Source organism: Bos grunniens, chromosome 25 (genome assembly GCF_055505025.1).
Source record: "Bos grunniens cultivar Pamir isolate PY7600 chromosome 25, Bosgru_T2T1.0, whole genome shotgun sequence".
NCBI classification, from domain to species: Eukaryota; Metazoa; Chordata; class Mammalia; order Artiodactyla; family Bovidae; genus Bos; species Bos grunniens.
Genome location: NC_141189.1, coordinates 5,425,670 through 5,691,129, shown reverse-complemented (window position 1 = coordinate 5,691,129; position 265,460 = coordinate 5,425,670). Strand labels below are relative to the sequence as shown.

General features: G+C 47.9%; 3 protein-coding genes, 4 long non-coding RNA genes and 1 other non-coding gene across 30 annotated transcripts; 4 read left to right on the top strand and 4 right to left on the bottom strand.

The window, feature by feature from the left end:
• Positions 1–27,196: 27,196 nt before the first annotated feature.
• KPNA7 (karyopherin subunit alpha 7) lies at positions 27,197–54,751 on the top strand. The gene is made up of 11 exons (XM_086373971.1): positions 27,197–27,718; positions 31,861–31,949; positions 33,891–34,016; positions 37,467–37,549; positions 37,971–38,239; positions 39,613–39,695; positions 41,221–41,484; positions 43,269–43,502; positions 45,284–45,466; positions 49,481–49,627; positions 54,540–54,751. The coding sequence occupies exons 2-11, from the start codon at positions 31,884–31,886 to the stop codon at positions 54,651–54,653; spliced, it is 1,569 nt and encodes a 522-aa protein (XP_086230097.1). The 5' UTR covers positions 27,197–27,718; positions 31,861–31,883; the 3' UTR covers positions 54,654–54,751.
• A 15,574-nt stretch (positions 54,752–70,325) lies between these two features.
• LOC147344800 (uncharacterized) lies at positions 70,326–73,217 on the top strand. The gene is made up of 2 exons (XR_015154314.1): positions 70,326–72,369; positions 72,763–73,217. It is a non-coding gene; the product is annotated as an uncharacterized LOC147344800 (long non-coding RNA).
• Positions 73,218–75,121: 1,904 nt separating this feature from the next.
• On the top strand, positions 75,122–166,846 carry SMURF1 (SMAD specific E3 ubiquitin protein ligase 1). 9 transcript variants are annotated; one of them, XM_086373962.1, is made up of 18 exons: positions 75,122–75,486; positions 141,262–141,300; positions 142,423–142,531; positions 144,019–144,152; positions 144,301–144,366; positions 145,806–145,881; positions 147,317–147,558; positions 148,284–148,368; positions 150,004–150,150; positions 151,230–151,428; positions 152,820–152,923; positions 156,844–156,958; positions 158,114–158,292; positions 159,272–159,409; positions 160,093–160,213; positions 161,120–161,321; positions 162,606–162,681; positions 163,913–166,846. In XM_086373962.1, the coding sequence occupies exons 1-18, from the start codon at positions 75,432–75,434 to the stop codon at positions 164,010–164,012; spliced, it is 2,187 nt and encodes a 728-aa protein (XP_086230088.1). In that variant the 5' UTR covers positions 75,122–75,431; the 3' UTR covers positions 164,013–166,846. The 9 variants fall into 9 exon arrangements, with proteins under 9 accessions (XP_086230088.1, XP_086230091.1, XP_086230090.1 ...); XM_086373965.1 differs by having other exon boundaries at positions 75,202–75,486; positions 162,597–162,681; XM_086373964.1 differs by lacking the exon at positions 75,122–75,486 and adding an exon at positions 76,415–76,920.
• LOC147344799 (uncharacterized) lies at positions 89,198–92,671 on the top strand. Of its 3 annotated transcripts, none has more exons than XR_015154311.1 (3): positions 89,198–89,327; positions 90,180–90,246; positions 92,326–92,449. It is a non-coding gene; the product is annotated as an uncharacterized LOC147344799 (long non-coding RNA). The 3 variants fall into 3 exon arrangements; XR_015154313.1 differs by lacking the exon at positions 92,326–92,449 and adding an exon at positions 91,954–92,082; XR_015154312.1 differs by lacking the exons at positions 89,198–89,327; positions 90,180–90,246 and adding an exon at positions 91,952–92,085 and having other exon boundaries at positions 92,326–92,671.
• On the bottom strand, positions 161,755–164,025 carry LOC147344798 (uncharacterized). Of its 2 annotated transcripts, XR_015154309.1 has the most exons (3): positions 163,897–164,014; positions 163,035–163,193; positions 161,755–161,991 (listed from the first exon to the last, which is right to left on the bottom strand). It is a non-coding gene; the product is annotated as an uncharacterized LOC147344798 (long non-coding RNA). The 2 variants fall into 2 exon arrangements; XR_015154310.1 differs by lacking the exon at positions 163,035–163,193 and having other exon boundaries at positions 161,856–161,991; positions 163,897–164,025.
• Positions 166,847–166,928: 82 nt separating the features above from the next.
• LOC147344796 (uncharacterized) lies at positions 166,929–169,692 on the bottom strand. The gene is made up of 3 exons (XR_015154315.1): positions 169,574–169,692; positions 169,274–169,383; positions 166,929–167,074 (listed from the first exon to the last, which is right to left on the bottom strand). It is a non-coding gene; the product is annotated as an uncharacterized LOC147344796 (long non-coding RNA).
• Positions 169,693–170,296: 604 nt separating this feature from the next.
• On the bottom strand, positions 170,297–261,178 carry TRRAP (transformation/transcription domain associated protein). 12 transcript variants are annotated; one of them, XM_086373947.1, is made up of 72 exons: positions 260,709–261,178; positions 258,416–258,576; positions 257,939–257,988; positions 253,137–253,247; positions 252,009–252,113; positions 250,985–251,068; positions 250,171–250,227; positions 248,500–248,625; positions 246,935–247,012; positions 246,649–246,737; positions 245,734–245,830; positions 244,823–244,961; positions 243,494–243,572; positions 242,653–242,887; positions 241,686–242,052; positions 241,502–241,599; positions 240,881–241,075; positions 239,842–240,033; positions 237,764–237,929; positions 235,498–235,754; positions 232,729–232,929; positions 230,062–230,213; positions 229,422–229,621; positions 227,947–228,164; positions 227,652–227,849; positions 226,614–226,874; positions 225,978–226,139; positions 224,356–224,452; positions 222,956–223,077; positions 222,499–222,669; positions 221,033–221,101; positions 218,608–218,661; positions 216,717–216,836; positions 216,363–216,482; positions 215,840–216,004; positions 215,564–215,745; positions 215,204–215,402; positions 214,642–214,770; positions 211,600–211,866; positions 210,241–210,447; positions 208,873–209,031; positions 208,641–208,775; positions 208,269–208,379; positions 207,284–207,430; positions 205,736–205,949; positions 205,065–205,190; positions 204,265–204,411; positions 203,469–203,668; positions 202,830–202,951; positions 202,447–202,660; positions 201,140–201,319; positions 199,032–199,178; positions 197,688–197,807; positions 197,180–197,467; positions 196,907–197,044; positions 196,181–196,293; positions 195,649–195,784; positions 192,679–192,870; positions 189,840–190,068; positions 188,967–189,232; positions 188,326–188,426; positions 185,134–185,335; positions 183,836–184,000; positions 182,386–182,476; positions 180,693–180,892; positions 179,695–179,956; positions 177,523–177,748; positions 176,610–176,827; positions 175,286–175,470; positions 172,768–172,971; positions 172,491–172,685; positions 170,297–171,270 (listed from the first exon to the last, which is right to left on the bottom strand). In XM_086373947.1, the coding sequence occupies exons 2-72, from the start codon at positions 258,513–258,515 to the stop codon at positions 170,986–170,988; spliced, it is 11,637 nt and encodes a 3,878-aa protein (XP_086230073.1). In that variant the 5' UTR covers positions 258,516–258,576; positions 260,709–261,178; the 3' UTR covers positions 170,297–170,985. The 12 variants fall into 12 exon arrangements, with proteins under 12 accessions (XP_086230073.1, XP_086230079.1, XP_086230077.1 ...); XM_086373953.1 differs by having other exon boundaries at positions 180,693–180,838; XM_086373951.1 differs by having other exon boundaries at positions 189,873–190,068.
• LOC147344795 (small nucleolar RNA ZL1) lies at positions 258,072–258,287 on the bottom strand. Its single transcript, XR_015155101.1, has one exon. It is a non-coding gene; the product is annotated as a small nucleolar RNA ZL1 (small nucleolar RNA).
• Positions 261,179–265,460: the final 4,282 nt, after the last annotated feature.

The following is a 265,460-nucleotide window of genomic DNA, read 5'->3' as shown; positions in this document are numbered from 1 at the left end:
TCTGAGTCTTTATCCAGTAGGCAAAACCAGTCTTCTCTTTAATATGTATCTGTTTCATTTTCTTTTGGTTTAATTATTGGGTTGGCCAAAATTTCATTAGGGTTTTTTTTGGTAACATCTTACGGAAAAACCAGAACGATCTTTTTGGCCAACCCCAGGATCTGACTTGATAACATAATCATTTCTATGGACAAATACGCAGCAAAAAGTCCCCCAGCTGCTCAGCGCCTGCCCCCTCCTCCCAGAAGGAAGCACCATGTTGGTTTCTAATATCCCTTTCTCATAGTATACAAACAAACCCAGAGATACGTTCTTGTCCCCTCACCTTGTTCTTAAAGCAAACAATTGTTTTCTATGATACAGATTATTTTTTATTTTTTTAACGGAAAAGTTTTTGAAGTATGGTTGATTTAAAACATTCTGTTCATTTCTTTGTACGGCACTTTGTATGGCACTTTGTACGGCAAAGTGATTCAGTTATACGTATATATTCTTTTCCATCATCTTTTCCATTATGGGTATCACAGAATATTGAATATAGTTATCTATACTGTCCGGTAGGAACGTGTTGTTTACCCGTCCTATGGATAATAGCTTGCATGTGCTAATCCCCAAGTCCTGCTCCTTCCCTGTCCCACCCCACACCCATCCCCTTTGGCAACTACAAGTCTGTTCTCTACATCTGAGTCGGCTTCTGTTTTGTAGACATGTTCATTTCTGTCGTATTTTAGATTTCACATAGAAATGATACATGATACTCTTTTATATCTTGATTTTTGGATTTTCTTCATGGGAGAGGTTTTCCATGACAGTTCATGGAGTTCTTTATGGACACGATCTGCCAACTGGTGGGCAACAGGGATTGGTCTACTCTTAAGAAGATACTCTTTTACCCTATGGCAATTTTTTTCAGGAAATCATTCCATTTTTTTTTTTTTAATCAGAAAAACCAGTGAAGTAGTGAAAGAAATTATTTGAGGGCAGAATAGGTGAGGGCAGAAAATGGCCAAATTCATGGGTCCCAAGCTTCTCCTGGCAGACATTCACACTGACCTCTTGTGTCTCCACTCTCTGCCTCTTTTCATGTCAACTCGAAAAGTTTCCATTTTGTATTCCAAGTGGGGATACACACCCTCAGCTTCTCCTTAGCAGAGCTGCATTATATTGCATTTTAAAAAGGAACCTTATTAAATAGAAAGCGACCCAAAGAAAGAGGAGCAAAGAGAAGAGGCAGAGAACCCACGCAAAGACGTAAGAGGATGACGCACTGTGTCTCATCCGGGATCCAGCCACCGAGTCGCTCTTACCCTCCAGCCCTGTCCTGGGGGTTGGGGTGGGGCAGAGAGAGCAGAACAGAAGCGAGTTCTGTCCCTTTTTGGGCCAGAATGAAGAGGAGAGGCCCCCACCACCCTCGCAGGAGGGACACGAGAGGGCGGCTACCCTGCCTACCCCAGGTTTTCAGTCAGTGGTTCAACTGAGGTGTTGGATTTAAGAGGAGACTCCTGCCCTGGTACCTCAGGCCACTGTCCACAGAGCCTGCAGTCCCTTAGCCCAGAGTCATGGTGTGGCCACCCTTGGGAGCGAGGGCTCAGCTGCAGAGGGGCTCTGAGCAAGCCCAGGCCCTGAGCTTGGCCTTGAGCCCACACGGACATTCTCTGCCCAAGCTCAAGGCGCAGCCAGGCTGCGGATGTGGCTTTTCCCAGAGTGAAATCCAGTGATGCCTCACCAGCCTGTGGCCCTAGCAAATGACCCCAAGAGCTTTCCAGAGATCCTCCAGCACCGCCTGTAGCTCTGGTGCTGCCGAAGGTCTGAATCTGGAACTGAAGCAGTATTGAAGTAGGGCAAGGGGAAGAAGTAAGCGGCAGCTCTCTTGACTGTCACCAAAACCCAGGGAAGGGAAGTCCCCTGACCTTGAAGTGGGGCCCCAGCTCACCCAGTCCTACCAGATTGCCTCTTTCTTTTCTAGTAAAGACTTCTAGAGAGGCAGACACGTGGGTTGTTGGGGAGGAGAGAGGCCGAAGAACCGCAGCCACCCCCTCCTCCCCCTCCAGCCCTGACACTTACACAGATCCTCGTGTTGACGTAGCATTGACGCAGATTGTCCAGGATGCTGGCCTCGTTCAGGAAGGTCATGTCCGCCAGGTTGCTGGTTTGGTAGAATTTGGGAGGGTTCATCTGCTGGATGTCATCTTCCTTCACGATGAGCGTCTGAGGGTCAAAACACAGCACGCGCATCAGGACATAGAACTGTCTCAACACCATGGCAGCATCGGGCAGAGTACCACCCGCTCTCTGGCTTCAAGAAAAAAACTGGATCAGTGGGTCCAACTCCCGGTGCAGCCATGTCCCGTCGACGTGGGACGGGGAGGAACATCCACGGCCCTCTGAGCTCTAGGTGCCTCCCCTCTGAAGTAGGGACGGCAATGGCTTCCTTGGCTGGTTGCTGGGAGGATTATATGGGCTGAAGCGGCATCAAGTAAAAAGACCTTGATGTTCCCTCCCTATATTCAGACCATCTCTGACCAGTGCTTCTCTTTCAGCCAAGTCCATTCTGGTAGCTGAACTTGCTCATTGATCCCAGGGACCCTGTGCAGAGATGTGACCCTTGCCCTCTGCCTTGAGAATTAGTGGTGGTTTCTAAATAGCAATGAACGTTTCCATTAAAAAAAGACATTCCCCTGCTCCCAGTAAACCACCTTGAAGGATAAAATTGAAAGCAAGCTAGCAAACAAGACCAAAAAAAAACAAAAACAAAAACAAAACAACCCAACAACGATAAGCCATATATATTTTAGGGTAAAAATAACACAACAAATTCCCATCCCCACTCTGCACCCCAGCTTTTCCCCTGTAAATGTGAACTAGCGCCAGCTCTTGTGTGGCAGCGACTGGGGCCAAAGCTTGAGACATGTGATCGGGAAAACAAATATCTTTCCACTGCCTGAAGCCTGAGATGTGAGGCTCAAACACCAACTGGGATTTCTGGGACTTTTAATAATTTATGAGTTCAACAGGCAGATAATTTGAAATCTTGACGGTTCTGGAAAATACACCCAGTAATGGTCACCACGCCCACAGTAAATCCAGCTAGATTTCTTTCAGGGTCCATTTCTGGTAGTTTCCTGATCTCTGGGCCTCGCCCACAGGCAAACACTTGTCTTTCAGCCCCAGCAGAGAAATGGAGTTCTGTGGCTTTATCATTAAGAGCCAGATGAGTCGATCTTTTCTGTCCCAAACCCTGCTGTATGCCTGTCTACCGCAGATGCTCCCAGAAGTTGTGTTGTCCTTAAACTGTACCCAAACTGGGGCCTCTGGCGCTTCGCTCTCATCATCCATCATTCCTGGCAGCACTGCAGTGTCCTGCCCTTCTGAGAAGGATGCTTCTCCTGCACGTTAATCTTGACTTTCGTATTCAAACCCACTGGACCCTAGCTGTAGCCTCGTTTTCCTATGGCCACTCCTATCAAAGAGGGGCGAGGCACAGAATAAAGCTTAGATATCGCAAGTTCTGATCATGGAAGGTCTCTGTCCCCTTATCCCTGAAATTAACCAAGCACTGATCCCACACACCCCCCACCCCCCACAGTCCACGTGGAAAATGAGGTGATGCTGTAGAAGGGGCATGGACGTTGGAGCCAGATACAGTAAGCTCTGGGGTATTTTTTTCCCCTAGATTTATCAGTTTTATTTTTTTTTAACTTTTAATTTTATATTGGAGTATAGCCAATTAACAATACTGTGATAGTTTCAAGGGACAGCAAAAGGACTCAGCCACACATATACATGTATCCATTCTTCCCTAAACTCCACTCCCATCCAGGCTGCCACGTAACATTGAGCAGAGTTCCCTGTGCTGTATAGGAGGACCTACCTTTTTGTCATCTGTTTTAAACACAGCAGAGTGGACATGTCGATCCCAAACTCCCTGTCTCTTCCCCCGACTCCTGTACCTGGCAACCCTAAGTTTGTTCTCTGTGAGTCCAGATGCAGCAAGCTTTGAATCTGAATTCATCATTCACTGTCTTTGTAGCTGTAGGCAAGTTACCTAAAATCTCTTTAATCTTCTGCAAAACAGGGTTCATACATCCTACTACCATAAGGTTATTAAAAGCATTAAGCAAAATATCCAGTGCCTCCCCCAGGAGTTTGCTCCAGGTGAGGGGTCTCCTAAACCAAATTTTCTAGCCACTCTCTGAAGTCAATCCTTGTAGCTGGACAGAGTGTGGACCAACACAGAGAGCTGTGGTAGTAAACCAGCTATACGGTGGGGGGGGGGGGGGGAAATCCATGATTTGCACCCTTTGTCATTTCCACCGTGGCTGACACCAGGATGCCAAAGGTTTAACGACCACCTGCAAAGCCCCTGAATGTTTAGAGTTGGATCCTTACAAGCCAGGACAAGGCAGCCCCAGCTCAGCACCACCACGCAGCAATGGGCTCAGTGCCACCATCTGTAGCTCATGACACTGGAGAGCTCACCTGGGTTGCCCAGGGTATTCCAGGTCCTGTCTCACAGCCCTCACACCATCATGGGCACATAGCACAATTTCCTGATGGATGTGATGCTCCTTCTCACTCTTGATGGGATGCTCCTCCTCACTCTTAGAAAATTGATTCCACGTGAGAGCTGTCTGGGGCTTTAAAGATAAGTAACTCTCATGATGGGCTTCCCAGGTGGCTTAAGTGGTAAAAAGTCTGCCTGCAAATGCAGGAGTTGTAGGAGATGCAAGTTTGATCTCTGGGCCAGGAAGATCCCCTGGAGGAAGACATGGCAACCCACTCAGTATTCTTGCTTGGAGAATCCCATGGGCAGAGGAGCCTGGTGGGCTACAGTCCATGGGGTCACAAAGAGTCAGTTGGACACGACTGAAACCACTGAGCGCACGCACACACACACACAACTCTCGTTACGATCTCTTGCACACGTTCACTGTTTTACAGAGCATACAAAATACTCTCATGTCATATCACATTGGAATCTCTACTGTGAGAAAACCAAAGGTCAGAGAGGGAAAGCGTTTTGCTTAGGGCCCCACAGGTTGAGTGTCATTGAGTCTGCACTTGAACCCAGCACAGGGGACTCAGAGGCATCAGCTTTTCTGGCCACGGTGCCTCTTGAGTCCTGGGGGTCCAGGACTCAAGCTCAGTTTCATCCTGAGGATCATTTCCCACCCAGCTTGTTGGTGATCGTCTTCATGGTGACTTGGTCACCATGTTCAGACTGGTTCTCCCCAGCGATGAAGCCCTCCTTCTCATCCTTGACCCAGCAGGACCTCTTGATGTCATAGGGCTTGTTCATGCCTTCGATCCTCCCCTTATCGGGAGGTGCCAGGAAGGGCATCTGGTCCACATTAGCCCACATTCACCTTTGTGTGCACTGGGCATCGTGGCTCAGCTGAGGGAGGAGCAGGAAGGAGCCACTGGTGGGAGCCAGGGCTTCCCTGGGTGCCGGAGCAAAAACAGGATGGTTTGCCAAGACTGTAGTACAGGCTGGGGCTGCTTCTCTCATGCCACTTTCATTGTCTTGGTGCTATTAGGTCTTAATAACTAAGAATAATGGCTTCCAAGGTGGTGCTAGTGGTAAAGAATCCACCTGCCAATGCAGGAGATGCAAGAGGCGAGGGTCAGGAAGAACCCCTGGAGTAGGAAGTGGCCACCCACTCCAGTATTCTTGCTGGGAAAACCCCATGAACAGAGGACCTGGTGGGCTACAGTCCACTGGGTTGCAAAGAGTCCAGCACGATTGAGTGACTAAGCACACACATACCACTGAGAATAACAAATAAACTGATAGCTCCTCAGAGTTGTGTACCCCCAGCCACCACACAATGCTTCTGCGTCTGTGGTTCCATATGCCCCCACACTAAGGCTGTGAGGTAGGGTTCAGGGATTTGATGTTATGGAGGAGAAGATAAAGACCAAGAGAGGTTAAAGCATGGACTTTTAACCATGAAATGGGACGAGAAAACAATTACCATTTGGTTTTCATTTTCCCGTAAGGTCTGAGCAGAGGCCACAAGCCACCACAGTCCTGCTCTACTGTGGCCTGTCCCCAACAGAAATCCCACTATTCTCCTTTCACGGTAGCATGGCTGCAGGCATCTCTAAATACGACTTACACTCATCTCAGCTTCAAAATGATGGTCTCATGAGACCCTCACTTAGAAGTTATTATTTAAATCTACTAACAGTAAAGTCTACTTTGAAATGCTATATCAAAAACTGATTTTTGAAAATATTTTGATAACTGAATTTTAATACCCCTGGTTTCCTTTGTGACCCTGCATAGTTTATTTTGTGCATTTAAAAACACTAACCTGAGCAGAGGGCCACAGGCTTTGTCAGATGCTAAGTGAGTCCCTGGTGCTGAATAATCACCCTGGCTCAGTGATTCTCTCTCTTAAGATGAGGCCAAAAAAAAAAAAAAAAGATGAGGCCAGCCGGGAGTCAAGGCTGGGCCTCTTGGTTTCCAAATGCAGACAGTCTCTCAGGAAGGCAGAGGACCGGGGACTTTTAGTAGCAGAGAGAAGTCAGGGGCATCCCAGTCTGTCTTGAGGGTGAAGGACCTTCTGGAAGGTTGGGGGAGCAGGTGGTTCTGAGCCCCTTTGCCAGAAGTGCTGTTCTCAAGCCAAGGGGACAGCCTTCACCTTTAAGCTGGAGACGGAGGCTCTCACAGTGGTGCTCCTGGGCCTCCTACTGCACTGAAGTATCCTTGGGGGAGCTCCAGCATTCCCTGCCAGTTTTCCAAAAGAGGCCGAGTCGGAACAGGAAAGTGATGGAGGCAAAGCCAGACGCGTTCTCCTCTTCTCACCTCAGTGTGGTGTCCAGGTTAGAGAGTTCTGACTGAAGCCTGGGTTCTCCAACCCTTAAGCTGGTCCATTTCACAGAAAATGAGAATGAGAGAAGGGGTATCGGGGTCCTGTGCCTTTGTGGCCCGCTGACTTCTTTGTCCATCTGGCGATGTCTGTGCTCTCATTGGACAAAACTTTAAATTCAGGTAATAAAATGAATAAGATCACCAAGGAAACAAATGACATCGACATGTAATGAACACAGTATTAAACATGCCTGATACGGCAATACACGCACTTCTTTATGAAGGTATCTGGTAACACGATCTAACAGTGAAGGAGGAAACAGAACAGGCTCCATCTCGAAAGCAGGACTCTATCTTGGACCGGACTGTGGGCTTTGAGCTATATGCCCAATATCTATGGAAAGGACATACCAACTGGAACATCTGGCCCCCAGAAGGAAGAGCCCCGGGGATCTCCGTTGCCTAAAGAATACCCTAATTATCTGTGTAACCGAATAGAATCATACATTGTGTTATGCTTATTGGGGTATGACCACAGGCCTATTGATAATCACTCCTCCACTGTTAACTACCTAGGCTTAAGGCATATGATCATGGGTTAACTTTGATTGTATCTTTCTTTTTCCTTTGTTCAGACTAGTTTCAGGGAACCCTATACACTTAGGGTATATAAGACTTTCACAAAAACTGGTTGGGGTCCTTGGCTAAGAGGAGACTCTGCCTTGGGCCCGCCGGTGTAATAAACTGCACTCCACTATCTGCATTGTCCGTCTGAGTGAGTTTGTTTCCCGGAATGTGTGGCTACAACAACAGCAGGTCTAGTAACTTTCATTTTAAAGCAGCCGTGAGAATTAATCTTTTGAGCTCTCTGCAATAACTGTGATATATGAAAATACTGGTGATTTCCTTTGCTGACAAAGTCACAGGAACTGCTAATACGACTGTGGTTTGTCATCTGTGTTAAAAAGGGGGAGGAGATGGTACATTTCGGGTAAAGGTGGTGAACATCATGATGCAATTGTTCTCCTGCTGAAGACCCCCAAGTCCAGGGTAGGAACCCTACCCGATCCCCCCGGAATCCCATCTCTGGTGGAGAGCGTGGGGCTGGGAGGTCCCCGGTAGCTTTGGACTGTCTTCCTCCAGCATCTAGGAGACCAGGCTCTCAGCTCTGCCACAGTCACCCTGGGCAGCTCAGTGGCCTCGCTGGGCGTCCCCCACCCCCTTTCTGGAAGAGACACTGTCTCTTCATAAACTTTCTCTTGCCATTTGCTGTCCCTGGCAGGATGATCGCACTGCCTTTCTGCGGTCTCATTTTAGTGGTTCTGATTGACATAGATGGAAGTCACCAGGGAGATGAGACCAAAATCCACATGAAAAGAAAACGTGAGTATCCACAAGGTCAGATTTTTAAAATGCATTAGATTTGTCTTGAAAACAGAACAACTTCTCCTGTCTCTGTGCTGGGTTCCTTTTCAATCGTCCTAATTAGGGAGGAGGGGCCAGAAATTCTCCTTTGTTTATTCCAATTAAGTTGCTTGTATTTTTTTTTTTTAATGGTGGTTTTGCCACAAACCACAGGTGGCCCTTGTCCTGGCCTGGTGGCCTGGGGCACAGATCCCTGGGACCAGGAACCCTGAGGGCCATGCAGGCCTCTGACACCAGGAACCACCCCTCTCAGGAGCCACCAGCCTCCTGCTCAGTTGTGACCACATCTTCCAGGGCTCCCTGCATGTAAACAACTCCTGCTCCCTGCCTCCCAGACAACTGCTTTTCCCAGTCATCTTTGATAACAAGATCCAGTTTTCAAAACCACAAACCACAAAACAGAGAAAAAAATCAGTGCATGGGATGCAAACGCTTAAAGTGTCTTAAGAGGAGGAGAGATGCATTGCAGAGTGTGGAAAGTGGGTGGCGGGGATTGAACCCAGCTCAAGTCCAACATCCCCGCCATCCCCTGGTGGGAGCCAGATGGTGCAGTGGAGTGGGGCTGATCTGGGTTCAAGCCCCTCTGTTCCTGTCTCGCTGTGGAACGAGGCAGCTCTCTCCTGTCCCCTAGGTCCAGAGCCCCGGGAGCATTGAGTGACGTGCCCACTCTGCAGCCCCTCAAGAAATGCCTCCTCTCTGCTCCCCCTTGTGAATCTCTCATTGTTACATCTCCTTTCCTTGGGTGGCTTCTCCATGGCACCCCCTCCCCATTCCCCACCTCCCCCAGCCCCCTCTGCGGTACTCACCTGAGGTCACACTGGAAGAGATTGGGTTCCCCCAGAGGCTGGCCTTTCCCTTTTATACCTGCCCTGCAGGTCTGAGCCAGCAAAACTTAAAAAAGAAGAAAAGAACCCCTCCAGGGCTCCAGTGGGCTCAGTAGGCCTCCCCTTCCAGGGCTTGACTGGATGCTCCCAGGTCCCTCTGCAGGGATCAGTGAATGCCCTGCTGCTAGGACATTTGCCTTCCTCCCAATGCCCTTGTGGGAAAACTGATGACCTCAGCCCAGGGGTGTAGGCTGTGGGCAGAAATCAAAGAGCTGGCTAATGAGTTTTCCTCTTAAAACTGTAATTGCACCATGCAGGGGGCTTACGCTCAAGGAAGAAGACATGGGTGGGCTCATTCAAGGCCCTAGGCATGGATAAGCCTGGATAACAGCTGGTTGATGACTCTGTCCCTTTCATATGCTCAGGCCAGAAGTGTGAGCTTGGACTTCCCTCATCTGATCATGGCTGTGGGCCCCCTCCAGCCCACCATGGCCAGCAGAGCCCATGGGGCACCATGGTACAATGACAGCTTTGAGTTCTGAATCTTGACCTCTAATTCTTCTGTGGTTTTCCTTGTTCTCCAGGCCTTGAGCAAGTCCCTGTCTTCTCAGGGCTTGTCTTTTCCATCCATAAAAGAGGATGGAAGGACCTTAAGAGTCCTTCTCTGATGGCTCAGATCGCAAAGAATCCGCCTGCAATGCAGGAAACCTGGGTTTGATCCCTGGGTTGAGAAGATCCCCTAGAGGAGGGCACGGCAACCCACTCCAGTATTCTTGCCTGGAGAATCCCCATGGACAAAGGAGCCTGGGGTCGCAAAGAGTCAGAGCCACTAAACACAGCAGGAGTCCTTTGTGACTTTCTCAAGCCCAGAGACAGCCTCTGGGTCTGGAGGGAGAAACTTGCCCAGGGAACTTCCTTCTGCAATCACCCCATCTCCACCCTCTGATCCCTAATTCACTATTCTTTTAATTGATAAAGAATTTAATGTAACATAAAATTAACCATATTAAGTAACTAACTCAGTGGCATTTAGTATATTCTCAGTGTTCTGTAGCTGCTTACCACCTCTATCTATTAACAGTTTGAAAACATTTTCATTAACTCAAAAGGAAATCTACAAACCATCAAACAGTTTCTCACCCAGCCCTAGGCAGTCACCAGTCTGCTCTCTGTCTTTATGGTTTTACCTTTTCTCAGAATTTTAGAAGTAAAACCATACGACGGCATACAATGACTTTTGTGCCTGGCTTCTTTCATTTAGCATAACGGTTTCAAAGCTCATCTACACTGTTGAATGTATCAGCACTGCACTCCTTTTTAGGGCTGAATAACCCTCTTTCTCTTTGTTGGACCACAGTTTCTCTATCTGTTCATCCACTGATGGATATCTGGGTTGTTCCCACCTTTATTTTATTTTATTTATTTTTTTGTTTGTGTCAGTTCTGTGTCGGGGCACATGGGATCCTCGTTGCATCACGCGGGATCTTTCACTGTGGCTCGCAGGCTCTCTGGTTGTGGTGTGTGGGGCTCTCAACTGCGCCGCAGCTTGGGAGATCTTAGTTCCCTGACCAGGAGTTGAACTCATGTCTCCTGCATTGCAAGGCAGATTCGTAACCCCTGGTCTACCAGGGAGTCCCTTGTTTCCACCTTTTGACTGCTGTGCATTGTGCTGCTCTGAACAAACGTGCGCCTGTGTTTGTTTTCCATTCCTTTAGATATTTCCTTAGGAATGGAATTGTTGGGCCATTTGGTAATTCTATGTTTAGTTTTTTGAGGAATCCCCAAACTATTTCCACAGGAGGCTAAATCATTTCACCTTCTCACCAGCAGTTCACAAGGGTTCCAATTTCTCCACATCCTCCCTAACATTTGGGCTTCCCTGGTGGCTCAGGTGGTAAAGAATCTGCCTGCAATGCAGGAGACCAGGGTTCAATCCCTGGGTCAGGAAGATCCCCTAGAGAAGGAAATGGCAACCCATTCCAGTATTCTTGCCTGGAGAATTTCAAGGACAGAGGAGCCTGGTGGGCTACAGTCCATGGGGTCACAAAGAGTCGGACACGACTGAGCAGCTAATACACATCCATCACTAACATTTGTTATTTTCCTTAAAAACAAAAATAAAAACTATGGACATCCTAGTGGGTGGGAAGTGGTATCTCATTCTGGTTTTTATTTAGACTCCCCAAGGAGATCCAATCAGTCCATTCTAAAGATCAGTCCTGGGTGTTCTTTGGAAAGAATGATGCTAAAGCTGAAACTCCAGTACTTTGGCCACCTCATGCGAAGAGTTGACTCATTGGAAAAGACTCTGATGCTGGGAGGGATTGGGGGCAGGAGGAGAAGGGGACGACAGAGGATGAGATGGCTGGATGGCATCACCGACTCGATGGACGTGAGTTTGAGTGAACTCTGGGAGATGGTGATGGACAGGGAGGCCAGGCGTGCTGTGATTCATGGGGTTGCAAAGAGTCGGACACGACTGAGTGAATGAACTGAACTGATGCCTGATGATGTTGAGCATCTTTTCATGTGCTCGTTGGTCACTTGCATATCTTTGGAAAAATGTCAAGTCCTTTGCCCATTTTTAAATTGGTTTGTCTTTCTGTTGTTGAGCTGGAAGTGTTTTTTATATATTTTAGATACTAGACCCTTATCAGATATATGATTTACAAATATTTTCTCCCATTCTGTGGGCTTTTTCAGTTTTTGATAATGTCCTTTGATGCACAAAAGTTAATTTTATTTATTTTTTCTTCTTTATCTATCTTAAATTTTTTTGCAGTGTAGTTGATTTACGACATTGCGTTCATTTCTGCTGTCCAGCAAAATGACTCAGTTATACATGTATATTCCTTTTCGTGTTCTTTTTCATATGGCTTATCACAGTATATTGAGTATAGCTCACTGTGCTATACAGTGAGGGAAGTAAAAGTCTCTCGGTTGTGTCTGACTCTGTGTGACCCCATGGACCATACAGTCCGTGGAATTCTCCAGGCCACAATACTGGAGTGGGTAGCCTTTCCCTTCTCCAGGGGATCTTCCCAACCCAGGGATTGAACCCAGGTCTCCCGCATTGCGGGCGGATTCTTTACCATATGAGCCACAAGGGAAGCCCAAGAATACTGGAGTGGGTAGCCTGTCCCTTTTTCAGCAGATCGTCCCGACCCAGGAATTGAACCGGGGTCTCTTGCATTGCAGGCGGATTCTTTACTAACTGAGCTATCCGGGAAGCCCTATCCAATAGGATCTTGTAGTTTATCAATCCTATTAATATATTTACTAGTTTGTATATGTTAATCCCAAACTCCCAATCTTTCCTTCCCCCACCCCCCAAAAAGTTAATTTTAATGCAGTCCAACTTATCTGTTTTGTTTTGTTTTTAAATTTTGCCACCCTGTGCTTTTGGTTTCATATTTAAGAACCCACTGCCAAACTCAAGGTCATGAAGATTTGTCCAGCATTTTCTTCTAAGAGTGGTACAGTTTGAACTTTTACATTTAGGGTTGATGCCTCGATTCACTCTTATTTATTTATTTTTTGGCCACACCATGTGTACCATGTGTGATCTTAGCCCCCCGACCAGGGATCGAACCCGGGCCCCCTACACTGGAAGCGTACAGCCTTCATCTCTGGACCACCAGGGAAATCCCTGAATCCACTCCTAAAGGAAAAAGGAACCCACTTAAGACAGAGCTAATTTCCCTATTTTCTCTCTAGATTGGGGCCTGGGAACCAACTACTTAAGACCCAAAGAACCTTTTATTTAGCACATAGTAATGTCTTGCATATGTTTTCTATTACCATCTGATCCCTAGAGCATGTCCCTGTATTCTGAAAACTGGAATCCCGCAATGAAGACTCATATTGGCAAGTGGTCTTTTACCAGCACTCGCTCAGCCTGAATACTGCACACCTGAGGATGAACCTCACTTCTCCTGAGCAGGGCCTCAGTTTCCCCAAAGGTAAAAATCAGATCTTGGCTGAGACTCCTCCCTGCAGGGCTGTCTGTGATGCTGCCGCCGAGGTGCCCTTCCCTCCCACCTACTGCTCTTCAGAGTCTGTTCACGGGAGGGGACAGGGTTGTTTTTCATCTCTCTAGCAGTAGGGCTTCTCTAAAGGGCAGACCTTTGTGCAGAAGTCTGGCTTGTGAACGATGAAAGTGGAGCTTCTCTGGGTAGAGCCTTTGAGGACAGCGCCCAGACATCCAGGAGAGGAAGGGGAGTGGGGGGGGCCCCCCACCCCTCCCCCGCCAGCCGAGGCCTGGAGTCCATCCTCGGAGTGCAGTGCCCCACCCAGAGCCTGGGGCGCTTCCAGCTTCTTCCCTCGTGATTCTCATCTTCTGGCTAATGAGTTGGGGGCCAGTGAGAAGAGCCTGGCCCCTGCCCTGCCGTGATTCTGGGAAGGGATATTCCCCAACAGGAGGTTCTTCAGGGCAGGGTGGTGACCAGCAAGAAAGAGCACACTGCTGTAGGGTTGCTGCCTAGAGTTTGATGAAAAGACAACAAGCTAACTGGGGCAGTGTCATGGGAAACCCACGGAGGATGGTGAGGGGCCGCCCCCATCCCTAGAGAGGTGACTGAAGAGCCACCCCACCTGGATACAGCTGTAGGGAAAGCCTGGCCCTCAGGGCTGACACAGCCACTGCCCAGCCAGACCCAGTGGGAGAGCAGGGACCTGGAAGGCCAGGGGAGACCAGCCTCCTGGGACACCGGACAGGGTGGTGATGGGTGGCAAACTGCTGTTGTCGTTGTTCAGTCGCTCAGCTGTGTCCGACTCTTTGCGACTCCATGCACTGCAGCACACCAGGCCTCCCTGACCATCACCGACTCCCGGCGTTTACTCAGATTCGTGTCCATCGAGTCAGACACGATGGCCATGCCATTCAACAGACAGAGGATGCCATTCATCCTCTGTCGCCCCCTTCTCCTCCTGCCCTCAATCTTTCCCAGCATTAGGGTCTTTTCCAATGAGTCAGCTCTTACCATCAGGTGGCCGACGGGACAGACCTGAAGCAAACGTAGGGCATCCAGCATCTGCCCCCATAGTCTCTTGTGGTTTGTCTTTCTCACAGGGAAGGGTTGTTTTTTAAATTTTTTAATTGCAAAGGCCATCTTTTTTTTTTTTTTCATTTAATTTATTTATTTATTTGGCCCCATCATGCAGCATGTGGGACCCTAGTCACCCAACCAGGGATCGAACCCGTTCCCCCTGCATTGGGATCGTGGAGCCTTAACCACTGGACCACCAGGGACGTCTCCATGGGGAAGTTTTTAGTGGTCAGCATGCCAGAAAGTTCCATTTCAGTAAGTGTGCTTGGTCTGGGGAAGGCCCACAAGGTAACCAAGAATAGGTGAATGCATTGTTCTCTGCCTACAAAAATACACTAAGAATCGCACTGGGCTTGGAGTCATCTGGCTCCTAAAGGTACCTGCGGGAAGTCTAGTGCTGTCTTTCTGTAGGAGGTAAGCTGACCTGAATCCCCTGGGGGAGAATTTCGTGGAGTCAGGGGTTGGTGTTGATTCAACCATGAAAACAAAGGGCTCCTTTGTCCATGAGCTCATTTTGATCCTTCCAACAACCTGGGCAGGTGGGTAGGGTGAATGAGTGAATGACCTGCTTTTAGCAGATGAGAAAACCAAGGCTCAGAAAGACGAAGCAATTTTCAAGAAAGCACACAGCGAGTCAGCATCTGAGACATGGCTTTGTTTTTCTTCCTGGCACTTGTCACTATCCAACCATGCATTATAGATCTGCTAGGTGACTTGGGGGTCTTGTCCTCGTAGAACATAAGCGTGGTGATGACAGGGGCTTGATCTCTCTACTGGGAGGTACTGCAGTGTGGTGGTCAAGAACTTGGACTCATGGGACTTCCCTGGTGGCCCAGTGGTTGGGACTCCCTGCTTCCACTACAGGAGGCATGGGTTCCACCCTTGGTCAAGGAACTAAGATCTTGCATACCCCAAGGGATGGGCAAAATAAATTAATAAAAGACAGCTGTTATTATTTTTTTTAATAAAAGAACTAGAATCAGAAACCAGATTCCATGAGGTTTGCCCCTTACTGCTCTCCCTGCCTCAGTTTTCTTGCCCATAAAATGAGGATAACAGTGATTACCAATTAGGCTTCTTGTTCAGTCTCTAGGTCGTGTCTGACTCTTTGTGACCCCAGGGACTGCAGCACGCCTGAGGACTGCAGGCCCCTCTGTCCTCCACTATCTCATGGAGTTTACTCAAATTCATGTCCATTAAGTCAGTGATATTATCTAACCATCTCATCCTCTTCTCCTCCCACCCTCAATCTTTCCCAGCATCAGGGTCTTTTTCTGTGTATCGTCTCTTTGCATCAGGTGGCCAAAGTATTGGAGCTTCAGCTTCAGCATCGGTCCTTCCAATGAATATTCAGGACTGATCTCCTTTAGGGTGGACTGGTTGGATCTCCTTGCAGTCCAAGGGACTCTCAAGAGTCTTCTCCAACACCACAGTTCAGAAGCATCAATTCTTTGGTGCTCAGCCTTCTTTATGGTCCAGCTGTCCCATCTGTACCTGACTACTGGAAAAACCATAGCTTTGACTATATAGACAGACCTTTGTTGGCAAAGTGATGTCTCTGCTTTTTAATGCACTGTCTAGGATTGTCATAGATTTCCTTCCAAGGAGCAAACATCTTTTAATTTCATAGCTGCAGCCATGAAATTAAATAGGTTGTTGGGAGAATTGAGTTCATACTTGTAAAGTGCCTGGCATCTAGTAGATGATCAACAAAATATTTGTTGAATGAATGAAAGCTGGAGCCCTTTGATGGGACCAATGACTCCAAGCACAGCACTCTATTCAGGGAAGTGGAAGTTGTTCTTGGTGTCTGCATCTGGAAACCCCTTGGCTCAGCATACACAGAGGGCTGGGCTCTGCTCCCAACAGAACAGGCCTGCTCCTCCTTATGCAACAGTCTCGCCTGCCTGCCTGCCTTTCCGCAGTCCCTGGAGCTCTGCGGCACGTTCGTTCTTCACTAGACCCCAGCAAGGACAGACAGTTAACTGGACTCTTTCTCTGCCTCCAAGGAGGCTGCACTGTTGTCTACGGGCCTCTGGTCGGGGAGAACTGTGCTGAGTGCTGGAGCGGGAGGCAGACTGAGGCGGGCAGGGGAGCTGAGGAGATGAAGGTGGGGGAGCAGCACTTTGATCCATCCTCTGCCTTCTGCTCCTTCTCCACCCTGAGGACCACACCCCCAACCCCCGCAGTGCCCCCTGCAGGGTCCCCGAGTGCCAGGACCAGGGCCCATCCATAACTTTGGATGGAGCGAAGTTCTCGGTCAAGGTGAGTCGACGAAAATCAAACCCCTAATGACTTCCCTGGTGATCTGGCGGTTGAGAATCCACCTTATAGTGCAGGGTTCAATCCCTGGTCAAGGAACTAAGATCCCACATGCCCTACAGCAACCAAGCCTTCGTGTGGCAACTAGAGAGTCCATGCGCCGCAATGAAATATCTCGCATGGCACAGCTAAGACCCGATGCAGCCAAATTATTAAATAAATAAGTTTTCTTTTTTTTAATTGGACTCCTGTCCATATCCACAGCCAGGAAGCCAAACCTACAGGTTTGCTACCATGTGCCAGACCCTGGATCGGAGCCAGCTGCTCCTGGGATAGGCCCCCTTCCTATGAAGCCAAACGCCAGCTCTGGAAGGTCCACGGGGCAGGCCTTTCCAGCCTATGAGCGCCCCTGCTGTTGGGCATTCAGTGGTCACTCTGTCCTACACTCCCCTAGGGGCCAGCCCTGTACCAGGGCCTCCTGCTATGAAGCTGGTCTGTCCATCCATGATGGCAGGGTATGCGGCTGGGTGCAGTCTTCTCTCCTCACTTAAAAGGAGAAATGTGACCTTGTCCAGTTGGATACAAAGTGTCGGCTTCTAGAACATTCTTAAACCACAGAGACCTCTTAAGTGGAAGGAGTTCCGTGACTCTGAGTCTCATTTTTGACCTTGGGTAAGTCATTTCACCTCCAGGAGCCTCCAGTTCTTCACTATTAAATGGGACTAATAATAATGACAATAACTACCACTAACTTCACAGAACTGATGAAATGATCAGTTGTGGACTCAAAAATGCTTTTTAAAAATTTGTAACTAATCATCATCAACGAATGATGCTGAGCATCTTTTCACATGCTTATCTGTCACCCAGATAGCAGATGCAGTGAGGCGTCTGTTCAGGTCTTTTGCCCATTTTTCATCATCAGATAGTTTTCTTTCTCTCTTTCCTCCTTCCTCCTTTCTTCTTTGGGCCATGCCATGAAGGATCTTGGGCTTCTCTGGTGGCTCAGACTGTAAAGAATTTGCATGCAATGTGGGGGACCTGGGTTTGATCCCTGGATTGGGAAGATCCCTTGGAGGAGGGCATAGCAACCCACTCCAGTATTCTTGCCTGGAGAATCGCCATGGACAGAGGAGCCTGGAAGACTACAATCCATGGGGTTGCAAAGAGTCAGACACGACTGAGCGACTAAGCACATGTGGGACCTTAGCTCTCCAAGCAGGGATGGAAGCCGTGGCCCCTGCAATGGAGCATGGAGTCTTAAACACTGGAAGTCCTAAGACGTCCCTATTTTCTTATTAATTTATTTTGAGAGCTCTTTGTATATTCTAGACCCAAGGCTGTTGTTGGATATATGCTATGAAGATACTTTCCCCTAGGCCGTGGCTTGTCTTTAAATTGTTGTTGAATGGTAATAGGCTGCCTACATATTAAGGATGTTCTCACATGACTCAGAATGGAGACCCCAAGAAACTCCCTCCATGTACCTCTGCTTATCTCTCCTGGGCAGCATGCCCCGGGCACGTTGGGCTCCTCTGAGCAAGGTCAAGTGTTGGAGCTGTGAGTTCTGAGGACTTGGCTCAGGGCTGGGGCTGGGAGGGGGTAGGGCCAGAGTAGGAATATATTTATCCTGCCTGGTGACCCTCGGCCGGTTTCCACAGGTGTCAGCAGAGTCATGTCCTCAGCAACCCGATCCCCACCCCTGTGGAAGCAGCTCATTACAGCCTCTCTGATCACCCCAGCTCTGTGTTCCACACGGTTTGGACGTACAGGTTATTGTTAAGCTGCTGGGGCCGGGGCACGCTGGACCCACGCCTCTAGGGATCCAGGTTCTGGAACCTTCCGATCAGGCGAAGGGCAGCTGAGTCAAGCCTCAGGCTTCTGGCCCCACCCTCCCACCTTGGGCCTGGAGCAACCCCTCCCCAGGCACTTCCCACCCAGGCTGCCACCTCAGCTCCTCCAGGGAACCTCTTTAGAAGCCCAAACACCATTGTTCTCTTCTCTCCTCCTCTTTTAAGGTGGCGCTGGCGGTAAAGAACCTGCCCGCCAATGCAGGAGATGCGAGAGACACGGGGTCAATCCCTGGGTCAGGAAGATCCCCTGGCAACCCACTCCAGTATTCTTGCCTGAAGAATCTCATGGATGGAGGAGCCTGGCAGACTACAGTCCATGGGATTGCAAAGAATGGGACATGACTGAACTGACTTAGCACAGCACACATTTATTTCCTTATTCATTCATTCATTTTGGCTGCGCCGGGTCTTAGATGTGGCACGTGGGATCTTTTAGTTGTGGCAAGTGAGATCTGGTTCCCTGACCCAAGCCCCCTGTGTTGAGAGCCAGAGAGACCCCTAAGCCCCTGGACCACAGGGAAGTCCTTCCTCCTCTCTTTTTTTCCAGCTCTCTCTCCCTCTCTCCTTCTTGCAGGCGTCTCTGAGCTAGCTTTCCATGAAGGGAGCAGAAGGGAAAATTCTGCAGGAGACTGCTAGTGGGATGTTCTTGTGAGGATGAAAAGCAGGAGACAACCTATATGTCCATAGGGGATTCGTTCATAATCTAATTATGAACTATAAATCAAGTGGGATAAAGGCACAATGCATGGGTTTCAAACTGACGATGTAAATTCATATTCATTGGCATAGAACGAGGCTGACAGCAGGCTGTTGGTTTTTGTTTTTTTAAGAAAGGCTATAGAACAGCTCGAGCCCATTTTTGCAAAATGGCACCTCTGTAAGCAGAGGCCCTAAGAGCTTATCTGAAAGGATCGTCAGCCAGGTGGTCGGACCCATTAGCTCTGGGCGGTGGGATTTCAGGTGATTTTTTTCCCTTAAATCCTCTTTAAACTTATCAGTATTGCCTAAAGCTTTCTTTTTTTCAATGAGAAGGACTGTTTTTAGGATTGGAAATTATTCTTTAGTGTAAAAAATGTAACGAATGTTCATCAGAGGTGTCTCACGAGTTTCCCTTTGGCTTTTCGCCCCTGGGTGGTGGTTGGAGGGTCCTTCCTGGCAGCTCCAGAAGCTGCGTTCCCAGCTTCTGTTTGGTTCCTTGGGGGAAGTGGGGGAGGGGAGCAGTGCCCTCCCAGGAGGGTTGCCGGGTGAGGCCTCCGCAGGTGCAGTACAGTCACAGTGTGCGCCTTGGAGGCCAAACACCCGTACGGAGTCTCGGCCCAGAAGTAGCTCCTCGCTCCAGAGACCCCTGGAATCCTGCAGTGTCGTCTCAGGAGGGGAGAGCTGAGCAGGCTACTGCTGGAACCGTCCTTGCAGGCTCTGAAATGGAAGATGAGGCCCATCTAACACAGCGTTCTGCATCAGGGCCGATGCAAGCTGGACCTACGCAAGGAGTTCTCCAAAACCAGCCGGGCTTGAAAACTCTCTGATTCCAAGCCAACTGGAGAATTCCTAATTAGTTGTGAAGTCTATGGAATCCCAGAAATACCGAGGTCACGGCTGCTGCGCAGAGGTTTCTCCAGCTGCGTTTCTTTCTTTTTCATACTGCAGTTAGACCTGTACCTCAGTTTGGTTTCATTTGGCACCATTGTGCCGTTTTCATTTTATTATCTCAAAATATCTCAAAGTCGTTTTCGCTTTTTATCTGTCTGGCATCATTCCTCTTTGTCAAGAAGTATTTATTCTTAGTTTTCCAAAGAAGAGAATCTCTGCTTTCTGTGACTCTCCCCAGGTCCAGCAAAGCCCAGTGTCTGAAAAGCCGGTGGGTTCAAAGATGAGTTTAGCTGAATAACCTCTCATCTATCCATCCAACCATCTATCTGTCTATTTGTCCATCTATCATCACCATCCATCCTCCATCCATTCACTCATTCACCCATGCACCTATCCATCATCCATCATCCATTCACCCACTCATCCATCCATCCATCATCACCATCCATCCATCTATCCGTCCATTATCACCGTTCATCCATCCATCATCACCATCCATTCATCCATTCACTCACTCATCCATCCATTCACTCACTCATCCATCCATCCATTATCACCATCCGTTCATCCATTCACTCACTCATCCATCCATCCATTCAACACGTATTTATGTCACTCCCTCTGGGGCCACAGACTGGGCTGGTGTGAACCTTGTCTGTATCCTCCTGTACTCTCTGGGGACAGCATTTATGCCTCGGAGCTATCAGGGGAGTATAATCTCCTCGGTTCTGTCTCATCACAACAAAATCTTGAAGCAACGGGCGTTAAAGCCCTCGGCCTGTCACAGCTGTCAGGCCGTGTTATAGCTCTCGGCTCTCGGACAGACCATGTTATAGCTCTCGGACAGATCAGTGTTATAGCTCCGTGTTACAGCTCAGTTTTATTTAGAGAATAAAAGGAAAATACATCCTCAAGGTGTGAGGGCATGCTGACCCAGAAGACAAGAAGAGAAGAGAGAGAGTCCCAGCCTTTTGGCTCCTCTTTCCATATGTTTTTCCTCCCCCTGGGCCTGCCCTATATAAATTGGGCTAGCGAGGAATGCCATTTGTTCTACCTGAGGTCCTCACTCGGTCCTTGGACCTTCCTTTGCTCTATTTTCGCGGGCTTTTCCCTTCCTTGTCTTTTAGCCACCGCCATTCTGGACTCCCTTCCCTATTCTAACTACCTAGCAGAGCCATCACAGGGAGCTGGAGCACCGTGCTGGACACACAGGCTGTCTTTGAATTCCTACCTCTCTCCCTTCTCTGAGTTGGTGCTCATGTCATCTCACCAGGGGTAGGAATGGGGGACCAAAGGTCCTATGTGATTGTTACAACCTGGGTGCTTGAGCAATGGCAGCTGGGAGTTCTCAGCTCCCCGGCAGCAGGGACCCTGCTGGGTTCACACCCGCAGCTCACGGAGGCCAGCACAGAGCAGGCTCCCAAAGGAGGAGGAGCTTTGGCTCCCGGGAGCTGCTCCCCAAGGAGGCTTGTCCACGGCCCAGCTCCTGAGGTCACACGGTGTCAGGAGAAAGCCACCAGGACCCTGGACTCTGGGCACAGTTTGTGCTTCTGCTATTCATAGCCCTCAGTGAAGAGAAAACTCACCCCAGGAAAGCCAATTCTTAGGACAATCAGGTGGATGAGAAACTTGGGAGGGACGGTGCTGAATAGCCCAGAAAACAGAACATGCTTTTAGGAAACAAGTACTGTGTAGAGGTGATTTTACTGGCGAGCCTCAGACCTGAGAAATAATCAGATTGGTTTCCTTTTTCTGTCTTCCTGACCACCAGTTTTGTTTCCTTAATACCCGCACTCCTTCTCATCTCCTGGTTCTGGGTCAGATAGCATCTCCCAGGAATCTGAAATGAGCCATTCTGGGTCAGCATCCTTAGGCTGCTGAAGTCCCTCTAGGACCTGAGGACTTCCTGATACGTGTGTGTACACACACAGACACAGCCGCAAAGATATATACACACACAGACACGGACACGGAGACACAGACACATGCACACACAGACACACAGACACGGACACAGACACACACACACACAGACACCGACACAGAGACACACACTCACACACAGACACGGAGACACAGACACATGCACACACAGACACACACAGATACACAGACACGGACACAGAGACACACACTCACATGCACACACACAGACACACAGACACGGACACAGAGAGAGAGACACACACACACAGACACACAGACACACAGACACACAGACATGGACACGGAGACACAGGCACATGCACACACAGACATACAGACACGGACACAGAGACACTCACACACACACACACACACAGACACGGACACAGAGACACAGACACGGAGACAGAGACACATGCACACACAGACACACACAGACACGGACACAGAGACACACACTCACACTTACACACACACACACACACAGACACATGCACACAAAGATACACAGGCACCCAGAGAGACAGACACACAGAGACACATACACAGACACAGAGACACACACGCAGAGACACAGACACGGACACAGAGACAGAGACACACACAAGACATATACACGCACTCTCAGAAGCCAAGAGGGTGACAGCTGCATTCATCAGGAGCCGTGGATTCCCAAAGACCGGCCTCAAGGACAAAACCTTCCTTGTATCCCCTGAGGAATGGTGACATCAGTTCTCCAATCTGGGTTTTCTTAAAACCCTTTCAACAGTAGTAATAAACCTGAACAGGCATTTATAAATAACCAGTGATGTACAGAGTTGGGGGGATGGTGGAGCAGGTGGCTGAGGATGTGGGTAACAAGTGGGAAGGACCCTGACCTTACAGGATTTAAAGACAAAAATGAAAACCAAGTAGAAATCCGTCTGCATTTACTACTGCCCTGCACTGGCCGTTATAAACACAGTCAATGGTAAATGCTCCCCCGTCTCCCCCACTGGGAAGCTACTATAAATAACAGTGTCAGTGATGCTACAAAACCATGAAAAATGTGTTCTTGTTTTAAAGAAATAAATCAGAAGGAAGGAAATTCTGACCTCTGCTACAGTATGGACAGGCCTCAAGGACATCACGCTGAGTGAAATAAGCCAGTCCCAGAAAGACAAGCACTGTATGATTCCACTTATATGAGGTCCCCAGAAGGGTTACACGCACAGACAGAAGGTAGAAGGGTGGGGCCAGGGATGGGGGCGGGGAGGATTGGGGGGCAGGTGTTCAGTGGGGACAGAGTTTCTCTTTGGGAAGATGCAGAGAGTTCTGGTGATGATGGTGGGGATGGTTGCATAAGAATGTGAATATACTTAATGCCACTCTGTAAGCTCAAAAATGGTTAAATGGTCAATTTTATGTTATGGTATTTTACAACCATAAGAAAATGGGGGAAGGGAAGGAGGAAGGAAGGGAGGGAGGGAGGGAGGGATGAAAGGAAACGAAAGGAAAGGAAATAAAAGAAGGGGGAGTCAGGTGTGACCCCAGCACAAGGGCAAAGATGGGGCCACATAGACCCTGTCTTCCCATCATGTGACCTCAGGCCATTCACGTCGACATCGGCAGCCTCAGTCTCCTCTCTGTGAAATGGGATTGGTAATCCCTACATTAGAGGCATCAAGGCAGGTTAAACCAACAGGTCAACAAACCCATCCAGGTAGGAGTTTGTGGGAAGGTGTTGTAGGAACCTGCTTCCAGGCCAGTGGGCGACGGGCCCCAGGGGTCAGCCCCGAGCAGAGGGTCTAAGAGCGGGCCTCAGGGGAGGGTGGGGCTGTGGAGGAAGGGGATGGAAGGGGAGGCTGAGGTCAGGCCCCAAGCCTGGGTGGATGGGGTGGCCCTTCCGCACGATTGGAGCAATAGGAGTCGGAGAAGATGGAGCGGCCTCCACTGAAGGACTCACTTCCATCCAAAGTGATCTTCCTCATGTTTTTCCAGCCCTCTGGGTGGCAACTGTGGGCTCCGTGAGGTAAGGCAATGAGATTTATTCAAAGGACGTTGGCTCAGCGCTTGGCTGGGGAAGGATACTGAGCGTGCCCCATGGTACACCCAGGGTACATCCTGGGTGATGGAGGGGGGCACTCGGAGCACCATGGGCAGGGGGAGAGCCTGGCTCTGAAGCCAGCATGCCCGCTTTGGCATTCAGCAGATACAACCAGCAATGACGCTTCCGGGCCGTGGGGACGAAGCAAACAAACAACACTCCTGCCCTCATAGAGCTTTTGTTCCATTTCAGGGGTGGGGATGGAAAATAAACAAGTAAGGGAACATATAGTATTTCAGATGTTAGCAAGTGCTGCCCAGGAGACCCACAGGATGAAGTAAGTCAGGTATGGATGCAGGGATAGGGAGGCTCGTTCAGAAAACTAAGATCATGGCATCCGGTCCCATCACTTCATGCCAAACAGATGGGGAAACAGGGGAAAAATGACAGACCTTATTTTGGGGGGCTCCAAAATCACTGCAGATGGTGATTGCAGCCATAAAATTAAAAGACACTTGCTCCTTGGAAGAAAACTATGACCAACCTAGACAGCATATTAAAAAGCAGAGACGTTACTTTGCCAACAAAGGTCTGTCTAGTCAAAGCTATGGTTTTTCCAGTAGTCATGTATGGATGTGAGAGTTGGACTATAAATAAAGCTGAGCACTGAAGAATTGATGCTTTTGAACTATGGTGCTGGAAAAGACTCCTGAGAGTCCCTTGGGCAGCAAGGAGATCCAACCAGTCCATCCTAAAGGAGATCAGTCCTGAATAATCACTGGAAGGACGGATGCTGAAGCTGAAACTGCAATACTTTGCCACCTGATGTGAAGAATTGAGTCATTTGAAAATACCCTGATGCTGGGAAAGATTGAGGGCAGGAGAAGGGGATGACAGAGGATGAGATGGTTCGATGGCATCACCGACACAATGAACACGAGTTTGGGTAACTCTGGGAGATGGTGATGGACAGGGAGGCCTGGCGTGCTGCAGTCCATGGGTTTGCAGAGAGTTGGACACGACTGAGTGACCAAACTGAACTGAACTGAACTTGATTTTAGATAGGGTGACCAGGAGTGGTCTCTAAAAGCTGCGACCTGAAGGAAGTGAGGGCGGCACAGGGAACAGCGGGTGCAAAGGCCCTGAGGCCAGTGTGGTCCTGATGCGTCTGCAGGGCCGTGAGGAGGCCAGGGTGGCTGGGGCGGAGTGCAGAGGCGGTGAAGCCAGAAGGATGGGATGGGGGTGAGACAGAGCCTGAAGGGCCCCACAGGCAATTGGAGGGATGCTGGGGAGCACTGGAGTGTTTGAGCAGCAAGGTGATGTAACTTGACTTAAATGTGTAAAGGATCTGTCAGGGGTGTGTGTGTGTGTGTGTGTGTATGTGTGTGTAAAAGCCTCAAGGGGCGCAGGCCAAGGCGGGGATGGCTGTGATGAAGTGACCAGGTCACCATCAGGCCTGGGTGCAGGTGGACAGAGGTAGGTTATCTCAAATGCCTTGGGCAGAACAGGGAGGCCTTGGATCCTTAGATCCTGAGGGGGTCAGGCCTCCTGTAAGTCATCCCAAACCTCTCTTTTCTGTCACCATCCCTCACCAGCCACCTCGGTTTGAACCCATAGGTGTTTTTTTTTCAAACTTAACTTTTTATTTTGTATTGGGGCATAGCTGATTAAGAATATTGTGATAGTTTCAGATGAACAGTGAAGGGATTCAGCATGCTTATACATGCAGCCATTCTCCCCCAAATTCCCCTCCCATCCAGGCTGGCACATAACACCTGAGTAGAGTTCCATGTGCTCGACAGTAGGTCCTTGTTGGTTATGCATTTTGAATATAATAGTGGAAACCACAATTTTAACTTACATCTCTGTCACTGTCAGTCACCACTGCCTCCGATGGCTCACCAAGTCCTGTCCCAGCTCTGAGACGACTGGCTTTTTCTGCATCCCTACCTCAAGGTTCTCCAGGTATCTGGATGTGGGGGTCCAAGCCTGAATTCCCCCCTTTACCCACTCAGAACCTTGGCTTTCCTCCCATGCCGAAACCCCGGTATCCTGAAGTCAAACACGTCCACTTTCCAGCCCCACCTGGGTAAGCATCCTCCTCTTACCCCTCGGCCCCGAGGCTAGCCTAACTGTTCTAAACCGACCCTTGAAGAATGATGGCTGCTTTTGGTAGGTGTGATCGTGATATTTTGGTTTTAGCTTTTAAGTCTATCTGTCAGAGATTCAGAGATTCATTCTGAATGTTTACAGGTGAAATGATATGATGTCTGATGATTTTCTTTAAAACACACCAACCAAAAATCAATAAATAGGTTGGGGGAGAGGAAAGAAGATGGCATTGGTGATTATAGGGCCTGGGTGTCCCTGAGGATCCATTTGTACCCTTTTCTCCACATTTACAAATTTGGAACCTTTCATAATTAAAAAAATAAAAATAAAAATCAGGCAAAAAAGAACGCAGCCTCCTGCTGCGGCCTTCAGAGGCTGCCTGCTGCTCTCAGGATGAAATCCAAACACCTTCAGAGAGTGAGTAACAAGGTAGGCACAGCCCACGGACACTGTTCGGAATTCCTGGCTCAAAAAGCAAACAGACGCAATTGATTTTATCATTGATTTAAAATCCCGTACAGACAGTACAAGGGCTTCCCTGGTGGCCCAGTGGTGAATAACCTGCCTGCCAATGCAGGAGACATGGATTTGATCTCTGGGTTGGGAAGATCTCCTGGAGGAGGGCATGGCAACCCACTTCAGTATTCTTGCCTGGACAATTCCATGGACAGAGGAGCCTGGGGGGCTACAGTCCATGGGGTTGCAAAAGAATCAGACACAACTTAAAAGAGACTAAACAACAACAGACAGTGCAACCCCTGCTTGCCTGGACCAGAGAGGACAGCTCCCTCTGCCCCTCCCCCATACACCAGGCCATCTTTGCCCTGGCACCTGACCCCAGTGTCCCTTTAGCCATCCCAAATGACCTCTGTTCCCAAGGGAACCATGACTAGTTTTCTTGCCTCAGTGCCTTGTTCGACCTGGAGGACTTTTTTTTTCTAGTTTTTTACCCACTAACTTCTTTTCCTGAAGACTTGGATCAAGCATCACCTCTTCCAGGAAGTCCTCCCTGACTGCCCCTACCCCAATTGCTGCCCTGTTCCCACTCTACTGGGAGCGCCCATCTCTGTTCTGCTGGAAGGTCAGGGACCAGGTCATCTTGTTCACAGTTGCAAGCTAGGCCTTGCACACGGTTGCTTAGTCTCTCAGTCGTTTCCGACTCTTTGTGACCCCACGGACTGTAGCCCGCCAGGCTCCTCTGTCCATGGTATTTTCCAGGCAAGACTACTGGAGTGGGTTGCCATTTTCTTCAAAGTGGGTACTCAATATTTGTTGAAGAAATATATGAAATTTTGTTCCTATTTCCATTTCAGTATGAAGCAGACCCATTCTCACCACCTCCCAATCTTCTTGCCGGCCTTGGGAAGAAACATTTGTTAACTGTTCAATAGCAGCTTTAAGTTTAAGCTTTTAGCCAATTGTAGGATGAGGCCACTCAATCTAGCCAGATCCTGGAAGCCTCAAACACCCAGAATGCAAACCCTTTCCTGGAAGGAGATGTCCCTGCTCCTCGCCTCTTGATCGGCCGTCTGAGGGTCTCCGAGGCTGTAGCGCCTGAAGGTGCAGGGCGCCGCTGAGGCTCCCTCTCACCTGTACCTCGTTGGGACGTGAGAATCACCTGGAGATCCGAACCACCCTCCTTGACCAGCTCAATCAGCGTCTGGGGCGGGGCTTGGTGAGTGGGTGGTGCAAAGTGCCCCACGTGATTCCAAGAGCCATCGGCATTGGTCAGGAACCAGCTGTAGGGCGGGACCAAACGCCCCCCCTAAACACGTGCCACCTGCTGAGGGCATTTAAGGCCGACCAGCAGACTGGAGACCGTGGCTCACTACCAGGTGAGTGATGGGTGGCTGGAGGCTTGTCTCTGTGCGTGAGGGCACCGGGACACTAGAGGCAGTTTGGGGGCCCTTGGAGAGGTTGCTGCGGTTTTGTCCTCTGCCAAGCCGGTGGTTTGCCCCGAGGGGTGGCTCCCAGGAGGCCCAGGCGGGGCCTTTCCCTGTCGAACTTCAGCCTTGGTTGGCAGATGCTGTGGCGAGTGGCTCTTGGCTTGTTTTCCGAAGGGGTGGGAGGGGGTGGTGACTGTTGTGGGCTGCTCACCCTGCAGAGCTCAGGTGGTGGGGAGTGGCAGGGTGCCTGGGGCTGCATCAACCACACAGTAGCCTGCAGACCTGTATTCTGGTGTCCCCGTCCCGGAAATACCCCTCAGAAGTTTTCACCTGCGGAACAAAGCCTTCTGCAGCCTTGGAGGTGGGTCACGGGAGAGGCCTGGCCGCTTGCCTCCTCCTTGCTGTGACACGTGCCTTCCATCTTGGTCAGGGTGGGCCCTGGAGGGAAGCCTGGCTATGTGGCTCCCTGCCTCCAGCCTGGAGTGAATGCGGAGGGGGGTGGTCCCTGGAACTGGAGACCCTCCCCCCAACCCTGGGGCCCCACTCCAGCCCCAGCGGACCTTGGGGTCAAGGTTGGCTCAGTCTTTCCTGGAGAATAAACCTCCCTCTCTCCAACCCAATGCATGGTTTTCACTTAAATCCCACTTTGTTTGAAGAAGCAGCTGTTAGTGATGTAGATCTGAACACATCAAAAGACATCCCTGGTACAGACGAAGTGGAGAAATGAACGAGTCGCTAACCGTGTCTGTAATTGGCTCCCCTCCTGTAGTCAGCACCTTGGGGCTCGAGCAGAGCAGCTAGGGTGCTTAGAGGATGGTGGTGTGGGTTTTTAAAGGTTAACTTGGGGGAGGAGTGGGGTTATTGGGAGTTAATGCTCTTTATGCTTCTGAAGTATTTCATTTTCTGAAGCTGTGAACATGCGTTAATTTAGAATCAGAAAAATTGTACTTGCAGAAGCCAAGCCTGGGGTGATGAGACATATCTTAATTTAAAATGGTTCTGGGTTCACAAAAGATGCTCAATGGCAAAGCTTGACTAGATCTATCTAGGAAAGGATAGAAAAAACCAAATGGCCTACAACGCCCCAACCAGAGAAAGTAACTCAGTGCCATTAATTAAACATGGCCCGGGAGGGTCCCTTAGGTGGGTTTCTGCCACCTGACATCCAGGGAAGGGGTCTCATACTGTGTGGCCTAAGGTTGAGGGGAGGGGTATCAGCCCCCTCCCAAATGGGTGATGTTTGCCTAAGTAACCAGTTAGGCTTTCTCTGGATCTCAAACTTGGAGACTGAGTGAAGAAAGGTACTGACTTTGACTTCGGCCCCTAATTCAAAGCCTCCAGCTTGGTGTTCTCCTCCTCCTGGTGAAGGATGATGGGGTAGCCAGCGCTCCTGGTGCTACAAATAGCCATGGGAGGGGAAGGAAGCACGTTTGAGCTGTGAGGAGGGAAGCTTGTGAAAGCCAGAAGGATTGGCTCTGCAGCTGGCTTTGCAGAACGTCCCCAGATGAAGTGGCCACATCTGTGACTTTCAAACTGCTTTGGGGAGAGGGGAGGACTCTGATCTGAAGTCGAGCTTTATCTCCTTATGCCATCTGATATTGGCCTTCCACTCGATTTTTGTTTTCTTTCTTTTTTGGCTGCACCTCACATCTTTCAGGATCCTAGTTCCTCCACCAGGGATCAAACCCACAGCAGTGAAATAGCGGAGTCCTAACCACTGGGCTGCTGGGGAATCCCCATTGACAGTTGATTTGAAGGAAAGCGGTGACCATCTTAAACCTGCTACTTCCCAGGTACCTTACGGCCATACCTTCTGGGATGTGGCAGAAGGATGCATGGTTACCATGGCAACAGTCCTAGAATGAGGCCCTGCCTTGGGTCTCCCCAGAAGCAAAAGCATTTCATCCCCGTGTACCAAACCAGCCTCCTGTGCGCATTCAGACAGCCTCACGAACTGAGCTGGCGGGGCTCAGTTAACAGCGACATGCAGCAATGAGGTGGTAACACAGCGTTTCAGAAGCGGCCTCTGCTATTTCCATTGCCTAAAATGTGCGCGTTCCTATTTTCCAACATCTCCCCCACGTGTCAGGGGCCAGCCACGGTGGAGACCTGGTGTTTCCCAATCTGATTTTGTTACAGATTATCGGCTGCAAAGCTCAGTGAACCAAACCATGGCCTGGCAGTCAGACCTAGGCTGATTCCTGGCTCCGGGGCCTACCTGCTGCGGGCACTTTGGTAAATGGTGCCTGAGATGATTTCCCCACTTGCAGAAGAGGGCTCTCTCTCCCTTACTGCTAATGTTACTTCATTAATTTTTTTGTTGTTGTCATACAGTTCGTTCACAATGTTGTATTAGTTGCGGGTATACAGCAAAGTTATTCACTTACACATGTCTGTGTGCGTTCAGTCGCTAGGTTGGGTCTGATTCCTCGCAGCCCCATGGACTGCAGCACAACAGGCTTCCTTGTTCTTCACTATCTCCTGGAGTTGCTCAAATTCATGTTCATTGAGTCAGTGATGCTGTCTAACCATCTCATCCTCTGTCGTCCCCGTCTCCCTTCAGTCTTTCCCAGCATTCAGGTATTTTCTAATGGGTTGGCTCTTTCCATCAGGTGGCCAAAGTATTTCAGCTTCAGCTTCAGCATCAGTCCTTCCAGTGAATATTCAGGGTTGATTTCCTTTAGGATTGACTGGTTTGATCTCCTTGCAGTCCAAGAGACTCTTGAGTCTTCTCTGACACCACAGTTCAGTTGTTCTTTACTGCCATGCAGAACAGCCTCGTGCTCTTGGACTGTAATACCAGTGTCACCAAGACTCAATTCTTGCTCAGTTCTCACTCAGAATTCCTCTTCTCTCTCCTTGGCTCTCTCCTTACTTACAGAATTCTCCAAGTTGTCTACACCATCCCATCCAAGTTGATAAGACTAAATTAGTCATTCTCAGCAAAATTATCCCCAGCTGTTGTCTTCTCAAGAAGTCTGTTGGTTGCCTTCGTCCGGTTTTCTCTCTGTATAATGTAGTCCAGCCCATCCTACATACTTAGATGGATATCCACTGCACACTTGTAAGAAAGGTCATTCCATACTGCCCTGTAGAAAGTCCAATGTTGGCCCAATTTGAATAACCTCCTCTAATGAAGGGCCAACTCCTTTTGTGAGCTTATTGCTCATTGCTGTCATCCAACAGATATTACTGCATGCCAGGCATTGTGCAGGGGCTGAGGAATTGTACCCAAGACACTCACGGTCCTGTTGTCCTTGGGAGTTTGGAGGGGAAGATGCACAAACGAGAAAATACTGGGCGATGGTAAAAGCTGTGGAGAAAATGAAACAGACCGATTGAGAGGATACTTGGCTTCTTACATAGGAAAGAGTTGCTGGGGCGAGGAGGCTGAGGCCAGCTTGTGTAGGGTGGCCATCTTGGTGAATCTGAGTTTTCTTCCAAGATCAGTGGGCATCCAGTAGAGGGTAGGGGGAAAAAAGTGGGGGAAATTACACGGTCGGTTTCTCTTTCAAAGATTGTGTGGCTTTGTGTCGAGAACAGAGTGGAACACAGCAGTAGTAGAAGCAGGGAGAAGAGAGCGGAGGCAGTTGCCAGGGTGTGGGTGAGAGACGACCATGGGCGGGACCTGGTGGAGGAAGCCTTCCTGAGAATTAGGAGTGGGTCGTGCTAAATAAAGTCCTAAATGTGCCCGTGTGGAAGGAGAAGACCATCTCCATGTCATAGCCTGCTCGGGCTCCTCCGCATCCTGTACATATATTCTGTACAGAAAGAAGTCCTTGGACCCAGCCACGTGGAAGGGTTCTGTGCTTTGTTCCCAGCCTACCCTAGCCGTCAGAATAAACTTCAAGCCAAACTGTCCCCAGAAGTAGTACGTTTCCCTTACCCCTGCAACCCTGGGCTGGTCCCCTCTGAACTCCCATGATGCTCATTACTTACTCAGCTGGTGTGTGGTGCCTATGGATGCTTGACCTCCTGAGTCTGCTCCCTGTTGTGCTGCGGGGCCTTTAAGGGCTTAGAGTCTAAATGGCTTTAACATAGTAACCACATACTGGGCCCTGAAAATCTCTTTGAAACTGTCCTCCCTACAGGTACTTTACTTCTTCCAGTCAATATGCCAACTTTGGATGCTCCGGAAGAGAGGCTGAGAAAATTTAAGTATCGGGGCAAAGATGCATCTGTGAGTATGAAGGAATGCCTTATATGTCAGAGTGAGTGTGGTGGTCCGGTGGTTAAGAGCCCACCCTCCCACTATAGGGATCGCAAGTTCGATCCCTGGTTGGGGAACTAAGATCCCACATACTGCACACAAAGAAAGAAAAGGCATATGATTGAAATGCATTAAAAATAGAGTGAAGGGTGGGAGAAGATAGGGTAACCAAACAAGTATTGCTGAGTGTTCTTTGTGGGTAAGTGCATGGATGTTCATTGAATAATCCTTTTAACTTTTCTGTATGTTTGAAAATTTCATAATAAAATATTGAAGGTGGGGAGGATCAAGCCTCGTGGACTTTGTTGGACAACTGTAGACTCAAATTAGGGTTTCCATGTGGTCTTGAAACTATTAAACTTTAGACCATCAGTTTCTTCATGTATAAAACAGGGCTGATAACCTACCTCCAAGGGTCTGGGTAGCAGTATCAAGTGCCTGGCATATAGATGCTTACCTGCAGCTCTGCATGTCAAGGGGGCTCACCAAGGAGCTGAGATGTTGGAAATACAAGTATCGACAAGCATGCCTCGTAAAGAAATAGGACTCAGGAGTGAAAGGTCCAGGCTGCTTTCTCTACTGGGCTGAGCGTGAGGCCTGGGCCAGGGAGTCTGTGCTGTGTGTGAATCTAGCCCTCACTCAGCTCTTCTCTGCTCTCCAAGTTTCCTGTCTAGCTCTATGTCCTATGTCTATGTATCTTGACTGACGTATCAAGTTGGCTGTGACTTGGGAATCTGAAAGGCAGCTGGGGACAAGGAAAGCACAGGGTCACAGCTCCCCAGTTAGGACACTATCCCAAGCCAGTTTCTTTTTACTTATGCCCTTCCAACAAATGTGGCTTGTCTGTCTTCCAAGACCACCGCAGATTAAAGGAAACCAGTTAGGACATAGGAATGGAACTCTCTGTGGACAGCAGGGGGAAGGGTCAGGAGATGAGAAGATAGAAACCGAGGGTACAGCGCCCTCCTTGGGAGAGGGCCACTGATGGGCCAGCACGGCAACTGGCTCCCCAGGCCCCCAGTGTGTCCCCGCCCTTCCAGAGAACACCACAGTGACCCTGGTTTCTTTTCTTTTTTTTTGGCCGCACCATGTGGCTTGTGGGAACCTAGTTCCCAGACCAGGGACTGAACCAGGGGCCCAGAAGTAAAATTGCTGAGTCCTAACCCCTGGATCACCAGGGAATTCCCCCTGACCCTATTTTCAAGAAAGGATTAAATAGCTTCTTTAAAGAACCTCAAGTATCTAATACACACTGACTTCCTTATAATCAATATTTTAAAGTCTTCAACCCCAAACTCATCTATCCATAAAGATTAGATCATTTCCCCAGGACTCTGAATACTGTGAAGTCCGAGTTTTGCCCAATAAAAGAAGAAAAGAATTTGTTTTTTGGTTTGTTTTTTAGAATTTCCATCTCCTTCTTCCTCTGGTGTCCAAGTAAAACTCTTGGGATTACATCAAGGCTTGAATGACCTATAGGCTGATACCCAGCAGCGGAAATGGTCAAGGCCATCTGGGGTCTAGGTGCTCCCTTCAGGCCCCTGCCCCACGTGGGTGCCCACAGCGGGCAGGCCCAAACCTGCTTTTCTGGAGCTAATTATCACCAGTGAAGATGCACTCAGATTTAGGGCAATGGGATGTCCAGCTCAGATGTCTCTGTACCTGTCAATGGGCGGACATAAACTTCCTTCACTTTGGGAGGAAGACTGACTCTCTAGAGGTTGTGTAGGAGGAGGAAGCCAAGGAGGTGAACCGAGTTGACTGTTGACCAGCTGTGCGATCTGAACTCTTCAGCCTGTTGCTGAAATGTGAAATCAGATACTTTGAAGTGTGTTCTGAAGACTAGTTGTGGTGGCAACCTGCCCCCCACCCCCAGCTCTAAGGGCTCCCATTCTTTCTTTTCCTCATTAGGCGAGGCGGCAGCAGAGGATTGCAGTCAGCCTGGAGCTCCGGAAAGCCAAGAAGGATGAGCAGGCCTTGAAGAGGAGGAACATCACTGATGTCTCACTTGACCCTTCTGATCAGCAGACCAAAGGGGTACGTTGGGAACATGGCATTTAGAGCAGTTGGGTGTAAAAATATGTCCTTAGTAAGTGTCTCTGCCCTTAAAATGTTTGATTGAGAACTTGCAAGTTCTAACTGAGGCCCTTTAAGGAAAGGAGTAGAGAGATGGTCATTAGAGCTAAACCGATGTTGTCAGAAAGCCAAATGTCATTATCTTTGTGGCCATGAGTCTGGGATCTATGTTCTAACAGGAGATAGAGAAGGTGCTGCTTCTCAATGAAAATTCACTTGCTTCCATTCAGCCAGAAACAGGGAGTGAGGGGTCACGAAGGTTCTCTCTCAGTAGAGGCATCTAGTTACTCGACTTGTCAAGTCTTACCTCGGACTTGAGTGCTGTCATCTCTCTTCCATTCTCCAACCATCTCAGCCTCCCTCAAAGCAAATCCTGGGATGACTTCCAGGCCCATATGGTTATTTCTTCTTTAAATGTTTGTGAAAGTTCTCCAGTGAAACTTTCTGTGTCTGGGCTTCTCTATGTGGAATTTTAAAAAATTAGTAACTCAATTTCTTGTTATAGGTCTCTTCAGATTTTCTCAGTCACCTTTGGTGATTTGGATTTCTTGGAATTTGTCCCTTTCATCTAGATCATTTAATTTGTTGGTGTACTCTGTTTATCGAGTCTATAATTTTAATTCTGTAAATTCGGTAGTTATGTTCCCAATTTTATTCCTGGTTTTAGTCACTTGAGTCCTACCTATTTTTCTCTTGGTCTATCTAGCTAAATATTTGTCATCTTTATTGCTCTTTTGAACCGACTTTTTTTTTAAATTTTTTCCCAGTCTCTCATTCTGTTTAATTTTTTTCCACTCTATTTTTCAAAAATTTTCATTTTCTCTGATTATTTTTTTTTATCTTTTATGTCTCATATTTTAAAGCATGAAGATAGGTCATAGGTTTGACGGTTTTCTACTTCTTCAATGTAATACGTGCATTTATGGCCACATATTTCCCTTCAAGCTCTGCTTTACTTGCATCTCATCAGTTTGGGTTTATTGTATGTCTGTTTCACTCGTCTCAAACTATCTTCTAATTTCCTTGTGGTTTTCCATCAGTTATTTAGGAGTGTGTTGTTTAATTTTAACAAATCTGTTTTTCCCAAATTTTCTTCTTCTCTTTTTCTTAAAGACTTAATGCCTTTTTAAAATTTTATTTATTTATTTTTGGCCACACTGGGTCTTTGTTGCTGGGCTCACTCTCTAGTTGCGGCAAGTCGGGGCTCCCCTTCGTCGTGGCGCGCTGATTTCTCTGAGGTGGCTTCTCTTGCTGCAGAGCTGAGGCTCTAGGCATGCAGGCTTCAGCAGTTCTGGTGCACAGGCTTAGCTGCTCCATGGCACGTGGGATATTCCCAGACCAGGGTTGGAACCCATGTCCCCTGCCTTGGCAGGTGGATTGTTAACCACTACACCCTGGAAGTCCCCACATTTTCTATAATTTGTTTTTAATTTCATTGCACTGTGGCTAGAGAATATACTTTGCATGATTTCAGTCTTTTACCGAGACATGTTTTATGGCCTAATATATGGTTTATCATGGAGAATGTTCCATGTGCCCTTGGAAAAAAATGCACATTCTGTTTGCTGGTGTAGACGTCTGCCAGGTCTGATTGCCTTGCAGTGATGTTTAAGTCTTCCGTTAGCTTGTTGATAGGGCATCTGGTTGTTCATCCACTGAGTGCGGGGTTCCAAGTCTCCAGCTGTTGTTGTTGAATTCTTTCTTTCTCCCTTCACTTTTGTCAGTTTTTGCTGTGCATAGTCTGGGGCTCTGTTGCTAGGTGAATATGTCTTTATAACTGTTATATCTTTTAATGGGTGAATTGACCGTTGTTATTATAAGATGTCCTTCTTTGTCCTTAATAACTTTTGTCTTAAAGGTTGTTTTGTCTCATATTAGTGTACCCACTCCAGCTCCATTTGGTTGCTGTTTGCATGGTATATTGTTTTTGGTTCCTTTCCTTTCAGCTCTTTTTTGCCTTTGAATCTTATGTATGTCTCTTGGAATTTCCTGGTTGTCCAGTGGTTAGGACTCCGTACTTCCACTGCAGAGGGTACCAGTTTGATTGCTGGTCAGGAAACTAAGATCCCACATGTCATGCAGCACAGCACCCCACCCCCCCGCAAAAAAATGTGTAGTTAGTCTGTTATTTGCCCCCAACTATTATCTAACCCCCTCTCACCCCAAGCAACTGCAAATTTGTACCACTTCCTTGAATTGTTTTTAACAAATAACCTCCAGGAAAAAGACTTTTTTCTTTATGTGAGGTCTGAGCCCAATAAAATACAATCTTACAAATGGGATCTCCCAGGAAACCACCAGAAGGATCAAATAGTAACTCTCTGGGAATGAGGTTTTAAGGGAGAACCAGCCTGTTCTGCCTCCTCCAGTGCCTGCTGGGCTATTGGTTTTTAAAGCGCCCACGGAGCTGGGGGAGGAGGGGTGGGGATAAGGCACGGCAAAATGCTGCAGTCCTGGCTGTTCTTCCTGGGAGTTAGACAGTTTTCTTGAGTAAACCCATTTGAGCTTGAATAAAACAAATTGCTGCAAACTTTTGGTCAGTTTCCAGAGTTGTAGAAAAGTTGATTCCATTTTTCAGGTTTCTTGTTGCTTTTGTGGAAGAGAATTTTGAGGTCCTGACTCTGCCATTTTTGCTGACGTCCCTAGCACGTCCTCCTTTTGGCTGCAGCGGGTCTTCAGTGCGCTGCATGGGCTTCCTCTAGTTGTGGCGAGAGGGGGCTGCTCTCCGGCGGTGCTTGGGCTTCTCCCTGTGGAGCACGTGCTCCAGGGCACGCGCAGGCTCAGCAGTTGCGTGCGCAGGCTTAGTGGCCCGGGGCATGTGGGATCTTCCTGAAAGTGGAAAAGAGAAAAGTGCCAAGTGTTTGCTCAGTCGTCCCCAACTCTTTGTGACTTCATGGACTGTAGCCTGCCAGGCCCCTCTGTCCATGGAATTCTCCTAGCAAGAAAACTGGAGTGGGTTGCCATTCCCTTCTCCAGGGGCTCTTCCCACCCAGGAATCGAACCCAGGTCTCCTGCATTGTAGGCAGGTTCTTTACAGTCAGCCACCAGGGAAGCCCGGATCTTCCCTTACCAGGGGTCAAATCCATGTCTGCTGTCCTGGCAAGTGGCTTCTTAACCACTGGACCACCAGGGAAGTCCCACTAGCTTCCCACTAGCTCATGTGGGAGTAAAAGGCTCTGGGGACCCAAGTGATATTAGGAATTACCTCTCCCCCAGAGCATGGGAAGTGTCCCACGAATCCGTGAGACCTGTGAGACCACCAAGAGTTCTTCCCTCTCCTAATACAGACCAGCATGCAGCTTGAGATGTACTGCTCAAGCCAGCTTCTTCTAATCAGATAGATGGCGAGACTAGATGACCATGGTTCCTTTTGGCAGAGACTCTGACTTGAATCTGTGTCTCCTTATACAGGTCAGCCTCACCCTGCAAGAAATAATCAGTGGTGTCAATGCCTCAGATCCAGAACTATGTTTCCAGGCCACCCAAGCAGCCAGGTATCACCAAACAGACTTGTATCATTGACGGGTTCCTAGCCGGATTCCACTGGCCTCTTTGGTCTCTTGACAGTGGTGAAACACCCACACGATGTAGGAAAAAGCGGGCCCTTCCAAAAGTGAGATGGAATTGCTCCTCTACACTGTCCTTGAGAACAGCTTAAGATATGCAAGTGTTGTCAGAGACGAATGGCTTCATTTAAATTGGCCTCTGCAGAAATGGCAGCTCATAGATGATAACTAAAAATGCTGCTTCCTCCCTGCAAAGCGCCACAGGCTGAGCATGAGGATCCGAAGGGGCTCTGGCCCAGCTGTTTGTCTTATTGGATAGTTAGGAATGCCAAGAACATCCATAAAGGGGCTTCTCCCTTCCAGACTCACAGGATATGTTCTTGTCTTTCTTTGCTCTCACACTGCAAAGGAAAATGCTGTCCCGGGAGAAGAACCCTCCTCTGAAGCTGATCGTGGATGCGGGACTCATCCCCAGGCTGGTGGAGCTCCTGAAGTCGTCCCTTCACCCCCGCTTGCAGTTCGAGGCAGCCTGGGCTCTGACCAACATTGCTTCAGGGGCCTCAGAGCTGACTCGCGCCGTCGTGGTCGGGGGTGCCATCCAGCCCCTGGTTGAGCTCCTGTCTTCCCCTCACATGACTGTGTGTGAACAGGCCGTGTGGGCCCTCGGGAACATAGCAGGTGAGGCTCTCCCCACTGGGGAGCTAAGAAAACAGTGGGCCGGGCATGTGGCACGCCAGGGGAGCTCTTTGGGGAATGCTGTAGATCAGACATTCTTGAGTATACAACTACCTAGCAACGCTGGCAGGAGTAGAACGGGCTTTACCGAAACTCAGAGTCAAGTTCAGAGGCCAAAACCTGAAGCTGAGACTAGGTGACGTGCTGTGTTCTGGAGCTCCAGGCTGCTTCGGGACCTCTGCCAAGACTGGAGTCTTACAGCCTCAGGGCCTAGTGGCTTCAGGAACAAAAGACAAATCTCTGTTGACACTGCTCATGCAGGCTGGGGATATTCTGACAGACCCTTACATCACCCAGGACCGTAAAAGAATTCTACCTTCAGTGAAAGTTGCCCAGGGAACACACACACAAATGTTTGCTCAGTGTAGGGGAAAATTCTCCCCATGAAAACACGATCCTAAGATCGGCCTCACGGATTTAGTACTGGATGCTGTACTCCCTGCATGGCCCGAGAAAGCACAAGCTGGGGATGAGGGTTGCTGGGGTGGAAAATCCAGGATCCCAGGCTGAATATAAATATGATGTCTCTGGGGGGAAAAACTCAACTGGGCCCCTCAGGGTTTTGACAAATTAAAATCAACCAAATATTAGCAATTTCAAGTTCAGAGAGTCAACAGTTCTCCATGACCACATCAGCAGAAACAAACAGTGTGATTAGACCTCCAAGGACTTCGCGTGATGGGATTAGCAAACAGAATATAAAATAAGTCTGCCTTTTAAACGCTCACAGAAGTAAAGCATCTATTACAGAGATTTCATCTCTCGTTTTGCTCGGTGCAGTCAGGAACGGGCAAAATCGGGTGATGTAGTGTCGTGTAGCTTATGCCTTGCCTGATGGTTGAAGAGCTGAGGTGTCTAGGGTCTAAAGTTGATCTTCTAGCCCGAGTAGCAGATAGCTGTTGGCTGGCATCTATCTGTCTCCCAGACTTTGTTTTGAGTTGCATTCGGGAGTTGCCAAAGCCTTCTGGGAAGACAGTTTGGTCTCTAGTGGCCTTTGTCTCCTGAGAACCATGCTGTGAAATGCCGCCAACATTTAGAGCGCACTTCCCCGGGTCTGGTTGGCTGGCTCCTGATGGGCCCAGAGACCATGCTTCTAGCAATCCCTGCTGTGTGGTAGCTGTTTTCCACATCAGACCATCTACTCAACCAACATGTTGGAGACCCAGGGGTCTAGTTCATGGTTATACTATCTGCTTGCCTAACCCAGAAATGAGTTTTGGCTTCTCACCACTTGCAGAGCCTTTTGAAGAATTTGTCACCCACCCCAGGACTCTCTCTGTTCCCTCTTAGAGTGTTGTGTTCTTATCTATTTGTAGGTGATGGACCAGAATTCAGAGACAATGTTATCGCGAGTGATGCCATTCCACATCTGCTGACCCTGGTTTCGTCAAGCATACCAGTTGAGTGTCTTTTTGATGAAGTTCACTAGCTCGGTACACAAGTTCCCAAAGTTGGGAAATGGGAAATGTGCTTCCAAACCAATGCTAGGCCATGTGGTCTGCCCGGCCCCTTGCAGCGGTGATGAGGAACAAGGCCTCAGACTGGGTGTCACTGTGGGGAGAGGCTGATTCACATTTGTCCTCAAGGCAGTGCTGATCTTTCTTTGGAGTGGGGGTGGAGGTTGGAAGAGATCCATTGGAAGTTTTTCTAAACTTACAATCCTGCAAAAGATGATGACTGAGCTCTCTATTCAAGGGGCACAGAAAGAATTAGTGGCTCCCCGGTACCGTTCCTGGGTAGTAAAATAGGGTCTAGGTTCGAAGCTTAGAGTCCACGTGGATTGCTTTGGCAACAGTAGAGGACTCTCTGGGTTAGGAATGAAATTTGGGTTCTAGATTTGCCTTAAACAAAAATGAGAAGGCTGCTTCTGAATGTCAAGGGAGGGACTTCCGTGGTGGCCCAGTGGTTGAGACTCATCGTTCCCAATGCAGGGTACCTGGGTTTGATCCGTGTTTGGGGAACTGGAGCCCACATGCTGCAATAAAGATCTCACCTGCAGCAAATGACCTGGCATGGCCAAATAGAGAGAGAGAAATAAGTCTATTTAAAAAAATACGGGGCTACATACCCTGCCCTCAAGGTGAGAGAACCTGATATGCTGAGCTGGAAAAAGGCTGGCATGACGAAGGGAGCTTGCAAGCAGAGAACAGTGCAAGACGGATGGCAGGAGGGGCGAGGGACTTAGACCTGTCAGTCTGGGGGCAAAAGGAAGCCTTGGGAGGATGTCATGGCAGGAAGGGAAGCGACCTGGTCTTCCAGAAAGACCCCCTGGCTGCAGTCAGAGGATTAGAGCCGAGGGAGGTGGAGGGGCACGTGGACCTGGCTTGCTGCTGTGATGGGCACAGAAGCGGGAGGCAGAAGGAAGCGACGATTGCCCCCAGGTTTCAGGTTAGGTTGTTTAGAGGACCCTCCTTTTAGAGATATGGGGAGGGTAAAGGGGAGAAGGAATCGGAGCCTTAGTTGTACAGGTTAAGTTGAAGCCAGTGAGAGGCACCGTTGCAGCAACCCTGGGAAGGTAGCTGTGCCTGTCTAGATGACGTGTACATATGTATCCTCCAGCCCGGCGAGGTCGGCCAGAGCACAGTTCAGCCAAGTCTAAACTGGCCAGCTGCTTGCTTTTTTATGAATGAATGAATTTTTTATTCTTGGCTGTGCTGGGTGTTGGTTGCTTTGCGAGGGCTTTCTCTACTTACAGCAAGTGGGGGCTGCTCTCTAGTTTAAAAAAACAAACCACAACATAAAAACAAAGCTCCTCCTCTGCACCCCTCCAGGGCTTATCGCCTAGAACAAATTCCTGTTTGAAGCTCAAACGCTTTGGTTCCTACGGGTCAATACTATTGATCGAGGGTGGCTGGGACACGTTGCCGTGGGCATGTTTCCTTCTTCCTTCTTACCCAGTGCTAGCGGCAGTCTCCTCGTTACAGGTCCCATTCCTGCGCAACATCGCCTGGACCCTGTCCAACCTGTGCCGGAACAAGAACCCGTACCCCTCCGACCACGCGGTGAAGCAGATGCTGCCTGCCCTCTTCTACCTCCTGGGGCACCCAGACAGAGAGGTCCTCTCAGACACCTGCTGGGCCTTGTCCTACCTCACCGATGGCTGCGATGCGCGCATCGGCCAGGTGGTGGACACTGGGGTCCTGCCCAGGCTGGTTGAGCTTATGAGCAGCTCGGAACTCAACATCTTGGTAAGTGTCCCGGGTCCCATTGGTCTCTGTAGGGGCCTTCAGGTTAGAGTTCGCGGGTCGTCATCACTTGAGCAGGTTCTCTTCTTCCTCACCCCCCAGTCTTTCCCTGTTGATATTCATCCTTTACCTGGAACAAAGCTGGTCCTCTGCATTTCCCTGGTCTCTGCTACTCTGTAACTAAAGATCTGAATCAACTTTGATCCAAAATCGTGGGGATATTCAATGACTTACTTTCTCTTAATCTGATAACTAGAAAAGATAGAAAAGCACCAATTAAAATTGCCTATAATCCCTCCACCTAATGAAGTATTCTGTTTTGAGAATTTTTTTTGATGTGGACCATTGTTAAAGTCTTTATTGAGTTGGTTACAATATTCTGTTTTATGTTTTGGATCTTTGGCCGCAAGGGATCGAACCCACACCCCCTGGACTGCTAGGAAAGTCCCTAGTGAACTAGTCTTTTATGGCCTTTCCTTCTACTGGTCTCTGCATGTAGATGTTAACAAGTTGGGGTATGTCTGTGCACATTTTAATGCAAAGCTTGTAACATTTGATTTTCTTACTCAAGTATAAAAGTTCCCCCTTATCCTGTCCCCAGTTGGTTCCCTTAGACTACGTTAGGTATGGGTGGAAAGTAAGTAAAGCCAACATCAAACACATGACTCTGTGACATACGTCACTTGCATAATGTACTTCACTGGACGTGTACTTTGAAGTACGGGTACCCCTTTTGATTTCTATGCCTAATATTGTGTATTATGTGATCTTTGTGATCATCCATTCAGAGATGAGTGTATCGTTGCTCAGAAGTCAAGGCTAGTTTGGGGATAGTGTTGAGGGCATGAAGGTGTGAAGACATCTTCTAGAATGTTTATCATGGGGGCTTGGGGCCCAAATGCAGCAGACTGGCAAGGCTGTGTTTGGCCTGTGGCACTACTTACCACCTCTCACTGGAGTAGCAGATACCTAGTGTGATAGGTTAGGAAGATTCTAGAACTGTTGATGGGCTGTCACCATGGTACAGAGAAACCAAAATAAACCCACAGTCGACCCTCCTGGGCTTCCAAGGTTGCTCAGTGGTAAAGAATCCACCTGCCAGTGCAGGAGCCACAGGAGACCTGGGTTTGATCCCTGGGTTGGGAAGATACCCTGGAGGAGGAAGTGGCACCCCACTCCAGTATTCTTACCTGGAGAATCCCATGCACAGAGAAGCCTGGTGGGCTACAGTCCATAGCGTCACAAAGAGTTGAACACGACTGAGCTACTGAGTACGAACACATGCACCCATGGCCCTCCTAGGACGGTTGTCTCGAGTCCAAACATAGACGCATCCTAGGGACCTTCAGAGATACTGAGAGACCTTTATGAATACATCCCCAAAATGCCACTGGGACTTCATTGGCTCTAATTAAAGGAAGTTTGGTATTTATGCCAGATACAAATTCAGTAGAGATTATTACATTATAAAGATGACCATCAGTTTAGCAACTTTCCCAATATAAGGATGTGAAAAGGACAGCACGGTTTGGGAAATGTATCACTTGACCTCTGACCCACTTGGGCTGAAACTACTGCGAGGCTGACAAGTACCTTTAAACTATGTGAACAGCCAAGGATGCACTGAGTGGATGAGGATCACGGATAGAATCATTATTCACAGGCTTCCGGAAAACCATCCGAACAGTGCGACAAACGTTTGGGAGGGCGTGGAGTTTGCTGCGATGGTTATCTTCCGCGATGACAAATTTGCAGCGTTGGTTACACGTCTCACCTTGGTCCCCCAGACCCCCTCTCTCCGCACCGTGGGCAACATTGTCACAGGAACGGACCACCAGACCCAGCTGGCCCTGGACGCGGGCATCTTGGGTGTGCTGCCCCAGCTGCTGACGCATCCCCGCCCCTCCATCCAGAAGGAGGCAGCCTGGGCCCTGAGCAACGTGGCTGCTGGGCCCCGCCAACACATCCAGCGGCTAATCGCCTGTGGCGCCCTGCCTCCCTTGGTGACCGTGCTAAAAAACGTAAGTGGCCCACGCGGCATCCCTGACACAAGGCTACTTTGCATTGGGCTATGTGTTCAACTCCTTTAGGTGTTCAGATGTAGACTGAGAAGCAAAATTAATTGAGAGCATGACAAATCTACAAAACATTAGTTTCCTAACTCTCCCTGAAAAAAAAAAGGGGGGCATGCCACTTTGGATAGCCCATTAAAAATTTGGAAGACTTAATAAGTCAATGAAAAGGTGATCCCACAGCTCAAATATCCAGAAAAATATTGAGCTGGTAAATACTGGCTCATCTCTAGTGTTCAAGTGTGCCACCTACTTTCCTTGGCAAAAATGGGAGGAGATTTGGTTTCGTTTTGTTTTCGGAGAAAAAACGTATCGGGTTGTGATATGGTGATGTTATACACTGAAGAAAGGGCGTGCCTTTTCAGTATAAAAATCCCATTGATGAAAGCGTAAATCCAGATATACTAGGAGAAATACACTAAAGCTTCCTTCTTCCTCCTGATTCCCACTTCCTTTCCCCAAGACAACTGCTACCATCAGCATTTCTTTTTGTCACCTTTTAGTGGATGAGCTGTGTTTAAACCATCAACTTGGGAAACAGGTCAGGAGTGGTGACCTCGGGTTGGGGAGGGAGGTTAATGTCAGGCTGACTGGTGGGTCCCCAGGTGTGCGTTAGGTATGGAAAGCTAAGCCAGGAGTGCTACCCAAGCCATGGCATCTTCCAGTCTGTCAGATGCTTCCTTCCTGCGTCCTACCCAGTTCTTCTAGTCAGAAGCATCTAGTTGGAAATCAAGGAGTGATCTTTTTTTAAACCATGCCTTTTGAACTATAACTTGCTTGCAGCTGTGTTATTTTAGTGGGTTTTTTGTTTTTTTTTTTGCTTTGGTCTAAACTGAGGTTGCAGTTTCCCCCAGCCATAACATGGGACTAACTCCTCCTGTAAATGGATAGAAGGATCCCTGATAAATGAATCCCATCTCTCTGAGCCAACTGCTTCTTTTTGTTTTTTGCTCTGCTGAGTCCGTTTGGCTGCATGGGCTCGTCTCTAGTTGTGTCGCGCGGGGGCCACTCTTCAGCTGCAGCGCGAGGACTTCTCGTTGTGGTGTTCTCATTTTGTTGCTGCTGCAGAGCACAGGCTCTGGACTGCGTGGAATTCGGTAGTTGCGGCTCACGGGCTCAGTAGTTGTGGTGCTCAGGTTTAGTGCTCCTTGACACATAGAATCCTCCCAGACCAGGGCTCAAACCTGTGTCCCCTGCCTTGGCAGGCAGATTCTTTGCTACTGAGCCACCAGGGAAGCCCCAAGTGCTTTTTTAAACGGAAGGGATGCACTGAGTGAGATTTCAGTGGCTTTCCTGTGTCCTCACCGGGTGGTGTGCTCAGCTCTGGAGCTTCTTGTGCAAAGTTTTACTGGGGCAGAAAGACTAGAAATGTAGACATGAGTCACTATAATCTTAAAACCCCAGGTGTCGTTCCTGATCGGTACTGTTTACCTGTATTGGTTGATGTTGATTCTGTTTTTCCTATAACCTGACGCGAGGAAATGAGCCTGTCTGAATGTAGAACCTCCCTCGAAGACCCTACATGAGTCTGCCTTCCTTCCTTCTTGGCTTCTCAAAGATGATATCTTCTTTTCAAAAACTAAAGGCAGGTTACCAAGGGACTCGGTGTGAATTGCACGTAGAGTCCCAGGAATAGATAGCCCAGCGTCCCTAGGAATCGAACCACATCCGTATCCCTGTATTTAGATTCTTCGGAATCTGTAAAGAATGGAAATGTTCTCTTTGTGCAGGGAGAGTTTAAAGTCCAGAAGGAGGCTGTCTGGACAGTGGCTAACTTCACAACCGGGGGCTCCGTGGAGCAGTTGATCCAGCTTGTCCAGGCTGGAGTCTTGGAGCCGCTCATAAATCTCCTCACCATCCCAGACAACAAAATGGTTATCATCATCCTCGACGTTCTCTTTTTCATCCTCCAGGTGAGCTGTTCTGAGCAGGTTGGTTTCTAAATAACAGTCTCTGCATTAAGACATGTCATTTGGTTCTAAAAACCTAACTAGGATTCTCTTTTCCTCTCCGCTTCCACACCCCCCACCCCACCCTCTGTCCACACATCCGATGGATAGCAGGACAAGAGGCCTTTCAGTGAAGGTCCACCATCTGCATTTTCCCCCAGAAGTGTCTCGGTGGCCTGCATTGTTTTAGATGCTCAGGAAACAACAAAGCAAAGTCCTTGTCCCGTAGAGTTTATGTATTAGGGGGGCGAGGAGCAGACGCATTGAATAGAGAGTTGCCAGTAGAATATATCTGATGGAGGGGTAGTTACTGATGGCCCAGAGTGGGGAGGGCATGGTGGTCTCTTAGATGCAATAGTTTGGAGAAACTTCAATGAGGAAGAACGTTTGAGTAAAGGCCTGAAAGAAGTGAGTGAGTCTTGTGGGCACCTGGGAAAGTGGTCTCTAAGTGGAGGAGACCTTAAAAAGCAGGGATGGGGGTGTGGCCAGAGAGAGTCAAAGGGTGGAAGGTCCTGGGAGACAGGCTCGTGATATCTAGGGGCCAGAGCACGGATGGTCTGTGAGAGAAGGTGGACTTAGTCTGAGTGAGAGAGAGAAACTAACCAAAGGTTCGAAGCAAGGAAGAAACAGTCAATGAGTCAGATGGCTGGTTCTTCTAGAAGAGGAAACAATATACTTGGAGGAAGCAGCAGGATGTTAACAAGGAGAGACCTTGAGGGACCGTACTAGAGTTCCTTTCCGTTTAGCTGCGTGGCTGGGAAAATGGACTACAAAGCCTTGAGGTAATTCTGCTGCTGCTACTGCTAAGTCACTTCAGTCGTGTCCGACTCTGTGCGACCCCATAGACGGCAGCCCACCAGGCTCCCCTGTCCCTGGGATTCTCCAGGCAAGAACACTGGAGTGGGTTGCCATTTCCTTCTCCAGTGCATGAAAGTGAAAAGTGAAAGTGAAGTCGCTCAGTCGTGTCCGACTCTGTGTGACCCCATGGACTGCAGCCTATCAGGCTCCTCCGCCCATGGGATTTTCCAGGCTAGAGTTCTGGAGTGGGGTGCCATTGCCTTCTCTGGGAGATAATTCTAGAGAATTCTTATTTCTGAAATAAAGGTGAGCTAAGCCAATGTTTACATACTATCTGTGTCAGTTGTATACTGAACAACAAATTACCCCTCTAGTGGCTTAAAACAATCATTGTCTCACACAGTTTCTGGGTTTAGGGATCGAGGCAGCTTAGATCTGAGGCAGATGGTTCTGGCTCAGGGTCTTAGAATTTCAAGATGGAAACGGGGGTGCAGTCTCATCTGAAGGCTTGATGGAGGCTGAAGAATCAGCTTCCATGAAGACTCGGTTACCTGCCTAGAAAGTTCTTCTTACCACATGGGTTGCCTGGGACTGCTTGAGTGCCCTTCCATCGTGGCTGCTGTCTTCCCCTGCAGCAAGCTATCTGCCACCCTCTAGCAAGGTGGAAGCCCCAATGTCTTGTAGGACTTAGGAAGGAGGTCATGTCAACAACATCCTATTGGTTACACAGATGACCCCATTTCAGCATGGGAGGGGCTACACAAGGGAATGAATATCCCGGAGGCAGGGATCATCTCAGGCCATCTTAGAGTCTGGCTTTATTCATTTGGTGAAGGTCTTTTTTATGTGACGGAGCCATTTGAAAAGGTTCAAAGTAACACCAGAGGACTCCTTTAAAAAGCTCACTTAAAGCACTCTTTTCATGCAACTGTCCCAGAAAGAACTGACCCCAGTCAAAAACGGATTGGAAACAGCCCAATTAGACACTAAGACTTTGAGCAAATCAGATTAGAGACTTGGCAGCCAGCAGGAAAAGTAGCAAAGCTGACTCTGGTGCTGGGAAAGATTGAAGGCAAAAGGAGAAGGGGACGGTGAGAATTAAACGCTTAGATAGCATCACCGACTCACTGGACACGAATCCGACGGAACTCTGAGAAACAGTGAGGGATGGGGAGCCTGGGGTGCTGCAGCCCGTAGGGTCACAGAGAGGTGGGCAGGACTTAATGAGGGAAAAGCAATAACAACAAGGCAAGGTTGGGCATAACGTGTGAAAGCGCACTTGGAGCTGTAGAAATCTGTTTATCTCATTCATTTGAATGAAACACTTGGGGTCTTTTTCTTGGGAGGAGTCTGGGCACGTCCCATCTGGAGGACCAGTGAAGCCCCTGTATCCAGTGGTGGCCCATGGGACAGTAAGAAAGATCAGGATAAGATAGAAGATGCTTCAGGTGGGCAGCAGAGTACAGTTGAGGTTCTTTGCAGTAACTTGGGGGCCATCTGCTGTTCTGTCCAAGTCCAGAATTCTCCAGGGCTCCTCCTGCTCTAGGTCATCACCCACTTCCCAGTTTTCTTAGAGACTAACCTAGCACATTGGTTCCTGCCTCTGTTTCTTTTACTCAAAGCCAAGAGCTCACTCTGGACATACAGAGAGGACTAGAAGGTATCAAGACTTAGACAAAAGTGCAGGCTCTCATCAGATAAATTATGGCCTAACCAATATTTAATTTGATCCACAGGAAGTTTTGTTTGTGTGTGTGTTTATTACTGCTCACATAATAGCCAGCAGAGTCCTACAGGATGACAAAGTCGTTTCTTTCTCTCTCTGCGCTTCCCTCAAAGATTCTACTTAGGTGAACTACTCCTTTCCTCGAAGAAATGTGGGTTTGATCCCTGGGTTGGGAAGATCCCCTGGAGAAGGAAATGGCAACCCACTCCAGTATTCTTGCCTGGAAAATTCTATGGACAGAGGAGCCTAGCAGGCTCTACAGTCCCTGGGGTGGCAAAGAATCGGACAACTGAGCGTACACTGTAGTGATGCTTCCTCTCGATACGCAGCACTTGTTCCCTCAGAACTCTGTCCTTCCCTTCCTTCTCTAGGGGATGCCATTATTCTGTGATGGACCCTGGTACTGTGCTGGTCATTAAGAACTGGGTACTTCCCAAGCCTTTTGTGCACATCTTCTATAACTTAAACCTCTGACACTTACTCTATTGTCCTTTCTGCTTTTTTTTTTTTTAATTGAAGTATAGCTGATTGACATTGTGTTGATTTCTGCTGTATAGCGAAATGATTGTTATACCCGTATATACACCCTGTTTTATGTTCTTTCCCATCATGGCTTGCTGTACTATAGCAATTCTTGTCTCCCCTGGTAGTCTGAGTTGGGAAAAGGCTTTCTCTGTGTCTCACCTTTATTGATAGTTTTGTGGCCCTTGCCCATAGTGTACGTACAAATGATGAGTGAGTGAATGCCCGTGGATGAGAAATCCAGTGATCAGCACGGGCTTCAATCCAGTCCCATCACGTGTTTCCAGGGACCTCACTAGCTGCCATGGTGTGGCTTCTGTTACCGAGGGTCTCCTGCCTGACCTCTCAAGGCTTTCCAGGGAGCACAGGGCCAGAACATCTGCATTTATGTAGCATCACTTGAACATTCTTTTCTCTGTTTTTAAAACAGTCTCCATTAATTAGAAGGGGTGTGCTTAGTCACTCAGTTGTGTCTGACTCTTTGCGACCCCATGGACTGTAACCCGCCAGGCTCCTCTGTCCGTGCGGATTCTCCAGGCAACAATACTGGAGTGAGCTGCCATGCTCTCCTCCAGGGGATCTTCCCAACAGGATCAAATCCAGGTATCCCGCATTGCAGGCAGATTCTTTACATCTGAGCCACCAGAGAAGCCCAATTAGAAAGGGGATACCTACAAAATAGTGTTCAGCCATGTGTGTATGGGTGGTGGCATATTCAGAAAAAAAAAATACTGAATTTTGTGTAATGAAGACAAATCTCAATAGATAGATGACAGTTACCCCCAAATGAGAGGAAGACAATGCAATTTTGATTCAATCTGGGAGAAGAACGCTGCAGCAGCCCACTGGGCGGCTTTGGTCTGATTCCACTGAGGTAAAGCCCCATGTCCTAAGGGCTTCGGTCCAGAGTCTCACTCTTATATCACCTGCAGGCAGCGGAGAAGATTTCTCAGAAGGAAAACATGTGTCTGCTGATAGAAGGACTCGGTGGGCTTGATAGAATTGAGGCTCTGCAACTTCACGAGAACCATCAGGTCGCCCTGACTGCACTGAACATTATTGAGAGACACTTCTCCGAGGTAAGTGCCCAGACCTCCTGTGCAGGTGATCACCTGGCCGGTACCTGGGCTGTTCCTAGGAAGCTGGTGACGGACAGGCAGGCTTGTCTCATGACTCGGCCCTGAGTTTCTTCCCTTCCGTGTTATGGGGGCCACCTTTGAGTGGCAGCTTCTTGGTCCTAGGAAGCTTCCAGACCCCTTTAATCTCGTAGGCGCTTGTCCTACCTCCTCTGGTGTAGAATCTCACTCTTGTTTTTTGTTATTTTTCCCTACTTGCCTCTTCTGGGGGAGGGAGAGTAAAGGAGTATGATGTTAAAGTGACTTTGTACTGAGAAATTCAAACAACGAAGGGAGGCCAGCTTTTGAACAACCATTTTGCTCTTTAATTGTATTTTGTCTCTTTCTGGGCTTCCCTGATGGCTCAGTGGTAAAGAAGCCACCTGCCAATGTGGGAGGTGTGGGTTTGATCCCTGGGTCAGGAAGATCCTCTGGAGTAGGAAATGGCAACCCTCTCTAGTAATCGTGCCTGGAAAACTCCATGGATCGAGGAGCTTGGTGGGCTACAGTCCATGGGGTTGCAAGAGAGTCAGACATGACTTAGCAGTTGAACAACAGCAACAACAAATTGTCTCTTTCCAGAATAGGATGTTTGGGAATGAACTCTATAATAAAGGCTCCTAAGTTTTCTATAGGAGCAGGGAATCACGATCAGATAGCATTAGATACTTTTACAGACTTTTTATTGTAGTAAAACATATGTAACATAAAATTGACTGTTTAAATCATTTTTAAGTGTATGGTTCACTGGCATTAAGTACATTTCACATTTTTGTACGGCCACCATCACCAACCATCTCCAGAACTTGTCCCCATTAAACAATTATTACCCCCTGCCCCCACCAGGCTCTGGAAACCACCATCTCATATTCCATCTCTGAATTTAAGCACTAAGCACCTCGGAAGTAGAATCGCACAGTATTTGTACTTTTCTGACGGACTTCTTTCACTTAGCATAATGTCCTCAAAGTTCATCCATGTTGTAGAATGTATCAAAGTTTCCTCCTCTAAGCCTAAATAATATGCCATCATATGGATATACCGCATTTTATCTAGTCATCTATGGATGGACACTTGGGTTATCCTTTCGTCTATTGTGAATAATGTTGCTATGAATATGGGAATACAGATAGGTTGGAATTCCTCCTTTTATTTCTTTGGGGTATATACCCAGAAGTGGAATTGTTGGATCATATGGTAATTCTTTATTTTTTATTTTTGAGGAACCACCATATTGTTATCCATGGTGGATGTACCATTTTACATCAACACACACAGTTTCCCTTTTTTTTTTTTTTAACATTCTCATCAATACTTGTTTTCTGTGATTTTTAAATTTCTTCTTTTTGGTTTTACTTTTTTGTGTGTTTTTTTTGTGAAACTATTTTCTTTGTATTTTTTTTAATCATAGCCATTTTAATGTGTATGAAGTAGTATCCCATTGTTTTCTTTCTCCCAGTTTTATTGAGATGTGATTGACAGAGAACTGTGTAAGTTTAAGGTGTCCAGCATAATGATTTGATGTACTGCTGCTGCTGCTGCTAAGTCGCTTCAGTTGTGTCCGACTCTGTGCGACCCCATAGACGGCAGCCCACTAGGCTCCCCTGTCCCTGGGATTCTCCAGGCAAGAACACTGGATTGGGTTGCCATTTCCTTCTCCAATGCATGAAAGTGAAAAGTGAAAGTGAAGTCGCTCAGTCGTGCCCGACTCTTAGCGACCCCATGGACTGGAGCCTACCAGGCTCCTCCATCCATGGGATTTTGCAGGCAAGAGTACTGGAGTGGGGTGCCATTGCCTTCTCCGGGTTTGATGTACATACATCCTCAAATGATTAGCACAATTAGTTTAGTGAACATCCATAATCTCAGAGATATGAAATAGAAAAAGAAAATTTTTTTCCTTGTGGTGAGAACTCTTAGGATTTATTCTCTTAACAACTTTCACATGTAACATATGGCAGTGCTAATTACATTACTCATGTTAATTATCCTTATCTATATGTATTATACTCATTATACTTATTTATCTTATAATGGGAAGTTTATGCCTTAAGACTCAGTTCAGTTCAGTCGCTCAGTCGTGTCTGACTCTTCGCAACCCCATGAATCGCAGCACGCCAGGCCTCCCTGTCCATCACCAGCTCCCGGAGTTCACCCAGACTCACGTCCATCGAGTCGGTGATGCCATCCAGCCATCTCATCCTCTGTCGTGCCCTTCTCCTCCTGCCCCCAATCCCCCCACTACCTTCATCCAATTCCCCTCTCCCCTCACTCCCACCTCTGGTCACCACGAATCCGATCTCTTTTTCTATGAGTTTGTTTTTGAAGGTAATTAACCTACAACACTGTGTTAGCACCTGCTACACAATACAGTGATTTGATATTCCTATACATTTTTAAATGTATAGAAATCAGAACAAGCCTAATTCCTATCTGTTGCCTTACTGAGATACTGCATAGTCACTGACTCTGTTCCCCACACTGTGTGTTTCATCCCACGGCTCATTTATATTGTAACTAGTATATTTCATCCCACGGCTCATTTATACTGTAACTAGTAGTTCGTACCTCTTGATCCCCCTCGCCCATCTCTTTCACCCCCTCAGGCAGTCTCGTGTTCCCTCTGCCTGTACTGTTTCTGTTGTGTGTGTTTGTGTTGTAGATCCCGTATATAAGTGAAGTCACAGTCTTCGTGTTTGTCTGACTCCAGTCAGCACAGTGCCCTCTAGGTCCACCCATGTAGCCACAGATTAGAAGATTACATTCCTTTTACGGCTGAGTAGTGTCTGCATCTTCTTATCCATTCATCTATTGATGGGCACTTAGGCTGCGTCCGTATCTTGGCTATTATAAATAACGCTGCAGTGAACACGGGGTGCATGGATCTTTTCAGATTGTTGTTGTTCAGTCACTAAGTCGTGTCTGGCTCTTTGTGACCCCATGGACTGCAGCACGCCAGTCTCCTCTGTCCTCTCCTATCTCTCAGAGTTTGCTCAAATTCAGGACCATTGAGTCGGTGATGTTATCCAACCACCTCATCCTCTGTCACCACCATCTCCTCCTACCCCCAATCTTTCCAGCATCAGGGGCTTTTCCAATGAGTTGGCTCTACGCATCAGGTGGCCAAAGTGTTGGAGCTTCAGCTTCAGCATCAGTCCTTCATTTTCTTTGGCTATATATCCAGGAGTGGAATTGCTGTATCATATGGTAGTTCTACTTTTGATTTCTTTTTTTTTTTTTTTTTGAGGAACCTCCATACTGTTTTCCACAGTGGCTGCACCAATTTATATTCCCACAAATACTGCACAAGGTTCTCTTTTCTCCAGATCCTCGCCAACACTTTTTGTTTTTTTGATAAGTCATTGTGACAGATATAAGGTGATATCTCACTGTGGTTTTGACTTGCATTTCCTTGATGATTAGATGTTGAGCATCTTTTCATGTTCCTGTCGTCCATCTGTATGTCTCATTTGGAAAGACAAGTCTATTCAAGTCTTCGACCCACTCGTGTTCAAGTTTTTTTTAATGTTGAGTGTTTGAGTTCTTTGTGTATGTTGGATATTAACCCCATATCAGATATATCATTTGCAAATATCTTTTCCCATCCAGTAGTCAGCCCTTTTCATTTTGTTGGTTGGTTGTTTCCTTTGCTACACGAAAGCTTTTTCTTTTCCTATAGTCCCATTTGTTTCTTATTTTTGCTTTTGTTTCCCTTGCCTGAGGAGACCTATCAAAAAAACATGTTACTGAGATTGATGTCAAGCAGCATGCTGTCTGGATTTCTTCCAGAAATTTTATGGTTTCAGCTCTTTTAAGCCTTTAATCCAGTTTGAGTTTATTTTTGTACATGGTATGAAAAACTTGTCCAGTTTGATTCTTTGGTGTGTGGCTGTCCAGTTTTCCCAACACCATTTATTGAAGAGGCTGTCTTATCCCCACTGTATAGTGTTGCCTCCTTTGTCATAGATTCACTGACGCTCTGTAGTTTTGCATTAGATGTTTCTCGTTTGAGGAAGGTGAGATCAACGTTAAGTGGCCAGGTAAACATGGGGTTACACTCTGTTAAATGTCAAACTTGAATCATTAGCAAAATCCAGAGCTATACAATCAATATGACCAGGTTAGTGGTTCTTCCTAATGAGAGGTAGCTGATTTTAGTTCGGGACCACGAGGATGCTCTCAAAGGAGAAATGACCCGGGACAGTGATTAGCATCTTCTGGGTTAAAGGCTCCTAAGAAAACCATATAATTAGGAAACTCATCCTTTAAAAAGGAGACAGTTCTTGAGGAGCCCTATAAGGGCTCCTAAAGACTTCTGATCTAGAAGTAATAGCTATCTATACCTATTGTATCCTTACTCACTATAAGGTTAATGCTCTATATAGCAAACTGCTTTTGTAAACAGGCCAGACACAAAAGGGCAAATACTATATGATTCCCCTTACATGAGGGACACACAGTGGTCCAGTTCACAGAGAGAAAGTCAAACAGTGGTTGCCAGAGGCTGGGAGGGGGAAGAGAATGCTGCCTTGTTTAATGGGTAGAGTTTTGACTGGAAATGATAATACTCTGGAGACAGATGATGGTGGTTGCAAAGCAGTGTGATTTGTCTACTGTGGGTGTGAATTTCTAAGCCACTGAGTTGTCTGCTTCGTGGTGTGAGATGGTACCTTTTATGGGATGCACACACACAGACTGCATTTAAGGTCCATCTGGAGAAATAGTTCAAGGCTTCTCTCCTTTGATCTCTCCTCTGGGAGAGCCTCAAGGCTGACTCAGAGCAAATGCGAATCCACAGAAGATGTGAAGGAGTCCATCGTGCAGGGATAATGTGCTGAGAGCCTGGAGGTATAATAGTGTCTCTTCTCCCCCGAAGGAAGAAGAAACTGTCACAGCCTTGAGAGCCCGGGACCAAGATCACAAATTCTTGAAGGACTTAACAAACACATACCACTGCTGCACAACTCCTAAACCGGGACCCAGACCCTAAGACTCACTTCTTTAAGAAAACCCCTTCCCCTTGGCGTACCACAGGCGTAAAGCTTTTAAAACTGAACGTTAATAAAATTTTCCACATTTTCACCTCCATCTATCAAAGATGCAATTAAGCCACTTGTGCCCAAAAGCCACATGGAATCCATCTCCTAAGTGCGTGTGGCTTAGCGGTTCCCTTTCAGGATCTTCAAAGAAGATCTTCAGAGTAGGGCGGCCTAGAGCTCCCCAGACAAACTTGGGTGAGTCGTAGGTATGGTTTGACCAGTATTTTTTATATTTATTTGTGGGTCCCCGACCCTTTTCCTTGTCAGGTAAGGCTTGTTCATACAGAACGTTCTGCAGGGAAGGCTGTGTGGGCAGTGGTCACAAGGAGAGTGACGAGGATGGGAAGAACCTGGAGACACAGCACTGGGTGGTATGGGAATGGATACGGGAGGTTTAAAGCAAGATTAGACTCGATTTGTCTGATGTGAGCGTAGATGAAATCAAGTTATATTTTGCTCTTAAGCATCACCCCAAATGTCATGCCCAAAGCATGTTCTCACTGGTCCTTGATAGGTGGGCAGGGAAGCTGATATGTGGGTGTCCCTCCGGAATGACTGGAAGGCAGCTCGTGGGCTCACTCAATGGTGAGAACAAATCTGTGATTCAGTGGACTCTGGGCTTTCCCGTTGGTATCCTTATCTTCTGGGGTGACTCTGCCAGCTTCTGAGGGCTGTGTTGGTGGGATGGGCGCCTCAAAGAGTTCTACTCTCCCACACGGAAGTGGAGAGGGCCTGGGAGATTCCTCTCAACTCCCTCTCTCTGTCTCTTTTTTTAAATCAGTTCATGACATCTAGTTGGGCACATCTTAGGCCAAACAGAATTTCACTCTCTGAGGACTTTGAATCTGGGACCCAGGGGTTGCGCCCAGCAGAAACAAAGGATTGGCGAGTGTTTGCTTCAGCAGCCACAGTTTACACTCAGTGGGATGGTGGCCTCGGTGGTGCCTGCTTCCTGCTTCTCCAGGGCTGCCCTTTGGTCCCCTACGTTCTCCTTTGTCCCTCCCATAGATTGTCTCTTTTATTTTTGGCCATGCCATGTGACTTGCGGGCCCTCAGTTCTCTGACCAGGGATTGAACCCGTGGCCCCTGGCAGTGTAAAGTGCCAAGTCCTGACCACTAGAGACTGCTAGGGAATTCCCTAGATTGTCATTTTTCAAGTAGCTACAGTTGGTTTCTGCTGGCTTGCAACTGAAAGAATCTTAACAGAGACCCGTGAAGTGTGAAGAACTAAACTATGACTAGTTATTATTTAAATTCAAAAGATTTATCGGATAATTCTGTCAAGATAGACATTGTATAAAATTTGAATTTTTAGGTTAAACACACAAAACTAAGAATGGAGGAAAAAATGATAATTGTACCATTCTAGCATAGCCATGTTAAGATTAGTTACATTTGCCCAAATAGTCTGACCACGTTGGCTCCAACTGTTAGCCTCTTTTCTCTCAACTATTTTTACTAAATTGCACAACAAAGGAGTATTTGTAGCTTAAAGATTCTGATACCAACTTGTCTAGCAGGGTTTTTAAACCAGGAACTATTTGCCTATTGTACATGGTTTGGGTGCAAAGAGATGGTATTAGTCACCTTCTGGCTGGGTGCCTGTGTGCTTGGACTCAGCAGATTGAGATGACTGGCAGAGAAACAGAGAGGAAGCAGTAACTGGCTCCGAAAAATTTGTGATGTAAAAGCTAAACGAAAAAACTCCGATCCTCTTGCGTCTACCCTCAAGTGGTTATGTGCCCTAGAAGAAATACCACTCTCTTGGTCGACCATGTACCATCCATAATCCGTCTTCTGTTTCTCTGAAATGTGCAGCGACTGTTGAACCCAAAGCCCATGACGCTTTAGGAACAGCAGAGAAAACAACTGGCCTTGATTGAAGTCGCAAGCTCTGGATTCCAGACCTGGCTTTTTCTCTTTTCTTTTTTGAAAAGATAGTTGTTTATCTTTGGCCTGCTGGGTCTCCGTCGCTGCACGTGGGCTTTCTCTTGCTGTGCTGAGTGGGGGCTGCTCTCTAGTCGCGCTGCACAGGCCTCTCGCTGCAGTGGTGTCTCTTGTGGAGGCTCTGGGCACACGGGCTTCAGGAGTTGCGCCACACAGGCTCGCTAGTTGAGGTGCGCCGGCTTAGTTGCCCCATAGTAACTTGGATCTTCCTAGGCCAAGGATTGAACCCGTGTCTTCTTTATTGCAAGGCAGACTGTTCACCCCTGGACCCCCAAGGAAGCCCTGCCTTTCTTTCCCTTGTAAAGCCTCTGTTCCCTTCGTGTCTCATCTGTCAATTCTCCCCATTCCTTTGGGTTTCAGGTTGTCATCTGTGAATGAAAGGTGTCGGTTTAGATAAATTAATAGTCATATAATGTTTTCAAGCATTTTATCATATATGAGACTCATAACTCTGGGAAGTAGGTGGGGCAAAAGCAATTTCCCAGTAGAGAAGTCGGAGCTCAAGCTTGTCTGATTTGTCCTGCGTCTTTTGGTAAAGGACAGAGCAGGGCCTCGGGCACCACCTGCTGCAGGGCAGCTTGCTTCTGCCAGAGCAGGTGACCTGAGCGTCTGTGCGTGGGGTGAAAAAGAGAGAGTGCCCAAGGCAGAAGCCACAGTCCTTCATAACCTAAGCTCAGACAGGGTACAGCATCCCTTCCACCATACGCTCCTGGCTGTACCGGCGAGCCCCCGTAGAAAGCGGAAGAGGCTACAGATGTAGACCAGGAGACAGGACCACTGGGGGCCACCTTGGAGGCTCTGCCATGTGTCCACACGTTAAAAGACCACGTTCCGGTGACGGCCTGGAGCCTGTGAAGTCTCAGCAAAGAAACAGAAAGAAGAACCAAGTGGGAATTTTAGAACTGAAAAATAAAATAACTGAAACCAAGACTTGACTGGGTGCGCCCAACAGCAGAATGGAGAAGACAGAGGAAAGAACTTGTAGACTTGAAGAGAAAACATGAGGAAGAAGCAATTTGGGACTTCCTGGGGGTCCAGTGGCTAAGACTCTGAGCGTCCAATGCAGGGGGCCCAGGTTCAATCCCTGGTCAGGGAACTAGATCTCACAACCAAATATTTAAAAAAGAAAGTAAACATCTCGACCCAACTATCAATTTACAGGAAATACAGAAGACAGAGAAAAATGTTAAGCTGAGCTTTAGATATGCAGTCAGCAAAATCCAGACTGTAAGAAACTGCAGGACAGACAACTCAGTTTCTCCATTTGTAAGTTCCAAATAAAAATTGCATATCAGTTCAGATCAGTCGCTCAGTTGTGTCCGACTCTTTGCGACCCCATGAATCGCAGCACGCCAGGCCTCCCTGTCCATCACCAATTTCCGGAGTTCACTGAGACTCACGTCCATCAAGTCGGTGATGCCATCCAGCCATCTCATCCTCTGTCGTCCCCTTCTCCTCCTGCCCCCATCCCTCCCAGCATCAGAGTCTTTTCCAATGAGTCAACTCTTCGCATGAGGTGGCCAAAGTACTGGAGTTTCAGCTTTAGCATCAGTCCTTCCAAAGATATAGGGAAACCTATAAAAGACATATGGACCAGCTAGACTGTGATACCTTACTTGTATTCTGATTGCAACAAATGTAAAAATAAGGTACATTGGATATTTGAGACATTGGAAGCTTGAACATTGAATTGAGATTTTATATTGAAGAATTGTTAACTTTTTAGGTTTCACGTTAAGGTTAATTTAAAATGTCACTCTTAAGAGATATGTACTGAATGAAATATGTACTTGAAACATTTGGAATTTGTTTCAAAGTAATAGTGAAGGACGGGAGCCTGGCAGACTACCATCCATGAGGTCGTGAAGATTCAGACACTGAGCAACTGGGCAACAACTAATATGGGACACGGGAAGTGGAAGAGAAAGATATTTTGTACGTCTGGCAATGTGATGGCTGGTGATGGGTTCATGGTAGGGGTAGTTATTATACTATTCTGTATTTTTTCCCCATGTGGATATTTGAAGTTCTCCATAATTAAAAGTTAAAAAGAGGGACTTCCTTGGTGGGTCCAGTGGCTAAGACTCCTCGCTTCCAGTGCAGGGAGCCCAGGTTCGACCCCTGGTCAGGGAACTAGATCCCACGTGCTGCAACAAATCTAGAACTAGATCCCATGTGCTGAGACTAAGACCTAGCACAGCCAATTTAATTAGCCAATTGGTTTGGCTAATTAGCCAAATAAATATTAAAAAAAAATAAAAACAGGCAGTGCAGCCAGATAATTTTTCTTTTTAGAAAATAGAAAACACAAAGTAAGCGCCCCTTCACTCAGTTTGGGTGAATCATAATTGGCAGTATATTCCAAATCCCTGATTCTCTTGTCTTTGAGAAATGTGACTGTTTAGAAAACTTGAAACAGTTTCCTTTTTCAGGGGAAGGGCAGAGAGGTATAACATTTAACAAAAAGTCAAAATTAGGGGAACTTTTATTGTTAACAAAGTCCTGGTCACTACCTACACATTCAGTTAAATGAACACACAAACCAAAATCCCTCTCTGGAAGGTGGCTTAGATACAAATACGCCTGGATTCAGAACAGTCACAGGATACACAAAACATTTTTACAGATATCCTCCATACCCGTAATGCTTATAGTAACAGTATGATGTTGGTATTATATCTACTTTATAGATGAAGAAGTTGAAACTCAGATTTAAAGGAATTGCCCAGGATCCCCTAGCCGGTCAACAGGGAAGTATTTAAACCCACTCATGTGTGTGCTTAGTCGAGTCTGACTCTCCGCAACCCTTTGGACTGTAACCCATCAGGCTTCTCTGTCAGTGGGGTTTTTTAAGCAAGAATACTGGAGTAGTTGGGCTTCCCTCGTAGCTCGGTTGGTAAAAAATCTGCCTGCAATGCAGGAGACCTGGGTTCCATTCCTGGGTTGGGAGGATCCCCTGGAGAAGGAAATGGCTACCCACTCCAGTATTCTTGCCTGGAGAATCCCATGGAAAGAGATTCTGGCAGGCTACAGCCTGTGGGGTCACAAGAGTTGGATATGACTTAGCGACTAAACCACCATCACCACCACTGGAGTAGTTGCCGTTTCCTGCTTCAGGGGATCTTCCTGACCCAGGGATCGAACCTGGGTCTCCTGCATTGGCAGGCAGGTTCTTTACCTGCTGAGCCATCAGGGAAATTCTTAAACCCACTGATCTGCTGACACCAAATCTGCTCTAGGTCATATGTGTAATGTGAAGATTGCCAGGGACTCACGCTCTGGGTTTATCCTGGCTCTTATATGCCTTGAGTTTTTAGATCTCTGCATTTGAGGGAAGGAAACTGATGATTGCTAAACAATTCGTGGCAAGTCTCTAGATTTGAGGAAAGAAATGTTGGGTGGTTCATCGCTTTCCTAAGTCATCCACTGTTGGCACCAACCCCCTCTCACCCCCTTATCCCACCCACTTAGATATGAAGTATTCTGCAAAGGATTGCATTCAGGGGGTGGAAACTCCTTCAGGGAATGAGGTGTCAGCCAGACTGTTCCGGTTCCACGAAATGTCTCTAATGTTACTTAGCCCCACCCTTTTTCCAACGGAAGCTTTCTCCTAAGACTAGTCCACTGTTAGCATAACATTCCCCTTGGATTCTCCCTGGTTTATTTATTCAAGTCTTAATTTTCATCTGTGAGTTGAGAATCTAACCAGAACCTATAAGTTCAACTGCTGTAAGGACAGTCTGTCTTCTATGCAGCGAATACTTTCCTGCGAGAAAATCAAACTGTATTCTCACTTGATTCCAAGGACTCTCACGAAAGAGAAGTGTGACAGCCTTGTCCTGAGCTCAGTTAAGACATCACAGACTGAGCAAATTGCAACATCTACGTTGATTATACCTCTAAGTGACAACCTGAGATGAAAATTCACAGCAGAAATAGATGGGGCTTGTCAAGAAAGCTGCTCAAGCCTTTTAAGAAGCAAAGGTTGGGGGCTGCCTTCTGAAAGGTAAAGTTACCGACCATACCTCCCAAGTATATTTAAATGAATGATGCTCCTGAATTAATCGCTGACAATTTTTGAGCCGCTTTAGAAACTTGCTGCTTAAGATAACGAGGTGAAAACACTCAGCGAGCAAGTCACCCTCCACATGCATCCAGGTGAAGCGACTGACGTGTTCCTTTCTCCACAGACACCCACAGCATACCGAGAAAGGGGAGCGTTCAGTTTGGCTCTTCTGTCTCATTTATACATGGTTTGAATGATTTGCTTATGTGATGGGTCTCCAGTACTAGACACAGTGAAGGACCATACCTAACTGATCTTTTCAATTTGCCAAACAACCCGATTCCAAACCCGGCAAAGGACTTGAATAGACATTTCTCCAAAGAAGCGATATGAATGATCAACAAGCACGGAAAAAGATGCCAAATGTCGTGAATCACCAGGGAAATACAAATCGAAACCGCATGTGATACCACTTCACACTCACTGACTCGGATGACAGTAACCCAGAAAATAACAAGTGATGGCCAGGATGCCGTGAAATGGAAACCCTCGTGTGCTGTTGGTGGGAATGGAAGATGGTGCAGCTGTTACAGAAAATGGTTTGGTGGTTCCTTAAAAATTAAAAATAGAATAGCATATGATTCAGCACTTCTGGGTATCTACCCCAAAGAATTAAAACAAGGATCTTTAAGTGATATTTGTACACCCATATTCATAGTGCCAGTATTCATGCTATCTTAACAGGTGGAGACAACCCAAGTGTCCATGGACAAATGAGTGGAGAAGCAAAGTGTGGTCCATCCGTACCAAGGAATATGATTCAGCCTTAAAAAGGAAGGAAATTCTGACACATTCTACAACGAAGATGAATCTTTTTTGTGATTTTTATTTTTTTAAATTGATGTATAGTTGATTTACAGTGTTTTGTTAGTTTCAGATTACAGCACCACATCTCTTTTATCCGGTCATCTGTGAATGGACATTTAGGCTGCTTCCATGTCTTGGCTGCTCTAAATAGTGCTGCTGTGAACACTGGGGTGCATGTATCTTTTCTTTCTATTTTTAAAAAGTGTTTATTTTTTTGGTTTCACTGCATGTGGGATCTTAGTTCCCTGCCCAAGGATTGAACCCACGCCCCTTGCATTCGAAGCACAGAGTCTTAACCACTGGATGGCCAAAGAAGCCCCCCCATGTATCTTTTTGAATTAAGGTTTTCTCCAGATTGATGCCCAGGAGTTGGAATGCAGAATCATATGGTAGCTCTATTTTTAGTTTTTTACAGAACTTCCATACTGGTCTCCATCTTGAGGGCATTAAGTGAAATAGGCTAAATACAAAAAGACAAATATTGTGTGATTCCACTTACATGAGGTAACTAGAACAGTCAAATTCACAGAGACAGAAAGTAGAAGGGTGGCTGCCAGGGATGGGGGAAAGGGAGGAAATGAGGGCATTATTTCTTAAAGGATACAGTTTCAGTTTTACAAGATGAAAAGAGCTGCAGAGACAGAGCATGATGAGGTAACACAGCGCTGTGACTTTATACTTAAAAGGGGTGAAGATGGTACGTTTTATGTGTATTTTGCCTCAACAAAAAGATTGGAAAAAAGAAAACCAACAGAAAACTTATATCCAAATAACATAAAGGATGCAAAGAGCAAGAAAGAAAAAAATCCCAAAGAAAAATGGACAACCCCCTTCAAGCCCCCAAAACCTTGAATACACACATCTCTAAAGGGATTCCTAACAGCCAAAGCGATACCTATTATTAATCAGGAAGTGCTTCCCGGGTGGCTCAGTGGTAAAGAATCCGCAGGAGACGCAGGTTCGATCCCTGAGTCGGGAAGATCCCCTGGAGGAGGAAATGGCAAACCACTCCAGTATTCTTGCCTGGAGAACCCCATGGACAGAGGAGCCTGGTGGGCTACAGTCCACTGGGTTGCAAAGAGCTGGACATGACTGAGCACTCATGCACTGTACACGTGCTGCACCACAATTTAATGTAATATTCATATTAGTCAGAATGCAATTTAACACATAATCTTCATATTATCCTCCAGTTAGAACAATCCAAATGTCCATAAATGGATAAATTGAAATATAGTCATACAATAGAATACTGTACAGACAATAAAGATACAGGAACTGCAGCCATAACACAAAAATATAGATGAATCTCAAAGACATTACGCTGAATTAAAAAAAGATGCCAAAAACTGTATGGTTCCATTTTTAGAAAGGTCAAAAAGAGGCAAAAGAAAGCTGGGTTCATACTTAATGGATCAAACTGTGAATAAAAGCAGGAAATACTTTACCCCAAGAGTCAGGAGAGCGGTTACCCTGGGAGGGGTTGGAATCAGGAAGGTGAATTCAGATGTCTTCCTGGGCCTGGCAGGGTTCTATTTCTTCATCCAGTGATGGTGACATAGGAATTTCACTTTTCCATAAGCATGTCATCTTTCACAATAAAAATGTTTCTAACAGCAAAAAAAAAAAAAAAAATCTTTGCACAGCAGCACAAGAACCTGGTACACTGGGGTTCTTAATAAGTGTTTGCTTAAATTATTATATAGAGTGGGCATATTCAGTCACTCAGTTGTGTTCAGCTCTTTGAGACCCCATGGACTGTAGCCTGCCAGGCTCCTCTGTCCATGGGATTCTCCAGGCAAGAATACTAGAGTGGGTTGCCATGACCTCCTCCAGGGGATCTTCCCAACCCAGGGATTGAGCCCAAGTCTTCCACATTGCTGGTGCATTCTTTACTGTCTGGGCCACTGACTGTGTATTTAAAACATAGTTGAAGGGAGGGGAGAAATGGAAGCCTAAGCATCTTTTCTATGGGCTCGGCCTCATTCATCCAGGGAGGCCCTGGGCAGGTAGAGGGCTGATGTAGGCTTGAGGGACGGAGGGATGGACCGAGCTTCGGTTTTCGGCATACTTTAGTGCTGCAGCAGGCACTCGAAAGGGCTGAACCTGGATTTGAAGAAGCGATCCTTGAAAACCTTTATCAAGTTCACCAAGCAGAAATAGAAGCTAGTAATTATGTAGCATCCTTCCCTCACACAAGCCAGAACCCCAAATTAACTTAATTTGTTTATATTAATGCCTTTAAATAATGAGGCGTTGCTCCCACCCCTCCTTCTTGGTACTAGGGGAGTCTCTCTCACGTTCATCTGCACTTGTTTCTATTTTTGCCCAATCACGGTAAGATTAGAGCCCCGCCCGATCTCTCACTGAGTTTGATTTCAACACGGTGCATAAGACATACAGCAATGATTTCGTGACCAGTCCAGCGTATCTGTAGGAGTAGGGAATTGGGTCACCTCCTTGCTGTCAGAAACTTTGGTTAATATTCTCCGCAGACGGGCACTTGCTCCAGCTCTTCTTTGATAATTAGTGCAAGGGTGTGTGATTCATGAATTTTCCAGTTTGTTTTAAATCACAGACTTCCTTTCTTCCTGTTAAGCTGTCTCCATCTTCCTATGAGTCAGTGTGTGCCTGGGGAGTAAAAAACGAAACTCTAATTTAAATTATTGGTATCTGTTTAAATGAAATGATCAATCAGTTCAGTTCAGTTCAGTCACTCTGTTGTGTCCGACTCTTTGCGACCCCATGAATCACAGCACACCAGGCCTCCCTGTCCATCACCAACTTCCGGAGTTCACCCAGACTCACGTCCATCGAGTCAGTGATGGGGCCATCCAGCCATCTCATCCTCTGTCATCCCCTTCTCCTCCTAGCCCCAATCCCTCCCAGCATCAGAGTCTCTTCCAATGAGTCAACTCTTTGCATGAGGTGGCCAAAGTACTGGAGTTTCAGCTTTAGCATCATTCCTTCCAAAGAAATCCCAGGGCTGATCTCCTTCAGAATGGACTGGTTGGATCTCCTTGCAGTCTAAGGGACTCTCAAGAGTCTTCTCCAACACCATAGTTCAAAGCATCAATTCTTCGGTGCTCAGCCTTCTTCACAGTCCAACTCTCACATCCATACATGACCACAGGAAAAACCATAGCCTTGACTAGACGGACCTTTGTTGGCAAAGTAATGTCTCTGCTTTTCAATATGCTATCTAGGTTGGTCATAACTTTTCTTCCAAGGAGTAAGCATCTTTTAATTTCATGGCTGCAGTCACCATCTTCAGTGATTTTGGAGCCCTGAAAAATAAAGTCTGACATTGTTTCCACTGTTTCCCCATCTATTTCCCATGAAGTGATGGGACCAGATGCCATGATATTCATTTTCTGAATGTTGAGTTTTAAGCCAATTTTTTCACTCTCCTCTTTCACTTTCATCAAGAGGCTTTGAGTTCCTCTTCACTTTCTGCCATAAGGGTGGTGTCATCTGCATATCTGAGGTTATTGATATTTCTCCCGGCAATCTAATCTTGATTACAGCCTGTGCTTCTTCCAGCCCAGAATTTCTCATGATGTACTCTGCATAGAAGTTAAATAAGCAGGGTGACAATATACAGCCTTGACGTACTCCTTTTCCTATTTGGAACCAGTCTGTTGTTCCATGTCCAGTTCTAACTGTTGCTTCCTGACCTGCATACAAATTTCTCAAGAGGCAGGTCAGGTGGTCTGGTATTCCCATCTCTTTCAGAATTTTCCACAGTTTATTGTGATCCACACAGTCAAAGGCTTTGGCATAGTCAATAAAGCAGAAATAGATGTTTTTATGGAACTCTCTTGCCTTTTCCATGATCCAGCGGATGTTGGCAATTTGGTCTCTGGTTCATCTGCCTTTTCTAAAAGCAGCTTGAACATCTGGAAGTTCATGGTTCACGTATTGCTGAAGCCTGGCTTGGAGAATTTTGAGCATTACTTTACTAGCGTGTGAGATGAGTGCAATTGTGCGGTAGTTTGAGCATTCTTTGGCATTGCCTTTCTTTGGGATTGGAATAAAAACTGACCTTTTCCAGTCCTGTGGCCACTGCTGAGTTTTCCAAATTTGCTGGCATATTGAGTGCAGCACTTTCACAGCATCATCTTTCAGGATTTGAAATAGCTCAACTGGAATTTTATCACCTCCACTAGCTTTGTTCGTAGTGATGCTTTCTAAGGCCCACTTGACTTCACGTTCCAGGATGTCTGGCTCTAGGTGAGTGATCACACCATCATGATTATCTGGGTTGTGAAGATCTTTTTCATACAGTTCCTCTGTGAATCGAATGATAGGGAATGTTAATTCAAGGCTTTCCTTCCCTCATCGTGTTTCTGAGACAGGTATTAGCCTTTTAGGGGCTATTCAGTTCTCTTCCTCTTAGGGAGAAAGAACCTACTGTGTGTGGTTTAGGCAGGAGTCAGCACCCCAGTTCCCTCTATGGAGGTAAAAGGGGCTTTATTTGTCCTTCTCACTGTCCCCAGACAGTGAAAACAGGGGGCTTGCTTTCAATGCAACAAATTGGGAACTCCTTCTAGAACTTATAATCTTTAAAAAAAAATTTTATTGAAGTATAGTTTATTTACAGTTTTGGTGTTCGTTTCAGGTGTACAGCAAAATGAACCAGTTAAACATATGCATCTATTCACTCTTTTTTAGATTATTTTCCCATATAGACCATTACAGAGTACTGAGTAGAGCTCCCTGTGCTGTACAGGGAGTCCTTATTAGTCATATATTTTATATGTAGTATATGTATATATGTCAATCCCAATCTCACAATTTATCCCTCCCCCACTTTCCCCCTGGTAAACATAAGTTTGTTTTCTACATCTGTGACTCTATTAGAGTTAATAACCCTGACATGCAAGGACAGATGGCGTTAATTCCTAGGGGAGCAGAGGTGGCATCCTGGCCGCAGTTTCTGATTGAAGAATCTGCTCCTTGGCTGATCAGATGTATTGATCACAGTCCATGGTTTATCTTAAAATCTAGAAAGGATTTTATGACCCCTTGAAGTTTTTCTAACAGATCTCATTTTTGCTTAGGTTACCTAGCGTTGATTTGGACATTCTGGCCAACATAACTCTGTTGTGGATTTTTGCATTTCCTTGCTGTCTTCCTTTCGTTGAGACATTAGAAAAGCAATTGGATGCCTTTCACGGGGGTTCTCAAACCCGAGCTTGCGTCAGGATCGCCTGGAGGGCTTGTTCAAAACCAGCCTGTTGCGTCGCCTCTTGAGTTTGATGCTGTAGTAAGCCGGGTGGTGCCGGAGAATTTGCCTTTCTTATTATTTTTTTATTCTAAAAGATTTTTTTTTAATTTATTTTTAATTGGAGGATAGTTGCTTACCAATATTGTGCTAACTTCTGTCACACATCAACGTGAATCAGCCATAGGTATACATATGTCCTCTTCTCCTGAACCCCCCTCCCACTTCCCACTCCATCGCACCCCTCTAGCTTATCAGAGAGCACCTCCTTTGAACTCCTTGGGTCATACAGCAAAGAATTTGCATTTCTAACAGTCCCCAGGTGTCGCTGCTGCTCTGGTGACCACACTTTTGAGAACCGTTGTCTTAGAATATACAAGTGCTTCCTCCAAGCTTGCTGTAAGACTAGCAAAAATATTTAGCCAACAGACAAGTGATTTGGGGACTTAAGATTTCCTTTGGTTTGTTGATTTCCTTGGTTGCCTATATATTGCCTATATATTGTAGATGAAATATAACCAATTTAGAGAATTTCTAATCGTTTTTTTCTGGGCCAAAGAAATCATGAAATCTGTAAAGAGTAATAGACCAGAACTTTAGACACATCTTTTGTTTACTAATAATAAAATCATTGTGTCTCATTTTTTTTTCTTTTTTACTTTTTAAATTATGAAAGTATGATAACACATTTACAGGAAACTTGGAAAGTACAGAACAAAGTTACATATGGTTCCACTATATATTACAATTATTTAAGTAGATAAATTAAGATTTTTAGTTGGAGTTTCAATATCAGACTCTCATAAAGTAATAGAATGAATAGACAGAAGAGTAGAAGGATATAGAAGACCTGAAAAGCACTATGAACCATTTCAACATAATTAAGATTTATACAATTTTTACACCACACACACAGTGAAGTTGCTCAGTTGTGTCCAGCTCTTTGCGAACCCTGTAGCCTACCAGGCTCCTCCATCCATGGAATTTTCCAGGCAAGAGTACTGAAGTGGGTTCCTTCTCCAAGAGATCTTCCTGACCCAGGGATTGAACCCAGGTCTCCCACATTGCAGGCAGATGCTTTACTGTCTGAGCCACCAGGGAAGCCCTTTTACGAAACAGCAGGATACAAATTCTATTCAAGTTCCCACAGACTATAAACCAGGATACACTGGAACATATCCAGGGACATAAAACAAAGTGCAAAAATGTTATGGTCTAAAGGTATTGAAATCATACTGAGTCTGTTCTCTTATCTCTGTGGAATTATGATAGATAACAATATCAAATGGAGAAGGCAATGGCACCCCACTCCAGTACTCTTGCCTGGAAAATCCCATGGATGGAGGAGCCTGGTGGGCTGCAATCCATGGGGTCGCTAAGAGTCAAACTGAAGTCTTCGTCGACTGAAGTGACTTAGCAGCAGCAACAATATCAAAAGATATTTGAAAATAACCCACATATTTTCAAGTGCAATGTAACATTTACTAAGACAGATCTTTGACTTAGCCATTGAAAACCTCAATAAAGTTAAAAGACTGAAAAAACACAGAGGGTAATTGCAGAGAATAAAGCATTTAAATGAAAAATTAATATCAAAGATACTTTAAAATCAAGCTTATATTCTTAATAGTGTCTTACTTTTATTTGGATAATCCATTGCTTAGAACACTGCTAATCTAAGTGAGAACTACTCTATAAACAAAATTACATTTTTAAATGAATAATAGCAGTTCAATTATTTTCTCATTTTCACTCATGACCTTACTTGTTTCTGAACACAGACTGTGAGGTTCAGCTATGATCCTTAAAGAAAGACTTTAGAGTTATTTTTCTGGAGAAGGTAATAGCACCCCACTCCAGTACTCTTGCCTGGAAAATCCCATGGATGGAGGGGCCTGGTGGGCTGCAGTCCATGGGGTCGCTAGGAGTCAGACACGACTGAGCTTTTGACTTCACTTTCACTTTTCACTTTCATGCATTGGAGAAGGAAATGGCAACCCACTCCAGTGTTCTTGCCTGGATAATCCCAGGGACGGGGGAGCCTGGTGGGCTGCGGTCTATGGGTCACACAGAGTCGGACACAGCTGAAGCGACTTAGCAGCAGCAGTTATTTTTCTGGGATTTCCCTTAATTACTTGGCTGCATCTATTTGAAGAAATAATCTATATCTCAAATAGTTCCACAGCCATAAAACACAGCGACTACACATCTACGGCTGAAAGGGAAAATAGTAATATGAAATGCTGGCAAGAATGCTGAGGAGCCTTGCTTGTAGGTAAGTGAAGCGTTATAACCACTCTGGAAAAGCTTGGCAGTTTCTTATAAAACTAAACATTGTCCTTTCCTTATGACTCAGCAATTATACTCTAGGGTATCTTATCCCAGAGAAATGAAAAATTCTGTTGACATCAATACCTGTATACAAATGTTCATAGTAGTTTATTTGAAATAACCAAAAATTCGAGTTAGTCCAGGTATCCTTCAAAGGGTGACTGGTTAGACAAACTGTGATACATCCATATTATGGAACACTGCTGCTGCTGCTGCTAAGTCGCTTCAGTCGTGTCCGACTCTATGCGACCCCATAGACGGTAGCCAGGCTCCCCCGTCCCTGGGATTCTCCAGGCAAGAACACTGGAGTGGGTTGCCATTTCCTTCTCCAATGCACGAAAGTGAAAAGTGAAAGTCAAATCAAAAGCTCAGTCGTGTCCGACTCCAAGCGACCCCATGGACTGCAGCCCACCAGGCCCCTCCGTCCATGGGATTTTCCAGGCAAGAGTACTGGAGTGGGGTGCCATTGTAAAAAGGAAAGAACTCTTGATACTTGTAACTACTTGGATGATTCTCCAGGGAATGATGCTGCATGAAAAAAAAAAAAATCTATCCCCAAGGATTACATTCTATATGATTCCATTTATGTAACATTTAAAATGAATAGCATTTAAAATGGAGGTCAGATTAGTGGTTGCCAGGTGTTGAGAGTGGGACAAAAGGTGTGGGTATGAAAGGGCAACATGAGGGATCCCTGTGGCATTGGAAGTGCTCGGTGTTTTGACCATGGTGATGGATACTTGAACCTACCAAATGGTAAAACTGTGTAGAACTTAGCACACACACTATATAAGTAAAACTGGGAAAATCTGAACATGATTGGATTGCATCACTGTCAATACCTGGTTGTGATATTATACTACAGTTTTGCAACATGTTACCATTACGGGAAACTAGCAAAGTATCTAGAAGCTCTCTGTATTATTTTTTACAACTTCATGTTTAAAAGCATTATCTCAATAAAAATTTCAATGAGAAAAAAAGTAAAAAGCCTTACCAATGATAATAACATACTAAGACTCGCATCAAGTTTAGGTTATAATTTAGAGAAAGATCCTAAAGCCTTCTGGGCATAAAAGGATAGACGAATGTGCTAATTAATCATACTTGTTTTTTAAATTTTTATTTATTTATTGGTTGTGCTGGGTCTTTGTTGCTGTGTGCAGGCTTCCTCTTGTTGAGGTGAGCAGGGGCTACTCTCTAGTCGGCATGTGCTTCTCACTGTGGTGGCTTCTCTTATTGCAGAGCACAGGCTCCAGGCATGCAGGCTTCAATAGTTGTGGCACATGGGATTACTTGCCCTTCACATGTGGAATCTTCTCGGACCTGTGTTTCAAACACAGGGATTGAACCTGTTTCCTGCATTGGCAGGTGGACTCTCAACCACTGGACCCCCAGGGAAGTCTCACAATTATTTTTTAAAACTTGATGTTTAGGTGAAAAGTAAAAGAATCCTAGATCCTAGATCTACAAAAGACTGTAAAGGTTAGTTTGATGTAACCGCTGGTCTCAGAGGCACCGGCTCAGGTCTAGACGTGTCTTCTCAAGAGGCATGTTTTAGAGCTGTCTACTTCCACCAAGCATTCTCTGCACGGTATTCCAAACAGATTTCCCTAGGGCCATAGAACTTGCTGGTTTCAGAGCAAAGACTAGCACATGTATTTTACACTCACTAATTTTGTTGTTTGTTGTTTAGCCACTAAGTTGTGTCTGACTCTTTGCGACCACATGGAATGTAGCCTGCCAGGCTCTTCTCTGACCATTGGATTTCCCAGGCAAGAACAGTGGAACAGGTTGACGTTTCCTCCTCCAGGGGATCTTTCCAACCCAAGAATCAAACCTGCATCTCCTGCATGAGGGCAGGCAGATTCTTTACCACTGAACCACCAGGGGAGTCTTCTTGAACACATACATATGGGATATTCCCAATGCTGTTCATTTGATCGTTGCCTTTAGATTAGGAGTAATGGGACCTTACAGGATCCATAAATTGGTTTCAGGTGTTCATGAACCCACAGAAATGGGATGCAAAATTCGGTGTGTATTTGCATAGATCAATTTTTCTGGTGAAAGTCTCCACTGTGGCTATCAGATTCTCAAAGAGTTTGGGACACAAAAAAAGAACTACTGTAGTCAGACCCAGAGAGATTTTTTTTCTTCCACTGGAAAACCTTTCAAATGCCCAATAACACTGAGTCAGGGAAGTGATACATCTCGGGGCAGTAAAATCAGTTGCCAAATCCTACACGGAAAGCTTTCTGTAAATCATTGCAAAAAGGATACTCACTGAACTTTGTCTCTGTCTCAGCAGAATTGTTTGGCATTTCCTGTCTATTTGTCAAGATAGCTTTAGGAGAGAGTAGACATCCCTTCCTTTTTGTGGTGGACTGGTCCAGGACCTCCTGAAGATAGCAGAATTTTTGGATGCTCAAGTCCCTTATACTATATAAGATGGCATAGTATTTGCATATAACCTAAGCATATCTTCCTGTTGGGTCAGTTTTTTCCCCTCAGTTCTTGTCTTGTAGCAAAGAATTGAAACGACAGACCAGGACAGCTCAAACAGGCAGGATTTATTAAGTGGCATGCAGTACACGCTTGAGATGTTAGAGCAGACCCACCCTGGTAGGAATGGCCTCAATCCACTTGGGCTTCCCTTTTTATACTTTTTGGAGGTTATACTTTGGAGGTTCCTGAGGCTCCGTTTGCTATTCTCCACGTAAAATGGGGTTTGCACCTAAGACCAATCAGGGAAGGGAATGCAGATAGGGTGTATGCTCAAGGCCAATCAGGGAAAGGGGCATGTTAGGCATGTTTTCCCCAACAGGTTCTCACGCCCAGCTGTGGTTTTCCTTTTCTCAGGCTTTTTCCTTTCCTTTGTCTGGTCTCTGCATGCTTCTTACCACTTCCTCTGCCTGCCATCTTGGAACCTGTTTCCCTATTCTAACTACCTAACATTCCTATAGACTTGAAATCATCTCTAGATGTAGATGCTATGTAAATAGCTGCTGGTACAGAGGGCAAATTCAAGTTCTGCTTTTGGGAAATTTCTGGAATTTTGAGTATTTTTAATCAGAGATTGGTTATCAGGGTACATTTTTTCTTTTTTTTTAAGGTTTAATTTGGAGCTGAGAAGCACATTGAACACATTGAGGATATTTGTATAGTGAGATTTTTTTTTTGCCACTCAGCATGTGGGATCTTAGTTCCCCAACCAAGGATCAAATCCATGCCCCCTGCATTGAAAACATTAAGTCTTAACCACTGGACCACGGGGAAGTCCTTCAAGGTACATCTTAAGTTTGATATAAGGCTGGCCTACAGCCTCAGCACAAAATTGTGGTGATGGTTTTTAAGTGGGCAAACATCTTTTTATCATCTTTATCAACTTTTAATGGAGTTGGTGTAAGGACAGAAAATTCAGCAGCTATGTGACTGCAATGCCACTGAACCCTGCACTAGAAAATGCATTCACTTTGCACAAGCTGTTCCCTCTGTCTATAGTGCCCTTCCCCACTTCTTGGCCCAAAAGACTTCAACTTCAACTTGCCTCTAAATCCCTAGATCAAGATCTTCTGTGACTCTTCTGAGCTCTCCATCTCTCTCCTCCCAAGCAGAGTGGTCCTGTAATCTACTTTCTAGCCTCTGACACTGTATCTTTGTCCGTTCTTGTCTGTTTCAGCCATTCAGCAGAGCCTTGCAAGTGCTGTGCTGCTGCTGCTGCTAAGTCGCTTGAGTCTTGTCCGACTCTCTGCGACCCCAGCGATGGCAGCCCACCAGGCTCCCCTGTCCCTGGGATTCACCAGGCAAGGACACTGGAGTGGGTTGCCATTTCCTTCTCCAGAGCATGAAAGTGAAAAGTGAAAGTGAAGTCACTCGGTTGAGTCCAACTCTTCATGACCCCATGGACTGCAGCCTACCAGACTCCTCCACCCATGGGATTTTCCAGGCAAGAGTACTGGAGTGGGGTGCCATTTCCTTCTCCAGTGCATGAAGGTGAAAAGTGAAAGTGAAGTTGCTCAGTCGTGTCCGACTCCTAGTGACCCCATGGACTGTAGCTCTGACTTATGTTTCTTGTCCCTAGTCATGTATTACTTGCTAATGAGTAAATAAAATGCAATTCAGTAACCTCCAGAAGTAGCCTTCTGACTCAGGAGTTGAGGAAACAATTAAGAAAAGGCCCAGACATCCAGGACGGTAAGAAAACAATGAGGTTAAGAAATGAAAGGTTTTTAGGTCAGAAACAGCTGGCGTAAGAACAGGGTTCAGCACTAAGGTAAGCAGAGAAAGGAAGGCATTTAGTGTAGTTTACAGAGAAGAGGCTCCTCGAATGTGGGAACTGAGCGAAGGGAGAAATACTGACCGAACTGGAAGCGGAATGGGGATTACGGAGGCACTGCGTACTCTAAACGGATTTATTTAGATCCAGGGACTCAGTGACAATCGTCTCAAAGAGAAACAGAGCTGGATACTGGATCCACTGCTCTGTTGCTTCAACATAGCTTGTATTCTTGGATATTTCACTGCTGCTGCTAAGTCGCTTCAGTCGTATCCGACTCTGTGCGATTCCATAGACAGCAGCCCACCAGGCTCTGCCGTCCCTGGGATTCTCCAGGCAAGAACACTGGAGTGGGTTGCCATTTTCTTCTCCATTGTGTGAAAGTGAAAAGTGAAAGTGAAGTCGCTCGTCGTGTCCGACTCCTAGCGACCCATGGACTGTAGCCCACCAGGCTCCTCCATCCATGGGATTTTCTAGGCAAGAGTACTGGAGTGGCTTGCCATTGCCTTCTCCGGGATATTTCACTAGACTCATTCAAAGTCTGAGGTGCAAGGGGCCATAGAAATGATCTAGGTCTGTCCTCTTAAGTCACCGATGGAGGCTGGAAGAGGCAGCTTTGAATCCAGCTCGGGAGTCTTGAGCTCAGCAAGGGCAGGTGGGCATGTCAAGGGGCCCTAGGAAGAGGGCTGTATTCTGAAGACTGTGACCCCAAGGAAGGTCTCTATTCTGAAGACTGTGACCCCAAGGAAGGCTGCAGGGGATGGCTGCAAGGGATCAGAGCCCGGTTTCCTTAAGACACAGACCAAAGTAGGCATCCAGAGAATCAGGTAGTTGGTCAAAGACAAGTCTGATAAACAAACCCAGCTTTCCCTATCAACGTATTTCCTCTTTGTAACAGGTTAACAGAGGGGTTTGTTTGCTGAAGAAAGCATAATGAGCTTTAGTTCCAACCTGAAACTCTGGGAGAAGTGTTAGCAGAAAGCAGAAGCGCAGGCCTTAAAGCTACCTTTTTGTTTGGCTCAGGTGTCTGTTGACTGGATGGTGACAACATCCACCTCTTTATCTGCCTCTCGCATCTTATTTACCTTGCCCATATACGGCACTTCCTGCGATTCTGGCAACTTCGTTACGGGTCAAGAGAGAGCACTAGTTGCCCAGAACATACCTAGAGGACTTTGTCTCTGAGAAGTCCCTCCCTTGAATTGCATTTTTTAAGACACTCTTTACTAAAAGTAAATAAACAAACTGGAATTGCACGCCTATTCGTGCAAAGTCCTTGGTGTAATCACAGACCTCGGTTTGCTGTAAGCCCGCTTTCAATAGCTCTCACGAGCTCGGAGCCTTGAGTGAGAGGCCTGGAAAATCGATGCCGTTCTCTGAACCTCAACGTCCACATCTGCAAACCGACTCCGTGGGAGAATGTGGCGGAGAACGAGAACGACCGCACGCGGGCCTCGCCGTCCCGCCCGCCATGGGGCGTGCCCGGCGCTCGCTCCCGGCCGCCGAGGCTCTGCACGTCGTGCCGGGTCCCGAAAGCCTCCGATCCCCCTCCTCCGCCCGGGTGCGGGACGCCCCAACCACCGGCTTTGGGAGCCCGCGCGCCCGGGGGCTGGGCCGGCGACGCGGCCGCGCTCCGAGCCCCGCCTCGCCGTCCCCGCGGGCGCGCGCACGCACGCACGCAGGCGCGGGGCCGCACGGCGCGGGCGCGCGCAGGGCCGGGCCGGCACGGCGGCGGGCGCGCGCGCGCGCGGCTCCGGGAGGCGGCGGCGGCGGAAGCGGCGAGGGCGGCGGGCGTCCGGCTCTGAGGTGGTGGCGGCGGCGGCGGCGGCTGCGGACTGGGCTCGGCTGAGAGCGAGCGAGGGTCGGGGGCGCCGGGTCGAGCGCCGATCCCCAGGCTTGACCATCTGCCGGCCGCCCAGACGCCTGGGCCGCGGAGTTTGTGTCCCGGCTCGGACCCCGGCGCCCAGCCCGGAGCCGTAACCTTGAGGCGGCGGCGGCGGCGGGGCCGGGCCGGGCCGGGCCGGGGGGCGGCGGCGGCGCTGGATCCGCGGCTGCCCGATCGTTGGCGGGAGATGTCGAACCCCGGGACGCGGAGGAACGGCTCCAGCATCAAGATCCGTCTGACAGGTACGGCCGGCAGGAGGCCCCCGCCGGCGCCCGCTCGCAGTCCGCACTGCCCGTCCGGCAGCCCCGGAATTTCCCGCAGGGCGCCCCGGGGAGGCGGCCCTCCCCCTCGCCGGCCGCCGTCCCGGGACCGGCTCGCCCCCCTCAGCTGGCGCCCCTCGCGGCTCCCTACCGGCCCCGCCCCCGCCTCCGGCCCCGCCCCCTCGCTTCTCGCCCCCACCCGCCCCCCGGCTTCCCTGCTTCCCCCCACGACCTGCCCCCTCGCGTCTCCCCTCCTGGCCTCCCTCGGTCTCACTCCCTCCATCCTTCTCTCTCCCCTCCTCGTCCCCCTACTCGGGCCTCTCGCTCCCCCTTCCCGGTCCCGCCCCCTCTCGTCTCCCCTCCCGGACCCCCTCCGTCCCCCCTACTCCATCCTCCACGCTCCCCTCTCCTCCTTGCCCCTCCGTTTTTCTCCCCCCTCCATGCTCCTCGCCCCCTTGCCCCTCACTTTACCTTCCTGGACGCCTTCCGTCCCCCACTCATCCTCCCCACTCTCCTCTCCCCCTCACTTCTCCCCTCTTGGACCCTTTCCGTACCCCCCCAGCCTCCTCGCTCCTCTCGCCCCCTTGGCCCTCGCTTCTCCCCTCCTGGCCCGCCCCTCACCCCCTTCGTCCCCCTCGATTTCTTCCCTCCCTCCTCACCTGCCCCCTCTCTTTTTCCTTCTCGGTCCCGCCCCTCTCTTCTTGCCAGCTTTTCCCATCCTCTGGCGTTTCCCTGTCTCTCCCCGCCCCCATCTACCCCCTGGCTTCTCCCTCCTAGTACCCCCCCCCCACCTATTTCTGCCCCTTCCCCCATCCGTGTTCTTCCTCTCTCTCCCCCCGCCCCCTCCACTTGCCCCCTTGCTTCTCCCCTCCGCGCCCCGCCCCTTTCTCTTGAGCCCCGCCCCCTAGCTGGTTTTTCCGACCCACCGCCCCGCCCCCAATCCCGCACCCGTTTTCTACCTTGTCCCTCCCTCGCTTATCTCCCAGCCCCGCCCCCTTGCCTCTGTCTGGCGGCCTCCACCCTTTCCTTCAGCCTCTAATTCCTCAATCCAGTCTCGTAGCTTCTGCCGGTCCCGGTCCCCTCACTTCCCCTCTGGTCCAGACCTCTTCAGTCTGAGCCACTTCCTCTCTCTCAGGCCAGGCCACTATCTTCTCTTGACTCTGCTGCTTCAGTTCTTTGCGTTACCGTCACCCCTGTCCCACCCACCTCACCCCCCCACCGCAACACACGCACGCGCGCACGCACGCACGCACACACACACACACACACACGCGCGCGCGCGCGCACGCACGCACGCACACGCACACTCTGGAAGCTTTGGCAGCTGCATTAGCGCAGGCTTCTTGATTCACACTCATTGAGTCTTCAATGAAATGCCCGTGTCTCCTAGGTGGCTCTGTAGTGCCACCTTCAAGGGTGAGCGCGAAGCTCTGTTCTTGGCCTGCGACGTGGTGGTTCTGGTGTGTGTAGCTGCCAGTCGTGTCTGCCGGCCGTGCCCCTGGCTGGCGGGCTCCAGAGATCCTGGACCAGTGTGCACCCGCTTCTGTCTTTTCCTCGCTCTCCCCACTACTACTGCCCCGTCTCCCGGTTTAAATTCACACCTGAGGCTGGATTGTAGTGTTGCAAATACGGTTCTGCTGGGGGACTTTCCAAACGCAAATATTTCCAGCTCTGGAAAGGAAATATAAAGTTCAGGCTAATCCCTGTTAGGGGTTTTCCCCTGGATTTTTCTGTTCAGTGACAGGTCTGATGATGACTTCAAAGTCGGTCTGGTCAGATTCTTTAAAAAAGAGAATGAGCATTTGGGATGGCCCTCAATTATTGGTGAAATCCCTGGAAACAACAGAGAGTGATTTTTTTCAAACTAAAATTTCCTCTGAGAGTTCTTAGTTGTTCCATGATCCATTTTTTGTTTCAAGGAAAGGGAGACAGTTTTTTTGTAGAACGATGTCAGATCACGTTATGATTAGATAACACAATCAGATCATAATTATTTGAACCCAAATCCAGACCCTGGTTTTGTCAATAGCAAATATGTCCCAGGGATTTTTGTTTCTGGAGAAATAGAATTCTTTATCCCAGGGCTGGTAGGAAACTCTCACTGTGTAGATGTAAGTATATACATTGTTTTACGGTTACATAAAAGCCACGGTTTTTACTTTGTAATACTTGTAAAACTTTAATGACTGACACCTTTCATTTGGTTCTCATTTGCAGTGTAATCTATAATTGACATGAGATTGGTTTCAGGTTTCTTGTTAAGAGCAGAAGTAACTGATTTTGTGAGTTAGATAAAAGTGATTAATGTTTTAGAAGGACTAGGTTTTAATTACAACTTTGTGTCAGGTGTGTATTATTAATCAAGCCTAGTTAGCAGGTCTGGACCTGAGCCTTTTCCGCCTGGAGTGGGGGTTGTTTCTTCCCAAATTATTTTTGGTCTCAGGAATTTATAATTTTTATTTAGTTTTTGGCTGCGCTGGGTCCTAGTTGCTGGGCAGGCTTTTCTCTAGTTCTGACGGTGTGCTGGCTTCTCATTGCTGTGGCTTCTCTTCTAGCCCAGGAGGAAGGGTTCTAGGGCACATGGGCTAGGGCCACGGAGCCACCAGGGCAGCCAGTTTTCAGGAATTTAGATGTCGCAGATGCAGACATGCGTCAGAGTTTTTGGACATGTTTGCTATTGAAGCATCAAGTTATGAATGTTCTTTCCAAAACGACTTTTGCCTTTCCCCCTGCTGATGTTATTCCTGATCTGAGGGACTCTGTGGTCCTCCCTGCAGAGAGGTTGAGAATTTAGTGTTGATTGCAGACGCACATGATGCCAGTAGTCTGATGAATGTTAATTTACCTGGAAACTACGTAAATTATGTGGAAACTACATAATGTACGTAGGAATGAGCTATCTTGTTGGCAGTGGGAGGGTAGGTTTCTGGCCCCATCTTTGAACTTGTTGAGGGGAGGTTAAAATCTCTTCTGGAAACTTGGAAAACCATCTTTCAAGAGGTGTGTACTTTTGTTACCTGTTTCAGAATTTATTTCCCTGTGTGATATTTGAAAAAAGTGATTTTGTTTTTAGAATGAGGGTTATTCTAACCAGTCAGGGAATACCACACAGGGCACAGTAAAATGAAAAACATGAAGAATTGGATTATAAAAGAGCGTTTAGAACTTCGGGGTCCACAGTTATATATGGTGGTTGAGTAGAACATTGGGTTTAGAATTAGAAGACTCGATTCTGGTAAGATTACCATTAACTATGATATGGAGCAAATCATTTAACCTTTCTGGGTTCTCTGTTTCCTAATATATAAAATAAGATTTCAATCCCATAGTAGTCTTCTTTTCCTTCTTGAGGATGTATCACTGTGACTGTCTACTTGTTCCAAATTACTGTTTGCTTATACTTGCTTTTGTTAAATCTCAGTCCTGATATTTAGAATTTATGTTAAAACACAGCACCTCTGTTTGATTTATGCCAAGCATTACTTTTGTGTAATGGTTACATTTATGATTTCCGCCCCCCCCTTCCTCTGGAACACTTTTTGTTTTTGAAAACTATTGTGTCGCAGGTTGACCTGCTTTGGAAAGCAGGCCCAAACTAGTAGAACATGTAAGTCTTTATATTGAAAAGAATATGATTTTAATGAGTGTCTTTGTGATATCTTAACAGGAAAATCATTCTTTAATGGTTTCAGTAGGCTTGGAGCATAATACGTTCAAAATTGAGTGATCTTGGTTGAAGAGCTTTATTTTGTAGATAGTTTAGAGTCCTCTGACAAATACTTTGGAAACACTTTTTATCTTAAATTCAAGTAGAATTTGCAAGAACTTTGTTCTTACATGGTACACAAATGAATCCCAGATACGATATTTAGGCCACTTTGGTAAAAGAATGGAAATTTTGAGTTCTCAGGGTTCCGCTGCTGCTGCTGCTGCTGCTAAGTCGCTTCAGTCGTGTCTGACTCTTTGTGACCCATAGACCGCAGCCCACCAGGCTCCCCCATCCCTGGGATTCTCCAGGCAAGAACACTGGAGTGGGTTGCCATTTCCTTCTCCAATGCATGAAAGTGAAAAGGGAAAGTGACACGACTCTTAGCGACCCCATGGACTGCAGCTTACTAGACTCCTCCATCCATGGGATTTTCCAGGCAAGAGTACTGGAGTGGGGTGCCAGTGCCTTCTCCATTCCACAGTGCTCTTCAAGCAAATTCTGTTTTATTCTACCGTTATCTTGTGAGTTAAAATGTGGTGTGTGTGCACTCAGTTGTGTCTGACTTTTTTTGAGCCCATGGACTGTAGGCCTCCAAGCTCCTCTGTCCATGAAATTTTCCAGGCACGAATACTGGAGTGGGTTGCCATGTCCTACTCCTGGGGATCTTCCCCACCCAGGGATTGAATCCGAGTCTTCTGTGTCTCCTGCATTGGCAGGCAGAGTCTTTACCATTGTGCCACCTGGAAAGCCCAGTTAGTTAAAAAAACAAATGCCCAAACTTTTATTTTTTGGGGTGCTTTTATGCCTTGAAACACTCTCAGATCTCCTCGTGTTTTTATGTCTTTCAGAACGTGACTGTGTACTGGAAAGGGAGAAAAATTCTAATTCCAAGTAGAGAAGGGGAAAGAGAGCTTCCTTGATAGCCTATGGATGTAGAAGCTGTTTTTAGAGCTGTAGCATGTGTAATGTAAGGCTGACTTTTTTGGTATCTTGGATGATCCAGCTTGGAGAAAAGCAGCTGTAGTCATTAGCTGTTAATAACCTTAACTGATCAACCACAGGTGACCTGAGTGGTTCGAAATAGTTGTTTTTCTTAAAGATGAAGCAATCTGAAGACGTCGCCTGTGTCAGTTTGTACTTATGTAAGGCAGGCAGAACTCTTGTTTTAATCAGCCGAAACTGTGATGAGGGACTAAGTCATCAGTATTCACCCTCCACCTGAGTTTACCTAACAGTGTCTCCGGTTCATGAAGGTACAAAGCACTTTTTTGAATTGAATTACTAAGGATGAGTGGTGGGCTTAGATCAAATGCTTATTCAAAACTTAAACTGCAGTTACACTTTAAAAGGACTCACCTTCTGCCAAATACATGTTCTCGTATTGACTTTATTTTTGATTTGGTTATATCCATGCTGTGTTAAGAAAAATCTTTTCCCTCAAATCCATTAAAAAAAAAACAAAACTTTGACCACCTGAGTGCCTTGAGAAATGGACCTGTCCATATGCCCTGCTTCTTTCTGTATTTTGATTGTAGTTGTGATTTATCAAACTACAATTTTTTACTTCAAGCCTATTTCTTTGTCTGTTCAGAACTCCTATTTTTTGCAACCATGAAAGTCGTGTCTGAACTTCAGTTTTTCTTTCTCTTCTCCAAATTTTCCTTTTCTATGTTCGGTCACATTGGCTGGTTCTAATGTGGAACATTGGGTGAGGGGGAGGTCCTGAGGACTGAGTCACTTGTGAAGAAGTATTTCCTAATGAATTAAAAAAAGAAACACTGCCCCTTAGTATTTCAACATCAGCTCACTGATCCAGTTCACTAGCCTGGCTGTTTTGTAACATGCTTGTGGGCACTGGTTAGAAGTTAAAATAGCTGAATCGTTCATTTTCTTGAGCGCTAAGAGCAAAAAGGAAGTTCAAAAAACCTTCTGAGATGGATGAAATAATTGGGTGTTCATACCATGCTCTGATTTTCTGGGTGAGAAACCCTAACTTTTAGGATTCTCAAATCAATGTTTTTGTTACTTCAGAACCATTTCAGTGGTTAAATGTCTTTAAACAAAAAACATGTAAAAAATATGTGGGTTTGTTGTGTGTTTTTTTTTTTTTTTGTCACTGAACAACCTAAATGACTAGTTTGCTTGTTTTGTCAATGAATTTTATTGAGAAAAAGCCCCTCACTTAAATTGTCTTGTTGTCAGCCATATCTAGCTGCCCGTAGTCCCTAAGGCCATTCTAGTTAAGAGCTGCCGAGCTCTCTCTCGTGGAAGAATTAAAAAAAAGCTCATAGCCTTGTGGATCAGGCATGTCTTCTTTTTAAAATGTTAGAATTCCTGTTGTGTCTATAGATGAAATTGAATCCATTTAGATACTTAAACTGAGGGAAATGTTGTTTCCATATTTCTAGATTAAAGGGGAAAAAAATCCTCTTATTGTTTTAAAACAAGGCTTAAATAATGTACAATCAGTGCGTCTGGTGATGGCCCCACTCTGTAATTCCAGCTGTGTTCACCTCCATTGCAGCTGAAAGGAATTCTAATTGGCTGAGGAATGTTGGCAGCGTCGTGTATCACAGAACGCGGACCTGTTATGCTCGCTGCCGGGTGATGCATTTCAGATGTTTTAGGCTCCTGAGTCCAACTTGAAGGTTGCTTGCAGGGAGTCTGGAAGAGCATGTTGTGAAGCGGGGCTTGCAGACAGCAGCCTGGTTTGCTTTCTTCGTGTTGTCGGGCATCCGCTAAATTCTCTAAAGGCCTTGGTGCTTCCTTGTGGCTTAAATACCTGACTGGCGGGTCCGACTTTTCTTTCTAACTCACAGAAGTGCCGCGGTGAAGAAAGGGGTGGTGGAATTATCATCCATTTGTGACTCAGTTTTCCAGTCGGTAATGGAGGTACCTGCCTTTTTCTGTCAGGCAACGACTTGATATGCATTCAATATTTGGATGAGCAGTTGTGAATTATTCCTAGAGGAGCACAGTGTAAATACAAAGTCATAGATTCCTGTTATTTCTTGTGCTTAAATGATCATGTAAGTGCTCAAGCTAATAATGTACTGAAGAAAATTATGGAATCTACAGATAAACATGGAAAAATTATGCTCAAGAATGAACTGCTAAATTCTCTATGCATTCAGAAAATTCCTTAGAGAAACAGTATCCTAAGCCAAGTGATATCACAGCATCATTTTAAATTGTGAAACCTTGGAAGCATTCCCGTCAAAATCAGGACCAATGCAGGGACGCACACTGTCACAGTTGTCAGCTAGAGAAAGACATCAGAAAGCAAAATCCCTGTTTGCAGGTGCTTATGATTTTATATCTTTGAAAGTCCAAAAGAATCAGCTGAAAAACAGTTACAAGCAAAACTTTAGTAGTTGGATAGAAAATTTTTCCATGGAAAATAAAATGGATAAAAATCGACAGGCTAGGAAAAACACTTGGTAGTCTGTGTATTATGAAAGTCTAGCTTGCTTATAAAGAGCTTTTAAAATCAATTAGAAAAAGGCCAGTGACCTATTTGGCAAAGGATGTGGACAATTGACAGAAAAGGATGAAAATGGATTTCAAACATGTGAAAAAACATGCAGTCCTGTTCATGCCAAACAACATTTACGGATTCAAACTAAGGGGGAAACAGTTTTCTGTCTAGCAGATGGGCAGTGACCAGAGTTTAACAGCATGTCACGATGACAAAGGTGTGGAAAAGCAGAAACTGTTTTACACTGTGGTCGAGAATATAAATTGGTACAATCGAGTAGGAAGGGCAGTTTGATATTGGATAAGAAAAGTATGGCTTCTCTGGTGGTTCAGAGGTAAAGAATCCATTTGCGATGCAGGAGACTCAGGAGACGTGGATTCGATCCCTCCTCCAGGGGGAGGAGGGCTTGGCAACCCACTCCAGTATTCTTGCCTGGAAAACCCCATGGACAGAGGAGTCTGGTGAGCTACAGTCCATGGGGTCCCAAAGAGTCGGATTTGACTGAAGTGACTGAGCACATGCAATGAATGTATATACCCTTGGACCTGACAATTTTGCACTTAGGAATTTTTCTTACAGATATTATAATCACACATTTATGTAAAGCCTATGTGCAAAATTGTTACAGCATTGCTTAAAATTATAAAAGCTAGAAACAATTTAAATCTGCATTAATAGAAAACTAAATAAATTATGACATATCCCCAGGGATACATAGCTGTTTAAAAGAATAAGCTAGTGTTTATATTCTGAGATGGAATATTTTCCAAGGTCTGTTATTGAGTGGGGAGAGGGGGAAGCGTGATTCAGAAGAGTGGAAATCGTATATACTGTTTGAGTAATAAATAAAATGGCAATTTATGGTGTGTGTGTATAGACATCACTGGAAGAGTCCTGTTGAAATATTGATTGTGATGACCGCTGGGGACGCAAACTGGGACTTGAGGGTACAGATCAGAGCGGGAAAGACAGAGACTTTGTTTCACTGTGTTTCTTTTACTATTTCATCTCCTCCCCGCCCAGTTCTTGTCCCCGCTTTGAGCATATATTGCTTTTCAACAATTAAAAATGGTAAAAACAAACAACAAAAGAATCTATAACTCTTAAGCAAAGATTTTTTAGAGCAACTAGTACGTTAATTGCTAATAGTAATTATTTCAAATATGGGTGTTTTGGACATTCAAAGTAATTGTGCCAAATGCATGTTAAAGGGCTGAAGTAGCATCTAAGGGTATATATCCACGTCATGTGTATTTCACTACTAGGAAGATTCCTGGGTCCCAGAGAGTAAAATGCATTGCGTTCTTTGTAAGTCTGAATAGATTTTTTTCCCTCAGAGAATATGTTCATTCTGATACTAAGAACCCGTCCCCCAGTCCCCCAAAAAACCCAAAACCAAAAAAAAAAAAGCAGAAGCTCAAAGGCCCTTGTTCTAGCATAATATTAAAAAGCTATTCCAGCCCAAATGATTCTTTGCAGATTCAGGAATCTAATCCTCCTTAGACCTACTTTTTTATAGAGAGTCCTTTGAAAGACTGGAGTCTCGATTCTGAATAACAGTGTTGGTTCATATCACTTATTTGGAATGTCGTTTGGGGTTATCACTGACCTATTCTTGTAAAATAACCTCCTCCCTGAAGTTCAGTAAAAATGCTAACTTGCATAAACCAGCTGTAATAATTTGGTAAATTTGGTATTTTTCCCACATATCTCTAATCAATAAATTTATTTTGAACCTCTAAAAAGGCCTGTTTATTAATGTTAGTGGTACCTAAAAAAGAAATATTGATAGCTGACTCTGTAAATGGAGAAAAAGTCATCACCACATGTAATTTGTTGCTTTTTTGTTCTCTTAGAGCTTTAGGATAAAAACCTTAAGTTTTACCATATTGTATTTCTACATATATTACCTACATATCATAGGTTTGAGAATTGCTTGATGAGAGTTTGTCCATATGAATAATACTAATAGTAATTATATCTGTACGGCGTCTCATAGTTTCCAGAGTTCTCATAAGCATTTCCTCACTTAAGGCAAGATGCAAGCCAGCTGCAAGAAGCTTTTTTTGATTTTTGTTTTTAATTGTGTTTTTGTTTCTAGGTTAAAAAAAAAATCATGAAATTTGTCTTATTCTTTAAAAACACATTTAATTTAATCATTTCATGGGCTGATAGAAAAATTCTCAGAAGCAGCTATAATAGACGCATTCCCTGGTGGCTTAGATGGTAAAGAATCTACCTGCAATGCAGGAGACCCAGGTTTGATCCCTGGGTCAGAAAGAGATCTCTTGAAGAAAGGAATGGCAACCCCCTCCAGTATTCTTGCCTGGAGAATTCCATGGACATGTAGCCTGAAGCCTGGCAAAGAGTTGGCACGAATGAGAAGCTAACACAACACATGCTTTGCAATAATCAATAGTCATGTGCAGGAGAAGGCCTGCATGTCTTCATGGGATGTTGACTTAATTTAGGCTACACTGAGGATAATTGACACTCATAGAGTTAGACAGGTTTTTTTGGGTGGAGATAAGGTAGCAGTTTTTTCTCTGTAACTACGAGGTTGGAAACATGACATTCTTCTCTCCTACAACATGCCGAGTAGACTAAGCTTTTCTGATCCCCTTCCCAGGAAACCTTGCTCTCTACAGTCATTCCCACTTCATTGAATCTACCCAGTTGCCCAAACAAACAAACAAAAAAAAAATGAAAAACAAGCCTTGTTGTCATTCTTCGTATCTAATTCAGCCTCAAGTCCTCATTTCTGTCACCACATTTTGTCTGGAATGTGTCTTCTCTTCATGTCCACTGACCCATGTCCACTGGTTCCAGCTGCCATCATCAGCTCTGGCTTGGACAGCTGCTGCTTGCCCTTTTGTATTTCAGTGTTACTTACAACCAGAATCATCCAGCTGCAGTGTTAGTTATTTCTCTCTTTCAGTGATGTTAAAGGATTCATGGAAAAAGTTCTCACTTGGGCAAATCCTCAAGTAGGGTGGAAAGAATTGGCTCCATCCATTCCTCCATCCAACCACTTATTTCCCACTGCCCTGAGGGGGAGGCTAAGGAGAAAACCAGGAAAGCTGCGTTCACTTCTGCAGCTCCTTCACTCCTGCCTCTGTGCTTACTGCCTCCAGCTCCAGTTCCAGGAGCCTTGGTGAGGTGGCCAGCTGTCCTTGTCAGGGTGATATGGAGCTTCCCTCGGTCTAATGATTGAGGAGTGGCCAGTGGTGGAGCTGGAGAGCCTATTGCCAGGAAGCCTTCGGCCTTGCTGTCTTGTTTACATCGGTTGTCCCACTGAAGGTGGCTTGGCTCACAGTGGTGCTCACACATATTCATTGGTTGAGGGAGCTAATGACCTTCTTGTTGATCGTGTTCCATGGCCGCATGTGAGTAGGGCACTGGAGGACACCCCTCTTAGAGGTGGTGTTTGCTGGGGTGGGCCGCTTCTTGTGGGCCACGGGGGGAGAGACTGGGGCTGGGAACTGGGCAGTCACAGCCTGTGGTCGGCTAGGCTTAGGATGTCTGTGGCCATATGACACCCCAGAGCTAGTCTGCCCCTGGACTTTGGGCAGTTCCACAGGTTTGAACCAAAGCCTGAAATACTCTCAAATCTAGAATTTGGCCCATCTTCGTAACCTTTGGTTTCCCGGTTATCTCCTCAGCTTCTCCCTCAGGGCTGTTGGAAAAAAAGTAGTTGGATGGAAGTAGTCATTAATTTGTCCCTTGCCTAGGGGGTGTTTTGCAGTTACATCTTGAATGATCGTGTTTGAGGGTGTCCTGGGGGTCAGGACTCGTTTGCCCACCCTACCCTGAAGTCTTGTCTCCTGCCCAGGGTACCATTCCCCTCTCTCTATCCTGTTTCCTCTCTTCACACTATTGGTCCCCTGGGATTGCAATTTGAAGCAGAAAGGCCCTCTTAGCAAAGGCATATTTTTCTCCCTTTTCATTTTATCTCCTCGTGGAGCCTTACAAAATACTGTGAGCAGGAGTCAGAACCTTTCCTTATCTTGAATCTTCCTATTAAGTGCCGTCATGCTCCTTGTATTGTCATCTTGGCGGGCACATCTGACTTCTTTCTTAGAGAGTAAAGACTAAAGGCTCAGGCTGAGGACGTAAGGTATTCATTGAATTTTATCCTGTTTCCTTTCTTCAACCAATTTCACAGTTCTACTTCTGTCTTGTATTTACAATACCACACTTCCTAATGCCAATTTTTTTATTAGTTTAAAAAAAACAGAATGCTTTCAGATGGAAGTAGCAGAAAACCTAGCTTAAATTGGCTCAATAGAAAGAATTTTCTTTCGTAAATTTACTGAAAAGTCCAAAAGTCATTCCAGCAGCATGGCAAGGACCTGATTTTCCCATTTCTCAGTGTTGTGACCTCAGACCATTCTTGGCTGCCTCCTCCACTTGCGTTCGGAAGGTAGGAGGTGGCCACCAGCAGCTCCCATGGCTGTTTGCGTCTAGCTTTAATCAGCAGAGATGTTAAGAGAGCACTTCCCCAACGGCTTCTTCCTGGAGTAGAAGTCCTGGAGCTGAATCTTCTTGTCTGATTGGCCTTTTTGGGTCCACGTGTCCATCTCTGAACTAGCCACTGGCTAGGGTGATGGGGATTAGGGTCCATCTTGGAATCTAGTACTGGTATTAGTCTCCCAACATATACGACAGGGGCATTTGAGGGAACTGGAAAATAAATACGAGGAAGGCAGCCAACAAATAAGTAGACGATACTATTTAAAGAACTTTTGAAGAAAAAAAAATACTGTCTTTGTACTAGTGTGAATTAAAAAATGTGTTTTTGTAAAAGTCCCAAACATTTTTACCAAGTGTTAGGAATGGTAGTTTTTTATGTGAACTTACCCCAACAAACAACTCAATGGGCATGAATTTGAGCAAACTCCGAGAGATAGTAGAGGACAGAGAGGTCTAGCGTGCTGCAGTCCGTGGGGTCGCAAAGAGTTGGACATGACTTAGCGACTGAACAACAACCACCCTAATAAATTTCATTGTTGATGTATAGTGTTATTTGGGGCTATTTCAACACTGATTTAAACACAATTTAGCTACAGAGTAAAGGAATACATTCTTATATCATTTCTCTAGCCATAATAGAATGAAAAATTTTTTTTTTAAATATTTATTTGGCTGTACCAGGTCTTGGTTGTAGCATGCAGGATTTTTGGTTTCGGTATGCAAACTCGTAACAAACTCTTACCAACCCTTCCTTTAAGTAAAGGCTATGAAATAATATCTGTTCTTGATATTTGAAACTCTATATTTTTACTTCTATGTTCCTTAAAAAAAAAAAAAAAAGTGCTTAGAAGATGCTTGACTGAGCCTTGAACTCATGCCCCAAGGAACAGTTGGCTCTCTGAGACCCCCAGCAGTCTCTTCCTCCGTGGAGTCAGTGGGCAGGGGTGAAGGGTAGGCTTAAGAGCTGGGCTGGAGCCAACCTGTGCCTTTAGACAAGTGACCTCATCTCTTTAATTTTCCCAGCTATAAAAATGAGGTAAATAATTGGAGCCACTTCAGAGTATTGTGGGTATTAAATAAAATAATCCACATGCAATGTCTGGTATACAGTAAATGTTCAATACTTGTTAGCTAATATTAACATTGTCATATTTCAGCGACTCTGAGTTGAAAGTCACACCATTGTTTTATGGACCAATAAAAAAGAAACATCAGTAATTACACTGCAATGTGATTCATTTGACAATTTCAGAGATGTTAAAATATGGAGAAATGTGTCTTAGCATTAGTGATACATGGTATTATGGCTGTCTCTGACTCTAAAGTCCTAGAAATTGTTTGCATACCCACAAATTAATGCCATCTGTCTTCAGTTTAAACATAACACAGTGGGATCTGCAGTTTCCTTTCCTTTGTGTTTTTGTCCTGAACTTATATTGGATTTGGCCTCATGTGTCGCAATATTGGCAATTTCATAATTACTAATTCATTGTGTACGTTGAGTAGTGGATCCTGTAAGACCCATGAAAGGCTTCGCAAACTTGGGTTCTTTGCGTTTCTTCACTGATCGAGAAAGAAACTTGAGATACATTTCAGGAATTCATTAATATTAGTTGAATACACCTATTTGGAGGCTCCCAGCAGGTTAAATGATAGTGCACATAACCTTTTAGAAAAGCACAGGTTGTTGGCAGAAAGCCCACTTAGGGAAGTGCCTTTGATGCACCCAAACGCGTGCTGTTAGAAAGCGTGGTATTGCCATTTGAAAGAAATGCATGGCAGTTGATTTTCCCCTAAAATATAAATGCGGACAGTATATTGTAGAACTTGAGAGATAGTCACAGGCTATTTAAGTACAAACTTCGTATAGAAAAAAGTGGCTATGTAATGTGCTTAGCATAAATTTAGAAGGAAAACCCATAAGGATATCACATAACTCGATAGAGTGCTATTTCTCTTGGAAATTTTCTGGTATTTAGAGTGCTGAGAATGGGATAGTATTCGCCTGTTTTTTTTTTTTTTTCAGGCCTGTTTTTCATATAAAATTGAAATGAATGATGGAAGAGGTTTCGGGGACTTGACCTAAGTGTTTACTTATTGCATTATTTATGGCTTCCTTCATCAGCTGAATGTCAGCAGGATTCTACTTCTATTGACAGCTGCGTGAGCAGAGCAGACGTGTTGTTGGGTTACCTTGTCACAAGCCTGGAGGCAGGCCCCTGGCACATCTGGCCATGAAGCATTTAAGCGTTGTTTAGGGATGTTGATCATGATTTTGTCAAAGGCTGTGTCTCAGTGCAGACCATATTTTAATGCATTCTGAAACATTTCTCTTCTGGGGAGAACCCAGGAGACTTTGCTGTTTTTTTTTTTTCTTTTTTTTTTGAGATTTTACATAAGATTAAGCTTAACAATGCCAGAAGTACACTTTTATTTTAGAAAAGGACATTTTCTTTAGAGAATAAATGGTACTGAAGTTGAAATAACAGGACAAATTATTTCGAAGAGCAGACATTTGATCGGCTTCAGTACTTTTCTCATCACCTACAATTGTAGTGATGTTTATATTTGGAACAGAGAGAAGTCAGTCCAAAATCTCTCAGCAAGGCTTTACAAAGGGATGTGATTATGTCAGTGTTACTCCAGGTGTTTAATTTCAGGCTGTATGAGTCAAGAACTTGGTGTTTCTTATATTAGAATAGATTGGACTTGATTCAGAAAAAAAAACCCTCCAAACAACCTATTAATTTGAAGTGTATAAATCACAGCCTAAAAATTATTTTAGTTTTAAAATAGATTACACGTGTGTGTGATATAAAAGGGTACCCATTAAAAATGCCCTGTCCTCCTCCCTGTCCTTTGCCAACCAGCTTGCCTTCAGAGACGTTAGCTATTTTTTAAAATGTTTTACATATTTTAGAATTTTTTATTGGTTTTTAATGCTGTTTGTTTTAATGTGACATTAAAAATTCTGCTTATTTATTTGTACCTTTTTAATATTCTTTTCCATTATAGTTTATCACAGGACATTGGACACGTTTTTCTGTGCTGCACAGCAGGAAGCTTGTTGTCCATCCCGTAGGTAATAGTTCGCAGCTGATAACCCGCCCCCTCCATCCCTTCCCCCGCCCCCTCCCTCTTGGCAGTCACCAGTCTGTTCTCTGTTGGTGATTCTGTTTCATAGCTATAGGTTCATTGTGTCATATTCTATATCCCACATATAAAGGATATCATAAAGTACTTGTCTCTGACATACTTCACTTCTGTGATCATCTCTAGGTCATCTGTGTTGCTTTGTTCTTTTTTATGGCTGAGTACTGTTTCACTGTATATATGTATCATGTCTTCTTTACGCATTCATCTGTCTATGGACATCTAGGTTATTTCCATGTCTTGGCAGTTGTGAACAGCGCTGTTATAGACACAGGGATGCATGTGTCTTTTGAATGATATTTTTGTCTGGACATATGCCCAGGGGTGGGTGGCACGGCTGGATCATATGGTAGCTCTAGTTTTAGTTTTCGGAGGAAGCTTCATACTGTTTTCCACAGGGGCTATCCCAACTTACATTCCCACCGCCAGTGTAGGAGGGTTCCCTTTTCTCCACCCCCTCTCGAGCATTTGGTATTTGTAGACTCTGTAAGGACAGCCATTCTGACTGGTGTGAGGTGGTACCTCATTGTAGTTTTGGTTTGTGTTTCCAGAGACGTAACTGTTTTTACCACGGTAATACTAGTTTCTCCTGTAGTAGTCTCACAGAGGTTTTCTGTCCCCTTTTCTCCCTTTCTCCCTCCTGTTAACACAGAGGATAGCCTACTCCATGCGCTCTTACTTCTTTCGTGCCCCCACCGCCCCCAGCACTCCGGAGCTGCCTCTGCGGTGGTGCAAACAGCTCAGTGACTGTCCTTGTGCCCTTCAGTTAGGTGGGACCGCGTGGTTGGTTCAGGCTGGTCAACCGTGAGGAGCAGTGATCTCGCCCACCCTGGGGCTGCTGCTATAAGCGCCTCCCACTCGGCCGTGGAGCACCCAGCACTGTGTATCACATGGGGGAGCCTCCATCAGCCTGGGTCCCTGAATGATTATATAGAGCGGGAGGTCCCCTTCTGCCCCAGCCCAAGCTCCAGACCCAGCCTGTGTTGGATAAACCAGCCATGTGCTTATTTCAGATTGTCTTACAAGTTGTAATTGGAGCTTCAGGGGGCTTCTCCAGTCTTGATGATAGGCTGGTGTTTGTGTAGTGGCTTTTTAAAAAACAGGTGTTTGTTTTTTGGACACCAGGCCTCCTTCCATTTACAATCAGGTTTAAAATCCTTTTTCGTGCAAAAGAGGTCACTCCTAAATGCATGGGAGGGAATTGCATCTGGTGGGAGGCAGAGTCGGTGGTGGAAGGCCCTGCCCTGTTTCCCTTCCCTTCACTCTGCCCCACATCACACAGGCTGGGGCTGGCAGCCTTCATTCCCAAAGTTGGGATCTCTCCCCAAATACTCTAGAATGGGAGTCTGCCAAGTGCCGGCTTCCGAGCTTCCGTGTTGGGAGATCACTCATTGGTGCGCCCCTCCTGTCCTGTAGCCCTTTATATGCAACTTTGAGCAGTGGATGCAGGGCCATCCCTGTGCAGAGTATGGGTTTTGGAGCACAGCTGACCTGGGCTTCAGTTCCAGCTTCGCTGCTCAGGAGCTGGGTGACCTAGGTAATCATAATCAGGTATCTGGCAATTATTGACTTTTTACTACTTGCCAGACAGACGCTAGGCTAAGCAGTTTCCCTGAGGTCTGTTTCCTCCTCTCAGTAAACTTACCAGGGAAGTTCTGGTCTTGTCCTCATCCTGGAGACCGTGGAGCGCAGTGGAGTCGGCAACCCAGTTTGACTACATACCAGTGACCTTGAGCAAATTGGATATTTCATCTTTAAGCAGCAGAAGGTACCCACCTCCTAAGGTTGTTGCCAGAAATAGTACCTATCTCCTAAGGCTGTTGCCAGGAATAAATGAAGTAACCAGACGCCAAGCAGCATACAGTAGGGGCTACCTTGCCTGAGACTTCACTGAAAATTTTGTAAATGGACTAAAGTTGAATTGCTTTGTTAACTTTGCATCTTACTTTAAGTTGATGTCAGTGTGGTTTCTAAATCTGGTTTCTTCCTTTTTGTCTCTGAATTAAAGCCTTCATCAAACGCCATTCTGTGAGGAACTCCCAGGTTCACCCGACCTTCCCAGAGAGAGAGCACTTTAAGGCTTGTTACGTGGAGAGGGAAGTGAGCCTGACACCGATGCATAACAATACAAATAGGAAAGAGAATATTTGTTCTCCCCAAATTTCCACCATCTCTTAACCAACCTCAGATTTTTTTTTTTTTTTTTGTATTAGCTATTTCCTACTTGGCCTATACCCCTATTGATTATTTACTAAAAATCAGATTCAACTGTGCCTTGTTATCACATATGTATTACTGAAATGTTACTCTGTTGTTACGCTTCCACAGAAAAAATAAAACCTTGGTGACTTTCAGACGCTCTCACATTCTTGGTATAAGTTAACCCTGTGCTGCTTTTCCATTTGGTTTGGCCCCTAGGTCTCCCCACAGGCTCACCCAATGACTCAGCGGTAGAGAATCTGCCTGCAATGCAGGAGACACAGGTTTGATCCCTGGGTTGGGAAGATCCCCTGGGGGAGGAAATGTATTCTCTAGTATTCTCCACTCCAGTCTTTTTGCCTGGGCAATCCCATGGACAGAGAGCCAGCAGGTCCATGGGGTTGCAAAGAGTCAGACACAACTTACCGACAGCCCACATAGCCCACCATACCAGGTCTCCCAACCACCGTCTCTCTGGGAAAGACCTTGACATTCTGTTCAGTGTAATGAAGCTGACTGTTGCTCTGAGCTGGAGTGTTCTGTGGCTCTATGTAATCTGTCTGTGAACTCAGGAACCAAGTTTAGGAGAGAATTTGCTAGCACAGATAATTGTGTGGTCTGGGAGAGAGTTTGAACAGCACCCAAACACAGTGAAATGTGGTCCAGACACAAGAGAAAGGATGTGAAATGGTGATTGTGTAAAAAAGGTGCATGTGGAGTGTCAGTGTGACTGTCAGCCTTTTCAGTAGTGTAAGGACCAGGACATTTCAAAAATACTAAAAACAGGTCTTTCTAGTTGTTTTCATTGTGGCCTAACAATATCAAGCAGCTGCTGAGGTTACACGAGAAAAGAAACATGCCCAGTGGCACTGAGAGTGGAGACTTTGTCCGCCTCGCCTCCCCCTCCTCTTCCCTCCCGCTTCTGCTCTCCCTTCCCCCAGGGAGCGGGTCCTGTTGGGATCGCAATTGATTGATCGATTTTGGCTGGGTCCATTTTGGCTGGGCTGGCGTGTGGGATTGTTAGATGAAGCAGGCAGCTGCTTAATCACTCGGTCATGTCCGACTGTTGGCGACCTTATTGGACTGTAGGGTCCAGGCTCCTCTGTCCGTGTAATTTTCCAGGCAAAAATACTGGAGCAGATTGCCATTTCCTACTTCAGGGGATCTTCGCAACCCAGGGGACAAACCCACATCTCTTGTGTCTCCTGCTTTGGCAGGCAGATTCTTTACCACTGAGTTGCGGCATGCGGCATCTTGAGCGCGGCATTCAGGATCTAGTTCCGTGACGAGGGATATAACTTGGGCCCCCTGCATTGGGCGCTCAAGAGTCCTAGTCACCGGACCACTAGGGAATTCTCTTTATTTTTTTCTTTTGGAAGCTCTCTTGAACAATACTTTTCCCTTGAGGTGTGAGGAGCTTTCCTTGGGTGTGGTGCTCCCCTCCACCATTTGTATAGTTTCCAGCCTGCTGTGATTTTATCTCTCAGCAATGCTCCAGGAGGTTTTAGTGAAAATACAAAACTGCCAAACCGTCTATCAAACGGAGTTTGCAGAGAAACCTCTTGGGAAAGGACAGACTGAGTATTTTAAGTGGTCTGCGATCCAAAGCATTTCCTGGGTTGAGTGTTTATCGAGGCTGAGCTTTACTTCCAAACTAAGCTTGGGAAGAATCTGGGACTGTTTCCCAGTTGCTGGGGGGCAGGGAGATGAGGAGACAAGTCTTCAGGAATGAGGAAACTCACTATTTGTCTCTTACACAGTCATCTGCTGGAATCTGTCTAAAAGAGACGGCTTGCAGAATAGAACCAGTTTTGGAGCATGAAGTTGGATGAGGCTGTTAAATGTTAATTTTAAAATTATATATAATATTTTAACTTTATTTTGGAAATGGAACATTGGAGAAGATTAGCTTTTAAATGGCTCACTCTTAAAGGTTAAAAAAATGCATAGAAAAAGAGCATTATCTCTCTGTTGTTGTCAGTGTTTAGTTACTAAGTCACGTCCAACTCTTTGAGATCCCGTGGATTGTAGCCTGCCAGGTTCCTCTGTCCATGGGATTTCCCAGGCAAGAATACTGGAGTTGGGTAGCCATTTCCTTCTCCAGGGGATCTGCCCAACCCAGGGATCAAACCTGCATCTCCTGCATTGCAGGCAGATTCTTTACCGCTGAGCCACCTAGGAAGCCCCTGTCTCCCTGTTAATTGTTGTTCCATACCAGGTTTTTGTGTGTTGGGGGTGGGGGGTGTTTTCTTTTTTCATGTGTCTCATTTTAGAGTTCAAGGTCTAAATCGACACATTTGGGAAGAGTAAGGTGTTGGGGAAATAGTAGCCGTAAGAAAGAAGATGGTTCTTCCTTCCTGTCTGACTCAGTGTAGAGAACTCATTTTCAGACAGTATGCTGATTTCAGTACCTTGATGCCAGATGATGTCATGACAGACATCCTGGTATACAGAGGAATTCCTTGCTCGAAAACCCGTCTCCCTTAGTTCACCGTTCCTCTCCCTAAAAGTTTTTGTAGTCACTCCTTCTTTATTGAGAATTAAGATGTTGGTGGGACCAGAAGAAAATTTCTTTGGGCTGAAACATGCCAGCTTCACTTCCTCAATGATGACACATTTATATGTACTTTTTAAAGTTGTTGATTTCGCCCCCACCCCCGCTGTGCTGGTGGGCATGTGGATTCTCCAGCTGAAGAGGCTGGCATCCATGGTGAAAGACTTCAATCTAAATTTAGCCGCTTTTCAGAGGTTTCATAGAATACTTCCTTAAATGAAGTCACAGACTACAAAAGCTCCTGCTGCATGGGGCTTCCAGGTTTGTTATTTTTTTCTGCTCCAAATGAAGCCAGGCAGGAAGGACAGACTCTTACTCCCAGCTGCTCCAGGAGGTTCTCCTGTTTTAGCCAGAACCCACTAGCAGCCTTTGTAATGAACTTGAAGATGAGGAGAGAAGATCTGGTGGTAAATGTGACAGAAACGGGAAACAGTCACGAGCCTGAAAGTGTGGGTGAGACAAACACTTTGGGTCGTATTGCAGGTCGTGGGCAGCCATGAATTTAAAAGACGCTTGCTCCTTGGAAGGAAAGCTGTGACAAACTGAGGCAGCATACTAAAAAGCAAAGACATCACTATGCTGACAAAGATCTGTCTAGTCGAATCTATGGGTTTTCCCAGTAGTCAGGTACAGATGTAAGAGTTGGACCGTAAAGAAGCTGAAGAATTGATGCTTTTGAACTGTGGTGTTGGAGAAGACTCTTGAGAGTCCCTTGGACAGCAAGGAGATCCAACCAGTCAATCCTAAAGGAAATCAACCCTGAATATTCATCGGAGGACAGATGCTGAAGATTCAATACTTTAGCCACCTGATGTGAAGACCTGACTTATTGGAAAAGACCCTGATGCTGGGAAAGATTGAAGGCAAAAGAAGAAGGGATGGCAGAGGTTGAGATGGTTAGATAGCATCACTAACTCAATGGACATGAATTTGAGCAAACTCTGGTGGCTCAGCGGTAAAGAATCTGCCTGCAACACAGGAGACTTGGGTTCGATCCCTGGGTTAGGAAGATCCCCTGGAGGAGGAAATGGGAACCCCACTCCAGTATTCTTGCCTGGGAAATCCCATGGACAGAGAAGCCTGGCACGCTACAGTCCATGGGGTCACAAAGAGTTGGACATGACTTAGTGATTAAACAACAGCAACCGGGAGATAGATGGTGGAGGACAGGGAAGTCTGGCATGCTGCAGTCCATGGGGTTGCAGAGTCAGAGCTGACTTGGCGACTGAACAACAACAGAAGTTAGCAGCGGACACCAAAAGGCCTTCTCTATTTTCCTGACACCTGTCAATGTGCCTGAAGACTCACTAGCCATGAATTAAAGCAGTATATTTATTTTGGGCGGTTAGTGATACAACTGGAAGGTCTTCAGAGTCACGAGAAAGTGTTGAAAATAGGCCTTTGGACTATAATGGTGGTCCTGGGTGTTTTGTACAGTCTCTGTCTTGTAGAATTACAGATGTTTTAAGTCAAGCTCCTTTTCAGTATGGGGAACGCCCTTACCTGTTAGTGCCTGAAGGCCCCAGGCTGAGATCTTAACTGGGAGGAAAAAGGAGCCCAGGTTTCCTGCCCGAGGTGTCAGGAGTCCTAAGGATGGCTTGCTTGTTGTCACTGACTCAAATAGCCTTTCAATTTCTTACGTAAGCATCACATTGTTTATACAGTCTTCTAGTTGAGAAATTTGTAATTATACCCTTAAAAAGTATTCCAATATCTGACATTGTTGTAGAATCTCATTCCCAGTGGTTTTCCATGCTCAGTATGGATCCGCATACTTAACATACCTTCCCGTAAACATGTTTTCATTATATAAGCATCTCTTTATTTGTTCTCTTGTAAAGGTTATTATTTTTTTTTTTTTGACAGTGTCGGGGGAAGTAATATACACATACATACTTTTAAGTTGTTCAAGAGGGCTTATTTTGAAAAGGAAGTCTCTTTATACCTACCTGGCCATCAGATTCTCTTCTCCAGAGACAGTTCACCAGAAACAGTTTCTTATGAGTTTGTTAAAATGTTAGATAAAAATGCTTGTGTGTATAGCCTTCCTTGACCTGTTGCCCCCCTTTTAAGGGAGATCATATCATTCACAATCCCATGCGTTGCTTTTTTCACTAAATAATGCATCTTGGAGTGCTTCCAATATCAGTATAGCGAGGGCTGCCTCCCTCTTTTTTTTGTAGATTGAAGTAAACTTCACGGTGCGATCCAGTGACTTAGTGCGTTCCCGGTGTTGCGCAGCCATCACCACTGTCAAACTCTGGGGCGTTTTCCTTGCCCCCATAAGCAGCTGAGTACCTGCTGAACGGTCGTTCTCCATTGTCCCCGCCCGGGCCCCGACGCCTGCTTTTGTCTAGAACTTTGCCTGTTCTGGGCATTTCACAGACTCATACGACACATGGCCTTCTGTGTCTGGCTTCTTCCACTTGGCATGATGTTTTCAGGGTTTATTCAGGTTACGGTATGTGTCAGTCCTTTTTTATAGCAGAATAATATTTCATTGTATGGATACAGACATTTTGTTCGTCCACTCGTTAGTTGATGAGCATTGGGATGATTTCCATTTTTTGGCTATTATGAACAACACTGCTGTGAGCATTTGTGCCCACGTTTTTGTGGAACCGCATGTTTCAGTTCTCTTGGGTTATACCCAGGGGTAGAAATGGTGGCGTCACATGGAATTCTGTTTAAATTATAAGGAACTAGTAAACTGTTCTCCACAGTGATTGCACAATTTTGCCATCCCACCAGCAGTGTCTGAGGTTCCGATTTCTCCATATCCTAGTGAACGTTTGTTACTTTGCATTTTTAAAAAAGTTACTAGTACAGCTGTCCCAATGACAGCGAGGTGATATCTTACTGTGATTTTGATTTGTGTTTCCCTAAGGATGTTGAGGATCTTTTCATGTGCTTACTGGCCATTTGTGTATCTTCTTTAGAGAAATACCTATTAATTGGTTTGTCTTTTTGTTGTTGAATTGATAAGAGTTCTTTATATATTCTGGATACCAGATCCTTATCAGGTACGTGATTTCCAAATATTTCCTCTCTGTGGTTAGGTTGTTTTTATCACTCTCTTGGTAGTTTCCTTTGCATAAAAGCTCTTCATTTTGATGAAGTCATTTGTTTTTAAATTTGGTTTGTGCTTTTAGTGTCATATGAAGCCATTACCTAATCCAAAAATGATGAATCTACCCCTGTGTTTCCTCCTAAGAGTTTTATAGTTTTAGCTCTTACCTATAGGTCTTTAATCCATTTTGAATTAATTTTGTATATGCTGCAAAGTAGGGATCCAAACATACGCTTTTTGTGAGTGGATATCCAGTTGTCCCAGCAGCATTTGTTGAGAAGACTACAGTGGGCCCCTGAACAGCATGGGTTTGAACTGCACAGGGTCACTTATACATGGGTTTTTTCAGTAGTAAATACTCTAGTAGTACTCCATCCTTTGTTGGTTGACTCCACAGATGCAGAAGCACATTTTCAGCTGCCTGGGTGGTCAGGTCCCTAATCCCCATGTTATTCAAGGTTTAACTATATTTATTGAAAAAGACTTTCCCCCCATTGATTGGGCTTGGCACCTGTTGAAATCATTTTACCATAAATGTGTGCTTTTTCTAGACTTAATTGTATGTTGTCTTCATCTCTCCTTATGTCAGTACCACACTATTTTGATAATTATCACTTTGTAGTGAGTTGACGGAGAAGGCAATGGCACCCCACTCCAGTACTCTTGCCTGGAAAATCCCGTGGGCGGAGGAGCCTGGTAGGCTGCAGTCCATGGGGTCTCGAAGAGTGGGACACAAGTGAGCGACTTCACTTTCATTTTTCACTTTCATGCACTGGAGAAGGAAATGGCAACCCACTCCAGTGTTCTTGCCTGGAGAATCCCAGGGATGCGGGAGCCTGGTGGGCTGCCGTCTATGGGGTTGCACAGAGTTGGACATGACTGAAGCAACTTAGCAGCAGCAGCAGCAGCAGTGAGTTGAAATAGAAAGTGTAAATCTTTTTCCTTTGTTCTTTTTCAAGATTGTTTTGACTCTTCAGGGTCCCTTGCAGTTTCATATGAATTTTAGAATGAGCTTGTCCATTTCCATTAAAAACAAAAAGCATTTGAGGTTTTGATAGGAATGGCTTTGAACCTGTAGATCTATTTGGGGGTTGTTGTCATCTTATCATCATTAAATATTGCAATCCATAAACATGGGATTTTATTTTTCTATTTATCTAGGTCTCTTAAAATTTCTTACAGCAGTGTATTATAGTTTTCAGTGTATAAGTCTTGTACTTCTTTGGCTAAATTTATTACAAACTATTTTATTCTCTCTAATGTTAATGTAAATGCAATTGTCTTAATTTTATTTTTAGATATTCATTGCTAGTGTATAGAAATACAACTGATATTAGACTGCTGACTGTATTCTGCAGTTCTGCAGAGCTCATTTATTAGCTCTAATAGTTTTTATATGGATTCTTTAGAGTTTTCTGTATGTGAGGTTTATGCCATTTGTGAATAGAGAGTTTTACTTCTTCTTTTCCGATCTAGATGCCCTTCATCTGGCAAAAGCAGCCATTCTAGTCTTATTCCTGCTATTAAGGGAAATAATTTAGTCTTTGGGGTCGTCCCCAGTGGCTCAATGGTGAAGAATCCATCTGCAGTGCAGGAAACATGAATTAGATCCCTGGTCTGGGACGATCCCCTGGAGAAGGAAATGGCAACCCACTCCAGTATTCTTGCCTGGGAAATCCCATGGACAGAGGAGCCTGGTGAGCAACAGGGCATATTCTCTTATAATCTTTTCTCTCTATAAGACTGGTAGGAATGACCCCAGGTACACTGCTTGTATTAGTGATTTGAGTCATCTCTCTCTTTTCCATGGCCAATCTAGATAGAGATTTGTTGGTTTTGTTGATCTTTTCAAAGAACAATCTTTTGCTTTTGTTGATTCTGTCTACTATTTTATTCTGTATTTTGCTTGTCTCTGCTCTGATCTTCTGCCTGCTTTGGGTTTAATTTGTTCTTTTCCTGGTTCCTTTAGATGGAAGATTAGGTTATTAACTTGAGATCCTCCTCTTTCAGTGTAGGCATTCAAAACTACATTTCCCACTTTGCAGTGCTTTCGCTGCATCTCATGCTTTTTAATATGTCGGATTTTCATTTTCATGCATCTCAAAGTATTTTCTAATTTATCTTGCGATTTTTTTTCTTTGATGTACTGTTTTTTTAAAAGTGTGTTGTGTGGTTTCAACATATTTGTGAATTCCAGATTTCCTTGTTATTGACTTCCAGTTTCATTCCACTGTGATTGTAGAAGATACTTTGAATTATTTCAGTCTTTTAAAACTTATCGAGACTTGTCTTTTGTCCTAATATATGGACTGTGCTGGAGAATGTTCCACATGCACTCGAGAAGGATGCGTTTTCTGCCATTCTTGGGTGGAATATCTGATAGATGTCTGTTAGGTCTAGCTGATTTATGGCGTTGAGTCTTTCGTTTCCTTGTCGATCTATCTTACTGTTCTTTCCGTTATTGGAAGTGGGGTACTGAGGCCTCCGGCTGTCATTGGAGAACTGTTTCCCTCCTCAGCTCTGTCAGCTCTTCCTCATGTATTTGTGGCCCCATCATTAGGTGCGTATGTAATTTTTACATCTTCTTGATTAATTGACTCATCATTATATAAGGTCTCTCTTTGTCCAGTCTAACAACTTTTTGTCTTAAAGTCTATATTGTCTGGTATTGCCATAGCTGATATCCAGCTGTCTTTGGTTGCTGTTAGCATGGAATGCCTTTTTCTGCTCTTTCACTTTCCGCTAATTTGTGTGTGAGTCTCTTGTGGGAATTCCCTGGCAGTTCAGTGGTTAGAACTCAGTGCTTTCACTGCCGTGGCCCAGGTTCAATCTAGGGTTGGGGAACATGTGACATGGCCAGAAAAAAAGTCTTTTGTGGACAGCATATAGTTGGATCCTGCTTTGGTGTCCACTCTGTCCATCTTTGCCTTTAGTTGGAGAGTTAAACACTTTTACTTTATGTACTTGCTGATAAAGCATTCTACCATTTTGATATTTGTTATCTGATATGTCTTACATACTTTTTGGGTTACTCTATTCCTCCGCTGCCTTGTTTGTGTTAAATCAGTTGGACTTCTTTGATGGACATGCAGGTGTCTCTAGTCTTAGGGTTTTACCCATGACTCTGCCCCGGATATGCTTGAGTATGTGTCATGGTGCATATCTCAACAACTGGAGATCCAGTTGCTGCTGGAGTGATGCTGACAGAACTAGAAAAACAAGGAAGAAGTCCTTTGTTCTTTCTCTCCTCTTTTAGCCTCTCTCTAGGATTTCCCTTTGGCAGAAATGAACAGGGAGGCAGCCAGCACTGGGTCCTGGAAATGTAGATTGTAGAGCTGCAGCCCCGGCCCCAGAGTGAGCTGAGAGAGGGGAGAGGATGGGCGAACAACGGCACGTAAAAATCATCGTACTCTCTTAACATCTTATTTCCAACGTCTTAAAATTCAGTCAGTTTCTTATTATCATATCAGGAGAGATCAATCTCTTGTAAATTACAGTTCACAGCACAGATTTCTTAATCTTGTGATTCTGAATCCTATGCATGGTTTTCACAAACCTTCTCCTGTGATCCAGGGTGTGAATATTATGTTAGGCTTGCAGTTGTGTCTTTTGTGGCAGTTGAAAAAGGGACTCTGGGAAGTGCCGTGCATCTACGCTTACTGTGTCCTTTTTCACTCAGGGATGAGCAAGATGCTGTCAGTTCCTGCGTTAGTTTACTGGACAGACGATGCATTTCAAGTCTCAGCTGTATTTTACCTTCCTTCCCCCCACCCAGTTCCTATTATTCTGCCATTATCAAATACAGGTATACCTCAGAGACATTGTGGGTTTGGTTCTAGATCACTGCATTACAGTGAATGTTGAATAAAGTGAGTCACATGGACTTTCTGGTTTCCCAGGGCATATAAAAATTATGTTTATGCTCTTCTGTAGCATTCTGTCTAAATACTGTCATGATGTTGTTGTTTAGTCACTAAGTCATGTCCGACTCTATTGCTAAAAAATGTTAACCAGCATCTGAGCCTTCAGTGAATCATAGTAACGTCAAAGATCACTGATTACAGATCACCATAACATATGTAATAATAATTGAAAAGTTTGAAATATTGTGAGAATTACCGAAATGTGACAGACACACGAAGTGTGCAAAAGCTGTTGGATAAATGGTGCCTATAGACTTGCTTGACACAGGGTTGCCATAAGCCTTCAATTTGTAAAAACCTGCAGAATCTGAAGTTCCATAAAGCAAAGCACAGTAAAACAAGGTATGGCCGCAGCATGCCTAAGAGGAGGTGACCTACCCAATGTTTCGGCATCTGTAGAACAGTATAAATAACGCCTTAGAACTGGGAACAAGTTTTATCTGGTGGGAATATTCTAGAGTAATAATGCTGTCAGTTTTTGCCTGGAGCAGTTCTGTTTAGCCTTTTGTTTGACCCTGTTGTCCTGGCATAGTTCATAAGAAGACTTGCTCTTTTTCTAAAACGGGCTCACATTTGGTTGGTTAGGTCACTTGATACAAAACTTAACTGACTATTATTCAAGCCAGTTTCTCTGGTATTGTTCTATCTTTAGAAATTCTGAAACTTGGCTGCTCAGATGTCTGGCTGTGTCGTAGGTCACCATGTGAAGAACATTCACATAGAGAGAGGCTAAAGTCTGGGGTCAGGGTTAACATAAGGCCTGAGACTGAAGACTGTGTAGATCCGTAGACATAACATGTACAAGGTCTTCAACATACGTGATTTGGCAGAAGATAAAGAATCCACCTGCAATGTAGGAGACCCCAGTTCGATTCCTGGGTCAGAAAGATCCTTTGGAGAAGGGATAGGCTACCCACTCTAGTATTCTTGGGCTTCCCTGGTGGCTCAGATGGTAAAGAATCCGCCTGGAATGTGGGAGATCCCTGGGTTGGGAAGATTCCCTGGAGGAGGGCATGGCAACCCACTCCAGTGTTCTTGCCTGGAGAATGCCCATGGACAGAGGAGCCTGGCGGCCTCCAGTCTGTGGGGTCGCAAGAGTCGGACACGACTGAGCGACTGAGCACAAGCACACATCTGCACATCCAGATACATGTACGTCTCTAACGAGATTGTCCCGTCAGTTCTTTATTAAAGGAATGATTCTTTTCAAGAGAAGCAATCCTATTAATCTTTTAAAAATCGAATGTCTTGAGTGCAGGGGAGTAACAGGGAATGCCTGGTGTGGGCCAGCTGTGGAGACTCTGCAGCAACAATGGCCAGTGTTGTTAGGTTGTGAGCAGGGTGCGAGTCCCGTTATGGTTCGCCTAGGTCTGCTCCGCTGGTGCCTTGCGCACGGCTTCAAGGGTTTCTCTTAAACCTTGCAGTGAGTTTGGAGATGTCTGTTCTCAATGATTGTTTTAGAGAGAGGAATGACTTTTTTTTTAAAAAAATGAAGCATAGTTATTATAATTTACAGTGTTTTAGTTTCAAGTGTTCAGCAAAGTGATTCATTCACATATGTGCTTAGTCGCTCAGTCATGTCCAACCTTTTGCGACCCCAGAGACTGCAGCCCGCCAGGCCCCTCTGTCCATGGGATTCTCCAGGCAAGAATAGTGGAGTGGGTTGCCATTTCCTTCTCCAGGGGATCTTCCCGGGCCAGAGATGCAACCTGCGTCTCGCGTGTCTCCTGCATTGGCAGGTGGGTTCTTTACTTGCTGAGTCATCAGGGAAGCCCCATTCACACACACACACACACACACACACACACACACACACACACGCTCTTTTTCAGATTCCTTTCCGTTATAGGTTATTACAGGATATAATAAAGTTCCCTGTGCTATTCAGTAGGTCCTTGTTTTCTTGTTATTTATTACTTTACATATAGTAGTGTGTGTACGTTAATCCCAAGCTCCTAATTTATCCTCCCCCACCACAAGAAAAATGACTTTGGAAAGCGTTCTCATATAGGCAAATAAGATTAGCAACCTCGCTTTTGCTCCTTTTCACAGGGTTGCGATGGATATTTGTCATCTGTTTTCTGGGTCACATGTGGATAAATGCAGATGAGTTTGCTATTGAGGTGAACTATAGGATGTTTCTCTCCCCTGGTGTGGTTACTAACTGTCAAGAGAAGAAGTGAGATTCCATTGAGGATACCCTTTTCTCTGGGAAGGCCATTTGGTGCTACTTAGGACTGGGCTTAGGGGAGGCTGGGACCATTTATCGTTGCTTCCTTGCTGTGGCTGTAAGCTGCTTGGCACAGGGCAGCCCTGCAATCAGAACAGAAAGCTCATTTCCACCGGGGACTGCTGGGGGCAGTTACCCACCTCTCTGTGTCTGACAACAGTTGTTTTCCAGTTGTGTTCAGTTCCAGGGATTTCCAAGAGCTCCTTATGAGTCTGGACCAAGAGGAAGGCAAGCGAACACAATCAGAACGATCACAATACAGGCTTCATATCCTTTAAAAAATATTTATTTTTATTTATTTGTTTGGCTGTGCTGGGTCGCGGTTGCGTTGTGAGAGGCAGGATCTTTAGTTGAGACGTGCAAACTCCTAGTGGAGGCCTGTGGACTCCAGCTCCCTGACCGGGGATCGAACCCAGGCCCCCTGCACTGGGAGCGCAGAGTCCTAGCCTTCAACCACCAGGGAAGTCCTGAGGTTTCATACGATTTTAAGTGAGGCTTTGTAGTGTTTAGGAAGGAGTGCATGCTTTGAGATGCTCCCACCAAGGGCTCCTCATGACAAGCGCTTTAATGGGTCACCCAGTGAGGGTGGGGGAGCGCTTTCTCTTTTAGAGTTTCTGTATTGTTTTTGGTTGCGCTGGCTCTTGGTTGCTTTCTCTCGGTGCTGGGAGCAGAGACTGCTCTCTCGTTGCGGTGCTCGGGCTTCTCACTGTCGTGGCTCCCCTTCGTGCAGGGGCTCTAGGCAGGAGAGCCCACTCTGTGTTGGATCTGCAGGTGGAGGGGACAGTGAGTCTTTTTGTTCGTTCCTGTTCCTGTTGGTGGCCCAGGATTGCACCTTTCCTGTAAACGGATCACAGAATCTAAGTGTAGTGTTTCCACCTGGTTAATAACCGTAACTCCGTTTGGGTCTCACCCTCCCATTTTCCATAATTACGTATCCGATCTGAGAAAAATGCAAAGGGAATAATAGTTTATTGTTTCTGCAGTGATGAGCAGGTAACTCAGAAAAATGCAGACAGCTTCTTAGCTTTGATTGAGCCCATAAATCACTCGAGGAAAACCACCTGGAGGAAGAAGAGCTCTGAGGGCAGTGGGCTCCGGAGGAGGGCTGCCCCGCCTGCCTCGCCTGTGGCTGTGCCCCTCTGCTGGTGGCTCTAGCAGCAGCCCGAGTTTAGGCTTTTCCCTTGTGGTTCATGTGACCTTGTGTTCCCAATATTTACCAAATATTTCAAATAGTTTTCCCCAAAATTTCCTCCTTCATTTCCCCCAGGGCGCACATTCAGACCATAAAAGGCTCTTTTGAGATAAATGTTAAAATTTCACAAATGATAGTGTCTCTTAATGATAGGTTTTTAGACTTAGATTTACTGGGGCTTAGAGTAGTTTAATGATAGCCTAAGGTTTTCTAAATCTTTGATATTTTCCAGTTGCTTCCTTTGATAATCCATCTTGATGGAGAAGTCTTTACAGCCTGGATTTATTTCCTTAACCTCAATGGTTATTAATCAAGCAACTATTTCTTGCAATGACTTTTTTTCATGCAGTGAGGGATACCAAATAAGAGAAGGGAATTGATCAGATATAGTCCCTGCTTTCCAGACTCTTAGATTGGGAGAGTAGGAAAATTGGCAGATTGTAGTACACACTCCACTGGAGGTAAACAGAATCACAAGGAGATAAGGGCCAGCAAACTCACTCCATCTGGATGGGCTTGGGGAAGGTTTGTGGAGCATGTGGCATTTGAACTTGGTGTTGTGTTATTGGATGGAAACAGGAAGAAGGGTAAGGGCATTTAAAATAATGGAATTTGGGACTTCCCTGGCAGTCCAGTGGGTGAGACTTCAAGCTTCCAGTGCAGGGGGCACGAGTTTGATCCCTGGTCGGGGAACTGAGCCCCATGTGCTGCTGCCAAAACAATAAAGTCACCTAACAAAACAATTAAATAGTGCAAGTAGCTTGAGTGAAGGCTTAGAAGTGAAAGCACTTGGCATTTGTTGGGGGAAGGGGTGTGATGAGATGTTCTGTGTGGGGGGGTTATAGTCTCAGGGGGAGAAGCTGCAACAGAAAATGGGGTCTTTATCAGAGTCCGTGCATGTGGTCAGTACTGTCCTGCCCTTTAGGCACCGACAGTGTTATATTTTGGGCAGAACTCAAATGTCTGTCACTGTAAAACAAAAATCAAGACACAGTATATAGGGTGGTTAAGGACACAGGATTTTGAAGCTGGGTTGCCTGGATCTGAATCCTGAATTGCTGTGTGACCTTTGGCAAGTTACTCAGTCTTTCTGAGGCCTCAGTTTCCTCACATATAACATGGGGATAATAGTACCTACTTAAAAGTTTATTGCAAGTTTTTGGAAAAGGAAATGGCGACTCACTCCAGTATCCTTGCCTGGAAAATTCCATGGACAGAGGAGCCTGGCAGGCTACAGGCCATGGTGTCGCAGAGTTGGACACGAGTGAGTGACTAACACACATGTAAGTCATTTATGACAGGGCCTGGCCTTATAGTAGATGGTGTATAGTATTAGCAACTGTGATTGTAGTAAGTGTTAGTAGCGATTCGCATTTGGGTATAGCGTGCAGTTTGATTTTTTTCCTCTGAGAAAGAGATTAGATTAGCCTTTCTGTAGATGATAGTCTGTGCAGTTTTGCATTAGTGAAATTGTAACATCCTTGGCCTGTAAGTGCATGAAGGCTCCTTTGGATTTTGTATTCACTGGAAGAAAAAATGTCTGTCTTGAGAACCTGAGTCCTTTGCCTGCAGTTGTCTAGCTACTGACTGCTTCCTGGATGGAGCTGATTTTGTGAAGGTCAGTTGGTTGTGTAGCTTGTCACTTGTGTGTGTGCAGTGGAATTATAAGAGAATGACATCGTGTGTATCTGTAGAGTGTTTTGGTTACAAGTAACAGAAGCTGACTTGGGCTAATTTGAGCATCAGATAATTTATGCGAAGGCTGCTGAGAACGCCTAGAACGTCTGGAAGGCTGGCACCTAACTTGAGGGAAGGCAGGAACCGAGTGGCCTGGGCGTCCAGGAAGATGACAACCATTTCACAGGCTAATAGCCTGGTCGGTGTCACTGTGATTTAGGACATCCTCCTTCCAACCCTGACATCTCCTCATGCCCCGTTATGAGAGCAAAAAGTTGAAGACAGTTTACATGCCTGGCGATGAGGGTCAAATACATTCTAGAACAGCCATGTAATGGGATGCGCTGCAGCCCTTAAACATTTCATAGTAGAATATTTAGTGACATGGAAACTGTTCACAGATTCTATTAAGTGAAAATGGCAGGTAGCAAAACTCTATAGGTAGGATAATTATATTTAAAAATTCAGTGAAGTAGCTGCTATTATTATTCCTATTTGACACATAGATATTAAGTTCCTAAGTTTGCTCAAGGTCGCGGGGCTAATAAAGGGAAGAGGCAGGATTCAGACCTGGGAGTTCAGAACCAGGCACTTGGCCACTTTTTGGTGAGGTTATGGGTGGTTTTATTACTTGGTCTGACTTCTGGATGAGCATATATTACTTCTGTAGTGACCAAACTGGCTCTGAGATTACTGTAAAAATGTAAAGTTTTAGATTTTTCTTCCAGTTACATGTCCAGAGATACCCACTGCAAGTATGTTAAGTGTGTAACAAGAAATCTCAGAAGTTACCTCCATCAATATATGGATTCCCTTCTTGAGCTTGTGTCACACAGTATGTGTTCACCAGTAATGGAACGAGTGATTACCATCATCACAACCAGAAAACGTTACTGCGATTTTAAACTCAGTGTTGCTGCGTTTTCAGGATTATGTCAAAGCACTGATAACACAGCTTGTGTTTTAAATGGAAGATTTAAATCTGTGAAGCTTTTTAAGATTTATGTTTGTCGTGTCTCGGCACGAGTTTCTCGTTTGTAGTCTGGTTATGAAAAGACTCTGGTTTCCATATGTATATTTAAAATACTCTGAGTCATGGATTCAAATGAGTAATAGACATTTTATTCTTATCAGATTTCTGCTTTGTCATACCTTAACTTGAAGGCCATGCATTTATTTTGGTTTTGGAAGAGCAAACATTGAATTGGCAAAAATGAGATTAGTTTTAAGTATTCTTCCCCGTGTCTTTTATTACTTTCCAAAAATTTGTTGGAATGAAAGTTGATATTCTGTTTCACAGGAAGTGAGGGAAGGGGCCCATGGATATACGCACAAAGGCATACATGTATAATACACACATATACACACACACACACATACATGTATAATACACACATACACACACATATAGTGCTGGGTGGTAGGCATACATGTATAATACACACATATACACACACACACACACACACATAGTGCTGGGTGCTATGTTAATGGTTGTTCTAAATTAAAAACAAAACGTTTCCTGTTTCCTCATCCTTTTCAGCAAGTCTCAACTCAAATATTAAAGCACATTGATTGTGAGAGGTCATTATATGCAGTACTAAAAAGAAAATGTTGTAAATTATTTATACTATTTATTTATACTATTGGAGGAGAGACTTGTTTAAGTATAGGTTTTTTTTTTTTTTAATCATGTAGTATTCTTCTGAGTTGTAATTAAAAAGTATAAGTAAAGTGGATGAAAGAATCCCTAAAACAACCTCACATTCAGGTTGATTCTGAGTCAGCTGACCCAGAATCAACAATATTTGTGTCTTTCTACACTAGGCCGTAAAGAGAGTTGGCAATGCAACTGTTTTGGAAGAGTGGCCCACTCTTTCTCTTATTTATTTGAAATAGCGTTGATTTACTGTGTTGTGCTGGACAAATTTTTAAATTGGAGAATTGTTTGCTATAGACAGTGAAAGCCGTTTGCCTATCCTATACCCCTCCCCACCTTCCCCTGCTATTACCTGATAAGACAGCTACTGATTCCAGAGTTAGGGACGCGAGCCTGCAGACTTCATTCTAGGCCTGTGTCCACACGTATTGCTATCACTTTATCTTCCTCGTATTCCATTGTCATGGGATCATACTAGTGTTTCTAATTTGTTTTTCAGATTAGAAACATCTATTTGGAAGGAGATCTAGCAACTTCATTTTATTTTATTCTCTGTTAAAATTTCTATTAAAAAATTTGAATACTCTGCCTATGGTAATAAATAAATTAGAGAAGGAGCACCAGAGAGATTAGGCTGAAAAATTGACAATATCTCTGCCTTCCTTTCTCCACTCCCCAGAGTTGCTATTTTTGGTTCCTTTGGTTACTCCAGATAATACAAATATACTTCTCAGTGTCTACTTACTTTTGCAGAACAGTGTAGCTACTATGTAAGAACTTTTCAGGTTTATGTAGATTCTGTTTGAAGACAGCATGACTGTCTTCCACCCACTTTTATTTAAAAATATCATGTCTGCTCCTAAGACCAGAGTATAGTCCCTGCTTCATTACTGAATTTCTGGCAACCTTTAAGTCTAGGTTTCTTTAACCAGTAAATCCAGGAAAGTAACACCATTCCTGTCACATGGCACGCCTTTACTGTGATATTGACATGACTATAGAGTAGATCATTTCTCTTTCAAAACTCTTTAGAGACAGATGTATAGGAGGGTAGTAATTTATACAAAGAACTGAAAAATGCTGAGATGAATCCATTAAAACACTAGCAAGATTTTAGAATTAGATATAAAAATTTCAAGTTACTGTTTATAGAATATCTTATTTCGCCTAAATTTTGTGCAAATAAAAATTGTACAGCCATCACCAGGATCTTATTTTAGAACATTTTCATCATTCTAAAAAGAATGTAGATTTAAATGGGATTAAAAAAACGAGAATCCTAGTTTGTGCCTGTAAAAAGCAATTTATGATGCCTTATTAAAAATTTTCAAATGCACGTCATAATATCATACTTTATTTCAGTTCAGTTCAGTTCAGTCGCTCAGTTGTGTCCGACTCTTTGCGACCCCATGAATCGCAGCACGCCAGGCCTCCCTGTCCATCACCAACTCCCGGAGTTCACCCAGATTCATGTCCATCGAGTCAGTGATGCCATCCAGCCATCTCATCCTCTGTCGTCCCCTTCTCCTCCTGCCCCCAATCCCTCCCAGCATCAGAGTCTTTTCCAGTGAGTCAACTCTTCGCATGAGGTGGCCAAAGTACTGGAGTTTCAGCTTTAGCATCATTCCTTCCAAAGAAATCCCATGGCTGATCTCCTTCAGAATGGACTGGTTGGATCTCCTTGCAGTCCAAGGGACTCTCAAGAGTCTTCTCCAACACCACAGTTCAAAGCCTTCTTCACAGTCCAACTCTCACATCCATACATGACCACAGGAAAAACCATAGCCTTGACTAGACGGACCTTTGTTGGCAAAGTAATGTCTCTGCTTTTGAATATGCAGTCTAGGTTGGTCATAACATTCCTTCCAAGGAGTAAGCGTCTTTTAATTTCATGGCTGCAGTCACCATCTGCAGTAATTTTGGAGCCCAAAAAAATAAAGTCTGACACTGTTTCCACTGTTTCCCCATCTATTTCCCATGAAGTGATGGGACTGGCTGCCATGATCTTCATTTTCTGAATGTTGAGCTTTAAGCCAACTTTTTCACTCTCCACTTTCACTTTCATCAAGAGGCTTTTGAGTTCCTCTTCACTTTCTGCCATAAGGGTGGTGTCATCTGCATATCTGAGGTTATTGATATTTCTCCCGGCAATCTTGATTCCAGCTTGTGCTTCTTCCAGCCCAGCGTTTCTCATGATGTACTCTGCATAGAAGTTAAATAAGCAGGGTGACAATAGACAGCCTTGACGTACTCCTTTTCCTATTTGGAACCAGTCTGTTGCTCCATGTCCAGTTCTAACTGTTGCTTCCTGACCTGCATACAGATTTCTCAAGAGGCAGATCAGGTGGTCTGGTATTCCCATCTCTTTCAGAATTGTCCACAGTTGATTGTGATCCACACCGTCAAAGGCTTTGGCATAGTCAATAAAGCAGAAATAGATGCTTTTCTGGAACTCTCTTGCTTTTTCCATGATCCAGCAGATGTTGGCAATTTGATCTCTGGTTCCTCTGCCTTTTCTAAAAGCAGCTTGAACATCTGGAAGTTCATGGTTCACGTATTGCTGAAGCCTGGCTTGGAGAATTTTGAGCGTTACTTTACTAGCGTGTGAGATGAGTGCAATTGTGCGGTAGTTTGAGCATTCTTTGGCATTGCCTTTCTTTGGGATTGGAATGAAAACTGACCTTTTCCAGTCCTGTGGCCACTGCTGAGTTTTCCAAATTTGCTGTCGTATTATACCCCCCCATAATATCGTGTTAAAAGTCTTTGAGTTTGACTAGATATGGAAATGCAAAATAAGAAAAACTAAATTATTCTGTATTTTTGTATATATCATTTTTGCCCCTTCAGTGTGAGATTAAAATCTCTGAATCTTCAAAAGTGAAATTGCTACCCCCAATTACAGAAATCGATTGTACATCATACAACAGATTACACATATGTGTTGTGTTTCAGTTTGAAATTTAATTGTGCATTTCTCCTGTAGTGTATTTATTTGTATGTCTAACCTCCAGTCCAAACATGAGCCAGGACCACAGTATCTCCGTTTTTAGATTAGTAGAAACTGCGTGTTAACATTGATGGGACATTCTTATCAATATCCCCCAGCTCAGACCCCAGCTTTCTTTAGGACATAGCAATAGCATTGCTCCTGAACAGGAATCAAATTCACTGGTAACTTTTTAGGAGGTTGAATTCTCAAATGGAAATAAACAGTTGAAAAATTGATTGAGATTAAAAATTGGCTCGCTCTTCCTCTCATTATTTGTGTGTGTGTGCTTAGTCTCTCAGTTGTGTCTGACTGCCGCCCATGGAGTGTAACCTGCCAGGCTCCTCTGTCCGTGGGGATTCTCCAGGCTTGAATACTGGAATGGGTTGCCATGCCCTCCTCCAGGGAATCTTCCCAACCAAGGGATCGAACCCAGGTCGCTCCTGAATTACAGGAGGATTCTTTACCATCTGAGCCACCAGGGAAGCCCCAATTATTATTTTTTTAAAGTCTCTAAATCACTTTACTCAGTAAAGAGTTCTTTCTCCTACCAGGTTTATCTCTGGCCATTGGTTTTTGGATATGGGTTTAAAATTTGGTGGGGATTATCTTCTCTCTCTAGCTGACTCTGAAAATTCTTGTTGCTTCACGATGTGAAGCATCCCACATCCTCTTCTCCATCGCACGTCAGGAACTCTCGCTTCTGTAGTCTCTGTTTCAGCTTCGGTTTGATCATTGATAGAATGTTTCTAGTATTAACTTCTAAACCATGGCTATGAGTTAATGATTGTTGTTCCAACAAAGATATAGAACTTACTCAAGTAAATGTGCTTCTTTATACACATCACCTGGGAAGACAGGATCTATATTTCTATAGACAGTTGGGCTCAGAACTTGCAATTTGCTTTTTGTAAATTGCAAAAGGCTCTGGTTGCTCTCTTCCTTTTTTTTTTAAACTATAGTGCAACATCTTTCCAGGACTAAATTCATAGATTTCCTGTTGTCTGGCCTGTTGCTAACCTCAGTGTATTTAAGAGAATGTGTGATATTTGTAAGCCTCAGTTATTAATAATGATCCTAGACCAGTTGTTTAAAATAACAGGCAGAGACTCTGAGTTTTGAGCGTAATTTGCTTCAAACCTTCTGCTCACAGGAAATAAATGCCTGGACCTCCATTCTGTCCAAACCGATTAACTTGTTACAGCCCATGCCTTTCCCGCGTGCTTTCCCCTGCTTTGTTGCTATTTAGCCCGCATGCCTGAATAGCTCTGGACTTTGTAAAAACAGGGACTGTTCATTTAACTGAAGAGATTAGCTTGACAGTTTATAAGTAGATCTTATCCTACATATTTAGAAAGCATATAACATTTGGCATTATTTAAGGGTAAAAGTCTTTCAGAGTCATATCTTTATGCTGTTTACCTCACCTTTGTGATGACTTTTTTGGTTCAATATTTTCCAAATAAATCCTAAATTGATTGTTTATAGACGAGAAAATAACCCATTAACACCAGTGCCAAGTGGTTCATAAGCAACATGTCATATATATATATAACAACTTTACTGAGATATGATTCAGTAACATAAAGTCCACCTTTATGGACTTAAAGTCCAGAAATAAAAAGCGTAACAATTCAGTGGCCTTTGGTGTTTCGTGGTGTTATATACAACCATCACCACTGTCTTTATTTACTTACCTATTTATTTGGCTGTGCTGGGTCTTAAGTTGCGGTATGTGGGATCTTTGAACCCTGATTTGTGGCATATGGGATCCAGTTCCCTGATCAGGGGTCAGACTTGGGCCCTCTGCGTGGGGAGTGCGGAGTCTTTGCCGCTGGATCACCAGGGAAGTCCCGACCACTGTCTTATTTTAGAACATTTCCTTCACTTTAAAAAGAAACTCTGTGCCCAGTAAGTCAATCCCTATATCCTCTCCTCTCATTTCATGAAATCTACTATTTTCTGTCTCTATGGATTTGTTTGGCATCACCCGACTCAATGGACATGAGTTTGAGTAAGCTCCAGGAGTTGGTGATGGACAGGGAAGCCTGGCGTGCTGCAGTCCATGGGGTTGCAAAGAGTCGGACACGACTGAGCGACTGAACTGATGGATTTGTCTATTCTGGACATTTCACATCAAGGGAATCATACAAGATGTGATCTTTCATTTAGCATGTTTTCAGGGTTCATTCATGTTGTTTGTATCCGCAGTCCATTCCTTTTTTTGCTGAATAATAGAATAATATTCCATTGTATGGATATGCCATATTTTTCATTCATCGTTTGAATTGTTTTTGCTTTGGGGCTATTATAAATATGCTGCTAATGAAGATTTATGCACAAGTTTTTATGCACACATACATTTTCGATTCTCTGGGGTACACACCTTACGTGTGGAATTGCTGGGTCATATGCAGTTCTGTGTTCAACATTTTGATGACCTGCCAACTGTTGCGCAAAGTGACTAAGTCATTTTGCAGTCCCACCAGTCATGTTTAAGTGTTCCAGTTTCTCCACATTCTCACCAGAACTTGTTACTGTTATATTTATTTTGCCTATCTAAATGACTGTGACATAGTATCTAACTGTAGTTTTGATTTGCATTTCTCTGATAAGCATCTTTTCCTGTACTTAGTGACCACTTGTATATTTTCTTTTGAGAAATGTCTCTTCACATCCTTTGCCCATTTTTAATTGGTTGTCTTTTTATTGTTCATTTATAAGAGTTCTATATTCTGCATACAGGTCTCCTTGTGTATTTTCATACGGTTTTGAAGTATTCTGTGGATTGTCTTTTTACTTACAGTTTTTAATTGTGATCAAGTACAATTTATATATCTTTTATCACTTCTACTTTTGGCGCCATATCTAGATAAGCACTGCCAAAACCTAAGGTCACAAAGCTTCGCTGCTATAGTTTCTTCTTAAGAGTTTTGTAATGTAACTCTGGCATTTGGGTCCATGGTCCATTTTGAGTTCATCTTTGTGTATGACGTGAGTTAAGGCCCCAGCCTCATTCTTTTGTGTGTAGATATTCAGGTATCCCAGCACTATTCGTTGAAAAAACTGCTGTCTCCCCACTGAATTATGTTGGCACTTGTCCAAAATCAATTGACGTCAATGTTCGGGTGTATTTGTGGGCTCCCAATTGTAGTCCGTTGATCTATATTTATATGTCTACCTTATGCCAGTACCACGCCATTCTGATTACCATAGCTTAGTCATAAGGTTTTTAAAATTTGTGTTTATTAAAGTGTAGTTGATTTACAATGTTGTATTAATTTCTGCTGTGCAGCAAAGTGACTCAGATATATGTATATGTATTTCTTTTCATATTGTGTGCTTTGTTAAGGGGTTGAGTGCCAGTCTGAATTTGTATAGTGCCCTGTGCTGTACGGTAGGGCCTTGTGTTTATCCATTGTGTATGTAATAGTTTGCGTCTCCTAATCCCAGACTCTCAGTCCATTCCTCCCCCACCCGCCTTGGGAACCACAAATCTGTTCTCTATATCTGAGAGTCTGTTTCGGTTTCATAGATATGTTCATTTGTGTCATATTTTAGATTCCACCTATAAGTAATATCATATGGTATTTGTCTTTCTCTTGCTAAGTCATTCCACCTAGCATGGTAATCTCTAGGGCCATCCGTGTTGCTGCAGATGGCATTATTTCAGTCTTTTTTTAGCTGAGTAGAATTCCATTTATATACACACACACTACATCTTCTATGTCCATGCTTCTGTTGATGGAAATTTAGGTTGTTCCGTGTCTTGGCTGTTGGAAACAGCGCTGCTGTGAGCATAGGGGTGCATGCGTTTTCGAGTTATAGTTTTGTCCGCATGTATGTCCAGGAGTGGGATTACTGGATCACATGGCAGTTCTCTCTTTGGCTTTTTGAGGAGCCTCCATACTGTTTTCCATAGCTTCTACAGCAGTTTACATTCCCACCAGCAGGGTAGGAGGCCTCCCTTTTCCCCACACCCCTCTGCATTCGTTATTTGTAGAGCTTAGTCATAAGTTTTGATACTGGTGTGAGTCTCCACCTTTGTTCAGGGTTGCTTTGGCTTCTGAGTCCAATGAATTCCCATAGGAATTTTGGGCTCAAACTGTCAATTTATTAAAAAACAACAACAGCTGGAATTGTAATAGGAATGCAATGGATAGTAGATCGCATTCAGCTCTGAACAGGTCTCGTTATTTCAGCTGTGCATAGGAGACTTGTGTCTTGGTGGATAACAATGCAAGTCGAAAACTAAGTTTTTTGAAGAAACACTCAACTGGCATTATCTTTGTGTTAAACTCTTTCCTTGGTTTCATTATTAAAAATACAGATGTGGCGTCCTTTGGTCAGAGTATTTGCTTTGCAGGCTTTTACTCTTCCATTTTTCAAAGGTTTCACTTAGCATTTAAAAAGCGTGTATATTTCTCTGTTTGTTTATTGTTGGCTGAGCTGGATCTTCGCTGTGAGCGGCCTTTCTCTAGTTGTGGTGAGCGGCGGGCTGCTCCAAGGTTGTGCGTGCGGGCTTCTCATTGCAGTGGCTTCTCTTGTGGAGCACAGGCTCTAGGGCACGTGGGCTTCAGCAGTTGTGGTGCACGGGCTTAGTTGCCCCATGGCACGTGGGATCTTCCCAGACTAGGATTTGAACCTGTGTCCCTTATATTGCCAGGCGGATTCCTTTAAAGACAAGGAGAGACAGAATTTGGAGAACCAGGTTCTCCAAGGTCTTAGCTGTATATTATAGAATGGTATGAAAGAAATTGGTGGTCTTATCAGAGTATTCATGGTGTGGCTTTTTTTTCCCTTCCCCTATCTTGAGAAAGAAATTGCCTAAGAAAGCAAGAAAGCACTTTGTAAGAAGTTTAGGTCTTTTTCTCTTGGAGTCAGTTTAGTTCAACATTGTCTTCTCTTGCCACACCTAAGGCACTGTGCTGGCTGCTGCAGGAGGAGAAAGGGGAAGACTTCCTTTGATTTTTGAAACAGCCTCCAGATAACATCAGTCTTCTTGCCTCCAGCCTCTCCCCATTCCTTCTCATTTTCTCCTCCAGCAACAAGAGTTCCTAGCTTCTTAACAAAGTCATCTGGCTCCTGGTTGCCTGGGGTTGGGGTAAAGTCCAAATTCCTGAGCCTTGCAGATAAGACCTCTTCCAGTCTGGACGTAGCCTTTTCTCTTGCTCGCGAACTGGGCATCCCACAGAAGCACAGTTTTCCCTGAATACATGATGCCTCTCAAACACGCTTTCCTGTGTGTTCCTTCTCTGTAGAATCTCCTACTGTAGCCCTGTCCTGCCAGAAGAGGCCAGTCCCCTTCTCATCTTCCTGCAGCGGTGTCTTCAGAACCTTCCTCATATTATTCATTTCCTTGTCTTTGCTGCTGCTAGAGAGGCAGAGACTCGGTCATCTGTTTCGCCCGTGGCACAGGGCCTGGCGGAGCATTTCCTCACTGTTATGGTATTTATTTGAACTTTTTCTTTTATATCAGAGCGTAGCTGATCAACCGCGTTTTGATAGTTTCCGGTGGACAGCAGAGGGACTCAGTCATACATGTATATGCACGTATCCCTTCTCCCTCAAACTTCCTCCCATCCAGGCTGCCACAGAACATTGAACAGAGTGCTCTGTGCTACACAGTAGGGCTTTGTTGGTTACCCATTCTAAATAGCTCATCTCAAACTTAATTTAGAGTCAGTCTGTGTCAAAGATTTATTTAATGCATAAATGGGGAAACCAGTAAAGTAGCAAGAATGATATTGGCCATATAGCTTTTAAATGAAGGTACTTTATCTTGCTTCCCTGGTGGCTCAGATGGTAAAGAATCTGCCTGCAATGCAGGAGATTTGGGTTCAATCCCTGGGTTGGAAAGATTCCCTGGAGAATGAAATGGCAACCCACTCCAGTATTCTTGCCTGGAGAATTCCATGGACGGAGAGAGGAGCCTGGTGGGCTACAGTCCATGGAGTCACAAAGAGTTGGACATGACTGAGCCACTAAACAAAAACTGTAGTAAATTTATTGTGTAATTATAAAATTCACTGTTGAGAACTTTCGTCTTTTGTTTCATGAATGTTTTAAATAAAAGCATTTTTTGATGGTGACAATGAAAATTTCACTGGTAGCTAATTCAGGTTTTGTTCTGAAGAGATCTTTATTTCATCTTTTAAAACATTTTCAAAATAAAAATGTTTATTTTTAAAATTTTTAATTAAACTATAGTTGATTTATAGTATTGTGTTAGTTCCAGGTATACAGCTTCAGACTCTTTTACATTATAGGTTATTATAAGATATTGAATATAGTTCCATGTGCTAAACAGTAAATCCTTGTTAGATGTGTATCTGTTAATCCGTACTCCTAATTTATTCCCTCCCTCTCCCCCTTTCCCTTTGGTAACCATTAATTTGTATTCTGTGTTTATGAGTTTTTCTGTTTTGTAAATAAGTTCATTTGTTTTAGATTCCACATATAAGTGATATCATATAATGTCTGCCTTTCTCTGCCTGACTTCACTTAATATGATCGTCTCTAGGTTCATCCATGTTGTTTCAAATGACACAATTTTGTTCTTTTTTATGGTTGAGTAATATTCCGCTACGTATATTTGTATGTGTGTGTGTGCACACACGATTATATATATGTCACATCTTTGTCCATTCATCTGTTGATGTACATTTCATCTTGCTTCTTGAAAGCTATTTTTACTGGGTAGAGAATTCTAGAAAGTGAAACGTGTTAGTTGCTCAGTCATGTCTGACTCTTTGCAACCTCATGGGTTGCAGGCTCCTATGTTCATGGAATTTTCCAGGCAAGAATACTGGAGTGGGTTGTCATTTCCTTCTCTAGGGGATCGTCCCAACCCAGGGCTCAAACCTCCTTCTCTGGTGTTTCCTGTATTGGCAGGCAGATTCTTTACCACTGAGCCACGAGGGAACGCCAGTAGTCTTTCCTTTTTCTATGGCTGTTTTTAGGATTTTGTCTTTGTCTTTTATTTTCTACAGTTGTGCTCTGATATAACCAGATACACTTCTTTTTATTTACCCTGCTCAGGCTTTCTGAATTTGTGGATTGCTGTTTTTTATTACTTCTTACATTCCCAGCCAGGATCTCCTTCATTCTTGCTTTTGCCCACTCTTTTTATTCTCTTTCTGGGATTTCAGTTAAACTTAAAATTAGGGGTTCTCACTGTAAGTTTGTTTTGACCTTTTCCTAATTTTTTAAGGTATAAAAGATTGTCCATTTGTAACTTTTCTAATAAAAAATTTTAATCTCATAAGTTCCCTTCTGAGCCTTACTTTAGCTGAATTCCACAAATTTTGGTATGTTTTTAAAAAATTTTTTCTCTCAGTGTAATAAAATATTCTTTACTTTCCCTTTAGACCTTCCCTTCTATCCACTGATTATTTAGAAGTATGGTATTTACTATCCACGTGTTTGAAGATTTGTTTTGCTTTATAGTTGAATTCCATTTTGATCAGAGAACATAGATTGTACAATTTCAAGTCTTTTAGGTTAATTTGTTTTTCGCGTATTCTGTGGGTAATTGAGAAGAGAGTGTAAAACTGCCATGGTTGTGTGGAATGTAATATAAATGTCAGTTTGATCAGTTGATGGCCTTCGTCCTCCTCTATTCTCACTGGCCTTCTGTCTGCTACTTTTATCAGTTACTGAATGAAGTGTTGAAGTCTGTAGCTGTAATTTTGTCTTTTTCAGTTCTGTCTTTTGTTTTTTTGGCTGTACCGGGCCTTTGTCGCTGTGCGGGCTTCTCTCCAGTTGCAGCGAGCAGGGGCTACTCTTCAGTGCGGTGTGCAGGCTTATTGCAGTGGCTTCTTCTGTTGCGGAGCAAGTAGGCTCAAGGGCACTGAGTTCGGTAGTTGCGACACATGGGCTCAATGGTTGTGGTTCCCAGGCTCTAGAGCACAGGCTCAGTAGTTGTGACACATGGGCTTAGATGCTCTAAGGCATGTGGGATTTTCCTAGATCAGGGATCGAAGTCGAATCTCCTGCATTGGGAGGCGGATTCTTTACCACTGAGCCATCAGGGAAGCCCCCAGTTCTGTCCCCCAGTTCCGGCTGCCTTTGCTTCAGGTATTCTGAAGCTCTGTTAGGTGCACACATGTTTATGGTTGTTATGTCTTCTTGACAAATTAACACTTTTACCACTAGTTAATATTCCTCATTATCCCTTTCAGTATTCTTCGCTCTGAAGTTTGCTTTGTTTCATATGGATATAGTGACTCCAGCTTTCTTTTGATTAGTGTTTGCATGGCGTATCTTCACACAAGTTTCCTGGTTCTTTGTATGCTAAGTAATTTAGATTTATATCCTGGACGTCTTGAGTGTTGTGTCATGAGATTGCATCTTGTTTAAATATTATGGACAGTGTCGATGTACAGTTGACCCTTGAACAACACAGGTTTGAATGGCGCAGGTCCACTTAAATATATTTTTCAATAACTGTGTACTGCAGTGCTACTTGAACTGTGGCTGGTTGGATCTGTGGATGTGGAATTGCAGATACTGAGAGCTGACCAGTGGCAAGGGGTGGGGATCCTGTCCCTTACCCCAGGCTGTTCAAGGTCCAGCTGTATTTGTTTCACTGTCATTGACCTAGTTGGGTTCAGAGTATGTGTTCTAAGCAGCCCTCTGGGCATTGTGGTTCAAGGTCAGTTCTGTTTCCAAACCTGTTCAGAGCTGTCTGTACCTGACCTGGGTGCTGCTATAGTCACCTGAAGCTCGGTTGGTAGTTTACCCATAGGTCAGAGGTGCCGGCCATTTGTGTTTGCAAGTCATTTGTAGCAATCCAGAACTAAGACTTGAGATTTTCTTGGGTACCAACTGCTACAAAGGTGGGCTGCTGCCTGAATTCCTGCCCCCAGCATGCTGCCTCCTGGGACTAGCCCAAACCGAGAGTTTAAGTGACTTACAAGATGTTGGTTTAGCCAGAGCTGTATTTTAAAAATTAGTTGTGCAGCTATTTAAAAAGTAAGTTGATAACTATTTCCCTAAACATGGCCAGTTTTGACATTTTCAATTAGTAGGAGAGGGTTCTCTTTATGATCTGTTTAATATAAGGCTATTCATTTTTCCAGTTGATTTCGTTTCTTATAAAAGGGATTATTTATGAATTTTTAGTTCGATCCTCTTTTTATTTCTAATATTTTAGTTTTCTGCCCTGTAATATCTAAGGTTACTTTCAGGTAATAATCATTAGATTTTAATTTTGAGATATTATATACTTGGGTTTCAAACAACTTCTATCATTTATTTTAAAATCTTGTCTATAAATTTCAATTCAGTTAATACTAATGAAACTTACAACTTGACTTTTGTCTGTTATTTTTTAAAATTCACATTCATGTATTATAACATAGAAAGCCCAGTTATTTATTTAGACTGAAAAGCTTTTATTTTAGCAAATTATTTATAATCAACTCATAACTGAAAAATTGACTTACCTTAATTCAACCTTGGGATTTATACTTAGCTTTTATTTTCAATTGTTATACACACACACACACACACACAGAAGACTGCACATGTAGGGTGATGTAATTTGGATCACATTGATATTTTTCTAAATAGAATGTCTTAAAGAACAACCCTATATATGAAGAGAAAAGATATCATAAACTATATATAGCTTGGCATAAAATAACTTTTGCATAGGAATTTTAGCAATGAAACTGCAAACCTCCTCAGGATTTGGGCACCATTTCTGTAATTAATAGCATCATGGCGTGGTTGCTGTGTGACATCTGACTGCATTTTGGGCAGTAAATTCCAAGAGAATCTCTATTTTCCAGGACAAAACACACTAAATCTTTGTGGAGATAATTCTGTCTACATCTCACCTAATTTTTATGACTAGAACTGAAAACAGTGGCTTTGAGATGAGAGGAAAGAAAATTTGACAAAAATTATCAAGAATGCCAGACTGAAGGCAGCTTTCAATTTGATTAATTGATTTGTAATTCAGTTTTGGAAACATTTTCTGAATATAGGGATTTTGGAGATTACTACCAAAGCTGCTTATCATTCTGAAAGTTGGGAGGAGCAGAGGGAACAGAATATGTTTTTGGTGTAAAGCTTGCATTTTCTCCTGCTCTCGTTTGAGCAGTATGATTATTGGAATACCGCATTTGCTTGTCTTCATTCTGCTCTTGTTCCTTCTTTTGCCAATGCTCTGCCTGGCCCGATCAGTGCCTGATGGATAGTGTAGAGTTGGCGACAGACGAGAAACTTCCAGTGTGAGTCTGTACAGTGTCTGAGGTTTGGATAACACCAGATCTGACTGTCAGTAGAAAGCAGACTCTACAGTTGATTCTTGTTATCCATGGTAACTATGTTCTAAAGTCCCTCAAACTAAATTAGTGGACACAGAACCATGGCTTCTGAAGGAATACAGGATTCTGTTCCCATGAGCCTCTGCTACCTTTTTGTCAGCTGATCAACACATAAGCTTGTTTCATGCTTCTGTTGAAAGACACCGTATTTAATACATATTGCCGATTCATTAACACTTAAAGCAAGGGCAGCCCCTGCTGTGAGTCATCCTGGATGAAGCTCACCTAACACACATGAATTTTCTGGAAGGCGCTTCACAGCCTTCTTTGGTTTAGGAGCAGTAGGTCGCACTTCAACACTGTACTTTGGGCCTATTTTAAATAGCAGAACCACCAACAAAAGCACGAAAATGTGGGAAATGTGGCACTAAATGGACCATAAAAAGGATACTTTATGTGGTATGACACTTGAAACAAGAAGGCAAGATATCGCCTGTTCAACCACAGCTGGGAGTGTGCACGCTGGGTGACAAGTTAGTGCTCATGTCACTCTGCATGTGTCTATGAGTGAGAGGAAAAGGGCCCCAAGTACTGATTTTGGAGTTACAAGCACATTTTAACAAGTAGGCATGTTTGCGAATACCGAGTCCATGAGTAATGAGGATTAGCTCTACTTCAAAGACTAGGAGTTTGTGCCTGCTAATCCCAACTTTCCAGACCATCCCTCCCCAACCCCTTCTCCATCTTGGCCACCATGAGTCTGCTCTGTGTCTGAGTCTGTTTCTGTTTCACAAGCAAGTTCATTTTGTTGTATCTCAGATTCCACATGTAAGTGAGATCATATGGTATTTGTCTTTTTCTCTCTGACTTCACTGAGTATGATCATCTCTAGGCCCATGTATGTTGCTGCAAGTGGTAGGATTCCGTTCTTTTTCACAGCCGAGTAGTATTCCCCTGTGTACACGCACCACATCTTCACCCATTCCTCTCTCGATGGAGATTTAGGTTGTTTCCGTGTCTTGACTATTGTGGATAGTGCTGCTGTGAACAGAGGGGTGCATGTATCTTTCCCAATTTTAGTTTTGTCTGGATAGATGCCCAGGAGTGGGTTGGCTGGATCATATGGTAGCTCTATTTTTAGTTTTTTGAGGAACCTCAATACTGTGTGGATCAATGCTAGTTTACTTTCCAACATTATTTTGACAAATAGCATAAAAATTTAAAGGCTTGAAGATAAACTAATCAACAGTATTTTTAAAATTTAATTCTTATCTTTGTCTCAGTCCTCGCAGTAAAACGCAGTCAATTAACACATGGAACCTGGGCTTTACCTCCCTCTCCTGCCTGCCTCCTCTGATTTCTGACAGTATTTCCTCTCCATGAATCCAAAACCTACCCAGCCTTTGAAACCCAACTTGTCTCATTTACACAAAAACAAACCAAAACAACCTTTCTAAGCATTCCCACAGTAATATTGTGTTTCTCTGAATTCTTCTGATCTGCCTGTACAGCTCATTTTGAAATTTAATTCCATGTGGTGGTGGTTATTGAGCAAGATGTTAATCTTAGATCCATTTCTGTCATGGATCCTACTTGCAGTTTAAAATCTGTTTGGAGGGGTATATAAGTAACAGTTAAAAATGTAAGTAATTCTACAGGGCACTAAAGGGTAGGGACAGATGATAGGAGAGGGGAGTCCTGAGCTTGGCCTGGAAGTGGAGATCTGGAAGGATGATGATGTAGCGGAGGGCAGCGGGCGGGGGCTCTCGAGCAAAGGAGAGAATTAATTCGTGAGCGGGGAGGGGTATTGGGGGGATGGATTGGGAGGTTGCGATTAGCAGATGCAAAGTATTTTATGGAGAATGGATAAACAACAAGATCCTACTGCAATAGCACAGGGAACTGTATTCGATATCCTGTGATAAACCGCAGTGGAAAAGAGTATGAAAAAGAATGCATGCATATGTTTAGCTGAATCACTTCGCTGTACAGCAGAAACTAACACAACATTGTAAATCAATTATCCTTCAATAAAATTTTTCGAGAAGCATGAGAAAGATCTGGGAGACAGTACAGTAGTCTGACTGGAGGGGCGGCACTCTGTGGGCCTGGGTGGATCGTAAGGCCAGAAAGTGATTATAGAAGTTTATGTGCTGGATGCTAAGAGTTTATACTTTTTTTCTCTCTCTCTCTCTTGGAGAGGGAGGGTGGTGGCCAGGGATGACTTTATATTTTATTTTGTAAGTGGTACTGAACTCAGAGGTTTATGGGAAGGGGGTTACATAATAGCGTTTTATTCATTTAGCCAACAAATAATTATTTCATGATTAAAATGAATTCGAGAAAAGAAATGCCAGAGCCTGTTGTCATAACTCAGGAGACGAGAGTGGCCGGGAATTGAGCAACCATAGTGGGCCTGGAAAGAATAGATTTCAAAGATACAACAAAGGATGAATTGATATGACTTGATGAGTCACAAACAAAAGGGATCTGCTTTGCACTATTGTTTGCTTTTCTTGATTTATGGTGTCTGTTGAGCCAAACTGTAAGCTCTTTGGGAGATACACTGCATTTTACACTTTTGTTGTAGGTGCCCATTGTCTTTTTATTCCAGTTTAAAGAATGTATTATTCCACACAACGTGACATTTTAGACAGTGTCTTGTAACTCCCTAATAAGAGAAAGCTGAGACTGAAGGGTGTGTCTTATGAGAAACAAACACCACTTTCATTAGTCCTTGAATCACTATTGCACTTAGTTTTTAATTGAGATATGATTATCATATCCTAAACTATACACTTTCAAGTTACAATTCAGTGTTTTCAGTATGTCATGGAGTTTAACCAGTTACCAGCTGATTTCAGGATATTTTCATTACCTCCAAAAGGAACCCCCACCAACTTGAGCAGTACCCCCCATTCCTCTTTATCCCCAGCCTCTGGCCACCACTAATCCGTTTTCTGTCTCTATAGATGTCTGTTCAGACTTCTATAACAAAATGCCATAGGCAGGGTGGTTTATAAACAACAGAAATCTATTTCTTGTAATTCTGGAGGCTTGGAAGTGGCACCAGCTGACTTAATGTCTGGTGAAGCCCCAATTCCTGGTTCATATGTGGCTTTCTCATTGTCTCTCTGTGGTCACCAGGGCAAGGGTGCTGTCTTTTGTAAGGGTGCTAATCCTATTGGTGAGGACTCCACCCATGGCCTAATTGCCCCTCAAAGGCCTTGCCTCCAAATACCATCACACTGGGTGTTAAGATTTAGCATGTGAATTTTGAGGGGGCGCAGGCATCCAGTTTATAGCAGTGGATTTGCTTATTGTGAACATTTCATATAAATGGGATCAGCACTATGTGGTCCAGTGAGTGTCTGGCTTCTGTGACTAAGCGTAAGTGTTCAGGGTGCATCCACGCTGTAGCGTCTGTCATGTATCAGTGCTTCTTTTTTATGGCCGGATAATATACCACTGTAATGGCTGCACCACATTTGATTGACCCATTCATCAGATTATGGACATTTGGGTTGTTTCTACTTTTTGGCTATTAAGAATAATGCTGCCATGAACATTCATGTACAAGATTCTATGTGGCCATATATTTTCAAGTCTCCTGAGCGTAACTAGTAGTGGAATTGCTGGTTCATGTGGCAACTCTCTGCTTAATGTTTTGAGGAACTTCCAGGCTATTCCAAAGTGACTGTACCACTTTACATTCCCACCATCAGTATATGAGTGTCAATTTCTCTCTATCCTTGCCAACTCTTGCATTTGTCTGTCTTTTTTATTTTAGCCATCGGAGTGGGTGTGAAGTGGTATTTCATGGTGGTTTTTATGTGTGTCTCCCTGATGGTTGATGGTATTGAGCATCTTTTATGGGCTTGTTGGCCATTTGTATATCTTCTTTGGAGACATGTTGGTTCAGATCCTTTGCCTATATATTTTAACTGGGATGTCTTTTTATTGTTGCTTTGTAAGAGTTCTTTAAATATTCTGAATTCAAGTCCCTTACCCGATTTTATAAATACTTAATTTATGTATATCTTCTCCCATTCTTTTAGCACGTCGTCTTTTCCCTTTCTTGATATCTATTGAAGCAGAAAAGTTTTAAATTTCAGTGAAGTCCAACTCACCTATTTTTTCTTTTGTTGCTTGTGATTTTTAAAAACTGATTTCCTTCATATACTTATGGCTGCGCTGGGTCTTCGTCGCCGTGTGCAGGCCTTCTCCAGCCGCAGCTGGTGGGGCTTCTCCAGTCGCAGTGCGGGCTTCTCATTCCAGGGCTTCTCCTGTTGTGGGGCACAGGCTCCAGGCTCCCAGGCTTCAGAGTTGCAGCTCATGGTCTTAGTTGCTCTGGGCCATTGGGATCTTCCCGGACCAGGGATCAAACCCATGTCGCCTGCATTGGCAGGTGGGTTCTTTACCACTGAGCCACCAGGGACACCCCTGTTGGTGGCGATTTTGGTACTACATTTAAGCAACCACTGCTTTGCCCCAGATGTAGATTTATTTAATCAGACCTATGATTTCTTCTAACTTTTATATATGAGTGAGATTAGGGGTCCAACTTCATTCTTTTGCATGTGGCTACTCAGTTGTCCTGGCACCATTTATTGAAAAGACTGCTGTCTTCCCATTGAAGTGGTTTGGCACCACTATTAAATTTGAATTTTCGTAAGTTTGACAATACATTGATGAAATAAGGTCCAGAAATCTATTGTTCTAACATACTGACTTTATTGGGTTTGAATTTTACAGAGCTTGCTTCAGTTAGTGGTGACTGTGGATTTGGAGAGTATTTCTAAGACTTTTTGAAGCAATAGCATGAGAACCACTGTTAATGCCATGAAACTCGTGGTCCTTTCCAAAACCACAGGATTGTAGTCAGGAGCTGTCATGACACAAAGCTCCCTGTGTTTATGGGTTGGCTTGCTGCTACCACTGATTTCTTCTGATAACTTTATGGATTGCTTCAATGAGGATAACTTCAAAGAATATGAGTTTGGAATTCTAAGCAGCCTATTAAGAATTCAGGACTCTGAGGGTGCTAATGGGCTTCCCTGGTGACTCAGTGGTAAAGAATCTGCCTGCCAGTGTAGGAGATGTGGGTTTGATCCCTGGGTCGGAAAGATCCTCTGGAGAAGGAAGTGGCAACCCGCTCCAGTATTCTTGCCTGGGAAATCCCGTGGACAGAGGAGCCTGGCGGGCTGGGATCCCCCATTCTTCGTAGTTTTTATGTGTCTCCCTGACGTTCATGGTTGCGGTCCTGGTCATGGTGTTCTGCAGTTCAGAGGGTTGCAAAGAGTTGGACATGACTTAACAGCAACAGACGTGCTGATGGCATCTGCTTCCAGCTCCAGGTGTCCTGCAGGAGGTTGGCACCGTGAGGGCTGGATTTGCTGTGAGTTTCACACTTACTGGGCACTGGGATCCACCACATTAGACCCGAAGCTAGTAAGTCCATAACCTGGACTAGCCTCGCACCCACGTTGTGTGCTTTCTAGGGTTGGGGTTACAGAGGCTTAGGAGCTGGTGTGCGGCAGGAAGCCTTGTCCTCCGTGGCTCCCATGTGCTCTCAGTCACCCATCTGGAGGATCGCTGCCAGTAAACAGAAAGGCCACATGGTATCTTCTATACGGATGACGTGAATTTTCATTCAAGTTACTTTAAACATCAGGTGGTATTACTTCCCAGGGAAAGCAGTATGGCTACTCAAAATAACTTTGATATATTTAAGCCCAATTTTGTAAGACTTAAAAATGTGGGGCAAAAAAATGAATGCAGAGGCCACATCCAGGGATAAAATGTTTGCAAAGGATATGTCTGATAAAGGACTGTTAATCCAAAATAATAACTCTTTTTTTTTTAATTGAGGTATAGTTGACTTATAATAGTAGTTTCAGGTGTACACATGATGCTTAAAACTCAACAGTAAGAAAACAGCCCACCCACTCAATTAAGAAATAGGCAGATGACCTGAACAGACGTCTCACCAGAGAAGATACACAGATGGCCAAAAGCATATGAAACGGTGCTCCGTACCATACGTCATCAGGGCAATGCAAAGTGAAACAACGATGAGATTCTGCTGCACACCTATTAGAAGGGCCAGAATCCAAAATACTGACAACATCAAACGCCGGCGAGAATGTGGAGAAATAGGAACTCTCGCTCACTGCTGGTGGGAGCGCAAAATGGGGCAGTCCCTTTGGGGTACAGTTTGGCAGTTCTTTTCAACACTAAACATATCTCTGCCACATAATCCAGGAGTTGTGCTCTTTGGTATTTAACCAAAGGGGATGGAAACAGTCCACAACAAAAAATGATGAACAAAAAGGATTTTCGAGACAGGACAAGGAAATCTTTAAACGTGAAATTCTCTTTGCCCGTTTGAGCCCCTTGCCCTCTCCCCTTTGGTGAGCATGGCGCATTTGCATTACATATTAACTAGATCCCCCTAGAAGATACAGGAATGCCTCCTTGCCAGAATAAAAGGCAATTTCCCCCTGGCGCCAGCAAGGTAACTCCTTAGGAGATAACATTCCTTCCCCAACCCTGTAAGGGGCCACAGGAACCCACTGCTGGCCTTGTGGGACAAGGACACTATCAATATGTTACTCCCCAAAACTTGCGTAACTGTGCCTTGACCTCTAAAAGGTGGAACGGGCCTTATAGCTTTCTGAAAGACTGTCTCCTGGGGTTATAATCCTCAGGTTGGCTCAAAATTGTCCATTTCTTATGTTGATTAATTCTTTTGTTGGTAGATGTTTATTTGAAGTTTTATTCATAATTGCCAAAACTTGAGAAAGCAGCTCTAGTCCATCCAGACAGTGGAATATTATTCAGTACTAAAAGGAAATGAAAACCACTACAATATTGTAAAGTAATTAGCCTCCAATGAAAATAAATAAGTTAATTAAAAAAAATAAAAGGAAATGAATTGCCAAGTCATGAAAAGACAAGGAGGAGCCTTAACTGCATATTACTAAGTGAAGGAAGTCAATCTGAATAGGCGCATACTGTGTAATTCCAACTATATGACATTCTGAAAAAGACCAAACTATGGAGGTTGTTTAAAGATCAGTGATTGTCAGGAATTTGAAGGAAAGGATGAATAAGCAAAACAACTTTCGGGGCGGTGAGATGACTCTGTGTGATACTGTGTTCGTGGATACGTCAGGCCCTGCAGGATGCACGGCACTGGCAGTGAGCCGTCAGGCCAGCTGTGGACGTGCGGCGCTGCTGAGGCGTCGTGTGGCTGCCCTGACTGTCACAAAGACGGCACTCTGGTGAGGGATCCTGATGGTTGGGAAGGCTGTGCCCGTGGTCAGGGAGAAAGGGAAGGCTCCCTACTTCCCACTTAATTATGCTGTGAACCTAAAACTGCACTAAAAAATAAAGTCTGCTTTGAAACTACAATTCAGGGCGGTATATGTCAAAGGCAGGAAGCCCTTTAGAAGTTCAGAGAAAGGAGAAATCGCTGTTGGCCTAACAGGGAAAAAGTTAAGATTTGAGCTGTAACTGAAAGAATGAGTAGAACTGCAATGACTGAACGGTGTTTCCACGTGTGCAACCTTGGCTGAGTTTCTCCTCAGACCCTTAGGTTCTTCCTGGGGTTTGTGGAAGAGGTTGCATAGGTGAAGTGCTTGGGACAGAGTTGAGCAGGAGATAAGTAGAGCTCTCAACAGATACCGACCGAATACCTAGTCTATGGGTTTAAAAAAATTTTTTTTATTGAAGTATAGTTGATTTACAGTGTTTCAGGTATATAGCAGAGTGATTCAGATTCTTTTACATTTAGGTTATTATAAGATACCGACTATATAGTTCTCCATATATGTAGTGCTGCTGCTGCTGAGTCGCTTCAGTCGTGTCCGACTCTGTACGACCCCGTAGACGGCAGCCCACCAGGCTCCCCCATCCCTGGGATTCTCCAGGCAAGAACACTGGAGTGGGCTGCCACTATTTATCTGTTATTTATCTGTACTATTTATCTGTTAACCCCAAATTCCAAATTAATCCCTCTCCCCGCTTTCCCTTTTGGAAACCATAAGTTTGTTTTCTACGTCTGTGAGTCTGTTTCTGTTTTATAAGTAAGTTCGTTTGTATCACTTTTTAAGATTCCACGTGTAAGTGATATCATATGATATTTGTCTGACTTCATTTAGTACGTTAATCTCTAGATCCATCATCCCTGTTGCTGCAGATGGCCTTATTTTTTATGGCTGAGTACTATTTCATTGTGCCTATGTGTGTGTGTGTGTGTGTGTATATAGGTATATATAGGTACATTATATAAGTATATATAATATACAAAGGGCTTCTCTGGTGGCTCAGACAGTAAAGAATCTGTCCGCAATGCGGGAGACCTGGGTTTGATCCCTGGGTTGGGAAGATCCCCTGGGGAAGGGCATGGCAGCCCACTCCAGTAATCTTACCCGGAGAATCCTATGCACAGAGGAGTCTGGTGGGCTCCAGTCCATGGGTAGCAGAGTCGGACACGACTGAGTGACTAACACATACACATGCAATATACATATGTATATATAATATACACACACACACACACACACCACATCTTTATCCATTGATCTGTTGTGGACATTTAGGTTGCTTCCATGTCTTGGCTATTGTAAATCATGCACAATTGTTGGACTCGCACTCTAGCTCAAAAAAAAAAAAAAGAAACCACCTGCTTAACTATCACAGAAAGAGGTCAGCATGCAACAGGAAGAAAGGCCCAGTGGTAAAAATTGCTATGTTGTGGTCTGGGAACGGTTAAGTAAACCACACTTGGGTGATAAAGCTGGTTAAGTAGATCAAGAGAAATTTTATTTTGTGTTTTGAACTCCAAAGGGAGCAGTCTGTAGGCAGTGGAGATCCTTAAGGTATTATCAAAAAGGATTTTGATAATGTTTTAAGAATAATTTGAGTTTAAATCAACATAGGAAGCAGGGATTTCAGTTGTGACTCTTCCAATAATTTTGAAATCATTGTAGCAGTCTTTAGCTGGTTTGTTTAATGGGCAGGTCATTTGTCCATCTAAAATGGACTTGATCAACATTATAAAAGTAAACAAGTTTTTTTCTTTCCTTAGTTTAATATCATGACATTCCAACTTTGCTTCAGATGATTTAACTAATTTGTAAATAAATCATCAGTCTTAAACAGTCTTTTTGACACTGGTCTGGGGAAATGAACCCTATAGTCTTTCCTATAGAGATAAACTCCTTTCATCTTGTACTTTTTCATTTATCTACTCAATGGGGTTCTCTCTTTCTTTCTGTTCAGTAACACCTTTATTGAGGTAGAATTCACATATCATAAAATCCACTCATTTTTAGTGTACCATTCAGTGGTTTTTAGTATGTTCACAGAGCTATATAACCACCACCACAATTGCAGTATCACCTCCAAAATAAACCCTGTACCCCTTAGCTGTCATCCCTGCGTCCCCTCATTTCAACCTCCTTTGTAACCATTAATCTACTGAAAAAGAGAGTTGAAAACAATTCCTTTTAAAATAGCATCAAAAACAGAAAAATGAATATTTGAAAACCATAAAACATTGAAAGAAACTGAAGGCCTGAGTAAATGGAAAGACATCTATGCTTACGAACTGGAGGCATCTGCATGTGTAGCAGTTCAGTTCAGTCGCTCAGTCGTGTCCGGCTCTGCGACCCCATGGACTGCAGCACGCCAGGCTTCCCTGTAGCAAAGAGCCAATCAACGTCTCAGGAGGCTTTATTTGGGGAATTTACAGAGTTTGATCTTCAGATTCATATGGAAATGCAAGAGATCTAGAATAACCAAAACAATCTTAAAAAAACAAGAACAAAATTGGAGATTCACACTTCGCAATTTCAAAACTTACTATTAATACCAAGCCATGGTAGTTATTACAGACTGTCAAGGATAGAAGTGTATAAGGATAGAAGTATATAGATCAATGGAACAGAACTGAGAGTCAAGAATAAATCCTCATGTCTTCATTCAGTTGGTTTTCAGCAGTGATGTCGAGACAACTAGAAGGGGGAAAGAGAGGTCTTTCTGTCTCATGGTGCTGGTACAGATAAAAATACTCGGAGGCGAGGATGCAGAGAAATTGGAACTTTTACACATTGCTGTGGAAATGTAAAACTGGGCAGCCAGTTTGGAAGACAATTTGGCAGTTCCTCAAAATGTTAAACATAGACTTACCATATGATCCAGTAATTCCACTCCTAGGTGGGTACCTAAGAGAACTGAAAACATGTTTCTACGTAAAACCTTGTTACATGAATATTCATGCATCATGCACAGTAGCCCAGATGTGGGAACAACTGAAATGTCTATTTTCTGGTGAGTGGATTAAATGAAGTATGATATATTCATATAACTGAGTATTATTTGGCAACAAAAAGGAATAAAGTATTGACACTTGCTACAGAGTGAACAAACCTTGAAATCATTATGCTAAATGAAAGAAAGCAGTCATAAAAGGCCGCATACTGCATGACCTGTACATGAAGTGTCCACTGTAGGCGAGCATCAATACAAATACAGAGACAGAAAGTAGATTAGTGGTTGCCAGAGGCTAGGACAGGGGCGAAGGGGTGTGTAACCACTAATGGTTCAAGGCTTCTTTGGGAGATTACGAAAATGTTGTGAAATTAAATGGTGGTGATGGTTGTACAACTCTGAATATATTAAAAACCACTGAAATGTATTCATACTTTAAAAGCATGAGTTTTATGGTTTGTCAATTATATCTCAGCAAGTTGTTATATTTTAAAATGTATGCTTAATGAGATACCACTGCTTTACAATTTTTTTTTTTTCATTTTCTAGTTAGAAGTAGGATCTAGCAGAGTTCCCTTTTTTTTTTAAGTCATATTTGTTTGCTTTTACAAAAATATGTGTTTCTCTAGAGTATTCTGGCTTCCTTATGTTTATGTCAACTTGTCACTGTAATTATACCTTTTGGAAACAGTATCAGGATGCGTGCAGTAGAGAGCTTGGGCTCTGGAGTCGGTCAGACGCAAGGGAGAAAGAAATCTACAGGTTCCATGGGCTTGGGCAAGGGATTGAATCTCACCTCATCTTGGCCTCCTTATTTGTTGTGTTAAATAAGATATAATCTGTAAAGTGCTATTGATAGTGTTTGGCACAGAGTAAGCTCAATAAATATTAGCGATTGTTACTGTTAGTTTACAGTTAATCATTATTCGATCTCCCTCTCAATGTATCTGCTCTTACTCACACGAACTTATGTATGTGAGTATTTTTGTTAATTACATGCCTAAGGGTGGAATGGCTGGGCCACGATTTTTTTTTTAATTTAAAATGATCTTGTGAATTCCATATTGGCCACACAGACTGAAAAATTTTAATATGGTGACAAATAGTTTCATTCCTAACACTCAGTTGTCTTAATGAAGAAGCATAATCCAGTGAGCTCTGTGCATTTCATTCACAGATAAATCAAGTTCTTATCTCCATCACTGACTTGCCAAGGTCATCTTGAGCAAGTTGTACAATATCCTTTTCTTCTATTTTTCTTGACTAAATTGAGCATAATAATTTCATTCCAACTAATGCTGTGATGTGAATAGTGATTAGCTCCACAATTATAGACGATTTTATGATAAAACTATGCCAAATAATACCTTCACTTCAGTGCTATAGAAAGTATAAAATGATATATAGGAAAGAAACGTTACGGGACTTTATTTGAAAAGATTGTGCACTGTGGCTTTAGCCGTTTGTGGGGATATTTGCTAAAACTTTGCTCTTCCCTTGCAGTTTTCTATTGACTTTTCTATGCATCAAATTAATAAAGCCTCATATGTCAACTTAGTAACTGAAAGAAAACACAGACAGAACTTTCTCTGGCTATTATTACTTTTTCCTTGTCTATTTGTTTTAGGTCTGGACTGATTATGAGGTTGTAGGAGAGCTTGCTTAATTCTAGCTTTCTTCCCACAACATTCCTTCATTTCCCTTTTACCCTCAGCAGTTATGGCCTTGTTTAAAATGACTTGGCCCGCAGAGCAGTTTGCTTTTATCTTCATAGTTCTTCAGGAGTCAACTGGGTGGGGATGTTTGGTCTCACGGGAGGTTCTCCTCCTTGTTAACTCTGGATTATCTCCTGTCAATGGAGTTCATTCACTTTCCTTCTAAGGTGACAATCAAATATAATTTACTTAATGACAAGCTTTTGGGGGTTAAAATTCATTTCCTTCCTGACAAAGTTGAGTTTTATTTTACATCATATAACCTTAGGAAAATAGTCTAAACTTAGGAAGTCAATTTTAAGCAACCGTTTAAAAGGAAAAAAAAAAAAAAAAAAAAACTACCTGACTTGCCTTAAAAGTCAAACCCTCAGGCCTGAGAAGCACCCCAGGACAGGCACCTTTCTGGGTTGGTTTTGTTCAGTTCTTCATGGCATTCTGCACTTGGAACAGGACTTGGCCTCGGGCGGGTCATCAGTGGGTGCTTGTTAAATGGATAAACGGATGCACTGCTCAGAGCAGCAGCCTTTACCTGGCTTTTGTTGGTCAAAACATGAGAGTAACTGTTTCATGGGATTGTGGTGTTGGATAAACCTGGCCAGGCTTGTCAGACACTTAGGGTAGTGCCTTACACCTGGTAAGCATCCGATACATTTTAGCTGCTGTTATTAGGTCTGTGAAAGGGAATTAGATAGTATTTGGAACTTTTCACAAAACAATGACAAAGTTTCCAAACCTCCCACTGTGATTCCATTGATAGATTTCATCGAGTGTTTTTGGCAGAGGCACTGGTCAGATGGTTGCCGAGGAGACAGTCTGCTTTCCAGGGTGGTTTTTGGAAGCATCAGTAGCAAACTGCTCCTTAGTTCCTGGTTATAAAATCACTAGGAGCTTTTTAGGAGATGAGATTCTAGACATTGGGGCTGAAGTTTTGGAGTTTTATTTTTTTAAGTTTTGGAGTTCAGTAAATGTCACCATGTTATGGCTCTTGACTAAGGCCGCTTGAAAACAGAAAGAAACATGTAGGGAGACAACATTGATCCTAATAATTAATTGATCGATGAGGTGATTAATTTTGGAGTATAACTTTAATTATTTAGATAAAACATTCTCTAATGAAAACGTAAATTTTCCTCAGCTCTTCGCAAGGGAAAATGCTTCTACCTAGAAAATTCCCCTGATTCTTCTTGCTGTCTTAGTCCCAGTCGAACAAGGTTGAAAAACATCTCATTTACTTTATTTAAGACAGAAATATGATCTGGAGATAGAAATTATTCTAAGTGACAGAGACCTTTAATGAACTAATTTTCTTATCTTCCAAGGCAAAGGTGCATAGGCCTGTAATACTTGAGGGAGAAGAAAAGTCAAACCAACCATAGCTTTGGAAATTGCTTCCTGTGAAGCCTGTCTCTCTCCTCCACCCAGGAAGTCATCCTCCTGTAGGTTCTGTGGGAAAATCCAGGTGTCAAAGAAAGCAACGTTTTAAGATTAAAATGTAAAAATGTCTTGAAAATTTAAATTTTAAAAAATTGAAAAATGCTCCTCAGTTATAGATTTTCTTTGAATGTAATGGCTTCATTGGTCTATGGAAATCATCCCTTAAGATGTAAAAAAAATAACTGTTCATGAAGGAGGGCTTTGTGCAAATATAGTGAAAGTCACTTAGATGTGTCCGACTCTTTGTGACCCTATGGACTATACAGTCCATGGAATTTTCCAGGCCAGAATACCGGAGTGGGTTGCCATTCCCTTCCCCAGGGGATCATCCCAACCCAGGGATTGAACCCAGGTCTCCCGCATTGCAGGCGGATTCTTTACCAGCTGAGCCACCAGGGAAGCCCAGAGACAATCGGGGTTACTCTTGCAGTGTTCCGTGTTGTGCTTAGGTACTTAGTCGTGTCCGACTCTGTGGGACCCCGTGGGCTGTAGCCTGCCGTGCTCCTCTGCCCATGGGGATTCTCTCGGCCAGAATACTGGAGTGGGTAGCCTGTCCTTTCTCCAGGGGAGCTTCCCAACCCAGGAATTGAACTGGGGTCTCCTGCGTTGCAGGTGGATTCTTTACAGCCTGAGCCCCCAGAGAAGCCCAAACATAAAAAAAAGTCCCAAATGCCCTCTGGACTTTTTGTTGTTGTTTAGTTGCTAAATCATGTCTGACTCTTGTGTGACCCCTGGACTTTGTTACTTGTTTTTTTAACACGAACTATGTTTCTCCCTCACTGTCATCCAACCTCTGGCTTGGAACTGCAGGCAAACACTTTTATCCATAGTGCCAACCAGACGAGACTAATGAAACCTTAAGAAAGAGCATCAACTCCTTCTGAAGAACATGATCTTTCAGAGAGTGGGTGAATCACAAATAGTATTTTGGGGACCCTACGCGTCCGTCAGGGAGCTGGTAGAGAAGCTTGACTTACTAATTGAATGTTAGCAAAACACGTCTTTCCCGTGTAGTTTCAGAAGCTAAGTGAACATTATGTAGTTTGTTCTTTCTTTACCCCCCAAATTAGGAAACCGTGGCATATGATTGGGAAATTACTGGATTTAGACCTGATTTGTCCTCAGTAGAGGGCACCTCAGAGTTGAAGAGAACATGTGGTAATATACTCTGAAAAAAATCAGCTGCTTTTTCTTCAAAGAGTAATTGTATCTTTTGTTCATTGTTGTAGTTCCAGAATCTTACTTAAAATTGGTACATATCTTTACAATGAGTGGTAGATCCAGACAGAGTGGGATTTTAAGTGCAATAAGTTATCTCTTATCTCATAGAGTGGACAAACAGAATTCTACCACAGGATCACAAAATTTTTCTACTAGGAGAGATCAAATGCCATTAACTAAACTAGATTAATAGTGACCGTAAATGATCTTTGCACAAAATCGAGGCAAAATTCTCTTTGTGCTAACGATATTGAAACCCTCGCTACTTTTTGAGGTAACCGAATTCCACTGGAATGAGCCTTAAATGAAAACATTGCTGGTCTTCCATGCTCGCAATGCTGGGGCCTGGGTTCAATCCCTGGTCAGCGAACAAGACCCTGCATGCCACAGCTAAGGACTGGCACAGCCAAGGAAATACATACATAATTTTTTTTAAATTACTTGTCTTGTGCAGAAGAACAAGGATTAATCTTTTTGTTACCAGAATTCTTCTAGTCAGAAGCAATCCAGCATCAGCACCTTGGAAAAACAAGGAAGTGGAAAGAAACAGTACATCACAGGCTCATGGGAAGAGCAGTGAAGAAGATGGTAGGTTGAGAATTATTATAAGACAAGTTATCACTTACCTATACCCAAATCATTATTAGAAAGTGCACCGAAAACCCATAAAAGAACAGATATCTTGATGATTTTTTTTAAAAGTACAATGAAAGGCACTCTCCCATTCATCATGATAACAAAACCCAAGACACATAAGAGTAACCCCTATTAGAAATGTGGAAAACTTTTGTGAGTAGATGAAAATGTTACTTAAAGGCATTTAAAGAAGAATTTAATAACTGGATATATATGCTGCTCTCAAGAATGGGAATACTTAATATTGTAAAGCAGTAAATTCCCCTCAAATTTATTTATGAATTTGTTGAAAACTTGCTCAAAGAAATTCTGAAGTTAAATGGGAAAAAAGGAAGTATGTGAGACCAGCCAGGAAAATGCTATTAAAAAACAAAGGATAACAATGAGATTTTGGAGGCATGCATTTCCTATTTACACATTTGCAAGTTTTCATTTTTTGTAAGTACTTAGTCCTTACTTTTAAAGTAGAGAAACAAGAAATGAAGCACTAACCAGAGCTGTAATAAATTATGGTCCAGCCACAAAAAAGACTGAAGAGTTTGTGTGTGTGTGTGTGTGTGTCTGTGTGTGTATGTATCTCCGTTGAAAGGAAGGGTGTAAAGATTATACTGAAGAGGAAATGTAACTGTATGCCAATAAATCGGTAACTTAAGTGAAATAGACAAATTTCTAGAAAGACACCAACTACCAAGGCCGATTTGAGAAGTGAAAAATGTGACTAGACTTGTGAAGAGATTATGGATTAGGGACTGGAAACACTTTCTACAAAGAAAAGCCCTGGCCTGGCTGGCTCACAGCACACATGAAAAGGTTCCGTTAGGCGCCATGACCAGGTGGCCTTCAGCTCAGAATGCAGGGTTGGTTTCACACTGGAAGTCAATTCATGTAAAGCAGCATTATCAATAGGTGCAGGACAGATAGCAATCGGCCATCCCAGTAGGCACAGGAAAAGACGCAGACCGAGAGAACAGACCTGTGGGCACAGTGGGAAGGAGAGGGTGGGCCGCCTGGAGAGAGTAGCATGGAGACATACACGTTACCGTGTGTAAAACAGATGGCCAGTGGGGATTTGATGTGTGACTCAGGGAGCTCAGCCTAGAGGGGTGGGAGGGAGGTTCACCAGGGAGGGGACATATGTGTACCTGTGGCTGAATCATGTTGATGTATGGCAGAAACTAATACAATACTGTAAAGCAATTATCCTTCAATTAAAAAAGTAAAAAAAAAAAATGTTAAGAAGCCAGTCATGAAATACCACATATTCTATGATTCCATTTATGTGAACTGTCCATTCTAGGCACATCCAGAGACGTAAAGTAGATTAGTGGTGGCCGTGACTGGTGGGGTTTGCGGTTAATAATGAGTGACTGCTAATAGGTGCAGGATTTCTTTTATGCGATGATGAAAATGTTCTAAATTGATGTGCTGATGGTTATACAGCTCAGTGAGTATATTAAAAACCAATAAATTATACACTTCGCTTGGATGAACTGTATAGGAATTTTATCTTGATAAAGTTGTTATATAAAATATACTAAAAGTTTGCAGAACAGTATATTATGGATTTCCTGGAGTTGAAACAGTTGCTAAACCTACGACCTGTACATTGCCTTAGCAGTGATCTTGTGTGCTCAGTCACTCCAGTTGCGTCCGACTCTTTGCGACCCTGTGGACTGTAGCCTGACAGGTTCCTCTGTATGTTTTTGTCAAATAAGGTCACAGTGATACACTGTATTCTTAAAAATTGGGATGCTATGTATGCATAACACATTGGTGTATTTTCCCTTCATGTCATAGTTTAATCACGTAATGGATCTGGTGGCAAAATGTCTTACCAGCTGTACACGTAACTGTTGTTGTTGTTCCTTTGCTCAGTCGTGTCGACTCTTTGTGACCCCGAGGACTGCAGCACACCAGGCCTCCCTGTCCATCACCAACTCCCGGAGCTTGCTCAAACTCATGTGCATTGAGGCAGTGATGCCATCCAACCATCTCATCCTCTGTCGTCCCCTTCTTCTCTTGCCCTCAATCTTTCCCAGCATCAGGGTCTTTTCTAATGAGTTGGCTCTACGCATCAGGTGGCCAAAGTATTGGAGTTTCAACTTCAGCATCAGTCCCTCCAATGAATATTCAGGACTGATTTCCTTTAGGATTGACTGGTTTGATCTCCTTGCTGCCCAAGGGACTCTCAGGAGTCTTTTCCAGCACCACAGCTCAAAAGCATCAATTCTTTGGCTCTCTGCCTTCTTTATAGTCCAGCTCTCACATCCATACATGACTACTGGAAAAACCACAGCTTTGACTAGACAAAGCTACTTTGTCGGCAAAGTAATGTCTCTGCTTTTTAATATGCTGTCTGGGTTAGTCATAGCTTTTCCTCCAAGGAGCAAGTGTCTTTTAATTTCGTGGCTGCAGTCACCGTCTGCAGTGATTTTGGAGCCTAGAAAAATAAAGTCTGACACTGTTTCCACTGTTTCCCCATCTATTTCCCATGAAGTGATGGGACCGGATGCCATGATCTTTGTTTTTTGAATGTTGAGTTTTAAGCCAACTTTTTCACTTTCCTCTTTGACCTTCATCAAGAGGCTCTTTAGTCCTTCTTCACTTTCTGCCATAAGTGTGGTGTCATCTGCATATCTGAGATTATTGAGATTTCTCCTGGCAGTCTTGATTCTGGCTTGTGCTTCATCCAGCCCGGCATTTCGCATGATGTACTCTGCGTATAAGTTAAGTAAGCAGGGTGACAGTATGTACTATCACATATCAAGGAGTACCTTGATGTACTCCTTCCCAATTTGGAACTAGTCTGTTGTTCCCTGTCAGGTTCTAACTGTTGCTTCTTGATCTGCATACAGGTTTCTCAGGAGGCAGGTAAGGTGGTATAATATATTGTGTATTTTCCCTTCATATAATAGCTTTAATCATGGAATGGATCTAGTGACAAAATTTCTTACCCACCTCATTAATAAAATTGTAACAATGGCATTTATTGCGTTCTTTCTATATACCAACATTGTGCCACATTCTTAGCATGCATTTTATCATTTGTTTTTCACATTTGATGATGGCCCCGTATTTTCTGTCACTCTCCTGTTCTGTTCTCCAACATACCAGAGCTTACGTTCATAAAATTGTGTTATTTAGTCAAATATCAAAGATGCATGGCTCCTCTTAGGAGCAGGTGCTCTGAAGAGACAGACTGTAGGTCTTCATTTCAGCTGGTGTTAATGTGATCCTGGCAGTTTCAAGAACACATTGATAAATTCACCCATGTATGTTTAAGAAAAATTTTTAAGTTTAAACCATTTTGCATTTGTTACAGTTGATTTCTAACTGAAGGAGAAAACACTTCCTAGTTACTGTCAGTTTTTTGTTTAATGTAACACTTAATTTGAAATACAATCAATGGCAAAGATAATTTTGAGGTTCCCTCCCCCCGCCCCACTGCAAATATAGGCTAGCGCCTCAGCCAGTTTGGGCCTGTAGCAAAATCCCATCGGCTGGCGGCTTACACAGCAAACATTTATCTCCCATAGGAGGCTGGAAAAGCCTAAGATGAGGAGGGGGGAGATTTGGTTCTGGGCGAAGGCCCTCTTGCTGGCTTGTAGACGGCCACCTCGTGCATCTTCACATGGAGAGCCGAGTGAGGGCATGTGCTGTGGGCCCTTCTTTATAAAGGCACGGACCCCCCATCATGCCAGCCCCACCCCCGTGACCTCGGCTAACCCCAAGCACTTCCCAAGGGCACCACCTGTAGATACCTTCACATCAGGGCCTGGACCTTCAACATATGGATTTTGGGTGGGGTACAGTTCTGTCCATAGCGACTAACTATGGTGAAAATCTTGTCCATAAATGCTAACCCTTGCCTTTTTTGTTTGTTTGTTTTTAGTATTATGTGCCAAGAACCTTGCAAAGAAAGACTTCTTCAGTAAGTAAACACCCATTTTTGCTCTCTTACACTATTAATATTCTTCACATATTTCTGAAATTTAAAACTTTTTCAAAAAACACTGGGTGTATTCTCCTAAAAGAAAAGACTAGAAACCCACGGTTTGACAAACTTCATTTCCCAGTTGACTACGTCACAGAGGCTGCTTAGCTCCCAGGCACAAAATTTATAACTCAAGCAGGAAAAGCTCTCTCTCGTTCCCTATTCTGGCCACACCCCATTTTCTCTGCCTTTCCATCCATTAATGTATCGCTTTCTGCTGAAGTGTTCTCAAATACAGATGAGACATTTTTCTATAAAGCGTCTGAGTTTCAGTAAAACTAATAGTCAAATTTGATAAATTCAATCACACTTGAAAAGTCTTGTAATGAAAGGAATTGTAAAAATAAAAATAATAAATGGAGAGTCATTTTCTTATGAAAGGAATCGCTTAAGGAGCTCACCTACTATAAAGTAGGTGCCCGCAGCAGGAAAATTTTCACACTCTTTCTGATCCTCACCAGAATGCTTCTTGGTTCCTAAGTGGTAGTATTCACACTCTCAGGTGAAGAAACTGAGAGGTTCATGGGCTTTATTCAAGGAGCTAAGAAGGTGCAGAGGGATGGATCCCATCCAGGTCTGTCTCTCAGACCCGGCCACCTCTTTGATCTTATAAACCTGTCTGATTCACACTCCAGCATTTAAGAACCTACCTAATGAAAATGTGGTGAATGCTGCATCCAGAGATAAAATAGACAAAGACCAGCAAACACAATGTCTAGGTGTTATTTTTTAGGAAGTACAAATACATTTATTTGTAGACACTGTTTCCTCCATTCAACTGGTAGTGATCTCCAGAAATGGAAATCCGAATTTAAGCCTGTTTTCAGAGTTTCATTTCTAGTGTCTAAAAAACTGAGGAGGTGTCATTCTGGGTGGGTTTTCTTAGAAAGCTTAATGGAAATAACTTACTTTGCTGATCGAAACTAACCTTAAATTTGAGAATGAAATATACCAGGATAGTTAGGTGATCTTGAAGCGCCCTTTACCTGCGGGACCATGTTCTGTGTCGCACTGGTAGATCTGTCATCTCATCCAGTGTGGCTGTCCCCTCTCCTCCAGGGCTCCCTGACCCTTTTGCAAAGATTGTTGTGGACGGATCTGGGCAGTGCCACTCAACGGACACGGTGAAGAACACACTGGACCCAAAGTGGAACCAGCACTACGATCTGTGAGTCGGATGCCCCACAAGGCACTCGGGAATGAGGGAGAGTAGGTGTCTAGCTTGTAAGAGAAGCATTTGTTTAAAAAAGGGATTACCAACTTCTTTCTGGTAACAAACATGGATGGCCAAAGACACAGTGCCTACTTTTAGAATTCATATACTTGGAAGTTCTTGCATTTGACGTTTTCATACATTTTTTTTATGGTTTGCTTCTGTAACTGTGATCTTCAAACATTGAGTCTCCTGGCCCTCCCTAACAGGAAAAAGGGGCTATGGTTCAGGTCCTCTATATGCTACTGTTTTTTGAGCAAAACCATGAGCATAGTTGTAAAACGCATTATTTGAAATGTATTATTATACATATTTATTATGTTGTTTTTGTTGTTCAGTCGCCAAGTCATGTCTGACTCTTTGGCGACTCCATGGATGTAGCCTGCCAGGCTCCTCTGTCCATGGGATTTCCTAGGCAACAATACTGGAGTGGGTTTCCTTCTCCACATATTATACAAATATCTTATACACACACATATATATATGCTGATTTTAAAAATTTTGCTTAGATAGTAAAGAACTGCCTGCAATGCGGGAGACCCAGGTTTGATCCCTGGGTCAGGAACATTCTCTGGAGAAGGGAATGGCTACCCACTCCAGTATTCTTGCCTGAAGAATTCCATGGGCAGAGGAGTATGGCTGACTACAGTCCATGGGGTCACAAAAAGTCGGACACAACTGAGCAACTAACACACACACATTTTTTGCAAGAGCAAATAAAGTTTGGTATGAGTGAATGTATATGAGCCCACACACCATCCGACAACTTCTTATATCCATGTGGGGATTGCCCTTTGAAAACCACTATTTCATATTCACCTCTGTTTTCACGTCCTTGCTAGGAAATTTTGTCAGGTAACGCTGAGTGAGTACTGCTTTCTTTTACTACCACACCACAGATCGTGCTGGTTTGAGGGGGTTTTTAGTAGCTGGATCCTGAGGCCCATTTTCAATTACACTGTGGCTCTGGAGGTGGTCTGGAAAGCGGTTGTCAGTCCAAGTCCTGGAAGCCCCGTCATGGCTGACCTGCCCTGAGAAGAAGGGGGTCTCCTGTCCGAGCTCTGCTCTTTCGTGTGCTTTGGGTGGATGGAGGGTTTGTAAGGAGTCCTTTGTTGCAGACTGGTTATTCTCTACAAAGCCTAATTGGTGGGAGCTTATGAATCCTGCCATTATCTTTGAAACTATTAAAATCTAGTAAATCCCTGTTATAAGATTATCATCAGCATGTAGTTATCTCCATGTGCTTCTCACATAATCAGCTGTAGCCCTTTTGCCACCCATTGAAGTTAGTGACATATTCATCGAGTGCCTGTACTTGTGGATCTAGAGCCAACATTATTTTCAGAGAATTCTTCTGGACTAACAAGTCTGTCAAATAGAATCTCGATGGGCCATTGTAATATAGAAATGCAATTAAAGATGAATTTGCACTTTGGTTTCAGATATGTTGGAAAAACGGATTCTATAACCATCAGCGTGTGGAACCACAAGAAGATTCACAAGAAGCAGGGAGCCGGCTTCCTGGGGTGTGTGCGGCTGCTGTCCAACGCCATCAGCAGATTAAAAGATACTGGCTGTAAGAACCCGACGCTTTTCTGCCTCTCAATGCACCGAGGAAGGCTTACGAGCCATCATTCTGTTTATTACCATTTTTGAATACAGAATTCCTGCCCTCCTCCCTAGTTAACATTCCCCAGGTTAAGTTTTGAATTGTTTGTTTGCAGACCAGCGTTTGGATCTGTGCAAACTAAACCCCTCAGATACTGATGCAGTTCGTGGCCAAATAGTGGGTAAGAACTTTCTCATCTCTAAAGAGATAACTTTTACAGAACTTAACATCCAGCTCTTCATCACTGAGAAAACACACAAAGCCACTGACCCATGGTGACGTACGTGAAGGACAAGCCACATTTGGGGGCCATCTCTCCAGTACTAAGAAGTTTCATCTTGTGTGGTTTTTGTTACTTTATCCGGTTCCCTTCATTTAGTCGTTCAAGGTGGAGTTAAAGTGACTGAGGTACACAGAGATGTAGGGTTGTAATTTTGGATGTAATTTGAGTCCTCACACTTGTCCCGTTACCCAAGCGCAGATGGTAAACACAGTGGCCACGCGTGCATGAGCTGAGACAGCTCCACGGGAAGGCCATTACGCATGTAGATGGCAGTGGGGTTTCTGAAGACTTCCGTGTCCTATGGTTTTACAGAAGATTGACTTAAAATGAAGAAATGAAACATGCTAATGTTACGAAGTGTTGACTAGACATATTCTGCTGGAAGTTAATTTGTCGGTTAAGCAGTTCCTCCTGTTATCCCACCCCATTCTTATTAGCATTTCAGAGTAACTCAGATATTGACCCTGCATTGCAGGGAATCCAAAAAAACCCCATAGTATTTCAGTAGCACACAGAATGACTTATGACCCCAAATCTTTTAGGTCTTGTCTTGTGTAGAACTTGTTGTTCAGTTGCTGAGTTGTGTCTGACTCTTTGCGATGTCAAGGACTACAGCACGCCAGGCTTCCTTGTCCTTCACTATCTTCCAGAGTTTGCTCAAACTCATGTCCATTAGGTCGGTGATGCCATCCAACCATCTCATCCTCTGTTGCCCCCTTCTCCTCTTGTCCTCAATCTTTCCCAGCATCAGAGTCTTTTCCAGTGAGTCGGCTATGTAGATCTGACCCAGGATAAATGAACAGTGAGAATCCATCCTGCAAACTCTCCTGATGACAGAGTTCTCACTCACTGCCTGTTTGTGATGTCTTCTCTTCTTTGTGGAGAGACATGCGGGGCAAAACCAGTACCTGGAAGCAACTTCATCCGTGTCTTTGTTGGTTGTATTGGGGATGGAGAGTAGATACACAGATGCGTCTAGACTGTGCAAATAGACAGTACTCTCTGTGTCCTCATCCAGCATAAGTCAGAATCTTTAAAAAACAAGATAACTTGGAAAAAGTGAACATTGTGTTATTTTTATGGAAAGCGTGGCACACACAGCACCTCCTCCTGTTCCACGTTCACAAGGAGGGGTCCGAGTGGTGTGCAGTGGTGTGGAGCCACTGTGTGAAATGTCTCATACTTGAAAGCACAGGCATGTGTCATGTGAGTGCAGAGACAGACACCTCACTTTAAAAATAATATCGTATATAAATTATACATTTGTAGTGGCTCACTATATTGCAGTTGTATAAAATATCCCTGGATTTTAATGCAAGATGTCCTTTTCTTTTCAGTCAGTTTACAGACACGAGACAGGATCGGCACTGGCGGCTCTGTGGTGGACTGCAGAGGCCTGCTGGAGAGCGAAGGGTGCGTACCCCCAGGCTGCTGGCGCTCGCACTGCGGGAGAGCACCCCGCACACCTTTTCACTGCGTTGCATATCTGAGGTGCAGGGAGGGACTTGGGGATACAACTACGATCCAGTTTCCTTGTCTGTAAAGGAAGCTGTCAAGACTAGTAGGGTCATGCCCCAAAGACTCAGGGTCCAGTTTACAGAGGTTCCCACTGGCCTGAGAGCGTTGGTCAAGAATGATAACTGCAACACATCAAACCAGTCCGTGGAGTTCATGACGATACAGAAAGAAAGAAGTTATAAAAAACCAAACCCCCCAAACCATCAAGAGCTCTCGTTGGTCACTATCATGATTTTTCGATCCCCAATGAATTAACTCTTAATGCCATTAATAGTTGTTGACACCATCAGGAAAGAGAACCTGACGTGAACATAGATCTTGGAGGTTCCAGGGATGGGAATGGGCTGCCCAGCCCCAGGGGACTATAACAAATCCCATCCAGAAGTGGGGCTCCCTGTAGAGTATAGCAGACCTAAGCCAGTGTCCAGCAAATACACTGCAAGGAGAATAAGGGAATAAAAAGGAAGGAAGAGAACCCATAAATTTAATCAACAGGATTTAAGAGGCCCACCTACTAGATGCCGTGTGTGGATCTTTTTGGATCCTGATTAATGCGATAGTGGACTGGCGAAATTTGAATACTGACTGGCATTATGATGACCCATTTTGGGGATCATGCTAATGGTAAAAGGCCCATCTTTCAGAGATATGTGCCGAAATATCTAAGGATGAGATGGTAAAATGTGGGGATTGTTTTCTGAATAATCCAGTGGAGGGGGGAGAGCTGGCCACGTGGCCACGGGATGGTATCGGCGGTGGGTGAAGAGTCCAGGGCGTTCACCGAGCTGGTCCCTCCCTTTGTGTTTCTCAGGAATTTTCCAGCGTAAAACGTTTTTCAAAAGTACTTGCTTAAAAGGGAAAATAGCCTTTAAGGTAAATTGTCTTCCCAGTTGTTTAGGGGATGAGGATTTATGTTAAATGTCACTTTTAAAGTCATTGCAATATTTGATGTAACCAGGAGTTCTATTATAAAATGACAAGGCAAATGGAATGTTTGATTCCAAGTCAAGAAAATTGAAACCTCCTTTTCTGAACTTCTTATAGTTCAAGGTTGGTGTTTTCCGACCATTCAGCTATCCCCAAGTTTGAAATCCTACCTTGGCCTCAGTGGCACTTAACATGTGGCTTCCTTAGGCCATTGATTCCTTGTGAACAAGTTTGGCTTCCCAGTGAAAAAGGACAGGACGAATTTGATGAAACTAAGTCCGGGGGACATTCTGTATTGTCTAAGAGAAGCAGAATAGACGGGTGTGAGAGCGTGGCGTGAACTGGGGTGCGTCCCTGTCTTTGGCGGGTGTTGTCACGTGAGCTGTATCCTCCCCCTTTCCAGAACCGTGTATGAAGACTCCGGGCCTGGAAGGCCCCTCAGCTGCTTCATGGAGGAGCCAGCCCCGTACACGGATGGCCCCGGGGCCGCTGCTGGCGGGGGCAACTGCAGGTTTGTGGAATCCCCGAGTCAAGACCAAAGACTTCAGGCCCAGCGACTGCGAAACCCTGAGGTGCGAGGGTCGCTCCAGACGCCACAGAACCGACCTCACGGCCACCAGTCCCCGGAGCTGCCCGAAGGCTACGGTGAGGGCGCGTACCCGCCATTCCAAGTGCGGTTGGCCACGTGTCCCTCTCCGGTTTCAGACCTTTTCTGGTAACACGTACCTGCCAGAGCCGCTGATGTTTGCAGAGCTCTGCCCCATGGCGGTTGTGTCAGTGTGATGGTTGACAAATCCTGCTCCTCCTTAATGTATCCGCCCTTGCTCCAAGCTTCTAGGACAGCAATTGTGTGAAGAATGTAGGCAAACAAATGTCAAAGAGAGCCAAGAGGAGCAGGGCGGGGGTCTGGATGAGGCTCTTTGCAGCGCCCTGGGATTTGAACGTGGGAAGGACGGCCTTGGGTAGGAGTGATAAGATGTACTACTATCAGGAAACGTAAAACAGAATCTTTTGACAACCACAGAGGAAGCGCCTAAATGAAGGAGGACTCACGTAGATCCATGTTGGAGGATCCACATAGATGGGGCAGATGAGACCGGAAGTATGAGTTGTTGCAGGGGACAGGGGTGGAGGCAGGATGAGTCCCAAGGTGGCAGGTCGAGGGGTGTGGCCGCCTCTCCAGGTGGGAACAGGAGAAGTAAGATCTGTCCACATGCTGACCCCAGCAAGCCAGGCCCGAGTTCACTCCTGCCCTTCACACCCTCTCTCGGTCCTTTGAGAGACTGTGGGAAGGAAGCGGGGCCTCCGAGCTCACAGGCCTGACCCCTTGGACCGAGTGTCACTGACCATGTCCCCACTGTGTCGTGCAGAGCAGAGAACCACGGTACAGGGCCAGGTGTACTTCCTGCACACGCAGACGGGAGTCAGCACGTGGCACGACCCCAGGATACCCAGGTAGGTTTCCTGAGTGGCTCACCGGCAAGGCTGCGTTCCAGCAGTGCCTGGACCCCCTGGCTGTGGGTGATACAGCCCTTAGGGTATGGAGATGTAGGCTTAGAGGGTGGGCTGTCTGAGGTCCTGACTCAGACTCTCGGGACGGGGGCGGGGGGGGGGGGGGCTGTAGTCCCAGCTCTGCTCCCCCCTCCCCCAGCTGGTCAGCAGCTGCTGTGGCACAATTGGGTCCTTTAGACTAAAGTTTAGAGAGCGATCCTGGGTCTTGAAATCAGGTTCCATAACTGGAAAAGACCCTCACCCTTAGATGAAATCAAATGCACTTCCTCGAAAAATCTTCAAGATGTGGTTGCTCTCATTTTAAACTAAAAGTATTGCTGAATAAAATGATCTGATATTTGACCTGATGCTTTAAATAATTGGAGTGGGGGAGTGAATGGGGAGCCCTGGAAGCAGGTTGGTGATGGGCTGGTAATGGTTGAAGCTGGTTATTCACTATGGTCTCTCTTTTTTTATATGCTTAAAATTCTCCGTAATAAAAAGTGAAACAGGAAACACAAAGGCTCCGTCACCCTTTCTCTCTTCTACTTTACCATCCCTATTGCCTCAGTCCCTGGGGGACCACTCCTGGGGGAGATGGAGCTTTTCTATACGAATTCCTTCTACAAGGCCATACATCTGAGCCCAGGTCAGAGAGATCCCTGCCCCTCCCCTACCTGTAATGGAGTTAAGTTTCTTTTTTCTCTTTGTTCTGCTTTCTTTTTTTTTTTTTCTTAGAAAATTTTTTTTGGTTTCAGAATAGCATTACTACTTAATAACATTTTAGTAATGCTCATTTCCTTTTTATTCATAATTTGTTTCATCTGAGAACAAGCTTCTTGCCTTTGATTTTCCAAATCTATGTTGAACTTACAATTCAGTGTCTATAATTAGAATGGAAGTATTACCTGCAAATGAATGAACTATCTCCTTGGTACTCTCGGGAAGGAAGGTCAGGCTTTTGTGCTCATTAGAAAAGCATCTTGGTCAGTAATGCTTGCTCCCAGGTGACTGTGGATTGGGTTGAAATAATTAATCACGAGGTTAGACTTAGAGCTACTTGCTTATTAACAAAAGTGACTCAAAACTGAGACGGCCTCATCCTGGCGCAGCTCTCTAGAATGGAAAGATTTCCAGTGCATGTTCCTATACTCGTCTGCTGGAGAAAACGTGTTTTCTGGGAGCTTTCCCACGGAGAGACCCTTCTGACCTTGAGCATCTCGTTAACTTGTGAACCCAGAGAGGCCTTCTGGCAGCATTCAGGTCCCCCCCACTATTGGGCTGGCCAAAAGCTCGATCGAGGTTCTGCATTGCATCTCCTGGATGCAATGTTTCGGTCCTCTTTGGTGGGAGGAATGGTCTCCCAGGCAGACCGTGCCCTGTCACGACCGCAGGCTCTGAGCGTTGCCGTTTTATCCTGGGGTTTTGCTGCCGCCTGCACCAGAGGCCGGGCCTCGGCGGGTGTTTGGTGTAAGCAGCACCTTGGTTGGCCTGCGTAGGCCCTGGATAAGGGGGCGCCCCTGCTTTTCTCACTGAAGTTTTGGTCTCAGGCCTCCACGCTCAGATGGACAAACCGCTGTGTGTCTTCCTTTCTGGTAGAGACCTTAACAGCGTGAACTGCGATGAACTTGGACCACTGCCGCCCGGTTGGGAAGTCCGCAGCACGGTTTCCGGGAGGATATATTTTGTAGATCATAATAACCGAACAACCCAGTTTACAGACCCACGGTTACACCACATCATGACGTAAGACACTCACCAGCTCTTTGCTGGCCTCTTTACCGTTACAGTGCCATGTTTTCTACCGATATTTCCCTTCATCTGTCGACTGCATTGTTGGTTAGCAGAGAATAAGTGTGAGCAAAATATGATAATTACTGAGTGGACAGTCATGTGTTTTAAACTCTCAAGCCAGCTGGGTGCAGTCCTGAAGGCCTGTGTCACAGCCAGCCTGTAACTGAGTTGCAGCCTAAATCAAACCCCCGAACTGGCGCAGCTTCATTCTCGGAGCTTCCACACGCATATCTGATAAGACGGGTGGTCTCAGAGTGGGAAGCAGCAGAGTGAGGTTTTCCTTGGGGTCTGCTCACCACTGCAGGGAAGGGCTGGTCCAGAGCGCCATTTGGCTTCCCAGACCGTCATTCCCGGGGGACTTGGGTCTGGGGATGACCTTGGATCCCACACTCCACGTCCCAGGATAAGGGACGTGTGTCCTCAGACATGAGAGCCCGGGGGTGCTTGTCACTGAGAGCTGACGTAAGTCAGCAAAACTGGAGCAGAGCAGGTAGCTGGTCCTGGGCCTCCTCTGTCCCTGGACTTGCGCCTCCAGTGAGGAGATGGAGGCCCCCGGGTGAGAGGAGGAGGAGCGGCGCCTGCCACATTCCCTTGTTTGCCTTGTGCGCGTCACCGCCTCCACTGCCGTCTGCTTTCAGTGTTCCGGTCACCTCCGTGTGATTCTCGGCCCCGAGGCCCCGCTGAGCGCGCGTCGGCACTAGTTGCCGATGAGTGCTAGAAGTTTCTGTGTTTATCATGGCAGTGATGATGTATGAGAGGCGGAGATGGGGGGTCTCCTCTGTTATATCCTGGACACCTGTTGGGTTGGCCAGGAAGTTCATTTGGGGTTTCCGGTAACATCTGATGAAAAGGCTGTTCTGAGGGTGGCCACCCTGGTTTTCACGAATCTGCGTACAGAGTTGTGTCACCGGGGAAGCACTCTTGACCGGAAGTGGGTGTCCTGACCTCTCTTCTTGGTCCCTTGGTATGTGTTGGGGGGACACTGGCTGGCTGGCCCTTGGGGTGACCTCAGCGCTTCTGTTCTCCTCAAGTCACCAGTGCCAACTGAAGGAGCCCAGCCAGCCACCACCGCCACCCAGCGAGGGCTCTGTGGAGGACGAGGAGCTGCCCGCCCAGAGGTACGAGAGAGATCTGGTCCAGAAACTGAAGGTCCTCAGACACGAGCTCTCCTTGCAGCAGCCCCAGGCTGGCCACTGCCGCATCGAGGTGTCCAGAGAGGAGATATTTGAGGTATGGGGTTCGGGGCAGCTGGCCGTCTGGTGGACTCTTTCCCCCCTCAGTGGACAGTGAGTTCTGCTTTCTCTCTGGTGTGTTGGGGGTGAAATGTAGGGGTTTATCAGGGCTGAAGCCCCAGGCAAGAGAGGGATCAGTATTTCCTCCTGTGGTCTAGGTTTAAAAATCGATGACTTCTGAGTGAAGATCTAGCGATCTGTACAGAACCAGTACAAAGTGGTACTGTAAATCCTGCACCTGCGTTGTACGGATGGTATTTCCTGCCGTTGGCATGGCATCCTCAGAACCAAGCATCCCCGTGCGGGGCCTGGCCCACCATCTCCCTGTATGGCACTGTCTCCCTGGAGGAGCCAGTGACCTCCCTCTCCCTACTGGCTCTGGGTGGCGTGCTGCCCTCTGTCCAGCTGCCCTGCGGCATCGGGCTCCCCAAATAGGGGACCTCTGGCAGGCAGGGCCCTTTTCTCGGGACCACCATCGTTGGTAGAGTCTCAGCCATGTATGGGTCTCTGTGGAAGCCTTGCTGAGGCGCAGGCTCTCCCAGCCCACAGCAGCCGGGGGGCCGCTCAGCGCCTTCCCCAAAGTGCCCGGGGCCGCACAACTGGAGCCGCTCAAATGCCCGGTTTTGCCCACTGAGCGTCTTAAACGGCTGTCAGAACGGGGAAGCTGAATTGTGGACATGCTGCTGCCAGATCTTTTCAACATCCTCTCGCCTCTTGGGGATGGTCGCTTTTGAATCCCGTTAAATTTAAAGCAAGAAAACGTTCTTAAGTGCCTTTTCACTGAAAATACCCACAGACACTGAGCTGGTTCCACTCCAGAGGCTGACTCTGAGGCCCTGTTAGGCTGACCACATGTTTCCTGTGTCTGATGAGCTGCTTTATGTTCCACTGAAAGCCTCCTTGGCTTTTTGATTCAGTGGGAAAATGTGATTTTTGACTTCAGATGTAAAACCAGGCTCAGGATTCTTTTACTATTTCGCTCTTATTATTTTACTCTCTTATGAGGTCTTCATTTGGCTAAAGCATATAAACTTATAGGACACACTGGAATTCATTTGTGTGGAGAAAATCAACCCTAGAGAGGACGTTTAATCCTTAAGTCGTGATTGTGCTGAGGGTACATGTGTGTATCCTTGGGTACAGTGTCAGCTGCCGTGAGCTTTGTTGTTTCTGAGGGAGTGATGGTGGGAGAAAGGTGAAGGAGGAGCAGTGAGCCAGAGCCCAAAGTACCATCCTGAACAGGAACCAGACAGGACTCAGATTGCAGTTCTTAAAAATAACCTCGGATCTTATTTATAGTCAGGCTCCATTATAAATAACCTTTCATCATGTTATAACTTTAAAAATAAGACAAGTTCTTCTCTCTGAAACTGTAATTTTGATGTGCAGGAGTCTTATCGCCAGATAATGAAGATGCGACCGAAAGACTTGAAAAAGCGACTCATGGTGAAATTCCGAGGAGAAGAAGGCTTGGACTATGGAGGGGTGGCGAGGTGAGAGGCTCGTGTGTCCCCGCTTCTGCATGGATGTCGGCGCACCTGTGAGCATATGTTTGCTGAGCGGCCCTCTGCCCCTTCCTGGTGCTGATCTTGGGGCAGTCAGAACTCAGGTCTTGCCATCAGAGCATTCTTAGGAAAAGAATTCCTAAAAGCATGTGCTTGCTAGCATCTCGCCATGACCCATCGAGACCCAGCTCTTGACCCAAACATCGCTTCACTTCTTACAAAGTTTGAATTAAACTTTTAACCTTACTCCCTTCGCCATCTGGCCTGGGAAGACAGTACACTCCCTGAACTTCCAGTTCAGGAACTTCTGAACCGGAAGTTAATGTGGGGACAGCCTGGCTTTTGTCCTAAGAGGACCTTCAGGGCTGGGAGGAAGGCATGTGCATTGCCTTTGTGTCGAGGGGTTAAAGCGAGGTTTGGGTCAAAATAACTCATGCAGATGATTTTAAAGGTAATAGTTTTTCATGATTACGTTATGTGTCCTATCTTCCTTCTGTTCACCTTTGAGACAACAGTTCTTTGGCTCTTTTAACTGTTTCTTTTAATAGAACCAGTCACCTAGACCATGAACTTGAGCGAGTTCGTTTATCAGCTACTGATCCTGTGATGTACGTTGGTAGGCACACAGACTAGGTCATGGTTGTGGTGAGGATGAAATGTCATTCTCCCAGTTCCATAATATCAGTATTCCTAGTTCTTCTCTCATTCTTTGTAACTGTATGTGATGTGTTTCCGCCTTTATTTTTTTGTTGTCCACTAGAGACACTGTCTCTTGGCCTTTTTCATAAGAGAAGGATATTAATGCTCCTGACTTTCCCTTCCTTCCACTTCTTACCTCTTACATTCCATTATCTGTAGTATAACTTTAATAGTGTCAAGGCCAAAGATTTACATTTTGTTCTGTAACCAAAATTAAGCCAGTCTCCTGTGCTCATGTATTATTTGTGAGTTGAAAGTCAGCACACTGTTTTATGTTATTATGACAGTGTAAGTACCATTCAGAGGGATTAAGTGGTATTCTATCATTTATTTTATCCTTTTGAACAAATTTTAATTTTTCTAAGAATTTCTTCTTCTTCTTCTTTTAAACCAGGTCTTGTCTTTGTTGCTCCATTAAATATCACCTTTGGCCAATTTCCCCTCCCATCCTCTCTTGTGGAGGCCCTGTCCCCTGACGCGGTTTCTGTAGACCTTCTGCACCGCTGTCTTCGTGGGACATCACTGCTTTCTTGGGTTGCAGCCATTGTTGTGTGGGTCCCATGGCTACTTATTCCTTGGCTTACTCCCTCGTGTTACTGGAGTATATCCTCAAGTAGCCTTCTTAGAAAGGGCGTGTGTGGGGTTAATTTTCCAAGATCTTAGGTCTGAAAATGTCTTATAATCTTCACTTTGATAGCTTGGCTTCTTATAGACTTCTAGAAAGAAAACCGTTTTCAATCAGAACTTTGAATTTGCTGTACTGTCTCCATGCACCCAGGGTCACTGTCTGATGACAGTCTGGTGTTAGTCCCTTTTGTGCTCTTTGTCCCCATCCAGGAACATCCACCATCCACAGATGCTGTACTTTTTCCTGTTTTTCTCCCCCACTCCTGTCTTCAAGGCCTCCTTGCCCGTATCCACCATCCTGCTCGTTCCTCCCACCCCCTCCTCACTTCCTTGCTCCTCTTTCGGCTTGCTGTCATTCACTGGCAGAACCCCAGTTCTGAAGCATCCCATCCCCTGTGAAGGAGTCCCCTCTCTGACAGGGTTACGAGTCAGAGAATCACCAGCGACTGCAAACCTCAGCTGTGGTAGGTGCTGCAAGGGGCCTCGTTAATGTGCAGTCGTGTGTGACAGTGGTCCCATCTTGGGGGTCACGGGACAGGAGAGCCTCCCACCCTCACAGTTTAGAATACACAAGCAGATTGGCAGCCCTGCAGCAGTCAGCACCAGCAAAATTAGGTTCTGAGAAGTGATATGGGGGTCTCACTACGTCTCTGGGTGAAGTTGGGATCTTTTCCAGCCGCCAAAAGTAAGTAAGTAAATGGGGCCGGGAACAGAATCGTTCCTCCAGCCGCTTCCCATCGCGTCCGCCTCTCTCCCCTCCTGCCCCTCCGTCTGGGATACAGGTTGAGCCCAGGCCTTCCTGACCACGTGCTCACACTGCAACTGCCTCTCCCCGAGAAGTGCTTTTTCTTTCCAGATTGTCCCAGGTTTCTTCTTCGATCTTCTCCATATTGATTCTAGAAAGCATCTTTCTTCTGGCAAATGTAACTTACGTTTGCTCTGAAAACATAAATCCCATTCCCAATAAGACAAGGGCTTTAGGCTTTCTGTCCCTCTCTTCAGGGAGACTCTTCTGTTTCCTCATTCATGTTTGTCCGAAATTCATATCAAACTACTTCCATTCTCTCTCCTCTGCCTTTTTCTTTCTAGTCTCAGGATGTCTCAAGAGCCAGTATCTTTGAATGGTTTCACTTTACATTGTTCTGTGCGTAGCTGGGGTTTTGGTCCCTAGGCGAGCATGTGAACAGCTGGGTGAAGTTTGATTTGAAAGGAGTTTGCTTCCTCTCCCGTTTTCCATGGTTGTGAAACCTTCCAGGTGGAGGTGAGTCTCGTGTAGCTGCCTTGATGAACACGGTGCTGCAGGGGAAAGAGCTGAGCAGCCCTGCTTTTCTGCTGCCAGTCTCATTTCCCGTTGTTTCAGCTCTCGAGTCTTCCCCATGTCTGAACGGTCCATACCTGTTGTGGAAGGCCAAGATGCCAGTGACCTGTGTGTTACACACGCGTGTATGTCTGCTCCTCTCCCCTGCCTCCGGCTCTGAACCTTTATCCTTTCTCTCTCTTCTGACTCTGGGGATAGCTCTTCCTTGACCACTTCTAGAACTTTTCTCATGTTCTATACCTTGTCCACAGCTCAGTCGGAATGTTTGCTTGTATTTTAATCACTTCCTGTCTAGACAGTTGCAGGTCCTTGGCGTTTATGAAAATAATTCTTTGTAAATCCAAACTCTGAAACTTGGGGCTGAACAAAGCACCAGAGTTGGGAAATCCTGCCTTCCTAATAAAGAGGCTTCCTAAGACCCGGCGTCTTATCTCTGACAGTTCCTTCCTTTTGGAGTTTGATATGTCACTTTGTCGGTGTGATCATTTTGCGGGTCTTTTCACAAGCTTCTCCGACAGATTATCTGCATTTGTGCTTATCCTTCCATATTTTCTCAATTCAATGTTTTCTATTTCAAAGAGTAAGAATTTTAGAACTTAATAAGATTCGTCCATTTCAAGTTTTGAGTAGAAAGAAGACAAGGTTACGCAAGTGTTTGTATAAGACTGCATACTGGGCTTACCAAACCTGACCACGGCAGTTGAGTCACGTTTTCTGTTTAGAGTGCTTTTTTGGTTTGGTTTTAACTTGGCGCTTTTAAAAGTTAAAACATTTATTTGGCTGTGTGGGTCTTTGTTTCTGCACGCGGGGTCTTTCATCTTCCATCGTGGCGTGTGAACTCTTAGTTTGGTCTTGTGGGATACAGTTACCTGACCAGGGGTCGAACCTGGGCCCCTGCGTCGGGAGTGCGGACTCTCAGCCATTGCACCACCAGGGAAGTCCGTTCGTCACGAGATTTTCTCTCTACAAAGTAGCAGAGAAACCTTCGTGGGGTGCAGGCAGGCTGACAGACACCGTGCCTCGGAGCTGGTGATGATTCCCACAACCAGAGATGGTTCTCAACTTCGGAGTCACTGAAGTTTTGCTTTTCTGGAACCGCTAGAAGCAGCTGTTTCCTTCTCCCCTATTTGCCCAGCCTGTCCCGGTCACCTTTTCTGAGGCAGGCAGCCTGACCAGTTTGGCTTCCGAGGGCAGTCTGTCAGTCCTGTGGTGAAGACCCCAAACGGGGGGTCTCACCGTGTCGTCTTGTCGCTGTGGTCTCTAGGGAGTGGCTCTACTTACTGTGCCGTGAGATGCTGAACCCCTACTACGGGCTCTTCCAGTACTCCACGGACAACACTTACATGCTGCAGATCAGCCCAGACTCTTCAGTCAACCCGGTAAGTATCAATGAGTAAGGAGGCCAGAGACCCAGCTGGGGGATCTCAGTGGCTTTCCAGTTTCAACCTCAATTCTTGGTGTAGTCATTGTAGACCTACTCAAAGTCTGTGGCAAATAAAACTGGGAAGGTAGAGTGACAGGTGGTAGGATGGGTGGTTTCCACCCCTTACCTTCAGTGACTGGGATCACTGAGTATGTTGTTTCAAGGACAACAAGAGTGAAATTGAGCTGCTTGTGGACTCAAAGCACTTTATTGCCATTGGAGGGAACTCTGGCTCAATGGCTGTATTTGTTGACAGTATCATTCTGAGAAGCGGGGTACGAGGTCCATCCTCCTCCCAGCCAGAACTGGAGTATTCCCTTATGTAACTGGCCTTTTTGACCAGCGTGCCGATACTCTTAGCTGCTCGTCATAGCAATGAGGAAACAGGAGCAGCATGTGGCCCAGGGGTGGCCCGCGGCGAGCGGAGGGCTCTGCTGCGGGCCGCGTCCTGTGGTCCGCACCACGCACACGGCTCTGAGGGGCAGCCAGTGCGACTTTCACCAGTGCGGGCACTCTCTGGTTGTAATTCCAACCTAAGAGTAGAAACGGGGCTTCCCTGGTTGCAAACCACAACAGCACTGGTTTGGGGATGTGTCCCCCGCTCAGTCCCTTCTCTGGATTTTCCTCTCTTCTGCTTTCCTGTGGGCTGGGGCAGGGATGGCAGAGGAAGAAGGGCTGCCTGTCGCCTTTATTTGTTCGAGGCGCGCTGGGAGAGGCCGGCGGCCTCCTGGTGTGCCAGTTGGCCTGTGCCAGCACCAGGCCCTGTGCTGAGAAGGGGCGGCTCGCGGTTGACGCTCTGCCTTCATCATGTTGAAATTCTCCATTTCTGAATAAGGGGTTCTGCATTTTCATTTTGCACTGGGCCCCACAAATTCAGTAGCAGTTTTGAGAAGGTATTTGAACCAAGGGCGCATGAAGTGTCATGCAGATGACCTCTCCAGAGTAGTGCTCTTATGTGACCTTTGATCGGGTGGGTCCTGAGCGCAGCCTGTGAGTCACTGATTCAGCTTCCTCCTGTGGGACGGGTCTCCTGAGAACCTGGAGAAACACACACCTGTCCGCCCTGCCGGTCAGCTTCCTAACACTTGGTGTTCTCTGCTGCCCCCTGCAGGACCACTTGTCTTACTTCCATTTCGTGGGTCGGATCATGGGTCTGGCTGTGTTCCACGGACACTACATCAATGGGGGTTTCACGGTGCCTTTCTACAAGCAGCTACTGGGGAAGCCCATCCAGCTTTCTGATTTGGAATCGGTGGACCCTGAACTCCATAAGAGCCTAGTGTGGATTCTGTAAGTACCGACTCAGGGAACTGAAAATTCACCTGTCACCTGTCTTAGGGTGCACCAGATCCATGGGTGTGAAACTGGAGAAACCAACCACCAGAATCATAAAAACTGATCTGATGAAAATATTTAATTGACTTACTATCTCATATACTGTTTGACCAGCTTCTCTTCATGGACTAGTTTCCTTTGCTGTCTCCTTGAATATTAGGTTACGATTGTGGCTGTTAATCCCCAGGCCTGGTGGTTTTTTGTTTTTTTTAACACTCTGAGGTGTCTCCTGGTCTCTAGAGGGACCAAGTGAAGTGAAAGTCGCTCAGTCGTGTCTGACTCTTTGCGACCCCATGGGCTGTATAGTCCATGGAATTCTCCAGGCCAGAATACTGGATGGGGCAGCCTTTCCCTTCTCCAGGGGATCTTCCCAATCCAGGGATCGAACCCAGGTCTCCTGCATTGCAGGCGGATTCTTTACCAGCTGAGCCACCAGGGAAGCCCCTAGAGGGACCAGGAAGATATCAAAAAAGTCCTGATATTCAGTCACCTTTAAGATTATCCTAAAACTCTTAAAAGCAACAGGCACAGCTACATGGTCACCGTGGATGTCGGGGGTCCTCGTGAATGGGCTGATTTCACAGGAATGGGAGGTCCACATCCTCCCACATGTCCTAGCTGCTAAGGCTGGGGTGCGGGGGTCAGGCCTGCATCCTGTGGAGAACCACCCCAGCTGTGTTTCCAGAAATGTGGCGGACAAAGGAGCCAGTCCTAACTTTCAAGGGCTTCTCTGCACTGAAGCCTTGGAAAGGCTGCCTGGAGGCAGGGCGGTGATATCTTCTTGGTGTGGCTGCCCCTTGACTCAGTTTCCCCGTCACGCTTCCCTCTCGTCTGCTCGGAGACTTGGATGCCATGTCTCCGGAGGTCCCAGCAGCGTCGCTCCCGTCACCCTCCTCTTGAGGCCACCCTGACCCCCGCCTGTGCTCCCCCGCAGAGAGAATGACATCACCCCCGTGCTCGATCACACGTTCTGCGTGGAGCACAATGCTTTCGGGCGGATTCTTCAGCACGAACTGAAACCCAACGGCAGGAACGTCCCCGTCACAGAGGAGAATAAGAAGGAATATGTCCGGTAGGCAGTGTTCTGGGGCACCTGGGGCGGGGGTTGCCAGGCAGCGGGCACGTTGAGATGGTCGAGGCTCCTCTGCTGCGTGAGCCTCCCTTCCCATACTTGGACCAGAGTCACAGTAGAGACTTCCCGAAAGCAGTGGTGTCAGCAGTGGGAGCTCTGAGTGGAGGGCTGACCTGTTAAAGGGGGATTCATGACCCCAGAGACCAAGGCGGGGACTGGCAAGGGAGCACTCGGTTCTGGGTGTGATGGTGATGACCACAGGAGAGCGAGGAGGAGGAGCCTGGAAGCTTCCTGAGCTCAGTCTAAGGGCATCTTCCGTCCGGTCTGTCCTCCCCGCTCTGAAGGCAAATAGCTGACTAGCAACTCCATGGGGTATTCAGACACATGTGGGGGTGTCGTTCTCAGGGTCCTTTATTTTATTTTCAAACATTTTTTTTTTCAACTGTGGCATCCCTAACAGGTCAGGTCAGATCTGACCGATTTCAAGCAGAGAATCAGCACATCTAAGGGAGGGGCTGACTTCCTTTCCTCTTGAGTCTTAGGCTGGTCACCAACCAGCAGGGGGCGTTCCTCCCTGTCGGCGGGCCGGGCGGGCCGGGCGGGTAGGGCTTAGCTGATGTCAGCCCCGACTAACAGAGGAAAGAACTGTGCTGCTGCTTCCAACGTGTGACTTGCCTTCTCAGGTTGTATGTAAATTGGAGGTTCATGAGGGGAATCGAGGCCCAGTTCCTGGCTCTTCAGAAGGGATTTAACGAGCTCATCCCTCAACACTTATTGAAGCCTTTTGACCAGAAGGAGCTGGAGGTGGGCTGTGCGGGGCTGGGGTGCGAGGGGCTGTTGTGTGCGGGGCGGTCCCTGCCTCCTGGCCAGGCTGCGGGCGAGGCTGCATGGTCCCCACAGGCGTGGGGGTCGCTGTGGCTGCAGGAGCAGGGACAGGGTGGGGGGACAGGGGTGTCGGGGAGCCCCGAGCAGGGCTGACGAGGCCTGGTGTCTATGTGGTGGCAGGGAGTCCAGCTCATCCGTGGGACATCAGTCAGGGTGTTCCGCGGCTTCCCCTGACTTAGAGACCTCCAGTGTAGAGCTTCCCCAGTGCCTCCTCCTGAGGGGTCACCTTACGGTCACTGAGCATGTGACCGTAACCAGCTGCTCCCATCCTAGCCAGCTGCTCGATTTTGATTCCAGCTGTTATCAGGCCCAGGACGGGGTGTTACTGTCCTTTCTTGTCCATCTTCATGGGACGCAGTGATTCACTCACGTCTTGTCCACCTCTGGCACCAAGTAGCTCGGGCCTTTCAAAGTGTCCCCAACCTTCTGCCCTGGTATGCCGGAGTGCACGTGATCCCCTGGGGGGGAGTCACACTTTACACCCCACACGTCCCCAGGTGTCCCCGCGAGGTCCTGGGAGGCGGCCCCGCTGGGCAGGTGACCCTGTGCAGCCTTTCTGGCTCCTCAGGGCACACACACACATGCGCTCAGCTGTAGGGAAACGTCACGTCAGCGGCCGCCCCCGCACCCTGGGGGTGGCAGCCAGCCTGGAAGTACAGACACAGACGGGGGCCTTGGGCCGGCTGTGTGTGTGTTGGGTATCCCCTTGTCTGAACATCGCCCGGTTGACTGGGGCGTGGTTGGTCGGTCTCTCCACGACCCGGGAGCCTGGGGCGGCCCGTCGTGTTGTGTGTCCAGGAAGTGACCCACCTTCATGCCCCGCAGCTGATCATCGGCGGCCTAGACAAGATCGACCTGGACGACTGGAAGTCCAACACGCGGCTGAAGCACTGTGGGGCCGACAGCAACGTGGTCCGGTGGTTCTGGCAGGCGGTAGAGACCTTCGATGAGGAGCGGCGGGCCCGGCTGCTGCAGTTCGTGACGGGCTCCACGCGGGTCCCCCTCCAGGGCTTCAAGGCGCTGCAAGGTGACTGCAGTGGCGGCTGGGCCAGGCCGGGTGGGGGCCTGGGACGTCTCCTGGCATCGGGTCTTTCATGATGGATGCCGGGCATGGCAGTGTCGCTTGTCCAGAGACCTCTTCTCTCCCCACTGCTGCTCCCGGGGTGAAAGAAACGTCTGTAAACAGTGGGAGCCCGTGTCAGCCACACGAGTCTTCCACACCACCTACTCGGGGTGTCTCAGCCCGTGGGCCCACAGCGGCAGATGCTGGCCGGCTGGCCTGGTGTCCCCGTGAGGCTGGACCAGGAATGACCCCGCCTGCGAGGCCAGGGGGCTGGGGTAGGGGGTGGGTTCCCCTCACCCAACAGAACAGATGGCTTTGGGGGGAGGAAAGCAGCTGTAAAGCGCTCGGGTTAACTTCTGAGTCTCCTGAGCGCATAGCGCGCTGTGCAGGTCGGGCCCTCAGTCCCCTCGTCCATGGGCCCGCCTGGTCGGCTGCCTTGTCCAGTGAGGAGCCATCCTCCCAGGCGTCCCTTTCAGCTCGGACTGAGTCCCTGGGAAGGGGGCCGGGGGCGGCCATGCACAGTAATGCGGCTGAGCTCAGGAGGGGCTGCGGGGCTCGTGGTCAGCGCCTCCACCCGGGAAGGGCCCCTTCTGCGTGCTGATGCTAAATCTGGAGGTTTTGTCACTTGATAACCCTGGCAGAAGTAAGGTTGAGAATATTAGTACCTTAAAACTTAGTAACTGGACTTCACATGTTCTTAGTGAGAGCAGGCTGTTTTCACGCGAACGTTCCCTGTAGCCTCGTCCTTCGCCTGAGGCCCTCCTGGACTGAGAAGTCCCCTCCTATTCTGGGGCTTGGGTCCTGGTGTTCGTGTCTGTCTTTTTTCCCACCGCCTCTGCACAGGGGGTTTCCTGACTCCAGAACCTGCTTTTCTTGTGATGCTACCATCCACTGCAAACAGGGGGTCTGCTTGCTAGAAATTCCTGGTTTTTTTTTTTAAAAACAAATTCCTGGTGACTTAAGGATTCTGCTTTCAGACACCTGCCCTGGGGCAGGCTCATGTCCTCTCAGCTGTGAGAGGACAGCTCGGTCTTTGCTCTTCCTGCACCCGTGAATTTTCTAGAATGTCTGATGTTAGTCACTCCGTAGCCATTGTGTGCATATCCCAAGACTGCACAGAGCTCCTAGGGTTACGTGAACCCTGACACCATCTGGAAGGATGGGCGTGGGGCCCCGGGTGGTGGCAGGGGGCCCGGGCCCCACCTCTGAAGCATGTTAACTAGACTGTTGTCTCGTAAGGCTCTACAGGCGCCGCAGGGCCCCGGCTCTTCACCATCCACCTGATCGACGCCAACACGGACAACCTGCCCAAGGCCCACACCTGGTAAGGACCGGCGCCCCACCCGGGGGTCTGTGCGGGACAGCCCGCACGTCAGGGTCAGCACGAGGCTCTTTCAGGAGCGCAGTTAAGTCCTGAGACGTGGCTGTTCTTGGAGCTACTCCCCTGGCTCCTGCTGCGTGTGTGTGTGTCCATGGGTGTGTGTTAACCTGTTGCCCACACAGGTGCCGTCAGGAGGGAGCACTGCAGGTTTAAGTTTGGGGTTACTGGTCTCTTCTTGGAGCTCTGACTGTGGAAGACGTGCCTGTGTACTGAAAAACGCTTCCTCCCTCAGTCCTCACTTAAACGGCACCTGTAGTGGGGTTAGTTCCTTTGTGGTTTAAAATCTAGTCACTCACTCGCCCTTGTGAACCACGTCTTGAGTGTCCCTCCAGTTGACCAGAACCGGTTCCAGACGCTGCCGGGATGCATGGTGACGTGGGGGGAGGTCCCTGGCTGGGAACCGGGGCTGGGGATCCCACGCTGGCCACGACATCCAAGTGGGCGGGTCTCCACGTCTGTGAGACAGAGGACAGCCCCCTGGCCCACGTGAGGATCCAGGGTCTGTCCAGCGGGGTTGACCCCCAGGGCCACTCCTCCCATCCCCAGCAGGCTTGGTCCTCTGATGGATGTGAAGAATGTCCTCGGGGTCAAGGACCCCTGAAAAGACTCCACACGCTGTAGCCTGACTCCACCTCAGAAACCGTCCTTAAGGGCTTAGCCCCAGCAATTCATGAGGCCTCTGTCCTCTCGGTCAGAATTCGGTAGTTTTGGATTCCTTGTGAGGTAATAGCTTCACAGGGCTTTTGGACACAGCTTTGGGAATGAACATCCCTGAGGAAATGCTGGCCCGTTCATCTAACCCCGTTGGGGATCTGATGTCTTGTTGGTTTTGGGGAAGAATCTGTTTCTTCTGGAAATACTGCGGACTGCCCCGCTGTGGTTAGATCAAGTCCTAGAGGGTTTGACGCGTGGGCAGTGAACTGATAGAGGGGTTTTGTGCTCTGCAAATGTGTTCCTGGTCTGAGAAATAACTTCTCCCCAAAACAAGAAACCCAACAAGGTGACAGCTTTGTCCTAATCTGCCCAGGATGTACTCACCTGGTTTCATTGGTTTAAAAATCTTTGCCCAAGAAGCCCCAGGTGTACACACAAGCGTTCACCCACTGCCCTCTCCCGGGAGTAGGCCCTCGGCCAGGCCGGCTCTGCGGTGTGTCTCACCTCTGTCCCTTTCCAGCTTTAACCGGATCGACATCCCGCCCTACGAGTCGTACGAGAAGCTCTATGAGAAGCTGCTGACTGCGGTGGAGGAGACCTGTGGCTTTGCCGTGGAGTGAAGTGCACCCTGAGGAGCAGACATGAGCTCATGGCCACCAGACCCTGAGCGGCAGCTCTGGATGCCTCCGCGAACCAGCTGAGGCCCTGGAATCCTAGGAACCCGAGGGAAAGGCTGGTCTCCCCTGCTCTTTGCTGGGGGAGCGAGGGGCGGGCAGACTGCAGCTGGTGGCTCCTCCCACATTCTCCCCCTCCTGGCAGGCCCCCCCTTCCCCCCCATCCAATAAACACAGCCAGGTCAGCACGGCTTCGGTCACACGGGACCCTCTGCTACAGCCGTGGCACTTGCGGTGGCAGCTCAGCGCCCATGGGCTCCATGGGAGTCTCGACTCCCAGGGAGGGAGCCGTGAGGGGCTGCCCGGGGCACACCCCACAGCTGGACCCGCTGCTCTGTCTCAAAGCCGACCTAAGGCCCCTTTTCGAGTTCAGCAGCTCGGATTCCACACCCCATGTCCCAGCGGCCTGCTCTGGGTAGCAGGTTAAGTTCTGACAGTAACGGTAAAGGAGATGCTTACTGGAGTTCCGCCACTGCAGGAAGCTGGCGTCAAGAAGATGCTTCTGATTTGGAAGGGGACACGAGTCGGGGCGGCTTGCGCTGGGGGCCTGGGTGTTTCTTTTCAGGGTTTCCTAGCTGAAAACTTTGTTCTACAGAGAGAAAAATAATCTTTCCTTTTCAGAGTCCCTTTAGCCACATTGTCTATCCAATTCAAAATATTTTTCCAGCGAAACCACCACATAGCAGAGCTTATAAAACAGACCAAAACCAGCCCCGCCCCGCCCCACACCTGGATACTAACGAACCATTTTGTGGAAAGTGCTTAAGAACTAAACTAACAGGACAGAACTCTGACTTCATAGCTGCTGGCTTGGTGCAAACTAGCTTGAAAAGGAGAGCGAGAATGTCTAATCCTCATGATCGATGTTCACCCCAAGTCACCTTTTTACAAAAAGTGGGTCGTGGATGGAACCCGAAGGCAGAGGGGCCCCCGGACCCGCTGGCCCATGTCCCCATCTGATGGCAACGCTAACCAAACACCGCGGTGCGGCTCACCCGCCCAGGCGATGAGCAAGGCCAGAGAAAGCCTTGACCCTAAATTTCTAACACCGTTTCCCAATTTGCACAAAAGTTCAAATAATTTTTAGAGTGGTTCGATTTTAGATAGCTAAACTTCAGTGGGAAAACAGCAGTGGCGGCACACTCTCCGTATGGACTTCCGTTGTTTTTGTTTGGGGGCCGAGTGCAGGGTAACTCACTAGCAGGACGAGTCCCTGTTGAACTTCTGTTGTGGACGCTCCCGAGGTCCGTGCTGGGATCCAGCTGGCTGTGGGTCTGGAAGGCGCTTTCTGACCTGTCTGTCCTTTTTCGTTCCCGACGCCTATGGACAGCGTTGACCCTCTGCATCTTGCTGTGGTTCTTCTCTTGACCTGGAAGCAGTCAGTGGCCTAGGGTTGGGGGGCAGACTGCAGCTGGGGGTTCCAGGAGAGAAAGCTGTGCTGCCGGGCGACTCGCTGGGGTTCTAGAATAGGAAGGATGCCGTTGGCTGTAAAAGGAAAAGCGCCCCCTCAGAATGTGAAGGCCAGGCTTGGGGCTGAGCTGTGCCCGGGTTACCATCACACTTTCTGGGTGTGCTGGGAGCTGGCTCCTCGGGGGTGTCCTCTGGCGGCGTGAGGGTACAGACACACACACCCGCCCTGCGACCCATACCTAAACCTAGAGGAGGGGACCGAGGGGGGAAAGACACCTGGTTTTCCTGGGTGTCGGCCAGAACCTGCCGTAATTAGGGAGGAAACGAGGGTCTCGTGGCTGAAAAGACCTCGAAGCAGGAATGAGGCGTTTGCCTCCTTTCCAGTGACCTTCCTGCTGACGGGGGATGGGCTGCTTCCTGTGTCAGATGTCACCTCAGCAAGAGCAGAGGGTCTCCTCGGGGCTCCTCCGCGGGCTGCTGGTGACAGCTTCACCTCCCCCCAGGGCCCGGCTCTGTGTTTCCCTGCTGGCACGTGGACGCCTCGGCCCCCACAGCTGGTGTCGGGGAGCCTAGCAGAACCTTCCAGAGCTCCAGGTCACTCTTGCCAAGCAGGCCTGTCGGTGGCACTGCCCCTCGAACCTCAGTGTCCACGGGGAGTGGGCCTTTCGACCCTCCACCCCCACCAAAGAATCGTGTCTAGCCCTGGGTGGTCCCGGGTGAGCCCCCCGCCCCCTGCCCTTCCCGGGAGCCGCAGACGAACCCCGTCCCCCCGCCTCTGCCCGGAAGCTTCAGGGCCCGACCTCCAGGCTTGCCTCACCAGCGGCCATCAGCCGACCCTCAGGGATGTAGCCAACCACCGCTCCTCAGTGCTTTAGGAAGACCGGAGGGGCTGCGGGGCGGCTGCCAGCCGTCCGCCGACTCCTCCCGGGAGAAGCGCCTGGGAATGAGGCCCGGGGCTCGCCCAGCCCAGGGTCCGAGTCCAGGTCGGGCGGTCGTCCAGGCCGAGCTATCCGAGAAGACGCCCCGGCTGCAGCCAGGTGTTGCTGCACGGCAGCCTTCCCAACACATAGTATGGATTTTTAAAGTTGGTTTATTTTTGTCTCTCAACCACTTTATAATGTATTTTTATTTATTTTGTTTTTAAGTACTGCTGCTATCCTTGTTATCCTTCCCACGGTTTTTATTGCTGATTTATTTTGTGAAAGTTGTACACTAATGTTTTATGTCAAAATCAAAAGTATTTAAAGAATACTAGTTCTATTTAATGTGGTTATAGAACCAGCTGGAAACACAAAACAGTGGTTGAACAGCAGGCTGGACCCCGGCGGTCAGGTTCATTTTGTTACATATGCAATAAACTCACGACTTTACGTTTTTGGCGTCTGTTATTTGGTGTGCAAAAGAGATTCCAGCTTTTTTTTTTTTTTAAACAAGACAGGAAGCCAGTGGCAAGGGCCTTCTAAAGAAAGGGGCAAACTCACCACTCTAACGGCAGGAGGAGCTGACGGCAGCAAGTTTGGAAAACAGTATGGAGGTTTCTCAACAGACTGAAAATCGAGCTACCATATGAGCCAGCAATTCCACTCCTGGGTTTGTATCTGAAAGAAAGCAGAAACACTAGTTCAAAAAGACACCCCCACCAGTGTTCACAGCAGCATAATTCACAATAGCCAAGACATGGAAGCAACCAAAGCGTTCAACAGATGAATCGATAAAGGAGATGTGGTGTATATGTATGTACGTGTGCATGCGTATATACGTACGTGTACACACAGAGTGGAATACTGGGCCATAGAAAGTATTCTGAAGTTCGAAACAACATAGATGGCCTTGGAGGGTATTATTCTAAGTGAAACAAGTTCAAGAAATACAAATACTCTGGTATCACTCACATGTGGAATCTTAAACTAGTGAATGTAACAAAAGGGGAACAGATTCATAGGGAAACCAGTGGAGGGGACGGCAGGGGAGGTGCACGTAGGAGCTGGGGATTAAGAGGACAAAATACTAGGTATTGTGGCTTCCCTGGTGGCTCAGGGGCAAAGAATCCACCTGCCAGTGCAGCAGACGTGGGCCCTGACTCAGGAAGATTCCACATGTCGTGAAGGAGCAACAGCCTGTGCGCCACAACCATGGAGCCTGTGCCTTAGAGCCCACGTGCCCGTCCTCCACAGAGGAACCACTGCAGTGAGGAGCTAGTGCACCGCAGCTAGAGAGCAGCCCCCGCTCGTGGCAACAGCGAAGACCCAGCACAGCCCCAAATAGAAACCAGATATAAAATAAGCTACAAGGACGTAGTGCACACACAGGGAATATATAGCCAGTATCTTGTAATGACTATAAATGGAATATAACCTTTAAGATTGTGAATCATTACCATACACCTCTAACTTACACTGTACATTAGCTATACTTCAAGTAAATAAAAAATAGTAACTTTGAAAAGAGAGAAGTGATTAACATGAAAGGAAAAAAGAACCAAATAAAAATTCTAGAGCTGAAAAATACATGAAGTAGAAAATTCAGTAGCAAGTCTGATAGCTGACACTGGATTTGGCAATGATTCCTTAGATATGAAACCAAAAAGCACAGGCAACAAAAGAAAAACTAGATAAATTGAACTAAATCAAAATTTAAAACCTGTGCAAGAAAGGACACTATCAACAGAATGCAAAGGCAGCCTGAAGATGTGGAGAAAATACTGAAGTCACGTATCTGATAAGGGTTTAAGATCCAGAATGTATAAAGAACTCCTACAACTTACAGAAACAATGAGCAATGGTTTTGAATTTACATTTCTTCAAATACAATTCAAATGGTCAGCAAGCTCATGAAAATATGCTCAACCTCACCAACGAGAGAAACGCAAGCCAAACCCACAATGAGGACGAATGGCACTTTACACACCCCTTAGGATGGTTCCTATCAAAAAATAAATGTTTGGGGGACTGGCCTGGCGGTCCAGTGGTTCAGATCCAGGCTTCCATTGGAGCGGGTGCCGGTCGGATCCGTGGTCAGGGAACTCAGATCCCACAGTTTGAAAATACATATTTTTTTCTTAACCAGAAAATAAGTATTGACAGGGATGTGGAGAAAGTGGAACCCTTGTGCACTGTTGGTGGGGATGTAAAATGGTGCAGTTACTGGAAAACTATATGGAGGTTCTTCAAAAACTTAAAAACAGAACTGCCATATAATCCAGAAATTTGTTTTGTATACATTCCCCAAGGAATTGGAAGTGGAAGCTGAATGGGTACTCTGACTCCCCTCAAAACATCCATGTTCATTCCAGCATTTTTTACAATAGCGGAAAGACGAAAGCAAGCCAAGGGTCCAAAGACGTGGTACACACATGCAGCGTACACCCTCATCCAGCCTTGGGAAGGAAGGCCGTTCACACATACACACACACACACATGCAGCATACATCCTTATCCAGCCTTGGAAAGGAAGGCCATTCTGTCACGGGCTGCACTGCTGTGCTAAGTGAGCCAAGTTGGTCACAAAAGAACAAAGAGCACATGCTTCTACTCACAAGATTCCTGGAGGAGTCAAAAGCAGAGAGATGAAATAGAAGAGCATTTGCCCCAGGCCGGGGGAGAAGCATGGGACTCGGGGTTGATGGGAACAGTTTCTCCTCGGGACGAAGAAAAAGTTCTGCAGGTAACAGCGGCAAGGGCTGCGTAATGATGGGAAGGTACTCAAGGCCACTGAACTGCACGCACAGAGACGGTGGAAATGGCAAATTCTGTCACATGTAGTTTAGAGCTTAAGAAAATCTTACCGATCGTGCTTACCTGGAAACCGTGTTAGGAAAACTGGGCACACCCTGGGGGTGGCTCCCCACACAAGCCCTCTGTCTGACCTTCCTCACTCCTGGGGACCCGGGTCCCAGCAAAGCCACATTCTTTCAGGAGAGAGAGCAAGAGGCTTCTGGTCACAGAGGTGCTGGCTCAGGGCTGCCGACTCTGGGACGAACTGATGGGCACGGGATGGGCTGGGTCTCTAATGGGGAGAGGCTGGCTTTCCCAGGAACAAGGGTCAGTGCCTGGGGCACAGCACGGGCAAGCCTGGCCTTGAACCTGGGCCCTTCTTACCAGGACGCTGACTCCAGACTCCAAGCAGCGAGGCTGAGAAGCAAACGTTCCCTCCTCCCGAACACTGTCCATGCATCTCTGCGACCACCAGGCTCCACGCCCGCTCCAAGAGGACCGAGGTAACTCAGTGGCTGGTTTCAGCTACGTCCTGACCCCGGATCTGGAGACCCTGCTGCACAGGGAGGGCTGTCAGACAGACGGGCGCCTTCCCCTTCCAGCCTGCTGGCTGTGCAGTGACACCTGTCATTTGAAATACAGGCTCCTGTCATTCCAGAACCCAAGACGCTTGCTCACAAAAACAGCAGAGTACTAGTAAAATACTTACAATCAGCTCCAAATAAAGAATGGGACAGTCTGGTCAGATAGACCAAACCCAGTCCCTCAGGCTCCCTCCGTGTGGGGGCTGGAGTCTAGGCGATGAGGTTCAGTCTGTCCCGCTGATGGGACGGGCCACAGCCGGGGACGAGGCTCCAGGCTGCCGCCTCCAGGCATCTCCCCGTTGCATGCAGGTCACTGGGCCGCAGCCCTGAAACTTGGGAACGGCGCCAAGAGCCCCCTGCGCGTGTTTTCCTGCCTTTGGTCGGGATCAGGACTTCACGCTGGAGGGGCGCGCACCCAAGCCCCGGCCCGGCGCATGTTACGGTCACCGTGGGGCCACCCTGGGGGCAAGGCCCCGCTGGCGCGAGGGGCGGGGGGTGGGGCATACTTCGCAGAAACAACACGTCCTTTGATAAAATATTTATTCTAAAAAATTCACACTGTACAAATTTAGATAGAACGTTCTCAAGGCTCATAAAAATGTGAACAGATTGGAGGTAACAAACAAACCTTCGTTGCTTCTTTTTAAATTAAGAGGGGAAAATGTTTTTTTTCCAGGTACAGTGATAGTAAATATCAAGAAGACAGCCGAAGAGCAGCGGAACAGCAAGCGGAATCGCGCTTGCTCTCCGGCTCTGCGGGCCCCGAGGAATCTGACTCCAAACACAGGGCGGGCAGCCCCCGCCTCTCCATCCACGCCAGCCGTACTGGGAGGTTCTGAGGCTGCTTCCTGCAGCCTGGAAGTCTGTGCTTAGAGAAAACCCAGCACACTGTCTTCATAATTTCCTGTTTCTCTAACAAAGTGGGTTTTCTGTACACTTGTTACAGAGCTCTGTACAAAAGCCTGAAGCTCCTAGGAGGTATCACCTCCGAAAGTTAAAAACGACGACAAGGAAGCGTTTCCTACAGTTCTATCTGTACATTCACACGAGGGAGGAAGTCGATAAAAAAGAATTCACAAAGAGATCCTGGCTTCTCTGAAGGCTGCTTTAAAAGCTGCAGGTTGGTCTCCGCTCCTGCCTGGACTTGCCCGGCCTTCCTGACGCTCAGTCCCCGACCGTCGGGAACCGCCCACCCCACCAACACAGCCGCGCTCACAGCCAAGGGTGCCAGGCGGGGTCCATGCGGCACAGGTTGTCCAGGCTGTTGGCGGCGGCCACCAGGGTGTTGACTTTGCTCTCCCCACCCTCGAACTGGGCGAGGTTGTGCAGGCGGGTCATGATGGCCGTGACGGCCTTCTGAACCAGGGAGACCAGCTGCTGGCTGTCCATGTTCTCGGGCTGCCCGGCGGCTGACAGCGGAGACGACGTGTCCTCCTGCGTCTTCTTGTGCCAGGCAATGATCTCGTCCCGCAGCACGGTTTTCAGGATGCCGTCCACCTGCGGGGTGAGAACGGAAGGATCGCGCTTAACTACCGGCCCAGAGGGCAGCGTCCCAGCAAGGTGCTCTGTTGCGGCAGCCATCGGGGCCTCAGTAGCCGGGGCCCACACCTCGGTCACTCTGGTGGCGATGCTGCAGCCAGACACGTGTGATGACCCCTGGGGTTCTAAGAAAGAGGTGGGGGACCCCAGGTCAAGGCACCGTGGAATGGAGTCCTGAGGGAAGGTGGTGGGGGCTGGAGGGGGGCCCGTGGGAGGGGACAGAGGAGGGCTGGGGACCCAGGCCCATCACCTCTGATGGCGGCGCTGGGATGACAGACAGGATGGTGTGATGGCAAGACGGACAGGCTGTGTGCAAACTCTCCTGAACTGGACGCCCAGCCACGGCCCGCTGTCACATCAGAGGCACTGGGGCTGCTTAAATGTGACCCGGACTGACACGCTGAGGGCCTGGCCCCAGCGCAGTGTGCTGGGTGGTCTCTATGTGGATCTAATGCGAAGGCAATTACCCCACTGGGGCTGGAAGGAGCGTGGCCTGAGTGTGGAGAAGCCCAGCTTCCTCCCGTCCACAGCCACTCAGGCCACACTGTTCTTCCAGGTTGTAACAGGTTTTTAAACAGGGTTTCCAATCACGGGCCCCTCTCGGATAACCCCGTCTCCGGAAGTGAGTGTTTCTACAGAACGAGAACACTGTGCTGTATTTCAGGTCTTAACCCTAAGTGGACGAGCGTCATTGCGCTCCCTGCCTAAGTGGGCTCCATGTTCTGACCCGTTTCACAGAGGCCTTCATGGGCCCCGGAGCCGCGCCAACCCCGGTGGGGGCGGGGGGAAGAGAGCAGTCGAACGTCAACAGAGCTCAAAGTCCGTGTTTGCAGTCAGGAGGTGACTCGATGATTTAAAACCTGTTCTGAGTAAATGTTTTGCAAAAGCAACTGGTGTCTGAAGCCTTTTCTAGACACAAACTGCTTATCTGGGAAAAGAGCAATCAGTACAGATGGTCCCGGAAGTCAGAAAAAAGAGACCGGAAGGTGTGTGCTCAGTCTCCGACTGCGAAGAGACAGGCTGGGGGCCAGAGGGACTGGACCAGCACCCCATCTGTCCTCCCGAGCAGGGCGTGTGGCACGGTGCTGTCAGAGCCCCGGCGTGGCCACGGGCGTCCGGCCACATCGCATCCCCCAGGGCTTCACCACACGCTCCTCCTGGGATGACCCTTGACCCACCTTGAAGTTGGGCTGGGCGAAGCAGCGGGCTACGGCGATCATGGACGCGGTCAAGGGGCCGGAGACGCCGATGGTGGTTAGAAATTCGGAGATGTTGGGTGTGAGGCGGAAAGGGACAGGGCGGTTGGCATCCAAGTCCCCAGTGGCGTCGTTTATGTCAAAGCGGAAGTAGGCCACGTTCAGCTTGCCCGTGTCCTGGAGGTCGGAGGCAGACACTCAGGGGCAGAAGCAGCAGGCGCAGACTGAGAGGGGGGCCCGGCCGCGCCCACCACGTTACCTGTGCGATCTGCAGCATCTCGGGGTTGAGTCTGTTGAGGTGCAGGACGAACTCTGCGAAGCCGATGAGTGCCAGCTGGATGGTGAACATCTTGCGGAAGGTCCAGTAGTCGGTGGCGTTGGGGAAGGTGTGCAGGGCCCACTCCTTGAGCATGCTGCGGGGCACCATGTTGCTCTGAACCTCCTTGAGGATGTCTCGAAGGACCTGGGGGACAGGGAGTTCGGCAAGCAGGTCAGGCGCGGGCTGGCTGAACAGACACCTTGGTGGGGGGGTGGGGTGTGTGGGTGGGGGGGTGTGTGTGTGGTGCTCAGGGCCGCTGGTAAGGTCCCGGCGTTGGTTCTGGGTATTCCTCAACAGCCTCCTGGGCTGACTGAGCCCAAGAAGTCACCACACACACACACAGCAACACACCGCGTGGGGAAGGGTCTGACGGTGAGTGTGGCCACACTGCATTATCCAAAACATCCTGTTTTCAGCAGAAGGTTATGAGGCACGTGGAGAAGCAGGACGACATACCCAGCAAGGAAAGAAAGTCACCTGTCGTCACTTACATCCAGATCATAGAAAGAGTTCTTAGAATCAATGAAAAAAACAAGTCTTTTTACAAATCACCCAACATAAAAAAAGAACAAACGGGGATTTTCCTGGTGGTCCAGTAGTTAAAAATCCGGCTGCCAATGGAGGGGACAGGGGGTCAATCCCTGATCCGGGAAGATTCCACAGGCCACGGGGCAGCAGAGCCCATGTGTCTCAACTACTGCAGCCATGTCTCTCGAGCCGGGGGTCCACAGCGAGAAGCCAGAGCACGGCGACTGGAGAGCAGACCCTGCTCACCACAGCTAGAGAAAGCCTGAGGAGCAGCGACGACCGGTGTGGCACAGAACTTAAAAAAAATTTATTTAAAAAAGTGAGTAAAGGACTTGAACTGACTTTTCTCCAACGAAAATATGCAAACAGCCAATCAGCAAATGAAAAAATACTCAGTATCACTTGCTACCGACCAAAATAAACTAGCACTTCACACACACTCGGGTGGCTGTAGTCAGAAAGACAGATAATACTAAGTGCTGGCAAGAACGTGGGGAAATCAGAACTCGCGTACATTGCGGTCACTTTGGAAAACAGTCTGTGGCTCCATCAAAATGTTAAACGTGAGAGTTACCAGATAACCCAGCGATTCTACCCTTGGTATATAGATGGCCAAGTGAAATGAGAACACAAATCCACAAAAAAACCTGTACATGCGTGTTCACAGCAGCATTAATCTTAACAGACAAAAGGCATAAACGTCCACCAACTAATAAGTGGGTAAGTTAAACGTGGTCTCTTCATATAAGGAAATAATCAGCAAGAAACAGTACCGATGTGCCACCGAGCGGATGACCTTGAGAACACGCTGCGGAGGGAGCCAGGCACGAAAGAGCACGTGCTGTGTGACTCTGCTCACATGATGCGTCCAGAACAAGCAAATTTACAGGCAGTGTAGTAAAAACCGCAAAGGGTAAAGGAGCCGAGTCAGTAACGAAGCAAACTAGGGGAGGAAGACTAAGAAGAGACGTCTGCACCTCCCGCGGGCCCAGGAGGGCCCCGCACCATCCCTGTGCCAGACCCGCGCTCAGCTCCATCTTCACAAAGCGGGAGGGGGCTTCCGATGTAGCCACGTATTTGCAGACAAGGGTCACTGGCTCCCACAGTCCAAGGAACACAGAGACTTGAGAATCCAATCCATTCACTTCCCACCAACACCTCAAAACTGCCATGGTCCACGGAGACCACTGAGCACAGAAGAACCCCACCTGCTTTGCCTGCATGACGGTGGGGGCTGACTCGAGACCCTGCACCCTGAGCATGGCACGGGGCTGAGACGGGCACCCCTGGGCTCTGTCCTGAACCAAGCCCTTTAGGACCCAGATTAATGGGAGACCAGTCCCTGGACAACAGAGGCAGCTTCCGGCCCTGGGGGTCTCTCCCCAGATCCAGGAGGCGCCCTCGGGGAGCCAGGAAGGACCACGGAGGCAGCAGGAGAACCGGCCACAGGGTTGCCTCTTGGTGACACAGAGAACCCTGGACACAGCCTTCTCACCCACGCTCCCCCTGCCCCGCTGCCCCCAGAGCAGGACCCGCAGGTGCAGAGAGACCCTCGGCCCGCCAGCAGGTGCAGCCGGGGCATCCGGGACTCCCGAGGCCACAGAAACGGCTGGCCCGACAGGTTTCCACGTCCCCACATTCTGCATTTTAGCAAGGACACACCACACAGAGACTGTGCGTGACCTGGAGGCCTGGCAGCAAACCTGTGAAGGTGCCCAGGAGGCGGGCGGACAGCCTCACACCGCCTACGCCCCGGCTGCCAACCAAATGAACCTGCCAGGAAGTTCCTTTAAAATTCTAATTTCTGAGCTGTTTTGCGGGAAGGCCTCTGAGCTTCTGCGAGGCTGAATGAAAACATGCCTCTGTCCTGTTGCAGTGAATGGCCCTTGGCCGAGGCGCACGGCCCCACCCTGCGCCCGCCCGCCCGCACCTGGTGGCTGGCCTGCGTCCCGCGCGCCTGCACCGTGGCCAGGCGGTCGTAGTAGCGCGAGATGGGGTTGTCGTGCTCGATGCCCTTCTTGGCGCAGCGCTGCTTGTAGATCTCCACCAGCGACAGCGAGGAGGGGTTGTCCTCCACCAGGCGCATCTGCGGAGACACGGCCACCACGCGGGGGACTGAGGAGAGAGGGGAGACGGCGGGTGAGGCGGGGACCGACCAGCAGAGCGCGTCACACATGTGCTCGAACACCCACAGCGCTCTGCAGAGCCGATTTCTCAATTCACTTATTTTGGGGGATTCTGAACTTAAAGGTGAGAGACTTTAGCATTGAAACATGTATAATATCATGTATGAAACGAGTCGCCAGTCCAGGTTCGATGCACGGTACTGGATGCTTGGGGCTGGTGCACTGGGACGACCCAGAGGGAGGGTAGGGGAGGGAGGAGGGTTCAGGATGGGGAACGTGGGTATACCTGTGGCAGATTCATTTCGATATTTGGCAAAACTAATACAATATTGTAAAGTTTAAAAATAAAATAAAAGAAGAGGCTGGATCACAGCTCAGCCATCAGAGAGCTCCGAACAGGACCAGACACCACGCACGGCAACGGACTCCAAACCCGGGTCAACATGAAGGGTGACCACTGTTCTCTCTGGGGCTGGGGAGCCACAGGCACCGCCCCGCCCCACGTGACACGTTCACGATTCACCCACCACCACTCGGTTCTGTAAAGACCTCACCCGAGGTTGCTGGGTGCCGCCTCAATGAGATGTCAGGGGCCTTCCTGGGGCTCCTCGACTCCAAGGCGGGCGCCTCAGGTGGTGCCCAGAGCAGATCAAGAAGTGAAAGTGAAAGTCGCTCAGTCGTGTCCGACTCTTTGTGATCCCATAGATTATACAATCCGTGAAATTCTCCAGGCCAGAATACCAGAGTGGGTGGCTGTTCCCTTCTCCAGGGAATCTTCCCAAACCAGGGATTGAACCAGGGTCTCCTGCATTGCAGGGGAATTCTTTACCAGCTGAGCCACCATAGAAGTCCAAGAAGAGATCAAAGACTGTGCTTAAAAACCATGTGGAGCATGCCACCTGCTCAGCCGACGTCACCAGAGCTTGGGCAGGCTCATGGGCGAGTGGAGACAGCTGTGCGCCCGGTCGGGGCCTGCTTCTCCAGGCGGGTGCTGGTCAGGCGCGTGTCCTGCAGGGGCTGTGCGCCACCAGGGTGTACCCAGAGGTGGCTGCGTGCATACCCGGAGGCGCCACCAGGGCGTACCCAGAGGCGCCAGCAGGGCATACCTGGCGGCGGCCGTGCACGTACCTGTGAAGAACAGGTGCCTCTTGGTGGTCTCCTTCCGCTTCTCCAGGCAGGGGTTGAGCAGGCGCAGCAGCTGCAGCACGCGCTCCTCCCGCCGTGACTCGGTCAGGCAGGCGTCGTTCATGACCAGGTATGGGTAGATTTTGCCGTTGTGCCCGCGGATATAGAGCCTCCTGGCCGCCGTGTTGTGTTTCTGCACAATCTCCACCCGGGGCATGAACCTGCCAAGACGGCGGGCGCTGACACCACGCCACGCGCCCACTCCGCCCCTCTGCTTTGAGAGCAGAGCTTCCCCAGACGACCAGTTGCGCCGAGGGTCTGGCCTCAGCAGTCAGAGGACACCGGGGACCCCAGAAGTGGGAGGGCCTGGGCCCTTGGGACAGAGGATCCGCTGCCGATGAGCCGGCCTGGGGCCTGTGCACCCTCGGGGCTCACAGCGGAGGGGCGGTGTGGGGCCCGCACAACCTTGGGGCCGACGGTGGAGGGGAGCGGCAGGGTCCGACTTGGAGGGCCCTGTTAAGGCTCGCCAGTTCCCAGCTCGCTTTACATTTTAAATGGGATGCAACTCGCTTTGCTCTAAAAAATTTTAACATCATTTGATTCTGTTTTGAATACTGTGCTTTCAGAGTATATAAAACACTGCAAAACTCTGCTTCGTCAAGTTCTACAAGCATTCAGAAACGGTTCTTTTGAGAGCAAACACAGGCTTGACTCAGACAAAACACGGAACCCATGGGTTCGCCTGGACATGTGAAAGGTGCCCAAAGACTCCAATCTGAGGGCAGTCCCGTGTCCTCTCCCAGGGGCAGAAGGGAGGGAATCACAGTGTGAACCGCTGACTGGTCTCCCTGGATCATCTCCCGGGCCTCTCCCAGGGGAAGGCGTCGATGACCCCAGGCCGGCCAGGCGCACTCACCGAGCGATCTTGATGTAGTAATGTGTCGGCTTTGGCATCAGAAACTCCCCGGGAATTTCCACCTCGGCTGTCTGTGCCGAGAAGTTGCTCAGAAACCGGCACTTCTCTTCAATGAGGAAGAATTTTGGAAGCTGCTTGGTTTTAGCCTCCAGGATTTTGATCCACTTTTTCAGTTTGGAAATCAGATTGTGAAGCTTCATGGATCCTGGAACACTGAAGTCAAAATCTGCAAAACAGAATATGATTAAGAAACATTTCGGTCACCTGGGTGATTTTCAACTCACTGCACAACTACGACTCCGGCGCGGCCCAGGGAGGAAACAGGCGCGTTTTCTATCTAGTCTGTAATGAAGTGCTGTGGGGGGCAGGACTCCAATAAACAGCACATAAAAATGCCGCCTGGAATAAACGGCGCGGAGCTCTGGGCCTGACACACAGCTGCTCCCACAACTCCACTCGTCATGCCCACGTGTGAGTTTAACTGTGCATGCGTGTCATCAGTTTCACAACAGTCGATGCACTTCTCTCGTGGGGTTTTTCCTCACGGCGTTTCTCCGGCTTTCCTTTACCATCTCACGTGCGGTCCTGTGACTAGCGAGGTGAACATGGGGGAGGCAGGTCTTCGTCCACCGGGACACGGGGCTGCACCTTCTCAACTCGGGGGCAGGAAGCTGTTATCAAGGCCAGGCCTGGTCTTCATGGAACGGGTTTCTATTTGCTGTTAACTTTTATCTTGAAATAAATATTCACAGGAGCACCAAGAAACCTAACAGGGAGGGCCACACACCCCTTCCCAAAACCAAGGCACTGGCACAACCCACGGGGCTGATTCAGACACGTGACCTGTGCGTGTTCTGTGTGCACGTGTGCATCCGTGAGATGCGTGGGGGGCGCCCCGCTGTGTATCCAGGAGGCCCCCGTCCCCCAGCTCTGAGCCATGCCCGCCTCCCCCACACCCGACGCCTGGCCACTGCTGGTCTGTTCTCCATCGTGACCTCACAAAGGCTTCATGACTTAGAAGTGCGTGGCAGGAATCCTTCTGAGAGCGGCTTTCTGCATTCAGCATAATTTCTCTGAAGTTCATCCAAGTTGCCGTGTGTGTCAGTTAACGCCTCTTCATCTGCTTTATGAGCGTGGAAGAGCCACACTGCGTGTCCCTTCTCCTTGGAGGGGCATCTGGGGGACTCGCGTTTGGGGCTGTCGCCACAAAGCGGCCGTCAGCGCTCGGCACAGCGTTCCCACGTGGGTCAGTCTTCCGTCTCCAGACCGACTCTCCGGAGCTGCCTTCCCCCCTGCTCACAGACGTGGAGCTGGAGCCAGGGCTGCGATGCTGCTGTGGGCGGAGGGGCAACCCTCCTGCACTCTCCAGACCAGAACCCAGGATGGACACAGGGTCGGCCCCTGGGGCGTGTCGCCAGAGGGGCTCGATGAGGGCATCTGACGCTCACTGCAGCTGGTGGTGGGTCAGCGCCTCGAGGCTGGCCCTCTTCCAGGTTTTAGCGCCTGTCATTTTTTCACATTAGAATCCAGATGTGTTCCACCTTTAAGGCTCTATTTCAGACTACATTTGGGTGTAGATACAGATACACTTAGTATCACTTCTTCTCAGTAGTATAGGATGGTGTCCACAAGACTTCCATCTCAGACACCTCCGTTTGCTGTGAGGAAGAGACCACACGCGCTCCAGCTCCAGGGGGCGCGGCCTGGCCTGCGTGTGCCCGGGGGTCCCCGACAGGGACTCGGGCTGAGTGAGGGGCACCAAGGGGTCACACAGAGAGGTGGGGCCGGATCCGTGCTCCCGTGGGTCCAGGAAACGCGAGAGTCCCCTCCCAGTCCTGACACCAGAGCCACCACCAGGGGGATCCCTGCCCGTCACCGCGGAGCCAGCACCTTCGGGTCTTACTGCCTCACCTGACCCTGTCCAATCTTCCACAAAAACCTGGCAGGCAGCAGGACTGCGTCCTAAATCCCTGTGTCTACCCCGGCTCCGATTCTTTGACTTTTCCCCTGGAGGGAAGGCCATGCGATCTCGGGGCAGGGGAGTGTCCTGTTTGCTTACAGTCTAACCTGCCCACCCTGTGCTGCGTTCCAGAAAAGCAACGGAGGCGGTTAACTGGGATGGGCAGGACTGAGGAGCAGGGTGAGGGGCCGCTTCCCCGGGTTGGGACTCACCGGTGGTGAACTGGCCCTTCAGCTTCTGGAAGACGGGGTCCTGGGCGGTGGCCTGGGCGCGCCGGGCCAGGGACTCGGAGGCGGCGCTGGAGAACATCGTGGAGACGTTGGACACGTTCTCCAGGCCCACCCCGAACGTGCTCACCAGCTTCTTGACGAAGTTGAGGGTGTGCGGCGTGATCTTGGCGTCCGACACCGCTCCGCTCTTCTCAAACGCTACGGAGTAGCACTTGGCCAGGCCCTGCTGGAGCTGCCTGAGGACCTGGGGGACAGAGACACGGTGGGCTCGTGCAACAGAGCTCTGCACTCGAGCAAGCTGCCCCCTACCCACTGGGCACCCACCCAGCCGGCCCCACCATGGACAAAGCTCTCGGGGCGCCAGAGTGTGCAGAACCAGGGCGGGGGGTACCGTGGACGCTCACGCCATGAGCTGCGTTCTCAACAGCAAGGAACAGCATCCCAAACGTTAACAGAAGAAAAAGACCCACAACCCCACCCTTTGCATCGCGCACACACCCTTCTGTTGTTCAAGGAAAAGCCTATTTCAGATCACGTCCGTGTGCTGTGCACACACACAGAGTAACACAGCACTAACAAGGGGGCCTCTCAGCCAACCAGACAACAAACGCTGATTACTTATCACCACCACTGAGGCGGCCGCCTGAGAACCAGCTCTGGCCCCTGGAGATGATGACCCCCGAGATGACCTTTGCCCACCCCACTGCTCCTTGGCCAGTGGTGGGATTTCAGCAGTTAGATTCGGACAAGTGAACAAAAGAAGCATTTTAAGGGCAGCAATGGCTTCCTTGATGTCGCCTTCGTTTCAAGTTTTCTGCTTCGGCGTTGACGACAGCACCAGGGTGCAGACGTGGAGACTCTGCGGCTCCATCAGCCAGTCCACCCACAGACACACACGAGCGGGGAGCTCGTGTGGACAGGCCGCATCTGCGAGGGCACCCAGACCCACGCCCTCCGTGGCACACAGACCCGCCGCGTACCTCCTCGTGCCAGTTCTCCCGGAACCAGACCATCTGGTCGACGATGCCTTCCAGGGAAGACAGCAGCGTCGGGTGCAGCTCCCGCTGCATGTGCATGATACGGCTGCAGCGCCACATGGGGGCCGTGGCTCTTATGGGCCCTGGATCTGATGCAGAATGGGACTGGTTACCCACTGAACTTGGCTGCTGCTGTCCAGAATCTGAGAGCAACACACACAACGCCAATGTCAGCGCCGAACTGACCGATGGGAGAGTCGGCGCTCCGAGGACCCCCCGGCCAGAGGAACGCTGGTTCCTGCCGGCGCGGGACACACCCCGGGGGCCTCCCGGGGCTGCGAGGCAGGTGCCCTGTCCCGGGGCGCAGTGCAAGCAGAAGGTGCACGGGTGAGGGCGCGAGGCGGGCGTGTGACTGCGGTCCAGGTGGGGGGCGCAGGCTCCCTGGACTCCCTCTAACTGCAGTGAGAGTCTGAGTTTTTTTTTTTAAGGTCAGGCAAAATATTTCACAATTCATTCTTTGTACTAGCTCTGAGAATCTAGAAGTGTGCTTTCATCAAGGAAAGCCAAACCACAGATACAAATGACGTTAAAAACAAAGCTCGCTGCTTCGTAAGAAAAGCTACAGAACCCCTGATGCTCTTTTTTTTAAAGCTTCAACTCACTTAGAACAAAAACCCTTAACTTTCAATTGACCCAAACTCCAATCCACCTAGCCAGCCAGGAGGTTGGCACGAAGACCCACCCTACAGAGGACTGGGAGCTGCCACCATCGTCAGGCGGAGGGAGTCACCTTCCTGGAAAGGCTCTGGCCTTGCAGTGAGTGTGTCTACGTACTAAAGACACAGCAAGTAAGCGGTGCTTTGACTGTTTACAGAGCACCATGCTTAGTGGGTAACTGAAACCATTAAGTAGGTTATTTCTCTATGTACCACAGTAATCGTTACAGATTAAAAACCTATTGTGAATAAGTTTTTACCTTTGGTTAAGACTGATTTTTTTCTTTTTCTTTAGGCTATACTGTGTGGAAATGGGATCTTAGTTCCCTGGCCAGGGATGGAACCCGTGACCCCTGCACTGGGAGCTCGAAGCCCTAACCTCTGGACCACCAGAGAAGGCCCAGGTAAGACTGCTTTCTGTGTGGATTCTTCTGGCAGCTGAAGGTGTGATTCCTTGTAACACAGTAAGTGGCATTTGTGCTATTTATCAGAACGCGTTTGTAACTAATGAGTTAAGTTCAACTTTTGTTTTTTGTTTAGTCACTCAGTTGTGTCCACTCTTTGTAACCCCATGGACTGTAGCCAGGTTCCTCTGTCTGTAAGATTTCCCAGACAAGAATACTGGAGTGGGTTGCCATTTCCTCCTCCAGGGCATCTTCCCGACCCAGGGATCGAACCCACAGCTCCTGTCTTGGCAGGCAGATTCTTTACCACTGAAGCCCTGGGTTTCACATATTTTCTCCTACTTATGGATGAGATCACTGGAGTGGATGAACACCTTGTCACACTACGGAGAAGGAGAACCAGCAGCCCCCGGGAGGTCAGGTTTCGTCTTCCCACCCCGGTGTCCTCCCAGCATCTGAACACAGACGGGCCCGCGGGCTGGAGGGGAGCTGCCGGGGCGTGTGCTGGCGACAGTGGGAACCTGGACGCCCTGGGGACCCGCCCCACGGCCTGGCCGCTGCCCCCAGGAGACGTACCGCTCTTGTAGCGCTCCCGCTGCTCTATCTTCAGCGTCAGGTACAGGGTCCGGATGGGGAAGTATACAGCCTGGGGATACACGCGTCCCACCTGCTCAGAGAGAGTCAGTCGTGAGTGGGAAGGGGCCCGCACCTGGCCGGCACCACTGACTTAGCACAGACAGGAGGCCGGACTGAATAGCAAGCCCAACGTCCAGTTTAGCCAGAAAAGACCCAGGCAAGAGCAGCCTGGTGTATTCCATCAGTCTCACCCACCCAAGACTCCTCCTGGCAGAGCAACCTCACTTGTCATCTGATCTAACCTGAGGGGGCAGACACTCAGGTGCCTGCCTCTCAGGCCAGTGACAGAGAACACAAAATGCCAGCCGTCTTCATTCACCAGAACTGAGAGCAGGCTGACGAAGGGGCTCCCTGGCAAGTCACTTCACTCTGTGTAACTGTAGGACGCAGGGGACTGGCCTTTTTCTTTTAGGTAAGAAATGCCAGTTTTGGTCAACTAGAGTTCTACGGCTTCTTCAGAAGGGCTGAGCAGACGTTACCCAGCTTGGCCACTGGCTGCAGGAAGGCTGGCTAATGTATGTTAAGAGATGTCCAGTGAATGATGATACCAAACAGAATCTACGTCTTTGACAGATCAACTCCAGGTGAAGTACCAGTACCCAGGACCACAGCCGCAAGCGCTCAAGGAAGAATGAAACCACTTCTGGGTGCCGTGTAGATGCTGTGCATGAGCGGCGAGCGAGCAGCGTGCCCCAGGTGCTTGGTTACAGGTTCACATGTGAGAGGCTACATACAGGACTCTGTAACTTGATAAAACAAACGCCATCAAAGGCACCAATCCCAGACCAAATGGTATCCACATGTCCCCTGCTCAGGGCTCTCCCCTGCCTCTTGGCCTTTGCGCAAGAGGAGGATAATCTGGAGCAGACCTCAAACACGGGTCATGACAGCCTTTCTACAGGCCCAATCCCCCCAGCCTGCCCCAGTGCCCACGACTGTGAGCCTCCAACAGCGCGGCTGGGCAGCTGGGCCAAGAGCAACAGACCCACAGCCTGCCGAGCTTTCTTCTGGCCTCAGAGCTCCCGGTCCAGCCCGTGACGGGGAGTCAGCCGTGAGCATTGACCAGGCACCCGCACCCGGTCAGTAACCCGAGTGCTCGCCAGGGACCCTGCATTTTAACAGAAGGCGTACTTTACGTGTATCTTACGTGGCAACGTGTGTAAGAGAAGAAGTCAGCATCCTGACGCCATAAGTCCAGCAGACCACTGCCCGCCAACCCCGCGGTGCTCTGCAACTACTGTCCCCTCTGCTTTACGTCAGGTGACAGCTAACTGCGCACGCCTGCCCATCCATCTTAGTTTCAAAACTCTGAGGGTGCACATTTTCTTTCTTGGAAAAAAGGATGTGAAGGGAAAACACCTTGTGACCAAAGAGGCCCTGCAGGTCCCACCTGGCTAATCAGGTTCAAAAGCAGCTTTCCCTCGGAGCCGACCAGACAGGTGAGCAGCTGCGGGATCCAGGCCAGCCACTGGATGGGCGGCACGCCGATGCAGTACTTGTCCACGGCATCTGCCAGGGTGTTCTTGTCATCGTCAAAACTCAGGAGCCACAGCACCTAAGACAGAAGGGCAGTCAGGGAGCTGAGCCAAAGTCTCCGGTTCCGGTCAGGGGCGTTCCCGACATTAAACTGCCACACAAGGCACCTTTCCTGGCATCATGGGAAACATGGACAAAAGGCCCAACTGTATGATGAAACTTAATAGAGCTTACAGATAGATGACGCTGAGAATTTAAATACAGTTTTCGTCAAGGTTTAGCTTTAATGCCAACTACTAACTGACCTGGTCAGCTGGCTAGCGGTGGTCATGTGGACCCCACGGGCTCCAGTCTGTTACCCACACTTGCGATCTCCCCAGAACAAAATGGGCTTCTGCTCAGATCTCAGGTGACCACCACCACCCTAGTGCGAGGCCCCGCTGGCAGTCTGCCGTCAGGAGACTCTGAAACCATCTCATTCACAGGAAAGCACACCCAGAGCTGGCCGTGCAGCGGCTCCTCGGCATGACTACAGCCGGCCTGTGTCCGCAGTCGGCTTTCACCACTTGGGATGTTCAGTCCAAACTCTGACGTTAGATCAAGGAATTCTAAAAACTCCTCACCTTTATTGGACAAAGTAAGCGGAACAATCTATTCTTAAGTTATCTGCAAGAACGGATTCTGGGTTGTACGGATGTGTTTCCCAGGGAAGCCAAGAGGGTGCACGCTAGGAGGGTGCTCGGGCTCAAGCAGCCATCCACTAGGCACACGTGGATACAGCCCTGTGCCCAGCGCTGCAGTGGGGCACCATGGGACGACCTCACCCTGCAGGAACCCAGGGCCTCAGCATCACACAGACTGGCTCCAGCCTGTATGCACGGCCCTGGGAGCGAGAGGTCAGAGCCTGAGGCGCGCGGCAGGGTGCACTCCTGGCAGAGCCCTCACAGTCTGCAGGAATCCCCGTCCAGCGGGAGGCCCACAGCCACACCAGACCTGAGCTCTAAGACCCACCCGCACTCCAGGTTCAATTTTGCGGCTAAGAAGTCCTCTGACCCCAAGAATGTCCAGGCCTCCACTTTCCAGCTTTAAATAGAACCTACAGACTCTGTGTGCTGCCTCATGCCCAGCACGGACCAGGAGGTCGCTGAGCTTCCATCCAAACTAAAGGTTCCCAGGAAGGTCTCTGGTCAAAGCGAGTTCCTCCGGCCTCACCTTGGCCAGGTACTTCCTCGACTTGCTCTCGTTCTGGTGCCGGCACGCGTGCAGGTAGCAGGTGATGGCGGACACCCCGAGATGCAGCTGCCGCTCCTTGACGAAGATGTTCTCCAGGTAGTCGCCCCACATGGCCCAGGCTTTCACCAGCACGTCGTGCATCTGCACGGCTGCAGAGAACGCTTTGTTCGCTTCCTCAGACCTGGGAGGACACAAATTGAGACCGTGAACACCGCGGGACAGAAAACCAACCGTCGTGAAGTGACCAATTCGGGGGCAGCTGGTACATTTAAAATGCTCTGTGACCACCACCTCTACGGAGGCTGCGAACATTGTCATCACCCCAAGGAAACCCCGAACCAAGAAGCACCACTCCCCACTGCCCCCAACCCCCAGCCCCGGTGGCCACCCATGGAGTTACTGCTGCTCTGCCTCTGTGGACTGACTACCGCACATCTCACATTAATGGACCCACAGACGGCGACTTTTTGTGTCTAGACTCTTTCAATCAGCCTCAGTGTTTCTGAGGTTCATCCATGCTGACGTTCATGTCAACACTTCACTCCCTAGAGAAGGAGATGGCAGCCCACTCCAGTATCCTTGCCTGGGAAATCCCATGGACAGAGGAGCCTGGCAGGCTACGGTCCATGAGGTCACAAGAGAGTCAGACATGACTTCGCAAGTAAACCACCACCTCTGCCAAAAGGTTTAAAGTAAAACATAATGTACATATCTTGCACAAAGGCAGAAATACTCAACCCATATTTAAGAGCTGTGTTATGTATGCTAATCCAAGAGGGTCTGGTGATCCCTGTGATTAAAGAAACATGAGGTTTATGTCTGCTGTTGAAGAAGCAGCAGCATCTCGGCCACTGTGGATCACCCTGGAAACATCCCATCCCTGCTCCCAATTACTTAGAGTGTTGAAGCAAAGACAATTTGGTTTAACGAACACAAAACTGCTTTAATGGTCTCAAAAGGTTTACAGTGATACAGAAAAGGCAAGCACAGAAACGAGCAGTCACAACACAAGTGGTAAGTAAAAGGCACGCCACGAGATTTAGAAGAGGGAGTGGGTAATTTCGGAGTTGGAATTTCGGGCTTAAGAAGGCCTTAGGGAAGAAGTCATGTTTGAGCTGGGTTGTGAAGGATGATGGAGTTCACCAGAGCTCAGGATGAAAGGATGGTAACGAGGAAAGGGGGGCTGTGCAGAGTCCTGCAGAGAGTTCTCACAGCCGGTTAGTTTAGTGTGAAGCACTCTGATGGGAGACGTGCAGGAGAGGTGGGTGTGCGCCAAATCACTGAGGGCCACCGTGCTCACTAAAGTGAGACCAGGGCGTGGTGAGGAGCCAGGGCAGGGTTTTGAGCAGAAAAGTGGGGTGATCCTTCTGAGACACAAATCTGACTACTTCGTGACCATGTTGAGAATGTGTGGGAGAGCGAAGAAACTGGAGGGAGGCAGGAGGCTTGAAGTGAGGCAGTCCAAGTGCATGTGGGGTGGGTATGTTTGAGAGGTGTGCAGGAGAACTGCAAGGACTGATTTAATAATTAAACGAAAGAGAATGTGTGTGTGTTAGTCACTCAGTCATGTCCAGCTCTTTGCAACCCCATGGACTGTAGCCCGCCAGGCTCCTCTGTCCATGGAATTCTCTAGGCAAGAATACTGGAGTGGGTTGCCATTTCCTCCTCAAGGGGATCTTCCCGACCCAGGGATCAAGCCTGGGTCTCCTGCATTGTAGGCAGATTCTTTACCATCTGAACCACTAGCGAAACCCAAAATGAAGGGGTGCAAAGCTTTAATCATTTAGAAAAATGTTAGCTATATTTTTACATTGTTGACATTTAAAATCATTTAAGCATCAGATTGGATTAGGTAAAACTTAATAGGGAATTTATAAACGTGGAAAGAAAAAATATTAAACACACTTCTAACGAAGGTAATATTTTCAAAGCATGAAATAAATTATTGACTAAAATGTCATAGATCTGCTATATGAATTCAGATTTACCAGCCTTATTTTAAGTAATTTTCATATAACAAGAGTTTCAACAGATAAGAAAAATATCAGACTACCATAGCCATAGCATCTTTGAAATGGAATATCCTACAGTTTTAAAAATCATGGTTGTATTTTTTATTATTCTGTGCTTGAGCTTTCATTATAAAACTCATGTCTGTCCACATATAAGCCTGAATTCCTGAATTCCACATATGGTTGAATTCCTGGATCAAAGATTTCAGAAGAGAATTCAGCAATGTTCTTCATCACACAAACTGCTCACCACAGAAAGCCTGGCCCCCTCTGCTCATGATGGAGCATGGAATTTTCAGGTCATCCAAGGGGTAACTTTCTGTTAAAAAAGGCTTTTAATTCTTACTAGTAAATAAAAGTTACTTATTTCCTGGTAGCTCAGACGATAAAGAATCTGCCTGCAATGCCAGAGACGTGGGTTCGATACCTGGGTTGGGAAGATCCCCTGGAGGAGGGCATGGCAACCCACTCCAGTGTTCTTGCCTGGAGAATCCTCATGGACAGAGGAGCCTGGCGGGCTACAGTCCATGGGGTCTCAAAGAGTTGGACAAGACTGAGTGACTAAGCACAGCAACATATTAAAGAAAATACCACTTCATTCTTATAATATTCTACTGTTTGTACACACCACATTTTGCTTATCCAGTCATTTGAGTAGTTTCAATATTCTGCTACTGTAAACAGAACTCTGTGAACCTTCATGAACGACTACCTGTTTGAGCTCCTGTTTTCAACTCTTTTCCATAAATACCTAGGAGTGGAATTGCTAGGACATAATTCTTCGTTTACAGTTTTTTGAGGACCCACCACACTGTTTTCCAGTTGACTGACCCCTCCTCTAAAGCAAGAATCACCTCCATAAAAGGAATCAACTCTGTTTCCAAGACAGCACGCTGAGAAAATGGGGCAATGAAACCATTATTGGCAGTTCCATGGTCAAGCAACTCATAGCTAAAAAGTACCACACTCAAGCCAGCTTTCTGATCCTGCTGCAAGTTACTACTTTCCTAGATACAAAAGCTGAACACCATGTCTGATGACTGATGCCAACTCATGTCAATTTCTAGCTTCATCTTCACATTGCTTTTTAAGTTACAAACAATTATTTAAATAATCTGATGAGTCTTTCTCTCACCCGCCACCTATATAACATACATACTTGTTAATCTGAGCCAAGAACATCCCCTTCAGTGCATAAAATTCAGCAGTCATCTCTTTCGTGAAGTATTTTAAGTTTGTAGATTCAATAACTTCAAGGCCCTGTTTGTAAAAACAGAAAGGTTCTTGAACTTGCTAGACACTCATTGAAAACCTCATTAAAATATTGATCCAGGCAGTTAAGTCCTAAAGGTCACTGACAAATGTATTTTAAACTGATGAGGCGTGCCTACCTAGAATATTTATTGACTGACAAGGAGTATTTAAACTGAATCACTAAACACAAATTCAGTTCCAGACACCTTAATGGTATTATTTTTTCCAAAGCTTTAGATATCTTGTCAGTTTCATTGTTAATTTCCTTCTGAACATAGATAGCCCAAATCTACATATGCCCCCACAGTCCTGCAATTTTTAGTTTTCGTTCTATATTACCCAAGAATATGGCAGATTAGAGACCGTGGCATATAATTCAAATACTCGAGTGGCTTCCTGTCCCCTTCTCGTTCTGGCAGAACTGCTCCCTGAGACCAAGAGTCCCACAGCGCTCCAGTCCCTTTTCCTGTTGTCTGAGGCAGGAGCTGGCCCAGGGACCCTCACTGCCAGGGCAAGGACGGGCACTGGGTCCACCTGGCACCCTACCTGCATACACTCGTTCTTGCCCATGACGCCTGCCAGCTGGAGGTAGCATTTGACCTGCTGCCGAATCTTCTGGAAGCAATCCACAATAGGGACAGTTGGAATGGTGTGGATACGACTTAATATATCCAGAGCCACATTGACCAGGCCCTGCTTCCGGGCAATTTTTCCATATTGGATAATCGCTGAAGCCGACGCGTGAACCCCAAGCATAGCATTGTTTGAACTTGGGTCGTGCTGAGAACTGTTTTCATATGCAGTTACAATAGCTGGAGAGGAAAGAAGTGACATTTCAGTCCACGTCAGACATTTCTCAGTTTAAGGCTTAAATAAAAAATGAAACACACACACAGGGCGGCTTATGAACATGGGAAGCTCTGTGATCAGCCCGCGTTACTCTGCCTCGCGTTTGCATCAAAGGGATGATCTAAGAAGCACCAACTCCCCGGTGGAGAGCTACCCTCTTGGCCAAGGCTGCTCTGGATAAAAAGAGGCCTGGCAGGTGTAGGGAGAGCAGCAGAGGGGCCCAGGGAAGCTGCGCAAGGCTCCACCCGGCCCCCCGAGGGCAGGTCTTAGGAGTGGGGGGCCTTCAGAACAAAGGGCCAAGACCCAGAGCTCTGATCCCACTAGTCCACGCCCCTGGGGCCAGCAGGCAGCTGTGTGGCAGCAAGTCTGTCCCGGGTGGATAAAGGGAGCAAGGAGGGAAATTCTTCCCCTCTTTCACCACCTTCATCTTTACCCTCGTCATACCAACCACCTCTACCACACCTGCCAAGAAACAGAAGATTCGGTAAAAGAAAAAACAAACAAAAAGAGAACAAACAGAAAAACACAGCCAAGACATGAAACCGGAACAGTGGGTGTCTGGAAAATTACATGGTGGAGGCATGCCGGACCAGGTGGGTTTACCCTGGTAATGATGCTGCCGCCACATGAACACGCTGCTCCAGTGGGACAGGTCGTCCGACACGATGGGCAGCCGGTTCCGCCACGTCTTCACCACCGTCTTCATGTCGTGCAGGCTGTTGTTCCTCCCCAGGTTGGTGGGCTGCAAGCCTGCGTTAATCTGAGCAGCTTCCTGAAGCTCGATGATTTGCTGGGCTGCCTAAGGGGACCAGGGTGAGAGATTCCACGGTGAGCAGGGCGCAAGGATTGGATGAGGAAGGCAAAGCACAGCTGACCAGGAGTGTCTCCTGTGAAGGGCCCAGGATTCAAGAGGATGCTCTGGGATTTACTCAGATGCGGCATCTGACTTATTCCACGCCTCACACATGACTCTCGGGATACCACCCCCCCCACTCTTAAGACCTCCGCCTCCGGCTGCCGTGACACCGGAGCCTAAAGAACAGCGGGGTCCACGCTGCCCCCTCCCGCCCCCACAACTATCCCTTTGCCCTCCCTCTGCCCCCTGCTGAGTGTGGCTCTCGGTAGGTCTTTGACAACGCCTCCTGCCCTCAAGTTTTCCTCCGTCAACATCTGAACCCCAGGGCCACGTCAATCATCTCGAACACGGCTCTGATGCTCTCTCCTGGCTGACACATGTATTCTCACCACCCGCCTACCCATCTGTCCAGGCGCCCCCCCTTTACACCCAACACATGCCGCTGGCTGCAAACGGGCGGTGCCCTCTGGAGCCCCTCTTGGCTGGGGGTTGGGGCTGGGGCGCAGCTCTGAGCCTTTTCCCACTGTTAATTTCACACTCCGTTCCCCATAGCGATTCTTCCCTTCTCTGAATCTTGGGTTTATCTGTGTTTGTCTTCACATGGCACCGAGTCACAGACGCCCCCGTAAAACTTGGCTTCTTACGGATATGCCCTCTCTCTTCAGCCTAACTCTTTGAGAAGAAATGTTTTTAAACTCTCTGAATTGTCTGAACCCCCAAACACAGCACCAAGTTCAGGACACAGTATCCTTTTGTTTGATCTTAATTTTAAAAATTGTCTACAAGAATTCACACTTTCCATCCGTATCTATACTTCAAGTTTAGTTCATTGCACTCAGATTTCTGAAACCCTAATGGGTATTTGTACTGTAACAGCTTTACCGAAGTATAATTTAAACATCACTGAAAGCACCCTTTCAGGCGTACGGTTCAGTAGTTTTTAGCACTGAGCTTCCTCAACTTACCATGGTGTCATGTCCCAACACACTCATCATAAGTTGAAAATATCTGAAGTTGAGAATGCGTTTAACACACCGAACCTACCAGACGTCTAGCTTAGCTGACCTGAATGTGCAAAGAACACTCACACTACCTAACACAAGGCCTGTTTAATGATGAAGCACTGATTTTCTCACATGATGAAAGTGAAAAGCAGAACGGCCGTCAGCAGGGGGCTGTCCGCCGTCAGGATCTCGTGGCTGACCAGGCGCTGACGCTCGGCGCCACCGCCCAGCACCAGAGAGCATCGTACACGCATGTTGGTCCGGAAAAACATTCAGATCCAGGATTCGAACTATGGTTTCTACTGAACATATACTGCTTTCAAGCCCAAAATAATAGATACGAAAAGGGAAAATATCAAACCAAAGAGATAAAACTGCTTCGATGAACTTCTGGTTAACTATGATGAAGACAAGATAATCTAAGTATATTAATAACTACGTAATTTTAAAAGCCTATAAAAAACTACACTATAAAAATTAATGTAGCAGTTTTAAGTCTCAGAACTACTCTTTCCAGAGGAAAAAAAGTGTGAGCATTGTGAACTACTGTTAAAACGGTAGCCTACAGTTATCCCTCATTCAGCCACACTGGGAGCTGCTCTGGGCCAGACGAAAGAGGCCAAGAGCTGGCACGACCCAGGGTGTGTGCGTGTATCTGCACGTATGTACGTGCGTGTGCACACACACAGGGGCCGGGAGGATGGGAAGAAGGAATTTCCATGCAGGGGGCGGTGTGCGCAAGGGGGCTGTGGGGAGTCACTGACCGGTGGCCCGTGTGGCTGAACGAGTCAGAAACAGTGAGGAAACAAAGAAAGAAACCAAGGCGCAGGCTACTTAACTGCAGCCTTGGAGTCTCAGAGGGAGAGGCCCTGCTCAGACTGAACAGCAGCAGCACACTGAGGCTGGCACGGTGGGCATCAGAGCATACTCCTCAAGCAAGAAAACCATCACAGTCACCCCTGAGGGAGGCCTTCCTTCACCAAAACCCCTGGACGCCCCGAACACCAGAAGCCACGTTTCAGTCCTCTCCCTTCTGACTCTAGCTGTCCTCTCCCCAAGCCCGAGTGCAAATGGTGGGGGAGGACGGGGGGAAGGAGTTTCCTCTGCCGTCCAGCTCCGCTCACAGCCCTCAGCCTGAACAGGAGGGGCTCTGCTGGGAGGGACCCCCTGGAGAAGGGCTCCCCCATCCCCCCAAGAAGGGCCCCTGAGAAGGCACCCCGTCCCCCCAAGAAGGGACCCCCTGGAGAAGGCTCCCTCCTCCCCCCAGGAAGGGGCCCCCCTGGAGAAGGCCCCCCATCCCCCCGAGAAGGGACCCCCTGGAGAAGGCTCCCTCCTCCCCCTAGGAAAGGCCCCCCTGTCCCCCCGAGAAGGGCCCCCCTGGAGAAGGCTCCTTCCTCCCCCTGGGAAGGGCCCATCCTGGAGAAGGCTCCCCGCTCTCCCCTGGAGAAGGGCCCCCCACCCCGGGGAAGGGCCCCACCTGGAGAAGGCCCCCCTCCCCGAGAAGGGCCCCCCTGGAGAAGGCTCCCTCCTCCCCCCGGGAGGGCCCCACCTGCAGCAGGGGCGTGTGCACGTGCGACACCACGTGGGGCAGCCGCCGCCACTCGCGGATGGCCAGGCTGCTGGCCATCTCCACCAGGCGCTCGATGAAGCTCAGCTGCTGCTCCTCGGGGTGGCAGATAGCCAGGTACCCGCGGTACATGTTGACCTTCCAGGCCATCTCCTTTGGACAGCTCACCTCTACCTGGGTGGGGAAAAGCATCAAATGGAGGCAGTGGGTATACTTCCTCTCAGCGCAGAGTCAAAAAGCAAACTTTTTGGTAGCCAGTTATGCAAAGCAGTAAAGAGCAATTAAGCTACAAACAGACACTCGTTTTCTCTGGAGAGAGAATGCATTAGATATTTTTCTGAACACTCTCCTTTTCCAAACACCAAAGTGCGGCCAGTCTCTCTGGCTACAAAGCCTTGCCACCGGCTCCTTGCTTTAAAATGACTTTTAGTTCCAAAAAGGGGAAACTGATAAGACTCTGTTATGATACACCAGGCGAAAAACCTTCAAAGTCGGCCAGGGAATTTCAAAAGGCTTAAATAAGTGCTCATCTCCACTCTGGTAAGTATCCGTATAAATCTGAATTGTCTCCAACTCACACTGTTATCCTGAGAAATCAATCTAACTTGCTCCACATTACATACAGAAGCAGAAGACAGCGATTCAGGTTTCTAAGAATATGAGTGAACATTCACAAACTTTATGGTCACTTAAGTCCACATTTATTATCCACTGCAAAATGTTCCCCAGATCTCTCTCGTGTCCTGATTATCAGTTGTCCTGATGAGCAGACGGAGCCCAGCATCACGTCTGCCCCTCAGCCCAGGCGGAGGCTCCACAAGTGCCCGGAAAGCCCCTGCGTGTGCTCAGCACCTTCTAAAGAAGGTGTCAGAACTCATCGCATCTTATCAGCATTTTAAAAACTGTAAATAAAAAAAAGTCTTTTCAAAAATAACCTCTTTGTATATAAGAAGATGAAAGAACACAGAGATATTCTTGAAAAAATTTTACAGGACTTGCTGTAACAAGATCAGTTAGACATTCATTCGGAAGCACCTCTGGAAGTGACAACGGAAATGACACATCAGAGCCGCGTGGCTCTCAGTCCGGAGAGGGCAAGAGCAGTGATGGTGAGAGCGACGCGCTGACCTGACACGGGCCTTGTCTGGTGACATCTGACCTTGGAGCACAGTCATGTCCGTGGCCCCTCCTGCTTCTCAGTAACCCAATCGTGAAGAAACTCAGGGAGGCAAACTTGGGAACACAACTGCTTCCTACAGGGTCCTTTACGATCACAACCTTCCGTCTCACATTTTCTGGACTTAAACACTAATTAAGACAGGACTTGTTTAATCATACCTACTCTCTGGAACATTAAGAACAAAAGCATCTCATTTTTCCTCTGCTGAAAATATTACCTCATTTATTAAATCGAACCAAGAAATGTACTGCTGCAAGCAGCCGCATAATTGTAAGATATAAGAGAAAGATTTTTTGAAGTACTGGTAAATAAGTAAATAATTCAGTACTATCAAAAACATTTGAAATTAATTTACTGCAGATTACCCATAGCGCTCATTAATATACTTTGAGCTTTTTCCAATCAGTAAGTGCCTTAAAACTGGGGGAAAATAATCAAGAACTTGTAAAAGAAGAAACTCATCTGTCAGACTTATGGTCAGTATGATACTGCACATATCCTGCTAAGTAAGACCTCGGAAAGGAGAAAAAGAAACACTAGAGTGAGCTATAAATATTTTTATATTGATATAAAATAAAGCACAATATTTATCAGAAAAAAGGACATTAAAAATGAATTTAAAAAAAAACCACCAATGGTAAATGCAACCTGTCAGTAAACTATTTTTGTTTACTTAAATAGTGACTGGTTTACTTCTCAGAGTAACTCCCTGCATCAGAGGAGCCATTTCCCCGATCCCAACCTGAAAGTCCAGACCCTGGGCTCTATAACCTCCCTGTAGTTAATGGTTTGTGGCTATTCCGGTTCTTGCACCTTCCACATTTTGTTCAAAAGCAGCAGCAGTGGCGAAATAAGCACGGGAGCCATAATACAGGTAAAGTTTTAAGTCAGTCCTTTCAAACACACGGCCTGTAACCTCCGTGCGCTTTGAGCCTACACGTCAAGAAAGGAAAACCACTGGTGTGCCTGTAAGTACGCCCTCACCAGGCCAAGGGGCAAGGTGAGAGCAGGACTGTGGTACGAACCCCTGAGCCCCGTGACACAGACACCACAGGGCAAAGGTTAAAACCTGAGCAGCAAAGGGGCGCCAGGGGAGAGAGACACAGGAGGGAGAGGAGTGAGCCACAGGCACGGCTGCGTCGGCAGAGGCCGAGGCACTGGCAGGGACGTGGGCTCGGGCAGCAGAGCTGGGCCGTCAACCCCGGCTGCCGATGCCCCGCAGAGGCTCCCAGGGCGAGAGAGACCTGCACCTCGCACTGAACTCCTCCGGATGGAGTTTAACTTCTGAAAAACGTGCAGCTCAACCAAGTTAAGGGCTCGACTTCACCTACACGACACGGTTACCACTTCTGTGATACAAGATACGCTTTGAACGTGATACTGCTTTTCATGCCACAACCTTATGACAGCCCGGCCCTGCGCTTGCACCACACTCACACCTGCAGCGCCTCTGCCAACCAAATCCACCGGTAAAACGGCCTCTGCTCTTCCCAGTGTCTCAGAGTCCAGAGTCTCCACACCTGACACTTCCTGTAACTGAAGGATGAACTAAAACTAAGTTATCATTTAACTCAGACTCAGGAAAGATGTTCGTGAAAACCAAAAGTAACTCTTACTTCCCAGGAGCTATCTTGCATCTGCCAAGGTACCCCGTGTGATGCAAGTGAAGGGAGACCCCCCGAGACTCGGGGCTTTGGAGAAATGGTCCCTGTGCCTGCAGAGACTGTACCCTGAGTGTGGACAGGTCATGGTGTGGGGGGTACGGTCCTCACCTGCACCAGCGCCTCCTTCATGGCGGTCCAGTTGGAGACCCGCCAAGCACACTCCAGGACCAGGTAAGGGTTGATGTGACCTTTGGACTGGCCGTACTCCGTCAAGGCTTCCCACTGGTTCAGCTCCTTAGAACACCTGGAGACCAAGGATCGGCCCGAACTCAGTGATTTTAAGCTACTTCCATTACACAGAAAGGAAAAAATGTTTCCCCCAACAGAGAAGGGTGGGCTTTTGTGGGGTGCTGTGGTGCTCGAGGCACTGAAGCAGGGGCCCCCATGGAGCAGCAAGAACAGCACCCCCACAGCAGAGCAGAGCTCCGGGCCAGCAGAGGCAGGACTCAGTCACTTTCTCCAACACACACTCAAGTACTCAAGCTTTTAACAGCTGTTTCTCGATTTTTGTTTGTACTTTTCTTCGTGGGACCATAAAGAGAGCAGCAGAGCCCCTTTCTAAAAATACTCGTCAGGGAAAATTTCAGACTTTCCACTGGCTCCCTTCAGTGACTCCTGGCTGTGTCCCCGCTCAGCTCACCGGATCCAGTGGTCCTCCCAAAGCTGGTACTCTGGGAAAATGGCGGGGGAAGCGTTGCTCCTCTCGTGTTCCTTCTTGGCTTTATCCATCGCCTTTTCATACGACTCTTGCGCCTGTAAAAGTTAATAATGCTTTCAAACTGCTGCTTACCTAGCAACTGCTGCACGACCACTGCTCAATTACTTAGGGCAAGCCGGATCGCGGACCCAGGCCCGTTTCGGGCTCTCAGCATCTCCACCCAGAGAACGAGAGTGAACGAGCTGGCGCCTGAGTCCCCGCCCCGAGCAAAAGCAGCGAGACTTCGTGCAGGTCTCCACCCATCAGTGACGGCAGCTGGGCCACAGCTCTGCCTCTGCTTCTGGAATTTCTGTGGCTCGGCATCCTACCCGGGGCTGCGGCCACGCTCAGCGACCCCACTGCCGAGCAAGGACAGGCAGGGGGACGAAACTCTCACGCTCCACCAACCCCAACGGGACAGAGGACTGCAGAAGGGAAGCATCCACGCCGGCCTCACTGACAGTAAAGAACTTATGACTGAGCGTCAGTGTTCATATCTCTAAAACTGAGGCTTCAATCTCAGAGTCTGTATGTGGACCAATACATGCTTCCAAGAAATCAGGAAACTTCTTTATTTAGACAGAAACTGCCTCGAGGCTACAATACCACAGAACCTCCGTCAGCGCCTTCCACCACCCACGAGGCCCGGAGGTTCCCTGGCGGTGCTACCTGCTCAAAGAAGCCGTGCTGCTCGTAGGCGATGGCTGTGGCCGTCTCTGAGTACTTGCAGCGCTTCTGCCACAAGCCCGCCCACATGTCTTCCTCTTGCAGCAGAGAGTAGAGCTCCGCAAGGGAGTCCAGGATCTCCTGGAACAGAACGCGGTCTCTGAGTGCTCAGGGGGGAATACCGTGTTTCCGCAACAGGGCGACTTCACGGCCCCTAATCTGCCACCACCGGGGAGAGGCTCATCAGGACGGGTGAACACGGAGGCAGGGCCTCACCTGCTGGGGTGGAGTGATGCTCTCCTGCTCATAGAACTCGGCTGTCTGCTTGGGCTTGATCTGCAGGCTCAGCCCCTTCTCAAAGGCCTGGTGCTCCAGCATCAAGGTGGAGCGGAACCAGAGGTTGTGGGTCTTGCCCAGGTACTTGAGGACGCAGGGCCGGATGGGGATGGGCGGGACGCACTGGGACATGGCCTCCACGAAGCAGTTGAGGGCGCTGGGCTGGCAGTCCCGCTGCACCTGGTGGCTGCCGCTGCACAGGAACGGGCTGATCTCGCCCGCCAGAGCCTGAAACCCAAGCGCGGGCTGGGGTTGGCCGGGGCCTTGTGCAAGAACCAGCCCGCCTTCGTGCTTTCCCCCAGCGTCTGGCACGCGTGTGGTAACTCACGCTTGGATAACGCTAGTTCCCTCAGCCTTTGAAACTTAATCAAGAGTTTCTTTCACGAACACTCCTCAAAAGCTAAAACTGTATTTTTCAAAAGAGGACTTAAAGAAAACACAGACTCACATGCTGCTGTCTGTCAGACAGGATCTTCCACAGCCTGGGGAAGAGCTGGACCCATGTCTTCTCGGCCAGCGTGGTGGAGATGTGGCAGAGCTGCACGAAGGCGCTGAGCAGGGCTCCCGTCTGCAGGGCAGAGACCGTCTGGCACCAGGCCCCTGCCACGCGGGTGCCGCACGAACTCCCTGCCCAGGAAGCAGGACCACCCACTCTACCCGATGCTGCTCCACTGCCTGACGTTCAGAACCTGAATGGATGTCGTGCCGAAGTGAAGCCTGAGTTCTGGGCACCACAGACCCCTCCTGCTGTGCTGAGCGGCTAGTATGGACGCGGGAAAGGGGCTCAGTGACATGCCCACATGTCTAACCTCCCAGAGCACCTCTTAATGTTACTAATTTCACCACGTACAAGAAGTACGAACACTACGCTGACCCGGAAGTGCAAGCAAGAGATACACAGATGCCATCACAGCAGAGGCTGCTGAAGACACCAAGGGGAAACAGAGCTGTATGCAGAGAGTCTATGTTATTTGCCAGCAGGCGTAATCCTGAAGAAGAAATCAGGAACCACGAGAGGTCAGAGTCTCTGCAATGAACAGTGAGCAGATGGAGAAGCAACTGGAATGGATAGGACTGGACCAGCACGCCCCACAACCGGGGCCAGAGCTGGAAACTGGGGACCCAACAGGCACATCAAACCCACAAACGTGGCTGCCTCTGCCCACAGCTCCGCTGTCTCTAAGGTGTGAATTTCTCATAGTCAGGTTTTTGGCAGCTTGAAGCCCACCTTCCCACATAGCAACACACAGTTGATGCAGAGGTGCTCGGGCACACGCCTGCCAGCCCACAGTGGGCCCTGCGGCTGAGACAGAGACACATGTGTCAAGATCATCTTGTCCCTTTCACCCAAGAGCGGACCAGGAAGGGAGCTAACCCCAGACCACGTCCCTGTCAAAAATGCAGAGGCCCAGGGTACAAACATTCCACAGAAAGGGGGAGAGAACAGTCAAGTGAAGAATGCTCCTGTCTGCTACTCAGGCTGCCCTGTGTGGAAGGCTGCATTGAAACCAACCTGGCTGCCCTCACATGGCCGCTCCCTGCCCATCGGGCAGGCGGCTCCTGACTCCACGTTAACATAGCAGAGGCCAAAGCTCTCAATGATCACGGACCTGCCCCCAGAAATGCTCGCCTCAAGCTATGAATACGGGAGTCCATGGGCTCACAGACTGTTCAAAATATAGGGGGTTGCGGAGAGCCACCATCACTGAATGGGGGAGTCTGTAGGCTCACGGACTGTTCAAAATATCGGGGGAGGGGAGAGCCACCATCATCCCCCCAGACTCGCACAGACCTTCACTTCCCGGAGCGTATCAAGAAATTTGTCATGTCTGTTGGTTAACATGTGCAGCTGGTTTCCAATGTCCTTCTCAGACAGCTCTTTGGTTTTGGGCGTGCTGGTCTGATCGCCAGGAGCCAGTTCAATATCAATCTCTACATCCTAAAGAATACAAAAAACAAACATGCAAAACCAAAAGGTCAAATAGTTAAAGAAGATCAACACACACAACTTTCATAAGCTTTTTGTTACATTTTTGCCAAGTAAAACTTCGGTTTCCTGGAAGTCTGATTATTTAAATAATCCTGAGTTCTAAAACAAAAGACAAGCAAATAAAGCTAGATCAGATCTAGCACTTTCTTACATGATGCTATAAAAATGTCAGCATTTTGCTGTCATGTTTGGATTATAGAAAGGAAAATAAAAAAGAAAACACAACTTTAAGCACCATAAAGACTACTAGGAATCACCGCCTGCCACTCCTGAGAACGCAGCACAGACTGGTTTACTTGGATCAAGACTATCATTGGGGCCAATGCACAGCACCTTGTGGGCACAGGGCTTTACACAACTCATCCCCAAAGAGGAAGGAATCTGATTTCTGTCTGAAGCTTCTGGGAAGTTAACAGTCAACATCCCATCGCCAAGACTGGGCTTGAAGTCAGGTTATGGAACATTTGGTGTGTGTTCTTGAGAATGAAAACAAGTCACATCAAAAAAGTGAAAGTAAAAGTGAAGTCGTGTCCAACTCTTTGTGACCCAATGAACTACACAGTCCATGGAATTCTCCAGGCCAGAACAGTGGAGTGGGTAGCCTCTCCCTTCTCCAGGGGGTCTTCCCAACCCAGGGATCGAATCCAGGTCTCCCGCACTGCAGGTGGATTCTTTACCGGCTGAGCCACTAGGGAAGCCCAAAGCTGCCCTGAGTCATATCAAAGCTGCCACTAACCCCACAGCGGACTACAGGAAGGAGAGACCCCATCACCGATGATCTCCTGTGCAGAGTGAAAAAAGTCTTAAATTCTTATTTGTTAATGAAATAGAGATCTCACACACAAGGGGTACAAACTACCCCTTTCAGAGCAAAGAGAGTGCCTTCCTCCACCAGCACCAGCTGGCTGTCTTCTGACATGCAACGCCCCAGCCAGCCTGAGCCTCTACAGGCCGACAACCTAAAGGACACATTCACAGATTCATGCCTTGAGGGTCGTCCCCACTCCCACACGGAGTCCCGACAACCATCGGGACCGAGGCTCAGCCCTGATGGTTAGTGACGGGCTCCTGGGCTGCCCCAGCCAGACCGGGTGGAGACCCAGGAGGGCCAGAGTAGGTGGCCTGTGGAACCAGCTAGAGACACGGCTCCTTCACGACAGCGTCACTCTCCAGAGCGGTGCGTTAGGACACAATGTGGGCGACTACTGACTTGGAGAGGACCGTCAGCAGAGAGTAAAAGACCCTGTCCTCAGCAGCACCAACTCGTGATAAGTGACTGCTCTCAAAACTGAATGGCAACCCCAGATGCTCATCAGTTCTACCCTGAAATCTTGCCATCTGCGACATGGACAGAACCTGAGGGCACTGTGCTCAGCGAAATACGCCAAAGACACACACAAGCTCATCAACACAGAGAACAGACGGGCGGCTGCCAAAGGCGGGGGGTGGGAGGTGGAACGGGCAAAGACATGCAAAAGGCACAAACTTCTGGTGAAAAAATAAACTCCTCACGGGGGTGTCACGGACAGCATGGGGACTACAGTTAATAATGCTGCACTATGTACCTGAAAGTTGCTAAGACAGTAAATCTTAGAAGTCCTCATCACAAGAAAAAGAAATCCTGTAACTACGTGTGGTGATGGATGTTAACTAGACTTACTGTGATCATTTCACAACACACACAAAATACCAAATCCTCACGTTGTACCCCTGAGATGAACAGGATGCACGTCAACTATACCTTGACACAAAAAGGAAACAGTAGGTAACTGAACAGGCACCACACTCAGACCTATCAGCAGAGACAGGTTCTGATCTGTCCCTCTCGCCCTAGAACCCCCACGGCTGATAGAGCATCCTCCCAGCGAGCCGGGAGGCTGGCTGCGGAGGCGGCGCGGGCGCGGCCCTACCTCCTCCTTGGACTCGCTGTTCTCGCGCTCCCGGGGCTCCTGCTTGACGTGCGTCACCATGGCGAAGGCCGCGCGGTCGTGGCTGTCAGCCAGGTTGATCACGTTGGTGATGGAGGGCAGCATGGCGCCCTGGCAGCTGGTCCCGATGGGCGTGCTCTTCTCACACACGGCCAGGAGGAGCTGGGGGCACGCAGGGGAGGAGAGGCCTGGGACCTGCGCCTGGCGCTCAGGCGTGGGGACCCCGGTGACCTCCGAGTCACCTCAAGGGCACACACGTGCACTGACCCCCCCAGCGCCTGGCTGGCTCTATCCCGCTGCCCCTACCTAGACAGGAGCTTGCACCTCCCTTCCACTGTCCCCTCTCAGGTGCCCCTGACTCCATGTCTCAGCGGGCTGGAGACAGACCAGCTAGACCGGGCCCTGGAGTCTAGACCGTGTGCTGGGCACGAAGGCAAGCAGCGACGCGATCTGCTTTGCCAAGAGAAAGGTCATGAGCACGGCTGGCAGGAAGAGGCAGCCTGTGCCAGGCAGCACACGGTGGGCGAGCCCTGGCAGGACACTCCTGGCTCCACTGTGAGGAGCGAGAAGGAAGGCAGAGAAGTGTGGGGCCGTGTACTGGTGCTGCCTGGAGACAGGCCAGACCTTCGGACAGAGGAGGAATGGCCAGCCCCTCCTCCAAGGTCTCTCTGACCACCTGACCCAGAGCCTGGCACCTGATATAACCGACAGCCTCCTGAAAGAACAAGTCGGGGACCTCTGCCCCCTGTGTCACCATCACAGAATCCCACCTGCTGCTGCTCACAGCGCTGAGAATGGATGCTCAGCTCTGGTGGGAACGCGCCCACACGCTCTCCCTGAAGCCCGGCCACGAGTCCCTCCTTTCCTGCAAGGAGAATCTCATAGCCTGGCATGTCAGATAGGCTGTTGACTACGTCTGCAGGGAGTCACAGCTATGTGCACGGCATGCGTAACCTCCCATTCTCTACAGGAAACCTAGGTTGACTAGGAAACCTGGTTGCTGGTAATAAAGCCAAATAATGAGGAATACAAACAACTGACCACAAGCTAGTTAGAAACGGAGGCCGTCTGACTCTCCATCCACTCAAACAGCCTGACTGTTTGCGGGGGCCCTCACCTCCAGCTCCCTGGCCCCGTGAGCTAAGTGGTCAGAGCCCACGTGCTGTGAGGCCGGCTTGGCCTGGCCGCTCCACCTCCTGGCTGTTGGTCAGCTCCTTCCTACTAGAGAGGACAGTGGTTCTGTGGTGGAGGCGTCTGCCTCTCTGCGTCGGTGTGGACACCCGGCTTACCTCAATGCACTGCTTGATCCAGAAGTGGTTCCCCATGGCCTCCCAGTTCTGGGAGCAGGTCACATAGAGGAGGCGCTCGTAGACGCGACGCTTCATGGAGTTGTCGAAAACTTCGAAAAACTTGGCCCTGATGAGCGGCTGGGCACAACGCAGCCCCGAGAGAAAGGCCGGCTCAAGCTTTGCGGTCAGCTCGCTGCCCGACAGCGTCTCATCCCTGGAACATTTGGACAAAAGGCTCACTGATGACGCCCACCTACGCTGTGTGTCTTACATGAGCGAACGTTTAAAGCTTATTATATACGAGAAGATTAAAAAGTCACACCACCAGTGGGTCAGAGAGCACAGCAGGGGCGACACGCGACGTGCTCGGCTGCGGTGATTACCTGTAGACATAGTTAACAAGGTCTAAAAACTGGGCGTTTAGTTCAAGGTCTTCTGGAAAACGCTTTTCTATGTAGGTCATCATTTTCACAAGCAAAATGGACTTCTCCCGGAGTGTAGGTGTCTGCACAAATTTAAGAGTCAATTATTTGAGAAAGGACATGTTCAGAAGTATTTCAGCCATCTGCTCAGCTGATTTTTAACCTCCTACAGTCTTGTCAGGTAAAATAAGGTTGTTTCTAAATGGTTCTTTGGATGCTTAAGATCAAGACAGGTGCCAACATAATTTTCCTGGGGGACTACAACTCACTTGGGAGAGAAAGCAACTAAACTAGAAAACAAACTGGAAGTTTGCTAGCATCTTAGTTACCAAGTAACAGTCCCTCATGGTTGTTATTTTTGGCTCATTTAACATTCTAACAGAAGTAAAACCACATTACACAACCAGTTATTTCAAGTTTCTGTTCAAAATTTGTGAAGCACAGTGAGAAAAATCCAACTCAAAAAAAGAACCCCATGAGTGCAACTACTGGAGAGAAAAAATACTCTGCTTGAGAACTTGCAGAAGCGCTTAGACAGCGACGGCTGAACCTTCTCTCGAGAAGGCCCACAGGCCAGAGCACAGCCCCTGCCCAGCTCACCTGATTGGCTGCCATCGGGGAGTTGTTTTTAACCCATTCTTCCACAATTTTCACCACGGACCGGAGGATTTTGGCATCGGGGGATTTCTCAATGAGGGAGGTCAGGATGGCCTGAATGAAGTTCTTCCTCATCTCCATGCTCATCACGGCCAGGCGCGTCTTCACCAGCTCCAGACTTAGCATCACCAGCTCACTGGTCCCTGTACATGGGAGAGACACCGGCTATCCCCACCACCCAAGCGGCTGGATCCCGCCCACGCCCTCCCCAGAACGCTTTTGCCCCGAAACGAGAGCTCCGGCGTGGGAAGTGCCTCCTGGCTCTGACCTCACCACCGTGCCAGGGAGGCCCAACAAGAGCCTCCTCACAGGGCAGGGGACGACAGAGCTGACGGGACCAGGGGCTCGGCCAAGCCCTGGAGTCACGCGCACGGCCCTGGCGGGCTGAGAGGTGCAACTCCCACTGCTCCCCTCCCCACAACACGTCACCCGAGTTCCGGAGCTCACAGCTTGGGTCTGGACCCTGAGACTTCATTCTTCAGAAACAGTGGCTCTGATTTAGCCATCTCTGCTTACAGCAAAACTGTTAGATAACTAGTGGCAAAGGCTCCTCAAAATCTCTTCATTCTTACAATCACAAACTTAAAAAGCATTTCACTTTAAAAGAGTGCTTGACTCTGGAGATCAATGAAACGTTCGGAATTGCTCTGTTAAGAGCAAATGATGATGAACACGAAAGCAGTGGTCAGTGGAGCTGCCAGTCGCGGTGGCCCGAGGCGGGGCCGGCCCAGCGCGTCACCTGAGGCGGCTTCCGTGCTGCCCGAGGCGGCCTGTGGGCTCAGGTGCTCGCGCACCATCTTCTGCAGGGAGCGCATGAAGACCGAGATCAGCCTGTCGATGTAGCTCGGGTTGTTGCTGCAGGCGGACTTGAGGATCATCAGGGTCCCTGCAGGGGGAGAGTGCCAGGGGGTTTCTGAGTCTCTAAAAACTGCGTAAGTCACAAAAATGTCAATTACCCCTAAAAATATTTAAACAATGCACTAGACAAAAATGGGCCGTTTTTGACAAAAGTACAGATTGATCTGAAATGTCAACGTTGCCGTTGAGCCTGACACAAGTCTGAACTGCTCGAGTCCACTTGTGTGGCTTTTCTCCAGCCATATACACGACAGCGCTACTCGATCCTCAGTCAGCTCAATCTGCGGACAAGACACGGTAGACGCAGCGAGACCCTGTACAGACGCTGAGGCCGACTATACTCACAAGAAGGCTTTCGCCTGCGCAGGGTCGGTGCCCCAGGCCCCAAATTGTTCAAGAACCAGCTGTAAACGTCCCATAAAAGCTTACACCATGGACCTTTAAACAACCCTGGAGATGGGGGGTGGGGAGGAGCACGTGCGTCTGAGGCAGGAAGAAGCTCTGAGGCTGGGCTTCCATCTCCAAGACCCCAGGGAACCTGGCCTTGTGTGCGCCCGGCCACTTGCAGACACTCTCAACACCACATTGGCTCAGAGCTCCTCCCGACACGCTGTGCCCCTCCCAGAAGGGAAGCCCGTCCAAGCGAGCAGAGACACGTGTGCAGGAGGTGTGCACACTCACCGAAGAGCTGGGAGGGGTTGGCACTGGTGGCCTTCTCGTAGTTGGTGAGCCCCTCGTAGATGACCTTGCCCACTGCCGCGTACAGGCACTCCAGCTCCTCGTACTTGGAGGCCACACTCGAAGTGCCTGAAACAGGAGTGGGACTGTGGGGCTGGGGGCCAGTTGGCGGGCCCTGCCCGGCTCTGAGAGACACTGACTCTTCCCAGGCCAGCTCTGAGCTTCATCATCTGGGACCCACGGCGACCCTCACCCCAGGATGCATGGCTCCCAGTTAACGGAGCTCGGTGACCACCTTTCATGTCCCCAGTCCTCAACTCAACCCCCTAAACACAAGGAAAACATGCCAAAATTCCATCTTTCCAGCTGTTCATCGCTTGACCAAAATGCTTTAACCGAGCTTTCTTTTAACCTTACAGAAACGGTAATGTTTAGCTGATGAAGAGAAACTGTATTTCCCAAGCGGACCAAAAAATGTAATGCGAAGACTTTGACTGTGAAGTTATGTCAACCTTTTTTTTTTTAAACAAAGTTTCACGGTACAAAAAAAAAGCTTGGATGATAAAATGGCTTATATGGCAAGTGGAAGAGGGAGGAGCAGTCTCAGTAATAAGCTCTGGGCCCACCCAGCCAGGCAGAAAGCAGAGAGAGAGAGGAGTGTACTGGCCACGTACTGGGCTCGGTGGGGAAGAGGCTCATGAGGCGGGACAGCAGGCTGTGCACGGCCCGCAGCACCTTGGTGTTCCCGCACGTCATGCAGGCGGCCACGCCGCGCTGCAGGGGCTTGAAGCTGCTCAGGATGGCTGGCGGCTGCAGGACGGTGAGCAGGAAGCTCAGCACTTCCAGGCCGGTGCAGATGTTCCCGTAGTTCACCTGGTTTGGCTGCTCCTGCAACGGGGGACACGGGCCAGGTGCGGATGAGACAGCACGTGAACGCCGGCGACGGGAGGGGGCAAGCCAACCCGAGCCGCATGCCACTGAGCGCTTGGGAGGTGAAACCAAAAACACCCAGAACCACCAAGGGGTGAGCACACCAGGCGTGTACATGGCGCCATATTCTGTGACTACAGTAGGATTTCACAATCTTCCTTTCAATAAATTCGCCTTAAGAATTTAGTCAAACTTCCTTTAAAAAGTTCACGAAAAACATTAGTATTTGGCTTAAAAAGGCAACTGCTGCAATAAATTTTGCTTTTCTCCTTTCATGTTTTTAGTTCAACTACATACATCCTTCCAAAAGCAAATATCCTTAAAACTGTATTGTAAAATCAACTTCATAAATTGTCAGCACTAAAAAAAAAAACAAAAACAGAGCACCAAGGTCCACAGTAAGGATTTAAGTTTGGCTTCAGGACCCTCGTGTCTGTGGCTCACACACACACACACACACACGCACACACGTGCCCTGCATGGATGCTACTCTGAGGTGGACCCTGGGGAAAAGGCAGACGTCCACGTGAGCACACCCACTACTCTTGGAGAATGTAAGCCCGTGAAGGGGCTAAGCTGGAGTCAACGGTGACTAATTCTCATAGGAAAATAATTCCCTTTCCAAGAGAAACAGAGGAAAGAAATCTGAGATATCTACCAGTGAAGCCTAAGGCTAGACTCAAAGCACGCACTGCGGACCCAGCAGGCCTACCGCTCTGGAGCTCCTGTAACACAGGAAACCTGTGGGACCATTCAGTACACTTGAACAGCAACACTCATCTTTGCAGCACAAAGTAACAGACATTTACTGCAGGTTTTAAAATCTTCAAACTGAAAGCTTTCAGGTTTCACCAGAGACCTAGACACACAACTGTGTCCTGGTAACGAGATGCATAAAGCAAGAGAGCAGCTTCTGTAACCTCCGGACAATCATAGGACGAAGAACACCCAAAAAGCCATCAGAAGACCTGCACTTGGGGCTCTCTCTTAACACCTGGCTATTCGGTGCCATGTTTATTATTCAATCTGTGTTCAAAAACTCAACTTCATTTTAAAGACTGTTGACTAAGTCAAACGTGTTTATCCCGGGCTAGCCAGTAAGTCGGTTTAAGCAGTGAGTCCATGAAAAGCAAGGGCACTACTCTGCTTCCGAGACTCCTAGCTCTACCTGGGTGGAGGGGTAAGCACGGCGCTCTCTCCTCTCCCAGCGACCAGAAGAGCAGTGGGAGGAGCCCCGACTGGCGGAGGGGGGCGGCTCGGGGCCCACCCGTCCCGAGGACCCGCGCACCTACCACACTCATCAGCAGCTTGTCGAACCACTGCAGCTTGAGCTCCGACTTGGCCCACATGTCCGGGCGCAAGGCCGTCTTCAGGAGGGTCACACACCGGCGGGACAGCACCTCCCCAGGAGAGCCCGCCGCACTGGTGTTGTCGTTAACCTGGAAGTTCACGCAGGTCAGGCCCGAGTTACCCTGCACACAGGGCCCACCGTGCTCGCCTGCCCTGGCCCACCCTTGCTGGCCTCCGCCAGGACCCTGCCCCCTCACAGCGGGTCAGCGGTGACCCGCACTCTTCTGTGCAACAGAAGGGGCGGCATCAGGGCCTCCCCGAGGTACCCCTGGCTGGGCCTCCCAGGCTGTGCCCAGCACGCTGTGGCACTCAGGGAAGTATCGGCTGATAGTCGGGTAGCTTGTTTCCAGCACTTAGAGATCCTCAATAGTGTTGTAAAATAGCACGCACTACTTCTTAATAGCTATAAAACTCCTTTGTGAGGGAAATCTCACTTACAAGGGTTTGTTTGAAATTTAAAACGCAAAGTTTCAGAAACTGATCGCCAACAATGGCGTGAAAATATGTTACTGATGTGAATGGTAAACGAATGCCAGTTACGAGGCACTGAACCACTGAACGCTGTCCACTACTTGTGTGGGATGGATCAGCCCAACACCCTCATGACACAGGTCACCTGAAAGTCAAGTAGTCCAACCCAGGGTCACTGAATGTCACCAACATGCTGTTAATTCTAAGATATGCCACTATTTCATCACTGATGAAAAACAGTTATAAAAAATCCTATTATAAAACACAGTCGGGTTTCAGGAACATCAGCATGTCACCAAACAAGATCTGGTAAGAAAGGGACAAGCTACTGAAGACAAGCTCCCAGACCTGGTTTGTCTGTTTCTTTTCTGACCGAACGGTCAGACGGCTGAATGCACTCAGTCTACAGGCAGCCCTCGTGCGGAAGGACCCTAACGGGGACGCGGGGATGCACACCTGACAGGCCACTCGGATGAGGAAGTTCACCACGGTGTCCGTGTGCTGCTTGTCAATGGGCTTGGCGAGCAGCGAGTCGGCGCCCGGCAGAGACTGGCTCCGCCCAAACACCTGCAGATGCGGGACAGCGGGCTCAGGAGCGCGGCCTGGCCTCGGCCCGCCCCAGGGCTGCCCGTGCTGGGCACCAGGGCACCCCCGACACACGCACAAGCACAGCCGCCACGGAGGAAGGGCGGGGCCTGGGCCACCCCCGAAAGGGAACCAGGTCCAGGGGGCGGGGGCACGGGCCTCGTGGGGTGTGGCGTGGCACCCGGCCCGCATTCCGAGTTCCTGGATGAATGAACCGCCTGCGGCCCGGGCCCACGCTCTCACCGTGCTGATGGCGCCCGTGGCCGTCCTGAAGCGCTTCACCTCCTGCGCAGAGTCCACCGACAGACCTCTCTTGATGGAAGACGAGACGGAGGTGACCCCTTCTCCACTTGAGTTCGGGTCCATGTCTGAATCAGGCTTAAAAAGACGCACCCACGCTTGACTTTGCCGACTGCTCTCCGGGGAGGGCTGTAGGGAACGCAGCCGGGGCCGGCGGGAGGGGCTGCCGCCCTACCTGCTGGTCCTTGATCCGCTGCAGCTCCCACTTGATGACGACCTCGGACAGGTCCACGGCCAGCCGCCGCTGCTCGATGGTGACGCTGGGCGTGAAGCCCAGCCGCTGCATGGCGCTCACCATGTGCTGCACGAGGTGATGCCGCACCGGGTAGTACACCTGCGGACGCGGGTGGTCATGCCAGGGCCACCAGCACGCGGGCACATGCACGCACCTGCCTCGGCCTCAGCACGCGACCCAACCTTTGCCCAAGAATTCTGAACCCTAACTTAAGCTAAGAAATCTCTCAACACCTTTTATGAGTATCACTCCCCCTTCATTCACTGAGTTCCAATATAAAAGCGTGTTTTAGCTTTTAAGGACCATCTTTAAAAAATGCTGAAATAATGAATTTGTTAGGTAGGCAAGTCTAGTCACACGTATTAAACTTCAGACAGTGTTATAAAAGCTGGCCACGCCAAGAGGCAAATTCCTAATTCTAAAGAGCTGACTGTGAAAGAACAAATTTTCAATTCAGTCCTTTCTCCTCCACCCAAAAATCTATAAAAAATAATATACATATAAATAAATACAAGAAGGAGGTGATCTGGTTATAGAAGAGGAGATGCCAGTGACCTCTTCAAGAATTAATGACACTACTTCCCACCTTAAAGTAACAACTCGCCTGTATTCACAGGTAACTGAGTACAGCTGACCCTTGAACAACACAGGGGTCGGGGTGCCCACCCTTCACCAAGTCAAAAACGCGACTGTAGAGTTTAGTCAGTCCTCCGTATCCACGGATTCAACTAACCGCAGATCATGTGATATTACAGTACGTGTTTATTGAAAAACATCTGCATACGAGTGGATCCACACAGCACAAACCCTTGTTGTTCAAAGACCAAGTGTACTTACAAGAAAAATGTTGTCTTAAAAAGAAGCGTATACCTAGGATACATCCACTGAACTACAGCACTTCCCATGTTGTAAGGCCACACACATACTCATGCTAATCTAGAGAAGAGAAATACCTTCTCTGAAAGATGAGGAGTGGGGAGTGTCTCGCTCAGTCGTGTCCGACTCTTATGCGACCCCGTGGACTGTAGCCCGCCAGGCTCCTCTGTCCATGGGATTCTCCAGGCAAGAATACTGGAGTGGGTTGCCATTTCCTTCTCCAGGGGATCTTCCCAACCCAGGGATCGAACCCGGGTCTCCTGCATTGCAGGCAGAGGCTTTATCCTCTGAGCCACCAGGGAAGCCCAGGGAAAGATGAGGACAACCTCATTATTGCAGAAAAATGAAAGACGAGGGAAACTTCAAAGCAAATGCATGAGAGCGTACCAGGTTCTGCTCTGAGGCCCCCGCGCCCAGCCACACACACCCTACCTTGAAGTGCTGCACGATCAGGTGCAGTATGTGGACCAGCTGCGGGACCGTGTGGCCCTCCTCCACGATGATCTTCCTCGTCCAGTGGGTCAGCATCTGGTGCCCGTCCTCCATCCGGGCCGGCACCGCCGGGGTCAGGATGGCCATCGCCTGCCTGACAATGGCGCGCGCTTCCATCGCGTGCGCCTTGAGGAGACTGTGGAACACCTGAGACAGGACGGAGATTGTCACATAAGCATGGAGGCTTTAACAAGCGAGATGGAAGTAGTCACTCAGAAACAAGGTGTTATTTCTGTAAAAACAACCTTTAAACAATTCCTTGAGGCTCTTATTAGGATAGCACATAGCAGTGACTTTGTCTTTCATAAAGTTTTGATCTGTGAAAATGTCTGCGCTAATGTTTTCTGAGCACCTAGTGTGTGCCTGTGCTGGACTAGGCTCAGATGGTAAAGAATCTGCCTGCAATGTGGGAGACCCGGGTTCGATCCCTGAGTCGGGAAAATCCCCTGGAGAAGGGAATGGCAACCCACTCCAGTATTCTTGCTTGGGAAACCCCCATAGGCAGGAGCCTGGCGGGTTACAGTTCATGGGGTTGCAAAGAGTTGGACACGACTGAAACACACACATGCACACAAAGCGAGCCCCAGTTTTCCCAGCGTGACCAGCACGGAGTTTCGAGGGACACAGGTCATGGACAGGCTGGAAACAATAGGACCTGCTGAACCCGGGTGCCTGGGAGAACTACAGGGTGTCACAGACACCCCTGGCGGGTCTCTGGCCCATGGAAGTTCCCAGGAGGGTGTGGTCAGAGCAAACAATCAAGGGTGGCTCAGGACAGGATGAGCGCCACCCCTGACCAGTGGCTCAGTGGGACAGACAGGCTAGGTGCTCAAGCACAGGATCACAGCGAACTCTGACACAGACAGGGATGAGCTCGGTCAGAGTTATGGAACTCATAAGCAGGAGAAACCCAGGCTGCGTGGCATCAAGGCCCAAACCCACTGAGCAACACCCGGAACGTGCTTGAGATGGTCCACCCGGACAGGGTCAGGAGACGAGGACCCCTGAGTACCCGCTGTCTGTCCGCAGCTAATGAGTGGGCTGGGGCCCTGGACGGACACACCTTCAGCAACAGACAGAGGAGCAGGAGGTGGTCGAAGCAGAACCGTATTGTTTCAAAAGCAAGGCTGAGAGGAAGGAGCAGACAGAGCAGGAGTGGGAGGAAGGGCGGGAACAAATCATGGGGGAGGATTCACCATCCCAAAACGACGGCAAAAGGGACATCTGTAAATGCACCGGGGAAGACGGTGAGCCAGGAGGAGGCTGTGCGTGCCGAGGGGGACTGGGCCCTGCCGGTACCTGCAGGACGATCTTCTTGTGGATGGCAAACTTGGCGATGATGTGGGCCAGCAGCAGGTGCCCGCTATACTTGCAGGCGGGGTCCACGCAGGCCTTGGACAGCAGGCAGGGCCACGCGAAGGTCATGAGGCGGCGCAGCTTGCTGTTGCGGTTCTTGTTGTTGTCGTGGATGTGGTGGGGCGCGTGCTCCACCAGCAGCGTGGCGAACTGCAGCAGGTAGATGCGCAGCGAGTCCAGCATGTCCGCCTGCTTCTCGGGCTCCAAGACCTGAGGGCACGGGCGCAAGGGGGCGCTGCTGGCTCTGCTACGCCTGCCATGCAGGGCACGCACGAGTCTACACATGCACACACGCTCTAGACACACACTTCCCAGGGGCATGCACGAGTCTGCACCTTCGCACACACGCACACACACACACTCTAGACACACACCTCCCAGGGGCACGCACGAGTCTGCGCCTTCGCACACACACACACGCTGTAGACACACACCTCCCAGGAGTACTCACAAGTCTGCACCTTCACATAGGCACACACACTCTAGACACACACCTCCCAGGGGCACTCATAAGCCTATGCCTTCACACACGCATGCACCCACACACTATACACATACCTCGCAGGGCACTCATGAGTCTATGCCTTCACACACACACACACACATTCTAGACACACACCTCCCAGGAGCACTCACAAGCCTATGCCTTTGCGCAGGCACGCACGCACGCGCGCGCACACACACACACACACACACTCTAGACACATACCTCCCAGGGGCGTGCCACAAGTCTACGCTTTCATACACAAACACACTCATACGTGCACACACACTCTCTATACACGTAACATTCTGCTACCTCTGTACCTCCCAGGAGCACTCCACAAGTCTATGCCTTCACACGTGCACACATACACACACTCCATACACAAACCTGCCAAGGGTCACTTGACAAGCCTACGCTTTTACACACACACTCACGTGCACATACCCTCTATACACATACCACTCTGTACCTCTGAACATCCCAGGGTCACTCGACAAGTCTACACACACACGCGCGCGCGCACACGCACACTGTACACAAACCTCCCAAGGGTCACTCGACAAGTCTATGGCTTCACACGCACACTCACACTCACACACACCCACCCACATACCCTCTATACACATAACATTCTGCTACCTCCGTACCTCCTCAAGGGTCAGTTGGCAATCTACTCCTCCACACACACGCATACACACTCACTCATAACACACGTACCCTCTTACACACATAGCGTTAAGCCTTACGGGGATAAACTCAATGACGTTACATCAATTTTCCTTTATTATGGACAGATTACAAACTTGCCAAATTTATTTCAGTGTTGAAGAGGGAGCAGACGTAGACGCTGGAACATAGGGGGCAGGGGGGTCCGAGCCCTCCCACACAAGGGGATTCACGACCGAGTTTCTCAATTTCCAAGAAACTGAGTTATTTTTTTTCCTAGTCAATCATTAATTACTAACTCGTTTTTTAGTATTATTAGAAAATATTACCTACTCCCCAATTCTCTATTCTTAAAAAAAAAAAGTTACACTTTTCCATACAATCAAGGGTCTGACAAATTTCTACATGTGTTTCACGGATATAAGAAAAATGCACACAGAGGAAAATGCTACCTGCCTCTGTGGAGTCACACAGACCGACCACACAATCCAGTAAGAACCCTCACAACCTTCTGCCTCTCAGAAGACCTGTGACGGAAGCCTTCCACAACAGCTGTGTTGTCATCAGGGGGCCCTTTAGTCCCCAACTCCCTCCCTTGGATCTGCGGCTTCACAGAGGCCCTTCCCTGGGGGCGCCAGCCTGCCCTGCACCATTGATCCTCATCGACACTTGAACTCCTGACCCCTCACTGGTGCCGAGTTGACAGCACCCGACTCCAGGATGCAGCCCACAGAGGGCAGCCCATGGCAGGGCCCGAGTCTGGGTCTCCATGTGCCCACAGCTGCCCAGCACAGGGCACACATCAGTATGTGGACCAAAACAATTGCTTGGACTTAGCTCTCACTCCCCCAGGAGGATGGAGCTAGGGTCAAAACTGCAGAAGGACGCCTGTCTTAAGCAGCAGACTATGGAAAGCCTGGCCACGTGTCCTGTGAACAGCCTCCCCTCTACCTGGACCCCAGGCCAGGGGGTGTGGAACCTACTCTCTTCTTCCCAAGGGTAGTAATTCATGGGCCGCGCAAGGAATGAAGGCCCATGATGAGTGAAGCCCCACGGTCACAGCATTCGACCAGCAGCCGTGCATGAACACTCGGCCCAACCACCTCAAGGCAAACTCAGCATCCGCTGGTGAAGTGCACCAGCCCGACCACAGAGCACCATAGGAAGTTCTCAGGAGAACACGATTCCTAAAGCCTCACTTGTGCAACCTGCAAACACCATTGTGCACGAACCAAGACCCAAGTTAATTTCAGACATCCCACTGCCGCAGCATTTCATGAATGTGGCAGCAAAGGGTCACAGTGGTAACTGGTCCAGTCTCACGTCCTCACTGGCTTTTAGTAGATTCTTTTGTAAATAGATCATGAAAACACTACTGACCAGCAACAGGAATTTCTGCAAAACAACCACGACATGTGAATTTTCAACGTGATATATTCTGCTTCCCGCTGAAATCTATTAATCTGGAAAAATTAAGTGATTCCACAGTGAAGCTGCCTTAGTAAGTTCACTAGTAAGAATGAATGCAATCATGAAAAATAAAAGCCGCAGGGAAATAACCTTATTTCGATGAATCCATCACACACACACATCTCCCACACTGTGCGTGGTTCATGATGTCACTTTACTGCAATGAACCCATCTCGCACACACACACACACACCTCCCACGCTCTACGTGGTTTGTGATGTCACTTTATTGCAATGAACCCATCACACACACACACACATACACATCTCCCACGCTCTGCGTGGTTCGTGACGTCACTTTATTGCATTGAACCCATCACACACACACACATCTCCCATGCTATGCATGCTTCGTGACGTCACCTTGGTAATGAACACACTGGTGATGCTCTCGGGGTTATCGCCTTCTGGATTGGGAGGTCCTAGGAGCTGCTCTCCTTCCCCCTTCTCAAAGCTGTATAAGAAAGCAGGATTCAAGATATGCTGCAGAACCTACAAAAAAATTTTAAAATGAAGGAGAAGAAAAACAAAGCCAGGCTCTCTCTCTCTCACTAGGCAGAACCAGCTCGGTCATGCTGCAGCATCCGGGCAGAACTCAGTCAGGGGTGCAGCTAGCAATTTTGTCTTTCCTTCCAGTGGCAACTGTAAAGGCAGGGTAACAACTTGAGGAAAAGAGCAGACCCGTTCACTCTTCTCACCTCAAACAAGTTGTTTTATAAAAGCAAAGGAACTAACACACCACTCGTCAGCATTGGTTCACAGCTGGACCTGCCTCACGTTTCTCAACAATGAAACTTCCTTCCTAAACAGCCCAGACTGCTCTTCCAATGCCAGGAAAGACAGCAGACCATGGACAGAGTGCCCTGGCTCCCGGGAAAACGAGCTCAAGCATCGTGGATTCTCCTGCAGCAACAGAGGGACCTACCTTGGCTTTCAGCTCATCTCCGAAGTTGGGGTCATTGAAGTCCACAAAGCGAAAAAACAGGGCCCGTTTCTGGGCGATGCTGTAGTTTTGGGGAATCTCCTCCTCCATGTACTCCTTTAGGAAGGTCATGTTGCAGAGGAAGCGACCAGTGAAGGCCCGGAGCAGCTGGAACAGCAGCTCGATATCTCCGTAATTCTTCCTGCGTGTTCAAATGAGAGGGCCGTAACTGCCGGGACATCCGACCTACCCTCCAGCTGCTCAGAGCCACAGCCCATGCTCTACAGGCCATGCCTACACACAGGGACCCCGTGACCCACGCCTCAGAAGAGCCCACAGGCACCGGAGCCCAGATGCACCCACTTGCAGTAATTCAGCAGACAGTAGGCCAGCAGCTTGGGCTCCTTCCAGTTGGTGGCCGCCATGTTCTCCTTTCGGTGTCTTTCTTGGAAGGTTTCACTGACCCACACACGCCTCAGCTGGCTCACCAGGGAGTGCTGACTGGCCAGCCAGGAATCCTCGTTTTTAACGATGATACTGATGATCTGCCAAAGAGGAGACGGTGAGGACGCCGGCGGGGCTCTCCCTGCATCCCGACGGCACGTTCAGGGCACCGGCCGTGGTGGGGAGCCGCGCTACCTTGACGGCCTGGAACTGCAGGTCCAGCCGCAGCGTGCTGGTGCTCGGCGAGCCGGGGCGCACTGCGGTCTGGGTGCCACCGGGCAGCAGCAGCGTGATGAACCGGTTGGGGTTGGCCGCCAGCACGTCTCGAAGAGGTTTGGCATCTTTGTGTTTTAAGAAACTCTGCAAACAAAACAAATAGCTGTTTTAAGCTAATCAAAGCCCACAAACTATTTTATATTTTAGATGATATGAACTCTAAGGTTCTTCCTAAATCTGAGGTAGAATAAAAAAAGAAAAAAAGACTACAAAAGCACTCTCTTTAGAAAGTACTTTTTAGACACTTGGTTTTCATAATTAGAGCAGCTCATTTATCCATTACGATCAAAGTCCTCCAAAGGAGGATTCCTGGACCTGAGCTTTTCTCAGCAGGACACGATGTTTCTAATGCTCAAGTTATATCAGAGAAAAATAAAACCTCAACAGTCAACTACAAATTTCAGACTGTAGAGCAGCACCCCAGTCCCAGCCCGGCTCCCACCATGAACATCCGGCTCCACTGGGGGTCGTTCAGCGTCGCCTCCATCATGAACAGCTCCACTGTCTGCGAGGGGTGGCGCGTCAGGAACTTGATCAGAGGTTCTCTGAAGGGACTGCCAGCCTGGAAGACACGCGGTGAAACCTGCACTGTCTGGGGCTCTGAGGTCTCTCCGGTCCAGCGACTGCCCACGGCTCCGTGTGCGCCTTCTCCCCTCATGAGTGGACTGCACGCGCCACAAGCCAACATGAACACCCCACACCTTCCTCTGCTAGATGAACCCAGCTGAAGCATGACACAAAACATTCCCCGTCAAAGACGCAGGAAGAACCGAATGAGCCTGAGCCTGGCCTTTACCTCGATCAACATGGCCCGTTCGGTTTTCATCACGACCTCTAGCAAAGGCTTGACCAGAGTCTGGGGCGCAGCTGGGATCAGATGAAAAAGGTTTATGATGGCAGAGCAGATTTTCATCTCCTAATGGAGAAAGTCAGAAATTAGAAAACAGGCCAATTAATCGCACCAGCCAAAGGCATCAACCTCATACAGACCCTGCTAGGCTCTACTACGTTCGCAAGGCTCGCCAACAGAAGCAGAGTTAACACGTAGAAAGCCACAACTTGCCAACCTCAGCTTCCAGCTGTGGCCGGAGGAAACGACCTGCCCTGGGCTCTGCCAGCGGAGGGAGGGGACCGCACACCTGGTGATGGTGCCACGTCCGCTTGCACGCACGCTGACCAGTGCTGGGAGTGACCTCTCGGGCCGCCGAGGTGAGCCCCCTCGGGGGCAGGGGCTCGTGCCCGTGGCCTGAACATTAGAGGCCCCCACGTGCCGTGACCGCATGGGGTCTCCCCAGTGCAGCAAGTTCTGAGGGCACAGACTTCTTCTGCCCTTAAAACTCAGCCACAAAGTCCTCAAAACATACGGGAAGTCTTTACCCCGGAAATTAACTATCAGCGGGTCTTTACCCCGGAAATTAACTATCAGCGGAAATAAATGACCGGCTGTGGGACTGAGAATTTGCCAAGCAGGCCTGAAAACAAAGCTGACAGACTGCTCCCCGGAATCACGTGCAAAGTGGGCTGCTCGGCGACCAAGCCCCGTCACCCGACTTTGCGTTCTCGGCGTCTGTTCCCACAGTTTTGGGTCCGCGATTCGGGCCACGGGGGCGGAAGATGCCCTGATGTCCCTTGTGGGTGGGGGGGCGCCAGGCACCCAGGCCCCACTGCGGTAAAATGGGGATGGTAAGCGCCAGTCAGGGGCACCGGGTCCCGGCGGCAGTGGAGAGAGCGCTCAGAACGCCTCTTCAAGCCGAGAGGCCAAACGTGAGAGGGGTCAGAAACGAGAAGCATCAGCTCACTGTCACCCCCGGCCTCCCCTGGAGTGCCTGTCTCCAGTGTTTCTGAGTTTGGGGGCAGAATAAGTTAGTTCGATTCTCAAGTTCGAATAACCTTCTAAAAATGGCACTTTCGTCTCCAAGGTGTAGGTTTTCAAAGCCCTGTCACAGAACCACTGCTGGTCTTCGCGTCACCACCGGGAGGGGCGGCAGGAACGACAGGCGTTACCACCCCCACTTTACAGAAGAGGCCAGCGCGGAGCTGCGCCCCGGTCCCAGGCCATAGCGCTGGGCCCACCCGAGGGCGCTGTGCGCGGCAGACACACACGGGGGATGGGCGCGGGCAGGGCCATGGAGGCAGCTGCTCAGTCAGACGTGTGCAAGAAGGACGAGAACGCCTCCCGATTTCTGGCAGGCCTCCTGCATTCTTTGCGGTGTCTCCTCTCAAGAGGCTGTTAGATGTGTGAGTTCATACAAACGGTATGAGAGCAAAAACCCGAGGGAATCAGAAAAATTGAGATGTGGCGATTCTAGCGTGTAGGAAACAAAAGAACTTAGAAACCGGCTTAAAAAGGTCCTAACAGGAAACATGCGTGGCCCCCGGACAGTTCACGGCAACGGTGGGACCGATACAGGCCCGCCACAGACAGACAAGTACGCTCACTGCACTCAGGCACGACACACTCCGTCCACCACAGAACCACGAGTCACGGCAAAACCAAGGACGACGACAACCCCTCCTGCACCTCCACTGGTTCTCACCTCTACCCCTTCCACGGCAGGCTGAACCAAAACAAAAATTACAGCATGAAAAAAGGCAACGCAAAGGTAAACACAACAGAACAGAAAAGGAAATATAAACTGTTCTTCACAGTGCAAGTCACAAACTGACTGTTAATAGGTTGTTCTCACCTCAAACTGACAGAATGGAGACAAGGAGCATCTCCCGCACTCTGAAATGCTCTCCTGAGGATGGGGAGGAAAATCATCTTTTTTCTATTCATGTTATTTACACAGAACTTCCCGCACACTCAAAACAGTCAGGGTTGTTGGGGAAAACAAGACAGTGAAGACAATTGTCAAGAAAGCACACGACAGTTAACAGATGCGCAACAGCAAAACATACACCGTCCACCCTTCAGATGTCAAAACAGCTCTTCCGATGCTGTCACGGGGAGTGCGCTCTTCCCTAAATTTAACAAACAAAGAGTTTTGGAATTCTTGTCCGGGGGAGAAGCTGTAAGACTTTGCTGTATGCAAATACATTTTAAAAAACTGTTTTGTTTAGAATCAGTCATTCAAGATTTTACGTGAGGGCTAAGACATTTAAAAAAAAACTTGCCCCGCTGAAGCTGGGGCTTAATCCCTATCAATCAGGCATGTTTCAGGCCTGCACACTCAGAAGAACCCACAGGCCATGACACCACCCACTGGATGGACATCTGGGTTACCTTGTGAAGTGAAGCTGTGTGCCTGGGTATGTGTGTGTAACAGGTGGTCACGAGTTCTCCCCCGTAAGTTCAACGCCAAACAGGCAAACCTCCCTAATGTGGTGATAATGCAAAGCTCGGATCATCAGGGGTGAAGATGTCATGGGGAATGACTATTTTTATTCAACTTTCAGCACATCGTCAGTTACAGTTTCTCAGCTGGGCAATGTTATTTGGAAATCCAACCAAATAAACTGCTCCTCAATCTGTGGAGCACCCACTGAAAACCATCAGGGTTCAAGAGCAGAAAGGAAGCTTCGCTCTGGGCTCACACCAGAAACCACAGCCGCTCTGCCTTGGACCCAAAACACCGTGGCCCCCGAGTGCAGAGCCGTGACTCCCTCAGCAGTGAGATGCTCTCGGGGACGTGCTCACTGCTGAGCAACAGGCTTTAGCAGGAGCTTAGCCAACTCCCAGTATCCATGGCCCCAGCCCTTGTGCAACTGGCCCCCATAGCATGTAAGCTTCACTGAAACTTTGTGGGATCTTTTTGATATAATGTAAGTCGTTCATCTACCTGCTAGGGCTTAAATGTTTATTGTAAAATTGGCTGTAAGTTTCAGAGAATTAACAGCTAACTGTAAAAGCAAATATAAAATTTAGAGCAAAAACACAGCTCTCATCTGTATAGAGGCACTCGTGCCTACTCCCAAGAGCTCAGCTTTTTCAAACACACTCCGCGATTCCCCCATGAGGATTTTCTGGGTTTTTTTCACCTATATACATAAATAACAAACCTTCAAAGAGGTTATGGATGGTTTGACACTTCTAAAGAAAGTTTAAAATCCTGGTTCAGTTTTGCTTGTTGGCTGTTTAGAAGCAGCAGGAAACAAGACTCACAGAAAAAGAACATCTTGACACAGAATGGTTAACACAAAGCATAATAAAGCCAAAATAAAGAAAATGCAAGCTGGGATGAAACAGAGCATCCAACAAATAGGCACAGGAGCATGGAACACCACGTTAATGATGCCTCTGCAGAGCTCGGGAACCCCTCATCGGGGTACTGCTGCAGTTCCACGGGGCAGAACAGGAGCTTGTGGAAACACAGCCCACCGAGAGGACAGACATCAACTTAAAAGATATTTTAAAAGAGTATTAACATCTGTGAATAAGATTAGAGTCAAATCAGCAAGAAGCATTCATTTAGCGACCCACGTCGGAGCCTTTAAAAGATTTAAAGTGAAAGTGAAGTCGCTCAGTCATGTCTGACTCTTCGAGACCCCATGGACTGTAGCCTACAGATTTAACTAAAGTGGTTTTCCCTCGAAATTGTAAAAAATTATGTTTTGATGTACGGGCCATCTGGCCTTTGGGCAAACAACGGGGGTGGGGGATTCAGACCTCGAGAACACGCGTGCCAGGACTCACGTGATGCTTCATCACGTTGTCCTCGGGGCGTGGTGAAGGCCTAAGACCTCTGCTCAGCTTATGAGGCAATGAGGGCGGAAAGCAGTGGGAACAGCAGCTGAGCACTGCACCCCCGTGCAAACGACAGCTGCCAAGAACCGTCCAGAAAGCACGCTTTATTCACTTTAAAGAAAAGCTAGTAAAAGTGAAATACTAACATGTCAAGCTTCCCAGGATTCTCATTAACAAAAACATCGTGTTAAAGTGAACAAAAGGGAGATTTTTTTAAAGAAACACAAAAAGGAACGTTCAATGATTAAGAGAAATAAAAGCGAAAATGTAACGCTAACAAAATATGTGTAACAGGTTACATGGACTAGAGTCACACACAACTAAACCTCTGACCGGGATTTAATTAAGAGCATGGCTCCGACGTTCGCATCACTAACGGCAGTGCCCGGCGGCGGGGCTGCCCCCGAAACAAACGAGTCACTCACATTTCCGTCACTCCTCTGGCCCCCTTTGTGGGTGAGGACCACCACTTCCATCCACTTTCGCAGATGTTGCTGTTGAAAAAAAAATACATCCTTAGACATTTTTTTCTTGACAACGGGAGCATCTCAATTCCAAAATAGGTGAAAACCTATATATGATCAATTCCCAACCTACTCAACATGAGAATGGCGATGTTTCTAATTACTGAAATAGTGCAGCCAAATGAGTGATGAGAGTAACATGTTTTCTTATGTTCTATCAACAGGAAGGCTGAATTTACCCTGATACAGCAGGAGATGTCCTACAACTGGTCATTCCAACAAGAGGACCTGTATTCCAGTTACTCTGTGCCGTGGCGGTCCCCCGAGTCTGCCTGGAGCCAGCAGCCAGGCTAGGCATCAGGGCAGAGACATGACCAAGCAGACGGCACCCCTAGCCTGTGAAGCTCCAGTTTACAGCAGGGGAAACGAGGTAAAACTCAGGCATCCGCCACGTGACAGGAGCAGGAACCAGCTACAGGAGGGCCCCACAGAGGCGGCCAGGCCGGAAGCATAGGGAAGAGCATTCCAGGTCGTATGCGTGTAGACCGGTAGGTACATATCTGTATCATATATGGAAGCCTGAAGGGAAGGGGCCTTGCAATTTGGAGAATGCACTTACATTACACTCTACTATTAGGGCATCACTTAAAAATTTTAGGACCAGTCAATTCCCAGTTAGGTATTTGGGCCATGGTTCATTTCTTTGGTATCTACAGACATGAAGAAACCAGCAAGTGAAGCTTAGAAGCTGCATAAAAACATGCACGTTTGCAGTAACGTACTGCAAAATCGTAAAGTTAACAAATTATTTATAAATGTTTATTTACAGAATGCAAAATGAAGTTAATAGCTGAAACTCCTTCATCTGTCTACTCCTCGGGTTTAAACACTTTTCAAACAGATCTTTTATTTGCATAGCTATTTCCTTGCTAACTGTAAAAACTCAAAAAGATTTCTAAAGCCCTTACAAGTTCTTCACTGCATCACTGTCGACAAAGGCCAAAGACTGGGAACAATCAAGATGGTCACCAGCAGGGAAAGAAGCGGTAGAGTCTGGCACGTCCCCGCCACGGAACACTATGTGGCCATAAGACAAGGATGAAGAGGCACTTCGCACACCCATATGAATGATGGGACGGTAAATATAAAAAGAAGGAAGGATGGATGGATCCCACATCCCTTTGTGGGAAGGAATCAAAAAGACGTATGTCCCATGACAAACGGGAACCACCTCTAGAAGGACACAGGGGAGACTGTTCCTGCTGGCTGTCTCCCGGAAGAGGAGCTGGGAGGCTGGAGGGCGGGGATGGGAGGGAGGCTGTTCACAGTACCCCCTCCACACCTTCGGAGCTGTAAGTCATTTAAGTGTGTAATTCACTTTTTTAAAAAGTTTAACCTTTCAGGTTCATCATACACGTCTGGCTTACCATCATCTGATCACAAAATTTATCATTGAAGGAGTTTGGGAAGAGCCTGGTCACCGAGGTCAGACGATTGACGACGTTGAGCGTCAGGCTCCGATAGTCGCCCAGCATCATCAAAAGCGGGCGCATGTGAGTGTGGATCTGGTCTACTTCTATGGTAGCGCCTTCTAAAAACTATTAACAGAGAGAGGTTAGGGGGGAAAGATACCAGAGTACGACTCATACTAACCAGAACTCAGTCAAGTCTATCTGCAAGTTTCTGCTTTCCCACAAGTTTATGATGAAATGAGGAGGACTGGGCATTCCTGTTTAATTTTTCAAGAGTTCAGGATGGCTATGAAATAGGTAGAGATGCTATTACACTCCGGGGTGGGATGAACCACAGGCAGACTCCTGAGATACAGACAAAGTCAACAGGACGAGCTCAGTGTGGAACTCCCACCCGCCCAGCCCCACTCACCTTCCTCATGCAGGCTTCTCCGGCCTCCTGGAGCTCGCTGTTGGTTGAATTCAGGGCTTTGAAGAGCGCAGCAATGATCTTCTCTCTGGACTGAGGAAGATAATTGCAGGCCGCAAGCGCATCTTTAGGGAGAGAAATCAACATGATTTTCATCATTCACCTGAAAAACGTACAGCAACAGCCTCGTCTAAAGGCTTTATCAACCAACAGACACATGGGTCCCTAAACTTCTTTCCTAATAACCCGGCTTCCTGCAAGACAAAAGAACGCGTGGCCTTCTACTCACAGGGTCACTGTTATCCATGAGTGACTATTATCTAACAAGGTAACAGCCTGCCAGAAAGCCCACGATCAGTCTTACTGTCCAGATAAATGGAGGGGTGAAAACAGGGGTGAAGGGGTCCCCAACGACACCCTGCCCCCAACATGCCGCCCAGGCGCAGGCACGGCAGACCAGTGGGCACGTGCACGGCACTGACACTGAGGGCGGGGCCGCGGGCTCTGGCGAAGAAGGGGACACTCAGCTCAGTGTCCCCCCACTATCTGCGCCCCAATCTGCAGGGGGGTCAAAGGCCTTGAAAGGCAGACATTCTCAGGACAGAGGACGTAACTTGAGCCTGTATGTTACAGCTTACTTAAGCAGTAATGTTCTAGCTCGTGTGAAACGCGTGAGGGGTGCCCCAAGGAGAGGAGCCCCAACAGGAGGGGTGAGAAGACCCCCTGCATCCTCCCTCACGCTGGCCTGCCATGTCTTGAGCTCCATCCTCAAGTTCTGCCTCTCAGCTCCTCTACCTCTAATTCAAGGAGGATTCTGGCAATATTTCATTAAGTCATTAAGTGTGTAAAAGTCAACAAGAGACAAAGTTAACCACTGGGTATTTATCAAAAAGGAGGAAATGACTGTTTCTAAGTACGAAGGCAAGTAGTGTATTTTCCTAAATTATGTACAATTCCTGTGCTAAACAATGATGACTGACATTCTTAATGAAAGCCTGGAGACAGCAGGAGTCTCAAACGCTCCTAAATCACTAAAAAGTCTAAAAAGATCTAAATACTTTGATTCAGATGAAAATGGCAAGATGTGAATGGTGTGACATCACTCTTAAACCAGGAAATTAGAGATACACCTTAGAGAAATGTTCAGTTCCCATAAGAGGGCTACAAAGAGTTTACAACACATAAAATGCAGTTTACTAGAGAGTAGAATAATTATTTAAATCCTAGCAATCTATACAGTCCAATGACATCTCATTATGCAGCCTGATAAATACACCAACAATTTTTTTTTATTCCCCCTTAGAGACCATAGAGAGTCAGAAAAATCAGACAACAAAAAAAAGGCCATCGGTCCCCCTCCACTTCTGTGCCCGGTAACTTGTTTCAGATTTACGTGTACTTACTTAAGGCTGCAATCCGTAAAGGGACAAGCGATGGAAGGCTTTTATAACAGGGCAGCTTTGTTAAAGCCGAATCTTCAGCCTCGCACAAGTTCAAGAGCTGCAAGAGACAGAATGATGTAATTCGGCCTGCTCTCACTGTGAAGACCTTGCAAGTAACAGGACACGACCATCAGCCACACGTGACACAATTAACAAACCAAACCCAAATCCTGAGGCACTTAAGTATCCAAATGTCACTGGGCTTCCTTATTCTAAAGCAAAACTCAGTCAACCTCTGTGAAATAAATTTTTTGGCACTCTGATCGGCTCTGATATCATCATGCTTTTTCTTTACACAGAGGGTCACTCTATCTAAATGCAAATTCCACAATGGGGGGACAATGCCTTGTTCAGAGCTGTTTCCCAATGCCATTGGCCAAGGCCCAAGAAATAAACACGCTGTATTTCAAGTGTTTGAGCAGTAATACTTTTTCTTTCTTTTCAAGCACACAGAAGCATAAGAAGGAAGTATTTTATTGCAAATATATATATATATATATACACACACATGGAGTATAATGCAGATACTCCAGCAGCTAGTCTTCCAGACATTTCACCAAACCAGTACACATTTATATATGTACTGCCTAAAATACTATATATGGTGTTCTATCAACTACTTTCTCCTTCTACTGACATCCTGGACAACTTACATAAGGGCTATAACCAAGGTATAAAAAAATAAATAAATAAAAGCTAGAACACATGATCAATGACCTCATGTCCAAGTAAAAACAAGGGACTTTAAAGAATCAAGAGGCAAGTTTTTTCATAGCTGGAAATTCAGACTTGGTGTGCATAAGCAAGAACTTGCTTCTTATGACTTCTGGCTCAGTTTAGTCTGACAATGCCTCCAGAATAAGTCACATCTTGAAACCATTTCAAATTGGGCTAATCCACAGCTCATTATCAAGTCTAAGCTGATGTCTATGGTTTGACCACATCTATAGCTGCGTTCCTATTCAGCACTGTCTAGTATCTGCCACGCTGTAATATCGACAGTGACAAGCCCGCGGAAGGGGCCATCCTCCACTGCCTGTTATCTTGGGGTCAAGGGGCAAGTCAAGTCCACCAAACAAAACGAGAGACAAGCAAGGCAGTGCCGTGATGAGACGCCAGGTTCTAACACAACTGCGGTGGCTCCAGCCTAAGCTCTCCAGCTCGCCTGCGCTGGGGCTCCGGGTGCCTAACAAACCCTAAGGCTCAGGTCCGGCGCCTTCAGAAAGAGAGTGCTCAGGCTCTGTACTTCATGTGGTACTACCGGAGCCAGGTAAGGGCGCTCACGTGAAGTGAGGTCTCAACAGGGCATGACACACTCAAGTCTGATAAACTTAATAAACGGAGAGCCTGCTGACATGAGTGACAGAGGAGGATGTACAGTCTTGGCTCTGAAATGCACTTCACAGTCCTGAAGAGCAAGGCTCCCCGTGAAGGCTAACAGAGCTCCAAGGACTCAGCAACCCCCACCTCACTGGACATCTCAGCCACACGCCTGCCTCCTCCCCGGCCCAGGCGACAGCCGGCTCCCTGCAGCCACAGCCCCGCCTCCGTGCGGACCGGCTGCCCGCCCAGGCCGGCCCTACCTCAGTGTAGAACACCTTGTGCTCCACCACGTTGAGGTCCATGGTGAAGAGCCGGGGCTGCAGCGTGGTGCAGAACGTGTTCCCCTCCATCAGCCCGATCTGGGCGTTGGCGGGCTGGTGGCGCAGCAGGTGCTTCTTCGGGGGGACCATGTCCTGGAGGACCTGGGGGAGACACAGAGGAGGCACCGCTGATTGCCGCCTCTTAAAAAGCAAACACCTCAGCGCAAGATCCTAAGCTAGTGAGCAACCTGAACACCGTAACTGAGATCAAGTTCTCCCAGACAGCCCTCAGTTAGGAAAAGGAGGAGCTGCTTCAAGCGCTGACGCTGGGTCGTGGAGAGACGCACTCAGACGCATTCCACTCCTCGGGGTCCAGAGCAGACGCTCTTACAACAGCGAAAACCAAAACAAGGATGAGACCAGGTTGTGCTCATCAGGCCCAAAAACCAGCCCCCAACCCTTGACAGTCACTGAAACAGACGTTAACATAAGCACGTTGCTGTCTGCAAACCTGAGGTCAGAACGAGCACATGTAACAGCACTTAGCTCACAAAACGCCAGATTCCGTATCATCAACACTCAAACCTGAAGGAAGAAAAAGCCTGCAGAGGTTCCGCCCGGTGACCAGCGCCTCACCTCCTTGTGCGGCTCCATGATCACGGTCACACTCTTCCCGGTGACCTGGGCCAGCACCTGCAGCGAGTGCATGGCCTGCTTCCTCACGGTGGAGTTCGGGGACGTGACCTCCCGAACCAGGTCGTGGGTCACGTGGTGGAAGGACTTCTCCTGGGCTGCCACGATCTCCTCCACCCTCTCCTCGTCCTTGAGGGGCGTCGCACACCTCATCAGAAGCTGCTCCAGGGTGGTCTTGGCCATGGCGACCGCGCCGTTGGAAACCTGCAGGCCAGGGACTCCTCAGCACCAAAGACGGGCGCTGCTGGCCACAGCACCCGCATCTGCACACCCACCCCAAATGTTGTGGCTGGGGGCCCACGCCCCTCACACACCAGCTAAGGCATCAAGACTGCTTCGTGTCGTCCTCAAGGTACCCCGGTAGCTAACCCTGCTGCTTAGAGATCGCTTGTTTGTCATTCAGGAAGAAAACATGGATCCAGACTTGATCCTTGTGTTTACCAAACACATTTAAGCAGGCGATGCCCACCACCTTCTACTTGTTTGTGCTACGTCCACACAAAGGTTCGTAAAGAATGTGGCTCCCTCAGGAACTTCTGCAGCACGTGCACTGTTTAATCTGTGGCAGGACTGAGAAGTACTTTCCCTTCAAGGACCGCTGTGTTACGTCCTTTGGCCAGTTACTGTTTACCCAGACTGACCCGTATTTAGAGTCTCAGAGAATCTGAGGGCTGTGATCTGTCCCTTCATTTACAATGTTGTAGCGGGATCAGAAAATGAGATGGTTAGCTAGCAACACCAACTCAATGGACGTGAATCTGGGCAGACTCCACGAGACAGTCGAGGACACGGAGGCCCGGCCTGCCACAGTCCATGGGGGTCACAACAGTCAGACACGACTCGGTGACGGAACAGCATTAGCGGTGAGATCTAAGCTTCCCGGAGAGCACACTTGCAGAACCGCCTGACACTCACTGCTGCCCAGGCGGACGACCGTCCTGCGCCCTTGCAGTCAGGCCCGGGGCCGCCCTCCCCGCCTACCTCGCCCGTCAGGTCCATCATGACGAAGAGCAGCGCTTTGAGGAAGGTCTGCTGGTTCTGCAGCACCCAGGTGAGGGGCAGGCGCTCCATGAGGAACTTGATGGACACCACGCCACCCAGCTTCGCGTACCAGGCCTGCTCGTAGCAGCACGCGCACAGGCGCTCCACGATGTAGGAGAAGAGGGGTAGCTGGCACGCCTGCAAGAGACGCGCACCGCTCGTGTGCCCCCAGGTCCCGAGACTCGGAGAGCGGCCGCCCGTGGGCAGGCAGCCCCACCCAGACCGCACTGCTCACCCGCTCCTTTGAGCCCAGGATGATGCTCGCCACGTCAAAGATGACGGCGAGGGCCACCTCCCCAATCTTGCAGAGCTCCTTCTCCTCGTACGCCATGCAGATGGCGATGGCGTCGATGAGCACCAGGGGGTCCATCCCTTTGGAGCCGTTCTCCTCGCTGTGGAACATGGCGGTGCTGGGCTGGCTGCCCACCTGGTAGCAAGGGAGCAGGAAGGGGCCTGGGAGGAGAGGCGGGCGGCAGGCGGGAAAGCCGGGCTTAGCGCCACAGACACACTCGTCCCTCCAACTGCAAAACTACCCGTTTCCCTGGAGATTAGGAATTTAATAAAAGCCAACCCTGGTACCTGACCAACTTCTGTTAAACCGCAATCATTTACAAACTAAGCAGGTATAACGTAACTGACTCCATTACACAGTGTTAACTTTCAGATTTTCTCAATCACAGCTCAAAGACAGACTTGTTTAAAGGGAGAACCGTAATCAGGTCTCTTCGTTGAAAAAACTCATTAACCAGGCCACGAGGCACAACGTGCGAGTGACGATGGGTTATGCTCCGGACATTCTTGACACACACAGAGGAAAGAGCAAGAGCACCCAGCTCTGAAACCCAATCCGCGCAGGAGGGGTTGGAGCAACTAACAACTCACACCCGGCAGGCACCGGCCCGAGGCGAGGCAGCAGTGACTGAGACGCGTGCGGGTCTGCCGGGAACACTGGGAGACAAGCTCCATGTTAAATGCACGGCGCTGACTGTTCGGACAGGAAGACTTTAATAAAGGGGGGAGTTCTGTGTTCTGCAGTGCTGGGAGAAAACTACTTGTCGCCCAGGGTGAGAGGTTTCGAGGACACAAAGTGCTACTCAAGAGGTCATGCCCACGACCGGCGCCGGTCTGGGAGCAGCTGCAAAACTGAGGCTGAGTGTTCAGGAACAGCAGCGGGTGGTGCTGTGACATCTTCACTGTCTCTTACAAAACCACCAGTCTGCAACGGATTGGAAACACTAACAGAATAGGTCCTTCGGCACCCAGAGCCGGGGAAGGCCTGGAGCAGAGGGGAGGAGCGGCCAGGCAGGGGAAAAGGCACAGATGAGGGTCCAGGAGCAGACTGAGGAGCCGGGGGACCGGGGCAAGCGGTGATGGGGGCTGGGCCTGGCAACCACCACCGGGGACAGGGGGCCAGCAGCGGCAGGACCGGACACAGTCACCGCTCTACACGCAGAGGTCCAAAAGTACTCGGCCCCCGAAACGAAAACAAAGGGCCAAAACGCTAAACCCACCGTGTTAATATTTTATACGTAAAACCAGGTGACAATTTTCCAGTGAATACAGCACCTACTGCTGAAACACCAACTCTCTGTGTCAATGGAATGAGTGGACAACCAGCAAACAACAGTCCACAACCAATCAGCCAAACCCAGCTTCTGTGAAACACAATGTCCCTGAAGACCTCAACCCGGCCCGTCTGGGGTCACTCACCACACTGCTGGGCGACCGCCACCATCGTGTAGTGGCGGATCAAGCTGGCCACGAAGGGCAGGGCACTGGGCCGCAGATCTTTAATGACTGCGGACATGAACGCCCCGGTCAGGGCCTGCTCAAACGTCTTCCGGGCTGGGGTGTCCTGTGCTTTGTAGCGATGTGATATAATGACGTTGGGGATGGTCTTTTCTGTAAAGCTGTGTGACAATTAAATTCAGCGTCACCACACTCGAGTCCAGAGCCGACGATCCTACCACAAGGGACCTATGTGTAGCTGCACAGGCCTAAGTGACTTCTCTGCTTTAATTTCAGCAACAAGTGGAATCTAACATGACAAGTTTCACAAGCACGTCTTCAGCCAACGGGTCAAGAGACACCAAAAGTGCTGTCCCCTAACGTGAGCACGGGCCAGTGACCCAGAGGGACACCACGGAGCGGCAGCACATGCAAGGGCTGAGAGAGACTAACCCTCAGCACCCAAGTTCTTTCCATTTTCTCTAAGCGAGGCAGGGCTGGGCAGACAGTGTGTCCCTTTCCTGACTGACGGAACACGCTTCCGGCACTGAGCGATCTGGGAGGCACCCCCACCCCTAATGCTCTGAAACAAGGCCCGCGCCCTTCCCCGCGCAGAGCATACTTGGGGTGGGCCAGGAGCTGGTAGAGCGCGTGCTTGTTGTCCTCCAGGCTCATCATCGCCACCAGGAAGCACTTGATCACTTCCCACGCCTGCCTCCGGTAGTAGGGCTCGGTGTTGGCGCTCTTCAGGCAGTCTAGAGCCGTTTCAATGGCCTGTGGTGAAAAAGCACGGTAACTGTGTTTGTGCTGAAATCGTGACTCTGAAAAGCCTTTGCTGGAGGCACGAGCAGCACCCAGAAGCAGCTTGATGCACGTCTACCCGCACAGACAGCAGTGGTTCTGCAGACAGGCGAGGAGGTTTCACCAAATGAAGCATCCAGAGGAGGCAACGGATGCGGCTCAAACTGAAATGTGAAGCCGGGTTTACTGATTTTGTGCTTAAATGGCCAATGGGAAATTTCAGAAATTAAGTGAGCTCAGGACTCCTGTGGCAGATTTGCTGGATTAAACTAGAACCTGAGTCGTCTCAGCTCAAAACTGAGATGACTTTCCTAAGGTTTAACTAATTTCTTGCAAAAGGGTTTACTTCATTTTTTCAGAAAACCTACACAGCTTCACACATCTTATCCTACCCTGCAGGTGGACCAGGAAGGCAGGGAAGGCAGGATCACATACAAAAACACAAGTCTTCAACAGCTCAGGTGCTAATGTTAAGGGTACTTACACACCTAGAAATCAAAGGCCTAATCTGTACTGGGCTTCCCTGGTGGCTCAGAGGTTAAAGCATCTGCCTGCAATGCAGGAGACCAGGGTTCAATCCCTGGCTCAGGAAGATCCCCTGGAGAAGGAAAAGGCAACCCACTCCAGTTTTCTTGCCTGGAGAATCCCATGGACAGAGGAGCCTGGTAGGCTACAGTCCACGGGGTCACAAAGAGTCGGACACGACTGGGCGACTTCACTCAATCTGTACTGAAGTCTCCTCCAGACGCAGTGTGAGGAGCCAGGGAGGGGCTGATGGGATGGGGCCCACGTGCTCCAGACGCAGGCTGGCCTCTCCCTACCTCACCCCTCTCTGCAGAGACTGGAGGGGGAACTGTGTTATCTTAGAGGAGCAACATAACTTCCAAGCCGATCACCGTCCCCTCCCCACCCAAGAAAGGACTGTCTTCGGTATGCCAAAAGGTATGCCAAAAGCAACTCGTGTCATGTAAACCCGCGGCACTGGGCCTGGCCCTTCCCTGCCGGCTCCTGCCAGGGCCCCGAGTGCCACCCTCTGTGAAGGGTCCCAGGAGCAGCATCGGATCCCTGGAAGGACCAGGGAAGCCTGTCTTCACTATCTGGTTTCTTCCCTGCTTTAGCTGCTTGGGGGAAAAACTACTTCTAAAGGGATCTTCTTGCTCTGCTCAGTCTATGCAGAGGTCAAGTGAAAGTCATAGTTTGCATTCTAATGCCAAACCGACACAGACAGGGCTAAAGCAAACAGAATCCTAACTTAAGGAAATTACCTAAGATGTGCGAACTGGCTGGATTCACAGAGTGGTCACTATGGTCATTTTCAAGGTAAAGACAGAATTGTAGTTGTATTTTCTCACAAGGAAACTAGTGTTTATTTGGCAAGCACTTCGATAAGGATTGCGATAAGGAGCTGAGATTAAAAAGGGCAATATGTCTGTGGGGCAGGGCTGGGGGAGGGGAGTGACAATGTGTGTGCTTGAGAAGGTGGGGGGAGAGGCTGGGTGGGGGACAGGTGGACACAGAGAAGACCCCAGAAACAGCTCCAGGGAGATGCTACCCAGAAGGCACCCTTCCTCACAAACGGTCAGCAATGTCTGGCTCAAAAAAAAAAAAATCACAGGCACTCCTGCTGTGTCTACTTCCCACACGGACAGCGGAGTTCTAATACACAGGACAGGGCGAGGTGAGCCTGCGCTCAGGCAGGGCTGAATGGTCCTGGCCACAGGGCACAGCCAGGCCCAGGCCTGCAGAGAGCTCAGCGTCCGGCCGGCGTGCGGCTCACTGAAGCGGCCGTCACTTGGACACACGCCAAAGGGCGGTAAAACCCCTCCCCAAAATGCTCTGGGTAAAGTAGCCTGAAATGATGAGGTATCAAAAGCGGCAATGCAGGCAGCGAAGGCGGGTTTTATAATAAAAAGGGGAAAGTCGGATGCGACCACAGGGACAGTAATAAGTACGACCTTGAGTTCGGGAGGGCCAGAGGGGTCAGTGAGGTGAGGGGGCCAGATCTCAGTAAGGGTCAGGCAGAAGCAGCTGAGTGATGGAATACGCTGGGCACCGTCTCCTGGTTTTGACAGAGCCGCCCCTGGAGGGAGCCGGGAGTAAAGTAGGAGCTTGGGGCGGGGTGGGCGGGGCGGTGAGACAGGGACACGATCAGCCTGGTTCTACGTCACCCTTGATGAGACACCCGCTGGGCATCAGAGCAGACAAAGGGCAAGGGTGAGGCGGGCGGGGCAGCACCCCCGCCCCTCTGGAAGGATGGCCCTGCCCAGGCGCAGGTCCTCGGGGGCAGCGCCCCCCACTGGCCTCCTGGGGTCATGGAAACCCTCACCAGCCAAGCTGGGCCCCAGCAAGCCTTGTTGCTCTTTGGGTTAAGAAACTCCCGCCCCAAAGGGACTGGTTCTATCTGCATGTTTCTGAACAGAAATTAAACGTCTTAAAAGGGAACCTGCAGTCTCTTTTTTAAGACGCTCCCAGAGACGGGCGCAGTTACCTTCTCCATCGGGAGCTGAAGGGACGCTTTACAGTCAGAAAACTCCACGGTGACGCTGGGGCCCTGAACTTCGGTCACAACGTAGAGCAGCTTCTGGGACTCCTTGAGCATCTTCCTGTTGCTGCCGCCGAACTTCCCGAGGACGCGGTAGGCCACGTGCGAGATGCTGTCCGCGGGGTTGCGCAGGGTGCGCCACAGAGCCTGCAAGCCAGCGCGGGCCTGTCAGCCTCCGAGCCCGCGCCCACAGCCCCCGCCCCCCCCAAAAACTCTGTGGACGACGCGGCGAAGACGCCCCCACCCCACCAAAAGGCTCTGGGGAAGACGCGGCGAAGACGCCCCTCCCCAAAAGCTCTGGGGAAAACGTGGCGGAGACACCCCACTCAAAAGCTCTGGGGGAAGACGCGGCGAAGACGCCCCTCCCCAAAAGCTCTGGAGAAGACGCGGCGAAGACGCCCCACTCAAAAGCTCTGGGGAAGACGGGGCGAAGACGCCCCACTCAAAAGCTCTGGGGAAGACGCCTCTCCCCAAAAGCTCTGGGGAAGACGCGGCGAAGACGCCCCTCCCCAAAGGCTCTGGGGAAGATGCGGCAAAGACGCCCCACTCAAAAGCTCTGGGTCTGGGGGAAGACACGGCGAAGACGCCCCACTCAAAAGCTCTGGGGGAGACGCGGCGAAGACGCCCCACTCAAAAGCTCTGGGAGAAGACGCCTCTCCCCAAAAGCTCTGGGGGAGACGCGGCGAAGACGCCCCTCCCCAAAGCTCTGGGGAAGATGCGGCAAAGACGCCCCTCCCCAAAGCTCTGGGGAAGATGCGGCAAAGACGCCCCACTCAAAAGCTCTGGGTCTGGGGGAAGACGTGGCGAAGACGCCCCTCCCCAAAAGCTCTGGGGAAGACGGGCAAAGATGCCCCACTCAAAAGCTCTGGGGAAGACGCGGCGAAGACGCCCCTCCCCAAAAGCTCCGGGGAAGACGTGGCGAAGACGCCCCACTCAAAAGCTCTGGGGGAGACGCGACGAAGACGCCCCTCCCCTCAGTCCCCAGACACAGCTCTCTGCCTGCAGGACCCGTGTTAGTCCTGTGTGTGTCCTTCCCAGAAACTGAATGCCTTTACAGAAAACACACACGTAAATGTTCTTCCATGCTCCTGGAGCACAAATGGTAGTGAGTCGTCAACAGCGTAGAGCTCAAAGGCAAGAGAACGGAACACACTGCTTGGATGGATACGCACACGGGCTGAGGGAGCAGCCAGGAAAACACGTCTGCCGGTAAAGCCCTTGATCCTGGATTAGATGGAGTGTCCTCAGGTTTTTACTGCTATTAGGTTTTATAACTTATAAACATGATACACAAATTTCCTTCTACATTTCAAATCTAATATGAGAAAGGATGGTGAAGAGGGAACACTGGGATTGTAAAGGGACCGGCATTATAAGAGAAACGAGTTACTGGGTACCTTGTACTCACGGTTAATATAAAGAACAGAGAGGCCCTTGACTTTCAAAAAACTGCGATTTTCCCAACTTTTTCACTGACATCTTCATAAATCCTGAAAACGGCCACAGCTCACTATTTAAATCTATTTTCTGACACATCCTCTGTAACAAGGCCAGGTATTAGTGTCTAGCGATCATCAATATAAAATCTTTGAACTCTTCTGTACGCAAAATTCCAGTTTCTCTTATGTTCCTGTTGGCCCACTCGAAGCCTGAGCACTGCGGGAGAGGGGCATCTGCTCGCCTCCCCGGGAGGAGGCAGCCTGGGAATGGGGGTCCAGTCTCCCACCCTCGCACAGGGACTCGGCAGGCTGACGGCTGGCCTCTGCCAGCAGTCCGGCAGGCAGGAAGCAAGCAGGGGCCCTGAGCGGTCTCTCCCTCAGCCTGTTCTGCTCACTGAAGGGCAGGAGGCCCCGAGCCCAGCCCTGCCTCCTCTCTCCACGCAGTGGCTCAGGTCGGGCCCACGGTCAGCCTTCCAAAACCAACAGTCCTGCCCTCTGGCCAGGCCTCCACATGATGGCCTTGGCAGCTCCCACCCAGCCTCTCGGCCATCTTCTCCTTTCTAGATGGAGCCTGAGACACGCGTGCAGGTCACTGTCTCCTGTCCACTGTCCAGAGATCCTGCATCTCAGGAGCGACTGCGTGCCCATCACAGAAGCTGGCAATCAGACCCCGATCTGGGGCCAAACACTCTCTGCTAAAGGGGTGGGTGAGCAAGCAACAAGTCAGCCCTGACCTCTAACATTCACCAACCACAGTACAAACCGTCACCATCAGCAAAACACGAGGGGACAACCCCACACCCGACACAGAGCTCTAATGACCACAAGACCTAACACGGGTTCAACCCGCCTTTCTTTTCTGTTTCCTCCGGGGGCGGCCAGACAGCTCTCTCTCTACAACAAGGGTGTACCTCTGCACTGTGTAATTCGGGAACCTCCAGAAAGAGAGTGCATCTCCCTGGAAACAGCGGGATCCAGGTTAACACCTGCCTTCCCAAGCCATCAACCTCATGAGAACGCGACACTGTGAGAGCCCTCCGAAAGGGGAGCGATGCTGCAAAACAAGTATCTGCTCGACACTCGTGGAGTTTCTCCACATCACTTCGTAGGCCAGAAGCCTCACGCAGCCAGGCGAAGGCTCCATTGGTAGTGCAGCAGAGCGCGAGTGCGGGGCAGCGAGCTTGCCTCTGAAACGGAACGCATGGCGTCCCCGGGAAGGAGGTGGGTCCCGGGGCCCGCGGCGCCCTCTGCCGGCGGCACAGGGACGCGCGCTCACCTGCATGAGCTCGGCGCGCACCGGCTGGATGTGGTCGTACAGGAAGTCGGGCTGCAGGTTGTCTACGCACAGCTCCAGCGTCCGCAGGCCTTGGCTGACCAACGTCTGAGAGCCGTTGAGCGCCGACACCAGGGGGTCCATGAGCATGGGCAGGTAGGGCAGGAGCGAGCTCAGCCGCACGGGCACCGTGAGACACAGCTCCACGAACAGGTCCTTCATATGCTGCTTGTGCAGGCCACTCTGCAGCATGTTGAGCCCTGCGTGGGGACGTCAGCACGTTGAGCCCTGTCTGTGGGGGACGGTACTGCCCAGGTGCACCCAGGTAACGCCGAGAATAACAGGCCACTCTTTCTGTAAACATCCGCCTCAAGACAGAATTACGCCTTAGAGTTACGTTTGCTGCACCTATCCTGTAACTGCACCCGAGGCCTCTTCCATCTACCGTATGGCAACAGCAGGCTGCATGTAATCAGTTTAGGCTGTGATGAGTATTATTTAATGTGGACTGAACTAACATTAAGGACTAATTAATGCTGCTGCTGATGCTAAGTCGCTGCAGTCGTGTCCGACTCTGTGCGACCCCATGGACTGCAGCCTACTAGGCTCCTCCGTCCCTGGGATTTTCCAGGCAAGAGTACTGGAGTGGGGTGCCATTGCCTTCTCCGAATTAATGCTACACAAGGTATTTAACATCATGTTCTCCAGTGAATAAGCCCAATCTAGAAAGAAACACACTCCAACGTGACATGTTCATCTCAAGTCTGAGGCTTACAAGCTTGCATGTCATTTCAGGTTTCCACTAAACCACGGCTGATGTTTATACTTTAAAATAAACTTAAAAAAAAAATCCACTCGATTTTGTAAATGAGAAGAGCTTCCTTCTTATAAACTCACGGCCCCATACACTCTTCACGAGGGTAACAAAGTATTTATTGAGCCCCGCTCCTGAAAAACGTCCGATGTGGACCTGCCCACAGAACCTGAGAGACAGCTGGGAAGAGAAAAGCAGGGAACAGTGCCCCCCAAACAAGGTGCGTCCCAGGCAGCTGAGTCTAAAGAGGGACCACGGGCCAAGGCAACACACAGCAGTCGCACCAGACTCAGAACCCAAAGGAGAAGGGAGACAAGGAGAGGGGCCAGGCCCAGCTCCCAGGAGTGGGTGTGCTTGAACAAAATAGGTGGGCAGAGAAGGGAGGCTGGGAAGCCTGCAGGCGGGGCCGTGAGACCGATCAGAGCAGAGGGCGCAGGCTGGGGAGGCCTGGAGTCAGGGTCAAAACCAGACAACACAGCCCGCCTACGGGCCTCCTTAAGCACCTGCTGGGGGACTTAGGGCCACGTTACCTTCAACGTGGAGGAAGGCATGGCAACCCACTCCAGTATTCTCGCCTGGAGAATCCCAAGGACAGAAGAGCCTGGTGGGCTACATCCCATGGGGTCACACAAAGTCAGACACAACTGAGCGACTAACACTGCCTTTAACGTGCTCAAGGATCCCCCAGGTACCTTCTGGGCACATTATGCTATAAATGGCTTCTCTCAGAAGGATTTATAAAGAAAATACAGAAGAAGATTCAATCCCTTGCCAAGAGCTCACCCTTTCCAAACAAACACAAAAAACATTCCGAGGACAGTGTGTCCACTCAGTTCATACCTGTGAACATTCATTGGACTCAAGATGCCCTTCGGCTGTAAGCCTTGAAAGCATCCCTAATGCACAGAAATCAAAGAATCCTGTCTATGCACCTTAGCAACTAAATAAAAACACATATTTTTACGTATTTTTATATATTATATATAGGGTTTATATCTGGAGAAGGAAATGGCAACCCACTCCAGCGTTCTTGCCTGGAGAATCCCAGGGACGGGGGAGCCTGGTGGGCTGCCGTCTGTGGGGTCGCACAGAGTCGGACACGACTGAAGCAACTTAGCAGCAGCAGCAGCAGGGCTTATATCAGCTTTATCACTTGTTTTTTTGCCTTCTTGTTCTCTTTCAGTCTAGAGATCCCTGACCTTACTAGTCTCTAAAACTGCTTCGCAAATGCTACAAAAACGTCCTAACTGGGGTCAACGAAGACCTTCCCACTCCCAGTCAATTCTGAGCAGGGAGATGTACCCCTTTAAAGCTCAAGACACAGGGACAGACACACACACGCACACACGTCCCCTCGCCATGACCGGGTACAGAGGAGGAACACCAGCAAACAAGGTTAGCCAAAACCCACGCGTGCACACAAGACTCAACAGCGACCGGGATCACTGCTCTGACCTTGCAGGAGGTTGGGTAGGAGAGGCAGGAATTCCTGATACAGGAGATCATGGCTCCCGCCCCCAATGGAGCGGAACAAGGCCCGCAGCAGCAGGAAATAGTTGTAGGGCTCTTTGGCCGTCTGGGCGAGCTCCATCGAGCTATTGACAATCTTGTGCAGGTGAGGCTGTGGGACGGAGAAAAAGCAGGTTAACAGGCTCCAAAGGGAGGAGGGTTCACTGCACAAAGGGAGGAAGGGAAGGTCATCTTGATGAATTTTCCAAAAAGAAAAACCAAACAGAACCTTTCCAACTTTTATTTGACTCAAATTAATTTCTCTTAAAATACAAGTAGCTTTCCACCCAGTTTGACTGTGAAAGAAGCATTTACTAGGTTCCTATCGTACCACTAATACGTAGGCGAGCGATGCTGCACAGACACTCTGTAGCAGGACCTGAAGGGCCTGTTGGCTCTGCAGTTCTTGTGAACAGTTCCTCCCCCTTCTAAGAACAAATAATCAAACGAGACGAAAGAAGCCGGTCTCCTAATAACTATGGAAATACAAAAAGCAACCCAGAGGCACGGAAACTTCGCTACCAATCACGTACTACACACGACAAGTTGGGAAGAGCCTCAGAAGACGTTCGAGATCGGAACGTTTTAGAAAACTTGATCAAAAATCTGTTCGTATTTATTTACTTCAAAAAAGCATTAACTTAAAAGTTTAATGAATAGCTTAAAACAGGTTAGCTTTTTATCTTATACTTCAAATCCTAGTCTTGACACGCAACAGGTTAAGTTTGATGTGAGTTTTACTGCAGGCGCATTTAAAGTGAACTGCAAACTATCCGCAGAGCCATTTATAACCGTATATGGCATTTCTTTTATAGATAAATCATCCCTATTAGTCTCAAGACAAAGCATTCTATCAAATTATTCTTTGAACATCTCTCGAACAACATCCAGACGCCTCGTCATTAGACTTGTCTGTTAGGTTTTATTCTTTTTTGTTGGTTGCTGGTTTATACAGTTGTCCCCGAGGTTGGCAAAAATTGAATTATTTGAAGATGTTAAATTATGTGAACAAAGAACACAAATATTTTACATCTTTCTGAAAGTTTGTCTTTTTATACTAACTCAAAAGTAACGTCAAGGTTGTTGGTAACTGATTACTACATAACTGAAGAAGTGGAGGAAACTGTCTCACACAAGCACAGACTACTGGTGCTTTACGTCACACTTACTTCAGCAGAAAACGGGTCTCCTTTACATTCTCAAACCTTCTCCCTACAGGAAAGCCTCTCTCTTCAGACAGAACTGATAATACTCAGCATTCTAGAAACTAAAATATCCTGCGGTCAGTAGAAGAGAATTTTGATAAGGTTTTTTGTTCCACGCGCTGCCTTCAGTGGCTGCCATAAGCATGCACTGGCTTCTGCCATTTGCTGGAATCAAGTAACTGATGAGACACCACGACACGCACAGGGTCAGTCGCGTGGAGGAGCGCGTCAGCAAACACACCCCTCCTGGACGGCCTTAATACAGGGACACAAGCTGGCTGCAGTCCTTGATTCAGAGGGGAATGAGCAAACAGGCCTGAAACAGGGCGTCTGTGCAAGAAGGTACGAACACAGACACAGCACCCAGGAAAGAAGGGGATGTGATGGGAGCTGCTCAACAGCCAACTGCTTCTCGTCGGCTCTGAGAGGTCAGATGTTCCTTCCTCTTCTATTCTTTGGTGTCACCCGATTTTTTTTTTTTTAAAAGAACATGATGTGCTCCTACCCTACTTGTGTGGTTCATGTAAGAAATGAATTCAAAAATGAAGAATCAGTGGTGCCGAGACTACTGACAAGCCCTGCGAGTGAGAGTGCTCACGTGTTCATCCTGGGTCAGCAGGCAACCAGGAACAGCTCTGCTTTAAAACTGCAGTGTTTTCCACACTTGGCTCCAACTGGTTGTACACATTTATTCATTTAATATTATTGTGTTTGAAAATATAAAGAGCCACTCCGGTTTCTGCTCAAGATGAAGTATTGAGAAACAACGACAACAAAAAAAAACCCCCAACACAACGCGCGGGCTGGGCCTGACTCTACCTTCAGCATTTGTTCGTTTTCAGCTGCGAAGAGCGAGACAGAGCCGAAGACCAACTTGAACAGCTTGAGATACAGGTTGGAGAGCTCGACGTTGGAGCCCATCTCCGGCAGGCGGTCCAGGAGGTACTCCACCAGGATCGTAGCAAACAGAGCAGAGGTAGTAGGGTTTGCCAGAAAGGAATTGGCGACAATCTGTCAGAACGAGAGACGCACGTGACAGAAATCACCCCGTCCACAAAGCGGCTCCAAGAAAAAGCAATCAACGTTTCAAAATCACAAAATCAAATCTGTATCAGACACTCCCAGACATGAATTATCCACCAAAAGAAAAAAAAAAAACCATCAAAATCGATTTATTGAGTGTTGCTGGAACAGTTCACTTTAAGAACTCAAATCTGTCGTTTCATCCTCACTGTCAAGTACCAAGAGCCTACGTCTAACACACACTTAACTTCTACTATGAAAGGAACTGGTCCAAAATACCCTGAGCTTTTGAAAACATTTTTTTTTCTTACTATGGCCTAACAGTTTTCTTTATGGACCATAAAGATGAGCCCCGAAGAACTGATGCTTTTGAACTGTGTTGGAGAAGACTCCTGAGAGTTCCTTGGACTGCAAGGAGATCAAACCAGTCAATCCTAAAGAAATCAGCCCTGAATATTCATTGAAGGACTGATGCTGGAACTCCAATACTTTGACCACCTGATGACAAGAACTGACTCATTGGAAAAGACCCTGATGCCGGGAAAGACTGAAGGCAGGAGGAGACGGGGATGACAGAGGATGAGTCGGTTGGATGGCATCACTGATTCACTGGACATGTGTTTGCACAAGCTCGGGGAGCTGGTGTGGGGCAGGGAAGCTTCGTGTGCTGCAGTCCATGGAGTCTCAAAGAATCGGACACAACTGAGCGACTGAAATGAACAGTTCTCTATAAATTTTGCTGTACAATCACTATCCTTAGGCACGTTACTTAGAAATAAAAGGAATACCAAGTATTCGACACACGTTGAAAGAACGTAAGAAAGGAGTGTCATACCTGAAGAGCGTAATTTTTTGAGATTCTTTCCACCATATAAGGGACTGTAGTTTGAAAGATTTCTTTAAATGTCAGCGGGTTCATCATTGTGAAGACACCGGCAAAGTGCTCCAGCACCTCCTTCTCTTCCTTCATCCTCACGGTTTGGCAGTTTGCTACTCGGATGTATGTCTGTCCATTTCCTGCTATCTGAACCTTGCACAGGGGGAAAACCACACGGGAATCAAAACCAAGTCTCTGAACGTATTCCATTACATAACCAGACCAGCGGGGCGCAAGTAAGAGAATTAGAAATCAAATGTCTACTGCCCACCCCATCTTCTAAATTCTTTATTCTCATCTAAAATTTGCAAAAAAACCCACAAACCCAAAAACCTTTGTTAGCAGCAAAAAATTCAGTAAAATTAAATCTCATTTCTACTGCATTCCCTTTATACCATCTGCCTCTCAAAATACACCAACATGAGCATTCTCACTATCAACGCAACCCTGTGCTACAGCACAAACTCAACCCGGGAACATCGATCCTGCAGACCACCTGAACGGTGACAGGCTTGTGAGACCCCTCTGTCACTAGCACCTGAATTCTAGGAGGAACCTGGCCTGAGGCCGCTGCCTTACCTGATAGATATCTAAAGCCTGCATTGCGTACTTGACAAGCTTGATGTAAATCTGAGTCTCTTTGGGCTGTAACTGCTTGTTGGGAATGAACTGAGCTTCTGGAAGAGAGAGGGCACAGTAAGTTACTGGGAGCAACACCCACCCTGGGAAGAACACGGTCTAAGCGACTCAGGAGCGGGATTACCACCAGGAGCTTTACACGACGTTATGCCCCACGTGATGGTCTTGACGCCGCAGACCAGGGTTTTGACCAGACTCCGGCAGTCCGTGACCTGGAACGTCTGCTTGTCCTCCTTGTCCTTCTCGCCTTGCTTCTCAAAGGGCGGCACGGGGGCTGGGGTTACAGGGGTGGCGGGGGTGGGTGGCGGGGGTGGCGGCGGGGCAGGGGTGGGGACGGGGGCTGGGGAAGGGGCTGGGCCTGGGGCTGCTGGGGCTGCGGGCACCCCGGGCAGGGCCGCCTCCACGGCCCCGAGCTCAGACTGAGGCTTGCACTTCTTAAAGATGGCAGAGAGCTGGTACCGCGCGATGGTGTGGAACTTGAGAACAAACACCTGTCAGGAACGCAAAGTGGGAGGCAGGCCCAAGTCACTCTCTTCACCAGGCCCAGCACCCATCCAGAGGACAGAACACACTCTCTGAAGCCACCTGCTGGAATCACTGTTTCCCCTCCCGAGTTACTAGAGCAACTTCCCCAGGGGAGAAGCGGGGGGTGACCGGCCCGATGCCCTGGGACCTCCCCATGATCCACACAGCCCACCCCTGCCCCAGCATTGGACACCTCCCTAGAAACGTTCATGGACAAGGGAGCGCTGGGCTACACAGCGTCGCAGGAAACACTGCTCCAGACTGCCCGCCAGCAGAGTGCTGAGCGCGCCCATGGTTGCCTCCCTCAGCCCTGACAGTCCTAGGAGGCGGCCCATGGCTGTCCTGGGCAGGGGACGAGCAGGCCAGCAGAGAGGGTGCAGCATCTTGCCCCAGGACCCTGGCCTAGTTGATGAGGGAGCGGGGCCTTGCACCCAGGGAAGTTTAAACACCCAGGCCCCAGCTTGGCAACCAGGTGGCCTGAGAACTGCTGGTAAAGCGCTCAGGTGAGCACACAGCGCCAGGCGGGGGTGAAGGCGCGTGTTGGGTGGGGGTGCAGGGCACCGCACCTCCAGCATCCGCATCAGCACGTCCCGCCCGTTGCCGCTCTCCTGCTCGCTTTTGGAGCGGATGCAGTCCACCAGGTTTAGCAGGAGCTTGCAGGACATGGTCTGGATGCTGCTAGGCAGGGACTCGTCGTCGATGTTCTTGGCGAACAGCTGGACGGCGAGGGAGAGGTCGCTGAGGGGCAGGTGCTGGCGGACGTGGTGCACAAGGTCGGCCAGCGTGCTGTAGGCGAGGGGCCTGAGGGCAGAGACCTCCGCTAGCGCATCTCGGCGTCTCCTGGCCAGATCTGCAGGCCTCCACCTCCACCGCCCCCAAGGACCCCAGCGGCGGGACGGCTGGTCTGGGCACACTGCACACGGTCTTGGATTCCCCGTTACCTCCTCCCAGCTATAGGATTAAAAGGGTCCACTCTTGTCTTAGTGCTTAAATCTTTACTTTCTAAGTTGAAAAAGATGGTCACCTTCATGCACATAAATGCACCTCCATGTTTATACCGTCACACCTGGTTAACCTGAGCAGAACCACCTACAGCTGGGCCCTGCCCTGAATGGGCTCTGCTGCTCAAATACAAACAGCCTGTCAACTGGGAACTTACAGGTCATGTGACACATTTCCTATCTACAAAACAAAAACACTTAACACTAGTGAAATAGCTCTACCTGCAGTGTGAATCAAGACAGCGACTCTGATTCAGCCAAGGCACATAAGGCAAACCAAGATGTTTCTGAAACTTCCTGCAATTCTCAATCCAACAGGAGAGGAAAGGCCCATAGCCCACGCTCATGGAGACACTCCTGACACAGTGCCGGATCCCCGGCCGCAGCGCTGGCTTTACCATCATACCTGAGAGTCTCCCGAGCAGTGTATCCTGAGCCAATCAGAATGGATTCGTCAAACAGCTTGTCCATGCAAGGAATGAACTCTGGAACACAAACATCCATTGCCTCCATCACCAAACAAGCCAGGTGGCCAGCAAGTCCCTTAACAGTACTTTCCCAGGAGCTGCTCTGCACCAACGAGCCACCCAGATTTGGGAAAGCGAGGAGGAGGAGGGCACGCACGGTGCTTCAGTCTGAGATGCTGGCTTTGCTGGGCCACGCCGGCCACGCGCCTCACACACATCAGTGTCAGAGATAAACCACGCGCCTCATGTCCTTGGCGGGGAACCTGCCCCAGTGCTTCACTTAGGTCAGTCCAGGGTCCTTGAAAGCCGGAACCAACCACCCAAGGGGGCGGTAGTCCCTAAATGCCCCCTTATCCACTGCCCTGAAGTTGTCCTTCTTAAAGATCTTAAGGTTGGTCGTCATGGAGAAAGAAGGATACTTCTCTATGTAAACTAACAATGGGCTTCAAAATAAATATTCGAAATCTTGTTTGCAAGGAAAAAAAGCAGCAGCCTCTAAGAGCTGAATTCAACCAGTCTAACATCTAACTTAACTTCGGAGAGTAGTGTCTCGGAAACCTGTTGTTCTTTGTAGAGTTAACGAGACTGAAACCAAGCTTCACAGCCCCAAAAGAGTGCCAGGGAAAGATCCACCCTGCCTGCTGGATCGGACGTGACCAAACACACATGAGAAAGATTTCTAACCTGTCAGCACTTCAGCAAGGGCAAACCCCCCGCTCCCACCCCACCTCCAAAGTCGCTATTACTCAGTTGGCAGGAAAACCGACAGTCAGTCACTCGAGACGCGACTTAGTCACTTCAGCAAACAGATTTTAAGACATTCCATGTAAACTGTTCATCGTTTCATAGCATGGAGAAAGAAAACACGGTCTTCCTCTCACCTTTTAAAGCTCGCTGGCTCTGAGTCAGAAAAAGCAAATGGATATTTGCAGTGTCAAAAGATAGGCAGTCAGAAGGCAGAGACACACTGAGAGCTACTCAGACGGTAAACTGGGCTAAGGAGATTGTCACATTAATTGTGAAATTGTTGATGAGATAAAGCAAGAACCCTGGTGGCAGGTGAAACAGAGAGGCAGTCAGAGAGAGGAACGAGGCGGAGAGGGAAAGAGGGGAGGGAAGAAGGCAGACACAGACCCAGAAGAGAAAACAAAGCCAGAGCAGCAATAAACCAGGGAAAGATCAACGGAGCCAGAAACCCTGGGCAGGCTGATGGCCCAGCCCTCGCTCGCTTGCAGGCAGGCAGGCAGGCAGAGGCCGGGCGGACGTACGGTTTCTCAGCTCCGTGGTGAGGATGTGCTTGGCGGCGATCAGCAGCTCCTTCCGGAGGTGCGCGGTCTCTGCCGGACAATTTGAAAGCAGCTGTAACATTCCTTTGACCATCTGCTGAGAGTACTTAGTCACCAACTCCTGCACCAGGGAGAGGAAAGCAACGTAGTTACACTGATGGGCGGCTGTTGAGAAAAATCCAAGTTTCATAAATTTTTAAACAAAAAAAATTTCAGTTAGGACTAAATTTGGCTCAGAGGACCCTCAGAAATAACAAGCCTAACAATCAAGCATTTGCCTTGTCTGGTCAGTCTGCGTGCTGCCACCCTGCTGGGAGAGGCGGCGACACAGGAGGAGTTCAATGGGATCATGGAGGCCCTTTTTATTTTCTGCGTCTTTCCAACTTTCAACAATGTCCCTGTTACAGGGAAGGAGGGAGAAATAAACATCCAAGTTAAAAAACAAAATTCTTCACTCAGTCATCCCATCGACGTGAGTCACAAATGACACCTTTAATCAGCTCAGAATGAGTTCAAGTCACGTCTGCCTTCTGAAGAGTCTCAGGAAGTTATTCACGATAACTCAAGCTGACCAAAAGAGCAAAGGGCATCTACTTCAGATTTTTTTTACTAATATAAAAATGTCATCTCTTTGACATTCTGCAAAAGTCAAAAAACTATGGGGACAGAAGACAAACCAGTGTTTGCCAGGGACAGGGGGCGGGAGGACGAGACTGGCTACGTGTAAGAGGAAGTTTTTGGAAGATGAAAATGTTCTGTATTTTGATGTACTGGTTGGTGGTTAGGTATGTATCTGTTGATTCAGCAAACTGTACAGCCACAAAAGGTGAATTTTACTCCTTGTAAATTATATCTCAGTAAACCTGATTTAAAACAGAGGTCAGTGAACTTACCTGGTAAATTCTGATGATGTAAGCTAAAAATGACAACGTTTTAATTTGAGCAGCAATGAAATCAGCATACAGCTCCTTGTTGTAAAGTTTATGTTGCCTAAGTGAGAAGTGATAAAATTGACAACATTAGCTCTCAGCTCTTTAGGTGATATGGTATCACCTGCAGTAATTACCAAGCCCAAAAGGTTGATTTCTACACAGCAGCAACCGTTAATATGCCCACACTTTTATGCAGTTCTGAGTAACATAAAGAGGCCTTAAAGACATAAAGCAGGCAGTTTTGCCAGGCCCTTGGGCAGCACCCACAACCTGAACCCCAACAGTCAATGGGAGACCGACCTGCCTGCTCCCCAAGGAAGGCACCTATTTGAACAATGAAAGACCTGTGCCACAGGGCTTCTCAGAGCGGATCCACCCTTAGATCCTGCCCTCGAGTGACTAAGAGCCAGACAGGCCACAGGTCAAGGAGACAAGTGCTAAGGGTCTGAGGAGGAACGCCACGAAGTCGGAGAAAACGCTTTGCTGAGAGGCTTCGGGGGTCTGGCCCAGTCAGTGATTAAGGGTAATGGCGTAAAAGGGCCTCCTAGCCCTCATGCTAAGAGGAGCAGCAAGAAAACAGGCTTGACGGCGAGGCGGCCCGGAGCATCTCAGAGCTGAAATCAGGACAGGAAGCCCTAACGATGGTTTCAAATTTACATGACACCAAGGACAGAGGGGGCACATTATCTTTCCAAAACAAAGAATCAAAAAAACCATTACTATCATCATCAAAATGTAAGTTCAGAAAGCCACAAATACATACAAGTTAAACCAAAATTTTATCTAAGTTTCCTGTTTCACAAATGACGACAAGTGTAGTGCCGCTTGGATTAAAGAGCTATGGAGGTCGGCTACGTCACTGGCGAGAAATCTCACCTGGCTTGTGCAGATACCTGAATTGCAATGGTATTCATGATCAGGGGCACAAACTCCGCAACGACATTGTGGATATTCAGTTTGTAGAGCTAAAAGCAAACACATCAGATTCTCATGCTTTTTCACTCTGCTTATAGCGAACTAATTTGGCATAGCAAAGACACTGTGAGATTCATTACTCGGCACACATGTAACATATACATCTATTTGCCACAGAAGAGCAGGTGTGTAAAGTGTCATAAAATGAGAAGCCTTAAACCCCGGAAGCTACTGAAAATACACATACCTGATACATTAACACAACAATGATGGGCAATTCTGCCAACACTTTCAAAGAAAGCGATCCTCTGGGAATGATGGAATGCTGCAAGACAGGAATACAGAGGACTGTGGTCACCACCTTGCCACCTAGTATAGCCCCCATCAGTGTCCCACCACTGAGCACCACCCGGTCGAAATACAGGGAAGGGAAAACACCGACTCATCTCTGTAATTATCTGTGGTGAAAGCAGCAAAATATTTTGAAAACAAAGTACAAGAATTATCATTCGATGTAAAGGGTTTTATATTTTACAACTTCATCACTTGTAGTAAAATCCTCAAGAAAAATGTGTCAAAAAGAGATTCAACTCATTGGAGAAATTAAAAAAAAAAATTTTTTTTTAAATCTGTTATGGGCTTCCCCGGTAGTTCAGTTGGTAAAGAATCCGCCTGCAATGCAGGAAACCCCAGTTCAATTACTGGGTCGGGAAGATCTACTGGAGAAGGGACAGGCTACCCACGCCAGTTTTCTTGGGCTTCCCCTGTGGCTCAGCTGGTAAACAACCTGCCTGCAATGTGGGAGACGTGGGTTCGATCCCTGGGTTGGGAAGATCCCCTGGAGAAGGGAAAGGCTACCCACTCCAGTATTCTGGCCTTGAGAATCCCATGGACTGTATAGGCCATGAGGTCATGAAGAGTAAGACATGACTGAGTGACTTTCACTTTCACTTCACTTTCAAAAGAAAAACAGTAACGTGCGTACCTAGTTTTATTCAAAGGTACTTATAAACAAGAAAAATACAATAAATATAAGAAAAAATCGTCAATACATAAAATCTCAAATAGGTAAGGAAAATATCAGACTCAAAAACACAAATGGAAATGAATGGATAGGAAAAGGGAAGTGAAAAAAGTTTCTAATTCAGGAACAGCAAAGAAATGACAGCTTTGTTCCTTATAAACTAAAATGTAGTTTCCTATGCTCATATTGAAACAGTCTGCAAAACATCGCAGTAGAACAAACACAGATGATTGTCTTGATTTAATCATAAAACACAATCATAGTACATATTCAATACATGTTCCCTATGTGGCCAGTGCTATAGATTTAACACATGAGCTGCAGAAAATAACACTGTTACCGTCACAAAACTCATGGTTCATGAACTTTCCTACAGTGAGAAAATGCAAGTAGTGGAGCTGTAACATTCTAGAACTTCTGTCCCCGGAGCCCACACGGGCAGGCACTGAACTACAGGTTTATACGTAGTTTAAAGGGACTTCACTACTGTTGAAGCTAAGAACAGGCCGGGGCCCCCTGCAGGGTTAGCTGCTCTCATTCCACCATGATTCTGAATGTCTGCATCAGTAGTGAGCAACAGTTCACGTGCACACCTGCAGAGCACAATCAGTGAGGCTCTCTTGTGCGCACACACATTTATTTGCTTATTTTAAATGCCTCCATGAGTTTAATTTTTATGAAAAACCAAAAAGCTTAGGGTCTAAAAAGTCAAGACCTCGGGCTTCCTCCACCGGGGGAGAAGATGTGGATAAAAGCAAAGCTAGGAGCAGAACAACCGAGACACGTACTGTTCTTGTCTCACTGTCCTCACGCTCGGGGTTCACCTTCACAGCGATCGTCGTGATCATTCCGACCATCTCTGGGGGAGGGACGGTGTTCTCGGGGATCACCTGAGGGTTCTCAAAGTAGCGGTTCTACAGAAAAAGCAGAGAAGTCATTTTTCCTAAAGTCAAACACAACATTCCTCTTAATAAAACACGCCTGACGTGGGGCAGGGACGCTCAATATCCTGCCCACGTATGCAACATCAGCCCCACAGTACTAGGAGGCCCCTTTCTTCAGGACCATGAAGATAACACGGCACATTCTCCACCTCCGACAACAGAGAACAGACTTGCCCACAGCCCTCTCTACTAGTGTTTCCTGGCTGACGGAAGAGGAAAGGTGTGCCACGTTACACTGCTACCTCAATGAAGCAGGATGCAGCTCTCTAGTGATAAGAAACCAGGAGCTGGTCCCTACTGAAATAACTTCCCAGTCTCCTAAATAACAGAAGCATAGTCCAGGAGACATTTTAAAAAGCCAGGAAGGACCTCACTGGCATCCTTAGTTCTCAGTGGAATTTGGGCTTCATGTTAAAAAAAAGGGACAGCTTCGTATGAAAAATAGCTCCTTTGATGAAAACAGTAGCTGACACAATGATAATCTGATAACTTGGAAGGCAATCTAAGTTTTATACACTACTGGCATCACCGACTCAATGGACATGAATTTGAGCAAACTCCAAGAGATAGTAGAGGAGAGGAGCCTGGTGGGCTACAGTCCACGGGGTCGCAGAGTCTCAGACATGACTTAGTGACTGAACGACAACAGCAGCGGCAGATTAAAATCCTCAGAAAACAAAAAGTGAATTCTACCATCTGTTAATTTTTTAAAAATTCAAGGTTAAAAAACACCTTCACAGTAGAAACTCTGAAACAAACACATTTATGCACAATGATCTTATACTACAGTATTATTGGTGGGAACCAGGGAGAAGGTCAGAATACACGGATACGGCAGAATTATCAGTCGCTCAGAACGACGACTGCCAAAGGGAGAGCCCTGGAGGACGCTCCCTGCTGTGACAGCGAGTCCTTGCAGTGGCGGGGGACGGGGAGCAAGGGGCGCCCCTCTTCTACTCCACACACTTTAACACGGGTGGCCCTGCTCGGAAACAGTTCTTTCAAGATACGGAAAAATTTTAGTGACACAGAAAAGCGCCGCAAGTATACACCACTCCCCCAAAAGCTTCAAGACTATGAGTGCAAACCATCTCTACAAAGCACACAGTGAAACTCGAAACAGCAATGTCAATGGTTGCTTACAAGTCAAAAGATAATTATGGACAATTTGTTTTCCTTTTTGTAATACAAAACTTCTTTAAGAATATACTGCTTTATGTAAAAATGCAGTAAACAATGAAACTAAAAGGACTCTTTTTTTGAAGTGGCTAATTTATCAATCGCTATCTGGGAGATGGTGAAGGACGGGGGAGCCAGGCATGCTGCAGTCCATGGGGCCACAAGCGTTGGACATGACTTAGCAACTGAACGGCAACAATTTATCAACCTAGATTTTGACTAAACGAAACATTCCTCATTGTAAAATTAGCACCCTTCCAATTATTCTTTCAACCCTTTGGAATAAGGAAGGCATAAATATAAATGATAAATTCAAAATAATATAAAAAAGCATACCACTACTTTTGGAAGCTCCTTGTAAATCTGTTTCACAAAATCCAAAAAATGATGAATCTAAAAAAAAAAAAAGACAATATAAAGATATTTGTAATGCAAATACAGATTTTCTGTAACCATTTTCAGAAAATGCTTACAGTAAGAAAAATATCAAGTCTTCAAATATAAGATCTCATGAAATAGGCAAGAAAAATGCCAGACTCAAGACACAAATAGGCGATGAATGTGAACACACAGATCAAAAAAAGAAAAAGAGACAAAGACTGATAAACCGAAAACAAGTTTTCTAATTCAGGGAGAGCAAAGGAATGAAATGATAATAAATGCCACTTCTTGTCTTTCAAAAAGTAGCAATAGCACAAGCTGGAGGGAGTGAGCCAGGGAGACTCACTGCAAGCCCTCTGCACACCAGTGGGGCAACCCAGCACAGGGGCATCAGGACGTGACACCTGTGACCTGGGGGTCCTACTGCTACAAACTCAGTCTACAAAGTAATTTAAACTATAAACAAACACTAGGTTACGGTCATAAAATAAAAACTTTGAAATGCCCTAAATATCCAAAACTGTACAAGATTATTATATACCCGTTACAAATCAACTTTACAAAACATTCTTTATGATTGGGAAAACACATACATATAAAGTGAAGGGAAACAACCAGGATGTGATACGTTATCCACAGTAGAATTAATTATAAAACAGACAGACACGTAAGGTGGGAAAAAGAAGAAAGGAAACTCAGAGTGAAAAATTCACACAGCAGAAGGAATCTGTCAGTACACTTCATAAATGCCATCAGAATAAACACTTACTTCCTGGGTGATGGGCGGCCTGAACTGTTTGTGTAGTTCAATAATGATTCTTAGACAAATAAGAACATTTTCTTCATTTTCCGTCTTAAAAAAAAAAGCATTTAGAAGAGTTATATTACTGAAATCTTATCTTACTAAAAAGATTAAAGAGTATTTCCTCAGCATTTTTTGCATATACACCCTCCATCAACCCACTTAAATGTGATTTGCAGAAAACTGATAAACCCACAGAACACAGCTGACCCAGACAGGACGTGTTCGTGGCCTCTGGTGGACCATCTGAAGGTACCCCACCGGCAGGTTCTGCCAGAGTCAACAGAGGAGTAACCAGCAAGTCACACTACAAACCAAGGCCTTAACAACAGACACGTCTCACTGCTTGCAAAGATTGCCAGAAGAGTAATAGCTGAGCGCCCGCGTGCACTGGACCCTGTGCTAACACGACACTCATCACGGGAGTTGGGGTGTTGTCCACATCCTAGCAGAGGCAGCTAAGGCTCAGGGCAAGAGGAACGAGGCTGGTGTGGCAGAGCTAACACACGACACAGCCGAGACCTGAGATCAGCGTGACGCCCTCCCGAGCTCACCTTCCCAAGGGGCCCAGAAGCGCGACGGAATGCTGAACACGTCAAGACTGAGGGCAGCAAGAAAACGATTCCAGAAGCTAGCTTAGCAGGCACCCCGTGGATTAACCCAAGAACCTGAGCAACCCTTCATGACGACCGTGCGCCTACTGCGCCTGACACACAAGCACAGAGGTGCAGGGCCAGCCCCCGAGCTCAGAGCCCGCCAGCCCCCACCCACTGTGTCGAGTCAAGCCCCTGTGACCCCAAGAAGATCTTCACTTAATAATCTTTCTTAGTAATCTGGCTGGCAAAGTGGGAGAAAACAGGCAGTTAAGAAAATCTCTATTTGTGAAACTAAATTTTACTGAAAGAGAAACCGGTTGCTTACAGACAGGATTTTACTGTAAGAAAATCATTAAAAGCTTTCAAAGTGGCTAAAAAGAATTCTCAAAAGTTACCTCTAAAAAGCGAAACATCACAGACAAGACATTTTTTGTATGAGGACGAAGATGCTCGTTGGTTGGTATTCTATGAATTATTTCAAGAACAAGCTTCCGCAGTTGCTGTTGAAGAGAAACAAAGGTATAAATATGAAACCCTTCCAAGAGTTCCAAGATAGTGTTTTGCGTCCCACAAGCGTCACACACGCCTGCACCCAGCACTGGGAGCCACCATGCTACAAGATGGAGCCCATTTTACAAACAGTCCCGTAAATTATTTAAACGTAATCCAAGGCATGTACTACAAACTAGCATTTTCTGCATTTCCGTAGCTGTGTACCAAGTCAAGTAAGCCAAATTTTCTTTCACACCTCGTCACCGCTGCCAGGAGAAGGACACGAGGGCAGCGGGTGTGAATTTAAGACAAAAAGACCGGAACACCAACGCAACTTCACTGGCCATCTCCCTGCATCATCTCAGTCCAGCTCCTGGGACGAGCTCTCCAGTTACCTCGGACCGAACCACCGATCGTATCGCAGGCTGTGCCAGGCTTTCATGATTTTGTCTACAGAACTACAGAACTGTTCAAGTTCAGAACTCAGAGGGACATCTTGAGCTGTCACCACACAAGAATGTTTCATTCAGCAGTTCACTTTACTGGTGCTGTGGTAATTTTAAAAATTTTTCAAGAGATACAAGCTGAAACATTTATAGAAAAAAAAAAGACGACGGGGCTGTTTTAAAATGATCAAGGTCAAAGTGTGTATGGGAGGTGCAAAGAGGAGGCGCGGGTATAGAGAAAACCGGGCAGAGTTACGGGAACTGAAAACAGTGTGAGGCTAGAGCTGGGCACCAGGCATGCGGGGGGTCGTGAAATTCTCCCCCCACTTGTACACACGGGTGAACTTACAACACGCAGCCCACGCATGCGCGCTGGCCAGCACGTGTGGAGAGGTTAAACAGTCAGAGATGGCCGCGAGGAAATAAAACCAAGACAGCTACCTGAGGAGGCGATGGCCTTGGGCAAAGGGACCCTTATCTGGCAACACTGCTCTCATTTCTAAGGGCAGCTTAGGTGTTTGAGTTGTTTTCATTCACAAGGGCTGGGGCCCCTGCAGCAGGACATTCTTCTCCTGAACAGCTTACCTGGGCTGGTTTCTCCTGAAGAAACTGAACTTCTCCATCTTGAAGAAACGTAAGGAACCGAGGGATGATGTGTTCCAGGAATGTGGAATACTGAGGAGAGGAGGTCACATTCTAATCACGCAGGAAGAAAAGAGAACGCCGTTAAGGTCTACGTACGGATAGTTCCACTGTAAATTCACATGTCACCATCATCTCAAGAGACATTCTGGGAGAGCTGCTAGCAATTTTTAAAACTTTCAGATGCTTTAATGATAACATCGTTTGAAATAAGTTGACTGCTGCTTCTGAAATCCACTTCAAGAGAACTAAATGCTAACATTTAGTGCTCAGCCTAGAAAAGCTGATGCTGTGGAGAACGTTCACTTCAGAGCCTGTCGGGGCTGACTTTGCCACCCTCAAAGGAGACTTGATCTGAATCTCTTCATCTGGAGGATGAGGAGCTTGACCACACTAAAGTCTAAAACTCCAGCTTATCAGTTAGGTTGATACGAGTTAGATGAACATCACGGGTGTTAAAAGGAAACTAGGAAATGAAACTGTGGTCTAGAGACCGTGCAGTCAGATAGCGACCAGGGCAGGGCCCGGACCCCACTCGGCGAGTATAAACCTGGAACAAGCACCTGACCTCCTGGGCCTCAGTGGCCCCACCTGCGAAGAGGCTACTATCTCCTGCCTTATGTAACCATGTGCAGACTACACGAGCTGGTACACGTAAAGCTTTCCACACTGCCTGTGGTAAATGCTCAACGTCCCTCCGCTGTTATTTACGGCTTCGTTATTATTTACAGTGCTTGCTTCACGAACACTGTGCCCTGTGCCTTTTACTCTTTCTCACTCAATCCTCACCATGACTCTCTTAAGTATTCTGTCCATTTCATAGATTTACCAAAAAAAAAAAAAAAAAGCTCAGAGCTTGCTGACTGTCAAGAGTCACAAAGCTTTGGAAAGTGGATTCCACTCACGAGTATCTAACACCTAAGTGCTCTTCCCTTTTCCCCTTGGAGGCCTCACCTGCACATTCAACGCATGCTCCTATCACATGCTCAACGGGGATAAAACGAGGAAGAAGGTAGACAGAGTCCATGTCCTTGGAGTCGGGGGAGGCAGCAGTGTGGTGGAGAAGACAGGTAATCAAGAAACGATCTGATAACACGGAATTATGATGGGGAAAGCGCTGGGCTGGCAACTAAGGGAACCTAACCTAACTAACTGGAATCTGGAACCAGCGGCAGAGAACACCCTCTGAAGAAGGGATGCGGCTAAGAAACCCTAAGAGGCCAGCAGGGGTCAACCACGGGACAAAGTGGGAAAGGTTCTAAGAAAAGCGCACACGAAGGCACAAACTGATGAGAACTTTTTAAAGTTTCCACACGGCAGGGGTGGTAGTGCAAGAGGGAGGCACTGAACTTTTACTATCCTGAGTCTGAGAAGCCCATGGGCTGCAACTAGACATGTCTGGCGCTGCAGATACTGGTATGGGAGAGGACACAGGTCCAGGGTTGTCTGCTGCCTGAGGAATCTGAGGAGGAGGAAATACAGGCAAAACCCAGAAAACTGTGTTTCGCCATAGGAACAAAGAGCGAGCTGCTGTTCCTGGAATACACACCCGAGCGCTGGTCTCCCAGGGCCAAGTTCAACTCCAGGGGCTCTGAGCCCGCAGCACGCTGGGCAAGGGGGCACCCCCAGGAGCTGGCAGCCCCTCCCCCAGCAGTCTGCGAATCCACGGGGGACAAGAACTGTGCTTGTCACTTTTCACCCCCAACATCTAACTTTTATGAAACATCCCCACTCAAGGATTCAAGGAAAAGAGGTGAGAGTCAAGTTGGAACATTATTGAGGTTATCAAGAAAGCCAGGTCATCTACTCGTCAGCCCACAGCATCCAGATTCCACAGCCTTCAAAGCATCTTGAGTGTCAAATTCCTCCCACAGGACAGATGCAACAGGTTGCTCAGTTATGCCAGGATTTCAACCCAGCCCACAGCTTTTCGATCCACAGGAATGTCCCCCGTGATTTCTAACTTGAACATTTCTCTATTTTCTGTTAGGAGAGACGGCCCCTATGATACTTACTTTGCTTGGAATCTTATCCCTAAGTGGTTAATGAAAAGAATTTCTAAGATTCCTCAAACTCTTGCGAAGTCTTCATTTCACTTAAATATTTAGTTCTGGGATAGGAGTGGTGGTAATTTAGAATTACTTTCTGATGGTCATTCCAAGTATTTCATTCTTTGAAGGACTCAGTCATCTGAATTTCATTTAAGCTAAATGTCTATCAGATAGATTTCAAAAAGCATTATTTGGAAAAGCCCCAAGTGCTTTTCATTCTGCTAATTTAATCGATGCATCTGAGACCAAAGTGGGAACTGACTTGCTAACTGCCAGACTCTCGCCAACGGGAGAGGAAGGAATGAGACACTTCCCTGGAAGAGCCCCCTGCGCCCATCAGGCCGGCCCACCTGCCACTCCTGCAGCATCACAGGCGGCGCCGTGATCCCAGCCTCTCAGGCAAACCTCCGAGAGCTGTGGTTCTGTCCAGAGAATGCAGAATGCAAGCCTTTCCTGTTCTACTCCCACCTGTTTTTAAACAGTTGGCACTAATACTGGAAGAGAAAGCTCTTTCGTTCAACCTCTAAATATCTCAGGATTTTTTTTGTCCCACTTCAGTACGAGGCAACAAGTTCTTAAAACATCTATTTAACACAGAACAAAACCAAACAATTCCCCTACCAAAGAAAAATACCATCCGTTACTATAGATAGGAAGGTATCAGATTCAATCCCACTAACATTCATCTCGTGTTTAGTGATTCAAATGACAGAGGCTAGGAAACATTTTGTTCTTAATAATCATATTAGCTCTGTGAGAAAGGTTTTCCCATCCCCACATTAAAAACAAGAAGGTGACTCTCTCTTTGGCCTATGAGACTGACTGGCACCAGACTAACCGTCAAGTTGGACAAAATATAGATAACAGTTTTGGGCGCTGGAACAGAGGCGGAGCAAGGCCATGATCTCCAGAAGATCACCAGCCGCGCCCCACCTCGACTCTCTGCCTGGGTCCCATTTCCCGACTGGGCTCAGGAGGCCGGAGCCCAGGGTAAGCACCATGGTCCTGCTGAGCCGAAGAGCAAACAGCGAGTTTGCAGCAGCCAAAGTGGCTGGAATCTGCAGGGCAAAGCCCCAGAGGAGAAGGAACTACAGAATGGGGGTGTGGATGGTCTCCCCAGAGTTCTGGACAGAGCACTGGGCTGTACTTCTGGTGAGGGAAGGTAAGACTGCCTGAGGCTTGCCAGGGAGTGCGGGCTTGAGGACTGAGAAATGAAGAGACATCAGAGGTCTAGCAACGTTAGAGGACACTGGGGGTCCGGCCTCGACACAGTGCAAAGACCTTAACACCTGGAGACACCTCAGACACTCGGCTGACGAAGGACCACGCCCCCGAGGAAGGTCTAGTTTACCCAACCCAACAGAGTCTAAAATCAGTGAGAGCCACACCGAGATGGGGTTCGGAGGTTGAAGCCTACCAAGTCAGAGGGACTTTAGAAACCCCTTGGGCTTCCCACAGACCCTCGAGCACAGCGTAAAACCAAAACTCCACAAGCTCACTGAGATCGGCCAGCACCTGCACTGCTGACTACAGTACAAATATCAACTCTTCCAAGGGAGGTGACAGAACCCAGGGTCCCTACACTTCACAACGTCTGGTTTACAATCAAACCTACCAGACACGCAAGGAAGCAAGGCAACGTGACCTCGAGTCAACAGAAATCAACCTTAATACAGCCCAGATTTTATATTTAGCAGAGACTTCAAAGCAGTTACTACAATAAATATGATGGTCTCAATAAATGAAAATGAGGAATCTCTGCAGAGAAGTGACATTTAAAGAAGCAGCAAATGGAAATTATAGGAAGTACAGTGATTAAAATTTAAAAATACAAATAAACTGAAATTTAAAAATAGCATCACAGCAGACTGGAGATGACGGAAAAACAGCCATTGAATCTGAGGACAGATCAGAGAACAAAGAGGGAAAAGACTGAAGAAAAATGAATAGAATCTGAGCGACGAATATAAAATATAAAACTGTAGAATGTAAGACCCAAAAGACAAAAACCGAGTCTCAGAGAAGTTACAAACAGGAGAGCCAAAACTGAAAGCCAGCACTCATTCCACACAGTAACATACCGTCCATTACCTAATGTAGCAAATCTACAACAGAAGTCTGAGTGTATTCCGAAGGCATACACCTAGAAGAGGTATCGGAGAAGGCAATAGCACCCCACTCCAGTACTCTTGCCTGGAAACTCCCATGGACGGAGGGGCCTGGTGGGCTGCAGTCCATGGGGTAGCTGAGGGTCAGACATGACTGAGAGACTTCACTTTCACGCACTGGAGTAGGAAATGGCAACCTACTCCAGTGTTCTTGCCTGGAGAATCCCAGGGACGGCGGAGCCTGGTGGGCTGCCATCTATGGGGCTGCACAGAGTCGGACACGACTGAAGCGACTTAGCAGCCATAGCAGCAGCAGAAGAGGTATACGGTATTTGAAAAGTGAAAACAAGGCCAAATACCTAAACAAAACAACATTCCTCAACACTGTTTGGGACTCACTATCACTAGTGTGAAGACAATGGACAATACTGTACAGATTTTCAAATTTCAATTTTGAAATACAACACATTACATTAACAAAGAATATAACTTTTAGGTGACTAGTGAAAAGACTTAACAAGGGAACTGTAGGAAAGCACACGTATTTATCTCAAAATGAAAAGGTATAAAAATATAAAGCTCATACCTCGAAGTTTTCACTAACTTCCTGCATCATTTTTAACTTTGTTTCATCAGCTGTAAATAACAAAACAAATGATCAGGTAATTGAAATTATGTTAAGGGTGTTCCTAAAAATTACTGGATTTAATAATTTAAGAGAAGCAATCAGATCTTATCAGTTTAACTGTCATGGTCCAAAAGGAGGCACATAACTAGTTCCCTACAACCAGTCGCACGCATTCGTACTCCCAGACACACGTGTGCATGCACAGACAAGGAAACACACACACACACACACACACACACACACACGCGCGCGCGCGCGCGCGCCTCTTTGGAGATCCAGCTAGTAATGCTCATCACTTTGCTTCTCCACAAGGCAGAGAAAGGGGAAGTTCGGATAAAAGTTAACGTGACTACTTCTCTGAGTGTGGGCATCACCTAAACGGAGATGAAGCTGTCACATCAACACATTTCTTAATGACAAAGAGGATCAACTCACGTGTGTTTACATCCGTGAGAGCTGCCACAAACTGAAGATATTTTTTCATCAGAGTGGTTTGGTCAACCACCGTGGCCCCTTGTGTTGCAACAAATGCCATTTTTCTTTTGAGTTAGTTTGTTTCTCAAGAGAAAAGTATCATGTCCATGAGTTCGCCCAGCCTACAAAAAGAAGCACATGATTAGCTAACTTATTGAGGGCATAAATTCACAGTCTCCAGGAAAATCTTACCTAAATGCCTGTATTAATCTAAATACTTTGCCATTAATTCAGAAAACAACATGACTCCCTCTGCTTTTTTTGGAAAGTAAAAGTCCATTCTATTCATTTCTAAACACGACTTTTATACACAGATCCTTTTCTTTCCTAGAGTATGTCCATCTTTTCCTGGGCAAGGGGTCAGCAAAACCTCTGGAAAGAGCCAGATAGTAAATATTTTGGATTCTGTGCTCTGTCACAACTCTTGAGTTCTGCTATAGCCACAAAACAGCCACAGACAACTTACAAATAAATGAGCATGGCTGTAACTCATAAACCTTGACTTATGGACACTGAAATTTGAATTTCACTTTAATTGTACCATGAGACATTATTCCTCTTTTGATGCCCCTCCAACTATTAAAAAAAAAGAAACTGTAAAAACCATTTTCAGTTTTTGTGCTGTATAAGAGTAGCCACCAGGCTGGATGCGGCCGGCTGACTGTGGTTGGACCCTCTCTGCACTGGGTGACCGAACTTCACTGTGCACTAAAATCAGCAGTACCAAAGGTGACTCCCAAGCACCAGGCAGAGACGAGCCCTGGGAAGCTGTAAATTTTGTTCCCACCTGGGCACACATCAGGCACTCAGGAAACACTCCTGGGATGAATGCACAGGTACTTCCAAAAACCATCTCAGTGAGTTGGAAACAGGTGTGGATGACCACACTTTAAGCACTGCAACTCCAGGTGGAAAAACAAGAGACCTGATTCCTGTACTAAGACCCCTTACTAAGAGAACCTGGTCCAGCTGTTTATCCATCCTCCCTGCGTGAATACCCGGCTCGTTTCACTCTGCACGAAGGAGCAGTTTCAGGACTCGATTTTCTTTCTTCCTTCAACAAACACACCACCGAACTCCTCTGCAGGCCCTTCCACGGCCCTGCCTCCGGGCTTAAGCTTCCCTGCAGCTCCCACTTCTGCGCCCCTCAAGCGATGGGGACCACCCCCCCCGCCCCCGGAGACCAAGAGAGAGCCCTTCCGGCCCGCCGGCTCCAGGCAGGAGAAGGCACTAAACGGAACCAAATGGAGGGAATCCCGCCGGCCGCGCTAGACGAGACCCGACTTCGGGCTTCCCTCCCCACCTCGAACCCCAACCCCGGGGGGACCCGAGACTCGGGGTCACGGCCTCCCCTTGCCAAAGAAACTTCGGGGAACGGGGGGAGGCGTGCCTAAACTTTTTAAAAGGCTCGAATCCCACCCCCCCGCCTTTTTTACCGAAAGCATCAAACTCTCCCATTTCCCGGGACCCCGAAGGGCCAGGCTCGCTCTCTGCCCGGGCCCAGAGTTGGGGGGCGCCCCTAAGGGGAAGACCTCCCATCTTCGCCTTGAGGGTCGGAGAGCAGCTCCAAGAGCCGGAGGCCGAGCGTCCGAGCCTGGCTTGGGTCCCGCCGCCGCGTCCCGCCCACGTTCGGGGCTGGGGGTCGGAGTGGGGGTGTTTCGGGGTGTGGGGGGGAGCCCCCGAGACGCCGCCGCCGCGCCTGCTCGCGACAAACGGCCCCGCCCCGCCGGGCCAGAAGGGGCGCTGTCGACGCCGCTACCTTCGCTCCGTGCGCCCGGCTGGGGCGAGCCAGGCGCCTGCGTGCAGGCCGAGAGCGGCCCGGCCGGCCCGGGGGTGCAGGGAGGACACGGGGACCCCCAAGCCCGCCCTCCTATCGCCCCGGCCTCAAACGGCCCGCGGCTCCGCTCCGTGGGTCGCCGGCCCCGGACGCCCGGTGCCCGCCTCCCAGCGCCGGGCTACGGCGGGCGCCGAGGGCCAATCCCCGCGCCGCTCGCCCTCCGCCGTCCCGCGCTCTGCCCGCCCCGCTCCCCGGCCGGCCACGCCGCCCGGCCTGAGCCCCGGCGTTGGGGGGTAGGGGGTGCGGGAGGACTCCAAGGGCGCTCGGAGCCTCTCTCCGTCGCTCCGCGGGCCGCCGCGCCCGCAGAGGCCTCCTCACGCCCGGGCCCCGCCGGAGCCGCCGTCGCCGCCGCGCGCGCGCCTCCCGGGGCAGTTCCGCTGCCCTCTGGCGCAGCCCCGCCCTGGTCCCCGCACTTACCCCGACCTCGGCGGCCGGCCGCCCGCAGAGGCCCCCGGCCGAGTCCCAGTCTGCGTCGCGCTGCACGGCGCGCAGTCCCGCCCCCGCTTAAAGCCGCTGCGCCGGCCGCCCGAGGACTAGGCCCGGGCGCACCGCCCTCCAGTGGGTGCGGCCTGGGCGGGCGGCGGGAGCGGGGAGGGGCGTCACGCCCGGGTGGGCTCGGCCCGGCGCTTTTAAGCCTGCGTCCGCTGGGGCGGGGCTGCCGGCCCGGGAGGGAGGGGCAGGCAGGTGACCGGCGTCTCTGGGCTCTTTCTGTCCTGAATGTCTTCTCCGGAGCCTGGAAGCTGGGGAGGAGGGACGCTTGCCGGGGGCGCTGCAGCGAGGGCGATGGGGGCACCCTTAGCAGGCGGCGGACGGGCCCGGGAAGAGGCCACCTCCAACGTAGCAGGCTGGGCGGGGTTTTCTCCTTCGCCGGCGTCCTGGGGGTCCTTCTGAGTCCGGGGAGGGGGAGGAGGTAAGGAGGGTCTTTGGGAAGGACGAAGGCTGAGGACGGACGGAAACCCTGGAAACATAGGGCAGCCCAGGTGTTCTGCCTGGAGGTGGCCGGCCTGGTCAGTTGCTGCAGCTCCATCACCCTGAGGCTAGAATGCAGACCTTGGACCAGAGCAATGATGACAGGGAGTGAAGGCCCTGATGCCCTGGCGCCCTGGCGTGGGCTGGACCTAAAGGTCCCGGAAGAGAAACGTACTGTCGGATCTCACCTATGGACTCCCATGTTTGAGAGTGGTTGAATGATGAGCTATTCCTGGAAACCTGTGGTTAGCGTGTTAGACGGACAGAACGCCAAGTGATGACCTGACCGACCTCCACCTGCTCCATGACCTGGCTCCATCTCCTTTTTTTGACAGTACTTCCCCATGACCCCCAACGCCCTCCCCCCCATCATCATTAACTCACCAAAATCTTTGTGTTCCCTTCTCAGACGGATACATTTCACACCTGGTAATAAATAGAGCTTGCAATTCCTGTAAGATATCCTATTCACAGACATGCTTCTTGCTTTTGTTTAATGTTGCCTTTCAAGAACAAGCCTCAGCTGAAGCGCCTGGGATTGTAAATAGATGCATTTGTACTTAGTGCCAATTATTTCTGCCCCGGAGGGAGGCGGGGGGGCCTAAATCAAGAAAGAAGCAGCTGTAGACAAATCCTTTGATAAGTTTCAGTTTAATTGCATTTGATAAAGACCTAGAGTTAGGTCAGTGATAACATTGGCGGAATTCCTACACTTTCCCATGGCCTTAGCTTCTCCTTTAAAAGTACCCATCATGCTGCTATGATTTTTGCCTGTTTTCTTGTCTGTCTCCTGAATTAGCAGTTGGGGACAGTGTCAACTTCATCTCTATCATATATTAATAACTTATACCCCTCCTCTGCTTAAAACCCTCCAAAGGGTAACCGTTTCAGCTTATCCTCCCCCCCGGCCCTGTGCACCTTCCAACCTTATTCTTCATGTTCCAGCTACAATGGCCTTGCTGTGCACCCTGCCCACCTAGGACCTTGGCAGCTGATTCTTCTGCCTGAAATATTCTTCCCTCAAAGGCATAAAGCAGGCTGCTTGTCATCCTTGATGAGCTCAAATGTCATCTCCTCAGAGAGGCGAAAGGCCCAATAAGAAAACCATCACACACCCCCTCCCCCCCGCAATCTCTCATTATACTGGAATTTTCCTTATAATCTGAAATTTCTTATTTACTCATTTATCATCTGTTTTTCCCTCCTAGACGGAAAGCTCCCTTCTTGTCTTTCTTTACCAATGTATTCCTATTGCCCATTGGATGTTGTCTTAGTCTCCTTAAGCTGCCACTACAAACCATCACAGACTGGGTGGCTTACCCAACAGAACTTTATTTCTCATAGTTCTGGCAACTGAGAAGTTCAAGATCAAGGTGCCACCAAGGTAGATTTCATTCTGAGGCCTCTTCTCTTGGCTTGTGGTGGCATCATCTCACTGTGTGCTCTCTCAAGAGATCAATCTCTGGTGTTTGTTCCTCTTCTTATAAGGATACTAATCATATTGGATTAGGCCCCCACCCTTATGACCGCATTTAGCCTTAATTGCTTCTTTAAAGGTGCTGTCTCCAAATACAGTCACTTTGGGGGCTACACCTTGACATATGAATTTCTCAAGGGATACAATTCAGAACATAATCAAATGTATAAATTTGTACCCTGTATGAACCCATAGGGCAGGATCAGCTGGGACACTACAGAGAATACAGGGAGCCCCAAAATATTCAGTCAGGTGGGCACGAGCAGTCTGCAGAAGTGGTCCCTGCATGGAGTGGGTCAGGGCCTCAGCCTGACTTTTTGAGAGTCACCAAGAACCCACTCTTCCTCTCTCTCCCTCCCTGATTACCTTTGCCTCACCTGTTGGGCTGGCCCTAAGGGTCCCACCCCTATGAAGAACCTTTCCCCCTGATGAATCAATAAATCCTCCCTAGGTCTCGTGTGAGTTTCAACAGGGTGACTGGGTGTGCTGAGGTCAAAAAATTCCAACAGACAATCTGGCAGAGTGGAGGTCTAGGCCTGGAATCATGGTGAATTCAACAAAGAGATCACCCTGAACTCCCTTTTGCCCCCTCCACACTACCATAGGATTTAACCCCAAAAGCCTCTCCAGAGCTGATCTGGGGTGACTTATCAGATCAGGGGCCCCCACTTCCCGCAGTTACATTTCCAGCGAAGGACAATGAGGATTTGTGGTAGGAAGATGAACACTATGGCTGCTGCCCTTCTGTTACCAAAGGGAAGTCTAATTATACTATTTTGCTAGGGCCAACAGACCAAAACACCTGCTTTAGAAAAATTTTCAGCAACAAGAATGTACCTCAAGACAGGTGCGGGGGGCGTCGCTGTGGTCCAGTGGTTAAGAATCTGCCTTGCAATGCAGGGGGCGTGGTTCCATCCCCGGTGCAGGAAGATCCCACATGCCTGGGCAACTAAGCCCACGCGCCACAACTTCTGAGCCTGCCTGCTGTAACCACGGAAGCCTGTGTGCCTAGAGCCCATGCTGTGCAGCAAGAGAAGCACCGCACTGAGAAGCCTGTGCGCAGCAACTGGAGACTAGCTCCCGCTTGCCACAAGAGATAAGGCCGCGCAGCAATGAAGACCCAGCACAGCCAAAAAGAAAGAAATAAATATCAAAATAACACTTCAAAAAAGACAGGTGCTGTGAGAGCCCAGAAGAAGGAAGGTTTCCGGCAGAGGTGATACATGTGAGAAATTAGACAAAGAAGACTCAGATCAACATCAGCTTCAGGGTGGCCTTTCCAGGTGGTTTCTGCGATTCTGGCTGCTGTAAAGTTACCCGATGTAATGTTACACATTTTTAAAAGTAATACATGGGGATTTCCCTGGTGGTCCAGTGGCTAAGGCTCCATGCTCCCAAAGCAGGGGGCCAGGGGTTCGATCCCTGGTCAGGGAAGTAGATCCCACATGCTGCAACTAAGACCTAACATGGTCAAAGAAATAAATAAAAACAAATATTATAAAAAAAAATAAAAGTAATAAATGTTCTTATTCTTTTCATACAGTTAGTAAATTTTATTTTTTTAAAGAACGTGTTTGTCAGTTTAATTTTTTTTAATTAAAAAAAATTGTATTTGGCTACACCACGGCATGTGGGTTCTTCAGTTGCAGCATGCAAACCCTTAGTTGAGGCATGTGGGATCGAGTTCCCTGACCAGGGGTCAAACCCGGGCCTCCGGAGCTTGGAGTTTTAGGCATTGGACCACCAAGGAAGTTCGGCAGTTAGTACATTTTAAAAGCCACTAACAGCCAGACTTTTGAATCATGTGAAATAGTTAAATATTTGAAACAATTTATAACCTTAACAGATTCTTTTCTTCTCAAGCACAATGTTCTTCTCAATTCCTGGTGGACAAGCAAAATTCTCCCAATTCCTTAAGCACTTCTCATGACGACAGCCAGCACTGATTGAGCACTTAACTACGTCCAAGTACAGACTTCCTTTGTGGCTCAGTGGTAAAGAATCCACCTGCCAACGCAGGAGAGGAAGGTTAGATCTCTGGGATGGGACGATCCTCTGGAGAAGGAAATGGCAACCCAGTATTTTTGCCTGGGAAACCCAAACCCACTCCAGTATTTTTGCCTGGGAAATCCCATGGACAGAGGAGCCAGGTGGGCTATAGTCCGTGGGGCTGCAAAGAGTCACATGTGACTTGGCGACCAAACAACAGCAAATGTCCATGCACTGCTCTGTGTGTTCACTCGTTTTACCCTTACTGCAGTCTCATGGGGTCTTATTTTTCTTAAAGAAAACTGAATTGAGGCACCAGGACAGTCATGTGACTTTCTCAAGGTCACAGAGCTCTCAGGGAGAATGCAAAGTCTACTGGTATCTGTCCCCATGATGGTGACTGATCCCATCAGTGAGTGACATCTGTCTAGCACTTTTAACTTTCTTAAGGGGACTCACTCAAATCTGTCCCCCCCACCCCCTGGGGACCCCCAAGCTACTCCCCTGGTCCCACCCAACTCCCTCTCTCTGGGTGGGCTCTTTTGCCAAGGATGAGGGAGAGGCCCAGCTGGGACCAGGATTCAGGCTGCGGGTGTCCAGCCTTTAAGGTCAGCCAGACTGGCCTCCTTCTAGCAGAAAAGACTCGCGCTGTTCCTGTTAAGGCAGATGGAAGCGCCTGCTTGGGCCAAGGAGTGTCCAAGGAGCGGCCTGGTCTCTTCTCATCGCGGTTGTCT

What these genes read in the sequence shown, in the direction of transcription:
- KPNA7 (XM_086373971.1), top strand. Translation starts at nt 31,884, where the DNA reads ATGCCAACTTTGGATGCTCCGGAAGAGAGGCTGAGAAAATTTAAGTAT. An exon ending in CTGATCAGCAGACCAAAGGG is followed by an intron (nt 34,017 to 37,466) that starts GTACGTTGGGAA and finishes CTCCTTATACAG; the next exon opens with GTCAGCCTCACCCTGCAAGA. An exon ending in TGGTTTCGTCAAGCATACCA is followed by an intron (nt 39,696 to 41,220) that starts GTTGAGTGTCTT and finishes TCCTCGTTACAG; the next exon opens with GTCCCATTCCTGCGCAACAT.
- SMURF1 (XM_086373959.1), top strand. Translation starts at nt 137,060, where the DNA reads ATGCTCGCAATGCTGGGGCCTGGGTTCAATCCCTGGTCAGCGAACAAG. An exon ending in AGTTCGTGGCCAAATAGTGG is followed by an intron (nt 144,367 to 145,805) that starts GTAAGAACTTTC and finishes TTTTCTTTTCAG; the next exon opens with TCAGTTTACAGACACGAGAC. An exon ending in GGCCTGCTGGAGAGCGAAGG is followed by an intron (nt 145,882 to 147,316) that starts GTGCGTACCCCC and finishes CCCCCTTTCCAG; the next exon opens with AACCGTGTATGAAGACTCCG.
- TRRAP (XM_086373947.1), bottom strand. Translation starts at nt 258,515, where the DNA reads ATGGCATTTGTTGCAACACAAGGGGCCACGGTGGTTGACCAAACCACT. An exon ending in CTCCATTCTGTCAGTTTGAG is followed by an intron (nt 216,837 to 218,607) that starts GTGAGAACAACC and finishes TTTCTCCATTAG; the next exon opens with GAGATGAAAATCTGCTCTGC. An exon ending in ACAAGCTGCTGATGAGTGTG is followed by an intron (nt 205,950 to 207,283) that starts GTAGGTGCGCGG and finishes CCCCCGTTGCAG; the next exon opens with GAGCAGCCAAACCAGGTGAA.